Raw genomic sequence first — 288,358 nt, 5'->3', positions numbered from 1 at the left:
GAGAAGGAGGATGACTATGCCTCTACATATCCCAGCAGAGAAACAATTCAGCCCTTTCAAGACCCAGTAACCATTCCACTTTGCTTTTTCAAAAACTTGAAACAGAGATAATATTTTATTACACATGGGCAAAAATGAGTTGGTTGTTTTTTTTTTCAACTGTAGCTCATGTATGCTTCTTCTCGAATTAAAAAAACCACCAACCTCTCTTCACTGGTCTGTGGCCAAAGTGTTATATGATCCATCGAGAGCTTTACTTATTTGTGAGTGTTATTCTTCAGAGGAGCTCTCCATAGGAATTGCTCAGATGCAGTCAATCATGATCCTGAAAAATTGGGATTAAACCTCACAGACTGACTTCCAGTTATGCCAAGTGGAAATTCAATAATTCACCCATATCCTCTGTTTCTCTTATGCCTTTGATTTCATCCTTTTTGTCTGAAAGGCCAGTGTTCTTGCAAAAGTGTCAACTAGCTTGATTTCTTGTTATATTAATTTGTTAAAGAGTTAATGGCCTACTGTGTCCATGAAGAGCACCATGGACTATACTGTCTGACCATCTGCTACAGAGAGCCCAGAAAGAATGATTCATAATTCTGAGGCAACATCCTATGGATAACATAGAACAGTGCAGCAGATGGGAAAAATAATTTCAATGTATTATTGAGTATACTGAGCAGATGGACATGGGTATGGTTAATGTCATGCATACTGATGTACAGTAGGGCTGAGTGAGGGGCATTTGGACACTGGCTTATTTTGTCAGAAGTAGCAATATGTGAATTGCCATTCTGAACAATCAACTATTAACATAACTGGAAATACAGAATTCCCATCATTGTACATTCTGGGTGAATTCATTCGTGGGATTGCATGGAAGGAGCTGAGGGCAGAATTATACCAACTGCATAGTATATTAGGGATATGATACAAGGACAAAATGTATACCAGTTGGTCAGGTATGAAACACCTGACCATATCTAGATTTGGTTTTGGTTGACTGAAACTGCTTCATGTGTTCCAACAAATATTGGTCAAAAAGTCACTCTGAGTTGACAGGAAAGTTTTTTGCTTTGATAAATACTTTTATGCTAGAGTTGGCACAGTAAACACTTCTGTCAGGTATGTCAAAAGTTAATAGTTGGATTTGAAGTGTTTTTAAAGAACAAACATGCAAAAGATACCTAAAGAGACAGGCTGTTCTTCAGGGAGCACTGTGGAAAAATAAATCCCATCCACTGATATAGTTAGATTTGAACCTGCTCCTACTAATAACCCATATAGTTACCAGTCACTTAAGGCATGATCCAGTGCTAGCTTGTGCCTTTTATATAATATTACAGATGTGTGCATCATTTTAGAGTAAGAAATGTTCTTTGCTTAAAAGAGCTTGCAATCTGAGACAAAGTGATGATCAAAGAGACAAGTGATATTTCTGGTTAAAAATGTGATTAAATACTGAAGTCCTATGATTCTTGTTCACATGCACAGAATTAAATTGATGAATAAAGTTTGGGTTTGGGAAGGAATTGTTCCTGAGGTATATTGACAAGGATGTTGGGCCAAGGTTCTGCTCTCAGCGATAGTGGTATACAGCCAAAGTAACTTCCATAACTTTGAGTATGGAATCTGACTCCTTGGAATTTTATTTTTCTTGCTTTACTTTAGAGCAATGACCACAACCATCTGTTATGATTAAGAGGGTGTATCCCATGCAGCCAGTTTCCTGTGACTGCAGGGTCTGGCAATGGGTATTGGTAAACCTTGAAGATCTTGCTCCTTCCCATCTTCAACGTTTTTATGAGGTGCCTTTTCTCCTTTACTGTGCCCATAAATGGGAAACACAAACGAAAGCCACTTGTGTGCACCCATTGAGCATGCAAAACTTTACACTGATGCACAAATGAACAGGGGAGATTTAGTTCAAGAAGCACTTCTTTGGCACTGGACTTGTCTGTTTCTTGGTTGTCTTATTAGTCAAACAGTCCCCAGGGTTAGTATGCTCATGTCATGAGGGTGTTTCTGCTGAAGCCTATTGATTTACTGAATACAACCTGTGACAATCTGGTCAACTGTCCTTGAAGTTGAAATGGCCAAGAGTTTGTCTCTGCTTTTGAGGTAAAAATGACCAATGAAATGTTGCAAAAGGACCATCCTGGTATTCTGTGTAATGGTAGCGAAACCAAAATTGGTTCCTGGAACTGCTAAACATTTTTGAAATAGCCAAAGCCATCCTCCTAATCAAGCAGTTGAAAAGACTGTACATCAATACTTGCCCCTGATCTGAAGTGTGGTAGTCAGGAAGAGGCAAAAAAGTTGAGAATACTTTTTTGTTTTCAGGCTGCCCTCACAGGTTGCTCCAGTAAGGGGTGGCCATTGTACTTTCACCCAAGGCCCAAAGGCATTACAGGGTTGGCAGTGACTTATCAGTGTCCAATTCTATACCAGCTGTGGGAGTCTTACTGGCATCACAGTGTATGGTCCCACCACCAAGGCCAGCGATAGACACAGCTTCAGATAACTTTTACCAGCAACTGCAGATAGTCCTTAATGAAACCCTGAGAAGAGATGTCGTCATGATCCTGGGAAACTATAATGTGAAGGTAGGAAAGCTTCCCTGGTAAATACACTCAGGAAGTTTGGTATTGGACAGAAGAATATGAATAGGCAGCAACTGGTGGAATTTGCAGCTGCCAGTGACAATGGAGACTGCTGATATGCTTTTCTGTCACCCACAGACTCACAATAAGATCTGGCATAGCCCAGTTGGTTTCACTAGATCTGTTAGCAACTGTGTTCTTGTTAACAATCATTGACAATCATCAGTTTGCAGAGGTCCTGAACTTGACATAGACCATGGGCTTCTGCTGGCAAAAGTGAACCTTCATTTTCAATGTCAACTAGTTAATAGACCAAAATTTAGTTCAATACAACCAAAAGCTCTTATTAGAACTGACCGATCAAATAGGTTTTGTTTTGAGCTCTCAAGGCTATTGAAGCACCAGGATTTGCATCAAGCCACCCCTCTATTGCATGACCTTGTTTTAACTCATCAGTGCTGACTGCTACCAGCTTGGACCTCAGCCCTTCAGAGGTCAGTGATGGATTGGTGAAGAGATGCTCATGGTTCTTGGAGTTAAGGAAAAAAAGTGAAGCTACAGTTTGAGTCTTCAAAAACATGATTGTTGAGAGCAAAAGCAAAGGCCAAATGGGTTCAACTTTGGAACATTGTCAAGTCATTGTGTAAGAAAGATAAGGAATCCTGGTGGTCAACTCAGGCAGCCAGTTTAGAACAGGCTGCTTTCAGGGACCATCTCTGCAGCCTCCATTCAACTTTGCAATGTCTGCAGGGGAAGATGGCACCAGCATGTCCAGTAGAGAATCAGGATGGCAGCATCAGTCAGGGTCTGCAAGACTAGTTGTATCAATGAGAATACCATTTCAATATGCTCCTCAGTTGTCTGCCACTCCTGTCCCTCTTCCCCATGGAATGGGGCAGGAAGTTCCAGTAGAGTCCCCTTTCTTCATTCACGAAGATCCAAATTGCAATTTGTAAATTGAAGTCTGGGAAGGCACCAGGGGCTTGTCATTACAACTGAGTTGCCGAAGGCAGGTAAGATTATTGGAGTACTGTGTTTGCACAGGATTTTTGGAACAATCTGGTGCACTAATATCCCCAATGGCAGGAAGAAGGGTGGTGTTGTCCTTTTTGAAAAGAAGCAGAATAAGGCTGAGTGTAGCAACTATAGATGTATTACATTTGTGATGTCCTGTCCCTTTAAATGTTTGAGCACTTCCTCCCCCCACCCCGCCACAGTGCAAAGCCTCATTTTCATGTTAATTTCAGTTTTGCAACCAGCACAATAAAAGTTATCACAGCAGATAGCTATGTTTCTATCTTCTCCCTCTGTATCTGTCTCTCCTTCTCTGCTGGGTCCAAATATAACATATTGGCAACATGGACCTGGTAGCCATGAGTGTCCCATGCTCTCACAGTAAGCAAATAATTACAAAGGAAAAAAATTCACCTTGAAACAAAAGGTGCAGACTGCTGCATTTTGCTTCAGGTACAGCATGAGCCAGCTAGCAAGAGAGGAAGTAAAATAAACAGAGGAAAGGAGAAGCATTCTGTAATTACTGCTGGAGCTGTTCAAAACAAAGCTTGAGGGGGAAGCAGGTAGCCATCTCGGCTGACCATGTGCTGGCAGGCAGAGAAAGAAAAACCACATTAGTCTGCACTGAGAGTCTTTAGCCAGCAGAGGGAGCTCAATTGTTGCCAAACGAAGTGATCCACATTCTGCTCAGGAGATGCAGCCAGCAGGTGCAGGTAGTGTGTAGTTAAAAAAATAATCCTGTGGGAGAGAAGATGTCCAGAGGTATGAAGTCCACCAGGACACCAGAGAAATGGCAACTTTTGTGGGCAAGGATGATTATTTGTGATATCCATCAGGCTCATCAGTGGTGTACCTTGGACACTTTAAGAAATTTGTAGCTTGCAACTCTGTTACAGATGGGTAAAGAGCTTCAACTTTGCTGACAGTGGTGGGTCCGAAGATGGACTGCTGCATGATCTATTCTTGCCAACTGTACCCATAACTGCCAATTACTGCAGCAGTGCAGGGACATTTTTCTTACCCCACTGAATGATATTGGTTCTATTAGCACCATCAGCAATGTGAGGAGTCGGTAACACAGTTCCTTGCTGATCTAAGGAAGTTGCCAGAGCACTGGCAGTTCAGACAGACATTAAGTGGTGTCTCAAATGACCAGTTTATCTAGGGAGACCAGATGGCAAGTGTAAAATCAGGACAGGAGGTTGGAGGCAATAGGTGCCTATATAAGGAAAAGTCCCGATTTTATAGGGACAGTCCTGATTTTGGGAGCATGTGGTCACCCTAAGTTTCTCTGGATTATGCAAGGACCAGATCCATAAAAAGTTAGCCTGTATCAGCGCTTACATTCAAGAAGGCTGTTAAAGTAGCTATTGTCATGGAGACTGCAGAGAAGGATTATCTAGACTTTAATGTCAACCGAGAAGCTCACCACCTGTGATAGTCAGCCATCTATAGAGGACCATGTGAATGTAAGGAATTTCTGTGTAGCAACTATGCATTCTGAGAAGGACTGATGGGCGTGGCAGGTTATTTGCAGAAAGTGCCCGAAGAAAGAACACATCGCCATGACCTGTCACACAGTTCAATGATCAGCAACATCTGTCCAAGAAGACACTTATGAAGAATAAACATAAGAAAAGATGGAAATCAGGAATTCATAATGTGGAAAAAGACAAGAGCTCTAGTGACAATGATCAAGACCTAGTACTACACATGTTATCAGAAGCTGGAGTCAGAGATAGCAACTGTGTAGCCCATTCGTTCATTTTATCATTGAAGTGTGTGTTTGTCATGAGGAACTCATGTCATCAATGTGTGATGAATAGGTATAAGTAGGATAGGACTATAGGAGTAGAAGACTGACAAGTATTTACAAGTGATGAGTGGGTATTAGGTATATAAGTAAGGCAAGGCCTACAGGATAAGGCCTGTAAAATTTCAGGCTTAAGGAGACTTGGCATGAGTGGGTTACCTATGCCAATAAAACCACATGATCACTAAAAAGGACATGCCAATAGGTGGTGGTACAGAAAATGTCACAATGTATGCATCCAGACTTCAAGACACCTGATTGTAACATCACAAATTTCTGTTCTAACCAGTTTACCCTGGAAACAGGTTGATGTACATTTAAGATTCTAATAAGAAAAAGGGGAACTAAGAACAACGTGTGAAAAGCAGGGTGCCCCAAAATGTATGGTGTGTGGAATTATAGATAAGGAAAATGAGGGTTGGAACCATATGCATATGCATAATCTAAGATGTTAGGCGTGGTCAAGTGGAAAGAGAAGCTGATGGGGGAGGGGACCCTCTATCAATGACCACCTGTTGAGAGATCCACCAGAATCTATAATATCTTTGGGTATGTGAATATGAATATGGCACTGGCTATTGCTTGGGCTCTCAAGTTGTGTAGATGAGTGAGTGTAACTTATAATAAAAACAAGGTGTTTGTGTGTGTGTGGTTTTTTTTTTTTTTTTTTTTTTTTTACTTGCAACTGTGTCTGTAGTCCCTGTATTTGTTCTTCGTATGCTCCTAAGAGTCTTCCAATCTAAGAGAATCATGAAAGGTAACTTTCATGCTATTAAGCTGAAATCTGTAGAACCACAGGAGCCAAGCTTACTCCCTTAGGACACAATAGTTTAACACAGAACTATAAAGTTGATTTTTCAATAGAGGCTGCCTCTGGGTCACACCCTTGAGTGAGGGAGTTCCTACAAGAATGGAGATTTGATACTAGAGCTGCTGTTATACTAAATTCTGAATCTATCTATCACCAGACATTGTCTCAAGTTCCTCTAGAAGAAACCTTGATTGTTGTTTTTTTTTTTTGAAGACTCTTATACAGAAGAAAAGTTAGTCCCAAAAGAGGATACTGCCGGTGAAAGTTCAACTAAGATGGGCAATCAGTCATTTTACCCATGTATGTGATTTGAAGGAAAGTGTCCACCATTATTTGGCAGATCTTGGCGTGAGAATCTTGAGGTGAACTCAACCAAGATAAGGAGAACAAAAAACACCTCAAAACCCTCAAGAGAAACTGGACAACACTATGAAGTTTTTGAGAAAGAACTTGAAAGTGAGCTTCACTGACATGTTGCTCATTTGTCTAAGTCTGATTGTCAAAATATTACAAGTTCAGAGTTGTGCCTTAGTCTCTGAAATCTGATGGAACCACTTATAGTTTTTCATACAGTGAGTGAGTGGGCTACACCCATAGTACCATTGATCAAGACGGATGGCTCTGTCTGACATTGTGGAGATTTCGAAGTGACACTGAATCCAGTTTTATGTGCAGAACAGTATCCATTGCCTTGTATTGAACATTTTTCTACTCTTAGGGTTTCAGTAAACCTGGATTTGCTCAGTACACACCTACAAATGGAGGTTGATCTGCCATCTTATAAATCTCAAAATCAACACACACCAAGGCTTATTTTGTCAGAACAGGTTGCCTTTTGGTATCGCAACAACATATGCCTTATTCCAGAAAGCCATGGATTCTGAGGGGACTGAACAAAGTTCAGTGATATTTGGGTGACATCCTTGTTACGGGAAAGGATCAAGAGGATCATCTTCAAAATTTGGATACTGTCTTGCAACATTTGGAAGACCATGGACTGAGAGTAAATTGAGACAAATGTGAGTTCTTCAAACATTCAGCTGAATATCTTAGTCATGTAATTGATGCCATGGCATCAATTAATCACCAGAGAAAGAGAAGGCAGTTCAAGTTCCATCACCAGAAAATGTCAGTTACATTCATTTTTAGCACTGCTTAACTACTATGGTAAATTTCTGCCTAATTTGGCAACAGTATATGGCACTCCTACATGAACTGTCACAAGCTATGTCCTGATGTTGCCTCACGTGTAGCAACATCCCAGGCTATGCAAATTGCTTGACATGAGACTTTTTTTTTCCAAGTAGACTTACAGTGGACTCACAACTACACTTGTGGAGTGAAATGGGTACCTGGAGAACTTGTAAAAGGCACAGGACCTGCTTTTCTGTGGTAAAACCATATTCATTTCCATAAAATACCATCAGATGAGCTGCAGCCCAGACAAATACTAGAGTCCAGAGATATTCCAGTGGGACTTCTACTTTCATGACTTGGAAGAAACTTTGGTACCACATCCAGATGATTCTTTAACACTGACTGTTCCTGTTGTCCAAGACGTGGCTGCACCACCCTCACCATGTTATCCCAAAACAGTGTGAAAACCAGTTGTGCACCTGCACTTATAAGTAAGTTTTAGTTTGTCGGGGCAGAATAATCCCTTGCAATTTTAAGAGTCTGTGGTAGTCCACCTGCAATTTTAATTTAGGTTATATTATGTTTCATGTTAGCCAGGTAAACTGTGTGGTATGTATGTTATATATATTTCGGAAATGTTTTTTAAGGTAGGGTGGAGGAATGTGATGTCCTGTTCCTTTAAGTGTTTCCCTCCGCTCCCTCTGTGTCTGACTATCTCCTCTTCTGGATCCAAATATAACACTATTGCGGACCAACGGAAAGTCTTCACTTCTGTGTTAATGTCTTTAAGTGATGCACTTTGTGGCAAAGGCCAGAATACACAGTGCGACTCTAGACCTGATCACTCCACTATCAACCAGATCTCTTCCTTGTGACAGCTTTTTGGGGAGAACTTATTAAATTCAGCTGTACACAGCATTTTTATAGACTTCCATCAGGCCTTTGATTCTATGCATCAAGCAAGTTTGTGATCTGATGAGGTGACTCGGCATCCCTTGGAAGATAGTGGTATTGATAGAGCTCTATAATGGAACAGAAAGCTGAGTTTGAGGCAATGGTAGATTCACAGCATGATTTCAGATTGCCATGGGAGATCAACAAAATTGTGTCATGTCACCGTTAGTATTCAGTATCAGCATTGATTGGTTAATGGATGAGCATGAGGAAGCAGATGTGAGTGGCATTGAGCTGCATGCTGTTCTGATTCCAGATCTTGAATATGCTAATGACATTTTCCTGTTGGCCTGTCCGGTTAGGCAAGAAGCTGCATGTGTTGGTCCAGTCATTCATCCAGATAAAACTAAGTATCTGGCCATTACTATCAAGCAGCCTCCAACTCCAAATTAGAACCATCTTAGTATTAACCTGTTCAGATACTTCGGAAGCATCACAGAGTGCTGGAGGATGCTTAAAAGATGCGGACATTCAGATAGCAGCCACCACCATGTTCCAGGCCCTTCAGCAGCCTTTGTGGAGATGTCATGACATCAAGCTTATTACAAAGCTGTGGGTCTATGGAACAACAATTATACCAACTTTATTATATGCAGTGAAACATGGTTGCTGAAGAGCACCAGATTGAGATTTTTGATTCTCCTCTTCATCAGCTGCTACACATTAAGTGGCAGGAGGAGATCAGAAATGAGCATATTCATAGTTGAACCCAGCAACCATCTCAATCAGTACTGATTCAGTTTTGGTGTCTTTCTGGTATGGACATTGGGATGAAAGATGAATAAATTATAAAGTGTATATACCAAGGAATTCTGTTATGATTGGCATCCACACAGTTGTCAAAAGCTTTGGTGGTGCTATAAGATCGTTAATGACAGACATTGATTGATTGAACATGCAGCCAGACTGATTTAATGATCTAGCTTGAGATTGGTAGCTGGCACGGGTTGTAAAAAGAGGTTACATCCCTTTGGGATTTACCCTGCTGCTGCTGCTATTAGCTAAACAACAAACCCATGTGTTGTGCTATCATGGTTTGGCAGTGAGAGCCCAATCCTGTTAGGCTGCTGAGCACCTGGCAGGAGGTGCACAATACCTCAGTTCCCATTAACTCTAACTTTTCTGAGATTTCAAACTCTTCAGGGTGCTTCCATTATTTAAATTAATAATAGGATCCAAAGGGTGTTCAGCATCTCTCAGGATCTGGCCCACTGCCTTCAATAGGAGTTGTAGATGCTGAGGATCAAGCCCTTAATGAAAAACGGAGTTACAGAATAAGATAAATGTGAAACACTTATAGGCAGCCTATTGTTATATTGTTCATCAGAAGCTCTTAAGGCAGGTGGCAGCTGCTATGAAACTGCATGTTTAAGGTAGGTTCATATATTATATTTATATTTTTTTAAAGGCTTGTTATAACTAGGGTTCCAATTTGGTACTTTATTCCTTTCCTCCCAAATCAGGAATCTCTCTTCTCCCATACCACAGAGGATGTCTGTCACTGAGCGGCTTTGACTATTTTAGGAAATATAATTATCTACTTATACACAGAAGCAGAAATTGCCCCACTGACTAAGTTAATCAGAGGAAACCTTGTACTCCTGATAAGTTATTGGATGAAAGGAAAACAATATTTTATGTCTTCAGTCAGCTCGATATGGCACTCTCCTGTTGCTTCACAAGGACTATTGATCATTATGGGCATTAGGGTTGTATCAGAGAAAGAATGAGGCTACTTTTTCTTACCAGATGACAATACAATACATGCCTGGTTTTGAACAAGGCTGAGTGTTTTTGCAAATAAATGAATCTTTGCACAGAAAGCACAGCTAGTGTGCCCAGGGGAATTCATTTTTTTTTTTTTACAGCCAACAGCTGAATGAATTTATTTTATTGGCACATGCTATTTAAAGGTCACCATATAAGACTCATTTCCAACAGTTACTGCTTCTTATATGAATTCCCAAGTGTTCATCAATAGAAAAATGAAAAGCTGGATGGAAGGAATTGGATCCCTTCATTGTATATTCAGATAAAGATTTTGGAATATCTAATTTTTGTGAGTACATCCTTTTGCCACTTTCACGGTTTAGCCATATTAGAAGTTTAATGTATTTTCATAAATGGCTGACAGCAAGGAGGAAATACAATTTACTCATACAGATCTGAATCTAAGCACAAATGAAAACTAAACCTGATTCAGACATTTCATAGAACACTGTAACCACACAGTTGCAAACGCTGAACTTGTTTTACTGGGAAGTATTCTTATTCCTGGAAGCCATCAGCAAAACATGCTGATAGCCTCAGTGACCTTTTATTGATCGATTCTATTTTTGTCACCACTAAGCCTTTTTTTGTATTGTTTACAATTGCAGGTCAATAATGGAGTCAATACTAATTGATCAAAGTGAGCAGACATCCTCCTCAGGTTTAACAGTAGTATAAATTACTGTTCAATGTATTCAATGGAGAGAGGTAAAAGGCATTTTTCAAGGTTTTCTAGAGAGCTGTAAATGTAAGAACACTAAAATAGTGGGTCAAATCCTGTAATCCTTATTCAGCCCACTGAATTTGATGTGGGCTTGCCCTGAGTGCATGCATTTGGGTCAATATGCATGGGTGTGTTTCATTTAAGGGTGAGAAAGCACATAGCATCAAAAGATTAAAAACCAAAGTCTGCATATTATTGCTAAACAGAATAATGGGATTTAAAAACCATTTGCAAATGACAGGTGCAAACAAGGAAGAGAATTATTAGAGGATTCCAATACAGACATCAGGGCACTGGACTGGCACTCAGATCTGGGTTGTGACCCACTTTTCCTTACACTTACCCCATGGGCTAAGGGAAACTATTTAGGTCTAAATTTTCCATTTTCAAATGAGTCCACAACTCTAGTTGAAGTCAGTGGGAGCTGCAGGCGTTTGGCACCTCTGAAAATGAAGCCTTGGGTGTATCAGGCTGGCACCGCAGCACTGTGGTAAACAGAATTATTGGACACTTCTGAAAACTTCTGTGCCTTAGTTTTCCCATCTATAAACTTTGGAAAGGTGCTTTGAGATACTCTGATGGAAATTACTGTGTGTATTAAGGGACTATAATTGGGCTGAAATTTAGCTAAGGGAAATTTAAACTCTAAAAGGAAAACTTTTCTTACAGAAACATCTGTTAGATTATGGAATAGTCTCCCAAGAGAAGTTGTGGGGATGTTATTGTTTGAGTCAGTTAAGCTGCACCAGACAAAGCAATATGTATTTGGAAACAATGTTGCATCAGCAGGAGAATAGACTAGATGGTCTACACTAAAGATCTCTTCCATCTCTACTGTCTTTGATTCTATGATCCTATGAGTACAAAGCTTCTACTGTGGTGTTAGGACCAAAGCTGCGGTGTGACGGAAGTGCAACAGCGAAGTGGCAATTGCCACTGACGTTGTGCCTGTGGATGAGACAGATAGGCAAAAGGCACCCTCAGAAGTGGCAATTACTAACCCCTGTCATAAATATAAAGGGAAGGGTAAACCCCTTTGAAATCCCTCCTGGCCAGGGGAAAGCTCCTCTCACCTGTAAAGGGTTAAGAAGCTAAAGGTAACCTCGCTGGCACCTGACCAAAATGACCAATGAGGAGACAAGATACTTTCAAAAGCTGGGAGGAGGGAGAGAAACAAAGGGTTTGTGTGTCTGTCGGTAGTCGTCTTGGCCAGGGACAGAACAGGAATGGAGCCTTAGAACTTTTAGTAAGTAATCTAGCTAGGTATGTGTTAGATTATGATTTCTTTAAATGGCTGAGAAAAGAATTGTGCTGAATAGAATAACTATTTCTGTCTGTGTATCTTTTTTGTAACTTAAGGTTTTGCCTAGAGGGGTTCTCTATGTTTTTGAATCTAATTACCCTGTAAGATATCTACCATCCTGATTTTACAGGGGGGATTTCTTTATTTCTATTTACTTCTATTTTTTATTAAAAGTCTTCTTGTAAAACACTGAATGCTTTTTCATTGTTCTCAGATCCAAGGGTTTGGGTCTGTGGTCACCTATGCAAATTGGTGAGGCTTTTTATCCAACATTTCCCAGGAAAGGGGGAGTGCAAGTGTTGGGAGGATTGTTCATTGTTCTTAAGATCCAAGGGTCTGGGTCTGTAGTCACCTAGGCGAATTGGTGAGGCTTTTTACCAAACCTTGTCCAGGAAGTAGGGTGCAAGGTTTTGGGAAGTATTTTGGGGGGAAGGACGCGTCCAAACAGCTCTTCCCCAGTAACCAGTATTAGTTTGGTGGTGGTAGCGGCCATTCCAAGGATAACGGGGGTAATATTTTGTACCTTGGGGAAGTTTTGACCTAAGCTGGTAAAGATAAGCTTAGGAGGTTTTTCATGCAGGTCCCCACATCTGTACCCTAGAGTTCAGAGTGGGGGAGGAACCTTGACATGGTGGCAGCGGTGGGATTAACCTGAAATCATTTTGAGATCCAGTTGAGATTTTTTTGAACTAGAAATACAGATTTTAAAAAGGAATTTTTAGGAAGTCCAGAAGGCAGCTTTGAAACTGAAAGCAGCTTGGTTTCTCTCTGCTTTGTGGCCAAGCAGAGACAAAAGGGGATTATCTTGTGAATTGCAGGTTTCATTTGCCTGGAGGCAGGGTACTTAACTCCTGCAGGGAAATTCACAGTCTTCCAACCCAGAGGTTTGTGTTTTTTTTTTCTTTTCTTCCTAAAAGTAAATAGGGGGTGTGTGCTCTACCCATTTGCCTGGAGACAAAAGTGGCAGGGTTTTTTTTAGGATTTTGATTTTTTTTTTTTGTTTTACAAGGAGCACAGGTTTGAAAAGAATTTTTTTTTTTTTCTTCATTGGGCTGGGTAAGCAGGTTTCCAAGTAGTTGGAGGTTTTTTGCTTTAATTTGGGCCCAGAGCAGAGACAAGGGAATTGTCTTTTTCTGTAGGCTGACAATCACTATCAGAGAATAGGTATTCTATTCCAGCACAGCAAAATTTTACAGCCAAGTTTTGTTTGTTTATTTCTAAACCTCAGGTGTAAAGTTAGTTAAAAACAGAGAGGTTAGAATGACCAAATCCTCAGCTCGACTACAGCTGGAATTAGCCAAATTTCAGGCTGAGGAAAAACAAAGGGAACATGAAAGACAGATAGAACTCATGCGGCTGGAGAAGGAGGTACAGGAGGCTACCCACAAGAGGGAAATGGAGGCAAGGAAGCATGTGGAGGAGATGGAGAGGATAAAGGCCCAGCAGAATATACCAACAAACCCTAGCAATCCTTCTCCAGGTACCACTTCCCATCCCAGAAAGTTCCCCACCTACAAGGCAGGTGATGATACTGAGGCCTTCTTAGAAAACTTCGAAAGGGCCTGCCTTGGGTACAGCATCTCTACTGACCAATACATGGTAGAGCTGAGGCCGCAGCTCAGTGGACCCTTAGCTGAGGTGGCAGCTGAAATGCCTAAAGAACACATGAACAAGTATGAACTGTTTAAATCCAAGGCGAGAGTCAGAATGGGGATAACACCCGAGCAGTCTCGTCGGAGGTTCAGAGCCCTAAGGTGGAAACCAGACATGTCATTTACCCGACATGCCTACCACATTGTGAAACATTGGGATGCCTGGATATCAGGAGCAAGTGTTGAATCTCCAGTAAATTTGCCCTTCCTAATGCAAATGGAACAATTCTTAGAGGGTGTTCCTGAGGAAATAGAAAGATACATCCTAGATGGGAAACCCAAAACTGTAATCGAGGCAGGAGAGATTGGAGCCAGATGGGTGGAGGTGGCAGAGAAGAAGAAAACTGGTCGCAGTTGGAGCGGAGACCAGAAGGGACCACCACAGACCACACCCTATTACCGGGGGCCGCCCAAAGCCCCACCTACCTCCCAAAGAACCCTCCAGACCCCTTATCGTCCCACCACCCCGTTCTCCAGCAACCCTCCTCGTCCCAGTGACCCGTCAGCTGGACGATGTTTTAAGTGTAACGAGCTGGGGCATGTAAAGGCCAACTGCCCCAAGAACCCCAACAGATTACAGTTCATTGCACCGGAATCACACCAGAGGTCCACAGGCCCAGATACCTCCCAGATACCCTTGGAGCGGAGGGAAACTGTGAGTGTGGGCGGGAAGAAGGTCACCGCGTGGAGGGACACCGGAGCACAAGTGTCAGCTATCCATGCTTCCTTAGTGGACCCCAATTTAATCAACCCAGAGATCCAAGTGACGATTCAACCCTTCAAGTCCAACTCTTTCAATTTGCCTACAGCCAAGTTGCCTGTCCAGTACAAGGGCTGGTCAGGAATGTGGACTTTTGCAGTCTATGATGATTATCCCATCCCCATGCTGTTGGGGGAAGACTTGGCCAATCATGTGAAGCAGGCCAAGAGGGTGGGAATGGTCACCCGCAACCAGGCTAAACAAGCCGTGAGGCCTAGCTCTGTTCCGGAAACTTCTATCAGGACCCAGTCAGAGGTGATGGACCTGGACCCCAGGCCAATGTCTGCAACAGCAGTAGTGGATCCAGTCCCAGAGACCCAGACGGAACCAGTCCCAGAACCGGAACCAGCCGAACAACCAACACCAGACCCCGTGTCAGCACTGAATCCAGTACTTGCAACCTCAACACCAGAGGGCCCCACCGAACCTGAACTGGCAGCAGCCGATAACCCTACACAAGAGGCTCAGCCGGAGCCTGAATCCCAACATAGTGCACCAGCGGAGAGCGGTTCACAGTCAACAGAAACAGCTCCATCCCCTATATCGCTTCCAGAGGGACCAAGCCTAGGTCCACAATCCCATGAGGAACTGATGTCTCCAGCATCAAGGGAACAGTTCCAGACCGAACAGGAAGCAGATGAAAGCCTCCAGAGAGCTTGGACGGCGGCACGGAGCAACCCACCGCCTCTCAGCTCTTCTAATCGATCCAGGTTTGTTGTAGAAAGAGGACTTTTATACAAGGAAACTCTTTCTGGGGGACACCAGGAAGACTGGCATCCTCAGAGACAGTTGGTAGTTCCAACTAAATACCGGGCCAAGCTCTTGAGCTTAGCCCATGATCACCCTAGTGGCCATGCTGGGGTGAACAGGACCAAAGACCGTTTGGGGGGGTCATTCCACTGGGAGGGAATGGGCAAGGATGTTTCTACCTATGTCCAGTCTTGTGAGGTGTGCCAAAGAGTGGGAAAACCCCAAGACCAGGTCAAAGCTCCTCTCCAGCCACTCCCCATCATTGAAGTTCCATTTCAGCGAGTAGCTGTGGATATTCTGGGTCCTTTTCCGAAAAAGACACCCAGAGGAAAGCAGTACATACTGACTTTCATGGATTTTGCCACCCGATGGCCGGAAGCAGTAGCTCTAAGCAACACCAGGGCTAAAAGTGTGTGCCAGGCACTAGCAGACATTTTTGCCAGGGTAGGTTGGCCCTCCGACATCCTCACAGATGCAGGGACTAATTTCCTGGCAGGAACTATGAAAAACCTTTGGGAAGCTCATGGGGTAAATCACTTGGTTGCCACTCCTTACCATCATCAAACAAATGGCATGGTGGAGAAGTTTAATGGAACTTTGGGGGCTATGATACGTAAATTCGTAAATGAGCACTCCAATGATTGGGACCTAGTATTGCAGCAGTTGCTCTTTGCCTACAGAGCTGTACCACATCCCAGTTTAGGGTTTTCCCCATTTGAACTTGTATATGGCCGTGAGGTTAAGGGGCCATTGCAGTTGGTGAAGCAGCAATGGGAGGGATTTACACCTTCTCCAGGAACTAACCTTCTGGACTTTGTAACCAACCTACAAAACACCCTCCGAACCTCTTTAGCCCTTGCTAGAGAAAACTTACAGGATGCTCAAAAAGAGCAAAAAGCCTGGTATGATAAACATGCCAGAGAGCGTTCCTTCAAAGTAGGAGACCAGGTCATGGTCTTAAAGGCGCTCCAGGCCCATAAAATGGAAGCATCGTGGGAAGGGCCATTCGTGGTCCAGGAGCGCCTGGGAGCTGTTAATTATCTCATAGCATTCCCCACCTCCAACCGAAAGCCTAAGGTGTACCATATTAATTCTCTAAAGCCCTTTTATTCCAGAGAATTAAAGGTTTGTCAGTTTACAGCCCAGGGAGGAGACGACGCTGAGTGGCCTGAAGGTGTTTACTACGAAGGGAAATGTGCTGGTGGTGTGGAAGAGGTGAACCTCTCCATGACCCTTGGGCGTATGCAGCGACAGCAGATCCAGGAGCTGTGCACTAGCTACGCGCCAACGTTCTCAGCCACCCCAGGACTGACTGAACGGGCATACCACTCCATTGACACAGGTAATGCTCACCCAATTAGGGTCCACCCTTACCGGGTGTCTCCTCAAGCTAAAACTGCTATAGAACGGGAGATCCAGGATATGTTACATATGGGTGTAATCCGCCCCTCTGAAAGTGCATGGGCATCTCCAGTGGTTCTAGTTCCCAAACCAGATGGGGAAATACGTTTTTGCGTGGACTACCGTAAGCTAAATGCTGTAACTCGCCCAGACAACTATCCCATGCCACGCACAGATGAACTATTAGAGAAACTGGGAAGGGCCCAGTTCATCTCTACCTTGGACTTAACCAAGGGGTACTGGCAGGTACCGCTAGATGAATCTGCCAAGGAAAGGTCAGCCTTCATCACACATCTCGGGCTGTATGAATTTAATGTACTCCCTTTCGGGCTGCGAAATGCACCCGCCACTTTCCAAAGACTTGTAGATGGTCTCCTAGTGGGATTAGGAGAATATGCAGTCGCCTACCTTGACGATGTGGCCATATTTTCGGATTCCTGGGCAGACCACCTGGAACATCTACAAAAAGTCCTTGAGCGCATAAGGGAGGCAGGACTAACTGTTAAGGCTAAGAAGTGTCAAATAGGCCTAAACAGAGTGACTTACCTTGGACACCAGGTGGGTCAAGGAACTATCAGCCCCCTACAGGCCAAAGTGGATGCTATCCAAAAGTGGCCTGTCCCAAAGTCAAAGAAACAGGTTCAATCCTTCTTAGGCTTGGCCGGTTATTACAGACGATTTGTACCGCACTACAGCCAAATCGCTGCCCCACTGACAGACCTAACCAAAAAGAAACAGCCAAATGCTGTTCAGTGGACCCCTTTAAAAGGTTATTATGGACTGCCCCAGGAGTGTGCCTTGACCAGTTAGTGGGTATATAGCAATGTCCAGACTTCAACCCCATTCAGCTAACATCCCTTAGTGTGGAGTGCTTTTTGGCTCCTGTACACCTTCCATTGCACACATCTGCCTGGATTAAAAAAAAAACCTTTCAAAGTTATAGTGATGTACCACATGGCTACCACTTTCCCCTGAATTTATCAATGAACTTGCTACAGAAAAGACAATAAGTTTGTCATGCAGTTTAGATGGTAAAGGGGGCATACAAGAACTTGGAGGATAACAGAAGAGCCAGACTGGGTCAGACCAATGGTCCATCTAGCCCAGTATCCTCTCTTCCAACAGTGTCTGGTGCCAGATGCTTCAGAGGGAATGAACAGAACAGGGCAATTGAGTGAGCCATCCCCGGTCATCCAGTCCCAGCTTCTGATAGACAGAGGCTTAAGGATACCCAGAGCATGGCATTGCATTCCTGACCATCTTGGCTAATAGCCACTGATGGAACTACCCTCCAAGAACAGATAAAGGAAGAGTTTAAAAAAAAACCAACCCTATGAATCCACAAGCTGGAAGATCTACTGATTTATCTTGGTGTTTACTGCTCAACAGAACACAGGCTGATTGCACTCACAAGGCTCTATTTTGTGTAGTACAAAGTAGCTACGTTACTGCATTCTCACAATTTTATCACAGAACCAGACAAGAGATTATACAGACAAACAATGGGGACTACAGTGATAGAACAATACAGAAGTGAGGATTTCACATCCCAGCTATTGATAAGTGAGTTCTTGCCAGACAGGATGCATCAAACTAAGTTTTCTTTTACATCTTCTAGGCACTTCCCTTTCTCTGGAGGCGATAGGAATACAATCCTGTCCTGATAATGCCTGACAGCCCAATAGCACCTTATTTCAATGTGACGAGTTTGGAATGTGAGGATGTGACCTCTTGCTTCCCAGCTTATGGCTGCCTCTGCTGCTTAGCCAAAGATCTTAGCCTAAGCACAGGGACTCAGACTGTCACAGTAAGAAAAGGACCTTACACTGGCAGACAGTGATTTTGATTCTTTCTTTTATACCTCTAACTAGCCAAGTGATAAGAATACACCTAAATTCTTAGAGTATAGGCCTTTACAGACAGGCCTGAATATCTATATCCTAACATGTCTTTTGATATTTGATGTTTTTCTAAAAGCCCCAACTTTAAGAACCTAAAGTCAGTCGATTAGGTGAGATGCCCAGCTTTCCTTGAGAAAAGTAAACTCCTAGCCTTCATTGAGAAGAAAAGTTTGAAAAATGTGACCCAAATGCACCCTTAAAATCTCCCAAAACAGAAAGAAAATAACCCCCAAATTTATAATTTAAAAACCCCTCATGATTTCTAAACCATCTCAGGAATTTTGGGGCTTAACTCATGATTTTTAAAAGTTTTTGGTAAAAGTGTAGTAGTTACTGTAGGAAAGATCAGTTCCCTCTAAAGGCAGGGATAGAAAAATGGTCTCTCATTCACCTTTCTGTTGTGACGCATGAGGTTCCTTTGAACTCCTAAATTTATGTTGCTTAGGTGGCAGGAAGTGGCTGTATTTTGGCTGGTGGTGCTCAGCAAAGAATTCCCTGTATGTAGGGGAACTTTCCAATGGTATAAAGGTGGCAGAGGCGGAGTAACCACTTCCTGTGTCAGTTTGAGTTCTCCCACAACAGATGACATAGGGAGCATGCTGGTGAAGGAAGTGGGCATGTGAGGGCTGGGGTGAGTAGGAGGCATGGCTTATCCTCCACTGGCATAGGTCACTTAATTAGAATGCTCCTAAGATGCTCTAACTTATGCTGGGGCCAGGTGACACAGGATCCGCCTCAACCAGTTCCCTGATGACCCTGCTTTTTCCTGCATTGAATGCCCACAGGGGAAAGTCTATACCCTGATCTGTTGCATGGGAAGCAAGGTGAATAACTCCCATTAACAAATCCAGAATAGAGGCAACCCACCAAGTATCATGAGTAAGGCTCAGTGTTTGTCATGGAGGTCAGAAAGTCACAGATTTCATGACTTTCTGTGACCTCTGTGACTTCTGCAGTGGCTGGTGCACCTGGCCCAGGAGCCACCTGAGCAGCTCAGGCAGCCCCTGGGCGAGGCGCACCGGCCACTGCTGGGGCAGTGTCAGGCCTCCCACCCCTCAGCAGCAGGAGTCTGGGGCAGGGGTGGGGGGCTTAGGGCTGGGAGTTGTAAGTCTCTGCCCCTGCCCCTGTGCTTACCTGGTGGGGGGGGGGGGGGCTCCCCGGAAGGGTGAGAGGAACTCCCCTCCCTCAGCTCCAAGCTCCACCTGCAGGCACTGCCCCCACAGCTCCCATTGGCCGTGGTTCCCAGCCAATGGGAGCTGCGAAACTGGGGCTTGGGACAGAGCGGAGGCAGCATGTGGAGCTCGGAGCTGGGGTCCCTGCTTCCCAGGAGCTGGATAGGGAGCCTGCCCTAGCCTCAACAATGCCCCTCCCCCTCACCAGCACCCGTGGCCCTCCTGAGCACTCGCTGTGCCCCCCTTGGCTGTGACTTCCTCCCCAACCCCTCCGGCGCCCCCAGGGCCGCCCTCTCGAGCCCCCTCCCCAAGTTTTAGTCATGGGCAGGTCTCCCCGGGCCGTGAATTTTTGTTTACTGCCCATGACCTGTCCATGATTTTTACTAAAAATACCTGTGACTAAAACATAGCCTTACTCATGAGCACCTCCTTGTAATGCCTCGCTATCCATTAGGACAACAAATATGTTTAATTCTCTTGTTATTACTGTCTCAGTGGTTATCGACATCTGAGCATGGGGAAAAACTTCCGAACAGTGAAATCTGACTCTGGAATAGTCTCCAAAGGGGAAATGGTGGAAGCCTCATCACTTGCGACTTTTAAAAGAAAAGTTGGTAAAGCAAGACAGAAAAAACAGTAGGGAACAATCCTGCACTAGCAGCAGAGGATGGAAACATCATTATTATTATTATTTATTTTTTTATATGGTACCATAAGAATGGCCATACTGGGTCAGACCAAAGGTCCATCCAGCCCCATATCCTGTCTACCGACAGTGGCCAATGCCAGATGCCCCAGAGGGAGTGAACCTAACAGGTAATGATCAAGTGATCTCTCTCCTGCCATCCATCTCCACCTTCTGACAAACGGAGGCTAGGGACACCATTCCTTACCCATCCTGGCTAATAGCCATTAATGGACTTAACCTCCATGAATTTATCCAGTTCTTTTAAACCCAGTTATAGTCCTAGGCTTCACAACCTCCTCACGCAAGGAGTTCCACAGGTTGACTGTGCACTGAGTGAAGAAGAACTTCCTTTTATTTGTTTTAAAGCTGCTGCCCATTAATTTCATTTGGTGGCCCCTAGTTCTTATGGGAACAAGTAAATAACTTTTCCTTATTCACTTTCTCCACACCACTCATGATTTTATATCTCTATCATATCCCCCCTTAGTCTCCTCTTTTCCAAGCTGAAAAGTCCGAGCCTCTTTAATCTCCCCTCATATGGGACCCATTCCAAACCCCTAATCATTTTACAGAGTAGCAGCCTTAGTCTGTATTCACAAAAAGAAAAGGAGTACTTGTGGCACCTTGGAGACTAACAAATTTATTTGAGCATAAGCTACAGCTCACAAAAGCTTATGCTCAAATTTTAGTCTCTAAGGTGCCACAAGTACTCCTTTTCTTTTTTCTAATTTTAGTTGCCCTTTTCTGAACCTTTTCTAATGCTAGTATATCCCTTTTGAGATGAGGGGACCACATCTGTACACAATATTTAAGATGTGGGTGTACCATGGATTTATATAAGGGCAATAAGGTCGGCTTACTTTCACCTCTGATACGCCGTACCGGTAAGAGCCGGTGCACTGTACCAGGTCCGGCTTTCAGAGGGTAATTTTAAAGCCCTGGGGTAGTGGCAGTGGGCTGCAGCAGGGATTTAAAGGGCCCCAGAGCTCCAGCCTCTACCCCCCCCGGGAGCTCCAGCTGCCGCTACTGCCCTGGGGCCCTTTAAATCCCCGCCAGAGCCCCGCCGCTGCTACCCCAGGGCTCGGGCAGCAGGGCTCAGGGGCGATTTAAAGGGCCCAGGGCTCCAGCTGCCGCTACCGCAGCAGAGCCCCAGGCCCTTTAAAGCTCTGCCAGAGCCCTGGGGTAGCGTTGGCAGCCAGGAGCCCCCAGAGCTCCTCGGTGATTTAAAGGGCCCTGCAGCTGCAGCCCTGGGCCCTTTAAATTACCCCCGAGCCCCAGGGCTCCCAGCCACCTCTGCAGCTGGTAGCTTGGGTGTGATTTAAAGGGTCCCAGGCTCCCAGCCACCCCTACTGCAGCTGGAGCCCTGGCCCTTTAAATCAAGATTTAAGGGGCCCGGGGATTTAAGGCCCTGCCTCTTCTGGTTGAGGCTACGCCCCCTGCACAGGACTCCGGCATACTGGTAAATCCTCAAACTTACTTTCACCCCTGAATAAGATATTCTCTATCCCTTTTTTAACTATTCCTAACATCCTGTTTACTGTTTTGACTGCTGCTGCACACTGCATGGACGTCTTCAGAGAACTGTCCATGGTGACTCCAAGAGCTTTCTCCTGATTAGTTGTAGCTAAATTAGCCCCATCATATTGTATGTATAATTGGGGTTATTTTTTCCAGTGTGCATTACTTTACATTTATCCACATTAAATTTTGCCATTTTGTTAAGCAATCACTTAGTTTTGTGAGATCTTTTTGAAGTTCTTCAGTCTGCTTTGGTCTTAACTATCTTGAGCCGTTAGTATCATCTGCAAACTTTGCCACCTTGCTGTTTACCCCTTTCTCCAGATCATTTATGAATAAGTTGAATAGGATTGGTCCTAGGACTGACTGACTGACTGGAGAACATCACTAGTTACCCTTCTCCATTCTGAAAAGTTACTATTTATTCCCACTCTGTTCCCTGTCTTTTAACCAGTTCTCAATCCATGAAAGGATCATCCCGATTATCCCATGACCACTTAATTTATATAAGAGCCTTTGGTGAGGGACCTTGTCAAAGGCTTTCTGGAAATCTAAGTAAACTATGTCCACTGGATTCCCCCTTGTCCACATGTTTGACCCCCTCAAAGAACTCTAATAGATTAGTAAGACATGATCTCACTTTACAGAAACCATGTTGACTTTTGTGCAACAATTTATGTTCTTCTATGTGTCTGACAATTTTATTCTTTACCATTGTTTCAACTAATTTGCCCAGTACTGACGTTAGACTTAGCGGTCTGTAATTGCCAGGATCACCTCTAGAGCCCTTCTTAAATATTGGTGTTACATTAGCTATCTTCCCGTCATTGGGTACAGAAGCTGATTTAAAGGCCGGGTTACAAACAATAATTAATAGTTCCACAATTTTACATTTGAGTTCTTTCAGAACTCTTGGGTGAATGCCATCTGGTCCTGGTGACTTGTTACTGTTAAGTTTCTCAATTAATTCTAAAACCTCCTCTAGAGACACTTCAATCTGACAATTCCTCAGATTTGTCACCTACAAAAGACAGCTCAGGTTTGGGAATCTCCCTAACATCCTCAGCCATGAAGACTGAAGCAAAGAATTCATTTAGTTTCTCTGTGATGACTTTATCGTCTTTAAGTGCTCCTTTTGTATCTTGATCGTCCATGGGCCTCACTAGTTGTTTAGCAGGCTTCCTGCTTCTGATGTACTTAAACATTTTATTACCTTTTGAGTTTTTGGCTAGCTGTTCTTCAAACTCCTTTTTGGGTTTTTTATTACATTTAATTTGGTAGTATTTAAGCTCCTTTCTATTTACCACATTAGGATTTGACTTCCACTTTTAAAAAGATGCCTTTTTATCTCTCACTGCTTCTTTTACATGGTTGTTAAGCCACAGTGGCTCTTTTTTAGTTCTTCCACTGTGTTTTTTAATTTGGGGTATACATTTAAGTTGAGCCTCTATTATGGCGTCTTTGAAAAGTGTCCATGCAGCTTGCAGGGATTTCACTCTAGTCACTGTACCTTTTAATTCCTGTTTAACTAACCTCCTCATTTTTGCATAGTTCCCCTTTCTGAAATTAAATGCCACAGTGCTGAGCTGTTGAGCTGTTCTTCCCGCCACAGGAATGTTAAATGTTGTTATGTTATGGTCACTATTTCCAAGCGGCCCTGTTATAGTTACTACTTGGACCAGACCCTGCGCTCCCCTCAGGACTAGATCGAGAGTCGCCGCTCCCCTGGTCGGTTCCTGTACCAGCTGCTCCGAGAAGCAGCCATTGAAAGTATTGAGACATTTTGTCTCTGCGTTTTGTCCTGAGGTGACACGTACCCCGTCAATATGGGGATAACTGAAAGCCCCCACTACTGAGTTCTTTCTTTTGGTAGCCTCTCTCATCTCCCTTAGCATTTCATCGTCACTATCACTGTCCTGGTCAGGTGGTGGACAATAGATCCCTACTGTTATATTCTTATTAGAGCCTGGAATTACTATCCATAGAGATTCTATGGAACATGTGGATTCATTTAAGATTTTTATTTCATTTGATTCTACATTTTCTTTCACATATAGTGCCACTCCACCCCCCACATGACCTGTTCTGTCCTTCCAATATATATTGTACCCCGGAATGATTGTATCCCATTGATTGTCCTCACTCCTCCAGGTTTCTGTGATGCCTATTATATCAATATCCTCCTATAACACAAGGCACTCTAGTTCACCCATCTTATTTAGACTTCTAGGATTTGTGTACAAGCACTTGTCACTGTTTGTCTGCCCTTTTCTGATGTGTCAGACTCTTTATGTGAATGTTTCTCATCTGATCTGGCCCATACTTTGTCCTCTTTCATCCTCTCCTCCTGACTAAAACCTAGAGAATCTCTATCAATAGACTCTCCTCTAAGAGAAGTCTCTGTCCGATCCACATGCGCTTCTGCAGCAATCAGGAAAGTCAATTGCTGCAGAGTCAGGCATGCATGTCACCTTACAGATAAGGTCCCTGTCCAGAGGAGCTTACAATTTAGATGACTTAATGGGTCATTTAATTATTATTACTACAATTCAAATATCCCTAAAGGGAGCTAGGAACAGATAAGTTTTGATATGTTGCTAGGTATTTTTGTACTAGGATTCAGATCTGGGTCCCATAAACTATTCATTAAAAACCTATTATCGACATAATAAGCTCTTTATGTTTCTGGTGGATTAATGGTGGTGTTGCCAGTGCACTTAGCTTGTACATAACTTATTGACATTGGCATCACCAAAGCCTGATTCATCTCTGAAGCATAGTTTCATCAATAACCTGCCACTTATTAAATGTTCTTTCGCCTTAGCTGTCATGATGAATTTCCTGAAAACAGCTTTTTACTCTTTAATAAGAAATCAGATGGATCTGGAGTGTGTGGTAATTTAACTCCAGCTAGTAAATGTCATCAGGGTTACTAATGCAGTGGGTACTCCATTAGTTATAGTAGTTTAAGGGGGTAAGGGGAGAGAAATAAGTAAGGTTGTCTAAACCATCAGCCTTTCTTTAGGAGGAAAATTTTAACATGAGAGTATTTATAGAAATGTAAGTGTATCTGGTTAAGATTTTTTTCTCTTTGCCACTTTAAAAAATATTTGTGCTTTCTTCTTGCCATGGCTGAATTTCTACATCCTGTTCCTACAGTGAAGTGAAAGGCCTGTATTTTTGACACCCAGGAAATTTATCCTGGTGCTACAGATATATCATGACTTCTCTACAGGAAACCTTAGCTGGAGGAGATGGCCTGTAAGGGGAGAGAACCCTTGTTTAAATGCAATATAACCTTAGTAATTACCAGAGATGGACTGATGGCACTAAATTTAGATCTAGATCTGGCTCTGAAACCCCACCATATTATGGGGGGTGTTTGAATCCAGGGTTTTGGTTTGGAACCCATCTTTAGTAATTACAACAAACATCAAACGCAGTTGCAAGAACCCCCAGACACAAGTAATAGATGAATGGACTTATTTGCCATTTCTGACATGCATCATCATAAGTGTTGCAAACTGAGGCAGTTTTGAGGGTGCTTTTGTGATCTCGAGATAAAACACAGCTCAGGAATTTTGCCTGGCCTTCCTGCAGTTTTCCTGTTTGGCCATTAGAGGTTGCTAGGCCACAGGCAACCACAGCAGCTACCTGCAGTACTAGGTAGGGGTGCTCCTGTACACAGCTGACCCCTTTTGAACTTGACAGCATTGGTGTTAGCCCCTCACCACAATGCAGTAAAGGAGAGACTGGAGGTAAGAGCCCCAGGGAAAAACCCCTCCCCTGCAGGCTGGAGAGAAGAGAAGCAAATGCAGGAGCCTGCAAGGAGCTGCAGGATCTGTTTGATGCTGCCTGAGCCAGTGGCAGTGAGATGAAGGCAACAGAAGGGACAGCCAGGGAGCAGGGCTCCGGGCAGTTGGTGCCTGCCTCTTGATGTGCACATTTGGTGGGCACTGAAGGTTGAATTTTCAGCCTGGATTTGTTGCACACAGACTGAGGTTGGTTGAGGGAGTTCAAAAACCAAAAGGCTCATCCAAAAACATGATTGATTGTATTTATTTATTTTTTTAAAAAAATCTTATGGGGTGGGGGAAGGGTTCTGATGCAGGATTTTAAGCTCTGTGGGTTTAGGAATACAATACCCCCAAAACATTAACAGTTTAGCAGAACTCTTACATAATCCGTAACTGGGTTCTGCTGCATTACTGAGGACATTGTTTCAGATGCCACTATATAAATGAAAACAAAATAATTCAAAGTGGGCTCCCTGGTCTAGGTAGCTTTGTAAGCAGGAGGAGGCATTGGCATCCCCTTTGTGTATTGCACCCTTAAATGTGGAGGTGTCTCCTCATGCTGCAAGGATAGCTGCCTTTCTGTGTTTCAGATCAGATGCAGTATGTTACACAGAAAGGCCTTGCCTTTGCTAGGAAAAAAGATGTGTTCTTACCTCACATCAGCTAATGTGGTAAAATACTAGTGAAGACCAGGCACCCTGTGGTATTCACATGTTTTAGCAGGTTGGCTTGCCATATAGTTTACCTTGGCCTACTAATGTGTGAAAATCACAAATGGCCACGTCTTCCATAGGCTTTTACCTTAGGTCAGGTTCCAGGTGCTAGCTAAGACCCCACCTTTGTTCCTAATGTGGACGCACTGTCTGTGCTCTCTCCTTCTTGGCGATTGTCGTTTTGTGCTGTCTTTGTTTACTTTGCTTTTTCGTAATCTTAAAAGTAATTGTGACTTAAAATACATGTTTCTTTCTTTGTTTGAGAAATGATAACAGGCGCAAAGTCCCAAACTAAATCCTTGGATTCAAGAAATCCCGAATGCGTGGGAGGTGTAGCATGTGGTGGCTGAGCTCTTCTTGTAAAAGCTGAGTAAGCATTCAGGAGGCTGATTTTCACAACAGAGGGCATGGCACTGCTTATTTACTGTATGTGCCCCCGAGCTGGTCTGATGATGGTGTCTCTTATGCTTCCAGACCTTGGAGCTGTTTAAAATGGGAACATTTTATTAAACTTGTTTGTCAGAAACCTTCAAACAACCCACTACAGCTTGCACAAGCCCAAGTCTTCCATGCACAGGACCCTAAGAAAATTGTGGATTTTCTTTTTAGAAAATTCATGGCAGCATCATTGGTTAAAGTAGAGAATTTCACAGAATATGCATGGAATAAAGTCAGCTGCCCTGGCCCAAGCCCCGCAAGCCTGCCCCCCCACCCAAACCCCGCTGGCTTTGGGGGAGAGGTGGAGTGAGGGTGGGAAGAAGAGCAGTGTGGGCGGGGCCACAGAGGAAGAGCGGGACATGGGAGCGAGGCCCAGGGGCGGAGTGTGAGCAGGGCCATGGCTCTTTCAGCGGTGGCGCTCCAAAGGTACCTAACTCTTCTGACCACAACCAGGTCACTCGTTCTAACCCTTTAAAGGACAGGAAAATTATAGTCCTGGCATTTCCTGTTCTTCTATCAAAAATAGTTCCCTTTACATTAAAATACTCTAACGTACATATTCTAACTTACCAGTGCTACATATGGAGTCTCTTGCCCCATTTGTATTACTCCTAGAGATCATATCTTTGCCATGTCAGAATCTGATACTGGAATCTAAGTAGTACTAATGACATATCCTTATTAAACTCTAAAGTGGTCTTTGATCAGCCAGGCCCTGCCCCTTCCCACCTTCTTTGGAGAGGCTTGGAACCATTCTTGTGCTCAGTGAACACAGGGATTATGAGTGTGCCTAGCCTTTGTGCAGGGGCATGAAGGCTGTGTATGTGGGGTTGGGTTTCTTGTGCTCTTCCCCCTCCCCTGCCTCCCAGCAGGTTCAGGCATATCTGATCCCCTGTTAATTTGGGGATTTCCCCTATTCCAAGACCCAAATTCAGCATGTGAGTTTCAAGCTCCTTTGTTGTGACTGCTGTGGGGAACAGGGGGTAGATAATGTGCTCATGTAGAACTGATGCATATTTTTGGAAGGCATTAGAGGAACAGTGGATTGTGCTTTCCTATCAAACAGGAGGAAAGAATGGAATAATTTGCCAGGACCATGTTAGGGACCCTGAGTGAGACATCCTGATTCCTTAGAAGGCTCATGTTACCTCTACAGAGCTCTGTTTGCACAAAGCAGCTCAGTTTCCATAACTTGCAGTGCTGGATCATGAGTAGCAAACATCACAGTAGCTCTATGAGATCATAATGAGCTGGGGTTCTCAGGCAGTGACAGGTTTGACTGCAGGAATGTGTTTCACCATGAAAGGCCAAACAGTCCCTGATTTGCCAAAGGGATACAAAATAGTAGGCCTGAAGTGTTCCTATTGATCATACCTGCTACATGTCTCTGGAAGTCCTGCTTTATGCATTCTTCTGCATTCAAACCAGCCTGCCCACATTTGCTTCTTACTGAAGTATGGCTGTGAAATCCTGAGATAGTAAGCATTATGCTGGCATTGCTTCTCACAAAGAACATTTTTCTTTTTCTTTCCTTTTTTCGTTGCATCAAACAGGGCATGCTGACAAAGCCAGAAACAAAATATATATTGAGGTGGAACCAGTGTAAACCATGCTTCCTTCATGCTCTTGGGGGCTATGGGAATTATTACTACTGCTCCTTAGGCTATAGGTGAGGGAGTGTTATTGCCTGTAATAATTCAGTGCAGCACAAAACCAGAAACCTGCAACTCAGTGACATAACTGAGCTGGACTCCATTGTTCAAGTGTTTATGCAGAAAATAAAAACATACATACTGCATTGTGATGCCTCCTTTTTTTGCACCTGCTCTGACCATAAGATATTAAATAATGCTTAGGCTTGGAAGGACTGGAGTTTTGCTGGTAAATGTTGATTTCACTGTAGACCACAAAGTGACAAAAATATTTCCATAGTTAATATAAATTTACAGATATGCAAAAATGCTGCTTGAGAACTTAGAGTCAAAATTCAGTGATTTAGACTTTCAACTTAGGCTTGTTACAAACGGACTAGTGAGTGAAGAGAAAAAACAAGTATAATTTGTTGATTGAAGGATACGTATATTTTTGATATGTGTTGACAATGTGGGTTTTAATAGTTTGACTTTTTGGATCTCAGTGTCTACTGTCATTAAATAATTGTCTGAGCCCTCCATAATTTCCCACAACTATGAACATTTGAATAGATAAAAAAGCTTAAATGTCGATATTACCCATTGACATTATACAATTAAAAACTGAATTCTGCCCAGACTTAATGCTGCAGTGAACAGGATGTACATGTGGAAAGCAGCCACCTATCTTTGAGAGGATGTTGCTGTAAAGGGGAGGGTGGGGTGGGGAAAGGAGAACATGTTAAAAACCTTGTTACCTCTGTAGGTGTCATGATCTGTTTGCCCCGTATCAAGCAGTCTAAGGGTATGTCTACACTACAAAATTAGGTTGAATTTATAGAAATCGGTATTTTAGAAATTGGTTTTATATATTCAAGTGTGTGTGTCCCCACAGAAAATGCTCTAAGTGCATTAACTCGGTGGCGTGCTTCCACAGTACTGAGGCAAGCGTCAACTTCTGGAGAGTTGCACTGTGGGTAGCTATCCCACAGTTCCCACAGTCTCCGCTGCCCATTGGAATTCTGGGTTGAGATCCCAATGCCTGATGGGGCTAAAACATTGTCGCGGGTGGTTCTGGGTACATATCGTCAGGCCCCCGTTCCCTCCCTCTGTGAAAGAAAGGGCAGACAATCATTTTGCACCTTTTTTCTTGAGTTACCTGTGCAGATGCCATATCACGGCAAGCATGGAGCCCGCTCAGGTAACCGTCACCATATGTCTCCTGGGTGCTGGCAGATGTGGTACTGCATTGCTACGCAGCAGCAGCAACCCCTTGCCTTATGGCAGCAGACGGTACAGTAGGACTGGTAGCTGTCATCGTCCTGTCCGAGGTGCTCCTGGTCGTCTCTGTGAGGTCGATCAGGAGTGCCTGGGCAGACATGGGCGCAGGGACTAAATTTGGAGTGACTTGATCAGGTCATTCTCTTTAGTCCTGCAGTCAGTCCTATTGAACCATCTTATGGTGAGCAGGCAGGCGATGAGGCCTGCTAGCAATCCTTTTGTACCATCTTCTGCCGGGCAGGCAAGAGATGAGGATGGCTAGCAGTCCTTCTGCACGGTCTACCAGTCAAAGATGTAAAAGATAAATGGAGTGGATCAAAACAAGAAATAGACCAGATTTGTTTTGTACTCATTTGCAAACCCCCATCCCCTGCCCCCCATCTAGGGGACTCATTCCTCTAGATCACACTGCAGTCACTCACAGAGAAGGTGCAGCGAGGTAAATCTAGCCATGTATCAATCGGAGGCCAGACCAGCCTGCTTGTTCCAATAAGAACAATAACTTAAGTGCACCATTTCTTATTGGAACCCTCGGTGAAGTCCTGCCTGAAATAATCCTTGATGTAAAGCCACCCCCTTTGTTGATTTTAACTCCCTGTAAGCCAACCCTGTAAGCCATGTCGTCAGTCGCCCCTCCCCTGCATCAGAGCAACGGCAGACAATCGTGCATCTTTGAGTGCTGTCCAGAGCAGTCACAATGGAACACTCTGGGATAGCTCCCGGAGGCCAATACTGTCGAATTGTGTCCACCGTACCCCAGATTCGACCCAGCAAGGCCGATTTAAGCGCTAATCCACTTGTCAGGGTGGAGTAAGGAAATCTATTTTAAGAGCCCTTTAATTCGAAATAAAGGGCTTCATCGTGTGGACAGGTGCAGGTTTACATCTACTTAACACTGCTAAATTCAACCTAAAGTCCTAGTGTAGACCAGGGCTAATAATACTATTAGATATTCAACATCTACATATTGTTTTGTGCTTTCAAAGTGCTGTTCCAACTTTGACTAATCTTCACACCACTCATGTGAATTATCATCACCACTGTGTGATAATTAAGTAAATATCTCAGTTTTACTAATGGGGAAACCAAGGCTGTGAATCTAATTTTACCCTCATTTACTCCCAAGCAACCCCCTTGACCTCAGTAGCGATGCACATCTGAAAGCCAGGCCAGAACTTGGCAAAGCCAAATTTAAATGGGGTTCTATTCTGAAAGGGGACTAAAAGTGGAATTTTCTTACTTTGATAGGGTTATTGTATCTATTCATGTTCATATTTGCTGACATCAGTGGGGATTTTTTTTTTACTCCTGCAAAACTACTACGGCTATTAGTGAAAGAGCTGGAGTTTATTCTGGTTCATGCATCATCAAGACTTGATTACAAACGGAGGAGAATGGGTTTGCACTGGTATAAATGAGCGTAACAAATGCCTCTCAGAATTCTTTTTACTTGTGATGATGCATGAGTCAGACAAAATACATGTTGGCTGCAGATCATAAATTGAAGTATCAGCTATAAGGTCATACAAATAAATGGTGTGGTTAGTAAAAGGCAGTGTAGTCAACAATACTCAAAAGTGCTAGATAATGTGTGTTGAAGAGAATACTCATAGATTCCAAGGCCAGAAGGGATTATTGTGGATCATGTAATGCGACCTCCTACATAACAAGTTCTGTTGGAGGAGAAGGTATTTGTGTTTGTTTGGCTTTGTATTGGTAGTATTTGTATGTGTAGAGGCTTGTAGGGGCTTTGTGCTGGGCGAGAAGCTGAGCCCTGATTAGGGGGCGGGGCTTCACTGACTAGGGGTCCTATAAAGGTAGCAGCACAGACAGCTGCAGCAGCACAGGAGCTAGCAAACAGAGCTGTAAACGGGAGTTTGAGTGGGAGTTTGAAAGGGGAGTTTGTCTTGTGGTGCTTGTGTGGGGTTTGGTTTTGCTGTGGGTGGTGGTGTTTTGGTGTGGTTTGTGTTTCCCAGATTAACAGGATTTAGGTGGGAAGGCTGACAGATTCAGAGGTGGCAGTGGGAGTGACCCATGTAGCAGATGACACAATGAAGATGACTGGATGTGGAAGCTGTGGTATGTACATGATCCTGGAGGGGGCACCTGGTAAGAGTTTTGTCTGCATGAAATGCCGTCTGATAGAGCTGATGGAGGAAAAGATCAGAGGTTTGGAGATGCAGGTGGAAAGTCTGGTAGAGTTTAGGAAGGGGTTTGAGCAGATTATGGAGCAAAGACATGAGGTATCTGAAGGGAAAAGCTCAGACTTGCAGATGGAAGCAGGACTAGGGAATTCTGAGGGGAGACTGGGTGAGGAAAGTGGTCAGTGGAAGCATGTGACTAAAAGAACTAGGCAGAGGAAAAGACGGGCTAGTGAAGGAGAAATAGAGCTTCAGAATAGGTTTGCAGAGTTGGAAAATGAAGAAGGGGCTCAGCAGGTAGTCACTGAAGGTGACAGGGCAAGGAAGAAGAGAAGAGCGGTTAGTCCTATAGGAAAAGGGGAAGAGTTAATGGAGATTACACCAAATATGAGCCCCAGGAGGATACAGGATGGGTTAAAAAGGATTACAAGGGAGAATGGGAATGGAAAAAACTTGCAGCCAGAGGGAACAGGGGATAGACTGGAGAATAGCACCGTCACTAGGAAAAGGCAGGTCTATGTGATTGGGGACTCTTTATTGAGAAGAATAGATAGGCCTGTAACCAGAGCTGATCCAGAAAATAGGAGGGTGTGCTGTCTTCCAGGTGCTAAGATACAGGATGTAGACCTGAGGTTAAAAAGGATTCTAAAGGGAGCGGGAAAGAATCCCCTAATTATCCTTCATGTGGGAACAAATGATACGGCTAGATTCTCACTGGAAAGTATTAAGGGAGACTATGTTAGGCTGGGGAGGACGCTTAAGGAAATTGAGGCTCAGGTGATCTTTAGTGGGATTCTGCCTGTTCCTAGAGAAGGGCAACAAAGGTGTGACAAGATTATGACTATCAATAGATGGCTTAGGCAGTGGTGCTATAAGGAGGGCTTTGGGATGTATGGCCATTGGGAGGCATTCATGGATAGAGGACAGTTCTCTCGGGATGGACTTCATCTGAGTAGGGAAGGAAATAGACTTCTAGGCTGGAGGCTGGCACAACTGATTAAGAGAGCTTTAAACTAGGAATTTGGGGGAGATGGTTGGGAGATGTCCAGGTAATCTCCACGCCAGAATTTAGCATAGAGTGGAAAGAAAATGAAGTAAGAGTGGATACAGCTGTAGGTAGGAGGAAGGGCAGTGTAGATACAAGTCTAATAGGTTATACTGGTAGTAAAATAACCGTGCCTAATAGGGTACAGAATGTGAGTGAGGCCAAACAGCAAAAATTAAGATGTTTGTACACTAATGCAAGGAGCCTAGGTAACAAAATGGAGGAACTAGAGTTACTGGTGCAGGAAGTGAAACCAGATATTATAGGTATAACAGAGACCTGGTGGAATAGTAGTCATGACTGGGCTACAGGTATTGAAGGGTATGTGCTGTTTAGGAAAGACCGAAATAAAGGTAAAGGTGGTGGAGTAGCACTGTATATCAATGATGAGATAGAATGTAAAGAAATAAGAAGCGATGAAATGGATATGACTGAGTCTGTCTGGGCAATAATTAAATTGGGGAAGAAAGCTATTAGAGCCTCCCCTGGGATAGTGCTTGGGGTGTGCTATAGACCGCCGGGATCTAATTTGGATATGGATAGAGCCCTTTTTAATGTTTTTAATAAAGTAAATACTAATGGAAACTGTGTGATCATGGGAGACTAACTTCCCAGATATAGACTGGAGGATGAGTGCTAGTAATAATAATAGGGCTCAGATTTTCCTAGATGCGATAGCTGATGGATTCCTTCAACAAGTAGTTGCTGAACCGACTAGAGGGGATGCCATTTTAGATTTGGTCTTGGTGAGTAATGAGGACCTCATAGAGGAAATGGTGGTAGGGGATAATCTTGGCTCAAGTGATCATGAGCTAATTCAGTTCAAATTGAATGGAAGGATTAACAAAAATAAATCTGCAACTAGGGTTTTTGATTTCAAAAGGGCTGACCTTCAAAAATTAAGGAAATTAGTTAGGGAAGTGGATTGGACTGAAGAATTTATGGGTTTAAAGGTAGAGGAGGCCTGGGATTATTTTAAATTAAAGCTGCAGAAGCTATCGGAAGCCTGCATCCCAAGAAAGGGGAAAAAATTCATAGGCAGGAGTTGTAGACCAAGCTGGATGAGCAAGCATCTTAGAGAGGTAATTAAGAAAAAGCAGAAAGCATATAGGGAGTGGAAGAAGGGAGGGATCAGTAAGGAAAGCTACCTTATTGAGGTCAGAATATGTAGGGATAAAGTGAGACAGGCTAAAAGTCAAGTAGAGTTGGACCTTGCAAAGGGAATTAAAACCAATAGTAAAAGGTTCTATAGTCATATAAATAGGAAGAAAACAAAGAAAGAAGAAGTGGGACCGCTAAAAACTGAGGATGGAGTGGAGGTCAAGGATAATCTAGGCATGGCCCAATATCTAAACAAATACTTTGCCTCAGTCTTTAATAAGACTAAAGAGGATCTTAGGGATAATGGTAGCATGATAAATGGGAATGAGGATATGGAGGTAGACATCACCATATCTGAGGTAGAAGCGAAACTCAAACAGCTTAATGGGGCTAAATCGGGGGGCCCAGATAATCTTCATCCAAGAATATTAAAAGAATTGGCACAAGAAATTGCAAGCCCATTAGCAAGAATTTTTAATGAATCTGTAAATTCAGGGGTTGTACCATATGATTGGAGAATTGCTAACATAGTTCCTATTTTTAAGAAAGGGAAAAAAAGTGATCCAAGTAATTATAGGCCTGTTAGTTTGACATCTGTAGTATGCAAGGTCTTGGAAAAAATTTTGAAGGAGAAGGTAGTTAAGGACATTGAAGTCAATGGTAAATGGGACAAAATACAACATGGTTTTACAAAAGGTAGATCGTGCCAAACCAACCTGATTTCCTTCTTTGAGAGAGTAACAGATTTTTTAGATAAAGGAAACGCAGTGGATCTAATTTATTTAGATTTTAGTAAGGCGTTTGATACTGTGCCACATGGGGAATTATTAGTTAAATTGGATAAGATGGGCATCAATAGGAAAATTGAAAGGTGGATAGGGAATTGGTTAAAGGGGAGACTACAACGGGTCCTACTGAAAGGTGAACTGTCAAGTTGGAGGGAGGTTACCAGTGGAGTTCCTCAAGGATCAGTTTTGGGACCAATCTTATTTAATCTTTTTATTACTGACCTGGGCACAAAAAGTGGGAGTGTGCTAATAAAGTTTGCAGATGATACAAAGCTGGGAGGTATTGCTAATTTAGAGAAGGACAGGGATACCCTACAGGAGGATCTGGATGACCTTGTAAACTGGAGTAATAGGAATAGGATGAAATTTAATAGTGAGAAGTGTAAGGTCATGCATTTAGGGATTAATAACAAGAATTTTAGTTATAAGCTAGGGACGCATCAACTAGAAGTAACGGAGGAGGAAAAGGACCTTGGAGTATTGGTTGATCATAGGTTGACTATGAGCTGCCAATGTGATATGGCTGTGAAAAAAGCTAATGTCGTCTTGGGATGCATCAGGAGAGGTATTTCCAGTAGGGATAAGGAGGTTTTAGTACCGTTATATAAGGCACTGGTGAGACCTCACCTGGAATACTGTGTGCAGTTCTGGTCTCCCATGTTTAAGAAGGATGAATTCAAACTGGAACAGGTACAGAGAAGGGCTACTAGGATGATCCGAGGAATGGAAAACTTGTCTTATGAAAGGAGACTCAGGGAGCTTGGCTTGTTTAGCCTAACTAAAAGAAGGTTGAGGGGAGATATGATTGCTCTCTATAAATATATCAGAGGGATAAATACCAGAGAGGGAGAGGAATTATTTAAACTCAGTACCAATGTGGACACAAGAACAAATGGATATAAACTGGCCACTAGGAAATTTAGATTAGAAATTAGACGAAGGTTTCTAACCATCAGAGGAGTGAAGTTTTGGAATAGCCTTCCGAGGGAAGTAGTGGGGGCAAAAGATCTATCTTGCTTTAAGATTAAACTCGATAAGTTTATGGAGGAGATGGTATGATGGGATAACATGGTTTTGGTAATTAAATATTCATGGTAAATAGGCCCAATGGCCTGTGATGGGTTTTTAGATGGGGTAAGATCCAAGTTACCCGGGAAAGAATTTTCTGTAGTATCTGGCTGATGAATCTTGCCCATATGCTCAGGGTTTAGCTGATCGCCATATTTGGGGTCGGGAAGGAATTTTCCTCCAGGGCAGATTGGAAGGCCCTGGAGGTTTTTCGCCTTCCTCTGTAGCATGGGGCATGGGTCACTTGCTGGAGGATTCTCTGCTCCTTGAGGTCTTCAAACTACAATTTGAGGACTTCAATAGCACAGATATAGGTGTGAGGTCTTTTTTAGGAGTGGTGGGTGAAGTTCTGTGGCCTGCATTGTGCAGGAGGTCAGACTAGATGATCATAATGGTCCCTTCTGACCTAAATATCTATGAATAACAGAGCATAGACCATCCCCAACATAATTCTTAGATATGTCCTTTTTAAAAAAACACCCAATCTTGATTTTAAAAATTGTAAGTGATGGAGAAGCCACCATGACTGTTGGTGATATTGGACAAAACTTACAGAATGAAAGTTAAATCTTTGAGGCCAAGGAGGAAGGGAAAGGAGTTAGGAAGGAAGGGCAAGGTGCTGTACAGATGCATAATAAACAGTCCCAGTTCTGAAGAGCTCACTACCTAGTATATGATAGGACACAACAGGTGGATGGAGATAGACAAGCTGGTAAGATGAGGTAATAGTAAAGCAAATAGTCTGTCCTGTACCAAGTAGCTCAATACCTTACTTATGGTTAGCTGGTAGTGTTTCATAGGTATTGTGTCCATGGTAAGTTTAAAGGAAGAATGTGAAGGAGCATGAGGTAGTGTTTGCAGATCTGCCCATTAGATCTATGGGGCTGTTCTGTACTTCCCTAGATTCTGTTGCCCTCTTCTGTTTCTCCTTTGCTTACAATACGGATTTTCAGTTAAATCAATTACCCTCTCTGTGGGCCTCAGATACCATGGCAGTGAGCGTGATATAATTTGCCTAGATAGAACATTGTGTGGGTTCAAAGCCTCATACCATAAGTAATGCAGTTTGTAGAGACCCAGACAGGAAATGGGTGTTTGCTGCTTTGTTTTAACGGAGCATTTTGTGCAGAATGCAAATGTCATCTAATGTGCTGCATTAGAACAGTCAGCCTTCAGACAGGGTGAAACATCTCTGCCAGGTGATCATGATTCACTTTGCAATGCACAGATTCCATATGAATCAATCCATGTGATTGAACAACAGGAGGGACAAAAACTCTGAACACAAAGTAGTTCCACCAATCTCCCTAAGTTGTGCAAAACAAAGCCAGTCTTTTTAACAGCTAGTTTTTACCAACAAAAAACCATCTTATTCTCCCTGCCAATTTTCCTTTTTTCTCTCCCTTTGCATAGGCTGTTATTCCTGCCTGACACAGCACACCTGCAGTTATTCGTACTGTGTTTTTTTTCCCCCATATAATTAACATGATGTAATGACTCAGCTGGATTCCTCTCATTATCTTCTTTGAATGAAAGCCAAATGAACTGGCAGAGAGTTCCCAGAGAGCCAAAGTGGTGTGCGAGAGACCACAGAGGTGCCACAAGGTTATGGTTCTGTTCTGCTGAACCTCTGAGTAAATATGTGACAGACATGTTCCAGCAAGCTTGCGTCGAGCTGAGTGCTAGGTGACAACTAGCATTTAGAAATGTAAAGCTTTATTGAAATAAAAGTGTGACCATGGGTAGTGAGCTGGTGGAATGGGTAGTAGCAGCACAAAGGGGATTAGTATCCAAAGGCCAGATCCACAGCTGTCAATTTCCATAGGGCCTGTGTCTTCAATAGATCTATGCCACATTGCACGGTTGAGGATGTGGCCCTGAAGCTTTTTTCTCCTGATTCTGAGCTTACTCAACATAAGTTACAAAATGAGCCCTCTCTGTTCCACACCACCATTCATTCAAGTTAAATTTCAACTTTCTAGCCCCTGGATATTGACCTCCGCCTTTTCCAAAGGCCTCTTTCCTGTAGATGCTTCTACATTGTTTCCTCGGTCTCCTCTCAGTGCCTGTCTGGACCTCCAATCCCCATCTCTCCTTTCTCACATATGTTTAGAGCAGAGTAATACTTATGCCAGGAAACCAAGTAGGGCGTGTGTAACCTTTCAGACGTGTGAGAATAGATAGGGTTTCAAATAAATGAAACAGGATGGGGAGCTCTCACCATATCTGCCGAGGAGGAGGGGGAGTGAAGAGAAGAAAAGCAGCTTCCATGGATGGGGAGGGCCATGATTATCTATATGGAGAAACTGACCTACAGCTATTTCAGAATAGCTCCCCTTGGGGACATGCTGTTACTTTTATTCTGTAACTTTATTCTAGAATAATCACTCTGCTCACACAACAGAGTAGCCATTCTGGAATAAACTCACTTTTATTCCATAATGGTGTATCCACATGGGGGAATTATTGCAGAATAGCTAAATTATACCAGAATCACTGTAGCAGAAAAGTTATTCTAGAATAGCTGTGCTGGTCAGTTTCCCCTGTGTAAACAAGGACTTAGCGTATATCTTGAATGGACCATCATATAGTCTCTTGTAGATATTTTTTAACATAATGTTATCCTACAGCAGGTAGATCAATGCAAATCTGTGAAAGAGCCTCCTGCCCGTGTTTGCCAATTACTTTGTGGACTAATTAGGCTATAATACAAACACTTGAAATTACACCTCTACCTGGATATAACACAGTCCTCAGGGAGCCAAAAAATCTTACCACATTATAGGTGAAACCATGTTATAGCGGGGTAGAGGGATTAGAGTGGTCTCAGGCCAAGGTGCAGGAGGGAGGTAGGAGCCGAGTGAAGCGGCGGCGGTGGCAGCAAAACCGCCCAGCCCGGCGGAGTGCACAGCACCCCCTGGCCAGGGTGTGGGAGGCGCGGGGCCAGGGCTGCACCACAGACCCATTCCCTCTGGCCACAGGCACGTGGGCTGGGGCATGAACTTCCAGCCATGAGCCACCCCCTGGGTCGCTGCAGCCCCGCTGCACTGCCCCTGCACATCTGAATCAACCCCCTCTTCCCCTTCCCCCCAGGGCCCCATTATCCAGCCCCTCGGCCCTGGCCCGGCATCCTTAACGTACCGCTCAGAGCAGCATGTGGGAGCCAGTCACGCTGATGCGCTGATCCGCCGGAGTGTGCAGCCCCGCCCCCCAGAGCGCCGCTTTACCGCGTTCTATCCAAATTCATGTTCTATTTGACCGCGTTATATTGGGGTAGAGGTGTAATACCTTTCGTGGTATTACACAAGTTGCTCCATAGTAAATAAAAGTTTATGTGAATATATTCACTATGATATTAATTGTAATTGTAATCCTATTGCATGGGGAGTGGATCAACACTATTATTTTCTTCCTGGAAGATGTGGCACTGAATATTAAACGGGAGATTGCACTTGTGTCTTGTTGGTTATGTAAATAGACTTTCTTCTGAAACACATGCTTATCCAATCATCTGAGTAACCACAGCCAGAGACCTCTTTAAAATGCAATTTAAAAAAACCCCAACAACCTTCTAGTCTTTTATAGAAAATTATGGATAAGAAAAATCGGGTCATGAAACAGTTTAAAGTTCTGCAGCTAAACAATGACATTAACATGAGAAGGGGAAATGGATGTTTGTAATATGGTCTGAGGGGAAAAAATGATTTTGAGTAGATAAGGAGGAACAAAGGAAAAGAAACTCGGCAAGTTTTGACAAAAGCTATATGAAACTCTTACAGCACAACCAAACCTATACTGGAGAACATGTGGATTCAAAGGGGCAGATCCTCAGCTGGCGTATGCTGGCATTGCTTGATTTGGGGGCTTCCAGAAGTCCCTTGTTAAGATTGAATTGCCAAACTAGAAGGTGGACTGGGATGGTTTCCATGTGGCAGCTTACTTTTGCTAAAACCACCTTTTCTACATTATTCATTGGTTTCTTCAAATCAATCTGCTGGGTGAGAGAGAAAAATAAAACACTGATGCGAGGACACACAAGAGAAGCATGTTACTAACAGATCAACCCAGCCCAAGTTACAGTGTTGCAGCCTGATCTGATCTGGCACAGTATCAGACCTTGGAGGTGGTTGTTACCCACACAAAATTCTCTTACTCACACACTCTCAGGGCACTCACCTTTACCCAGTTCCTAGGGCTCAAGGCATAACCCGGTTGATTTAGGCACCCACACCCTTTCCCCGTTCCTAGGGCTCAGGGTGTAGTCCTTTGCAGGTTTACGGGGTCTTTTACCCGTGAAAGAGCCTTACACAGTAATATCCTACTTAATCTCTATTTATTAACAATCACCAGAACAAAATGCGCACACACTACACATACAATGCTCACCACTCCCAATAACACAGAGAAACTTTTCTTGATGGCCAGTCAGGATCAGGTCCACCTGGGGGACTCCAGCTTCTGCATGGTGTCATTGGCAGAGTGAAGGAGTACTTGTGGCACCTTAGAGACTAACCAATTTGAGCATAAGCTTTTGTGAGCTACAGCTCACTTCATTGGATGTTGCATCATTGCATCCGATGAAGTGAGCTGTAGCTCATGAAAGCTTATGCTCAAATAAATTGGTTAGTCTCTAAGGTGCCACAAGTACTCCTTTTTCTTTTTGCGAATACAGACTAACACGGCTGTTACTCTGAAACCTGTCATTGGCAGAGTGGTGAGTTCTGGCAGCTCTGATGAGTCCTGGAGTTGGTTCCCAAAGAACTTCCTTTTGGACCCCAGTTTATATAGTGAAACTTGAGTCCTACTTAGCTATACTTTTTACCAATTATTTTACTAAATTTTGCTACAAATCCTAACATAGTGTAACAAAATTCTCTAACCAATCATACACCACCACCTTAATTTAAACCTAGCAAAATTAATTATGTAACAGACAGAAACAATCAAAGAACCAGACAGAGATCATACAGACAATAGGGAAGTGGGGACCATAAAGATGAAACAATAAAGAAACGAGGATTTCACAACCACAACTATTAAGTGATTTCTTGAACGACAGAATGCTATCAAACTAGGTTTTCTTTAACCGTCTTAAGATCTGTTTCTTTATCTGGTGATAGTGGATGCTATTAGGACAGGGTCTCCTTTTTAACAGCCTGATATTACATTGTTTTAATGTAATTTAGATGGAATGTGAGGATGTGACTTCCCGCTTCTTAGCTCATGGCTGCTGCTCTCTTAATAGGGCTGCAGACAAAGGCCTTATCCTTATAGTTGGGCCTGAGGTTTTGGCCAAGTTAATTTTCGAGCAAAGCCATCTTGAATCTTACCCCTTAATGCCAGCTGTGTAGATGTGTCTAGTCTGACCTTGTGAAGATACTGCTGTAGAGCTGGCCAAGGCATTTATTTACTAAACATGCAGAGTGTGATTCTCCACTGCATTTTCCTCTTCTGCAATCACTTAGATCTGTACTAAGGGGGTGTAATAACACCAGTGTGCCTGGAGAACATTTTACATCTACCTAGCCCAGTTCATTGGACTGAAAGAATGACAGAGGGCAACTGAGAGGGAATTTGAGGAAGAGAGAAGGGGAAAAGGAGGGAGTGAATGCCAAGGAGGAGCAAAAAAGAGGAATAAGAAAACAACCAGTAAGTGAGACTGATGGTTTTCAAAGTGATCTCTTTGATCAGCTTTACTTCTGAAACATTTACAAACATAACAATTCATCTGTGTCATTTTGCTTTCTCTTTTGTGTGAGGTCTATATTGCTATCATGAACATCACTTCATGAACCTAGTCAGTAACTCCAACTGTTGACATTAGAATGGTCACATTCTGGTCTCTTGGCATCATTTCTAGCATACCTGTAGTAAAGACAGCACATGGTGCCTTTTCTGTATTTTACCATCTAGTGGCTGGTCCATGGCAAAGATATGGGGCTGGCTACTGCTACTAGCTAGAGGAGTTTCATATATTCATACATTACAAGGCTAGAAGGGAACACTGTGCTCATGTTATCTGACCTCCTACATAACTCTGGTAGCAGAACTTTCCTGAATTAATGCCTTCGCTTAAGGTGCCGAGGTCTGTGGTGTTGACGCTAGAGGACCAGGGTTCCAGTTCCAGTTTGCAGTATATGTGTGAGGTTCTATAGTAACTCTGTCTGTGCAGCTAGGGTATCTTGTTACAATAAAGTCTGGGGGGAAAACTTTTTGGCAAAGATGAGTGCAGCCAGGCGGGCACCTTGCAGACTGTCCTTTTGTAAGGAGTGGCATGGAAGTTACCCCTGGCTCTGCAGGCAAAATAAAAAAATTCTTTCTACTCCCTGACCCTTCAGGCCAACCTGCACCAGCTCAGGATGGAGTGTCAGGCATCACGATTGAATGATGCTACACATTCCCTCCTTAATATGAGACAAGGTGCACTGCACCCATAGTGTTTCCAAGCTCTCCTGTGGTGCAAGAGACAGGAGTCTGGAATTGCCTTTTCCCTGGTTAAGTTAAAAGTTTTTCTGCTGTTATAGTCACGCCATAGTCTTCAAATGTGTGCTAGATGGAGCAAAATTGCCCCCTACTGATCACAGCGTCTCAGTTCACTCATTTTAATTCCTGGTGTTACTGTAGTGTGTTTGAAAATACAGAAGAGAGTACAGTGTGTGTGTGTATATATATATATATACATATATATATTCTGTGACCTCTTTCATAGTCAAAGTATTACATGCATTGCAATAATGAGTTAGGCATGAAATTTATTAAAAGGATAGAAATGCAGGTGTTGTCTCTATTAAACAGAAAATGTGTCATCTCAGACAAGGTGGGTGAGGTCATATCTTATTGGACCAACTTCCATTGGTAAGTGAGACAAGCTTTCAAGCCACATGTAGTTTTTCTTCAGGATCTCGTAGATCTATGCCAGTGTCTTCACCTTCATTCACAATTTTTAAGGGTCTGCAAATGAAAAAAAGGTTGAAAACCACTGATCTATGACAGGTTTCAGAGTAGCAGCCGTGTTAGTCTGTATTCGCAAAAAGAAAAGGAGGACTTGTGGCACCTTAGCGACTAACCCATTTATTTGAGCATGAGCTTTCGTGAGCTACAGCTCACTGCATCGGATGCAGCTATGGTATCTGATATCTCAAGCAGAGCATGAAGCTACACCATCCCATCCCCTTGCAAAATTTTTGGTTCATATTTTTAAAAGGTTAGATGCCTACTTGCATGCGCAAAAATGTTGCACCCGCCCTACAGTGTTGCAAATCCAATCACCAGCAATAATATCGGGCTAGTCCATGAAAATTAGGGAGTGAAAGTGGTAAGCAGTCCAGGAGCTCATTTCACATTGATGGGCGGGGCATAAAACTTTGAAACTGTTACCACCAAGTGGTTGGTGACCTTGGAGGGATCCAAAAGAAACTTCAGACCCAAAGCCTCCACCTCCAAAATGAATAGTTTTAAGCTGCTGCTGGTTTCTAAACTACTGCCCAAATTTACTTGTAACTTTCCACAAAATTTAAGCCTTTCTGCTCAGAGTATGAGTTGTTAGTTTGGTTATGAAATACATCACCAAATTTATTGTTTATACCTAGAGCCCTGTGTGGATACAAGAATTTGGATCTGCATCTGATTCACATTTACGATAATTAAATTGTATCCAACCCATGATCCGCGCCTTTTTGATATGGATCCGCATCTGCACTAGCACCCTTTAGAGCAGCGGTTCTCAACTGGGCATCTGTGGTCCCCTCGGGGGTGGCGAGCCAGTTTCAAGGGGTCTGTGGCCCCGCAGGACAGAAGCCCCGAGCCTCAGTGCCCCCTGTGGGGCTAAAGCCCTGAGCTCCAGCACTCCTACCCATGGGGCTTTGGGCTTTAGTCCCATGGTGGGCACCAGGGCTTGAGGTTCCAGGCTTCAGCCCTGCGAGGGACGCTGGGTTTTTGTTCGGTGGGGGGAGGATGGGGCTCAGGGCTTCAGCCCTGGGGGGACCACCAGAGGGGGCACCGGGCTCGGGACTCCAGGCTTTATCCCTTTGGCGGACCTCCTGAAACCAGGGCCCTCCAGGGGGGTGTGGACCTCTAATTGAGATCCACTGCTTTAGAGCTCTGCGCAGATTAAAAAAAAAAAATGTGGATCCACATCCAATTGGTGATCCATAAAGATGGTAAACAAAGAAATGCATTTGCAGATGCAGATATTTCTGGATATAAAGCAGATATCCTTGGATTGGCACAGCTCTATTTATACATGACAAATTCCTCCAGTAGCTGCAGATTTCAATGCAACCTAAACTATGGAGTTAACCAGGAATCCTCCATATATTGCAATATGTTGTTCCCATAGCAACATATGTACTGGATTGAAATAATACTGCTGTGCTCTAAAGATCTGTGAAGATTGGGAGGGAAGATTACAGGAGCACGTCAACATAAATGCTCAGGAAATTGCATATTACATATCTGATGTTTCTGGTGCTACTTCTATAACAAAACTTGTTTGTCTTTGCAAACAGAATGTGTGAAGAAAAATAAAACTGGGAGACAAATACAGGGGTTGCACTCTTGGCTGAAATGCACCTGGTCTAAGGCTTTCCACATCACAGAAGCCACATGTAGGGTCTGCATGCAAGTCTACTGGCTGAGTCGCCATGCAGGGATGGCTTTTCCCCTGTCTGCCAGGGAAAAAGTCTCTATCCCTGGCCATGTGGGGCTGCTGCAGAAGTATCAGTATGGGTCTATGGCTTGGCTTCCCAGGCATTTCCCTGTCTACAGCATGAAGTCCTCCTGGGCTAGATGTAAGGTGACCAGACAGCAAATGTGAAAAATCGGGACGGGGGCAGGTAATAGGAACCTATATAAGAAAAAGACCCCAAAATTGGGACAGTACCTATAAAATCAGGACATCTGGTCACCCTAGCTAGATGGTTCTACATTTCCCCTGGACTCTGCCACCTGGGCTAGCAATAAAGAATCCCTTTGGAGACCTGTTACAGAGGTAGCAGCAGCTGGAGGGGGCTGGGGCTGAAGGTTGCTTATTGCACTCTCTGGCATTGGCAGTGTCCGTGTTGTTTCCAGTGCCATGGCCCGAGGGGGAGGAAGCTGAGGGGGAAGAAGTGGCTGAGCTCCACAGTCGAGAGCATGGCTCCTGGTGTGGGCTCCAGGGAATTTTCCATCTGGCATGTCGCCCTTCTGGCATCATCTCCCTCATGGAGATTAGGCCGGGAGGAGCCACTAGCCCTTGGATTTGGCTCTGTCAACCCTTCCTGCCTCCTTCGTACCATGGTTGGGGGGTGGCTGCCCAGATGATGTCTGCATCTTATCCAGTAGACACCCTCACCAATTGTGACTGGCAACTTCCCTGCCTAGGCGATAGGGGACAAGGGTTATGTCTACACAAAATTTTAAAACCCGGGGCAGCTAGTCTCAGAGCCTGGTTCTATAGACTCAGGCTCTCAGGGCTTGTGCTACTGTACTAAATACAGCTGCATAGATGTTCAGGCTCGGGCTGGAGCTCTGGCTCTGAAGCCTACCCCCTTCTCCAGGCTTCAGAGCCGGAGCTCCAGCCTGAGCCGCAATGTCTGCGCAGCTGTTTTTAGTGCCATAGGGCAAGCCTGAGGCTGTAGACGCAGGCTCTGAGACTCACTGCCGTGGGTTTTAAAACACAGTGTAGGCATACCCAAGGAGACGTACCCAGATTGGGTTTAGAGAGGGAACTGCACTTTGCCCCCACAGCCAGCTGCGCTCTCCAACAAGGCACTTAATGGTGGGGTAGGGGGTGCGGGTGCAGGAGACACAGACCATTTCCTTGGGGGGCTCTGTCTTTTGCTGGCCTACCTCTCTCTCCCTGTAGCCTCCAAGGGCACCAGCTGCTTGCTGCAAACACCTCAGAAGGGGAAGCAGAGCTGAAGGGGACAATCTCCCCGTTACACAAATGCAGCTTTGGGGTACGGCTGGGAATTGGACAGACAAATTATTGAGCTGAGCTGAAATATTTGAAATCAAAGGTTGAAATTTTCCTCAGAAGGCTCTGCAGCAAGGAGGAGGTCAGCTTAACCAGCTGCCTACTGCCAGCAAAGCAGCAAGAGCAGGCAGGAGCTTTAGGGAGTGGGGCACTCCCTGCTGACAGTGACTGACTGGTCTGGCTCTGGGACCGTACGTGGCCTCTCTGGCCACAGTGATAGCAGCTCAGGTCACATTGGTCCCCTCGAGCGGGTCGGAGGGGCCCGACGCCAGGCGTTCCTCTTTGGAGGGGGTTCTCCCTATTTCCCCGCTGGGAGGTCCCATGGTGACTCTCTCTCTGCATCGGGGGGGGGGGGGGGGGGCTGTTCTTTTGGGACTCCTCCCGGCTACCCCCTGACCGACTGTTCACAAACTCGTCGGCCAGCTGCCCTGCGTGCTGGGGGTTCTCTAGCTTTTTGTCCACCAACCACAGCCTCAGGTTGGAAGGGCACTGTTCATACAGTTGCTCCAGTACGATTAGGTCAAGCAGGTCCTCTTTAGCTTGGGCCCCAGCTGTCCACTTGCGGGCATATCCCTGCATCTGGTTGACCAGTTGTAGGTAGGTGACCTCAGGCGTTTTACGCTGACTCCAGAACCTTCTCCGGTACATCTCGGGGTTCAGCCCAAACTCACGGAGCAGGGCCTGTTTGAACAGTTCATAGTCCCCTGCCTCCGGCCCTGTCATCCGGCTGAACACCTCCACGGCTTTGGGGTCCAGTAAGGGAGGGAGGAACTGGAGCTTGTCTGCAGGGTCAACCCTGTGCATCTCGCAGGCATTCTCAAAGGCCGTCAGGAAGCTATCTATGTCCTCCCCCTCCTTCCGCTGGGCCAGGAAGCACTTATCAAAGTTCCTTGCAGTCTTGGGTCCCCCCGCACTCACCGCAGCCGGGGCCCCACTGCTCCTCAGCCTGGCCAGCTCCAGTTCATGCTGTCTTTGTTTCTCCTTCTCCTGACGTTCCCTCTCCTTCTCCTCCTGCTCATGCTGACGTTGTTTCTCCTTCTCCTCCTGCTCATGTTGATGTTGTTTCTCCTCATGTTGACGTTGGTTTTTCATGATCCTCCAGCTCCCTCATTTTCATCTTCCTCTCCCATTCCAGCCGCCTCCGCTCCAGGGATGGGGAGCTCCGCTGGGAGGATCCCCTGCTGGCTGCTGGGGTCAGGGTGCCCTCGGTATTCGCTGGGCTTCCCCCAACCCCTCCCCCAGGCATAGGTAGGAAGGGTCTTGGGATGTCCTCGGCAGCAGTCTGACCCCTCCGAGTCCGGTCAGGCCCCAGGGCCCATGCTGCGTCTGCCGGGCGGCTTCCCTCAGGGACAGGGATCGGGTCATCCAAGCGATCCCTCTCCTCCAACTGGGCAATCAGCTGTTCCTTGGTGGACCTCCCAATGCGCAGCCCCCTCTGCCTGCATAGCTCCACCAGGTCGCTCTTCAGGCGTTTAGCGTACATCTCCCTGCTGGCCACTCGCAGGCCGGGCAGCTTTCCACAGTTTCCAGGAAAAGCCCTTAGTGTGCCAGTCCTTCTTGAGGTCACCACCTCTTTGCCAGGGTCGAGCTGCAGACTCCTCCACCCCTGGGACCACTCGCTGCAGTCCCCCGGGGGACCCTGTTACTGCAAAAGTCTTTCTAGAATCATAGAATATCAGGGTTGGAAGGGACCCCAGAAGGTCATCTAGTCCAACCCCCTGCTCAAAGCAGGACCAATCCCCAACTAAATCATCCCAGCCAGGGCTTTGTCAAGCCTGACCTTAAAAACCTCTAAGGAAGGAGATTCTACCACCTCCCTAGGTAACGCATTCCAGTGTTTCACCACCCTCTTAGTGAAAAAGTTTTTCCTAATATCCAATCTAAACCTCCCCCACTGCAACTTGAGACCATTACTCCTCGTTCTGTCATCTGCTACCATTGAGAACAGTCTAGAGCCATCCTCTTTGGAACCCCCTTTCAAGTAGTTGAAAGCAGCTATCAAATCCCCCCTCATTCTTCTCTTCTGCAGGCTAAACAATCCCAGCTCCCTCAGCCTCTCCTCATAACTCATATGTTCCAGTCCCCTAATCATTTTTGTTGCCCTTCGCTGGACTCTCTCCAATTTATCCACATCCTTCTTGAAGTGTGGGGCCCAAAACTGGACACAGTACTCCAGATGAGGCCTCACCAATGTCGAATAGAGGGGAACGATCACGTCCCTCGATCTGCTCGCTATGCCCCTACTTATACATCCCAAAATGCCATTGGCCTTCTTGGCAACAAGGGCACACTGCTGACTCATATCCAGCTTCTCGTCCACTGTCACCCCTAGGTCCTTTTCCGCAGAACTGCTGCCTAGCCATTCGGTCCCTAGTTTGTAGCTGTGCATTGGGTTCTTCCGTCCTAAGTGCAGGACCCTGCACTTATCCTTATTGAACCTCATCAGATTTCTTTTGGCCCAATCCTCCAATTTGTCTAGGTCTTTCTGTATCCTATCCCTCCCCTCCAGCGTATCTACCACTCCTCCCAGTTTAGTATCATCCGCAAATTTGCTGAGAGTGCAATCCACACCATCCTCCAGATCATTTATGAAGATATTGAACAAAACCGGCCCCAGGACCGACCCTTGGGGTACTCCACTTGATACCGGCTGCCAACTAGAGCCAACGTTGAGCCCGACAATCTAGCCAGCTTTCTACCCACCTTATAGTGCATTCATCCAGCCCATACTTCCTTAACTTGCTGACAAGAATACTGTGGGAGACCGTGTCAAAAGCTTTGCTAAAGTCAAGAAACAATACATCCACTGCTTTCCCTTTATCCACAGAACCAGTAATCTCATCATAAAAGGCGATTAGATTAGTCAGGCATGACCTTCCCTTGGTGAATCCATGCTGGGATCCATGCTTCTCTCTGGTTACACACTCCCAGGGGTTAACCGCCCCCTGAAACCATCTCTCTCTGAATCTTCAGCATGCCTGGTCCCCGTCAATTCCCCTTTGTTTTACTGTTCCCCAGTCCCCAGTCTGGTTACACACTCCCAGGGGTTAACCGCCCCCTGAAACCGTCTCTCTCTGAATCTTCAGCATGCCTGGTCCCCATCAATTCCCCTTTGTTTTACTGTTCCCCAGTCACTTACTGCAGGAAGCACCGTTCACGGGGTGCAGTAAATCCCACTTCTGCCACCAGTTGTCACGGAGTGTGTGGGAGTCCAGGCCCTGCACCCCTCTTCCTGGGATTCAATGAGACTCTCAGCCAGCCAGTAAAACAGAAGGTTTATTGGACAACAGGAACACAGTCCAAAACAGAGCTTGTGGGTACACCCAGGACCCCTCAGTCAAGTCCTTCTGGGGGAGCAGGGAGCTTAGACCCCAGCCCTGGGGTTCCCTGTGTTCCTCCACCCAGCCCCAAACTGAAACTAAACCCACCAGCAGTTTCCCTGCTGCAGTCTCCGTCCACATTCCTGGCAGAGGTGTCACCTCCCCCCCCCCCCCCCCCACTCCCCTGGCTCAGGTGACAGGCTCTCAGGTCTCCCATCCCCAGGGCACATTCCCAGGTCAACACTTCCCCCTCCCTGCTGAGTCACATCGTCACAGTGGGTCAGTGGACCTTAACATGATAAAGAATAGCAACATCACAGCGGGTGCTAACTGGCACACTCACTGGCAGTCTCTGTTGTAAGGCTAAGGGGCATGGATGTCGCCCTTTCAACTCTGAGGTGGCAGCACAGGAGAGAGACTCATTTGCAAGGCAGCGTGTCAAAGCTTGTGCTCCCGCGACCTTTTCTGGTGCTAAACTGAGCACTCCTGTTTCGAGTGCTGTTAATTCAGCCCAGTTCAAAATTAATTTAAACATTTAAAGAAAGGAGGAGTGGGGAGTGAATGAGCTTAGCAGTCACTCTAAGCAGTCACTCTACAAACCAAAAGGTGAGGCAATCAACCATCAAGCAGCCACATATTCTTGAGTGGGGGAGAGATGATGTGCCACTTCCTGTCACTAACCATATTTAGGTGAGCTGCAGGAGAGTCATGAAGTCCTGCCTCTTGTTTAAAAAGAAGCTGTTTTCAGCCATTAAAGGATGTGTTGTCATGAGCCTGTCATTGTGTAAAGTGTATTTCTCTGAGAGCTGAAGATGTGCAACTCCTGGTCCCAGACTTCAACTAGCTAAGGGGAGAGAGTGTGCTAGAAGGGGAAAGAGGTTCCTGTGGATGCAAATTGGATTCCAAAAGGCTGAAAGATCTAGCTCCAGCAGGCTGAATGCAATCCCCACCCTCACTCCTGCAACTTTATTTGTATTTGTTCTCCAAGTTTGGGCCCATCTTTTGTTAAGAGGGTTAATGAAATATTTCTTCAGTTTAAATTGCAAGGATGTAGAATGTAGTTGCTCAAAATAGAATTTGAGAAGGAAACTGGAGCTAAGCTATCTGCTCTTAAAAAGCACTATGGAGTCATTATTCATCACAAATTAACTTGGTTTTATATCTTATCTGTGAATGTCATATATCTATCATACCTATAGGGCACCAATCCTCATCACCAGGCATGCTATATAATCCCCCCACCAACCTCTCTTGGAGTACAAAGCTGCTCAGGTTGCCTTTTCTCTGTGTACTTTAGTTTCCACGTGCAATGAGTGTAGGGCTGAGTGAAGTGCTTATACCCATATTAATATGTGATTAGACACTAAGAAATTGCATGTGCTAATTTTCTGTCATCTCAACTTCCTATTCCAGAAACAGTTCAGACCCTTTAAAAAAAAAAAAAAAAAAGAGGTTTTTGTCATTGGCATTGGATTTTCCAGCAAGTGGTTGCTATAGCAATAATTTCTCTGGAAATGCTGTATTTAAAATGCCAGTTCCTGTGAGCCACCTCACTCCTTGTGATGCACTGATCACCAGCTTCCTTCTGCACCTCACTTACCCCACCTGAGGAATATGGAGGGTCACATCTCCTTTCACTGGCCCGACTCCCATAGCCTCCTCTTAACAAAATAAAATAAAATGGTTTTCCTTTTGAGACTTGTCTTTTTATTGTTACTAAGTGCTTCACACCTCTTACCCTATATGCTTCCCTTTTATTATTAATTACTCTAATTTGGTTATAATAGTGTACGGGAGCATGAGGTTGAGGCTGAGCAGTAGTTCATGGGCCAGGGTTTTAGCCCCCCACGGTATGTGTGTTGGATTTATCTAGGAATTGTGGGTTAGATCCTCAGGTAATAATTTCCATTGAGCTATTTTGATTTACAATGGGAGAAGGTCCAATCTTGTTGTCTCTAGTGCACTGATTTGTTACACTGGCCTAACTGTGCTGTGCTTCTTGTGTAAAATCTGAGATGGGTTATTTGATGGGTCTTTTCTTTGGTTCTTCCAAAGTCTTAGTCAGGAAGAACAGAGATGGAATCTTTCCCGGACATTATAAGGCTCTGCTTGTAAAATAGCATTGTTTTTATTACATTGGTGTTGTGGGTGTGAGCTAGTGCATTTGAGCTGATAAGGTATATTGAAAAGGTCTGGCATCGTATACTCCTACCTTCCCTTCCTCTTCAAGGTCTGCTTGAGAAGGAAGCAGCTGGGTGAGTTGCTGATATCATCTCAGGAGAGGAAACACTAGTCAGAAGAAAATCTATGTAAGCAGGGTCTGAATGAGTTTTCCTCTGCCCTCCGAGGAATTGGGAGGGAAAGACACCAAGAGCAGACTGTATCTGCATAGACACACCTTCAGAGGTGCTAAAACAATTTGTGTAGCAGGGGTGCTGAGAGCCATTGAACGAAACTGTAAATCCTGTTTTTGATGGAAACCACTTCAAGCCAGAGGGTGCAGCAGCACCCCCAGCACTCCTAGTTCTACCCCCTATGAGGACATTTCTACGTGAATCCAAGACTGAAGTAAATTTTAACCCAAAACAATTGATCACTTTGGCAAAGCAGGTCTGTCTGCTGATCACCTGGCTGCCTGCCAGCGATGGGGGAGGAGAGAAGGCCTCAGCATTGGCTGCTCCGGGCTGTATGCCCATCCGCTTCAGGATCCCGGGGGCATGCCCTGCCTCTCCCTGCTGCTCTGCAGAAGCAGCGGGCTGGGGAAGTCGGCGGCTCTTCCCCCTGCCCCGCAAGGAAATGCCTCCTCTCCACCGTGGGCACCACCAGTGCCCGGCGGGTAGGGCTGGTGGGACCCTGGGGGATGGGGCCACTGCCACTCTGTGCTCCTGAGCTTCAGCTGTCCTGTCCCCTAGCACTGTGCTGGGGGGTGGGGTGGGGGGGATCCCTGCTTTGTGCTGGGTCAGCAGAGCCAGTAAGTGTGGCTGGGGGGAAGGGCTTGGGGCAGTGGGTATGTGGGGGGTGCTGGGCTGTGAGGGGGCAGGGGGCATTGGGCAGTGGGGGAGGCTTGTGTGTTTTGGGGTGCTAGGCAGTGAGGGGATCTGTTGCGGGGACAGTGGGGGAGGTCTGGGTGTATTAGGGTGCTGGTCAGTGAGGGGGTCAGTGTGGGGTGCTGTGTAGTTGTGGTGATAGGGCTGTGGGGAAGAGTGCTGGGGGAGATCTGTGTGTGTTGGGGTGCTAGTGGGGGACTAGGATGCTGAGTAGTTGAGGGGTACTTGGGAGTTGTGGTGGGGCTATGGGTGGGGGTGTACAGAGCGCTGGGGATCTGTGGCAGGGAGCTGGGCATAGTAGGTCTGGGGGGCACTGGGCTTAGGGAATCGGGAGGTGTTAGGGCTGGGGGCTGTGTGGCACGGTGCAGGCCCACCCCTGAGGGGAAGGGGCACGCTGGCAGCAGAGGGCCTGGTGGGTTTGTTAACAGTGCCCTCGCGCTGGGCTGGGTGGGGCCATCCCTGCCATGCCATGCCCTGCCCTGCCCTGCCCCATTGCCCCTGGCCTGCCCCTTGCTCCAGGGACCGAACTTCCCATGCCATGCTTCATTGCCCCCATAGGGGCCCACAAATATGTTTGGCACAAGGGCCCACAAAAGGTTAATCCGGCCCTGTTTCAGAAGTGACAGGTGAACCCACGTGAATGCACCCCTGAATTCTAGGACTTTTCTGACTGCAAACAACCAACTGTGAATAGTGTGCAGCAGAGGGAAAGGAGAGTGGTGTGTTAAAAGTACATTCACCCATTGGACTTCACACCATAGAGTCGGAAACTGAGGCAAAGGACTACTGCCCAACGTACTGTGGGGTAGACGTTTACTTATTGTTTGCATACTTTTCAGTCATTTTTGTGATGTTTTCTCAAACTAATTCTGAGTTCCCTTTCACTTTTAATACATGTCCTTGTGCAGTGGTTCCCAAAGTAGGGGCGCTGCTTGTTCAGGGAAAGTCCCTGGTGGGCTGGGCCGGTTTGTTTACCTGCCCCATCCACAGGTTCGGCCGATCGCAGCTCCCACTGGCCGCGGGTCGCCGTTCTCAGCCAATGGGGGCCGCAGGAAGCGGCATGGGCCGAGGGATGTGCTGGCCGCCCTTCCCGCGGCCCCCATTCGCCTGGAGCGGCGAACCATGGCCAGTGGGAGCCGCGATCGGCCGAACCTGTGGACGCAGCAGGTAAACAAACCAGCCTGGCCTGCCAGGGACTTTCCCTGAACAAGTGGCGCCCCTACTTTGGGAACCACTGTCCTTGTGAGTGGAGAAGTATTGTCTCTTGGAGGCAACCAGGGATGGTGGTTACTATTTCCCAGATTCTGGGGGGGTAAGGACTCTATCTGGTACTAGTTTGTAATATTAAGAGGAACCCCTAGATATTGGACCTAGCCCTTGTTGCTGCTGACCCCTCCTGGCAGAAGATGTAATTCTATATGTGACTGACAGTGCCTTGATTACAATGGTAAAGGAGTATGGTAAATGGCAAACACCTATACTGTTTACTTATAATCACAACCACTTCTTTTTTTTTTTCATTTTCTTAACACTAACAAATCACAACCAACATATTTATAAGGGTTTTATTCTTGAAGCTGTCATGAAATTACTAGTTTTGCTTCTTCAGTGGAATAAGGAAATAGAATATTCTAACCTTCATACTCAAACCACATTTCCTGTTTCTCAAAAGTTAGATGTGTTTCATGGTGGCTGGGAGTTAAAGGAATGCTAATTTTGGAAATGAAAGCTATTGGCCTGATTGATCTCTCATGCACATTAACATAAATCTAGAGTAACTCAACTGAAGTCAGTGGCGTTACACTGCTGTGAAAGTGACACTAGAGGAGAATCAGGCCTTGTTTTCTGGAGAGTGAGCCAGGTCACTTCTAAAATATTGTAAAGAATGTTCACAAAATATATTAGTAAAATCTGAAATGTAACTGAGTCAGCCTCAAGGTGACCTAATTCCCCGAAAAACTCATTACTTGCATAGAACTTGAGTTATACCTTTAGCTGGGCTTACGGGACAATGATCCTGTCCTCAGTTAATTACTGATGTACAAAAATAACTCTGCTGTTGTGCAAACAGTGCGACTGCTACTTACACTGAGCTTGAAGGTGCTGTGCAAATATTTCTTAATTATTTCTCAGCAGTCACACACCCTGTGAGTATTACCCTTTAACATTCTTATTCTGTAGCTTGGGAAACTGAGATGAAGAAAAGTTCAGTTCGGTGACTTATCTGAGACAATGCATTATCAAGGTCACATGTGCTAAGGCCATATCCAAGTCTCAAAGCCGAGATTAGAACTCATACATTTCTTGTTCCTTGTCCTGTATTCAGCCCACTTCACAGTACTGCCTTATAATTTTATAGGCCTTTTGCCTGTTAGGAGGAATTTCCTTGCTTAGGGCAAAATTCTCCACTTGGATTTGCACTTGTTCTATGAATGCACTGTCCTCAGGAGTCCAATGCAGAAAATGCAATAGCAATCTGTAATATGGATAAGTATGGTTAAGATGAATGCTTGGAGTTACAAGCATGGACCATGTTTGGACTGAATGAATTCAGGGAAGTATGAAGGTGGTAGCAATTACAGAGAGGCTGAGGGAATCCAGGCTTAGATGGTTTGGTCATGTGAAAAGAAGATCTGAAGAATATATAGGAAACAAGTTTTGAACTTAGAAATGAAGGGTAAGAGAGAGGTTGGAAAACCCAAAACTCGAATCTTGGATGGATGCCGTACAACAGGATTTGATAAGCTGCAGAGTTTCTGAGGAACTGCTTTGAGACAGACTGGAAAAGGGAAGGACTTGAAGAGTGGACCCCATATGGATAGTTAGAAGAAGAATCTGTGGTATGGGTAAGAAATCTGCGGGGTGTGTGTATGTCCTGGGAAAGGATTTTCTCTTAGTTGTTTCTCAGTGGTGATCTGGAGCCAGTTCGCTAGAAGCGGTTGTTATATTTAGAAGCCCTTTTAGAACCGGTTGTCCCTCATGGGACAACCGGTTCTAAAAGGGCTTCTAAATTTAACAACCGGCCAAAAGTGGCACCTTAGGAGGTGAGCTGGGGCAGGGAGGGTGCAAGGAGGGCCACCCGCACCGCAACAGGTAACCCCGGAGGGGGGGGAAGCGTGCAGGGGAACCGCTCCCCGCCCCCGCTCACCTCCGCCTCCCTGGGCCTGAGCGTGAAGCCACCGCCTGCGTCTCAGCCCTTCCAGGCTTCCTGTGCAAACAGCTGATTCGCGGGAAGCCGGGGGAGGGGGCGGAGAAGCAGAGTGGGGTGGCGCATTCAGGGGTGGAGGCGGAGTGGAGGTGAGCTGTGGCTGGGCGTGGGGCAGGGGAGGGGGGTGGATGGGGCAGGGGTCGGGGGGCATCAAGAAACGTGGGGGATTGGATGCAGGAGGAGTCCCTGGGAGGTGGGGGTGGGCCACAATCCCCTCGTGGGGTGTGGAGGGAACTGGTTGTTAAGATTTTGGCAGCTCATCACTGTTGTTTCTATATTGCTGTCACTGCAATAACTCCATGTAAATATAAACAAAACACAGGCATTGCCCACTACCTTGCCATGTGAAAGTGCTCCAGGCAAACTTGCCACATCTGAGGTGAACAAACCTGGAGACATTCAATAAAGTAGAAAAAATGTATTTTCTCTCCCCCTACATTTTTTAGCTTTGTAATATTTATTCGACAAATACATCAATGATGTTAAACTTAACACGTTGCATTCCCCACACTCCCAAAGCTCCCTTGAAGCTGGAATTTAGTCTTGGGCAGAGACACTGGGACTATCAAAGCAGCCAAAGGGAATTAGGCACCCAAATCCTATTGAAATTCAATGGCAGTTGGACTCCTAAGTCCTGTGGGCTCCTTTGAAAATTCCAGTCTCTATGCCTATTGTAAGCAAAGCTACATTATTTCTTTATCTCCAAATAGCTCCAAAACCATTTGGGAAATTTAGTCAATTTCAGAGGTGATTCTGCAAAAACATATACGTGTGACTATGCAAGCAGTCCCGGATCAGGCCCTTAGGTAGTACTGTGGGGAAATTAAAGGCCTGTAAAAGCTCAGGGCCAAATTCAGGCCTGTTGTAAGTTGTTTGGCTGCAACTCCAATGAATTCAGTAGAGATGTACCTGCTTACCGTAGATCTAAATTTGGCTAAGTCTAGGCTGATTTGGTTGCATTGGTTTGATTTTTCTCACCCTCTTTTTAATATAACACAATTACATTTATAGCAACAGACATGTTATAATGTACTGTCCATCTTAGCATTGCAAAGTGCTATGGAAAGGGGTGGGACAAGCACTTCCCACACTTTATAGATGAGAAAATAGACATGGAGATCTTACACTGAGATCTGCAGGGGCAGGCACCTGGGCAGCACCACGCTGAAGTCAGTGGGACTCCATGCGGATGCAGAGGTCCACCTGTGCAGAATCAGGACCTTAGTGACTTGCCAAGTGAGAGACTAGAAGGCCAGGAACAGAACCTAAGTCTTCTGAATCCCTCTGCAATACTCTTTCCATGCTGCAACAGAGAGGGCACTGCCTTGCCACCAAGTGAGTATTACAGCTGTGTTTTGGTTTTTTTTTTCTTTCCAGTATGTGCTGAAAGATGTTTACATACTAAGGTATTGTAGCAAGGCTGAGGGCAGCTCACAATGTTGGCCAGTTATCAAAGAACAGTACTTTTTAATAGTTATGCTTTCCTGTAGCTAATCTTTTCAGGCGTCAACAGGCTCTGGTATGTGTTCAAAACAATGCTCATCAATGCAAATACAGTGGAGGTGCTTCCTTTTTTCAATTCTTCCAGGGTGATGAAATTTCTTGTTCACTTATGAAATGCATCATGTTCTCAGGCCAGCATTGGAACACTTTGATGAAACAACTAGCTTGCTGTGCTGTGCTGTCCTTTCCCTGTCAACAGTAAAATTCAACCCATAACTTAAAAGGTTAAAAGAAAGTAATTGTGGAACAATCACAGTGAAACACAAAAAGAATTTGTGGAACAGATACTGTACTCACATGAAGACCCACTCACTCCCTGATGCCGCTTTCAGGGGCCCAAGTCCTTTTGATATACAAATATACAGAGCAAGACTTTTTTTTTTTTTTAATGGAAAATTGGGATTTTGGCTAAATGAAAAATTTTGCAGCAGAATACTTTCCGTGCACATTTTCTCTCTGTTGTTGTTGTTTGTTGGAAAACCGGATAAATTAACATTTTCGGCTGAAAAGTGAAGTTTTAGGGTGAAACTTTCAATGGAACTCTTCCTGTTTTCTAAGAAGCTCTAAAAATCAGCACCTTCAAGTAGAAGTCACAGGAGACTCTCAGCACCACACAGAACCAAAGCCATAGTTAGTATCTGTTCCACAGATTATTGCTAGATTCAGGTTTTTTAATAGTTTTTTTTTTTAACCAGATTGACAGCCCTGAAGACTGGAGTGTGGACCAATATCAATTCTCGGTGAACGGGTGTAAATCCAGTTACTCTGGCTTTAGACCATTATAACCAAGAGCAGAATCTGGCCCTGTATTACTTTTTAGCCCCAGGAGAAGAACAGCATGAGGATTAGTAGTTAAAAGTTTTCCTCCTCCTGTGCCTCTTTGTGTCCTGGAGACTCGGGACCACATTTCCACCAGTGTAAACAAGGAATAATTCCAACCAAGTAGTGTGAGGCCTTGTGTGTTTCAACAATAATTAACTTTTAACCATCTGAATCTGGATCTTCCTATTATAATGAAACTATCTCAAAAAGGGAAAGCATATCTATTAACAAAGACAAAAGCAGAGACTTTTTTGGCAAGCCTGTATAAATGTACACAGGTTTAAAACGTTGCTGAAGATATTGGGGGCTCCTAGAAACCTGCTTGTGAAAATTGCACCACCACATTAGAAGGTAGATTAGGATGAGTGCCCCACATAGTCACTCTGTCTGGCTACTGCAGTATAATTCCAGTCACACTTGTAACAGTTATCCCTGGAATTCTTAGTCCCCTTTGCCTTTGGAATATGGTTTGTATCAAAAGACCAGGTATTTTCAAAAAAACCCTTCATATGTATATTAAAATTGGAAAGCAAATAGATTCATAACATTTCTGCCCTCTTCTTCATGAGCGTGTGCATGCCTGGTTCAAGGTGTATAGAATAAGATAAGGGGGACAGTTTTGTGGGTGCCACTTGTTAAATTATTGGCAGCACAGCAGAAGGTGATTCCTGTTTGATTTCCAGATTTGTTTTTCACTGGTTACAACAATGACACTGGGCCTGCCTCTCCACTCCAGTTATGTACTGGTGCAACTTCACTTGCTTCAGTGACTTGCCCTGGTCACATAATGAATCCCTATTAGATCCTCCAATAATAGAACCCATGAGTCCTGACTCACATTCACCTCCATTAGATCACTAGACCATATACTTGCCCTTGCATGGTATACGTAAAGCAAGAAAATATAATGGCTGAATTTCCCCCTCGGTTACACCCATGCCACTCCACTGATTTCACATTATTTTGAATACAATGCAGCTTCAGTGGTGTTTCTTGGGTGTAAATAAGGAAAGAATTTGGCCTGTCTCATCAATGATATAGTTCTTTGGCAGTTCACTGTATTGGGCATTTTGGACAAAAGTTCATTTTCACTTAAAGGTCTGTAGATGACTTAGGTGTCACTGCTGTAGAATTCTTTTTAATAGTACTAGTCATAGTAACATCTGTTGGCTGCTGTAACTCAGATTTCTGCACACAAAAGCAGCGCTTGAGCATGTTCAGGATATCTGTTCTCCCAGTTTCACTCACAAAGCAGTACAGAATTGGGTCAGCAATACAGTTGAAACTTGTTAAGGCCTGTGTAATTCTATAAGGCTTAAACATATGGACAAAGTTGACATTGTTCGGCTCATTGATGCTGCGAATCAGCAACACAGCATGGTAGGGAGTGAAGCAAAAGAAGAAAGTAATGATGATGCTCAATAGCAGCTTCTTGATTTTCTTTTTTTCTCTGTCTTCTGTGGCTTGATTATGCCTCACAGCCTGGTAGATTTTTTGGTAGCAAAACAGCATGATTGCCAAAGGGATCATGTATCCTGAGCATATCCGGAAGATGTTTAGTATGCCTTGCCATTTTTCCAAAGGATATTTATCATAACATAAGACATGGCTAGTGGAATTGCAAACTTGATTGAATGTTTCATCCTTTACCAGAATCATACAGTTCAGGCTGGTTTCCAAAACCCAAATAAAGATGCTAACAAGCAAGGCAAATCTACTTGTGCGCAGGTGTTGGAACCTGAGAGGGTGAACTAATGCCAGGTATCTATCAACGGAGATGCAGGTGAGGAAGGCAGCACTGGTGTAAAAATTCATGTACATAAGGAAGGCAGAAATCTGGCAAAGCAAAGCAGAGAATCGCCAGCTATCTTGATGCCAAGTGTAATCAATCCACAGAGGCAAGGTCAGAGTGTATAGGAGATCAGCTAGGGATAAACTGAAGAGGTATATTGCTAACTCATTTTTTTCCCTCACTTGTATACAAGATACACAGAGGAATGTGCCATTGGCAGGAATACTGACCACAATCACAATGATGTAAACAAATGGAAACAAGTTCTTATCCAGATTGTAGTCTTCAATGCACTCAAGAGTGCTATTCATTGTCCCCTCCTTAGAACAATCATTGAGTTAATTCCAGCTTGGATACAGAAGAGCAAGCTCTGTAGTCTTACTTTCTTCTGCTAATTTCCCAGGGCACAACGACAAGGATCCCATCCACTGCACTGAAATTTCTTTCTGTTGCAAGAAAAAAAAATCATTTGGTTGATCATTCAGTTAACCTGGTGCACAAAAATGCAGTGGTCCTTTGAAAGCTCTAAGCCAATGCAGGAGTAAAGGAACTAGACTCACAGGACTTGATTCTTATAGGGGCCAGTTGCTGCTCCCTGATTCAAAGCTGTCTAGCTTTGGCACAAATAGGGTTGTACGGGGTCTGCCCCCAAATTATGCCAGTGGAGGAACAGGCATAGTGGAGTGGTTCTGTGCTGTGCCCCACCCTTCTAATGTCCCTGACACATCTCTTCCTTCCCTTTACACAGAGGATCAAGAAGGTGGCTGACACAGATAGCAGCAGAGTCTCCTGCACTAGCTTCAAACCAGTGGAGAGTTCTTGTATGCAGGTGACATTCTTCACTGGCCTTTTCTGGATACTTTAAAGCCACTCTGCGCTGTCTACACAACGACATTAAGAAATAACTAACAGACTTGCCATCAGGTCAGTTTCATGACTCAGTATAATACCTGTAGCTTCAAATAATTAATTCCAAGATCAGAATCTATGCTGTCCTAATGCACGGGACAATCTCCCAGTTCCTATTCATGAAGTCAGCACCTTCTGCTCTTTCAGATCCCTTCAAAGACCTCCCTTCTGTCATGTTGCCTAAATGAAGTAAGTTTATTTTCTTGTTTAAAAAAGAAACGATTCCCATTTACTTCAATGGGCTTTGGATCAGGCCCATAGCGAATGTAACATCAAATCAACATCAAATCAAGCTTGAATAGGTGACATAATTTCAAAGACACATGAGGGGCAGGGGCAGGGCCACATGGAAGGGGTGGAGTTGGGGCGGGTCTGGGAGTCGAGCACTCAGGGGAAAGTGGGGAAGTCGGTGCCTTTGGTGGACACTACCTTTGTCGACCTTAATTGTCCTCCTGCAGTTATCCCACAATGCCTGACACTGATTGCTGTGGACATGCCACTGCCCGGGGTCACAGAGACCATAAGCCCCCCACATTTAAAATCTCTGAGAATTTTTGAAATGCCTTTTCCTGGTTGTCCATCTTGGTGAGCACACCTCTGTCTGCTCTCCAATGTTATGTGCAACTGACCAGCTGACTAAGCTGGCTACATGCTACTACATGCTGAAGTAGACAGGAGATACTGGATCTCTTGGACTGGTGAGGAGGGATAGCTCAGTGGTTTGAGCATTGGCCTGCTAAACTCAGGGTTGTGAGTTCAATCCTTGAGGAGGCCATTTGGGATCTGGGCCAAAAATTGGGGATTGGTCCTGCTTTGAGCAGGGGGTTGGACTAGATGACCTCCTGAGGTCCCTTCCAACCCTGATAGTCTATTATTCTAACAGGCTGTGCAGAGACAGCTCTGAACCAGGTGTAGCAATGTCAGTATCTACGGCAGATTGCTTGGAGGATGCAGGAGAAGGGGTACAACTGGGACCAGCAGCAGAGCCACGTGAAAGCCAAGGAGTTGTGGCAGGCATACTAGAAGGCCAGGGAGGCCAACACTGAGCCACAGAGCTGCTGATCTTACAAAGAGCTGTATGCCATACTTGATGGCTACCCCACACACCACGGTAACTACCTCCAAGGAGCTTGAATCACAGGCCTCTGCCATGAACAACAAGGAGAAGGAGGTGGACAAGGAAGAGGTGTATGGGGGACTGACGAGTGGGGGTCTAGCTGTGCTGAAACCAGGCACTGTTCTTGACTCCACTGCAGTCCAGCCAGTCTCTGCAGTCGAACCTTGGGTAAATAAATTTCCCATTACAGTTATGGCTCCCACAACTTAGCAGGACCCAGTGATTGACTTTTCATTAATTTACTTGCACTAGAAGAGGTGGCAGTACAAAACAGAGAGGTAGAGTTGCTGTTTGCTTTTCATTCCCTTCTAGAGTTGGGCTGGGGGGTGTGTGTGGACCGTGCAAAGTACCATATATGCTCGTTCATAAGCCAAATTTTTTTAGTAAAAAAGGGAAGCATCAGAGAAGGGGGTCGGCCTATGAATGGGTAGAGAGAGGAAGAGGTGGGACACAGCCCCTCCCTCCCCAACAGAGGGGGCAAAGAAAGCCGCACAGCCAGCAGAGCTAGAAGGGAAGAGGCGGGGCCGGAGTCTCTCCCCTTCTGGCCATGCTGCTCTCCCCGCAGCCTCCGAAGCAGCTGCAGCCGTGCCACTTGGCCCCGGCCACCAGAACAGGCTGTGGCCGCAGCCCCCGGCCCAGCCCGCTGGAGCATGCTGCAGCCACGCCGCCCGGTCTGGCCCGCCGGAGCACGCTGCGGCTGCGCTGCCCAGCCTGCCAGAGCAGCTCCAGCCAGGCCAGAGACCTCCTCCCCGGCCCGCCCCAGCTAAGATGGGAAGGGATGGGATGGGGGGAGTGTGGGGGTCCCAGGCTACAGGTGGGGTCAGATGGGAGGTGGTCACAGGGGTTACTCCCCTAACCCCCAGCTTCTCCCACCCCCCAAAATTTCCCAACTAGTTGCTGTCCCGGCCCATGAGGGTAAGCAGCTGGCAGGCCGGGACACTTTGTTTACTTAGGTTTACCTCTGTGCCTGCGGACGCTTGAGGTAAACAAACCATCTTGGCCCGCCAGTGGCTTATCCTGATGGCCCGGGAGCCAAAGTTTGCTGACCCCTGAATTATAGTGTCGGCTTATGAATGGATCATAAAAATTTTCCATTTTTACTTATCCATCTTGAGGGGCTTGGCTTATAAATGAACCAGGTTATGACTGAGTATATACGGTAGTTTGTTTATGTACACAAGGATGTCCCTTTAATTCTCCTGACAGATCTCAATGAAACTTCCATGGGGGTACACTGCAATCCTCTCCCAGAGGTTTCTAGGGATGGTGGCTTTATTTTTGCCTTTGAGGTAGAATACATTCCCATTCCAGTCAGCAATAACTTTGGCAGGCCCTATTGCCTTAAAGAGGCAGCATACGGACTCAGGCAACTTCGGGTACCAGAAGTAGCTGTGCTCTTTTTGCCTTTGTTACTCTCAGGAGTGAGAGATCAGCTAAAATCAACACTACCTGTGGAAAACGGTGCTCGTATTCAGTGCGATTGCCCTATACTCATAGTTTCATGCCACTGAGCAATTCCCTACTTGGTTCTCTCACCCCTGGCGGGTCATACTCCCCATTGCTTGAACTGAGAGTGGCACTGGGCACGAGCACTCCAAAGTAGAAGTGTCAATAAGCATGTCTTGTTTAACACTTTAGGGGAGCAAGGGAAGGAGGGAGTTCTGAATCTTGAGTTTTGCTTTCCATTCCTACTATACTGACAATGGTACCACTGTGTTTTATCAGTAGTTGCAGCTGCTGTGGCTTTGAGAGGGACCCTCCACACCAGTGGAAGGACTGACTCAAATAAGGAAGAGAAAAGAGTACACAGGAGGACATTTTCTGTGAGATCCTGCAACCAAATGCTGCATCAGACCATGAGCTGAAGGTCTGGAGGGTCAATATTGCTAACTGTGTGGAGAAGAAAAAAGTGGACAGCTGAAAGGCCCAGGAGTCCCAGCAGGAAAAGGAGAGGGAGATGCAGCAGGGCATAATGAAGCTTCTCTGGCAGCAAACACAGACGCTGCAGACTCCCATTGTAACAATCCTGGGCTCGACTTCCAATGCAGTTTGTGGAGAATTGCAGCATAGCGCTTTCCTACACCCCCGTCAGCATTCCACATGGCCTCAGGACCCACATGCCTACCCCTACCACTCCACCCCGGGGGAAAGCATGGACAGCCACAGCTGCATGTATACATCAACTGTGGCTCTCACAGGTCAGTGTATGTTGCTACAATGGACATCAGTGTTCCTTCCTCTTGTTTGTTTATTAAGGTTCCTCAATTTGTTTAAGTTAAAATGGATTTACTTGTAAATTCTTCAGATTTTTTTTTTTGGAGCTGTCTTTGTAAGTAAATAAAAATCCTTTGTTTTGAAAGCAATTAATCTTTAATAGTTTACAACACCTGATGTGTAAAGCCTGCCGCCAGTGAAAGTAGTGGTCTTGTATTCTCGCAGCCCATAGGATCAGTGCCAAACAGGGTAGTCATCATAAATGTGCACCAAGTACTCCATCATTAATAGATGTACTGTTGGTGATACAGGTGTGCCGAAAGCACCGCACAATTCCTGCAGCCCCAGGTTGAGCACAGTACGCCACAGAATGTTACTGTGGCTCACTGTGCTCTTTCAAAGCTTCCCTAAGCCATGAACTCATTTGATAGCCCTTGTGTCCAGCTGTTCAAACTCAGCAGAAAAGCTGCTCCATGCCAGGGAACAAGTTTTCCCCTTTTGCTTCACAAAATTATGCAGGACCCAATAAGCAGCTATTGCCATTGGGGTATTTTTGAACTGAGAATGACAGTTGAATGTGCTTTTGGTAGATTGAAAGAGCAACTGTCATTCAACTGGTTTCAGAGTAACAGCCGTGTTAGTCTGTAGTCGCAAAAAGAAAAGGAGTACTTGTGGCACCTTAGAGACTAACCAATTTATTTGAGCATAAGCTTTCGTGAGCTACAGCTCACTTCTTAGCTCATGAAAGCTTATGCTCAAATAAATTGGTTAGTCATTCAACTGTCATTCTGTACCTGCTGAATCTTTCCTTGGTGCTGAAGAGATGGGTAGAGTTGTGAAGGGAGATGAACAGAGGACATTTTCTATGGCTGAACTTTAGAAAATGAAGCACTGCACAGTGATTTTCTCCTCCCCCCCCCGGCCAACATCTGAGGCTCCCACCTGAGGCACGAAAAGCTCTGGGAGAGTTTTGTTCTAATGTGAAACTTTCCAAAGTTATGACAGGTTTCAGAGTAGCAGCCGTGTTAGTCTGTATTCGCAAAAAGAAAAGGAGTACTTGGTTAGTCTAAGGTGCCACAAGTACTCCTTTTCTTTTTCCAAAGTTATATGCTTCTGCCTGGATCATAGAAATCAACAATGGGAAAGACCTGCTAGATCATATTGGCTCATTCCCAACAAATATGTGAAGGGAAGGTTTTGTGGCTAAATCCCAGAACTAGGTGGTAAAACACTGAGGCTGTATTTTTCCTTCTCAGTTGCAGATTTTCTATGTGACTTTGGGCAGACAAGAATCATAAGACTGGAAGGAACCTTGAGAAGTCATCTCATCTAGTTCCCTGCACTCATAGCAGGACTAAGTATTATCTAGACCACTCCTGTTTGTCTAACCTGCTCTTAAAAATCTCCAATGATGGAGATTCCACAACCTCCCTAGGCAATTTATTCCAGTGCTTAATCACCCTGATGGTTAGGAAGTTTTTTCTAATGTCCAGCCTAAACCTCCCTTGCTGCAATTTAAGCCCATTGCGTCTTGTCCTATCCACAGACGTTAAGAAGAACTAATTTCCCCCCTCCTCCTTGTAACAACCTTTTATGTACTTGAAAAGTTATGGCCCCTCTGACATCTCTTTTCCAGACTAAACAAACCCAATTGTTTCAGTCTTCCTGCATAGGTCATGTTTTCTAGATCTTTAATAATTTTTGTTGCTCTTTTCTGGACTTTCTCCAATTTGTCCACATCTTTCCTGAAATGTGGCACCCAGAACTGGACACAATACTCCAGTTGCGGCCTAATCAGCGTGGAGTAGAGGGGAAGAATTACTACTTGTCTTACTTACAACGCTCTGGCTAATACATTCCAGAATGATGTTTGCTTTTCTTTTTTTGGAACAGTTACACTGTTGACTCATATTTAGCTTATGGTCCACTCTGACCCCCAGATCTCTTTCCGCAGTACTCCTTTGTAGGCAGTCATTTCCCATTTTGTAAATGTGCAATTTATTGTTCCTTCCTAAATGGCGTACTTTGCATTTGTTCTTATTGAATTTCATCCTATTTACTTCAGACCATTTCTCCAGTTTGTCCAGATCATTTTGAATTTTAATCCTATCCTCCAAAGCACTTGCAGCCTCTCCCAGCTTGGTATCATCTGCAAACTTTATAAGAGTACTCTCTATACTATTATCTAAATCACTGATGAAGTTATTGAACAGAACCGGACCCAGAACTGATCCCTGCAAGATGCCACTCTTTATGCCCTTACAGCATGACTGTGAACCACTGATAACTACTCTCTGGGAACTGTTTTCCAACCAGTTTTGCACCCACCTTATAGTAGCTCCATCTAGGTTGCATTTCCCTAGTTTGTTTATAAGAAGGTCATGCAAGACAGTATCAGAAGCTTTATTAAAGTCAAGATATACCACGTCTACTGCTTCCCCCTATCCACAAGGCTTGTTACCCTGTCAGAGAAAGCTATCTTTTTGAGTTTTAGATCTTTGAAGATCTCCTGGGTAAGAAGGCTCCATCTACATTACAAATAACTGCTGTGTTACCCCTCTTGTAGTCAAAGAATAGTTCCATTTTGTAGCGTAAAACGAACCTTTCAACTTCTTGTGCTTCATGTTCACCATTTGTGAAATATTGTGAATGATACCTACCACCTGATAGGGGTGAGTGGTGAGGCTCAGTTAGTAGTTATACTGGGAATGGGCTGCCTCTTATCACCTTTGCCATCCTTCTGGTAAATAATGTAAGTAGGGAACATAAGGCTATAGTTTTAGGGTTAACTCGTAAAAGTATCTAATATCTACTTCTTCCCACCAGCTGGTTGTGAATCCAAATAACTAAATTGTTGCTTAGAATGATGCTATTGGGTTATAGTTTTGGGAGTTATATCTATTTATTGGCTGGACTGTTTAATTTTCTCCAGTATAGAATACATATAAACCTAATTTTGAATTTGCCCTTCAAAAATATCTTTATTATGGGACCAAATTTACTCTTAGTTACGTTAGAGTAAATCCAGATTTTGGAGTTCTTCCAGCCTCATCTTTGTGTAACTGTGAGAGTAGAATTTGGCCCATCATATCTATATTCTGGTTTCCAAATTAGATATATCCCCAACATAAAACTACGTGGGATTAGCTTTCCATTCATTTTCAACTGTCCCCACTGCAACCAATAGTCCTGGTTATTTATCAGTCCATTTCCTTGATCACCATTTTGCTACTCTCTCCACCACTCTAGTATAGGAAACCAGCTGTAGGAGTAGACTGGGAAAGTTAAATATGGAGTAATAGACTGGAAGAATGGACTGGGAAATCATAACCTTTTGGGGAAGTATGTAAAGAAGCTAATAAGGACCCTTTCTAATCATTCCAGGAGGAAAGTCTATCTCATCTATGGTATCTCTACAACTCCCTTCACCATGGCATGTGTGTTCTGAACACTGCAATTTAGCTCCACAGAGTATTCTCCAGAGAGGACTTGAAAGATTCTCTTTGCACATTGCCATTTGAAAGCAATACAGTCTGCACAAAAAATATCCTTTGATTTGATCACGAACATGAAATGAAGATTCTAGTAACCTTCTACAGTCTATTTTCAGAAGAGACCTCCTACTTCAATTCAATGGAAGAAAGTCTTTTTTCTTTTTTTTTTTTTTTCCCAGACTGGAGAATACCTTAGTCTTGGAAATTAGAAAAGCCCAAGCAGAGTCTGACTAATGGTTTTGTGTTATGAACAGTAAGGCATATGCGCTCATTTCAACAAATACTACTTCAGCCACTAACCACCAGCTTAATCTCCTTTGACGCATCTGCAACAAGCACATTTCACCATGATTCCTACATTTCTAATTCAAAAGATCCAACTAATTACTATGAGCAATTTTCAGTATCTGTGCTACGCTGCTGTAAATAAATGGCTCTGCGCAGTGATGAGCTGCCAAAATCTTAACAACCAGTTCCATATAAAAAGTTCTGGTTTAAGGGATGTGCCACAGTATGTATTTTTTGGACTATAGGGTTACCATACGGCTGATTTAAGAACCAAAAAGCCTGACCTGTCCGGGAAAATACAGGTGTGTGTTAACCCTGTCTAAAGTTCTTTTTTTAAAAAGATGGGCCTGAACTAGAAATGAGCTCCATTTCACATGTGTGGGTCCCCGCCACGCCCTGGGGGTGTGCTAGGGTGACCAGATGTCCCGATTTTATAGGGATAGTCCCAATTTTGAGGTCTTTTTCTTATATAGGTTCCTATTACCCCCCACCCCCTGTCCTGATTTTTCACACTTGCTGTCTGGTCACCCTAGGGTGTGCACATGTGTGGGTCCCAGCTGCTCCTTGCCCCCCTCATTGAAGCAGGTGTGCAGGGTTACTGCCCTGGGAACTGCAGGGCACCAGTGGACATGGGGCCAGCTGCAGACAGGGGCGTGGGCCAGGGCTAGCTGGAGGCAGGGGGTGCAGGGCTGGCTGCGGGCAGGGCAGGAGGGTGCGGAGCTGGCTGGAGACAGGAGGGTGCGGGATTGGCTGGCGACAAGAGGGTGTGGGGCTGGCTGGCGGTCGGGGCTGGCTGGAGACAGGGGGTGTGGGGCTGGCTGGCTGGCTTCGGGCAGAGCTGCAGGGGGGTGTGGCAGGGGCTGGCTGGAGTCAGGGGACGGGGTGCGTGCGGCAGGAGTTGACTGGAGACAGGGCTGGGGGTGCGTGCGGCAGGGGTTGGCTGGAGACAGGGCAGGGGATGCGGGGCTGGCTGGAGGCGGGGGCTGGCCGCGGGCAGCAGGTGCATGTGGCAGGGGCTGGCTGGAGGCGGGGGCTGGCCGTGGGCAAGGGGGGCGGGGCGGGGCGGGGCAGGGCGGGCCGGAGGCGGGGGCTGGCTGTGGGCGGAGGGTCTGGGGTGGGGCAGGGCGGGCCGGAGGCGGGGGCTGGCTGTGGGCGGAGGGTCTGGGGTGGGGCAGGGCGGGCCGGAGGTGGGGGCTGGCCGCAGGCAAGGGGTGCGGGGCAGGCCGCAGGTGGGGGCTGGCCGCGGGCAAGGGTGCGGGGCGGGGCGGGCCGGAGGCTGTCTGCGGGGCGGGCCGGAGGCGGGGGCTGGCTGCGGGCGGGCCGGAGGCAGGAGCTGGCCGCGGGGCTGGCAGGGTGTGCGAGGCTGGCTGAGGGCAGGGGTGCAGGGCTGGCTGGAGGCAGGGGCTGGCTGCGGGCAGGGGGTGCAGGGCTGGCTGGAGGCGGGGGCTGGCTGCGGGTAGGGGGTGCGGGTGTGGCTGGAGGCAGGGGGTCCGGGGCTGGCAGGGGGTGTGGCTGGAGGCGGGGGCTGGCCGCGGGCAGAGGGTGCGGGGCTGGCTGGAGGCGGGGGGCTGGCTGCGGGGGTGGCAGGGAGTGCGTGCAGGGGGACGGCTGCGGGGGTGGCAGGGGAGGCGGGGGCTGGCTGGAGGCGGGGGTGGCAGGGGGCGCGGGCAGGGGGACGGCTGCGGGGGTGTGGGGCTGGCTTGAGGCGGGGGCTGGCTGCGGGAGTGCGGGGCTGCCTGGAGGCGGGGGTGGCAGGGGGTGCGTGCAGGGGGACGGCTGCGAGGATGGCAGGGGGTGTGGGGCTGGCTGGAGGCGGGGGTGCGGGGCTGGCTGGGTGCAGGGCTGGCTGGAGGCGGGGGGCTGGCTGCGGGGGCGGCAGGGAGTGCGTGCAGGGGGACGGCTGCGGGGGCGGCAGGGGGTGCGGGGCTGGCTGGAGGCGGGGGCGGCAGGGGGTGCGGAGCTGGCTGGAGGCGGGGGCTGGCTGGAGGCGTGTGCAGGGGGACGGCTGCAGGGGTGCGGGGCTGGCTTGAGGCGGGGGTTGGCTGTGGGGGTGGCAGGGGGTGCGAGGTTGGCTGCGGGGGTGGCAGGGGGTGCGGGGCTGGCTGGAGGCGGGGGTTGGCTGCGGGGGGTGGCAGGGGGTGCGGGGCTGGCTGGAGGCGGGGGCTGGCTGCGGGGGTGGCAGGGGGTGCGGGGCTGGTTGGAGGTGGGGGTTGGCTGCGGGGGTGGCAGGGGGTGCGGGGCTGGCTGGCTGCGGGGGTGGCAGGGGGTGTGGGGCTGGCTGGAGGTGGGGGCTGGCTGCGGGGGTGGCAGGGGGTGCGGGGCTGGCTGGAGGCGGGGGCTGGCTGCGGGGGTGGTAGGGGGTGCAGGGCTGGCTGGAGGCAGGGGGTGCTGGAGGTAGGCCAGGGCAGGGGGTGCGGCAGGGGCTGGCTGCAGGCAGGTGGTGCGGGGGCGGCTGGAGGCAGGGTCTGTCTGCGGGCAGGGGGTACGGGGGTGGCTGGAGGTAGGGCAGGGCAGGGGGTGCGGCAGGGTCTGTCTGCAGGCAGGGGGTCCGGGGGCGGCTGGAGAGAGGAGCTGGCTGCGGGCAGGGTGGTGGGTGCTTACGGGGAGAGCGACTTGGAGCAGCCCGAGCATCAGGATGCAGCCCAGGCCCAGCAGAGCAGCCGGGGACCCTCCAGGCAGCAGCGGGAGCCCCAGGGCCAGGGGTTGGGGGAGCAGCAGCAGCAACAGGGCTCGTGCCCAGGGCCAGGAGACAGCCCACATGGCTCCCGCAGCGCCCCCGGCAGCCAGAGGAGGAATTACACCATTTCCCGGCCAGAGCCCATCAAAGCCTCCTGCAGGGAAGCGGGTTAACAACCGGTTCTAAAACTGCTTCCAAATTTAACAATGCGAACTGGTGCAAACTGGCTCCAGCTCACCACTGGCCCTGCGGGTAAAATAAGCAATTAGAGGACTGTGTTGCAAAAGCTGCAAGATCTATAAGGGCTGTTGCTACATTGGTTCTTTGCAAAATAGTAGTAAAGGAGCCAGAAGTTGTAGGTGCTGCTAGTTGACCTGAAATGCCTGTTTCCTATCAGACCCATGTTGAAAATTATATTGTTTCAGGTGTTTAAAATGAGAGAGAGATTCAAACTGAAACCCTCTCACAATAATACCTCCCAAATCTAGATTTCGATCTGAATTTTGCAAATGGTCCCTATCTTTAGAATGAGCAGATTCAAAAACTCAAGTCTGAACCTTGACAAAATTTTGGATGTTTGAAAACTGGATTTTTATGGGACTTTTTATGCTTGAGCCCATATTTACTGTTTACTTAAAATGCATCGTATACTAGTATGGTATCTCTCATGCCCCATGCTTAAAAAAGCACCTTCTTTCATGAATTGTTAAATTATACTCACAACTGTTACAAATGTAGTCTATCTTTATTAGGGAGCCAGGGACATCTCCAAAGAATTAACTTCCATTAACTCTGAGATATGCTTACAAGACTATTTCATAAAGCAATAAAAAAATCCCAAATATTATTGTTAAAATAAACTGGCTAATGCATAAGTAACACAGAGGTCATTGGTTTGGTAGGATGTAGTTCACACATTTGTCTATTACTATGATTTCGCAATACCTTATATGAAGCAATTTTTTGATATTGCACATTTAGAGAGAGAAACTATGTGAAATACAATATATATGGTACTAGAAACATTAATAAACCACTTTCCAGAGCACCTTGTCTTCAGTCTCTCTTGCTTAGTTTGTAAACTCTTTGGGGCAGAGACTGTTTGAATTTTTTTGTATGGTAAACGGCTGTGAATATTGTTGGTGCTAAACAAATAATAAAGAATAATAACCAGATGAGCTGCTTTAACTCCTTAGCCATGATGATGCTGGGGAAACATAGTGATGGAAACTCTATACAGTAGAACCTCAGAGTTATGAACTGACCATACATCTCATTTGGAACTGGAAGTACACAATCAGGCAGCAGCAGAGACACAAACACATGAAAAAAAGGAAATACAGCACAGTAATGTGTTAAACGTAAACTATTTAAAAAGGGAAAGCAGCATTTTTATTCTACATAGTAAAGTTTCCAAGCTGTATTAAGTCAATGTTCAGCTGTAAACTTTTGAAAGAACAACCAAACATTTTGTTCAGAGTCATGAACATTTCATAGCTGCGAACAACTGCATTCCTGAGGTGTTCGTAACTCTGAGGTTTTACTGTAGTTTGTAATCTAAAAACCCATCTGAAAATATTTTCATTATTTCCCCTGCTCCTCTACAAACAATAGAGGCTTTTAACTCTGCCAGTTCTTTAAGAGCAATAAACCATGTCCACCAGATTGGAGTAGTGTCTTAAATCACCCTGTCTTTGGAAAGATCCACTCACCTTTCTGCCTTGTGCCTCATGCACGTTGGTACTATAGCATCAGACAATCTCTCTCCACGCCCTTGTATGTCTCAGTGTTTAGCAGTTCTGTCTGATGTTGTCAGCATCACATTCAAGGAGAACCAGCTGGAGAACTCTACTAGAGGATAATATTGCTGATAAAAGTTATGCCCTGCTGGTTTCTTAGATGTTCTGGACTTACCTGGCAAGCCATGTATTCCAGTGTTGCAGTTTTTACTGTGATGCCATAACTACTGTGAACAGGAGCTGGTTTTGAAAGAGGAAACTACCGCAAAGCATGCCCCTAAAGAAACAGGAAACAGCTATGCACATCTTTAATAGAGAATATACCAATGAGAAAGCAGCTCAATAGATAGGATGAATGTATTCAGATTTGAAAAAAAAATTCACCTTACTTTTCAGGCACAAATTTTTGCCTTCCACTTTGTCCTGTTAATCTTGGTTTGGCAGCAAGAATGTGGGCAAAATGATTGAATAAGCCAGGGTGTCCAAACTTTGCCCATCTGAGGTTGCCTTGGCAACTTTACAGGAGCCCAAGGTCAGCACCTGATTTCATAAAGTGGAGTATATTGCGGCCACCCTTATCTATGCTACTGATGTGGAGTCTGCAGAGATGACAGCTCCACAGATACAGTGCTCCATCTTTTTAATTTTAATATGCCAAAAATCAGAGGTTCTTACTTCAACAAGCAGGATTATGTCCTCAGTATCAGACATGCATTTTTTATTCCAGCCTTTCTGTGGCAACTTCCCATTGAATTAGAGCAAAGCCTGAGTATAAACTGGAAAGGATCTAAGGGTTCGGCCCAACAAGAATCGACTCATTTCAAAAGCTGTAAATACGGATTTAAAAATTGTATTTATATTCACCCAGTTACAGGGTCAAGTCATTCAATGGGAGTTTTGCTTCAGTAAGGACTACAAGATTTGACCCACAGCATGAAAGTATAATATATGTAATATACACTAAGTGTAAATTTATATAGAATTATAATTTCCTATCAATTTAAACTAGGACCTGCTCCCACTGAAATTAAAAGCAGGAAGTTCAGGCCCTTTGAATCTTTTAACAAATAATCCTGGCTTAATGTGACTATTGCACAGTTGGCTAACTTGTACAGATCCTCTTTTTTTCCCTCTGTGGGTAAGACAATTTGGTTTTGTATACATTAATTCTCATAACATCTGAGTCTGGGTGGGAGTGATTCACTTCTGCATTTGGGAAACTGGTACAACTTCACACCAGATTTCTACACACTGGGTAACACAAACAGATGGCCTGTTTGCTGAGTCAGATGAAATGTTAGGAGAAATGAAATACAGGTCTTGGTGGCATATTTTAAAACCCTGAACTAGGATAAACAGCAAGTACAGGCTCTGAATCAGAAGACAATGCCAGAGAGCTCTTTTCTGTTTGCTTCAAAGATTTGGATCCTATTTTCCAGCCAGAAGGAGACACAACATTTTCATAAAAACAACAAGGAGTCTGGTGGCACCTTAAAGATTAACAGATTTATTTGGGCATAAGGTTTTGTGGGTAAAAAACCACTTCTTCAGATGCATGGAGTGAAAATTACAGATGCAAGCATTATGTAATGACACATGAAGAAAAGGGAGTTGCCTCACAAGTGGAGAACCAGTGTTGACAGGGCCAATTCGATCAGGGTGGATGTAGTCCTTTCCCAATAATAGATGGGAGGTGTCAATTCTAGGAGAGGCAAAGCTGCTTTTGTAATGAGCCAGCCACTCCCAGTCCGTATTCAAGCCCAAATTAATGGTGTTAAATTTGCAAATGAATTTTAGTTCTGCTGTTTCTCTTTGAGGTCTGTTTCTGAAGTTTTTTTGTTCAAGTATAGCTACTTTTAAATCTGTTATAGAATGTCCAGGAAGATTGAAGTGTTCTCCTACTGGCTTTTTGTATGTTACCATTCCTGATGTCTGATTTGTGTCTATTTATTCTTTTACATAGGGACTGTCTGGTTTGGCCAATCTACATGGCAGAGGGGCATTGCTGGCACATGATGGCATATATAACATTAGTAGACGTGCAGGTGAATGAGCCTTTGATGGTGTGGCTGATGTGGTTGAGTCGTCTGATGGTGTCGCTAGAGTAGATATGCGGACAGAGTAGACAATGAGCTTTGCTCCAGGGACTGGTTCCTAGGTTAGTGTTTCTGTGGTGTGGTGTGTAGTTGCTTGTGAGTATTTGCTTCAGTTGGGGGGCTGTCTGTAAGCGAGGACTAGCCTGCCTCCCAAGGTCTGTGAGAGTGAGGGATCATTTTCCAGGATAGGTTGTAGATCGTTGATGAAGTGCTGGAGAGGTTTTAGCTGGGGGCTGTACGTGATGGTCAATAGTGTTCTGTTATTTTCCTTGTTGGGCTTGTCCTGTAGTAGGGGATTTTTGGGTACCCATCTTGCTCTGTCAATCTGTTTCCTCACTTCCCCAGGTGGGTATTGTAGTTTTAAGAATGCTTGATAAAGATCTTGTAGGTGTTTGTCTCTTTCTGAAGGATTGGAGCAAATTCGGTTGTATTTTAGGACTTGGCTGTAGACAGTGGATCATGTGATGTGTCCTGGATGGAAGCTGGAGGCATGTAAGTAAGTATAGCAGTCAGTAGGTTTCCAGTATAGGGAAACATATATATGGTATAACATTTCCATACATGGTGTTTGCAGTGATGGGTTGGATATATTAAACATAAAATCACTGATCAGTTTCAGACTGAAGGATGCCAACAAAATGGGGTACAGACACTGGCCCCCAATATGGCAATTGGGTGGTTTTCTGCAAGCTGGGATGGTGGGCAGATCAGGACATTATTCTGAAGGAAATCTCAGTCAATCTTGCATTCTGCTCACTGACAGAAACATTCTCTAGCTTCAAGAGATTCTGACTCACCTTTCGCCTGCCCATTGTGGACTCAGGATGAAATTGGTGGTAGCTCAGTTTTTCTGTTAAAGGTTCTTATTGTGCAGTGAGAGAGAAGCAATTTGTTTTTATCGTTGTAAAATGTTCAGATTGCTGTCTGGTTTTTTTTTCTTGTATGATGTTGTATACTAGCTACTATTATCAGAAAAGGAAGCCGAAAAGGAGATGATGCATCATACGCTGTAAAAGAACACACACTTCTCATTAGTGCCTGCTTGTATCAGGACTGAATTTGTCCAGTGTCTGTGTCCCAAATTACCAACTACCATTCAAAGAGATGCTGTCACTGTTGGATTGGGCATTTGTCATTGAAAAAGAGAAACGGAAAAGAAAAAAACCCTGATTTACTGTCTGTAAAATCCTTTACAAAGGAAATTAAACAAAACACTTGCCATTTAAGTGTAAGCAGAGTCAGGATGAGCTCCACCCTGACTTCTGGTGGTGAGGTGTGGCAAGTTGTGGAAAAGAACTTCAGGGGCCGATCTCATTTGTATAGGCACACCCACGTCGTCTAGAATGAGGCCATAGCTGCCCAAATGGTCACTTTGACTGCTGTGGGATCCCCAGTGTCTCTGTTATTGGGGCAGGAAGAATAAATTGTTATTACCCTGATTATGGGAATCAAGGACAGTGGAACTGCACTTGGCCTTTTGTTATGATGGAGGGACTCGCCATCAACTAAGTAGCACTCGCTAGGCAAGGGACATGGGTTCCAAAACTCTGTGAATAGTGAGAGGCTGGGGATAGGTATTAATGCTTGGTGGTATGGGCCCCCTGGTGAGGGCCTTACATGCTAATTGCACTTCCTCCTCTCTTCACTGTGGAATATCAGAGCTAATTTTGATTTCATTAGGAGTCTAGTTACAGGCTGCTGAGCTGAATTCACTTTGGGCTAATGGTGCACCAGTACTGAGGCTCCCCTACTACAAGCTGAAATCACAAAAGAGCTAAACTTACTAAGAGCTGAAATCACTGAGTGTTGTGTTAAGTAGTGGGGGAGCCTGAAGATATATGGTGGAGCAGTTGGCGGGATGGTGAGCAGAGCGGCTTGTGGAGCAGAGCAGTTGGCGGGACGGCGAGCAGAGCAAAGCGGTTTGTCGGATGCCTAGAGCAGCTCATGGGACAGCCGGCAGAGCGGAGCCCTGTGGAGAGGTGGGGCCATCAGCTTTGGACCACGTAAGGTGCCCCTTAACCCCCCCAATCTCCACCCAGGTTGGGAGGTAAAACTCTGCAGATAAACTTTCGAACTCTGGGGCTGCCCCTGACCAGGGACAGAGACTTTTGGGTCATTGGACTTCTAGGACTTTGGGTGATTTTGGGTTGCTGGACTCAAGAACCAAAGGGAAAGGACACGCCCCAGTGTGCTTGGGGTGGGTTTTTTTGCTCATGGGTTGTGTTAGGAATCCTGTTGGTGGTGTTTCCCCAACATAGCGTCACATTGTTTCTCTCTGTTATTAAAAGGATTTTTGCTACACTCAGACTCTGCGCTTGCGAGAGGGGAAATATTGCCTCTTGGAGGCGCCCAGCGGGGGTGGTATACATTTGTCCCAGGTCACTGAGTGGGGGCTCGAGCCGGTTTTGCATTGTGTTATTGGAATGGAACCCTGAGATACTGAACCCAGCCCTTGTTGCTGCCAACTCTGACAGGCAGAAGGGTTACAAAAGCCTTAATATTTTTATTTAGTTTTGGATTAATAAGTGCCTCCCTCATACATCCCTGGAGTGCATGTACAAAAGCTAAAAGCAACAAATGTAATTTATTGGCAGCACAGGCGCTGACTTCTGTTTTTCCTGGCGGGTGCTCCACCCCCACTCGGTGGCTCCACTCCCGATCGGTCTCTTCCTCCGAAGCCTCACCTGCCTCTTCCCACCTCCTTCTTCCCCTTCCCCCGAGGCCCCTGCTACCTGCCGCTTGCTCCTCTCTGCCCCCTCCCAGTGCCTCCCACCAGCCGCTCACTGCTCCACTGGCCATCCTGGGGCCCGTTGAACAGCTGCTCTGTGGCCAGCTCCAGGACCATGGAACCACTGTTGCTGCTGGGTGCTGAGCACCCCCTATTTTTTTTCTGTGGGTGCTTGAGCCCCGGAGTACCCATGGAGTTGGTGCCTATGATTGGCAGAAGACAAGACCAAGATTCTCAACCCAGATTAAGGTTCTTCAAATGCTGTCTATAATTGCCTGCACAGGAAGAAGTGTTTGATGTTCTGATTCTGCAAGTTGCTTGGCACCCTCAACTACTAAGAGGTGAGGGGACTCGGTACCTTGCAGGATTGAGACCTGAGTCGTGTCCTGAAAATCAGTAGATTTGGCCTCTGATTGGCAAATGAGATGTTCATTCCAGAGTTGAGGGTCTTCTACTGAAAATAATATGCTTCCACAGATGTATTCATTTAGGTGCTCAGCAAAAATTACCCAACTGACTTCATCTGTCTCATCATGATGGCAAAATAATATTACTAAGCAGCTCATATAAAAGCATCAGGATGTGACAAGATATATAGTCTAGTGGATTGAATATGGACTAGAGGCCAGGAATTCTAATCCTGGTTCTGCCACTGATTCAATTTGTAGCCTTAAACAGTCCTTATTGTCCTTCTCCCCCTGGTAAAACAGAGCTAATAATACTGGTTTACATATCTCGCTGGGGTGTGGGAAGATTCACTAATTAATGTTTGTAATACTTTGAAAAATAAAAAATTGTATGCATGTGTTCAATGTTGTTGTTAAGGATTAGCAAACAAACAGGAAACAGTCATTTAGGTTTCAGAGTAACAGCCGTGTTAGTCTGTATTCGCAAAAAGAAAAGGAGTACTTGTGGCACCTTAGAGACTAACCAATTTATTTGAGCATAACCTTTCGTGAGCTACAGCTCACTTCATCGGATGCATCATTTAGACATCATTTAGTCATCATTTAGACACTACAGTTCTTCAGCTCCATAAGAAGCAGAAGCAGTAGCTAGAGTAAGACCAGCAACATCCCTTATCGGATAAATAGATAAGACTTGGGTTTCTATATCTAGATCTGACACTGACTAGCTATGTGATCATGGGCAAGTCCTTTAACCTCTCTGTGCCTCATTTTTTTCCATCTGCAAAAAGAGTAACTATTCTTGTAAAAAGAAAAGGAGGACTTGTGGCACCTTAGAGACTAACCAATTTATTTGAGCATGAGCTTTCGTGAGCTACAGCTCACTTCATCAGATGTTTACCGTGGAAACTGCAGCAGACTTTATATACACACAGAAATCATGAAACAATACCTCCTCCCACCCCACTGTCCTGCTGGTAATAGCTTATCTAAAGTGATCAACAGGTGGGCCATTTCCAGCACAAATCCAGGTTTTCTCACCCTCCACCCCCCCACACAAATTCACTCTCCTGCTGGTGCTAGCCCATCCAAAGTGACAACTCTTTACATAATCAAGTCGGGCTATTTCCTGCATAGATCAAGGTTTTCTCACATCCCCCCCACCCCCATACACACACAAACTCACTCTCCTGCTGGTAATAGCTCATCTAAACTGACCATTCTCCAGGTTTAAATCCAAGTTAAACCAGAACATCTGGGGGGGGGGGTAGGAAAAAACAAGAGGAAACAGGCTACCTTGCATAATGACTTAGCCACTCCCAGTCTCTATTTAAGCCTAAATTAATAGTATCCAATTTGCAAATGAATTCCAATTCAGCAGTTTCTCGCTGGAGTCTGGATTTGAAGTTTTTTTGTTTTAAGATAGCGACCTTCATGTCTGTGATTGCGTGACCAGAGAGATTGAAGTGTTCTCCGACTGGTTTATGAATGTTATAATTCTTGACATCTGATTTGTGTCCATTTATTCTTTTACGTAGAGACTGTCCAGTTTGACCAATGTACATGGCAGAGGGGCATGTCTCTACGTAAAAGAATAAATGGACACAAATCAGATGTCAAGAATTATAACATTCATAAACCAGTCGGAGAACACTTCAATCTCTCTGGTCACGCAATCACAGACATGAAGGTCGCTATCTTAAAACAAAAAAACTTCAAATCCAGACTCCAGCGAGAAACTGCTGAATTGGAATTCATTTGCAAATTGGATACTATTAATTTAGGCTTAAATAGAGACTGGGAGTGGCTAAGTCATTATGCAAGGTAGCCTGTTTCCTCTTGTTTTTTCCTACCCCCCCCCCCCCCAGATGTTCTGGTTTAACTTGGATTTAAACCTGGAGAATGGTCAGTTTAGATGAGCTATTACCAGCAGGAGAGTGAGTTTGTGTGTGTATGGGGGTGGGGGGGATGTGAGAAAACCTTGATCTATGCAGGAAATAGCCCGACTTGATTATGTAAAGAGTTGTCACTTTGGATGGGCTAGCACCAGCAGGAGAGTGAATTTGTGTGGGGGGGTGGAGGGTGAGAAAACCTGGATTTGTGCTGGAAATGGCCCACCTGTTGATCACTTTAGATAAGCTATTACCAGCAGGACAGTGGGGTGGGAGGAGGTATTGTTTCATGATTTCTGTGTGTATATAAAGTCTGCTGCAGTTTCCACGGTAAACATCTGATGAAGTGAGCTGTAGCTCACGAAAGCTCATGCTCAAATAAATTGGTTAGTCTCTAAGGTGCCACAAGTCCTCCTTTTCTTTTTGCGAATACAGACTAACACGGCTGTTCCTCTGAAACCTATTCTTGTAAAGTGCTTTGAGATCAATAGATGAAAAGTCCTATTTACAGATAAGTGTTATTATTTCAGTGCATTAACAATTTGATGACCTTCCCTTTATACAGAATGTTTTATTGGAGTAGGATCTGTGTGGAAAACCTGGCTTGCCTTTATGGAATATTGTTTACTATTTCAGTTATTCATATTTTGTAGGTGCATGGCAGTACAACAATTAAATATCCTCCAACGTAGATAATAAAAACAGACCCCATGAAGTGAGAACCTTCTCATCCTGCTAGGTACCCCTATACCATACACCACCTAACCCACCTTGGAAAAGCCTTGGGAAAAAAAGTTTGTCGTGTACTCTGAAAAAGACAAAATCCAGGTTCTGGCCAGGGTGGATTTGATTTAAATCACTAGTCAGGAAGACTCTATTTAATCATGGTTTTCTACATAAAATTGGATTCTTGTTGGTTGTTATAACTTTAATACATATTCTACACAACTCAGAGATAGATGTATGTTTCATTTTTAGACGGTACACACTATACATTTTTAAACAGTGATTTATTTTGAAAACTTTTCAGATTAGTTTTACAGCTATATCAGAAAATGAATGATGGTTTGGTTATTTCATTTACCAAAGGTAACTGAAGCAGATATTTATGAAGTCATTGAGAGGTGAACTATCTCCAATTCACCAGGTTAATCATTAATATTTGGAGGATGTTCTTGCCATGCTGTATTAGGAGGAGAACATCACCAGACAGACATTTAAATTGTTTTATTTAACTAAAACAATAACACTAAGTATTCTGGATTTTTTTCTTCAAGAGCAAACATAATATTTTAACAGAACAAGCATATGTCCCTCGCTTCTCATATTTATCTCCAGACTTCTTCTACTTGTCTAGATCTATTCCGCCCCCAACAATCTTCTATTCATTGAACTTTTTGAAACTTTGCACTTTTAGAGGGAGTTAAGGGATTGACTCTTGTGTACATAAATTTGCAGACGGACAATAGGGTTGAGGTCTGTTATTTCTTACCTTTATTTATTTATTTATTTTATTTATATGCTTGTTAACAGCAAAAATGTTTTTATCTCTGGAGACACAAATGCACAGTTTGAGAAGGGCAAAACTAAGTATCTCTGATGCTATCTTCTAGACTGAGCACTGAGTCCCGTTGGGTAGACAGAAAGATTAACCTAAATAATCTATACAGAAGCCCCTGAAACTGCATAAGATTTGGTCCCTAATCCATGAACTATTGGACCTAATTTACAAAACATTTCTTAAACATTACATGAATATATTGTCTCATACTATAGAATTAAAATTCATAATCCCTATTCCATGATGAGATATCTTTGAGCTATATTGTATCTTTAATTAAAACTATCTTTAGGTAGGTTTTTTTCTTCAAAAACCATTTTATAAAAAAAATCAGATTTAAATTAAAATAATCTGATTTTTTTTTTAAATTAAATCATTGATTTTTATCCACCTTGGTTCTGGCACAGCAAAATGAGAAGTGTATTCCAGAGCCAAGTATCCCTCACCAATAAAACTCTTCTACCAGCTCACTTCTACTTGCCAGAGGGCTATAATCTTGTAGCCTTAGATCAGGAGTGGGCAAACTATGGCCTGCGGGCCGGATCTGGCCCGTCAGGGCTTTGGATTGTCAGCCCAGTGGCTCAGCAGGGCTACGGCAGGCTCCTTGGCTGCCCTGGCCCTGCGCTGCTCCCTGAAGCAGCTGGCACCACATCCCTGCAGCCCGTGGGGGAGGGGCAGAGGGCTTCATGCGCTGCCCTCGCCTGCAGGCACCACCTCCGGCAGCTCCCATTGGCCGGGAATGGGAACAAGGGCAGCTTCTGGGAGCAGCGTGGGGCCAGGGCAGGCAGGGAGCCTGCCTTAGCCCCGCTGCGCGCTGCTGCCACCCTGGAGCCGCGGGAGGTAAGCCCCTCCTCCTCTACCCCTCCTGCACGCCAACCCCTTGCCCTGAGCCCCTTCCTGCACACCGCACCCCCTCCCACACCCTCCACTGCCTCCTGCACCCCAAACCCTTGCCCCAGCCCTACATTCATGGTCCTGCATGCAATTTCCCCACCCAGATGTGGCCCTCGGACCAAAAAATTTGCCCACCCCTGCCTTAGATGATCACAACATCTATGGCAACAAAGGTAATCTCAAGTAGAAATGACCTAGGGCTTACAGGTCAAAATAATTGCTGGGGATCAATTAGTCATCAGTACAGATTATGCAGCATGGATATAGTAAATAGGCAGCCTCATTCTGCACTGATGCAATTTCCTAATGGTTACAGGGAGTAGTAGATCTGACTCAGTGTTTGAAGGGGGTGTGTGTGTGTGTGGAGTGTGTGTGTGTGTGGACTTTAAACACTGTCTTAACAAAGCTGTTGCCCCCAGATTCCGATAGACCATCCCCCCCTTTTTCAGACTACTTTAAGCACTGAGCCTTGTGTAGCACGGCAATCATCCTGCCTCAATGTAACAAAGGCTTTGCTAACTTTCATGAGCTTCTCATCCACAAGGAGAGAATGTAACATTTCTGAAGCACAATGGAAAATCCTTCTCCATAAAGGGGAGATATTTTTAAAACAGGCTTTAAATTACTGTGGGTTTCCAAGTCCATTTGGCCGAATGAGAAATAGCAGGTCTGAAACTGTAAGAACATAAGAACGGCCATACTGGGTCAGACCAAAAGTCCTGTCTTCTGACAGTGGCCAATGCCAGGTGCCCTAGAGGGAATGAACAGGTAATCATCAAGTGATCCACTCCCTGTTGCTCATTCCCAGCTTCTGGCAAATAGAGGCTAGGGACACCATCCCTGCCCATCCTGGCTAATATTCATTGATGTACCTATCCTCCATGAATTTATCTAGTTCTTTTTTTTAAGGCCAATGTCTGCACTACAAACTTTGGTCAATGCAAGTTACATGAGAATGGCGATACGGGGTCAGACCAATGGTCCATCTAGCCTAGTATGCTGTCTTCTGACAATGGCCAATGCCAGAAGCTTCTGAGAGAATGAACAGAACAGGGCAATTATTGAGTGATCCATCCCCTGTCATCCAGTCACAGCATCTGGTAGTCAAGAGACTTAGGGAGACCCAGAGCATGGGGTTGCATCTCTGACCAGCGTGGCTAATAACCATCGAGGGACCTATATTCCATTAATTTATCTCACTGTTTACACCTTTTTCCTGATTATTTATGAATATGTTGAACAGTACTAGTCCCAGTACAGATCCCCAGGGGACCTTACTATTTACCTCTCTCCACTGTGAAAACTGACCATTTATTCCTATCCTTTGTTTCCTGTCTTTTAACCAATTACTGATCCATAAGAAGGTATTCCCTCTTATCCCATAACTGCTTACTTTGCTTAAGAGCCTTTGGTGAGAGACCTTGTCAAAGGTTTTACAAAAGCTGTGTTGACTCCTCCCCAACAAATCATGTTCATCTATGGGTCTCATAATCTCTTCTTTACTATTTGCCTGGTACTGAGGTTAGGCTTACTTATCCTGTAATTGCCAGAATCACCTCTGGAGCTTTTTTAAAAAATTGGTGTTACATTAGCTATCCTCTAATCATCTAGTACAGAGACTGATTTAAGGGCTTGTCTACACTGGCAAGTTTCTGCACAGTAAAGCAACTCTTTGCGCTCAAACTGCAGATGTGTACACCCGGCCAAGCCACTTTGTGCGCAGAAACTCCTCAGTTGCAGTGCTGGAAAAAAACCACCTCGACGAGAGTCATAAGACTATTTGCGCAGAGGCTCCAGCGCTCTATTGCCAGCGTAGACACTTGATTGCTTTCTGCGCTGTAATTGGCCTCTGGAGCAGTCCCATAATGCCTCAAGTGACTGCTCTGCTCATTGTTTTGAACTCGGCTGCCCTGGAGACATGCGCCCCTCCCTTTTCAGAGCACCGTTTGTGACAGCCATTGCGTGCTGTGCTGATTTGGAATGCTCGTGCTGTTGAACACGGTGGCAGGTGTGTGTGTGTGTGTGTGTGTGAGAGAGAGAGAGAGAGAGAGTGCTGTGTAGAGAGCCCAGGGAAGCAGGCATGGGTTGATGTTGCAGTTTCCCCCTCCCCCGCCTCAGGACTGGTTTCATCCTGCTGCTGTCTGAACTTATAAGACAGCATGCTGACACACTCTCTGTCCCCTAAAACACACTGTCTCTCCCCCCCTCCATACACACACACACACATTCCCTGTCACACATTTTCCCTCCCCCTCCCCACTTCAGTTGACATGCAGCTGGCAATGTAGTAGGATGCCCATGGAACAATGGTATTGGGAAATCTGCATCATGTGACGCTGTGCCTGCCCCATGAGGCATTGCAAACCCTTCCCAAAGCACCCTGCGGCCAGTTGCACAGGGGCATAGCTACCACAATGCACTGCTCTTTGCTGTTGCAAGAGCTGCTAATGTGGATGCACTCCAGCGCCACAAGGAACACAATGTGGACGCACAACAGTGATTTAAATTCTAGTGTTTTAATAAAAATGGTATAACTTGTGGTGCAGAAACTTGACAGTGTAGACATACCCTAAGTGATAAGTTACATACCAGTTAGTAATTCTGCAGTTTCACATTTGAGTTCCTTCAGCACTCTTGGGTGAATACTGGCTGGTCCTGGCAGTTTGACTGTTTAATTTATCAATTTATTCCAAAACCTCTTCTATCAACACCTCAGTTTGGGACAGATTTGTCACCTATAGAGAATGGCTCAGGTGTGGGACTCTCCCTCACATCCTCTGCAGTGAAGACTAATATAAAGAATTCATTTAGCTTCTCAGCAAAGGCATGGTCTTCATGAGTGTTCCGTTAGCACAGTGATCGCTCAGGGGCCCCACTGGTTGTTTAGCAGGCTCTCTGTTTCTGAGAAACTTAAAAATTTTCTTGCTGTTAGTTTTTTTTGTCTTTTGCTATTCAAATTCTTTTTTGGCCTGCCTTATTAGTAGGGCAGGTCTACACTGTAAATGCCACTGTTGTACTTTGAACAGAAGATACTGTAAAATGATGGGCGAGAGCTCTCCTGGCAGCTTAGTTACTTCACCTCTGCAAGAAGGGACGGCTATTGTGACGTTGCACTCTATATGATTTTATGAAAGTATGCTGATGAGTGTGAATATAATGTAACTAAAATATGCTTCATGCAAAAGGTCTCTTGTAAGGTATCATTACAAAGCTTATAATCTACTGAGTGCGGTCATCCTATTTGTATAAATGTATCACTCTTGTATCTGAAACTAGAAATATGAAATATAACTCTGAGGGCCTATTGTAATTAGGCAAAGTATGGGTCATTTAATGCTGGTTTGGAATCTTGATGGCTTCCATCAACCAGGACAATTGACTATGGATGGCTCTGTTTGCAGGCAGGCCTTCCTGTGAGTCAGGCTGGGAGGAATGAAGGCTTGGGGTCTTACAGTGACATGTGATCATGTCACCTGAACTGGAATCCATCTTTAACCTGGTGTTTTTCCATTGAGAAGGAGGGGTGGGAACCCAGAGGGACAAAGGATTCCTGCCTTATGCAAAGATATATAAGTGGGTGGAACAGAACAAAAGGGGCAGCCATCATGAGAAATCCCCTAGCTACCACCTGAGCTGGAACAAGGGCTGTACCAGGGGAAAGGCTTGTGCCCAGATTAGGAAGCCGTCCAACTTGTGAAAGAAATTTACTGAAACATCTCTGAGGGTGAGATTTTATCTGTATTCAGTTTTATTACTGTACTAGGCTTAGACTTGCATGTTTTATTTTATGTTGCTTGGTAATTCACTTTGTTCCGTCTGTCACTACTTGGAACCACTTAAATCCTACTTTCCTTATTTAATAAAATCATGTTTTACTTATTAATCCAGAATATGTATTAATACTTGGGGGTGGGGGCAGGGGAGGCGCAAACAGTTGTGCACATTATCTCTCTATCAGTGTTATAGAGGGCGAACAATTTATGAGTTTACCCTGTATAAGGTTTATACAGGGTAAAACAGATTTATTTGGGGTTTGGACCCCATTAGGACTTGGGCATCTGAAAAGATGGGAACACTTCTTAAATTGCTTTCAGTTAAGTCTGCAGCTTTGGGGCATGTAGTTCAGACCCTAGGTCTGTGTTGGAGCAGACTGGCATGTTTGGCTCAGCAAGCCAGGGTGCTGGAGTCTCAAGCTGGCACGGAAAGCAGGGAGAAGTAGTCGTGGCACATCAGTTGGGAGCCCCAAGGGGGTTTCTGTGATTCAACCGGTCACAGCTATGTCAGCAGCCGCAGCTCTCCCGCCATCATAGCATTGTCTACACAGGGGGGGTTAAGGTCGGTATAACTACGTTCCTCAGGATGCGGATTTTTCATACCCCTGAGCAATGTAATTATACTGAAGTAAGTGTGTAATGTCACTTGATTGCCAGAGCTTATGCTTCTTTCTATTTTCATGAGTAGAATTTGACTTCCAATTTTTAAAGAATGCCTTTTTGCCTTTAGCTGATGCTTTTACTGTGCTGCTTAGCCATCATGACATTTTTTTAATCTTCTATTTTTTTTATTTGGATTACACATTTCATTTGAGCCTCTACTATGATTTTTTAAAAAAGTTTCCATGCAGCTTATAGGCATTTCACTCTTGTGACTGTTCCTTTTAATTTCTGTTTAACCAGCCTCCTCATTTTTATGTAGTTGCCCTTTTTGAAGTTAACTGCTATTGGGCTGACTTCTCTAGTACTCCCCTACTCCCAGGGATGTTCAATTTAATTACATCATGGTCACTACTACCAAGCAGTTTGGCTACGTTCACCTCTTGGACCAGATCCTAGGCACCACTTAGGACTAAATCAAAAAGCACCGCCATGGGTTTCAGGACTATCTACTCCAAGAAGCAATCATTATGTTACATTGGGGTACAGCTGCTGAAGATAGTCTATTGCTCCGGTGTGTGCATACTTGGCTGCTTGAACCAGTGCTGTCTAGTGTATTGACAATTACATTTTGTGGCAGCACATGGTTTACACCATAGTGTTTTGGGGCTGATATTTCCCCTCCAGCCCCATTCAGCTCTGTGGTGCCATGGTTCACCTCAGACTGCTTCAGCAGGGCTCTGGAGACAGAGTCCTTCGGTATCAGGTGATGCAAATACACACAAAATATCAAAACCCCTACCAAGGTGCCCAAGCCGGCTAGAGTTGCCAGGTGTCCAGTTTTGGACTGGAACACCCAGTTGAAAAGGGACCCTGGCGGCTCGGTCAGCACTGCTGACTGGGCCATTAAAAGTCCAGTTGGCAGTGCAGCAGGACTGGCAAGCACCCTGCCCGCCTCCTGGGAAGCAGTGACATGTCCCTCCAGCTCCTAGGGGGAGGGGCAGCCACGGGGTCTCCATGCACTGCCCCTGCCCCGAGTACCAGATTCACAGCTCCCATGGGCTGGGAACCCCTTGACCCCACCCCGGAGCCCCTTCCTGCACTCCAAACCCTTCATTCCCAGCCCCACCCCAGAGCCCTCACCCTGTCCAACACCCTAACTCCCTGCCTCAGCCTGGCACCCCCCTCGCACCCTGAACCCCTCATTTCTGGCCCCACCCCAGAATCTGCATCCCGAGCCAAGTTGCTACCCCTTCCCACAGCCGTTGCAAGCCCTGCCCCAGCCAGAGCCCCCTCCCACATTCCAAACCCCTCATCCCCTCTTGTACCCCAACCCCATGCCCCAGCCCAGAGCCCCCTCTTGCACCCTGAACCCCTCATTTCTGGCCCAACCCCCTGCCTCAGCCCAGAGCCCCCTCCCACACTCCAAACCCGTCGACCCCACCCAGCCCAGACCCCTCTCCTGCTAGAGGCCTCCCCCTCCCTTTGCTGCACCCCAACCCCCAGGCCAGAGCCCCCTCCCACACTCTGAACCCTCAATCCCACCGCCCAACCCCCCTCCTGCACGCCACCCCCAGCCTGGTGAAAGTGAGGGAGGGTGGGGTGGAGTGAGTGGGGGGAAGGCCATGGGGCAGGGGGCGGGGCAAGGGTGTTTGGTTCGGGGCAGGTCCCTAAAGCCAGGCCCCTGGCCCGCTCTGTCTCACTGCGCCAGGCTCTGAACCTGCAACGCAATTTAATTCCTGGCACCACCTGTGGCCTGGGTTGAGCCTGAGGCTTGACTCCAAGCACCGCCCCCTCTTCGCACGTGTGCGGGATCCGCCCTTCGCAGCCTCACTCCCGTATCTCCCCCTCGATACAGCCCTGGCGGCGACCCTCAGCGCAAAGCTCCGCCCAAAGACCCCACCTCCAACATGGCGTCGCAGCGGCTCCCCTCCGAAGCCAGCTCCCCGCAGAGTCACATACCCTAGTTAGCACGTTCGTGCCCGTACACAACATGGCAGCCGCTAGCTTCAGCTCACGTTATCACGTGACCGCCGGAGGCCCGCCCTCCCTCCCCTTTGGGAAGATGGGGGCGGTTCGCCGAAAGGCCCGGCCCCTGTCAGGTGACCGCCGGCTGGCGTGGTCTCGTGACAACGGCGGGCGGGTGGCTGGAGTTAGAGTTGATGTAGGAACGGGACGGCTGCTATGGACGCTGCTGGAGGGAGGCGTGGCGGGTGCCCGGGCTCCCCTCGCTGGGCTGGGGCTCTGCTGTGGGGCTGGGCCCTGCTGGGCTGCGCCTGGTGCCCTCGCCCCCCGGGGGCCGCTGCCGCCCCTTTCCCAGCCGGCTACGCGCTGGACGATTCGGTCGGGCTGGGCCGTGAGTTCGACGGCATCGGGGCCGTGAGCGGCGGAGGGGTGAGCGGGCGTGGGCAGCGGTGTGGGTGGGGTGGGGGGAGCGGGAATAGGGGGTCAGGGGTGGGCTGGAGGGGCGAGAGGGATGGGGTAGAGGTGGGTGTAGGGGCTGGCGGGAGGGAACGGGGGCTGGAGAGAGATCAGACCCTTCGGCAAGTTTCTGGGTGGCCACCCCCGCATTGGGTTGTGCTTTTTGTGTGGGCTGAAGAGGACTGCCCTGAAGTGACCGTCTCTTGTGCTGTCTGTGCATGTGGCCTGCCCCTCGGATTTGTAATGCAGAGTGAAGGGCTTCACCTTAAGGAAAACAAGAGAAATAATGGTGCAGGGAAATTCAGAAGAGTGAGAGTGTGTCCATGTGTGATGATGCATTGAGGGGAATGGGGTGGAGGTATTGTTGCCTGTCAAATTCAGGTGCTAAAAAGCATGGCACCAAGTTAGTGTTGGAGGGAGACAGGATGTTCCCTAAATGTAAGTTGGAGGTCCTGGCTGTGAGTAGAATTTGAGGTTGAGGAACGGTGTGGGAGAATGCTGCTTTGTTCTCCTTTCGCCTCCCGCAAAAAAGATGTGCGGTGTGTGTGTGTGTTGTGGTCTTTTTCCAGTTAGGGTGATAGGAGATTCTAAAGGACAAATGAATCTGGTATAACTCCATTGAAATCCTGCGATTAATTTTACCCTTGACCTACATTTTAAAGACTTCTCTCTATTGTTTTTCAAATATTTAAACCACCAAATGACCAGTAAGTTTCCAGGGACCTCTTCCAGTCCAATGATAAGTGTCATGAGCTCCATTCAAGCTCTACAGTGATAAGTAATTAGCACCTCTCTCGAAAGCTCATGCTCAAATAAATTGGTTAGTCTCTAAGGTGCCACAAGTACTCCTTTTCTTTTTTCACCTCTCTGGAGTTAGCTTGGAAATTAAGGGTATGTCTACACTTACCATTTAAAGCACAAAAAGTCCCTTTTTTGCCCTAAAACCGAGGGAGTGTCTACACTTGTTAATGACTTTTTGTGGTGAAACTCAGAAGTTTCGCTGCAAAAAGAAAACCACCTTCATGAGAGGCATACAGCTCTTACTGCTGTTCTTTTTGCACTGCTGTGAAAGTGAAGACTCCTTCTAGCAGTGTAAACACCCTTTGGCCTCTGGAGGATATCCCACAGTTCCAAAAGCGACCACTTCTGGCCAGCATCTCTGCTGTTCTGACACATGGATGTCCACCCCTCCCCTTGTAAGCCCCAGAAAGTTTGAAGCTCCCATTCCCTTAAGCAGCCAGACAGCAGGAGGTTTTTAAAAAAATGCCTGGAAGAAACCAGGAAGTAATGGGGCTCCTGAGACCTGAAGCAGGGCAGCACGGGGCACTGAGCAGGGACCCAGAATGCCTTCTGCTCACTCCCCCACCCTTCCCACAAGACCTATCCAGAGAGCTGCCCTGTGGGGATAGCTGCCCTGCTCTCCTCCTTGATGGAAGTGCTGCTAGTGTAAACACTCTCTGATGCCTGAGGAATTGAGTGAGTACACAGACCAGCACTTTAAGTCTCACTGGTGATAGGGAACCGGTAAAAGTACAGTGCAAAAACTCTGTAAATGTAGACATATCCGTAGTCTGACTTGGGTTTAGGAGGAAGAAAAGCAGGGAAAACTTTTAGTTTTCATTTGTTAATGTCTTTCTCCTATAAGACAGTAAATTTTGTGTCTTAAAGGGGTGTTGAATTTTTGTGGGTATCTGGTTGGCTGAGTTCTTGCTGACATGATTCCTTAGTTCTTGGTGGGATTTGACTATGCTATTAATTATATTAGGTTGGCTAGAGCCTTAGATAGGAGGCTCTTAACTATTTAAAATCCAGATAAATAATACAAAATAACTCTGTATATGCTCTTTTCCCTTTGTTCTTTTCTTTTTCAGGCCACCTCTCGACTTCTGGTGAATTACCCAGAGCCTTATCGCTCTCAGATTTTAGATTATCTTTTTATGGTAATATCTGTCTTACTGATATAGAACTATCTCTAACCTCCTGTAGAGTTTTAATGTGTACTCTTATTTTTAATGGCAGTTCTCTAAAATGCATTAGATACTGGTTAAAAAAATACAAAAAATCCTTATTTTCTGAAGTATTATAGCAGGGATCAGCAATGTTTGGCACGTGGTCTTCCAGGGTAAGCCCCCTGGCGGGCCAGGCCTGTTTATTTACCTGCCACATCCGCAGGTTTGGCTGATCGCAGCTCCCACTGGCTGCGGTTCACTGCTCCAGGCCAGTGGGGGCTGCGGGAAGTGGTACAGGCCGAGGACACGGCAGGTAAACAAACCAGCCCAGCCCGCCAGGGGGCTTACCCTGATGGGCCGCGTGCCAAATGTTGCCGATCCCTGTGTTAGTGGGAGAGCTTAAATAAAGTCATGCTGTTAATAATTATGGTGATACTTAGGGCCAGATTTTTAAAGATACTTACATACCTAGATGCTTTTGAAAATCCTACTGGGCACCTAAATGCCTCTAAAAGTCTGGCCTGTAAGCATTATACAAAGATTAACTAGTGCTAATTTATTAATTGACCTATAACTGTGATTGCAAACAATATTTTGTTGTCTTCTAGCTGATAAGTAGGGCTTCTGATGTTTGTTTTTTAATTGATAAACATTCCCGATGTAAAAATATGAAATAAGTGTTCATCCAATCAACTCCAGAAATGGTTATTTGTATCTAAGCACTTGTCTACACAGAGAAATAATGCAGACTGTGGGCCTGTGATTTCTAAAGCATGCTAATGTGCTGCATGTTAATTGGTACATATAGAATCTGCTGGTGTGTACTAAAGGCTTCCTATTTAACTTTACCATAGTGCTGTTTGAAACAGTCTGATGTGAAAGTGCACTTGGGAACATTACAAAAAATTACTCATTACAGTATATACAAAGAGAGAGTCCCTTCTATCCCCCACCCCCGGGATTTTTGGACATCTATGTAGACTGCAAAAATTGCTAAAAGTAACCACCCCTCAAAAATAAAATTAATAAACAGAATTCTTACTGATGATTGATATAGGGAAATCTGTATTCTAATTCTGGCTCTGTCATTGACTGACTTGATTTAACTTTGGGCAAGTCACTTAGGTCCTGACCCAGCAAACATGTGTGCGCTTGTTTCTATGCACGTAAATAGTCTTGTTGACTGCAAAGGAACTACTTGTGTGTAAAGTTAAGCATGTTCATTAGTGTTTGCAGGATTGGGATCTTAACTTCAATTAGACCAACTGTCTCTATGTGTAAAACAGTGAATACTGGCCCAGTTCTGCAGCATGCTTTGCAATCCTGTCTAAATACAAGATATTATGGTTAAGGCTAATATTTTGTCATAGTAAAAGTCAGACAGGTCACGGCTTCTGTGAATTTTTGTTTATCGCCCGTGACCTGTCTGTGACTTTTGTTGCTGCAGCTCCATGGTTCCCCTACCAATGTGGTGGCTGGGAGCTGTGGGGTTCCCCTTTTGCCTACGGCACCTGGGAGCTGCAGGGTGACCATATTTCCCAAAGAGAAAATGGGACACCCCAGCCCGCTCATCCAAGGCATCCCCTTTGTCCCCCCACCCCATGTGAGGCTGTCGCCTGTCACTGGAACCCTGAGGAGGTCCCCCCCTGGAGTCTGTCACCTGTGGCTGGAACTTTGCCCAGGCCCCTTGTCCCTGCTAGAACCTTGCCAGGGCCTCCCTAGCTGTCAGCTCCAGACTCCTGCAGTCCCTGGGGTTGAAACAGAGAATGTCAAGGAGGTCTCAGGAAGTCACGGATTCCGTGACTTCCATGACCTCTGTGACATAAATGAAGCCTTAATTATGGTTAGTAATACAGTAACTTGAAGGTATGTCCTGTTTGTGTGGTGATAACTGTTTCTGGAACCTAAATTCTGAGGCTGAACAATCAAGTCTTGTTACTCCAAGGTGTAGTAGCTGCCAAGAGTAAACACCCTTGTTAAGTTAAGAGGAAACAACTAATTATACTGAAATGACTAAACAATTTGAGGGTACTTCCTCTTGGTAATAACCCTAATATAGGTTAATCAACATCTTGTTGTTTCTGTTGGGAGTTTATTTAATTTTGGAAATAGCGATTACTGAGATTTCCCCCTTATTGCTATTCTGAAATAGCTAATGATTAAATATTTTGGGATATTGAGCTAGAATTAGAAGGTTTTTTTTTCTAGTTTAAAGGTGGATAAAGTGAAGGGTTGAGGTGATCATATCTATCATATCATATCTATTGTGGGTAGTAAATCCTGAAGGCAATATTGAATCAGAGTGCAAAATACTTCATGACTTCTGAAAATTACTATACATTTTAGTTGGCAATTGCAGAGTATCCTTGCTCTCTAGCTTGCTAAAATTGTTCCATTTTAATAGAGTTAATATCCTAAGGTTTGCCTAGGATTCAAGTCTACTTAGGTAAGGTTCTGAATTCTTTAGATCAACCAGTAAAACACTTTTATACCTCTAAAGTTATCCATTTAGAGACCTGTACCACTTAAACTATATCAATGTCTGCACTGATATAGTTACAGCAGTACCAAAGCTGTACAGACAGGCCCTAAATGCCGTGTAGGAGTAGTTGTTGCTCAATAATAACTTGAGCTGTGTCCTGAGAGGGCAACATACCACTTTCAAATAGCTGTTCCCTTGGCTTCAGCCCTGTAGAGCATAGTTTCTGTGTTAGAGAGAGAGAAGTAGCCATGGAGGTTTTTGATGGGAAGTGGGGAAGAGACATGATGTAGCTGCCTTTGCCTTCTGTGCACTCAGTCATCTGGAAGATGGTCTTTTTGGCCCTTTTTACACTGGTTATGGGAATGTAGCATACGACCTCTTATATGTAGAAGTTACTTTACCCTCTACAGAAGTTAATCAGTTATGGTTCTGAATTGTTGAGATAAGAGCACCTTTATACTCCTAAAACTGTCCATTTAGAAGGCTGTACTGCTTTAACTATATCAGTGTCTAAATTGATGTAATTACATCCGTACCAACCCTCAAACTTGTAAACCTTTTTAGTTTTTAGAAGGAATATGGTCATTTTGAAATCTAGTCAACTTAAAATAGTATTGTCCTACATCAGCCTCTGGACTGCCGTACAAATTTTTTGGCTTTACCTTGACCTCTTCCTATTTTGTTAACTTTGTTGTGCTAAAGATTCATGCAAACAGGGAAACGTACTAATAGCTACAGGAGAGACAGTGAAACTGATGAGAAACCAAGTACTCTTAATTGCACAAAATAAATAAACTGGAAAAAGCGGAATAGCTTTTCCCTCTAATCTTTCAGTTGCATTAACCGTAGGTGATTGTAATAATAATGGGTAAAATATTCAGATAGAAATGTGATGAAGTTGATGGTGATGCACTTTTTATTTGGACATTCTTCTGCTTATATTGTGTATTCATTGATATTTTTTCTCCTTTTTTTAAAGCCAAATTTTGGTGCCTCTTTGCATATTCTCAAAGTAGAGATTGGTGGTGATGGACAGTCAACAGGTATAAATTCTTGGGGGACTGGGCTTACTGTTTTTATGCAGATCATTCTTCACTTCAAATGGTGTGGCGATGCAATAGATGAAATACTACCAGTTTAGCGATAAACATTGTGATGAACATTTCACCTCATTTGAAATAGCAAAACTCTCTGTGATACACTTGGAACTGCACTACCATGTCTAAAAATGTTTTCTGCTAGCAGGGTTCTAGCACCATTTCTCGAATTGGTGTGGGAAGGGTCTTCTTTTACATGAGAACTGTGGTTCAGACTGTTACTTAGTGTGGTGTATTCTAGAAGAAAATAATACCTGTTCCCAATGGACAGGGAAATTGTGCCAGTGAGATGTATCGTAGGGTTCCAGCCATAATATTGAATAGCTTTAGTGTTTCTCAAGTGTCAGCTCTGCTGTGTGAACTAGATATAAACCTTACTTAGAACAAGATAGTTCTTTGTTCTGCTTCCTTATTTGAAGTCACGCTTGCCTATATCGCAGAAAATGATTTTCTTAAAGATGAGCTGTGTGTTAATTGGGTTTGATTGTTATGAGTGTTATCTGTCTTAATGCTCCATTTTCAGACTTTTTGATAGCTCTGGTGAGGTGTGCAAGTGCGACTATTACTGACTAGATTTTGAGCATTAAACATTAATACTCTGGCCCCTACAGTCCTGGAAGTCTAGAAGTCCACTTTTTTGACAGGAAGAATATTATTTTAAGTACAGGAATTCATTGGTGTTCAACAGAGATTTAGTCAGTATGTTGCTGGCAGAAAAAGTGGACTCATGGGGTGTCCACAGACATATATAGCTCTTCATCTTGAAAATACTGTACTAATATTATTTAGTCATAATAAGTAGGTAAGTAGTGTCTTGGTTTTCAGATGAGGAAACTGAGGTACAGAGATGAAGGGACCCTTGGCCTTGGTCTGTGTCAGAGCCAGGATTGGAACTCGGGAGTTCTTGGCTCACAGTCCTGTATGTGCTTGCATACTCAGTCTATGTCTAATACACACATCACTGTAGTTTCTGGGCATCCTCTAAAAAATATTTGCCATTATCCCTCTAATGGGGAGAACTATCCTCCCCATCACAGCCACAATTTTAAAGTGTTCAAATCCTAATGGTTTGCTGATTATCTGACTTGCATGTGTAGTGGTGTTCAATGTGTAACTGCACAAAACTTGTGTTTATCTTTTGCTAAAACAATTGAATATTATGTGGTGAATCCCAAAACTACTTCCAGCAGTAGAGAAACCCCACAGTAATACTAGTCCAAATCTTATACGAAAGGGAGCTTTTCATTATTTTATCATCGTGTCGTTTTAACTGAACTCTTGGTTTCATAACAAGTTTCCTCGTTTTCCCTCCCTTTGTGTTTCTCTTGCCGTCAAGAATTAAACATGCAGTAGTCTGTGCCATGCTGTCTGTTTATCAGTTCAGAGTCCTTGCATGATGGTGGAAATATTTCTTTCCCCTCCTGATACTGCTGTGGTGATGTTCATGCAGTGATTCCTTGGCCCAAAATAATATTGAAGGTAGACTTAGCATCACAGTAATTGGGGATGTAAAAGATCTACTAGATAATTAGATCAATCCTTTGGCAAGGATAAGGTATAGTCCCTTTGACAGAAAACATATTTTCATATTAATGTTAAACGGATACTGTACTTGATCATGGTCAAGAGACATAGGCTGTCTACACTTATGGTGGCAAGTAGAATACAGACACTGCACATCCAGCTAGCATGGATATAAATAGCAGTGTAGACAGTGAACTGCAGCTTTGTAGAGTATTGCTTTACACAACTGAACCCACAGGGTATACAGTCTACACGCTCAAGCTCTGCTTCCCAAATCAACACTACTGTTTTCAGCAGTGTAGTGTCTTGCTGCCTCCACAGTGGCTGAGCCTTTCCCTGTCACAGTTAGTCTCTGACAGGGGAAAATTGTGGGGAAAGGATATGGGAGCTCCCCCGTGCTGGAGCATTTTCTCACTTCAGTGAAAGGTTTTGGCAGCAGTTAGCTCCCAGAGTCTTTCCCTGCTGCTGGAGCATTTTGCTGCCATGTGTAGCTACACGCCACAGTGACAAGTGTGGACATAGCCTGCCTTTCACTGTGGCGTGTAGCTACGTGTGTAGTGCTTATATTCTACATGCAACTCTAAGTATAGACAGCCTAACGTCTGCACTGTAATCAGAGGAGTAATTGCAACATGTACAGACGTACTTGATTAGCTTTAACTTAGCTAGCATAAGTACCAATAGCAGTGCAACTGCAGCAGCGTAGGCTGTAGAAGCCAACCCAGGACTCTTGGTACTTACTTAGGCAGCTAGCCCATGCTGCCTGTGGCTTCACTGCTGTCAGTACTTGCACTAAATAGATTAAAGCTAGCGCGGGTATGTCTACATGTGCTGCAATCACACCTCCACTTGCAGAGGTGATGTACTCTTAGAGGGAGGGATGGCTAGTCTTTCATGTTGGCTTCCATTGCTCACTTGGCTTTCAAATTTACTTCAAAGAATGCATGAACTGTGCTTGCGGTATGTGCCTAGATATTATGGTGATGAGCAATATAAAAAAACCCTCTAAGATACATAGGAATTTGTCATGACACAGAAAACAATTTGTGAGATATCTTTGTTGTTTCCTCTGTAGATGGTACTGAACCCTCCCACATGCACTATGAAAATGATGAGAATTATTTCCGGGGCTATGAGTGGTGGCTAATGAAAGAAGCTAAAAAGAGAAACCCCAACATTAAATTGATTGGTAAGGACTTGTTCTGTCTTCCTGTTTTCAAACACTATTTCATACCTGACTCATTCTTAATTGGCTCCTTAGCTTTAATGAAGCAAAGTATTCTTTGTCACATTAGCCAGTGTACAGTCAGAGTTTAGCCAATTTGCCTTACCTCTCCTTGTAAAGAATATTATTGTGTAAATTTTTTAAGGTTTTATTGTGACAATGCCTTGTGTTTGGTGGGTTTCCCCCCCACAGTGCTGGGTGATATTTATGTTTGGCCTAAATAACTAAACTAAAACAGTCAGTATAAGAGTGTCATAGTGTGAGATCCAAAGGCTAGAGACAATAAATTCAAGACTAAGAATCTCCTACATTATGCATGCTCATTCTTCCTTTTTCCCAGATACCCTTTTTAGGAGGAGTCTTTTCTAATCCTACACACAATAAACTAACTTTTCATATCTTCCAGGACTCTATTTATTCCCTTCAGACTTCTATCAAATGCTTTCAAAAAGTAGCTCCAGCAAATGTGCTTTGACTTCTGATTTTCACCTCAAATGGGTAGACAAGTTCTGTGAGGCCTTCACTGTTCTGTTCAGTTCAAGTCAGAGCCCTGTATCTACAGCTGTGGAATCTACCTGTTGCCACTGAAATGTGTTCCAAAATAGAAGTTGTCATTTAAACTTTCTATTCTTCTATGGTTTGCAAAGAAAATGTTCCAAACCTGAACTGAACGTTAACCAATGCAGTGATTTGGAGTGGCTGTCTGATTTACCAAGCTCATGTGCTAATTCCATAATTTCAAACCCACCTCCCATGTGCCAAATGACCCCAGAATTTCTTACCTCATTGTCAAAACCTCCGGCTTCCCCTCTGACACATCTTTAATCCAGTTATAAAATGTTAATTTTTAGTTAGTCTATGGCAACTTGAAAATTAGAGTCTTAGAGGCAGAGTAAATTACATTGAATTTAATATAAAAATAATGAAAAAACCCTATTTGTATATGAAAATTAATAGTATAATTCAGTAAAAAACTTAATTGTCAAATTTACTGGAGGTTGCTGTGGACTTTCTAATCTACTTCATCAAAGCGCCTTAACTACAGAATCTTGCTGGAGAGCTGTTAGGTCCACCTTTCCACTGCGCCACTATTATGCTCACACCAAAGTTGCCCTAAAAAGTACAGGAACAGCTGGAGGAGGAGCCGTTTCCCCGTCACCAAGGCCCCGGGGCTGGAGGAATGCTGTCAGTTCCAGCTGTGGCCCCAGGGTCGGCAAAGCTGTCCCCCTTCCCTCGTTGTAACGAATCCCTAGCTATACCAAACAAATGGCTTGGATCCCCAGAGGTTCATTATAGCGAGGGTGTACTGTAATTTATGTCTGCACTATTTATTTATTCAGTTTATACAGTTTGCCTGTTTGATAAACTCAGTATGAACATTCATATTGCAAAATAAGTGTTGCCAAAATAAGATTTCATATCCATACACATAGGAAAATCTCCAAGCACAGGTTTACAGCAAGTCTATAGTCTTTAAGTGTTAACATATTTGCTATTTTAATCTTCTTAATGGCTGAAACATTTGAGTTCTTGCAGACCAGTTTCTGTGCTGTCTCCCTCCTGTTCGATCACTGATTTACTTTCACTCCTGTTTTGTGTAACTGCACAAAACTTGAGTTTATCTTTTGCTAAAACAATTGAATATTATGCAGTGAATCCCAAAACTTCTTCCAGCAGTAGAGAAACCCCTTGCTTCTCTAAATTACCACACTGTCTTCTCTGCATAAATTACCACACTGTCTTCTCTGCCCCCGAACCATCTGCACTGTCTCAGTTCTGACTGGAAAAGTTGCCTACATCATGAATTATGCTGTTTTGTAGTTTAGTGTTGTTTAATAGTTTATAGTCAGGAATATTTGGAGAGAACCATCTTTGTATATTAAGAATGAGTGAATGATGGAGGCCTTCCTCCCATAGGGAAATTTAATGGTGCATCACTGCAAGGGGCATGAACTAGATTACTGTGGGAGGGTCTAGAGGCTCCAAACGAGGATCAGAAATCCATTGTGTTGTATAAACATAGAGTAAAAGACAGTCCCTGTCCTGAAGAGCCCACAGAACCTTTGGAAGCAGATTTTTTTTTTTAAATAATCGTTAAAAAGGAAACAGACCAATTATAGTACAAGAATTAAAATAGGACCAAATCCTGCTTGCCTTACTTGAGAGATTAGTCCCATTCACTACAGTGGGCTAAAAGCCCATGGTGAGCAGGATCAGACTCTTGTGTTTAGATATAACAGAATGTATTGCTTGATCCTGCAGTTCGGGGGGGTGGGGACTGGGACACACCTATCCTTGATGTAATCCATCATTTGAGCCAGTCAAGGGTGAGATGTTGGGTAGATGATTGTCATTGCCTAAAGATAGTCTTAGGTGGAGAGATTTCACTAAGGATGTACAGCTTATGCTCGATTCTCAGCTAGTGTAAATAAAGCATAATTTCATTGAAGTCAATGGAACTACACTGATTTGCAGTAAGGATCTTTCCTTACATCTTTCAGTTAATATCGGCGGTGGGTTGCTCTTGTTTCTTACTGATGTACGCAGTGCGCCTAATTAACTGTCCTTCTCTTTTGATTTTTCTCTCTTGTAGGGTTACCTTGGGCATTTCCTGGATGGGTAGGGAGGGGTCAGAACTGGCCCTATAATCATCTGGATGTCACTGTTCACTATATTGTTTCCTGGATTCTAGGCGCCAAGCAGTATCACAATTTGGACATTGATTATATTGGGGTCAGTAAAGTACACATCTCAAATTTCTGTTTGTTTGTCTGTCTGTCTGTTTCATAATTGTTCTTTGTTAGCCCCTGATTTTGATTTCCCCCTCCATCTCCCAATCGCTCTGTGGCAGCCAGTTAACAAATCATTCCATATCCAGAGCCTTATGTTTGCCTCTGGTTTCTGGTGGAACAGGCAGAAGTCACATGGGCTGGCACTGTTTTGCAATTATTAATGGGTGCAATGCTGATTTTCAACATTTGCGGGTTCCATACTCTAAACTGTATAAAATGAATGTCTGACTTTGTCTTGTTCAGCTTGACGTACATAGATAGTAACTCAAAATGTATTAAGTGAGGTTTGAAAACTTTCCAAACCTAGGTTATATGACCTTTTTAATACAGTGATGTGCTGACAATATTTTGCAAAGGAGCAACAGCATACAAGTTCACCCTTAGCTTGTGATAAACTACATGATCCTGAGGTGCATGTGTCTGTAGGAGAGTAGAGGGACTGTGCTGTTTATTTCTCATTTAAACAGAAACTTTTATAGCTAGAATGAAGGAAAGTGACAATCACCTGAGATCTAGGGACTTTGCCTCCGATTTCAATGGAATTTCACGTTACAGGACTTGGTTTCATTCACTATATTCACTAGAACTACTTCTAAGTGGAAGCTTCATTTCTGTAGACCATATGCTCTTGGTGTTACTGTGATATTTTGTGTGGTAGAACCCTTTGGTTATGGCATCTTAAAAATGGGGAAATAGCGAAGGCTGTTTTGAGCAAGAGAAACTCATTGTCAGTAAGCCGTTTTAATGATTTCATAGCCATCTCTTCTTCCCTTTAGTCTTGCTGCATATGTGGTGCAGGTTAGGTACCATCAATTGTTTTCTTAATATATGATGCATTTCAGAAGCCTTTTCAATGCATGTGTTTTGATGGATCTTCTAAAATGAGTCGTTATGTTAGAACATTCAAGTTCAAACCTGCAGTCATAGGCTTGTGTAAATGTAGAAATCTACTAATAGGCAAGTTATTCCTTTTCAGAAGGAAGTTAGGTAGTTATGTCTAGGGGCCTTTGAACTTTATTTAAAACTGCCTCCTTTAAAGCCAATAACAAAAACAAGTGGAGTTGCTCTCTCCTTACACAAGAATCTGAAGCCACAGAATTCAGTTATAATAGTGGCTGTATAATTTTACAGATTAAAACTTTCCTTTTTTGTATTGATGTGATTCATTTTACTCTTCAGACTAATACATTTATTTTTGAAATTGCTGTTTATGTTCTGTTCCATAGGTATGGAATGAAAGGTCATTTAGTAGCAAATATATCAAGGTATGTAATGATTTTCTCTTTCCCATATTAATTTTATGTACAGTGCTACTTTATGTTATCAGTATGTGTAAATGACTTTTGAAACTTAAAAATAGTGTTTTGGCATTTGTATGTAGGATGATCAACTTTTCTGAAATTGACTGAGTTAGGGTCCAATTCTGCAAGTAGAACCCTGCGCGGGACTATTTTTTAATCCCGCTCCTGCCCTGCCCTGCAATACTCACTCCCATCCTGCTCCTGCATTGTTTCTTGTTTATCCTGTTCCCACTCCCAAAAACCTTAGATCCCACAAATCCTACAAGAGACAGATTTCCCCATGCTACTAAAAACTACAACCCCCCACCCCGAAAAAAAACAAACCCCAAACCACAGTTGGTTTTATATATAAATGGAATTCAGACACAATTGTTACCACTAAAAGAATAAAACAAATTTTTCTTAAACCATGTAAAAAATACTTTTGTTGTACCAATAAAATAAAAACCAGCAGGATCTTATTAAAGGGAAAAAGGCAAAATACCACATTTATTGTGAATACAGAAAGGATCATAGTAAGCAGTTAGTTATAGTTATAACATTCCATTCAATCTCAAATTTATTCTCACATTCATTCATTCATACAAACATACACACACACACACACACACACAGGTTCTGCAAGGTTGTTATCATAGTTACCAGCCTTAGAGTTGCTCATGCCAAGTCACTGGCCAGGTGGCCTGGACATGAGGAGGGAGCAGGGCCTTGTCAGATGCTCATCTGATGCTCCTGGAAGTTGGTTTGCAGAATCAGACCCCAAAGTTCTCACTTTTTAGAGTCTATTTTTATAGGAATTTCTTCCTATGCCAGTCTATGGGAATTGCTTCATCATGCTGTTGCTGAATCAATCAGCAGATAGCACATTCCTGACGGCTCCAAGATGTTATCTTGTTCTTTGGTTCTCCCATTCTTGAGGCTGTTGGGTGGATTCCAGTCTGCCCTCCGGGTGGGGTCCTCTGGTTATTTCCACTTGACACCTTCTTCAGCCGATGGACACTGGATTCTTAGGCTGGCACCTCCCTGATCATTCAGTTATTATCCACACCAAGCATCCATCCACATACATCCTCTATCTCTATTTTAATCACAATGGTTAATACAACAAAAGGGTGGGGAGTCTCTGGGTGCTGTTTCTGTTGTTAGAGTATTGCTTTGAGTCTCTCTCTCTGTGAATTGCTTTGAGAACAGACTCTGTCTTAGAATGTACTAACACAGTTAGCAGCTTGCAAGTTTCACACATAGAGGGAGAGAAACAGTACCAAAAACCAAGAGACCTCTTAATTAGTAATACCCTGGAATTTAAACTCTGGGGAATCAAACTCATTTGTGATTTTAATACAGAACTTCTTTAATATGATCCAACACTTTAACTCCTGGTAGAAAGAGATTTGATGTTTATTATATCTCCTGCTTAAATTTAAGTATTAAAATCTTTATTTAAAAAAAATTGCTTTACATTGCTGAAATTATATTTTTGACAAACTGACAGGAGATTTAGTGTTTTTTCCAAAAATTACTGCAGTCTGTTTCTCCTCCCCAGGCCCCCAACCCACCCGCAATAAAGTACATTTTACCTGCTCCCACTATTATGGTAGTGGGTCCTGCAGGACCTGTGGGATCCCAGTCCCACTGCAGGGCTCTGCCTGCAAATACACGGCCCACTGAACTTCTGTTGTCACCCATAGTGGTTCTAGGTGTGAAGTGCTTTCAGGGTCAGATCCCTCTCTTTGAATTTAATTGGCTGAATAAAATTGCTTTGAAGTCAGGACAGTATCACCTTAAATTGTGGATGGTAATGCTCTCATGTGAGGAAGTTTCATATGGATAGGCTGACCAGACAGCAAGTATGAAAAATCGGGACAGAGGGTGGGGGGTAATAGGCGCCTATGTAAGACTCAGCCCCAAATTTCAGGACTATCCCTATAAAATCGGGACATCTGGTCACCCTACATATGGAACTCTCATCCCTAATGGAAACTCCAGTAGACACCATTAGGATCCTTCAGCCTCGTCACTATTGATTTCTACTGGCTGCTACTGAAGGGCCTGTAGCCCCGTAGACATGTTGCATTGTTCCAAAACCTAGTTGCCAACTGGAACCAGTTGAAAATCTACAGAACTTCCCCTAGGCATGATAACATCATCCTTTATCTTACTACCACAGAACTCATATAAGGTTCTCATTATGGTACCAATTATAAGTTCTTAATGAAATGCAGAGTATGTTTAATTCTATTTGTCATAGTTGAACTGGAAGTTTTCTCACAAATACCCATGATACCTAATCACGGGAACTACATTACCACTTTCAAAGGTAAATTCTGCAGGAGGCCAAGCTTCTTCAACACCCATTTAAAATAAAGGCAAGTTGAAGTAGCTCAGCACTTCACATGACAAGGCCTTGATGGTGACTCAAAACCAAAAACACTTACTGTTGACAGAAGATGTGCAGTAGGGCATGTAACGTTAAAGTGGAATTTTATTAAGGCAAAGAAACTGTTTCTACCTTAAATTCAGTTCTTTTGTTGCATCTTAATATTTCGGAAATAAGCAAAAAATTAATTTTAAATTTAATACCGAATTGTATTATCTGTGGAGTGACATTGAATTTCCCAGAGAAGTGAACAAGGATTGGATCCCAGATTAGATTACTCTATTAATTATAGAACTGCTCTAGAGCTTTGTTTGCCATAGAGTTTTTGCAGTTTTTTCTACACATGATTATATTAGAACTGAGTCAAGCCAATAGTTCTAATGTATTTATTGGTAAATCTTAATATTGTTGGGTTTCATTCACTATATTGAGCCTAAACAATTGGATAGATAATTTATTATAGAAACTGTGTGGGATTTTTTTAATGTTGTTTTCTGACTTCCATATGTCTTAAGAAATTTGTCTGTGTTCAGAAAGTTAACACTTATTTCTCTGTGTTCTTCATGTTCACTCTCTTCTGTTATACAGAAAACATTCCATTTTTCAGATTCCACCTTTGCTTGCCATACAATTTTAAATCTTAGCAAAGCTAACCTGGTACTTCAGCAATAAGGGCAGTACAGAATTCAAAAATTCAGCAGTACAGACTTGCAGTCTTTGAGGCAGTTTTCTGGAAAAGCTTTGTGGCTGATTGAATTGTTTGACTTGTAACTTGGCCCAACTATATGAGAGTTCTTCTGAGCTAGATTTGATTATCCAATACTCCTATTATTAGAAAAATGTCAGTTTACTCTGAAACCACAGAGTATTTTGGTTAACTAAGTCTAAACCTGGCCCCACTGATAGGGTAGATCACGTTAGTCTACATCACTCTCCTTAAGGAGGAAACTATCTGCTCTTTGTTCAGGAGTGGGGGTTGGCTTATTTAGAGCACTGCTTGCTCTTGGAAAACAAAGGGCATGATCCTGCAAGGTGCTGAGTGCCATCCATTGCCGTTTAATTTAATAGGAGTTGAGGATACTCAACATCTGTTGGGATTAAGTCTTTAGGTACAGTGTCATCCATTGAGGAGGATTTTTACTGTACCATATACTAGCCTTACATTTGCAGCTCCTCATTGGTTAGTGGATAGGCTCTGATTGGGTAAAGCATTCCTTAAACAAATGTCTTGTCCCTATATGCTGGATTTTGCCTGATCTGCCAGGAGAAGAGAGGATTTTGTCTCTACTTCCAAGTGGGTATTTAATTCTTATGAATAGGCCGTAATCCTACCATGTGCCAGAATAAACTAATGCAGCTGTAGTTTAGTTCTGTCCCTGTTTTAGTAGCTTGGCTTCCTAGACCCTCCAAATTTTGGACCAGATTCTGCCAGCCTTGCTCACCTTGAATGGTACCTTACTCAAAATAGTCCTATTAAAGTCCTAAAAGTAAATAAGTTTGGCAGAATCTGTCCCCATGATATGCATTTGGTATTATCCCTTAAACCAGTGGTCCTCAAACTGTTTATCATTGTGGGCCTCAGGCTGAGAGCCACAGCATCCGCCACCCTAAAACTGCCCACAGTCCCCTATGCCCAGACTGGGGCCAGAAGTGGAGCCCTGAGCGTGGGCTGAACAACCGGACTCTGCTGCTGTGACATGGGGCCAGGACCCGTGGCTGGCCAGCAGCTGGGACCCCCAGCAACAGGCCCAGGAGCGGAGCGCCCGGGGGCCAGCAGCCAAGACCCAAGAAGGAGGGCCAGGAATGGAACCCCACCTAAAACCCAGGGCAAACCCCTACTTCCCAGAGCTGCCACCCAGGGCCGCCCAGAGGATTTAGGGGCCTGGGGTCTTTGGCAGCGGGGGTCCTTCCACTCCGGGTCTTCGGGGCACTTCGCCGAAGACATGGAGCAGAAGGAGCCCCCGCTGCTGAATTGCTGCTGAAGACCCGGAGCAGAAGAGGCAGCGGCGGGTCCTTCACTCCGGCTGTGTTCGGCGGCACTGAAGAACCCGCCGCAGAAGTGCTGCCGAAAACTTTCGTGGGGGCCCCTGAAAATTCTTGTGGGGGGCCCCACAGGGGCCCAGGCTAAATTGCTCCATTTGCCCCCCCATCTATCTACAGACCCACTCTCCCACTCCCTGCCCCACTGCGGCACTTACTAGCCCCCTGATGGCAGGAGTGCTGGTGCAGGCTGCAAGACCCTATCTCCCCCTTAGCCAGCCCTGCCAGACTAGAGCGGCAAATTTCAAATTTTTTTAGTGCAGCATTCCTTCCTTCTAGCTTTGGAAAAAAAAAAAGGTGTTGAATTGGGAGTAGATTTTTTTTTTGAGTGATAAGGAAAAAATTAGCTCTAGAAGTTCAGATGCTTATTCAAGAAATCTACTCTCTCTGTTCTGTGTGGTGTTGCACCTGTCTTACAATGGTTCTTTTTGCTTGTCAGCCATTTAAAAAATATTTCATTGTCATCACCGATATATGCCAGCCATAACAGGGAATTTGGAAGTATGTTAGTATAAACTTAAATTCTCTATGATCCTGTTAAGTGTGTTTTGAAGGCAGTCATGTTATTCATCTTCCCTCCTTAGTTCGTTACTGTTTCTTATATCATTAAGTAGAAAACAAAAGTAAAGAGGCAGGACAGTGTAACTCATATATTAAAAAAAATAAAAAATCAGAGGTTTAACAATCTCTGGGATAAGTAGTTACAAATAACAGGATTATTAACATCTTTTCTGTAAGGAATATATGATACTCACATGGTGATATCATTATATTTGCCATGCTACTCATTTTGCCCACCATTCTGTGTCCCTGGTACTTATTCTGATGTTTCAAATCAGCATCTTCAACCTTTAAATTCGCACCTGCAGCAGCTACATGGAGAAGTTACTGCATAGGTTGGTGTGCACTGCTGTTCGCACCCTCCTTAGTCCAAACTTCTGGGCATTGTAGACATGTCCTTAAATCAGCTATCATATTTAAAAGTCCAGTTGTCACAGAAATAGTGTTCTTCTGGCTTCACTCCCCTCCTCTTGCTGAAAAAAAATTACACTGCTAAATTGATAATATTCCATCTTTGCTGAGGTAGAGATTTGTGATCTGGTATCTTGCAACAACACTTCAGGGCTTGAAATGGAAGTGCTGTACCAATTATTAGAGAAGATTCCTAGTGCTTACTCTAGCCCATGAAAGACCTGAGATCTGACTTTTAAATGTGCCATGTTGTATGTGTCATTTTCTGTTTCAAATGTGCAGAGCTCAGAAGGAATGCAGTTACTAATGAAGTCTGGCTTTACATTTGGAAGGATTAAAAACATTCAAAATATTTTTTTCTATAACGTGTAGCACATTCAGGGTAGGTGATGGTGTGATATACTGTTAAAGATTTTTATCGACATGAACGTGAAACGACCTCCCTTATGGCTTTTGCTTTTGTGAGTAATGCAGCCTCACCTGATTCATGCAGATAAAACTTCTGTATCACACTATACTCCACATGCTGTATTAGCCAGGAAAAACTGTTATTTTTTTTCTTATCTAAAACTGAGTACACCTTATCAACAACTTCTGTAAGCTGAGGAATGAATAATTCTAATTAGGAGTGTAAGCTTTAGAATCAGGTTTCTGGCATGAAAACTCCTGATTACAAGTTCAAAATATGCTTTTGGGAAATGTTTTCTACCCTTGAAGAAAAGTCCTATTTTCCATTAAATTCTGTAACTTTTCTTGTTTTTTAACCATCTCAGACAATGTTATAAGACTTGCATCCCTGCTAAAGAACTGTATAGTATGGTTTAAACAACCTAGAAAAAGGAATTTATTCTTTGTTAAATTCTAGAAGCTACTCTAAAAACCTATATAGAACCCTATTGGCTTCACCCCTGTTAAATTGCATAGGGCTTTTCCATAGGGGTAATATTAATTGAAAACTCTTTCAAGGCCTGATCCTGCAACCGTTAAAATCAGTAGGAGTTTTGACATTGACTTCAATGAGTGCAGAATTGAGACCGTAGTGAGTATCACAGCAATGTTCAAGAATGATGGACTGGCAAGTTTGAGAATGGTTTTTGGTTTGTCACCTTAGAAATGCCAAACAGACACTGATAGACATAGGTGCTGGAACTAGGGATGTGGGGGGTGCTGCTGCACCCCCTGGCTTGAAGTGGTTTCCATTATATACAGGGTTCAGAGTTTGGTTCAATGGCTCTCAGCACTCCCAGTATAAAAATTGTTCTGGCACCCCTGCTGATAGAAGTTCTTTGGCATCTGGCAGAGCACCCACCTTGCATTCCTGATCACTTGGAAAATACATGACGTGTATGGACTCTCTGTTGTGCACTTGCCTGTTGAAACACTTACTGGATACGTATTATTGCTTTTTGGTCTAATATCATCCTGTGTGTTTGAAACCTTGAGTTAGATACAGTGCAGATCAGTTTGCTTAGAATTGCTTAATGTTTTATTATGCTCCGTTTTTAGCATGTGAAGTTAGATTAGTTACTCTGACTGAATTACTTCCCTATGTTCAGAAAAGGAAAACTCCCCAGAATTTTAGGAAGATTTACTTTGGAATCGCTGGCAGAAAGTTATTCTACAGTTGTGTGAATCTGTTTTATTGAAGGTCACCTGTTCTGTAAACACTGGTCATCCATAATAGTGTTCCAAGCTATTGAATGAGTCACGATCTTTCTCACTGATGGTCTAGTTACTGATAGTTTTTATATTTTAGGACTGGCTGCTTATCAGCTATTTGTATTTCTAGGCTGGACTTCTGTTGCTGTGTAATCCCAGGAATATTGCAGCTTCTTCTGGGGAAGAAATATTCCCACATACTACTGTTTTTTAGTCCAGTTACTCTCCACTTTATCTGTCCATAAGATTTTGCAAGAAATTCTTTAAAGAGCTTATATAAACTAATCTTCAAGTGAGTGGAAGGAGTCTCCCTTGAACCGTTATATGTGCTCTTTCTATAGTGCAGCGCCATGCTACCTGAGAATGGAGACTTTATAACGAAAGTAGCTTTCCGACATGTTGAGCTTCTGAATGTTAACTATCTGGGATATGGTGCTTTAAAAATGTAATCCTGAGAATATTCAACATAGGAAACTTTTGTCCTTATAACTTGTATAGTGTAAGTAAAACTTCAAAATCTGCAAGTCACAGTGCTTTAAAGGATATTTTTTACTTTTAGATGTGACTTTGTTTATGAAACTTTCTGGATTAATACATTTGAAAACTGAAGTCCTCTGTATATCCACAAGATAAGCAGACACAACACAAGTTTTAGACTATGACCTACCAATAGGCCTAACTGATTGAGGATAATGGAGGGTAGTTCAGTTTTAGGCTTATTAAATCTTTGGCCTCTGTCTGACACTGTCAACAAGAGTGCCAGTAGCGGTGAGTTTTATGTCCTATAGTCCTCTTAGTGTCTTGTCTTTCAGCTAATCTCTACATCTCTCCCCATGTCCGGTCTCGAGCCAAATTTGCTTCATTCTCTGCATTTCTATATTCTGTCCTTTCCTTTTCTGTCCCCAAAAATTCTTATTATTCCTTAGCCATCTTTCACCTTGTGTAATCTCCTCTGACCAGTCCTGTTACACAGCCACCTTAGATGTTCTTGTTAGCACTGACCCCCCCCCACTTGGTAAGGCAACTCCCATCTTTTCATGTGCTGTGTATTTATACCTGCCTACTGTATTTTCCACTCCATGCATCTGATGAAGTGGGTTATAGCCCACGAAAGCTTATGCCCAAATAAATTTTAGTTTCTAAGATGCCACAAGGACTCCTTATTTTTACAAAAATCAAATGTACTTACTATTTTTTCAGCAGTCTCCCACAATGTGTGTGTCATGTTTCAGGCTCACATTTTTTGCCATGTTTCCAAAGGGCAAACTCACTCAACAGGGAGCTCCTGCTTCATATGCTAATAAAGCAAATATAAAATGTTGAAGGCATTCTAGGATGTCTCTTCTGATCCTTATTCTATAAGTACATACAGTGAGTATAAGAAACTTAGATAAACTTAATTGTGTATTTTTGTAACTAGGAGTTAATTTTAAATGTTGCCCTTTGGATAGCATGAACATATATCAGGAAGTGAGAGCTATTTCTTGTCATTGAAAAGGTTTTCTTGTCTCCAATCTGATTTTTAAAAAGCATTGGCTCAAATATGATGAGAGAACTGGCTCTGTGAATGAGGGGAAAAGCAGTGGACGTGTTATTCCTTGAATTTAGAAAAGCTTTAGATATGGGCTTCTATAGTATTCTTGCCAGCAAGTTAAAGAACTATAGGCTGGATAAATAGACTATAAGGTGGATAGAAAGCTGGCTAGATTGTCGGGCTTAACAGGTATCAATGGCTCCATGTCTAGTTGGCAGCTAGTATCAAGTGGAATGCCCCAAGGGTCGGTCCTGGGGCCGGTTTTGTTCAATATCTTCATTAATGATCTGGAGGATGGTGTGGATTGCACCCTCAGCAAGTTTGCAGATGGCTCTAAACTGGGAGGAGTGGTAGATACTGGAGGGTAGGGATAGGATACAGAGGGCCTAGACAAATTAGAAGATTGGGCCAAAAGAAATCTGAGGTTCAACAAGGACAAGTGCAGAGTCCTGAACTTAGGATGGAAGAATCCCATGCACTGCTACAGCCTAGGGACTGAGTGGCTAGGCAGCAGTTCTGCAGAAAAGGACCGAGGGGTTACAGTGGACAAGAAGCTGGATATGAGTCAACAGTGTGCCCTTGTTGCCAAGAAGGCTAACGGCATTTTGGGCTGTTTAAAGTAGGAGCATTGCCAGCGGATCGAGGGACCTGATCATTTCTCTCTATTCGACATTGGTGAAGCCTCATCTGGAGTACTGTGTCCAGTACTGTGTCCAGCCCCACACTACAAGAAGGATGTGGAAAAATTGGAAAGAGTCCAGTGGAGGGCAACAAAAATGATGAGGGGGCTGGAGCACATGGCTTATGAGGAGAGGCTGAGGGAACTGGGATTATTTAGTCTGCAGAAGAGAAGAATGAAGGGGGGATTTGATAGCTGCTTTCAACTACCGGAAAGGGAATGGATCTAGGCTGTTCTCAGTGGTACCAGATGACAGAATAAGGAGTAATGGTCTCAAGTTGCAGTGGGGGAGGTCTAGGTTGGTTATTAGGAAAAACTTTTTCACTAGGAGGGGAGGGTGGTGAAGCACTGGAATGGGTTACCTAGAGATGGGGTAGAATTTCCTTCCTTAGAGGTTTTTAAGGTCAGGCTTGACAGAGCCCTGGCTAGGGTGGTTTAGTTCGGGATTGGCCCTGCTTTGAGCAGGGGTTGGACTAGATGACCTACTGAGGTCTAGACTAGACTGGACTAGATGACCAACCCTGATATTTTATGATTCTAAATTATGGTCTGTGATGATCATGCTCTTTAGAAATCCATGCACAATTAAGCCTGTCCCTTAGAAGTCAATGGCAATGCCTCATGACCCTTGGTGTCCTGTAGGGGAGATAATGATGCTTCAGGTTCTGGTCTTCTCTCAGAGGACCCAAGTCACCCAATAATCATAGTATGATTTGTCATCAGTGAGAAAAAAGTTGCTGTTGAGGAGGGATTTTAGCTATGATCATAGTAACTTGGTTTGTTGATGACAATAGTCTTTCATTAGATATAGTTTGCAATTTAGTGGGAACCAAGAGTCTTTGAGAATGACCCATAATTGAATGGCCCTCCTGGAAACAAGGGATTTGTTTGATATCCTGACTGACTCCTGCTTGTATGAGGTGATAGTATATCCAAGATAATAGCTTCTTAATAGTGATCTCAAAGGCCATGTCTAGTCTGAAGATAATGTCTAGCTAATTCCCGCCTTGCTTCCTGTGAGGTAGGCAGCTATTACTATCCCTGCTACAGTTGGAGAAACTCAGACTGAAGTGAAGTGACTTGCCCAAGATCACATGCTGGATCAGTGGCAGAGCTAGGGTAGAACTTTGGAAATTCCTGCTAATGAACTCTTGTTTTCCTTTCTGGACCATGCAACCTTTCCTGTAAATCAGAATTTTCGTGTTTGCATAGCTCAAAAAGAACAGAGGCTAGACAGTTCAATCTGGGTTTATTTACATTTTATGTTGAGACCTAAAATACTCTAAGTTTGAAGGAAGCCAATTCAAGAGATTCTAGTGTTCAACATTCTACTTTGCTAGTTTTGTGATGTGCATGAGAAGCAATATCATCACATTAAGGCTGAGAAAATAAGAACTGAAAAGTCAGGAAATCTTAATCTGATATTCTCTGCTGTTAGCTCTGTCCTGTGGTATACTGGTTCAGATTCTGATCATTACAAAGATGTAACTAAGCTGTCTTTGGCCTTCTGCATGTAGCATTTTCTGTACCTGTTTTTCTTGTCAAACTTTAGTCCTGTCATGATGTTTAATATGTACCACAAAATAAATACTATGCGAAGTGGATGAATTAGTGTTGCAGGAGAAACATCTGCTCTCAGATTTTCCGTATTTGGACTTTTTGTATTCTGTGATATGATGTTAATGGTACAGTAGTTTTGAAGGCAGCAAGTTATGTGTGCGCATCATGTAAACAGCAGAATGTCCTGGAAAGTGCTTACTCCTTAGTCATCTAAATGACTTTAACAAGTACAGTATTATCTGATAGCAGCTTGCTTTGTTTCTGAAACAAAAACTTCCATAAGAGTAATTCCTTGCATACCCCCAATGTGGACTGTAAACCTTATCTGTGTTCTGTAGCTTCAGTTTTTAAACTGAAAGAGTCCGCTGGTGATGCAGTTGTTCTTCATTGTGTTTTATTATGAAATATTTGCTTTATGTTCAGAAATGTTGTATACCTTTTGGATCAGACTTGTCCATGTTTTTCTGTCTATATTCTTTGTAACTGCACACTCAAACTACTGACATTTTGTAAGTTACTGATCTGCAAATAGATTCTCTGTCATGAAATGTAGTTGCCTTTGCCTTGTCGAACTTTATCTACACTCTGCATGTATGTAAGAAAATGAGAATCAAATGTTTTTCATTTTCCGTACCTCCCTTATGTACTGTGCAATCTTGGACTAACTGAACTTTGGGGCTTGACATGATAGAAGAACATGTTGTCTCTTTTGATCACCAGCTTATGGTTGACATTCTTTTTGCTAAGTATACTCTTGACATAACTGTTCTGTATGGAGGTGTAAAAGGAAGATTTTTTTAAAAAAAAAATTGTAAAAAGTTCATTTGGTAACCAAGCAAAGCCGCTTTCTGTTGCAAACCTGGATTTGTGCCAGTATGACACAACTTTTTTTTTCTTTCTCTTTTCTCTTAAAAAAGCTCTTAAGGTACACCTTGGATAAACGAAGTCTGCAGCGGGTGAGGATCATAGCCAGTGATAACCTGTGGGAGCCAATTTCCTTTTTCATGATGATCGACTCTGAGCTCCATCAAGTGGTCGATATCATAGGGTAGGTCACTTTTTTTCTTTTTTATGAAGCTGCTTTCTTGGTAGCCTGCTCTGATCATGTATTTCCACTGGTTTCTCTTATGTAACTTCAGAGAAGTAGAGTTTGCTGGGAGCTTTGGCTTTGCTAAGCTCTCACCAAAGGTTTGATACCTTAACCTTTCCTGCTAAATAATTTACTCTGTCGGGTATAGAGAGGTGATCATTACAGCTGCATGTGCTAGCCTGGCTCCTTTCAAATTCCATCGGAGTTTTCCACCTGAGTGGACTTAGCCTTAAAATCTGCTGACAGTTATATGCCCAGTCGGTTCAGTCATAGAGCCAGGCCCCTTCTCTGGCTAGCCCTGCCTATTTTGGGGGCTGCTTGGAACTCCTACAGTTGGTGCACGGAACATGCTTTGATGCCACCCTCTTGCAAATATTCTGCTATGGCTGGTTTCTTCTAGGGTCTACGCTGGCAAAAACTGTCATAGACCTTAGTGTGAATTGAGCCTTATGACTTCAGCTGTGATTCAACTAGCAAAGTTTGATTCAATTAATCTGCTGAGTCTCATTACTGGTTTAGTTTAGGTAGGCAGGGTTTGTTCACGTGGAGGCTGATGTGACCATCAGATGGGTGGACATGTTTTTCTAGTTGAATTTCATTGGATACCAGTGTGTTGTCTCAGAAGCAGAAAATTAAAATTAACTACATACCTGTATTAATTCTCCAACACTGGCAATTTTAAAATCAAGATTAGATCTTTTTCTGAAAGATATGCTTTAGGATATTTGGGGAACGGGGAAGTTCTATGGCCTAGGCTGTACAGGCTGTTAGACTAGGTTATCACAATGGTCCCTTCTGGCCTTAGTATCTATGAATCATCTAGCAAGTGAAGATGTAAAACTACTGTAAAAAGGGTTAAAATTATCAGCATGTGTTCATCTTACTAGGAACCTCTGGAAGTGCCTTTTCTCTTTAAGCTTGATAGTACTGTTGACTTACCCAAGCTGCCATTGACTGAAGACGCATAATAACTCTGTTTTTCTTCTTCGAGTGATTGCTCATGTGTATTCCACAATATGTGTGCATGCTCACCACGTCCACTGGTGCCAGAAGTTTTCCCCCCAGTAGTACTGATTGCGGGGGAGCGCCCCCTGAAGTGGCGCCTGCCTGGCGCAGTATAAGGGGAGCTGCGCGCTTCCCCCACCCTCAGTTTCTTCTTGCCACCAGTGAAAGTGCGTTGGAACTACTCTGCTCCAGCTTTGCTGTAGCTTGTCCCAAGAATTGTTCATTCGTTCAGTGTTGGTACCTGTAGTTTAGTTAGTCAGTGGGCTGGGGCATGCCCCGCGCCCTGGGGTTTAAGTCTTGCGGCTCTTGTAGGCGTTCTATGCCAAGAAGTGACCCGCATGCAAACTGTTTGCGCTGTTTGGGAGAAACCTATATCAGCGAAAGGTGCAAGATTTGCAAGTCGTTTAAGCCTCAGACCAAAAGAGAAAGGGACATTAGGCTGCGGGCCATCCTGATGGAGTCGGTGCTGACCCCGATCCAGCACGCCGCTCCGAACCGGTACCTGGCACCGTGGCGTCGGCACATGGCAACCCACTGGTGCCATCGATGAGTCGGCACTGATCCCTGTCCACGGGGCACGCCAAGAGGGCCAGAAAGACTCCCTCTTCGCAGCGGCACCATGGGAAGTCTGGGACAGAGGCTAGGCCCATGTCAGGCAGTCCTCGATCCCCACCAGGCCCCAGGCCCCCAACTCACGTTGAGCAGAGTAGCCCGGCCCCTTCGGAACAGGCCTTTCCGGATGTCCAGATGCCGTCCACGCCTGAAGCCCTCCAGGCGGCCTGGGACGTTATGTCCATGCCGGTGCCCGGAGCACCGCTGATGTCGGCCCCATGTTCCAGAGGCAAGTTGCCGCTGGGATCTCCGCAGTCGCCTAAGGCCCGGTATTGGCCTCGGTCGAGGGAACGTTCCTGACACCATTCACCGCCCAGTGACCATTCGGGGCAGAATCCATGTGGATCACCCTTGACGCCAACCAGACTGTCTGGCTGGGTTCCATCTGGCCGGGACTCTCGGCACCGCTCGTCCTCAAGGAGCGAATATCGACGGGACTGCGGCAGGCGTTGCCAGCGGTTCTCGTCTTGGAGGGGGTACTGCAGTCGGTCACGGCACGGTCGTCGATGCCATTCCTGCTCGGACTCCCGCTCCAAGTCTCCGCCAAGACATCGCAGCCCTGGGCATTGATAACCGGCATCTCACCATCGCGGGTCCACCCGTTGAGGCCGTTCGTGGAGCAGCTGTTACCGTCGGTACCGGTCCTCCACGTCGAGATTGCAGTCCCGTGGCTGACATAGATCCTGGCACCGCCGTTCCTCCCGGTCCAGAGACATCAGCAGATCTTACACCAGCCTGGTCTCCATTCGTAGCCGTCCTTCGATGGGCCAGGCCAGCCAACCCGAACAGCCGGCCCCGCTGGTGCCACAGCAGGTGCAGTGGCACCAAGCGTCATGGCCGGCCCAATGGTACCAGTGGGCACAATGGCCTCCAGCGCAGCCCCCGGTGGGAGCTCGCTCGGTGGCTGGAGCTTCGGAAGCATCATTGGCCTCCCTCTCCAGACACCTGAGAGAGGAGTCAGTGGGATGAATGTCCTCGGCACCGTGCCCGGAGTCCGACCAGGTGGTGGACCCTCCAGTGCCAGCTGATACCCAGAGCACTGCACCGGCCTCCTCGCCCCGCCTGGAGGAGGCGTTTGCGGCCCTGCCCCCCTCGGCCCCTCAGGAGGACTTAAAGAGGGTGGCAGCAAGCCTCCACCTCCAGGCAGAGGAGATGGAGGAGCCCTCAGACTCCCTGTTTAACGTGCTGTCCTCGTAGGCATCAGGAAGGGTGGCTTTGCCCCTCCAGGAAGGGGTGGCTAAGATTTCAAATGCCCTGTGGCAAACACCGGCCTCATTGGCCCCCATCTCTAAGAAGGCGGAATGCAAGTACTTTATACCCACTAAGGGGCATGAGTACTTGTATACCCACCTGGGCCCAACTCCCTGGTGGTCGAGTTTGTCAGCCACAGGGAACGGCAGGGTCAGCCAGCCCCGACCCCAAAGAACAAAGACTCTTGGAGACTGGACTCTTTCGGAAGGAAAATGTATTTGTCTTTGAGCTTCCAGTTACGAGTGGCAAACCATCAGGCTCTCCTGGGCCGGCACAAATTCAATCCGTGGGGCTCCCTGCCCAAGTTTGAGGACTCCCTCCAGGAGCGCGATAGGAAGGAGTTCAAGGCACTAGTGGAGGAAGGGGCAGCGGCTGCTAGGGCGTCCCTGCAGGCAGCCTCGGATGCTGCGGACACGGCTGCACGATCCATGGCTCCTGCTCTCTGGGCTGTCTGGCGAGGCGCAGTCTTCCATGCAGGATCTCTTGTTTGACGGGAAAGCTCTGTTGGCAGCAGAAACAGATACAAGGCTGTATGGTATGAAGGGCTTCCACACGACCCTACAGACTCTGGGCCTCTATATTCCGGCTCTGGCAAAACCTAAGTTCAAGCTGCAGGATGAGATTATGATGAGATTACTGGTTCTGTGGATGAAGGGAAAGCAGTGGATGTATTGTTTCTTGACTTTAGCAAAGCTTTTGACACGGTCTCCCACAGTATTCTTGTCAGCAAGTTAAGGAAGTATGGGCTGGATGAATGCACTATAAGGTGGGTAGAAAGCTGGCTAGATTGTCGGGCTCAACGGGTAGTGATCAATGGCTCCGTGTCTAGTTGGCAGCCAGTGTCAAGTGGAGTGCCCCAAGGGTTGGTCCTGGGGCCGGTTTTGTTCAATATCTTCATAAATGATCTGGAGGATGGAGTGGATTGCACTCTCAGCAAATTTGCGGATGATACTAAACTGGGAGGAGTGGTAGATACGCTGGAGGGGAGGGATAGGATACAGAAGGACCTAGACAAATTGGAGGATTGGGCCAAAAGAAATCTGAGGTTCAATAAGGATAAGTGCAGAGTCCTGTAAAATAAGTCCTTAAATCTTACCTATTCTGTTGAAGCATCCCAGCTATATACGGATCATTCCTAACTTTAGCCTGTAAGGCTCAAATTCTCTGCTGCCACCCCGAGATGGGGAGAAGCAGAGAAGGGGGAGAGATATCAGGGAGCCAGTTATGACGTTCTAACACTTTAACCTAGTGGTCCCCAAACTGTGAGGTGTGGCACCCCGGGCGGGAGCGGGGACACAGCAGGGCCTGGGCCAGCCTACCCAAGGGTCAGGGAGGAAGCACCACTCAGCTCTGCTCCGCCCCTAGCTCTGCTCTGGCCCCGCTTCCGGCCCCGACCATGGCCTGGCCACGGCTTCCACTCCTGGCCCCTAGAATTGGCCCCCAGCTCCACCCCCGGCTTCACTTCTGGCCCTGGCTATGGCCCCAGCCTCGGCCCCCTTACCCGTCTGTGCTCCTCCCCTCTCCCCCCACAGGAGTTGTGGCCCCCCTTCTGGCCCTGGCTCGGGGTGTGTGTGCGTGGACACGGGTCAGGGGAGGTGTGACTGTGAAAAGTTTGGAGACCACTGCTTTAACTAGTTTTATACACTCCACAGCACCTAACCCCCCCCACACCCCGGTCCACTAGCTAGGGGTAGCTGCAGAGTAGTATGTTGTGGCCGTGCCGCCTGTGCTGGAGCATGCTCGGGGTGTTTGGAGGTGGGAAGAGATGAGGGGTGGCATAGGAACTAGCTGTTCTGGCTCTAAGGCTGTTGGGGAATCTGCAGAATAGATGGGAACAGCTTGCTCTGATGAGGAAGTTGGAAGATGTGAAGAATCTGACCTTTTTTCTCTCTGTGAAAGGAACTTGTTCTTTGGCACAGTGCACCTCTTGCTGTGTGCCATGTACCTTATTTGTCAGGTCAGTGTAGCTGAGGTGCTCGGGTGGAAAGGATAACTTAAAAGAAGATTGTAACCCAGTCTAGTGACCTCATACATTTTAAAGTAGTTATGGATTCAGTAGACTGAAGGCATATTGAAGGGCTATAAGTTCTTCTTTAAAAACTGGTGCTTGGCAGTGTGAGGGAATCCGCTAAAAACTGTAGCTATAAAAAGTCAGACCATGGGGTAATGAGGCTTGAGCTGTGGCCTACTCTATGTGGAGTCTGTTAGATCTTAATAAAAGAAACCAAAGCACCTAGGGTACAGGCAGTGTCTGAGGAGCAGAGTTCGTGATCATTGCTCATTCACTGGCATCTGAGGGGGGAAAAAATGACTCACTTCTCACTCTCGGTGAGACTGTTCTGCTTAAGCACACACTAATGGAACAAACTGGGATGTTGTGTCTAACAGGATGTGGGCTGCAAGTGGAGCAAAGCTGCTCATAAATACGTTCTGAAAATGGTCTTTCTGTCCTTTTTGAATGACCCAGTTTCAGTTTTCTTTTTTAACCTTAACCCTTTGGTCATCCCATCTTCTTGTCCATTTTCTTCCCTTACCTTTAGTGCTCTCCTCTTATTCCCATTATTTGGTTATTCCACCTCTTATGTATATACAGGGACCTTGTTCTTTGTAGTTAAAATACAAGTCTGGGTATTGGTTTTATTACTGTGTACCTGCGTGATCTTGTCATTCACTTTGCATCTTTTCTCTCTTCTGTGAAATGGGGATAGTATCTGCCAGGGGAGTTGAGTAATAATGTTTGTGAAGTGTTTTGAGAGCCTTCAGGGGAGAGGGGCATAGAAGTGCACATTTACTAACTCTGCTTTACATCTGTTTCCGCAAACTACATTTTTCATCTAATCCCTGAAGCATCAAAGTTAATATTTTAGTCACTTACATTTTTGCTTCCAAACCAAAAAGAGTTGAACGTGTATACAATAAGCCTAACAGCATAGGGATGAATATTCAACATATTTATGAGCACTGTATTATGCCTTTTATTAGATTAGTAAAGCTATACGTGAATGAGTACCATATTGGGAGATTGTCCATACTCCTCTTAAAGGAAACAGATCACTTAGTTGAATTCTTTCTTCTTTGTTTTAGAAATATTATTCCCTTCCCTTGCCCACAAATTAGCAAGGTTCCTCCTGCCTCTATATCAGACTAATATTAAGGACCCTTCTCAGACCTCTATCTATAGAGTTTATGGTTTTGTTTTCAGTGTGTAGTTGACGTCCTTCTTAGTTTCCCATCAGATAAGAGTAACCAAAAATGCCCCTTATTGATAGAAGGAAAGCCTTTGAAACTGTTAAGACGAAATTGCGTTAGTGAATCGGTGGTAACCAAACCAGTGTGAGCACAAAAGGTCGTCTTGGATGAGAACAAATATCTCCATTTGGAGTAGGAAAGATCTGTCAAAGAGAAATAAGCAGAGCTCCTGTCATATTCTGTACATAACCTCAGTTTATTGCAGCTGCTCCAAACTTTCAGTGCTTTTTCTCTTGGCTTTAACAACATACTTGCTGAAAGTTCAAAGATTTTATTTCTGAGGAAAGAGTATAAGAGTAGGCATAAATAGCATGGTTAAGTGATGGCTAAGGGGAGATCTCACTGTATGTATAGGGCTTTGAAGATACCCAGTGATGAGAATTATTATTAATCCATAAGTATGTGAAAGTCATAAAAACCCAGAAGAGGATTTATTTAGGGTGGTACAAGGTGGTATAATTAGCAGCAATGAGATAAAAGCGTGGGGGCACTAATGCCGACTATCAGGAAAAAATGTGCACACCAGGATAGGGAATAAAAAGCCGGATTTGCATTTGATATTTAAAACTAGACTTGCTAAAGCATCAGACTATATTATAAGGAAAAATCCTGCATTGGCACAGATGGGGCTAAATTATTAAATATTGTAGCTCTCTTCTGGATTTAACTAGTATGATTCTCTGGTGTGAAATCCACATAGTGATTTATTTTTATTTTTTTGGCACCAGGCATTTTGTTTTTGCTTTGAGCTAATAACTGAATGTGTCCTTGAGTTCTGCTTTTCTTGTGTTAATTGCTGTCCTTTTTTGAAATACTATCCAGGGCTCATTACCCTGGAACAAAAACAGTGGATAATGCCTTAGCAACTCAGAAGAAACTATGGGCTTCAGAAGATTATAGCACTTTCAATGATGAAGTGGGTGCAGGCTGCTGGGCTCGGATCCTGAACCAGAACTATGTGAATGGAAATATGACCTCGTAAGTCTTATATGCAGTCAGTTATTTTCATAACTTCAGCATAGTGTCATAGTTACAAGGCTAGCTGTACTTCTCTGGTCTCTTTGAGTGAACCCCTCAGGTGTCAGGCTTTTTGCCTTTACTACTGTAGGCTGGAATTCCACAGTTTAACCACTTTTAGACCAGGCTGTGTGCCACAGTGTCCTGTGTTTCAACCATGATTACCCAGCAGGTCCAGCTGAGTTTGGACAGCTGTGGTTCTTTTCTTTGGGGGTCTGACAGTGGTATTCTAGTGACAAAACAGCCTCCTTAAGAGAAAAGTGTATGTTTTGGAGTAGGAAAACACATGAGAGAGAGAGAGGAAGATTTTATAGCAACAATCAACACACATCTGTCTGATCTAAAGGCTTACCATCCCCTGACTTGAGACACCCCAGTGTGTACCTGCATCTTCATCTGGTTCTGCTGGACAACTCCCCTTATATCCCTCCCTAACTCCTTTGAGACATTTTTCTGTTTTAAATCTGCCACAGTTCTTTTCTTTTGATTTTCTGGTTCCCAGGCCTTTTCTTGTCCTGGCTAGAGGTGGGTGTGAACTGTTTTTTGTGGGAATGTCTGTTCTGAAAAAGAACACCAAAAATGTTGAAAATTTCCCACAAAATAAACATTTTCCACAAAATGGGGTTTGGGGGGGAGGGGGGAGGAAGGGAGAAGAGGTTAGATTGATCAAAAGGTTTTGTTCAGATTTCAACATTTTAAATTAAAAAATGTTTTCAATATTTATTTTATATTATAATGAGAAGGAAACTCAAAATGAAAAATCTGTTTGGTTCCAAAAATTTCAAAACATTCCATTTTGATGTCAAAATGCTTCATGGTTATTTTTCAAACGGAAATTGGTCAATCTACCTTATCCTTTGAAATGATTCGCTGTTGATGAATTGGCGTGTTCAGACAAGTAAAACAATCCACTGGAAGGTTCCCAACCGACTCTAATCATGGCATTGTCTCTAAAAAGCTCTCAAGTGTTTGTTGAGAAGTCTTACCTTGAGTCATTCTTCTTCCCTTTCTGCTTTTTTCCTTACAGTCCTCTATTAAACTAAACCAACATATTCATACAGTAAACATCCCAATAACCACATCAACACACAGTATTCATCAGGTATTACAAGCTGCTCCATATCTGGCATACCTTGAATAATGAAAATCATGTTGGCCTTTCTACGGAAAACAGGCTAGTATCTAATTATCTGCATGACATGGGGCTGAAATTTGCTGTAGTTCCTGTCAGCCAAGTTGGAGCTCTCGAAAATTTAAATAGAACAAGTTGGCTAGTGTACAAAGGAAAAACTTTTTCTAAGCATCTTTTTTGTCAACTTTTTAGGACCCCCCTTTTAAAAATTCAGGTGCACAGTGGCACACACAGTTATAATGACCACTTATGTGAATTAGGTACTGGCCCATACCAGGGGATACTAAAAGAATAACTAGTGTTTGCGTGCAGCAGCGACTAGCTATGTATGCCATCACAGTATTTTCATGCACAAATGGTGGCCGTAATTTGATACATGCAAATATGCCAATAGGAGGATAAGACCTAGGATCTTTTTTATTAACAAGCTCTCTTGATTTTGGGTTTCTTCAATTTTTAAAAAATTTTTTTTTTTGGTGTACTGAGAACGTTTCCTTGAGTGACTGAGGTTCCTTGAGAGGACAGTGTGGGGTAAAAATTGCACTGCTGCGGTCTATATTCGCAAAAAGAAAAGGAGGACTTGTGGCACCTTAGAGACTAACCAATTTATTTGAGCAGAAGCTTTCGTGAGCTACAGCTCACTTCATCGGATGCAGAATCTCTTTTGTGTGGGTAAAAAGAGTTCAGTCCACAAGTTACTTCATTTAGCTCTTTTCACTAGCGCTTAAAACCATATTCTTCGTGTATAAACCCCAAGAGCTTGACTTTTCCTTTTTCTAATTTCCCAAAGACCTGGTGTGATGAATTGAGCAAATATCCTAAATTGATAAATGGATGATTTAATTAAGGGCTCCACTGCAGCTGAGGTTAGAATATGCAAATTCCAGATGCTAAGGATCTTGCAATACTTTGCTAGTCAAGTTAGTCTTGCTGGCCTTTCTAAACTTTCTTTAGGTGCATTAGTATAGAAACGCAGATACCTACAGAACATGGTAGCTCTGCAGGTAATTCCCACCACTGCAAATGTATAATATATCTGCCAAAGGAAGTAGCTCCATTGGAGTGTTTAGTTTATGCAGACACATATGGGCGTTCAGTCTCAGCATGATCAGAAATATTTTGTTCAATTCTCTGCACTCAAAACTACTGTGACTTTAAAAACAAAACTATTTTCCAGTACTATTGCTTGGAATTTGGTGGCTAGTTATTATGAAGATTTGCCCTTTGGTCGGAATGGATTAATGACAGCGCAAGAGCCGTGGAGTGGCTATTATGCAGTGGAAGCTCCTATCTGGATCACAGGTAAATAAAAAGTTCAAACAGACCTACAAAAGTATAGACAATACAATACTCTGGGTCTTTTATGCTAGATTAAAGAGCACAACGTCCTCTATTTTTGGTGTTTAATAATTTTCTTTTATGTTCACTTTTTATTGGATACAGTTTTTTTTTATTGAACATATTTACTTTCTTAGCAATACGAAGACTTTCCCTCATTCATTTTAACTAGAATGAGGGCAGGAAGAAATCCTGACAGGAAATGAGATCTGGTTCTCTGATTTGACTTGTGCCACACACATCAATGTAGTTCATGGCTCCCATTATTAAAGATCTCTCCGTTTTCATTGCAAACAACTCTTTTGGGGTTTTTTAACTCTGTTTCTAAAAAAAAATTAAAAAGGGCTTTGAGCTAAAACCTCTGTAAAGGCTAGGACTCGGTCCCTGATTTTTATTTTCTATTTTATCTCCAAAATATCTCGGTCCAAGAGCTTTCTGAGTTCTGAGAGGGAGGAAGAGAAAACAGAATTGGAGTACTCCGATGTTCTGTTTGAGATGGCTGAGATTGTAAACCATCACTTTACTCTGTGTGTATATAGCATATAAAAAATTTTATGTATTCACAATTTAAATATGTATATATGGATCCAGTGGCCACCCTCTGGTCCACCCATAACCTTTTCTTGTCCCTGCAGAGCTGGTCACCAGATCAGGTGACCTGCCCCTTCCCCTATGTGGCAGGATGGTGTGAAGTTCCCCTGTATTGGATCTTCTGCTATTCATCTGCAGACAGAAAAATGTATCCTGTAGCAAGGGGTTCAGACATAAGAATCTGCTATCCCCACCTTCTTGATTCTTTGGTCTCTTTTCAATTAACTAGCCAGAATTCGTGCCTTGTAATTTCTATGGAGATTTCTCTCAAAGTAAAGCGTATGGTTGTAAAACCAGTGGTATGGAAGCTACAAAATGGTAGCAGGATGAACTTCCTGGAATGAATGCTGACCTTTCTTTTTGGTTTCTTTTCACTATTGCACAGCACACACAACCCAGTTTACCTACCCTGGCTGGCACTACCTGCAGGTGGATGGACATTTAGAAGGCGGTGGCAGCTATGTAGCTCTGACTGACGGCCTAGGCAACCTTACTATCATCGTTGAAACTATGGTAATGTTCTCCAGTACCCAACAAAGCAGTAGAGATTTAGAAGGATTTTTCTGAAAAAATTGTCTTGCAGAAACTCATTATGTACGTGTCACTTGCACCTTTGCCAGTGAGAGCAAATAGAGCTCTTTCTCTTGTCTTCCTGTGCTTGGATGGTACAGCTATTTAGATCTTGGAAATCATGGTGTGTCAGTCTTGTATCACAGGCTTAACTTGTGACACAGTGCAGTAGAAAACTGTTAGATGAATAAAGTATTTACTACAGTTTTAACCTTTAGAGGCACTTTATTCTTTTACTTCTTAAATCACATTAAGAAGTTGATGTGGTAAAAGCTGAAGTACTCAATGCTTTTTTTGCCTCGGTCTTCACAGACAAGGTCAGCTCCCAGACTGCTGCACTGGGCAACACAGTATGGGGGAGGAGGTGAGCAGCCCTCAGTGGTGAAAGAACAGGTTAAGGACTATTTAGAAAAGCTGGATGTGCACAAGTCCATGGGTCCAGATCTAATGCATCCGAGGGTGCTGACGGGTTTGGCTGATGTGATTACAGAGCCATTAGCCATTATCTTTCAAAATTCATGGCAATCAGGGAAGGTCCCGGACGATTGGAAAAAGGCAAATATAGTGCCCATATTTAAAAAGAAGAAAGAGAACCCGAGGAACTACAGACCAGTCAGCCTCACTTCAGTCCCCAGCAAAATCATGGAGCAGGTCCTCAAGGAATCAATTCTGAAGCACTTAAAAGAGAGGAAAGTGATCAGGAACAGTCAGCAGGGATTCACCAAGGGCAAGTCATGCCTGACTAATCTAATTGCCTTCCATGATGTGATAACTGGCTCTGTGGATGAGGGGAAAGCAGTGGACATGGTGTTCCTTGACTTTAGCAAAGTTTTTGACACGGTCTCCCACAGTATTCTTGCCAGTAAGTTAAAGAAGTATGGGCTGGATGAATGGACTATAAGGTGGATAGAAAGTTGGCTAAATTGTCGGACTCAATGGGTAGTGATCAATGGCTCCATGTCTAGTTGGCAGCCGGTATCAAGTGGAGTGCCCCAAGGGTCGGTCCTGGGGCCGGTTTTGTTCAATATCTTCATAAATGATCTGGAGGATGGTGTGGATTGCACCCTCAGCAAGTTTGCAGATGACACTAAACTGGGAGGAGAGGTAGATATGCTGGAGGGTAGGGATAGGATAGAGAGGGACCTAGACAAATTGGAGGATTGGGCCAAAAGAAATCTGATGAGGTTCAACAAGGACAAGTGCAGAGTCCTCCACTTCGGAGGGAAGAATCCTATGCACCGCTACAGACTAGGGACCGAATGGCTCGGCAGCAGTTCGGCAGAAAAGAACCTAGGGGTTACAGTGGACGAGAAGCGGGATATGATGTGTCAACAGTGTGCCCTCGTTGTCAAGAAGGCCAACGGCATATTGGGCTGTATTAGTTGGAGCATTGCCAGCAGATCGAGGGAAGTGATTATTCCCCTCTATTTGGCACTGGTGAGGCCACACCTGGAGTATTGCATCCAGTTTTGGTCCCCCCACAACAGAAGGGATGTGGACAAATTGGAGAGTCCAGCGGAGGGCAACGAAAATTATTAGGGAGCTGGAGCACATGACTTACGAGGAGAGGCTGAGGAACTTGGCTTATTTAGTCTGCAGAAGAGAAGAGGTGAGGGGGGGATTTGATACCAGCCTACAACTACCTGAAGGGAGGTTCCGAAGAGGATGGAGCTAGGCTGTTCTCAGTGGTGACAAATGACAGAACAAGAAGCAATGGTCTCAAGTTGCAGTGGGGGAGGTCTAGGTTGGATATTAGGAAAAACTTTTTCACTAGGAGGGTGGTGAAGCACTGGAATGGGTTACCTAGGGAGGTGGTGGAATCTCCATCCTCAGAGGGTTTTTAAGGCCTGGCTTGACAAAGCCTTGGCTGTGATGATTTAGTTGGTGTTGGTCCTGCTCTGAGCAGGGGATTGGACTAGATGACCTCCCAAGGTCTCTTCGAACCTTTATATTCTAAGCTCAGTATGTAACAAGAGCTTTCCAGCCTCTTTGCTGTATAGATACAGTAGCATCTTTGAGCTTTGAAATATTTGTTTCTAATATTTACTCTCTATGTTCTATCATATTTTATAATGTGTGTGGGTTTTTTTTAAACAAGTGCTGATGTCCACCAGCCTCTTTCGTGGTGGTTTTGAGGGTCAGCACAGTCTCTGGTGATGGGGTTTTGGAAAAGAGTCTTTATTCTTTCCTGCCCTTTGAAATTTGAGCTGTTGATTAGTTGTGGTTGGTCATGTGGAAGGCCCTTCATTTTCAGTTTACTGCCTTTTTTATACTGAAAAATTCCCAGGTTATTCAAAAGGTATTCTTTGTCTTTTAGTGATTTTTTTCCCCCCCACCCCACCTGAATTTTGGATCATGAAGTACATGAAAATGCTGATTGTTTATCTAATACAATATATTGTATTTTCTTGAGTACCTTATTAACATAAACACATCTATCTACGTTAATGTAGAAGATATATATATACATGTGCGTGCATGTGCATGCATATATGTATGTAATGTACAGTTCATTAAATAAACCACATCATTAAACTACTTTTACTTTACTTTGTTGCTTTTCTGTCCTCCTGTCCCCCAATATTCACCCAGCAAACTGTGTGTAAAGTTAATTTTTGCACGAATTTTTCCCCTGTTTTTTTTTTTTTAATTTTGTAATAAACACTGATAAATTCCCAGGAAGATTTACATAAATTAAAAACTGAGAATGAAGGGCCTTGGTCATGTGGTATTGTGAGTTCCTTGATTGAGTAGGCATAATATTTTAAAATCAGGCGAAGGGCTTTGAATACCCCAGGAAAAGGTAGAAAGTTTATAGTGAGAGGGAGCAACAGATGAAGCAGGACTAGGGGATTAGAATTTTTTTAAGCTTTTATTTTTTTCTTTCTGGGCCACGTGCAGGTCTTGCAAGAGGTATCTGAGCCAAGATTTTTTAAATGTGATTTGGGATTTTTGGGTCCAGTTTGAGATACCTTAAAGGGGCCTGATTTCAGAGAGTTTTGAGCAAGCCCTCACCCCTGAAAATCACGCTTGTTTAAGGCATCTCAAATTAGATACTCAAAAAGCATCACTTTAGAAAATCTTGGCCATCATTCCTGCAGAAATCAAACTACAGTAAGATTTATCATCTGGATGCAGAGTTCATTTAACTTGTTCTCATCTTCACACAAATCAATTTTGTGTGCGTTTTAGTCCTAGTGGTGAACGGTGTGATCAGTTCTTTCTCCAGCTCCTTGATTGTCTTAGTTCCAGTAGTCTGGCAAGGAGTCCTGGGAATCCTGTCACATTGCTAATTTAAGTAGCATCCCAAATAAAAATATGAACTGTTGTTCTCTGACTCTAACTTCCATTATCCACAAAATAGCAGTGAACTTGAAACTAAACCAATTTATCTGATCTCTTTTGTTACTGTTTTGTTAATGTTTATGGCTTTTGGCTCATACTTGGGGATTGTGACACCTATCAAAATTGGCCAAAGACCGATTTCAGTGATGTATGTTTCCCATCTGTTCCATTCATTTTCTTTTCAGACTTATTTGCACTCTCAGTGTATCAGGCCTCCACTGTTTCCCTTCATTGTGTCCCCTCAGAAAGCAACTTTCTACCTCAAAGGATCCTTTGTAAGTAAATATTTTTGTGTATGTATCATATCAATGTATTCAGGGACATCAGGCTGCTGCATGTTGTTTAATACGTGTACGAAATAAGATGTCACTGCGTAATGAACTAGCTTTGTGCATGTGAATGATGTTGGCTTCTAAAATTGTAGCCATGTAGTAAGTCCCGTATCCGTTACTGCTGTAAGCTGAAAGTGCTCCTTTAACTTATGTGGTGGAGGCCTATACTTTGGGGGCTAAAAGATGAGCACTGTCGTTCTCATTCTGTAGGGTATATAAGAGACTTACATAGTTATTGTATTCACAGAAGAACAATTTGTCACACTACGATCATCTTCACCAACCAACAACTGATTCCCCCAACGTCAAAAAGAGTTCAGTTACTGGATTTTCCTTAACGTTTTCCTAAAAATACTTTTGGTGGTGTGGAGAGGAACACGTTTTTCCTTATTTGACCTGGAAGTCCACTACTTTCTCCCTCCCTTGTGGGCATGTTTAACACTCACTCAATGTGGACAAATCCTCTTCTTGTGAAACACTGTTTGTTACCACCTCCTGTAGCTATTCTGCTGAAAAGGAGAGGCCTATGTTTCAGTTTAAACATGTCTGCTCCATGAAAAGATATTCTGGATATCTCTTGGTGGGTGGGTAGGAAGACGAGTGTGGCTCAGCTGGGAAAAACATGAGCTGTGCTCCAATAGCCACAGTAACTCGTCTGTGTTAAATGGCAGATTTGGGGAGTTACTTACCAGAAGGTGAAAGTGTTTGAACACACTTAGGTTTTAATTTTGAGTAAGATTGGTTCCTCTCCCTTCACAGCCATACCGGCTGCTGTGTTACTGGGGCAAGTAGTGCCTCATTCACCACTGAAATAATGCAATAAAAGACTTACGAGCAGCCCTAAATCATTACGCTTGGAACACTGCCTCCCCTAGTGCCCCAAGTGGTACTGCTCTTATGCCATATGGCTTGCCATGCAAATTGTATAAGATATCCTGTAAGAATAGTGTTGCACACCACATCTCAAACTCTAGATTTTTCTCTTGCTAACTTCACTGGGACTAAATTCAAACTCTAGAATTGTGTTGAATGATTGTGTTTTTCAGTAACAGAACTATAGTTGCCCTCACATTCTTGTAGCGCTAGGATGCATCAGCGGCGTTATTCAGCAGTCCTAATTAGGCCCAGGCACTAGTGACCAAAACTTGTGATTGGTAAGTTAGCTCTATGAAATGAATGAGGTAATCTAAGCCCAGCTACTGGAGGTGGATGTCTGTATCAGAACCTTCATTACAGTTGGCACTAATTCGCCATCTTGTTGGCATTCTTGACAGAAGCCAAGAATTCAGTGGGCTCTTAACAGTGAATTCCCCTCTTCATAAAAGCTGTTCCTGTGTACTGGGGCAGAGACCCACAGATGTGAGGGAATTGTGAGCTGCCACTGCCCATGCTATACCTGTTCTGTGGATAAGCAAAGAATGGTTGTCTCTTGGGCTGTCCGCCCAACATGTTTCACTAAAACAGCCTTAAATGTTGTTAAATCCTCAATATTTCCAAAGAAGAATCTTATGAAAGTTTTTGTATGTTTCTTCCTAGCATGATGTGAAAACCTTGAAAATGTGGTATACTAAGCTTGGCTTCAAATCTGCAAATTCCACCTTATTCCATCCTCTTCCTCCTGTAAAGGTGGGTGTGTTACTTACTGATCACTGTTAATTTCCCCTCAAACCCTTGCCATTTTGTTATTCTGGGTGATTGACTGGGAGTGGAAGGAAAACCTGGCTTACAGATAAAAATGGTTTTGATACCTCTGGTTTGTTCAGTCTTCTGGCCCTTCTGTATTTTATGTACGAGGGATTTAATCCTATCCAGCTCAGTTGTGGAACGTTACATGTATAGGTGCAAGGTAAAAAAGTGGAATTACTTCAGCTTTACCCCAGTGTGAGAAGAGAATTTGGCTCTTTGGGTTTGACACCACATGAGGTGTACAGTATTCCTTGAGTAATCATAAAGTGCTGAGCAGGATGGGGAGTACAAGGGACATTGATATTCTTGTTAGTGAGAGCCCTGCTGCATGGCTGCCACATCACTCTTTCATGGTAGCTGGAGTGAATCTTGAGAGAGAAGAATGTAGCTAAGTGATTCATTAGCATAATGATATACTCAAAATAAACTCTGTTCTTTCCCTTGGTCTTGCCCCTTTCTTACCTTGTACAATTGAGCACTGGAGTAGATGCACAGTAGACCTGACCCTTTACTGCTCAGTGCAGCACTTAAACTTGCTTACACACACCTACGTTTCCTTGACGCTTGCATTTGTGCTAGACTGCACCAATCTTGCATTCTGTTGCACAGGGATTTGCAGGGTCAAGGCCTTATATTTCTCTGGCCGGGACCCCCCACATCCCATCTTCACAGCCTCAACCCAAAAATGTCCTCTTTGGGATCTGCTGCTTCTCTGTGATGTTGTTCTCTCCACACATTTAGAAGTAATGTGTGGGAAGAGGGACCCCCGTTGCCAGTGAATCTGTTATATCCCAAGTAATGGGAACATGGGAATACAGAGAAGCTTCTGCAGATTGGGTGCTGATTGCCTCGATAAATACTACTTCTTAAAAAAGCGGTTCTTAATATTACGTGACCTTGCTTAAATTCTGTTGTAAATGAGTGTTTCCAGATGGATCCCTGTACTGCCAACTGCTGCCTCCCCTCTTCACAGTAGCTCCCTGGTGTCTTTCATGCTCAGAATGGACATTTAGTGCTGTGCCTCATTAGCTCGTTTATAGACAGTTTGCAGTGTTACAATTAACTGGAGGATGGAGTGAAGTACAGAGTTTAGGGGTAAGATCAGCATACCTATAGAGAAATTAGATCAACTGATGCAAGATCATTGAATCATAGAATATCAGGGTTGGAAGGGACCTCAGGAGGTCATCTAGTCCAACCCCCTGCTCAAAGCAGGACCACTCCCCAATTTTTGCCCCAGATCCCTAAATGGCCCTCAAGGATTGAACTCACAACCCTGGGCTTAGCAGGCCAATGTTCAAACCACTGAGCTATCCCTCCCCCCCATGATGGTTTGTGTTAACTCGGACAGTTAAAAGAAACGCTGCAGAACTTTGGCACATGCTGACATGATTGCTTTAGCTGCCTCTTGCATTTCTTTAGCTTGTGCTTTCTTTCATTACAGGTACATGAAGGGATGTTCAGCTTAAATCTGGATGTGGATGAAGTCTACACGTTAACTACCCTCATGACAGGCTGGAAAGGCACTTACCCAGATCCTCCCCAGTCCAAGCCTTTTCCTTCAAATTACAAGGATGATTTCAACATTCGTAAGTCAACTCTTAATTTCTTAAGGTCTGTGCTGCCTGTGAAAGCAGAAGGGCTATGGTGCTTAGAGGAATAATCTGCATTAATACAGCCTAGTCTACACTAAAATGTTAGGTCGACCCAATTACATTGGTCAGGGGTGTGAAAAATCCGCACTGCTGAGTGACGTAGTTAAGATGACCTAACTTCTGGTGTAGATGGCATTCTTCCTCCGACCTGGCTACTGCCTCTTGAGGGAGGTGGATTACCTACGCCGATGGGAGAACCCCTCCGATCAGCGTAGGTAGTGTCTACATTGAAGGGCTACAGCAGTTGTGCTGCTGTAGCATTTCAAGCGCGGACAAGCCCTACAGCTGGTCTGCGAGAGAGTGAAATACATCACACATAGTATAGCCTTCTGGCTGCTACTGACTGCCGTGGAGTATAAATACTGAATACTTCAAGTGCTGGTTCCTGTGTGTATTCCACTGTGGATGTGCATGCGCCTGAGACTAGGTTTCTAGCAAGTGGTGTGTGCTGGTCTGCATCTGCGCAGTTGTTCCCCTTATGCTCCATACCAAAGAGTTAGCAGTCCCGCCCGATGCCTCTCCAGTTCCTTCTTACGACCACATGGCCTGAGTCAGAATCCTGCAGCATCTGGAACTGAACCTCTTTGACATTCTTTCCTGTAAATATTTCTTTTTTATATTTTTAGTTTGATAAGTAGTTAATTCATTAGAATACCTATTCTGGGAAATCCTCTGATTCCTTGGCGTGGGACTTGGATTATGCCCAGGTTCTCAGGCTTTAAGGATTGTATCTCTTGCTCCTCCCTGCGCCCCCCGCTCTTTTTTGGTCAGCAATGACCACCAGAGTTGCCTCTGCTGCCTTAGAGAAGCTCCTGTCTCCACTAAGTGTGGTATAAGCCACTCCTTTCCAGGCAGAACAGGAGGACTTTGGCTTGGGAAGCACCTGTCCGAACATGTTATGAGGCTTCAGATGGATCCAGGCCAGTGAGACCCCTTCTCCTGTACATGTACCTGAGACCTTGAGAAGTGTGTTTTCTAGCTCAATGTCTGATTCAGGAGCAGTAACAGCTTGAGTGAAGGACCCTTGATAAGAAACACTTTCATAAACATCAGAGTGGATTCCTTCCTAGATCTAAGAGAAGGGATCCCTCCCTGATTGTGTCCAGGTTGGATGAGTTTTTTTTCACCCAGGACACAAGAACTTTAGATCCTCTTAAGCCTCATGACCATGATCAAAAGGCACTTGAGAGCAAGTAGTCTTCAGCACTGCTCCCCCATCATCTATATTGACCTCTGTACCACTAACACAAAGCCCCAAGAGCCAAAATATTGTGAACCTTTGGTCCTGGCGATAACCATACTGTCAGAAGTTCCAACACCAGCGGCACTGTCACAGCCTTGGAAGGAACCAAGGATTATGAAGATCTCTATTATGCAGACTCCGGTGGTGCAGGGTGACAAGACTTGGCCATCTAAGGCTCCAACATCTAACCCCACGTCATATTGTATCTTTGTCCTCCTGGGTTCGCAGTCCCCTCTGTTGTTGGGACTGACCCTCTCCAGCAAGATTCTAATGCGGGGAGAATCTCCTCTCCCATTCCATTTACTAGCCACGGTTTCCTGACACTGGTACCACCAATGGAACCAGACCCAACCTTATCTTCCAGAGAGTCTAACGTTCCAGTGGAACCATCTTCCTCTCCAATGAGGGAATTCAGTCTGGACAGAGGATTGAGAGCCTCCTACTTCCAGTCTCATCTGGCTAAGTGGGGACACCCCCTTGGACCAATGGTACTCAGTGTCTTGGTAACCATCACAACCTACTTTCAATCCCTCATATTGACCTTTTTGGGGGACCATGAGACCCATATACACAAGACTGAGTCTGTGTGAGCCAGTAGGGAAATCATACCGCCCCTTCCCTCAGGGGATCAGTCGGAGCCTTCTGAACCTATGGAAGAGGAGGAAGATGAACCAGATCCACTGTTACCACCAGTGCCAACACATTTCTTCCTTGCTCAATGAGGCGATTGCTTCAGCCTTGCCTTATCCTCCAGATGACCATAAATACTTCTAAAAGCTACTTCAGAGAGTAGCAGAATAGCTTCAGATCCCATTAGAGGAGGTCCAGGACTCGCAATACAAGCTCTTGGACATTCTACAGTCCATGGGGCCTAGCCTAATAGCACTCTCAGTCAATGAGGCCATATTGGAACCAGCAAGAACTGTATGGTACATGTGAGCCATGCCCCTACCTCTAAGAAGGCAGAAAAGTGGTGCTTTGTCCCAGGTAAGGAAGCAGATTTCTTTTTCTCCCACCTTACCCTGTACAATAGATGCTGAACAAACTGGATTGTCTAAACGGAAGGCATGGTATGATGATCATACTCGGAAGCACCTCCCTGTCATAAATTTGCTGGTAATTTTGTCTCTTACTACACAATTTGTGGGTCAAGACAAAGAATTTGGTACTTGTGGTAAATACTGTAAAAATATGTAACATGCATGATTTTAGGGAGAAACTTTGGTACAGGCTAGGAGTGGTAACAAGGAAGTCCCATAAGAATACTACTTCTCAACTAGTACCTGTAAACAAGCTTAGAGCTTTGCACAGCAGAGAAAGCATAACCAATCTAGACTACAGTGTGGAAGGGAAAACTGAGGCACACTGCCTCATGGCATTGGTGGCTAAATGCCCAGACACCTACACTCTAGAAGATATTAATATCTACATTGTGTTAACAATGCTGTACTTTAAAAGGCTTTCAGGCAACTTGAAAAAAGGAACCCAGAACTTTGTAAAACATCTGTAGGTGACACTACAATTTTTGGTAACACTTAAGAAATTAGATAACCAAGAACTAAAAAGAATCTTAAGCACACTTCCTTTGCATTTGTCAGTGACAGATCACTGCCAAAGGGTCAAAGGGGAGAGGTGTGATGTTACACTCCATATTCTTTATAGAAATATTATGATATGAATATGGCATAACTAAGGTATGTTTTATGCAAGATGGGTCACATGAGATCATTGGAAAGGTTATGATTTACTGAATGTGAATATCCAATTTGTATGCATGTATCATTTCTGTATCTAAAGTTAGGAATATTGACTATGTAACAATTACAACTGTGTGTGTACTTGGGAAACACCAACCATCAGCCTTGATGGGCCATTAGGAAGAAACAATAAAACTTTGAAGATATTAATCTCTCTCCTTCCTAAGAAGCCTCCTGCAAAATTGCTTTGAGACTACAAGGTCATGTCACTTGGTACTAAACACCATCTTGGACTTTTAGTGATTTTTCCACTAAAAGGAGGGGGAGGTCAAGACTGGGAAATGAAGGGTTCCTGCCTCCTGTAAATTCTGTTTAAGGCTGGGGAGTAAGTTGACTTTGGTTTTCTCTTCACTGAATCTTCACTTAAACTTGTGACATCCATTTCTTTGGGCATAGTTTGGCTCTGAGTTTGTGCCCACTTTTGCACTCACAATTTATTCATGCTTTTCTCTGATTATTCGTTGGGGGGCACAAAACAGTATTTGCAAAAAGAGGTCTGGCTTGAAAATCAGACCCTAAGTTTGCACTGTTGTTGATTCTCAAGCACAGATGTGCTGATGGAAGAAATTATAAATATGGAGAATGTTTCTGACGAGAACTTTCTGAAAACCTTCAGCGTGTGTGGGAGTAAAAGAAATAAACCTAACTCTCATTGTTGGATTTGTTTTTTTCTTTGAATAGGTAATCCACCCTTTAGTGAAGCTCCAAATTTTGCTGATCAGACTGGGGTATTCGAGTACTTCGTCAACACTTCTGATCCAGGGGACCACATTTTCACACTCCGTCAGGTGGTGGTTCAGCGACCCATCACTTGGGCTTCTGATGCAGACCAGGCCATCAGCATTATAGGAGACTTTAAATGGTATGTCAAATCCACTTTAAACAGGCTTTGCAGAATTCAGTTTTTAGGGTTTTTTTTTGTAGTTTTGATGGATAATATCAATGTTTATTTTTAAGAACTTTTTTATCTATTTAAATTTTCAAGTTGCAGGAAATTATTGGGAGGGTGTCAGACAATTTATTGATTGATAGTGAGATTGAAAAAGGTAAAGCTTTATAACTTAAAAAGACAAATTGTCAACATCACGTGTCAAAATATACAAAGTAAATATCCTTAAACTCTTAAAAAAAAAAAAAAAAAATTCAAGCAGCATATTTTTCTTTGCCTATCCGTTAATTTCCATTATTAATGGAAATATTTTTCACTGCCCTATGTGTGCATGGTGAAATCAATGTTTACTGACCTTTACTTATAAAAAATTTCATCCTTCCAAGACTGATTTTAACCTGGGTATTCCCATGCATGTGGCATCCAATTCCCTCTCACTGGGCAGTTTGTCTTAAATTTTCATTCCAAAGCTAATTTGTATCTAGACTAATCCACACCTGGGATAGATTGAGTGTACACATCTGTCTTTTTGATGTCAAGTATTGAGTGATTTTGATTTGGAATAGTGAAAAAATTCTAGGCCAAATTAGTGGCAGCTTGTAAACACAAGTCTAATTTTAAGGTAGAGGTCAGATTTTTGTTAATCCAGTGCAAATATCTGTCCACGTGTTTGTAACCATGCTGAATGATTCCGCTTAAGATCTGTTGTACAAATGGGGAAGAGTGTAAGATGACTTTAAGATGCAAAAGCTTTGGTCAAGCTTCACTGTGATCTGTAATGTCAATGCAAATATTTCATGTTACAGAAATTTGAAAGAGTTCATTTGGTTACACTGGTCTTGTGGTGCCATCTTCTGGCCAGTCCCAAAAATTGCACTGACTTGATCTACACAGCACATGGAATACTGCATTCTAGGTAAAGATGGCTGTGGATGCGTCAGTGAGATTAGTCAAAGCACATTAGTAACCTGATAAACTGGGAAACATCAGTGAGACTCTGCAGTGGCATTAGAAGTCTGTTGGCTTACATACGATGATTAATTGGAGAAAAGAGGGGGATGCAAAATTAAAGTTGTGCAAAGGTTGGGTGGTGTGGAAAATAGTGGGGATTTTGAGTTCTCTGGTTGAGTTTGTCAGTATCTCTTTATCCCATGGTATTGTCAAAAATGTTCCTACTCCATGTTACTGTTCTGACCTCTCAGATTAGTAGGACCCTTCGTTTTCATTTTTTATTTTATTTAATTTTTCCCAGGAATTTATTGGTTTGTTACTACAAGAACAAAAGCAGCTGAAAATTGGGTGCAAAAAACTATTATTAATTTTTCTGGGCAAATATTGGGGTTCATTTTGGCAGACAGAAGGATGGGGGTGGGGAAGTATTCAGTAGATAATGCTTTGAGTGGAATGCAATGTAGTTTGGTGTTGAACTAAAACAGAACTCAAAGCACAATGCCACCTCTGAGTTTAAGAAAATAATAGATCTCTAGTCCCCAAATAAAACTTTTCATTTCCAGCCTATAAATATTTACATTTAATAATTGGGTCCAATATTTTAAAATATTTATAAATACCCGCTGTCTTATGTGAAAAACAGGGGGTCCAGCGGCACCTTAAAGACTAACAGATTTATTTGGGCATAAGCTTTTGTGGGTAAAAAAACACTTCTTCAGATGCATGGAGTGAAAATTACAGATGCAGGCATTATGTAATGACACATGAAGAAAAGGGAGTTACCTCACAAGTGGAGAACCAGTGTTGACAGGGCCAATTCGATCAGGGTGGATGTAGTCAACTCCCAATAATAGATGAGGAGGTGTCAATTCCAGGAGAGGCAAAGCTGCTTTTGTAATGAGCCAGCCACTCCCAGTCCATATTCAAGCCCAAATTAATGGTGTTAAATTTGCAAGTGAATTTTAGTTCTGCTGTTTCTCTTCGAGGTCTGTTTCTGAAGTTTTTTTGTTCAAGTATAAAAGTATAGCTACTTTTAAATCTGTTATAGAATGTCCAGGAAAATTGTTTTTGTGGATACAGACTAACACGGCTACCCCCTGATACTTGTCTTATGTGAAGTCCTTCAGTGTACTTCCTAGTGTTCTGAAACATATTCTGTTACAGATTTTCATTGTCTTCCCATTTTAGTGAGTCAAATCTTTACACCGTTATCTGCTAACAGCGTGAAATGTGTAGATGGTGAGCATGAGACTCGTCAGTATGTTCAGATGTGCACGCACTTCAGAGCTTGCGTGTGTGCCTGTTTGTTTGTTGTGTGCATCTTCTAGACTAATACATAAGCTGCCTGTAGAAGTAAGGTTTGCATATACACACAGACTAATGTATTATTGTAATACATGTATCTCATGCTCATTTCTTTATTCTTTATTAAGTGTTAACTTTCTCTTGCAGGGTAAATGTGACAATAACTTGTGATGTGTACATAGAGCGCCCGGTCAGTGGTGGTGTGTTCATTGCAGGAAGAGTAAACAATGGTGGGATATATGTTCGACGTAGCAAAGGACTCTTCTTCTGGGTGTTTGCAGATGGCACCTACCGGGTCACTGGTGATCTGTGTAAGTAACTTATTATTAACACACACACCCTTTTTAAAGAGGTGACACTTGGTTATATCTAAGCCTGAAATAAAGCCAACTGGAGGTTTGATGAAAAAGCTAGAGAAAATGCAGGATGCTTAATTTAATAGGTGACGCTTGCATTATAAACCCAGACAGACTCCAACGAGAAACTGCTGAGCTTGAATTAATATGCAAACTAGATACCATTAACTTGGGTTTGAACAGAGACTGGGAATGGCTGGGTCATTACACATATTGAATCTATTTCCTTAAGTTTCAGAGTAGCAGCCGTGTTAGTCTGTATCCGCAAAAAGAAAAGGAGTACAAATAAATTTGTTAGTCTCTAAGGTGCCACAAGTACTCCTTTCCTTAAGTTAAGTATCCTCACACCTTCTTGTCAACTGTCTAAATGGGCCATCTTGATTATCACTACAGAAGTTTTTTTTCTCCTGCTGATAATAGCTCATCTTAACTAATTAGCCTCTCACAGTTTGTATGGTAACTTCCAACTTATCTGTATGTGTATCTCTCTCTCACTCACTCTCACTATATGTTCCATTCTATGCATCCGATGAAGTGAGCTGTAGCCCATGAAAGCTTATGCTCTAATAAATTTGTTAGTCTCTCAGGTGCCACAAGTACTATTGTCCTGTAATGAGTTGTATCCTCCTTGCAGATAATGCCTGCAGGCTCCTGGACAAGTATATGGCTTCTTTTACTGATTATAATCAGCCTGTGCTGTATGCTTAGAATAATTGAAATTAATTGATGTAGGATGCCTTAGTCAAGATGACATCCAGGCAGGTGCTTAGATACCAGGGTGGTGGATGTGGTATGAGAATGTAAGTAGATTGGGCAGTGCTGCTGTACACTATCAGTTTGATAGGATGTTGAGAAGAGTTTATCTAGCTGAAACAAGGAGAATTTTGGTAGACAAAATGTGGTTCAAACTGGAACTTAGCAAGGTCATTAGGTTTAACATCCCTACTCTGGGGGAAATTAATCACTACTTTAATGAATCACAAGTAGACAGGCCATCAGTTTTATTTCTCACCTAGAAGATACTTCCAACAAGAGAGTATTTTATCACTTAGCCTTCTTTCCTGTGAGTCAGAACTGAACGGATGTGCTATCCATGGAATCACTAACACTGTTTTCTGTAGCACTTGACTGTCTGGTCTCCTATCAAAGTTCTGATCATACCTTTCCTGCTCATCTGGTCAAATCAAAAGCTTAAACCCATACTGGTATGACTGTTTTTGTTTAAGAATGTATTCAACCTGATTTTGGCATATACTTAGTACATAAACAAAGAACTGCACTGAGATTGCTCTTTTACTTCAGTGGAATGACCATATTGCTGACAGAACTTTTTGTTGTTGTTTTTTTAACTTTTTACTATTAACCTGGGTCAAAATCCTACCAATGAAAGGGTCCATATCCTGGGTTAACTCAGCTGACTTAAAGTCAACAGAGGCAACTGCTCTGTCCCCAACACTTGCTATTGTTGTTTTGGATGAAACAATGGAAGGACAAATGGTCTGGCTAACCTAATAAGATGGCTTGGTTTGTTCTGTTAAGGGGCTGACTTTTTTTTCCCAGAGATTTGGAGTCTCTCCTTCCCCCACACTTGAGTAGAAGTTGCAGGTTCTCAACACCTCTGAAAATCAGGTGTTAATTATCAAGCCAAGAAAAGGAAGGTCTCTATTACAATATACCCGTGGAATATGGAATTGTTTGTTCTCCACTAATATCGTGTATGTGTTTCAGCTGGAGAGGAAGTCCTGATGAAAGGAATGTCTGGTGTACGAGCCAGAGCATGGCACACGCTCACTCTGAACCTCAGGGTAAGGATGCAAACTGAAAGCCACAAGAATTAACCAAAATATTCTTTACATAGATCACCTTAAAATACAGTACACAGGCACACTGGGATATTGACTGTCCAGTAGCAATTGGTGATTGCATCAGTTAGCAATAGTTAAAGTAATGATAATACTTCATGTGTTACATCTTCAAAGAGCTTTACAAACATGAATCCTCACAACACCCTAGTGAAGTGTTAATCCTGTTTTGTAGAAAGTTGAGACACAAATGGGTGAAATGATCAGTGCAATACCACAGAGGGAGGTGTTGGAACACTGGGTTTAAACTCTGCAGTTTTTAGTTCCCAGGAATGAGCTGTAACACCCTTTGGACCGTGCTTTGCATAAAGTCCTAGTGGAGTTAAAGTAACTGTTTTGCTTTTTGGCAATTCCGTTTTCCACTAGGTGATCTAGTCTGCCCTGCTGTATACCACAGGCCTTTATATTTCACCCAGTACCCCTGTATCGTACCCAATAACTTCTGTTTGACTAAAGCATATTTTACAGAGAGGCATCTAGGCTTGACTTGAAGACATCAACAGATGCAGAATCCACCACTTCCCTTGGTAGTTTGTTCCAAAGACTAATCACTCTGTTTTTTGTTGCTTTTAAAAATTCTGCCTAATGTGAATTTGTCTGGCTTCAGCTTTCTGCCAGTGGTTCTTATATGCCTTTCTCCACTCAATTGATGAGCCCTTTAGTAGTTAGTGTATTCTTCCGGTGAAGATACTTATCCACTGCAATCAAGTTACCTCGCAGAGCATTCAATATGGTAAATTAGTGTGTGGCAAACTGGGGTGCAAATCTACAGTGCTTCAGTGTGCTGCACACTACCTGTTATGGTGGGCCCTGCTCCTTTTATCCTTGAGGGAATTGTGCATCAAAAAATTCAGTGCAATTATTTTGGTAATTTATTTCAAATTACCTGTCAGCAAGTATGTTGAACAATAAAGACAACAAAAGAGTCAGGAAATGTTTTTTGACAAATAGATGCCTTACTAGGCAAGTTAATACAGAACTTTGAGTAGTAATTCATTTAAACTACAATACAGAGATGTATGTCCTGCACCCCTGGAAGCAGTTTGCAGGAGTCAGGAGTAACAGAGGAGCTGAGGAAGAGGGAAGTAATTGCTGGGAAGGAGCCTGGGAGTGAACCTGGAGAGTTAAGTGGGTATGAGAAGAATGGAACAGATTTGGGGGCAAGAGAATGGATGTTAGGGAGTTGGGGAGCCTCCCCCATGCAGACCCTTGCTGACCCATAGTCTCTCCCATTCAGTCAAACATATCTGCTCCTGTCCTGCTGTGTTCCTGTCCCCCCTCTCCTCCCTTTTCTCATGCGTCCCTTCACCCCTGCTCAGACACTCCCCCTCCCCCTGTATCTCTGCACCCCTGCTCAGCCCCAGCTCAATGCTGTCACTCCACTAGCTCCTGTGACCCCTCCAGCAGCCCTGTAGGCCCCTCTCTGTCCACCCCAATGTCCCATGTCTCTTTACCTGGCTCTGTGGGCAGGGTGCTGTGAGGAACGCAGCCACTTCCCCCACCCTCTTTGCAGCTGGCTGCTCTGGCTTGGAGCCGGCTGCCCCCTCTTCTGGCGCCACAGCAGCCCCTCATGGGCAAAAAGTATAATTGTAGTTCCTCCCCAGCAGAATCTATTTTCTGGGAGTGGGGGAAAGTGGAATCTGTGGGAGACTTGAATTCTGCGCCTGTGCAGTGGCGCAGAATTCCCTCAAGAATATCCTATGCACTAAAAGTTACCTAGTGAACTTTCAGTCAGTGTATGGCAGCAGGTTTCGCACAGACTGGTAGTGCACGGTGAGCTGTAGATTTACACCCCAGCTTACTGAACACTAACTGACCATATAGACAAGTCCTCAGTCTTCTTGATAAGTTAAACAAATGGAGCTCTTTCAATCTCTCATTCTAACACATTTTTCTCCAGCCTTCAAATAACTTTTGTGGCTCTTTTCTGCACCCTCTCCAATTTTTTGGCATCCTTTTTAAAACATGGACAGCTAAACTGGATGCAGTATTCTAGTGTCTGTCTCACCAATGCCATATGCAGAGCTAAAATTGCCTCCCTACACCAGTTTGCTACTCCCCCGTTAATACATCCAAGAATTAACTTAGCTCTTTTAGCCACAGCATCACAGTGGGAGCTCATGTTGAATTGTTTGTCCACTATGACCCCTAGACTCTTTTTAGAGTCACGGCTTTCCAGGATACAGTTCCTAATTCTGTAGGTATGACCTACATTCCTAGTTCCCAGGTACATTTTAATACAGCCACATGCAAAATTATATATTTTGTTTCTATGGGCTCAGCTTACCAAGTGATGACCAAGGTTTGCTGGCTTATAGTTACCCATGTCATCTCACTCGCACTTCTTGAATATTGGCACAACATTAGCACTTTCACAGTTTTGTGGAATTTCCCTGCTTTGCCATGACTTATTAAACAAATTTAACATCAGTGGGTCAGAGATCTCTCTTAGGACTTTTGGGCTAATTATGCAGGCCCGCTGATTTTAAAAATGTTTATCCTTAGTGGATATTGTCCAACATCCTCCTCGGTTACAAATAGCCTGGAAAGTACCACCTCCTCCTCCTCCTCCTCCTCCTCATATAATAAGAGTACATCGTCACATTTTGTTTGGGTATGGAGCAGAAATATTTATTAAATATGTTGTCTTTTTTTGCCTTGCTATTAAGAATGTTACCATTTTACATAGCATACCATCTCTAGCCACAACTTGGCAGCACTTCTTCATCAGGACCGCTGTCAGCAGCTCCTTAAATATTAATATCTAGCCAGCTTTGTGTGGTGTTGACTCATGTAACTAAAAGAGCAGATGTCACATGCTTTTCTGTGGAACTTCTAAAACCAGATTCCTTGCTCTTGTGTAAACTTTGCCATCGCACCTGGTCTGAGACCAGTTAAACACAGGCTTGAATTGAGATAAACCTTTTTTAAAATTGCACACGAATTCTATGCCCCTAGTTGCCCACGTGCCAGCATGTTTGCTGTAAGACTGGCACATTGCTTTGTGGGTGTTCTTGGTTCATCTTAATCTTTTTAGAGGTGGAGAAGGGATTATCTTGGGCTTAAGGCACTGAACCGGAACTGGAGTGATTTGGGTTCAGTTTCCACTCATCCACAGACTGTGTGACCTCAAACAAGATTCTTAATCTTCATGCCCCAGTCCACCTCTGTAAAATGGGGATAATGAAACCTACCTCACAGGAATGTTGAGGGTAAAAATATGCTGTTTGTGAGGTACGCAGATACGGGGGTGGTAGAGAGAAGGAAGGAATCATTTTGAAACTACTTCTAGGACATGTTACTGTAATTGATAAATATTCCCAGGCAACCCCCTATTTGATGTGATGGTAGAAAAAATGGAGCTCCCTCTAAAGAGTTCTAATAGTGGCCAAAGAGGATAATCCCTGCTGGACCACTCTTTCCTTTTTGTTAAATGTTCCCTCTGCAGCTTTTGCCTTCGGTTATAGCAGCCCTTAGAAAGTGTAAACTCTGATAGTTAGTGTGTATTTTTATTTGTTACTGCCATCTAGTGGAAAATAATGGCTGATAATATTGCTACTTAAAATGTTTCCACACTGAAAGTTACTTTGCATTAATGGCACCATCATACTCAAAAGCAGTAAAAATGAACCTTAGTTACTAGCGTGAGTGCATACAGTTCTAACTACGCTTAAGGAGCAGAGCTTTTGATTTCTGTTAACCTTGGAGAGCTAACATAGCTCTGAGAAAGTGAGCTGGATTCTATTCCTCCTTGCGTCTGGCGTTCCAGTTAGTTCCATCCATGCAAATCCACTGAAGACAATAGGGGTTGCTCAGGGGAGTCTAATGGCAGATTTTGCCTAGTGGAACTCTTAGGTCACCAGAAGTAAAAACCAGTTTAACTCTCAAATTCTAGGTTGAGTTCACAAAGTTGGAGCTTAGGGGAAATACATCTCTACATGCAAACTATAAAAGTATTTGATTTGGAGTGAAATGAGCTGATAAACGTAACACTATGATGTAGTATTTTAGCTGCTTTTCAGTAGAGAACTGCACTTGAAGCACTAATGTTTTCACAAGTACCTCCAACATCTTGTTGACTTTCCCAATCTCATTTACCCCTAATGACAGGTCTAGTGTGTTAAACTGATCACTGGATTTGCTAACCTTTCTTCCCTTTGGACAGGGTTCTTCGGCCTCAGGATCGCTCAATGGTTATCCTCTCTGGGAGAATGTCACCATATCTGAGACAAGTCATGGCTGGGCGGCTATTGGAACACGCTCCTTTGAATTCGCGCAGTTTGACAATTTTCACGTTGAGGCCAGCTGAGGTTGCTGGCATACTAGGACAAGCCAGTTATTTTATTACTACTTTGCATCTGAGCCAGTTCAAACTTTGGAGATAACTCGTAAATACTATTTTGAGGTTGATCTGTTGGCCAGGGTTCTAAATTCCTCCCTTATTTATTACGATTTGTTAGAAATTTACTTGAGTAGGTAGGTGTACGCATGCCTGTGACTTAATAAAAAGGATGCTCTGGGATTTTACCCTTTAATTTCTAGAGATAAGTTTTTGTTTAATTTAGAGATGGTAAACAGGAGCCATGGATTGAAACTCTCTTGAATATTTGGAATCAGAACGATGTTTGCCTTTTTTCCCCCTGCCTGTAGTCTGAGGCTAGGGAATACACAACTGCAAGTGCATTTGAATTACTTCTCCCAGTTATAAATGAGAGCTGCAATACCAGCCTTTAGACATATATATTTTGGGGCTGTAATCTGTACATTGGAGTACAAACACGGCTTATGGTTGATCTGGCCATTTAGGAAGTGCCTTATTTTTAAACTCTCTCTCTCTCTCTCTCTCTCTCTCTCATTAATGACAGTGTAGCAAGTGAGGTTTTTGTAATACAATCAGCTGTTGATATCCTCACTCCTTTCTGTGCACCATCTTGGCGGCTTTTCCAGGAGGGAGGGGAAAGATGGGTCTCTTAATTTGGTGAGGTGCTTAGATAAAATGGTCATGGTCTCTTGAAGTACAGATGAGCAGATTTCCTTTTGAGTTGACACCCAAGACAGCTGTGTCACTCAGCTACTGAATGGTCTGATAAGTAAAGACCCCATTCTGAGATGCAGAAATTATCTTTCATTGGATGTTGGTAACTGTAAACTTTTCCATTCATGTCAGGGCAGGACTCCAAAGTAGCTAATATGTGAAAGATGTGCTGCTTTTCCTGAAGGGTTTGTCAAGCATCTTCCACTTATGATACAGGACTCTATCCTAAAACAAAGAATAAATTAAGTATAATTACACATTATAAATCCTCAGGGGGAAAAAACCCTCTCTACTTTGCTGTCATTCCAAGTCACTGCAACAGCTGCAGAGTTAATTTATTATTGAATGTATAAGAGAGTATTGAAGTACAGAGTGAGACTCTCTCATATATTGCTACTCTATGTTCTGGAGAGTCCTGCATTTTTCTTCCTTCTTTTGTTCATGTTCTGCTTGGCTCAACTTGGTAGTTCAGCGAGATGTGTCATCTTGTCATGCTAGGAGGGAAAACTTTCCATACCTCCTAATTGATTAATGCTTACCATATTTCACTGTTTTAATTGAGGAAATCCAGTGAGACAAGAATCTAACTCCAGAGTTGATAACACACTTGAAACCTGGGCAAGGACCTATTTATGAGGCCATCTTCTGTCTTAAGAGACTGCCCCAAAGGATCTCTAAACATACTGAGCACAGTTCTGATCCACTTTTATTAGAAAACTAACTCTATTACGCAACTGGTTGTTCTGAATGGTCGCTTAAGACAGGTATAATGTAATTACAAGTATTTTGCAGTTTGAAGATGACGAGATAATTTCGCAAATAGCGTTTGGAGAAAGCTATCTCAGAGTTCCATTCTTAATCTCTAGAGTGGGATGTATTTTCCTAAGCAATTACTGACACTTCTTATGACTATAGGAAAAGGCTTTATACATTCAGTTAACCTTGAAAACAATACATTTTTAAAGTGATTTTTAACTATTGTTGTGGGCAGTAAGCAAGTTTAGTTTTTATTTGATAAATGAGAGATGATGTCTAGGCCAATATTCAGACTGGGGCAGCCTAGATTTACGTGCCTAACTTTATATTTAGGTACCTAAATATGTTGTCTGATTTCCAGAGGGGTGTCAGTGGGAGCTGCAGATGTTCAGCACTTCCCAAAGTCAGGCCACTTGAGCGTCCCTAAAGTTGGACACCTATTTGAGGAATGTCTGTAAATGAACAAGTTACAAGAGATTTTAAATTTGGCAGAACTAGGTATCTGTTTCTAATGGGATATTTCTGCAGCAATTCTTGTTAACTCTATTAGCTGCAGGGTGTCTATGCGTGGGTGATAGAACAGCACTGATGATGCAATTATTCCAAAGAATACAGTAAAGTTTTTACATTTTTGCACTAATTAACCAGTTTTACTGTTTTTTGCATTATGGACTAAATGTGTTGTACATTTTTGAGAGTATAGTTTTTATGTTAACTTATAAAAGTAATGTTATAACAGATTTAAAATGTTTTAAATTATTGTGAATGTTTACTGAAGTTTTGTTGTGTAGTCATCTTATACATCAGTAATCCATTCCCTTTGAATGAACTGTAATGCACTTGGCAATAGCAGATAAGCTGTTAAGTGTTTCAGTAAGGGACAGATTTACATGGTTGATTATAAATACTAATGATTCCAAATGAGCAAATAAAACACTTTTAAAAAACCCTTCATTTGTGCAGAGCCATTCTGTAAATGCATCTTAGTATCCTTCAGAGAGAGGATTGATAATCTTTCATTTGTGAGTCCTGATAAGGATGCTTGTCATTAGGCTAACTGGTCTGGAAGATTTTGCTACTGCGACTTTGAATGACTTTTAACAGTCTTGATTTACAAAGCTCTCAAGAAGATCCCTATAGGTTAGTGCTTACACTCCTGGTGTCAGAGTAGCAGCCATGTTAGTCTGTACTCGCAAAAAGAAAAGGAGTACTTGTGGCACCTTAGAGACTGACAAATTTATTTGAGCATAAGCTTTCGTGAGCTACAGCTCACTTCACCGGACGCCTGGTGTGATATTCTTTAAACAGTATTTTTACTTAACTAGTGCAAGGATACACTTTCTGAGGCCTTTGCACTTAGCTAAGGATATGAAGTTTTTTCAGTGTCCGGTCTTGCAAAGTACAGAGTGTCTTCAAATGTCTTTTGGCTTCACTGGCAGTTGACCACCTTGTAGTATTAGGCCTCAGGTCCATTTATCTACAGAGGAGTGCCGAGTTATTATATAGGGCTCGGGTTTTATAGGGTTAAAAGTGACATTTACCTTCCCTTGAATTCAAATTTAAAAACTAGGTTAAAAACCTCAAACTTCAACTTTAAAGGAGAACAGAAATTCCTGGCATTAACAGCCATGTTATCTGGGCTGTTAATGCCCATGTTACACTACTTGCCATTTAGGCTGGTAGCTTAAATTTTCAATGTTTGCTCTTGCAAATAAAAGGCCCTCAAGTATCTGAACGTCCCCCACCTTCATGGCAAAGGTGCTGCTTGAGCTGCAGCGGAATTTTCTGTCACAGGATATAAATAACTTCAATAATGCAAAGGTTGGCTCAGAATAAATCTATTATAGGTGTATCACCTAGCCTAACAAACCAGTGCCTGGTAGGTTGTAGGATATGTAGGCTGGTGTTGGTTCAGTCACTATGAATCACTGTTCAGATTTTCAAAGTAGTCTAGGAGGTGTGTGCACATCTGCTTTGAAAAACCTCAACCAGTGTTTTTTTCCATTCTTCGGTGGTCTTTCTAGGATTCTTCAAACATTGTTTTGGGCATCCTCATGCCATCAAAACATAGACTTTTAACTACCAAGGTTGCTTTCTGTATTTGATGTTGTGAAGGCCAAGACAATAACAGGGTTAAAAAAAGAACTAGATAAATTCATGGAGGATAGGTCCATCAATGGCTGTTAGCCAAGATGGGCAGGGATGGTGTCCCTAGCCTCTGTTTGCCAGAAGCTGGGAATGGATCACTTGATGATTGCCTGTTCTGTTCCTTCCCTTTGAAGCACCTGGTACTGGTCACTGTCAGAAGACAGGATACTGGGCTAGATGGACCTTTGGTCTGACCCAGTATGGCCATTCTTGTGTTCTTATGTCAAAACCAATTGTAAATGCTTTGGATTAACAGAAGGAGAATGTTTCTTATGAGAACTTAAGCCAGTTATCCTAAATAATTGTGAGTTTCCCCTGATTTCTCCCTGTTGCCATGTAAAGAAAAACATTTGCAATTCCATTTCCCATTTCTTTTAATACCACAAAAATTGGCAGGAGAATAGAGGCAGGTGGAGTATCTGAAACTACCCTGAACTCTTTTTTTGAAGTTTACTAGATCTCTAGCTGACATTTTCCTTTTAAACTCTCCGTTGTATTAATCTACAAACAGGAGGAGCCTGGAAGAAAGTCAAGTAAGAAGCTGTGGTCTATCTCAGATTATATCTTTAATTTCTTTTCTGGGTTAGCAGAATACAGCTGTCTCAAACTAGCTGGCTTGCTGGAGCTGATGTTGCTATGTGATGATGATGTTTTGGTGCTATTGTGTATGCATTCACTAAGCCTTATGAGCACTTCACAAGAATTTGCAAAAAGAAAAGGAGTACTTGTGGCACCTTAAAGACTAACCAATTTATTTGAGCATAAGCTTTCGTCAGCTACAGCTCACTTCATCGGATGCATACTGTGGAAAGTGTAGAAGATCTTTTTATACACACAAAGCATGAAAAAATACCTCCTCCCACCCCACTCTCCTGCTGCTAATAGCTTATCTAAAGTGATCACTCTCCTTACAATGTGTATGACAATCAAGTTGGGCCATTTCCAGCACAAATCCAGGGTTTAACAAGAATGTCTGGGGGAGGAGGGGTAGGAAAAAACAAGGGGAAATAGGTTATCTTGCATAATGACTTAGCCACTCCCAGTCTCTATTCAAGCCTAAGTTAATTGTATCCAATTTGCAAATGAATTCCAATTCAACAGTTTCTCACTGGAGTCTGGATTTGAAGTTTTTTTTGTTGTAATATAGCAACTTTCATGTCTGTAATCACGTGACCAGAGAGATTGAAGTGTTCTCCGACTGGTTTATGAATGTTATAATTCTTGACATCTGATTTTTGTCCATTTACTCTTTTACGTAGAGACTGTCCAGTTTCACCAATGTACATGGCAGAGGGGCATTGCTGGCACATGATGGCATATATCACATTGGTGGATGTGCAGGTGAACGAGCCTCTGATAGCATGGCTGATGCTCAAATAAATTGGTTAGTCTCTAAGGTGCCACAAGTACTCCTTTTCTTTTTGCGAATACAGACTAACACGGCTGTTACTCTGAAACCGTTCACAAGAATTTGTAACCCAACTATGATTTGCAGATTACATCTATTGCAGGTTAGTGAGGAGTGACTTTCTGCCATATGATGGCTTTTCAGTGGCCTATGTGAATGAAACATTTAGTTCCAGTCCAGGTCCTAAAAGGGTGTAAGTACCACAAAAATGGCCTCAACACAGTTATTGCTGCTCTTCAAGGTGGCTAAGGACATAATGCCTAGAAGCCTAATTTATCCTCGTACTTTTAGGTCTAATCCTCCAGGTCAGAGATAAGCTACGCGTGCCTGTGTGTGTGTGCACCTATTCACTTCCATTGCCTGGGTCTATTTGTTCTGTAGTTAAACAGGCTATTAATCTGTAGAGCTGTCAATCCAGCACCTTTCCTGAGCATGAATTAACACAGACACAGGACCTGCTTTGGAAAGAAAACAGTTACCACATTTAAAAAGGCTTGCAAGGGTTGGCAAGACATAACAAAATAGCCCCTTATTTACCAATGACTGGGATGCAAGCTTTTTTAAAGCTCCATATGATACATTTTGTTCATACTGAAAAGCATGATAGTATTACATTACAATTAATATCCTGACTTGCTAAGAGGAGAAAAATAAAATGACAAATGCTTATCTGGCACCATAACAAAGATGAGTTATCGCTGGTCAGTTTGAATACACTTTGTGTGTGGAGTTGGAAGCTTCAAAAATCATCTTGTACATATCCGTAATACAGACAAATACATTAATATCTGGCAAATTTTGCTTGCTGCTCAACATGCTCCTTCCATTTCTTAAGCTCTATATTATTCATGCTTTGGTGTCATCCTGATAGTAATGTTCTTGTTTGTAGAATCAATGTGTAAAAGGAGACCAGGAATAATTGCCCAGAGTAAATATTAAGATCCAAACTAAAATTTTTTAAGAGGACCTGAATGACTTTGAAGCCAGTGTATAAAACTTCCCCCTATTTGCCATTGTACACCCAAAAGCCAGGCTAAGCACCACTGTAGAAAGTGGAGGGAAAAACCAGCCCAAATGTTTAAAAATGAGTAGCTCTTATCCCCCCTTCATGCTCTCCCCAACTTTTTTAGTGTCTTAGATTGCATGACTAATTCACAGCTCCTCTGTGTGGATCCCTATTTTACAGGGTATAGGGAGTACACCCCCCCTCCCCCAGAAACCCATATGGTATAGGACTACAGTGAAGAGTTGTACAGTGAGTCATTGGCTTGGATTAGAACTAAGGCATGTGGGTTCTCAGAAGCCTGCTGCAAACACTGGACTGCTGTGACCCCAAGACCATCCCAATGCTAGAGGGAAAGGGGCTCACTGGAAACAGAGCGCTTCAGCTGGCCTGATAAGTAAATTGGGGTACGTTGAACTGATGTAATAATCTGTATCTAATCGGTGTCATGTAAGGTATCACTGGAAGACCAATAATACACTTATCACTAATTCTTGCATGGTGTATGTATGGTAACCACCCAAAGTATTGTACAAATGTGAAGGACATATGAGACTAAAATGTTTGAACCAGGCAAGTCTGGGGAGTAGGTAAACAGTTTTTTTCCATACAAAGGAAAGGCCAATGCCTCCACCCAGGTGCAATTGCAGGCAAATGGCCATTCATTGGCATACTGAAGGTTGCAGGGAAGAGATCAACTTGCATTGTAGAAAGCACCACTGGGGAAGAAACCAGCATGGAACCTTGTCCATCAGACTCCAAGGTACCATTCCTCACAGCAGGGGCACTAAACTTTGAGAAGGATGTATTTCAGAAGTTCACTGGACTATAAAGAGAGGGGCAAAGTACCCCAAATGATCTTTCATTTAAGATGACAAAAGAACTGAGCACTTTGGACTCTGTGGCAGAACCTGACCAAGGGGGCAATTAGCCATCTTGCTGGAAAGAGGTCTGGTAAGAATCTTACCTTGAACCAAGACTAATTTTCATAAGTCTTAATCATTAGAAAGCATTTCACACTTTTATTTCTAACTGTTTCTGAATCCCTTATACTTGAACTGACTTGAAACCTCTATTTGATTAAATAAACTTTTTACTTTTATTCTAAATCAACCCAGTACTGTGTAGGACTTGAAGTGATTATTAACTCCAGTTAAAGCAACTAAGCTGCTTTGCTTTGTCTCTTTAAAGGAGCAATGGACCTTATTACCCTGAATGTTCCAGGAAAGGGCTGGACATTTCAGGACAGATGATTTTGGGGAAATTCAGGACTGAGGGTGTGTTGGGGTCACTTAGCTAGTAGTAAGCAAAGCTGGTGGAGACCAGCTGTGGTGTAAAGAGCAAGCTGCTGGAGCCCTGTAGAACCAGGGCTGTTCAACACACAGCCCCTCAGTGCATGCTTGCATGCAAGTTGGGAGTGTCCAGAAAGGGAGTTACAACAACAATGCATTTTAAGACACTCAGGGTTATAGGACAAGTGGTGACATAACCTCTCTCTGGTCTGGGTTGAACCCCAAAATGTGACCACTTCAATCCTGGAAAGTCTTACTTTAACACGTTAGACTTTAGTGTAGAGCTGGTCAGGAATTTTTTGAAAAACAGTTTTTCCACTGGTAAAGGCAGATTATTCAAAACTGAAACTCCCCGCCCCCCCAAATATGTCAATTTCAACAAATTGTGCCCCCCCCCATAGGAAGAGTATTGAAATGTCAAAACATCTCATTTTGACTCTCTTGGAATGAAATGTTTTGATTTTTGGTTCAAAACAGTTTTAAATTTAGAACTTTTATTTTTTTAGTTTAGAAAATTAAACTAAAAGTAAAAAATTGAAAGTTTCAAAATGATCAATAAAAAACATTTTGATCGACCAGAACTGATTTATTTTGTTTGTTTGTTTGTTCGTTCAGGTTTTCTGTTTGTGGACATGTTTTGAAATTGACTTCCTATCCCAATTGGGTGGGAAAACCATCTCTCACCCAGCTCTCATCCAGCATTTCTATCTTGGCCGGTCTCTTCTATGCTGGGACAGTGGCAGGGCTAGGTGGGGAGGGAAAACACTTTATGTTCAATATCCCTCATATGCTGGAGTTGAGGTTTAAAGTACATCAACAGTTTTAAGATTCTCAAATGAAAGGCTTTGTGGCACATAGAGTCTGACTATAGAGTACATTATTATTATTTGAGTCAGTCTGAAAAGAGCATGCAACAGTGACAGACAGCAAATCCATTCTCTACTCTACTCTAATGTGATTGCTCTCATGGTGGGAGCAATAAATGGTGGGGTTCATAGAGCTGTAAAATAGTGAGATATAATTTGGGTTTTGTGCTGAGTCGAGGTGAATGCTAATACTTCAGTGTGAGATCTATAAAGCTGCACTGGGGCACACAATGGCAGTGGCTCAAACTGCCTATTTCCTATTCGGTCTGATATTGCTGGCTAATATCAACTTGATATTTTCTTTCATTCCTCCACTGATGCTTTGTCCTAAAATGCTTTTTGCCCATGGTCTATGGACTTCACTCCAGGGAAAAACGAATAGTAGAAGACAGATCATCCAATCCACCTCCCAGGCAATGCAGGATTATTCCCTGTAGTCCATTTTCAAGCGCCTTGCTTCATCTAGTTTTAAAAGTGCCATGTTGAGGGGGCTTCCACCTCTTTCCATCAGGGATTATTCTCCAGTTTAGTTTGTCTTGCTACTCGGAATGTTTTGCTAAAGTTCAGCCTACGTTCTCCCTATCTTAATTACTTCTCATTGCTTCTCATTATACACCTCTGTAACATACCAAACTATCTTCCATTTTGGTGTTTAGAACAGTGAGAGGTTAGGCTAGTGGAGAGAGTGCTGGGAGTTGGGGAGAGACCCGGGTTTTAGCTCCACACGGGGTCATAGGTCAGGAAAGGACCTTCTGGGTCATCAAGTCCAGTCCCCTACCATGGCAGGCAATTCCATCATATAATCTCATTCATAAATTTATCAAGCCCCATCTTAAAACTATTTAGGTTGTTTGCCCCATCTATTCTGATTGGGAGGCAGTTCTAGAACCTCACCTCTCTGATGGTTAGAAACCTAATTTACAGCCTAAATTTAGTTATGACTAGTTTATAACCATTTGTTCTTGTGCCCATACTGTCCTTTATCTTAAATAGCTATTCACCCTCCCCTGTATTTACCTCCCCTGATGTATTTATAGAGAGAAATCAAAGCCCTGCTCAGCCTTCTTTTTGCTAGACTAACCAAGCCAAGCTCTTTCAGTCTTCTCTCATAAAACAGGTGCTCCAGTCTCCTGATCATCCCAGTAGTAGTTCTTTGCACCTGTTCCAGGTTGAATTCATTTTTTCTTGAACATGGGTGACCAAAACTGTACAGTGTTCCAGATGGGGTCTCACCAATGCCTTGTGCAACGGCATGAATACTTCTCTCTCTCTAAATGAAATGCCCTGCCTGATACAACTGAGGATCAACCCACACACCCAGGTCTCTCTCCTCCTCTGTCACTTCCAACTGATGAGTCCCCAGCTTCTAGCAGAAGTTCTTGTTGTTAGTTCCTTAGTGCATGATGTGGCACTTTGTACTATTACATTTAATTCCCATTTCTATTACTCCTGTCCTCAAGCAAATCCAGGTCTTCCTGTGTAATACTTGGATCCTCCTCTGCATTGATGATACCTCCCAACTTTGTACTGTCAGCAAATTGCATTAGTATATTCCTACTTCTTGTGCCTAGGTCATTGGGTTCCAAGTCCAATAATTGAGGAACTCCACCAGTAACCTCCCTCCAGCCCAGTAGCTCTCTTTGCAGCACAACCTGTTATCTTCTCCACTGAAGCTTGTTCCTTACCAGCATTACAATTCCTTGCTCTGCCACTGACCTGCTGTGTTACCTTGGTCAAGTCACTTCATTTCACTTCTGAGCCTGTCTTGTCTATTTAGATTGTAAGTGTTGGGGCAATGGCCATTTCTATTATGCTTTTCTACAGTTCCTATCACACTGTGGCCCTGCTCTCTGTTGGTTTCAGTGTGTGCTACCATAATACAACTAATACTAATTTAAATGTTTGATTCCTTACCTCTTAGCCGAAGTTATGTGACTCTCTTAACCTTTCCTCAGAAATCACTTCTCCTAGGGCCTGATCATCTGTTACCCCACTCTCTTTCCTGATCAAACTAATTTTTACCTCCTACCATGTCATTCCCTCCATCTTGAGTAATGGAACCAAATGTTTTGGGGAATGAGATTGTGCATCTCCGCAGACAGAGACTCTCCCGTTAGTGTGAAAAACTGTCCACTTATTATCGCCTTGCCAGTGTGTCACATGCAGATCTGGCACGACAATGTTCTTGGGTTACATTATCTAGATGGAAGAGCAGGCTTCAAGCATCATGCTTCCCCATCCAACCCAGGTGAGATGGACTTTGTTGGCACAATGGATCAAATAACCTTTATTAATATGTAGCTGTTTTCTCACACCGAGGTCTAGGACCACAGTGAAGGATCTGTTCTCTCTCTGTCTGCTGGTACTTCAGTCACACTGAAACTTCATCAATTATTTCTGTAGTTCCATGGTATCTATGTTGCCATGAAGATGCAGATGGAATCATCTAATTACTCCCTGTTTATTGAAGAACTAGGATTATATTGGGTTTCTGCAGAAAAAGCACTCAAGAAAGCAGCTTTTAAAAAGAACCCTTCTAAAGAAACCTTTGTGACCACCCTTCTCCAAGAGGAAAATATGACTTCTGCTGGAGCCTCTGTTGAGGAGGGTACTTAACAATGTCCCTAATTAAGTGTGTAAATAGTCCAACTGAAGTGAATGTGCTTAAATTTAGGCACATGTTTAAGTACATTCTTGAAGCAGGGTCCAAATAACTAACAAAGAATAATGGCCTAAACATTTTAGAAACTACTGATAGAAAAGACTTAAGTCAGATCCAAATGCATAAGAAACCAAGGATAGCTCATCTAGTGGCCTATCTATCACAAACCATAGGAGATCATGCCTCATCCTCTGTGCTGTTGCACAACTTCTGCTGATCATCCTCTGTTGATTGTATGGCTGATTGCTTGAATCATAGAATATCAGGGTTGGAAGGGACCTCAGGAGGTCATCTAGTCTAGCCCCCTGCTCAAAGCAGGACCAACACCAACTAAATCATCCCAGCCAAGGCTTTGTCAAGCCAGGCCTTAAAAACCTCTGAGGATGGAGATTCCACCACCTTACTAGGTAACCCATTCCAGTACTTCACCACCCTCCTAGTGAAAAAGTTTTTCCTAATATCCAACCTAGACCTCCCCCACTGCAACTTGAGACCATTGCTCCTTGTTCCGTCATCTGTCATCACTGAGAACAGCCTAGCTCCATCCTCTTTGGAACCCCCTTTCAGGTAGTTGAAGGCTGCTATCAAATCCCTTCTCACTCTTCTCTTCTGAAGACTAACTAAGCCCAGTTCCCTCAGCCTCTCCTCATAAGTCATGTACCCCAGCCCCCTAATCATTTTTGTTGCCCTCTGTTGGACTCTCTCCAATTTGTCCACATCCTTTTTGTAATGGGGGGACCAAAACTGGATGAAATACTTCAGATGTGGCCTCGCCAGTGCCGAATAGAGGGGAATAATCACTTCCCTTGATCTGCTGGCAATGCTCCTACTATTGCAGCCCAATATGCCGTTAGCCTTCTTGGCAACAAGGGCACACTGTTGACTCTCATATCCAGCTTCTTGTCCACTAGAATCCTCAGATCCTTTTCTGCAGAACTGCTGCTTAGCCAATTGGTTCCCAGCCTGTAGCAGTGCATGGGATTCTTCCGTCCTAAGTGCAGGACTCTGCACTTGTCTTTGTTGAACCTCATCAGATTTCTTTTGGCCCAATCCTCCAATTTGTCTAGGTCACTCTTGACCCTATCCCTAGCCTCTAGCCTATCTACCTCTTTTCCCCAAGTTTAGTGTCATCCACGAACTTGCTGAGGGTGCTATCCATTCCATCATCCAGATCATTAATGAAGATGTTGAACAAAACCGGCCCCAGGACTGACCCCTGGGGCAATCTGCTTGGTACCGGCTGCCAACTAGACATTGAGCCGTTGATCACTACCTGTTGAGCCCAACGATCTAGCCAGCTTGACCACACTTTGGTTCATTATTTCATTATCACATATACTCAAGAGACCAAATAACCAATGTCTGTCAGGTTTATTAATATGGTATAGGAAAAAGGTTCTCTACAATACCAGTCTCCGAAGACCAATCCTTTGTGGCAACGTTACATTCACCTTAGGCAGAAGGTGTGCTCCCTGAATTTGCATCTCTAAAGCCATCCTTTTATACCCTACTTGTGTAGCAGTAAACGGTACTGTATGTCATTTGAAACTGGATTTAATTAATCCGCTTTCTACTTTGTTTCTGATACCTCTTTATTTTTTGTTCTGAACCCAGGCATTCCAGGTACTAAGGAGCATGAAGGTACCTGCTATATTTCTGTTGATAATTCCTTTCCTGTTGCCATGAAGAAATCATCATCTCTCTTGACAGACAGTTTTCCTAGTAACTCAAGCCAAGGTTTGCTTCAGCTAATGCAAGGTGTTATGGGATACTTAGCATAAGTGTACAGGATTATAACAAAAGTGTAGGCAAATATGGCCTATATAACTACTATAATAATGCTTAATAATATGTACACTTAAATGCTTAAAATATATATTGTGGGTAGTATTATCAGCATAATACATATATATTGCCCATTTACTCCAGCTGGTATGATAGGGACTGGTAAATCCTCTATTAACTGGGTTAGTCCCTTCTGCTCAGCCTAGATCATCCCTGACAGCATGTTGAATGCATGGGGCTGTTTAGTTTAAAATTTTTCCTGATGTCCTTTGGGTGACTGTTGTGACACTTTCAGGGGGTGCCTGGGGCACTATGCTACAACCTGCCCTTAGTATGAAGAAGTCTTGTCTATGCCTGTGTAGGTCAGCTCCACCAGCAATGGGGAACACAAGCACTCCCTTCTAGACTGCTGCAGGCCGCAGGCCCCAGCCCCTCCAGGTTAGTGATAGGCACTAACTCGTGAACTCTCCGAGCACCTTCCTGGAGTACCCAGCCCCTGTGTCACTGGATGCTTGCATTATTCACAGAAGCCATACTTTCCAGCTCACCAAGTACACTTCAGATTGCTGCCCTGCTTAACACACAGCACTTAGATATGTTTATAGTGAAAACAGGTCAATGTTTATTTAACAAAGTCTAGAGATTCAAGTGATAACAGGTAGAAGTATTGGAAACAAATGGTTACATATACAATAAAATCATAATAGGCATTCTAGAACCTAGCCTTAACGAGATACTTTCACTTGTTATAGAATAAGGCTAACCCACTGTCCTTCCAGAGTTTTACAGCCAGTGATCCTCTGTTCATAAGCCACATACTGTTAGCTTGCCTCCTCAGTGAAGGATCCAGGTATACTCTGCACCCCCAGATATGCCCCCCAAATCTACTCATTATACTCAGAAAGGCTCCTCTCCTGCTATTTTGTTCTTTCTGTAAATTTCCTCTCTTGAAGATTTTCCAATCTCTTGATGGCTTTTGGCTCAGTATGTAAACAGGCGTCCATTGTGAGAGAGACAGTACCCAATATATACAACCAGACAGACATAAGTCTATTACCTCTTCCTTGAAAGGAACTTATCCAAGACAAGTCACCCCCTGGTTATCTGCCTTAAGAACACAATTTTCAGTACAGACGCCTAATTCCTTAAATATTATCCGTATATACATTTCACACTGCTTATGATGATCAGAGGGGTGCTGGCTCTTGGTAGACACCTCACATGTCACTCTTCAGTTAATTATTATGTATATATTCAACACAGTGAATCCCTGTAAAATCCTATGCATGCCCTCTGCCAATTGGCACCAAGAATTCCCAGGTTCACAACTGTTCAGCTCAATAGATCTCAACACCAGGAAAATTTTCCTAATATTTATCCTAAATATACTCTTTATAATGCTTGCTACCATTCTAAAGAATTTTTCTCCGTCCATACAGTTTACATCTTCCAAACTACAAATATTTATAGAGGCTATTATATGCCCAAATAATTGTTTAGCCAAACTATAAATAGAGACTTTAATGTTTTTTTGTCTGTCTTTTAAAAGTCAATCCCTTAGAGCTAGTTTACCTTCCCTCCACTTGTTAAGTTTAATAGTCACTTTTGGGGTTTTCCCTTACCACTGTACAGGTAGTGGGACTGAAAAGGTTTTCATTGTAATCCAGCTTTTGTAGTATAATTACAATTAAACTAGTGCATTGTGAAGAAGAGTCAGAGATCCCATGCATAAGAAAATGAGGGTAGCTCAGCTAGTGGGTTATTGATCATAAATCATAGGAGAACTCGGCTCATCACACAGACTATATATATGGTGGCTACAAGAACAAAATCCTGAGTGCTAGTTTTAAGATCATATTACATTTACTGTATGGGATAGAGATCTATTATACATGTCTCTTGCTTTTGTCTGTTCTCCAGAGAACATTGGGAATGACACTTTAAGTGTAAAAATAGATTCTGATCATTTTAATTCCTTTCCTTCATTCTCTTCCTCCACCCATTTAAAAAACAATTTCTGGATTTTGGGTCAGCCTTCCCAATATGATCAGGAGTGGGAGGTGTTAACAGTCTCCAACTTACTTTTTTCTTTCCTTTCAGGTTCCTGTTTATCATCTGTCCCTTTACCACCAAAATCTTTTGCAAGCAAATTGTTTGATGCAGCCTGGTACAGGAAAGGTGCTGCCTGGCTTTTATCATTTCAAAGACTGATTACTGCAATTCTCTGCCTGCCAGCTTCCCTGATGCCTTTGAAGGCTTCTGCTGGGGGTACTTAGCCATACTAGGTCATTTCAAAACAGAAACTGCTTTGCAGAAGTTTCTTTGGCTTTCATTTAAGTAACATGTTGATTAAAACATTGGTGGGTTGTGTGTGTGTGTGGGTGTTTGTCTTTTAGTCTTTAGCAGGTATTGATAGGCTATTTGGGTGTTATTCTTGACAATTTCCTCATTAGAAAATGGGTACAATAATACAGATGCTGTAGAGAGACAAACTTGTCTCGAGTGGCTCTGAAGGATGGCTTTCTCTTTTTCAAGGCACATGGACACAGTGCTCATGAGGGCCCGCTGCGGCCCATAGCTGCTGTAGAGTCACAAAGGGTCTCCCCACAGATGGCCTTGGCCTCTGGTGTGTCCCCCGGGAACCGCACAAATCCGTGAGAATCTGCCAGGATTCTCTAGGTCTGAAAAAAAGTATCTGGCCAGTATGCAAGCCCTAGATGGTCTGAGAGCAAAACCAAAGGCCCAGCCAATTCGCTCACATCTCTGGCCTCCTTTTAAAAATCACGTCACTGGAGTTAAGGAAAAAGGATCATTTATTGCTAAGTTACTGGTGCAAGTTCCACACTGGCATCCTATTCCCCCATGTAAAGCCTCTTAGCCCTAACTGAAAACGGATAAACAGCAATGCTATTCCAGTTCATTGAGTGTGACTGACACAATATTTGAAAAACACCACTCAGCCAGGGCAGTCAAGAGGGCTAGCACATACTTCAGGCTACAAGAAAACCTCATTAAAGCTAGCCTGAGCTGTACTCAGAAAAATCTATAGAGGTATCACAAAGATTGGTTTCCAAATGAAAAATAGAGGGTTGACAGGAACCTTACGACTTTTTATCTTTTGTGACAAGTTCTTGAAGGCAGAAAAACGTCTGTTTCACCCCAGAGCCACTAGATGGCAGTGTTACTATAACGAAGAAATATTTGGTGTTTTCAGTAGATTAAGAGCCAGCCTCTCTCAGCTGTGAAAATGTGGAACAGATACAGTTTTATTTGTGGGAAAAGTTGAGGTTGAAACTATGGAAGACTTCATGCACACAAAACCTGTTGCTGCTCACACAAGGAATATTCATTCACCTCTTACTAATTTTGTATCTGCTCTACACAGATTAAGCTAAACAAAGCAAGTGCTTCATAAAGCATCTGTTACCCACATGGGTTTGTCTGGTGCTAAGTAATTTAAAATAAAAAAACCCAAAGCCTCCAACTGTTGACAAAAGCAGGTAGGTGTAAGTTAGTTGTTGCGCAAGTCTTAAAAATCCACCCTCCCTTATCTTCCTATTAAGAAATGTATGATTATTATTTCTAGAGCACCATGCATTTGAATTTTGCTTTAGAGGAAGTTACAAAACATAGTCACTGCCCTGAAGAGATTGGCATTGTAGGGCTCTGATCCTGCAAAGGAATCCACTGGCCAGACCCTTACGGCTGCCGAAAGACCAATTTACTTTGATGTGACTTTGCAGGAGGGAGAGTCTGCACTTGCATATGCAGTTTTGGGATGGAGGCCTAGATTAGACAAAACAATGACCAAGGGCAGCAAGTAAGAGAAGGGCGAGTTTTACACAAAATAGGGTCATGAGTTTGCTAGTTCTCATAGTGTCCGCAGCTGGGTGGTTTTTTTTGTTTTTTTTTTTTTGAGAGGGAGGTTTCTCTGTGTTTAAATGTTATTTTAACATCTTTGGGACAAGGGCGAGGAGCGAAGTCAGACACAAAAGGGGTAGGGTTTGATTGCAGAGGAAGAGGTTACATGGTTTAACCTGTTCAAGGCACTTCCATATTCAAAGAGGTGGATCTAGACTAGGGGAGTGGCATCGCAGGAGAAAGCATGTATACAGGTATAGGGCGACAATGTAAAGAGACCCTGAAGAGAAGTGGAACTGGCAGAGTGTAGCATGGGTGAGAGGCAGGAGATGAGAGCTGGGAGGTCAACAGGGAAGATTCCTGAAGGCGAGGATAGGTTTGAAGAGGATGCAGGGCCAGCAAGAGGGCTCAGAAGACAGTCAGAATTACTTAGTCATAGAGGTCAGAGAGGCAGATGAGCTTCCTCTTCAAGTCCTGGGAAAGCAACTCTCTAATTCGTGTCAGGCTTCCAAAAGATTCCTTAGGTTACTGTCCAGCTCTTCACTTCTATAGTCATTACGGGTTAGCTTCCTTCGTTGCAAAGAGGACATCCTTCACTGTCCCTGACATGCCACCTGAATCGGGGTGGTTGGGAGGGGAGCTGGAAACTGGCTATGCCAGCTCAATTCTCTTGAGAATGTCTCCCATGTGAGGGGAATCCCCAGCTCAAGGGAGACAGCCAGTCTTTGCTCCCTATGCATTGATTGGCCGGCGCAAAGGGAGCCTAGCACGGCAGAACAGTGCAGGGAACAGGGTGATAGCCAAAGCAAAACACACAGTGGAATTTAGAACAATTATCTAAGAATCTGACATGAAAGGTCATTATTTTGCATTGTCCCCCAGAAGGATGATGTGAGAAACAGTTTTGATTTTTGTTGCGATTACAGCAGTACGTGTAGACAGAATTGGTGCTAGCCCATTAGACTCCCTCAGCAGGAATATTTCAGCCCCCCCCCCCGCCCGCTTCCCTACACAATACTAAAACAGGCAAGTTCTTATAATAAAAAGTGAATGGGGGCCCCCTTGAGCTGCTCAGGGCCCTAAGCAACTGCTTAGTCTCCTGATCCCTAGCACCGGCTCTGCTTGTAGAATCTGACACACTTGGAGGGGAGTCATTCTTTTTCATAGGAGTATGGAGTGTCCTGTAAGCCTGATTTTCTGGAGAGGAAACTCATCCTTTTTAGGGGATCTGAAGGCTTTGGGGATCTGAAGGCTCATGGTTGGCTGTTCATGTGAGCTTTTACAGAGAAGAAGGTGTTGGGGGAAGAGGAGGAAGGTAACCTCTTCCAAGTGTGCCAAATCCCTCTGATGATGATGATGGTGATTTATTTGGATTACCATGGAGCCTAGGGGATTGATCTGCTTTGAAGAACTACAGACACTTGGTTTATAACCTCAATATTGCTCATTTATGTTTTGATGCATTTCCTTGTTGAAATCCCATTTAATTTTATTGGCCAGCTTTTATAGTTCCTTAGGTATCCTGTACTCTTTGGTCATGATCCTTTCCCCTATTGTTTTCCTTTGATTGAAGGTACGTGCTCTTCTGCCAATGTTTCAAATCTTCATTTGCATTTCTCTGCTCTTGTTCCTGGGACTAACTGGGTTCTACTGCATAAGGGCCAGAAACCAAAGTTTCCATTAAGCAGTGAGGTACTGAAATATGATCATTAAACTTTGATGGCCTTTTCCTTTTGCTTACAGTAATCTGAAGGCCAATTGCTTACCAAAAAAGCTTAGATAAGCGAAGAATACATGGTCCGGTGGAAGAGAGATCCCAAGGCAGCACAGGGCCTGTGGAGGACAGCAGTTATTTACAAGCATCTTTGGAGCCAGGTGAGTTATATAGGTCTGCCTCACTAAGCAAGATAACACCAGGATACTGAGCCTGATTACTGCACTGTTTGTGGAGTCAGCACAAGGAGGCAGCTTGGCAGCATGTTTGTGATGGTTTGAGATGCTCTGTGTGGGATTAATTAGTAAGGGAATTTACTTAAGAAAGAACTTTAGTTCCTGAGCGATAAGAAAGAGCCAGGGTGAGCTGCTGATCTAAATCAGTGGTTACCAGCAGCTGGGAGCTTGTAATTCTGGCTCCCATTCTGTAATGCTGAGTCCCCTTGTCTGGCCCCCCTGAACCACTGCTGGCTAGCACTTGGGCTGCTCCCCTGTACAGTATATAATATAAAGCTAATAGTAAGGAGTTCTAGTAACAGAGCCTTACTACAATCCTGATGCCTAAGAGATCCATACATTATACACACCAGAGAACACTCTTAGGACAAGGAAAATGCTGTACCAGACATATGACTTGAACCATGCTTTAAAACTAGACCGTGACATGCAGTGTTTGAGAATACAGTGTCATGAGCAATCCTGAATTCACAACAAGATGGATTAGATGAGCTTGTTGATTTCCAGAGGTAGCAAGGACCTGCTGCTCCCACTGACTGCAGTAAGCCCTGAACCTGCTTGGGAGGGCAGCTTCAGCACTTCTGGAAATCCCACACTGGGTATCTTCATATGTGCAAGTTTTCTGTTCATGTTCCATTAGTGTTCTGTGCCTGTGCAATACACTTTAGTGAAGGCAATATTGTTACTTGTGTTTGTCACTGAGTTCAATTTAAGGTGGTAAAACATCTGAAGAGCCAGACAATAGAACTGTGCCATCTTAACATGCCATTCATTGTTAGTCTCCGTTTTATGTGCAGGGCCTATTTGGAGTGTAACCGAGCAACCAGCCTGATACAGCAATGTGAATTGGTGGGCTTACGACAGGGAAAACTATCGCCTTGTTATCGGCAGTAGGACAACTGTGACTTGCTGGGGGAGGCAGGGTTGTCAGTGAACAGGACACCAGACTTGGAGTTAGGTGATGTGCAGTCTTCTGCCACTGACTTTGGTCAGACTTTTCTGTGTCTCAGGTTCTCCATCTGTAAAATGGGGTTAATGACACTACCCCACCTTTGCAAAGTACTTTGAAACCTATAGATAAAAAGTGCTGTGAGGCTGCTGAGTATTAGTACAAGGGTAAACATATGATTGTACCAGAGAATAGAAAATCATCTATCAAAGTGCTTTATATACCCCATGTCCTTGAAAACGTGTTGTCGTCTGAAGGCCTGGAGTTACTTGTATGAGAGAGAGTCAGTGTTACTCAATGGAATTCACTTTGCAGAACTGGAATGAAATGTCTGGGACTGTTATGGTAGTGCAGCGATTTTGAAGTAAAATGCCACAGCCCTTATGTGCTCAACAATGGCTCAAGCACAGCTCTTGGTGCTGGAAGACTGCTGCTGCTGCTAAGAGACAGAGAGTTGTGGCCAAGACATCAGAGAAATCCAGCTGTTTTGCAAAGAGCCATAGGAGCATTTCACTTTCATCTGGACAGCACCCCAGAACGGGTTGAAAGGACCCCCTTTTCACATTTTATCTGATGGGCACCACACCCCACCTTTAGAGCTAGAGCAAAGCTAGCCAGACAATGGAATTTCCCGCCAGTGGAAAATTTCTGTTTTGAGGGAATTTTTTCATCTTAAATTGGGACACAAAGTACAAAGATGATGATAAAAATGGAGGGAAAATTCTGAAAAACTGACATTGTGGGAAAACCGAAATGGAGATGGTTAGCTTGCTCCTGGAGGCCAGACTCCCTAGGTAGCCAGCTCCCTGTGTGTGTGTGTGAAGCAGCATGGGGAACAGCTGCACAGGGAGTTGGGAACCAGCTCAGCTCCTTGAGCAGCTATGTCTGTGTGCCAAAGTCCCAGGGAGCTGGAGGCCTGGACAGCTGCCTCCCTATGCTATCAGGCTCCCCTGGGAGATGTTTACCTGGGAAGCCCTCAGGGGCAGCTCCCTGCAGCCTGGGGAGGCATCTGCCCAGGTTGCTGGCAAAGCCCAAGCGGGAAAGGAGGCAGGCTGGCTAGGGTACCTGCCTGGTTTCCATCATAAGTTTCAATTTTGTTGAATTAGCATTTTCTGATGGACAAGTGTTGGGTCAAGAAGCTTTTCCTCTAGCTGTCATCTAGAACTCTTTTAAAACTGCATTGAAGTTACAGCATCTTCTGGATTCAACTCCGGTGCCCATGTGGTATTGGTGGCAAACGGTGGGTGATGAAGTGTGTTGGGTTTGAATGGGTGAATGGCACAGAGATGAGTCAGAGCCATGAAATTAGGATACAAAGTTACCCAAAGTTTGAGGTCATTTGGAGTCAGGGTTTTGGTTTAACTCAGTAGGAAAAGATGGGCCCAGTTGCAAAATTTGGATCCAAGAATTCAGTCCAGACTTATCTCTAGAAAGGAATGGACCAGAATTAGACTCATCTTGTGAAGCTAATTTATTTTCCAAAATAATAGTCCCAGAAAACAGCTTATCCCTCTTGTTACCTAACTCATGTTGCTCAGACTCTCTATGTACATAACTGGATCTAGTACTGCCTTTCTATCTGATCTAATCTAAGGGTGAAATCCTTGCCTCACTGTGACTTCACTGGGAATTTTGCCATTGACTTAACTGGGGCTAGGATGTCACCTGAGGTATTTATCTTTTACTCAGCACCATAGTATGTGATCATCTTCCAAAATTACACCAATCCTTATGAACGATCTAGAAGCAGGCCTCTCTTTCCAGTCACAGTGAGAATTATAGGAAGCTTCATTCACTCTTCTTGTCCTTCTCTCCTCCATTGTCAGAGCAGGCAGAGATAATGCTCATTAGTGTAACAGGAATGCTATGGCAGTGCGGTGAGTCTTGCCTATTGCATTGTGGTCATTTTTGGCTCTCATGGGAGGAAGTTCTGAACTCATTTACTCCTTTGTTAATAACAGGCATTTGTTAAACACCATCTTTTGTCCCACAGCAAATTAACTAAATAAAACACCATGGTGTATTCAAACATGGCCTTTAATATACTTTATTAAAAACAATAAATCAAGTGCTATGAAGGCCATTATTGAACTGGCTTTTATTGAGTTCTTCCATTGTCTTTGCCATCCTCCTTTAACCTGTCCCCCCAACTCCTTTTGCATTTATGACTTTGAAACTCAGTATATCACACAGACCCGCATGGCACTTTCATCTAACGCCACATTTTCAGCGGGGGAGGGTTGTATCACTGAGAAACATATGATCATTTTATGAGCCTATTGTTTTATGGAATTGCGCTCACTGCCTTTATTATTCTGCCTCCCTTTCTCTCAAAATCTGGTTATAATTATAAATAGCTTTTTTTAAGAGCACTAGTGGGAAGACTGAATACCGGTCACACTTGTTTCTCTTAAAATGCCTCAGTCTACCTATTGAAAAATATTATTAGATGAAAAGGTAGGTAGCCCTGTTGAAAACAAAACCAAACAGCATTTTCTTATTCCTAAACCTGCCTTACACTGATGCTGGTATAGTTCAATGGACAAGGGAAAAAACGCAACGTATTGACAGCAAAAAAACCTTTCTCACCTTCACACACCCAGCCCTGAATTCCATAGAAACTTTGCAAACTCTGGAAACCAAACACAATTTATAGCTCATCCTGATAGATGAGGTTTAACTGATGGGCTGTCTACATTATAAATTGATTTAGATCTCTGGATGGGAGACCGGTGCCTGTATATCTCCAGCATTAAAATCTTGTCAATATCCATCCCTATCTTCTCACTTTCAGTTTCTTATACCCTCTTTGGATCTTGGATTATAGGTATAAGAAGTCTTTTTTTTCCTAACTATGCCAGTCAGACACTGTTTAAAATTCCAGAGGCCTATCTTTCATATACCATGAGCCTCTGGGAAGTCAATAAATGTCAAAGAAATGTCAGATTATTTATGTATTTATTAGGTCTATGGTGCATTTCTGAGGAGGCCGTGTGGCATTTGGTCATCACATTCTTCGAAGACATAACACAGAGTAACAGCGCTGTAAATACATCAAATGAATTTCAACATTAGCCACAGTACAATAAATCTGGATTGCACTTAAGATATCAGAGTGTTGAAGAAGTCACTTCCCTTTCAGGTGTTTTCCTTTGCCAAACAGTTCTTTCAGCTCTGTACTTTTTAAAAGTGTATATAAGCACCTGTTTAGAGCAAGCAGAAGCCAGACTGGTTTGGGAATTAGCCTATTCATTTCATGGGATCCTTTTTATCTGAATTGCTTCCAACTCCTCCAAACTTGTTGGTACCATATGTGAAGTAAGGACCATCATAAAGAAGACTTAGTGCTTTGATGTCAATAGAATAATGAAGGGCCTCCAGATAAAAGATTTATGGCTCTTCATTCCAGGATTGCCTAGGCTGTTTGTGAAGGATTTCTCCCCTCACCTTCCACAGTGGTTTCCAAGTAGAGCAAAGTCACCACAGATTTTGCCCAGCCCTGGGCAGTTTTGGCATTATAGGGCTATATTTAACTTGTCTGAAATGGAGCTGATTCTTATACCCTTATAAAAAATGGAATCTGCAGTCACTGGAAAAGAAAGAACGATGCGCGTGGGCCATGTTTTAAAATTCTGCTAGCTGAATGTGGCTCACGGATTGCCCTTGAGTTGTCCGTTGAATAGATGTATAATGCCTTTCCTGTGTCAGTGGTGTATGATATGAAATCTTCATAAAAATAATTTCCATTTACATAGTTCCTTTCATCCTGGAGTACCTCCAAATGCTGTACAAACTGCTGTATACAATAAATACCTTTGTTTTGATGACTAACTAATCAAAACAAGAAAGAACCAAGCTGTGCTGAGCTCTCAGAACAAAATGGCACATAGAGAGACTACTCTGAAATTTAAAGATGTGGTGCACAGGAAACAAAATGCTCACAGTGGCGTAACTACTGTACATCCACCCTATAAACTCTGGGGACAAGAGAGAGAGAGACAATTGACAGAAACGTAAGTATTGGTAGAATGAATTCTGACCAAGGATACCTTTGATTATACTGTTATTTTTAATTAAATGGAGCCATGTGATCTTTAATATCCACGCAGAGTGACCTTGCTTTTTAATTCTCATCTGAAAGACCTGCGTTCAGTATTCTCCCTGGAACTCAATGCATCTACTGTAGAGGGATGAAAACTTGGGTTGATGTCTGGATTCATGCTGATGGATTCATTGGATCTGGACATTTCAAATGTGCTGGACTTAGACTTCTAAGCCAACTGCTCTTGAATGTAGCATTTGCTGCAACATGATGGTTAAACTGGGGCAAATTATTAATATTTAATGAATTTCAGTTTGTGAGTAATCTGCCAATAGATATTGTTTTTTATGAGTTTGTCCACATGATCACTTTATGTGAACATCTTTCAGACTATGGTTATTTGCAAATGATTCTCTTTGACTGTTTCATTTGTAGTGTGTATTGGCCACCAATTTGCTTTGCAATTTGCAAGGAGCATTGCTTCTGCTCCTTGATTAGATGACCAAAACATTTATAGCCTGAAGGAAGGAAATGAAAGTAATTGCAAGATGATCACAAACATTTCTGGGCATGTATCTAGTGCAAACATTCTCATGCTTTCCACAAACGTTCCTGTGAACAAACAAATCACTAATGAATGCTTATGGAAAGTGAATAAAAAGGGATACTATAATGGAAGTGAATTGGTGATTCTCCATTCAAATGAATGTTCACAAATCCTTTATTGTTACTCTGTATTATTTTTAGGTGTTAGATGCCTTACTGGGTAGATAGGAAGACAAGTTCCTTGCCTGGAAGAGTTTAAACTCTAATCTGCGACATAACATAAGTGAGTAACACAACAAACTGCAAACAAAGGACGCCATGAGGCAGGAAAAAGGTTACAGGAATCAGATCTCAGTTATTCAGGTTAGGTATGTTCACAGCTTGATGATTTAATCATTTAATACAGACACACACACGTGTGTGTGTGTGTGTGTGTGAATAGTCTTATTGCCTTTTACAGTACAAATTTAGCTCTACCCTTGGTGAAATCTAAGATGTTTAAATTATTCCAAGAGATCTACAGTGGAGTTTGTTACTCTGGTCAGTGAATAATAATAGTATATCCAGGCTGCCAAGACTATGGTGCCATTTTACAGAAGATGAAGGTGATTAATAAATAAGCTACTCTGGAGTGTTAGTTTCTGGATAGACAAGAATGTAATCAATTGGGAAAGAAGTTTTACTGAAAGAGTCTTTATTATGCTGTTTGTAAATTTATTATGCACTACACTGCAACATTTGTGTCAGCATATTGTTAGAACCCTGCAAATCTGCGGATATCTGCTTTATATCTGCAGACCATTTTTGCTGTGCAGATATAAATTTTGTATCCGTGCAAGGCTCTACATATTGTACCATTTTCTGGACCATATAATAATATTGCATTTTACTTCTATAGAGCTTTTCATCTGAGGAACTCCTCAAAGAACTATACCAGTATTGATTACTTATCACAATGCCTCTGGGAGGCAAAAAGAAATATTCTCATCTGCAGGGGACATTCAATATATCGCATAGTATAAGTGAAGTGAATTGATATGCTCAAGGTCGCACTGAAAGTCCTTGGCAGAGCTGGGCAAAGAGAGGAAGCTTGGATTTGTGTTTAAGGGACTGGAAAGAGGCATGTCCACATGGAAATGTAGTGCACGGCCAGCTACGTAGGGTGTAAATCTGTAATGCTAACCTGCTGTGCGTTTTCACCATGTGGACGGGCTACTGGTGCATTAAAAGTTCCGTAGCACACGTTGCAAATTTGTAGTGTGCAGTAGCAGGATGGCAATGTTCACCTGGCCAGCTAGTGTGTGGCAGGCTAACTGGGGTGGTGGCTGTGCCCCAAGTCAGGCATAGAGGCACGAGTTTAATAATACTATGTAAGGCCCCATAAATCCTAAGGATGGCCCTGATAATAGCAGCTGCTATAGTGGGAAAGGGACCCGTGCTCCCTCTACATGACACAGGAGGATTGGGCCTGTTGAGCCCCAGAGTGGATTCCCCTTTACTGACCCTTTGTGGCCTGCCTTTCCCATGCAGAGGACCCATAGCAGTTTGGTTGTCTAAGCTTTCTGTGGCTGCTTGACATGGGTGGGGGTGGGGATGAAAAGGCCAGAAGAGACCATTATGAGCATCTAGTTTGACCTCCTGGGTAACACAGGCCAGCGAACTCCCCCAGAATCATTTATAGAACGTAGCTTTTAGAAAAACATCCAATCGTGATTAAAAGTTCTCCTTGATGGAGAATCCTGCACTCTCACTGTTAACAATTTATGCTTTATTTCTTGTTTGAATTTGTCTAGCATCAACTTCCAGCCATTGGATCAGGTTATATCATTCTCTGCTAGATTGAAGAGCCCATTAGTGCATATTTCTTCCCCCAAGTTGATACTTAGACTGTGATCAAGTAACTCCTTAACCTTCTCTTTGTTAAGCTAAGTAGATTGAGCTCTCTGCTTCTATCACTAGAAGACAGGCTTTCTAATCCTTTAATTATTCTTATGGCTTTTTGGAGCCCTCTCCAATTTTTCAACCTCTTTCTTGTATTGTGGACCCCACAACTGGACACAGTATTCCAGCAACGCTCACACTAGTACCAAACACTGAAGTAAAATAACTTCTGTATTCCTAATAGAGATTCCCCTGTTTATGCATCCCCGGATTGTGCTGGTCTTTTTGGCCACAGTGTCACATTGGGAGCTCATGTTCAGCTGATTATCCCCCACGACTCCCAAATCTTTTTCAGAGACACTACTTCCCAAAATAGAGCCCCATATCCTGTAAGTATGGTCTACATTTTTTTTCCCCCTAGATGTATACTTTTACATTAGCTATTTTAAAACACATATTGTTTGCTTGTACTCAGTTAACCAAGCCATCCAGGTTGCTCTGTAATAGTGACCTGTCTCATCATTATTTACCACTTGACCAATTTTTGTATCGTCTGCAAACTTTATCAGTGATGGATTTGTTTTCTTTCAGGTCATAAGCTCAGGGCTAAGAACAGATCCCTGTGAGACCCTGCTGGAAACACACCCACCCACTTGATATTCCCTTTTACAATTACATTTTGAGACCTACCAGTTAGATTTCTTTTAATCCATTTAATGTATGCCAAGTTAATATTATATTATTCTAGTTTTTTAATCAAACTACTGTGTAGTTCCAAGTCAAAGTATGTTGTATCAACACTATTACCTTTATCAACCAAACTTGTCATCTCATCAAAAAAAAGTTAGTTGATAATATTTATTTTCCATAAACTCATATTAATTATATCACCCTTTTTAAATTCTTTACTAATCGATTCCCTTATCAGTTGCTCTATTATCTTGTCTGAAATTGATGTAACACTGACAGGCCTATAATTACCCAGATCACCCCATTTACCCTTTTAAAATGTTGGCACAACATTAGTTTTCTTCCAGTGTTCTGGAAATTCTCTATTGTTGCAAGACTTATTGAAAATCAACATTGATGGGCCAGTGAGCTCCTCAGCCAGCTCTTTTAAAACTCTTGTATGCAAGTTATCTGGACCTGCTGATTTTAAAAATGTCTAACTTTACTAGTTGCTGTTTAATGTCTTCCTGAGATTCTAGTGAAATGGAAAGCGTGCTATCATCATATGATGAGACTGCATAATCTATTTTTTTCTAATACAGAACAGAAATATTTATTCAACACTTCTGTCTTTTCTGCATTATTATTAATAATTCTACCATTTCTACCTGGTAATGGACAAATACCATTGTCAGGATTATTTTTGTTCCTAATATACTTAAAAACACCTTATTTTCCTTAATGCTGCTGGCCATAGATTTTGCCTTGTGTCCCTTTGCTTCCCTTATCAGTTTTCTACATGTCCTAGCTTGCCATTTATATTCATTACTATCAACTTCCCCTTTCTTCCATTTGTTATAGATGCATTTTTTATTTTGTATAGCTGCCTTCACTTCCCCTCTGAACCAGGTTGGTTATTTAATGCATATGTCCTCCTTCCTTGATCGTGGCTTTTTGGGCATCTTGTAAAGTGTTCTTAAACAACTTCCAATTATCATTCACAATTTTCTGATTAAATTCTTCTTCCCAGCTGATTTGGCTTATAATTTTTTTTAGCTTTGTGAAACTGGCCCTTTGAAATCATCAAGTATATACATTACTGGTTTGGACTTTATTCTGTTTGAACATTAGAAATGTGATCAAGTCACGGAGACTTTCACTTAAGCCACCATTAATTGTTAGATCTGTGATCAGTTCCTCTTTATCTGTCAAGACTAGATCGAATATTGAATTCTCCTGTGTTGGTTGCAACACTTTTTGAGTTAGGAAATTGTCATCTCTAATGTTTAGAAATTGCAAGGACATTTTAGTACTGACAGCATATGTCTCTCAAATTGAAGTCCTCCATGATCTCGCGGCTTTTTCCTATACATTATAGATAGATGCATAAGGAGCTGATCATCCTGTTCCTTAATGTGATTTGGTGGTCCATAGCAGACACCAACTAATACCCCATCTTGTGCTTTATCTGGTGGGACATTGATCCATAAGCATTGAAGATCATTTTCTTCTGAGTTATCAGTGAATCAGAAATAGGTAATGCCATTTTTGACATACAGTGTGCATCGACTTCAGAAGCCTATCCAGCCTTAGAGTGACATCTTGTATCTTGGCTCAGTGAAGACAGCAGATCATCCTGTTGTCCTCTTGTTCCTTGCAGAATGTTCTTTGGATTCTTCTGAATCCCCAACAAAGATCACCTGTCTTTCTTGGATGGCTGGAGAACTCTTTGTGGACAAGTTTGCTTTTCTTACAGGTTGGGCTGAGCTGTCATCCACAGGTGTAGATTTCTCCATTCCCTTGGCCCAGCTGGGTCTTGATAGACCTTATGAAAGAATCGCAGGCATGTTATCTTCATGCTTAGTACCACTACTCTTTGAAATTCACAATGTAGTGTGGGTGAACTAGTGTTTATCCATCAGTGCAATGAGTAGTAGCTGGTCCTAGGGACTTGGCATAGTTCTAATTTAAATCTCTTCTTTTCATACAGTGCAGAACTCTATCTCAACAGAGGGGGAAAATGCCTCTGTGAGATTGCTGGTGTAGTCGGCAAAACAAGGAGCTTGAACTTAGCCTTGAGGATGGAACACCTACACTGATGGGAAACCAGTCAGGCGATGCACTGCCTTTCAATTACTTTACAGCTGAGGCTCTGAACTGCCACATTTGCTATGTCATTATTCTTTCAGCTATCTGCCTGAGAGGCTTGTGAAAAGTTTAATCGGAAGTTGCTGTCGCTGCCTGAAAGTCCCACTGGTTCAACCTAAGGAGGGTCCTCTGCCTGGCTCTGTACCCAGCAATGTCCCGTCCTCACTTGTTAGTTCTGCATCTATTAAAAAAGCTCTTACTACTAACATTCATTGGCCAAATCCTTATGAAGAGAAATGTCACGTCCTACCCACTCTCCTGCTGACTATCAAAACCCCTGTTTGACTTCTCCAGTTGATTCCTACTAAGCAGTTCAGGTCATCCTGTTATAGTAGCCCACTCCCTGTCTAAACATTCCGGTAATCTGAGTTCATTATCTTTATTCAGTCTTTCTTTGCAAAATGAGTACATAGGAGTTTGCATTTATTCCTGATCCTGCACACTAGCTTTATTGATCTAACAGTGACTTTCTTTGCCTTGTGCTTAGTACTCCACTTAGTTAATCCCCATCGCTCTTTCAGTTCTTTCCTTCACTGCAGTCCTCCCTGAACTGAGGGAGTGTTGTCTAATAACAGCAAGAGACAGGGTGTCAAGAGTTCTTGGGCTCTATTAGCTTGGGCACTAACTCACTCTGTGACCTTGAGTGCTTCCCTTAACCGCTCAGTGTCTCCGTTTCCCCATTTATAAAATGGGTCTAATATTTCCTAACCTCAAAAAGGGGTTTTGGAAACTTAATTCATTCCTGATTCAGCTCCTTAGATGAAAGGATATTATTGTTAAATGCCTTTAAAAGTTGATCCCAGAGCTTCCTCACAACAAAAACAAGCATGAATTTTTTTGTATTTCACCAATTTTAGTAACAACACCCCAGTTAAAATATTTCTTGCTATACAGTACATATGTATTGTCTCCAATTCATTTAAAAATTGCCATTCCTTCTCATAGTGGAAATGCTATTTCTTTGTGTTGCTATTTTACCTATTGAGTGTGTTGTAGATTAACTGATAGATTTCCCTTAGCCTTTAAGAGTTGCCTTCTCCTGCTTGCCAGATAGTAACTGGTTGAATTCAAACTCTCCCTTAAATGTCAGGCAAACAGATCTAAACCTTGCACTGCTGCCTTCATGCATGACCTGCTGCCTTTTCCATTCTCCTCTTTATCTAATTCCCAGGCAATAACACTGAAATGTTCAGGGCTGTTGAACGTGGCTGGTTGTGAACTTTATTTCTCAGTGCATCTTTGGCATGCCTTGTGTACAATCGCCTGGCAGGCCAATTGATCATTTTGCTCCTGTGATTTCTGTCTCAGCTGGGACTGCCACTGTGCCTCAGTTGGTGGCCCTTTGTCACATATGTCATGTGACAATGCAGTGTGTTTGAGTTCATTCTGGAAGGATCGCTTGGGCCTTTTTCTTCATGACTGTTCTCTGAGATGAGCTGGTTTGAACCAGTTGTGGGAGCAGCTATCTGGAGGTGAGAGTAATAATCAAGCTCGCTGGCAGCACATTAGCAATTTAACAGTAATAAAGACTTTCCTATTCATCCACCTTGGAGTGTCTGACTCTGATTTAGCTGTCTCTGGTGGAGTGGCCAACAGGAGAGATTATCATGGAAAGCTTTCACCTTTCCACTCTGCCTTGCCCGCTCAACCCTGCCTCTTGGTTAGAGATCAAACTGGCTCCTTTAGTTCTATAGTAAATATGTTTTGTTAGATGACTGATCCCTGGATGGAGTCAGCTGATCCTGAAATAAGCAACCAATAGAATGAAATCTAATAAAGGAACCAGAGCTTGTTTAGTGTTTAATAGAGTTATGTAGGCACATCAAAGGAAGGGCTCGGTGAACTGATTTGAACAAAGCAAGACCTGCCCTGAGCATTGATCCAGAATTTCCATCAGACCTGAACTAATTATTTCCAAGCTTTGTAATAATTTGATTAACTTTTCCCCATTACTTTCATTTCTGTGCTGCGTCTTCACTCCCGGGTCCTGGCTGGCAGGGGAAGCATCAAACTGTTGCAAAGTAAGCTCGTTCTCATGGCATTGTCAGCCTGTGCAGAATAGGGTGACCAGATAGCAAATGTGAAAAATCGGGGTGGGGGTTAATTGGCACTTATATAAGAAAAAGCCCCAAATATTGGGACTGTCCCTATAAAATTGGGACATCTGGTGACCCTAGTGCAGAAACAGCAACTATTGGAAACTTCCCAACAAATCCTGTTCTTGTGAGATTTTCAGTCCCATTTGGCAGATGCAAAGGGTTCTATACATAAAATTCAGTAGTGCTTAGAGGGGACAGTGAGTATCTATGCCCCATATATGCAAGGCACTGTACAAGCACAAAGGAAAACAATGATCTCTGACTGAGGAACTCACCAGAACTTGAGCTTTGACCGTCAGTAGTTTAATTTAAGGCTGGCTTAATCCGTTTCTGTGTTGCATTCGCTACACCAGAGAGGATTGAGAACTACCATACAATTCATTGCCTCTGCAGAACCTCATTTGGGGCTGGATGGTGCATTTTATGCACTGGTCTGAATAAAAGATGGTGTGTAGCTGTGTTGGCCCAGGAGGGAAGCATTCCATCTCACTGAGACACATTCCTCCTGAGACACCCCAGCAGGGTTGGGGCCAAGGACTGTGGTGCACCCCTTTTCCACAGGGCAGCTCCCTCCTTGTGTGTGGCCAGCCATCATCACTGGTGACTGCATCAGAGGTACAGCCAGGGCTCTGCAAAGTATTTGACCATTCCCTACCCGCTTGCTCCCTGGAGGAGCATCTGACATTCAGACCCTGTGCTCTCGATGCAAATCTGAGTAGCCCTAGTACAGTTCCCCCAGAGAGGGAAATCTTTACTCCCCAGCATGCCCATGTTAAAAAGAGTCAGTAGCCTTAGTGGTTCATTGTCCATTCATGCACCAGACTTCCTGCTTCTAATCAGCAGAACGTTTCCTCCTAGCCAGTCCCTTTCTGGACACATGGAATGCAGGTGGTTCTTTTCAGAACTGTCTGCTTGATTGTGTTATAGATGTTCTTCAATCAAATGTGTATTTTTAGCCTGGCTATATTTGGTTTGTGCTTTTATGTTGTTCAGAGGTATTTTCAAACTCTGAGCCAGTACTCCTCTGAGCTCATGGGGAGCCAGACGTGCTGTACCAAAGAGCCATAATTACCAGCTGCAAAGCTCAATTGTGGGGGGAAAAATACCCATCATGTTTCACCTCTGCTCCACCTAATTTGCTTGGTCTACTGCAGCCTGTATTATTTTTCGAAGTAAAAGGAAACAATTTGTTTGCTGACAATATGCTGATTTAAATATACCTTTAGGTATAGATTTTCCATAAACCAAGAAACAAACCTGATATATCTGTTTGGTGTTTAATGCTGAAATTTACTAGTTCTCCATATCCTTTGAAGATACAAGCACAGTCTTAATTGTTCCATTTTTATTCTCACTGAAAACACAGTAAATCTTAATGGTTGTGCTTCAAACATTAAGAGGGAATGTAGTAGCTGTAGGAAAAAATATTCAAAACACATTAAATTAGCAACTGTGTAATAATGTTTTCATGCTGTTCATCAGAATTTATATTGACTTTGAAAGAGTAATTGTCCCAAAGAATTCTTAAAGAGGCTGTCCAGATGGAATCGTTTCTCCACCCCAAGATATTGCCATAATATGTTTTCTCCAGCTCCTTCTACCCTTCTGAGATTTTCAGAACTGAAAATGAAATTTTTCCATGTTAATTATAGTGCTGGTTGAGAATGCATTCTGTTGTTTTGGCTACAATACCAGTTCACACACTGTTTGTTTATAGCTCTCCGAAAAGCCATTTTAATAAGGTCAGATTTGCAATTTAAATTAACTTTAGTATTACTTGCATGCTCCAGCACTATTTGTTTATGCAAGGGGTAAACATACTGAAAATGTATAGTTTAAAAAATACATTCCCTTGTTTTCTTTTCAAAATGGCGCATCTCAGGTAATAAATAGCCATGATTTTTATATAATATATTGCTTTCTGAAATGGAAGACAACTAAAAACAGGGAGATAAATCAGTTATTCAAGCTAAGCATTTTTGCTGAGGGAACAATTCACAACAAACAATTTATTCTGCAAATTGAGCCCTTTTCCCTGCTCTTAAATGTTCTGCAAGGAACTTGCACTTTTTAAATGAATTTGATGACTATTTGGAATTGTCAGACAAATGTTTTGTGTAGACGTATGTCTATCTATGGCTTGCTTATGAGATGCTCACTGTGAATGGTCATTCCTGTACTTGGAATCCGATGTTTGAGCTGTATGATTGGTCACCTAAGTCACGTGATATTGCTTCTGTTCTCAGGTTAGAGATCATTGCCAAATTTGGTTTCATGCCTACCCATCTCTTTACCTTTGATATATATAAAGCACCTGGCATTATAGCAGCTATGTGTTAATTTCAGTATTTTCCATAGAAGACACCGATTGCAGATTTTGAACATGAAATGAAATTTTGTTTTGTAATTAAATGAACCTCAGCATTGGATCAGAAATTTGTCTTTTGCAAACATCCATATGAACAAAACTCCAGTCACCTGACTTTGCAAACAGCATCTAAATTGGACTGTGAGTGTGGTCAAATTAAATTCTGTTTAGAAGTCTCTGAAATGCCCGCAAATAATTTTTCTCATTATTTACCAGCTTTTCTGAGCAATGCTAATATTTCACATTGCCTGTTTTATTTAAAATATAGGTCATGTGTAGATTTTGACTTCAGGAGCCTTAGCAGAAGGAGTAAGGTGGTGGATCCACAAAGCTACTTCGGTGCCTAAGTGCCATTTTTAGGCACCACAGTGATCTACAAAACTCCTGCTCAGCTGCCACACAATTGTGACACTGAGTGTCATTGTGTCTAACTTCTGTGCATTCAGAAAATGATTATTATTCACAAAGCCTGAGTTAGGCGCCTGGGCTCCTTACACAATGAATTGGGGAGCGATCGGCACCTTAGACTGTGGTCCAGAAAAGCCAGCATGCTAGGTCTAAACTAGCCAATAGGAAATGCAAATGAGAAGGGTATGTGTGCTAAGTCCCGCCCCATCTCAGAGACAGGCATCAAAGTCTGTGCTGCAGGGAGGCACCTATTTCTCCTTGGGATTCTCAGTGGCAAACCCTCTCTTAGTGGCAAGCGCCTATGCTGTTAGCAAGGGGCTGGAGGGAAGTGAAGAACAATGAGATTGTAACTTTTAGCCCTGTGCTTAGGGTTCACATCTGGGATATGGGGGACCCCCAGTTCCAATCCCCCTCTGCCTAAGGGGAAGAAGGGATTTGAACAGGGACCAGCCCTCTGAGGTGAGTGCCCCCACCACTGGGCGATGGGATTTTCTGCTGCATTGAGGCCCTCTGTCTCTCCTGTTGGAGCTGTTGCATAATAATTTAGAGTCACTGGAATAGGGGGTCTGGATTCTGGGTCTCCCCCCTGCCAGGTGAGTGTTCTAGCCACCAGACTACAGGGTCATTCTTGTGCTTAAAGAAAAGGAGTACTTGTGGCACCTTAGAGACTAACCAATTTATTTGAGCATAAGCTTTCGTGAGCTACAGCTCACTTCTGAAGTGAGCTGTAGCTCACGAAAGCTTATGCTCAAATAAATTGGTTAGTCTCTAAGGTGCCACAAGTACTCCTTTTCTTTTTGTGAATACAGACTAACACGGCTGTTACTCTGAAACCTGTCATTCTTGTGCTTGTGCTCCTTCTCCCTTAGAAGTTATGAGGGAAGTCCTCCTCCTCCTCCACACCTGCTGGTTTGTGTGAACTTGCCTGCAATGCCTGATCCAGTAGTTGCCCTCTGAGCACGCTACCTCAGGCCCTGCATGCGATCAGGCCCTGCATGCGATCAGGCCCTGCATGCGACTTAGGCAGAGGACACCTATCTTCCTCCATTAGTGGATTGCTCTGGGGCTTAGGTGGGTGCCTGGATGCTCACAGGGAGGCAGCAGCGTGTGTGGTCAGGCAGAAACATAGGCACTAGGAGAACTTAGTTATTGAATTAGTTTAGGTGACTCCAGGGTTCAGTGGGAGTTTTGTGAATGACAGTGGTCCCAAAATTGGGACTTAGGGGCCCTGAACACGGACTTAGGCACCTAACTCCTTTTGTGCATTCAGGCCTCAGCACCTAAGTTTTTGCAGTAAAAGTTCCCTAAGTGGCTAAGTTGTTGCCTTTGGGCATGTGCACTGCTGCCTCAGTCTAGGCCAGGGATCGGCAATGTTGGGCATGCAGCCTGTCAGGGAAATCTGCTGGTGGATCGGGACGGTTTGTTTACCTGCAGCGTGCACAGGTTTGGCTGATTGCAGCTCCCACTGGCCGCAGTTCACCGCTCCAGGCCAATGGGGGCTGTGGGAAGTGGCGCAGGCTGAGGGATGTGCTGGCCGCCGCTTCCTGCAGCCCGCATTGGCCTGGAACGGAGAACTGCAGCCAGTGGGAGCTGTGATCGGCCGAACCTGCGGACGCTGCAGGTAAACAAACCATCCTGGCCCGCTAGCCGCTTTCCCTCAGGGGCCGCGTGCCAAAGGTTGCTGATCCCTGGTCTAGGTACCAGGACACGTGTTTCCCACCTAAGTCCCAGAGCAATCCACAAATCAGGGAAAGGTAGGTGTTCCTCTGCCAAGCTTGCCTGTGGGCCCTGATCTGGTCGTCATGCTCACAGATTGCCTAGCTCTACACGAAACAGCCAGAGGTGGGGTGGGAAAAGAAGTGTCACAATGCGTAGGTTCCTTTGTGGATCCAGGCTTAACTCCATTAGCTGGAACCAGTAGTAGGCTTTTATCCTCTACATGTCACAACCCTAAGGGGTGGGGAGGACGGGATATAGCAATCTCAAATGTGTTTCACATACACAAGGATCTAGTGTTAGTATATATCAATGTGGATTCAGCTGAGGATACCAGCTGTACTGTGATTCTAGAGCAGCAGTTCTCGAACTTCATTGTGCCACGACCCCCTTCTGAACATAAGAACGGCCATACTAGGTCAGACCAATCGTCCATCTAGCCCAATATCCTGTCTTCTGACAGTGGCCAATGCCAGGTGCTCCAGAGGGAATGAACAGAACAGGTAATCCTCAAAGGATTCATTCCCAGCTTCTGGCAAACAGAGGCTAGGGACACTGCAGAGCATGGTTTTGAATCCTTGTCCATCCAGGCTAATTGCCATTGATGGACCTATCCTCCATGAACTTATCTAGTTCTTTCTTGAACCCTGTTGTAGTCTTGACCTTCACAACATCCTCTGGCAAAGAGTTCCACAGATTTACTATGCGTTGTGTGAAGAAATACCACAAAAATGACAACAAAAATTACAACATGACCCTGGGTGGGAGCTGGGGTGGAGCCCAAACCCCGCTGCCCTGGACTGAAACCCTTGGGCTTTGTCTTCAGCCATGGGAAGCAGGGCTCAGGCTTCGGCTTCAGCACCGGAAAGTCTAATGCTGGCCTTGGTGACCCTATTAAAAGGGGGTTGGGACCCACTTTGGGGGCTTGACCCTCAGTTTGAGAACCACTGGTCTAGAGCCGCTGCTGCTGAAGAATATATTTTATATGTACTATTATTTTTAAAACTTGTTATAATTTAGTTTTGAATTTAGAGTCAAGGAGACAGATCAAATTGACAGCTGTGGAGACTGAAGTTATTTATCCATAAAACAGATATAGTACAAGCAATGGCAGTACAAACTGCTCTACCAACATGCCTTCCCTCAACTGGAAGGACTACTACTACGTTTGAGATGGTAGTAAAGGCTACATGGCCCCTCAGAGACTGCCAGCAAGGATACCTGTCAGTGATTGTGGTTTTGTGCTGAGAACACCTGCCTGCTGAGGTCCCTGACTCCGTATAGGTCATCATACAGCCAGCAGGTAGGAAGGACTTCTGGGCACTGCTGGGACTAGGTTCTAACTGGGTGACTTATTGGTGAAGTGCCCTGTATTGCATTTCTTGGACACTTGGGGAATTTTGGCCTTCAATTCCCTATGCCTCACTTTCCCCCATCTTTAGAATGGGGATAATCCTGATTCCCCACTTCTCAGGATATTCTAAGGCTAAATGAATGAGTATTTATGAAGTGCTTTGAGATTCTTAAATGGAAGGGGGCTATGGGAGGGCAAATAGGAATTCAAAACAGAATGCAGTAAAATTTTGATAGCAATGCCACTGAAACACCACTATTCTGGGTTTATTTCATTCCATTAATAGATGAGGCTTTCAGAGTGCCTTGAGGAAATGTAGCTTCTGAAATGTGTAAGATCTGCCTTTTTGCAGCAGAAGGTGGAGGGAGGGAGATCTGATGAGCAGGTTCTCCAGGGTGTAGGGGTTGGCTTTGCTTACCCTTCTTTTAATGAGATACATGTCTTTTCCCCAAATCAGTTGGGCCTACTCAGCTGTCACCAGCTTGCACTGCTGGAAGACATCCCTGTCACCAGAGTGGGTTTTGGCCACCATCTTCTGCTTGAAGATTCCTTGACACCAGAGTGGGATTGGCCATTAGCTGCATATCACAGAGAATCTCCATCCTGCTCTGGTAGGGGCGGCATTCAGCCAGTAGTTGCTTTCTCCTGAGGAGCTTGCTGCTGCTGAAACATAAGTTACTGGGCCACAAGCTGACATTCAGAGAGTTTCTTGCTGCTGTGGTGAGAAGGAATATCGAGGCTGACAGCAGTTAGCCCCTAAAATCCAGAAAGACTCTGCTGATGTGAGCCCAGGGGACAGAGTTCCTCCCCTGGGGATCCCTGCTCCCGGACCAACATCTCAGTTGGTTTTCCCTTAATATACCTGATCCATCGGAGCCTGCTGCCACATGCCCGTGTGCTCTGTTAAGGGAGCGTGGTAATTCTGATCCTGGCTTAGTCTATTAACATATTTCATAATTATCCATGAGCCTTTCCCCTCTGTGTAGCTGTGCATTGCTTAAGGCTATGGAACTGGAGTTGTTACCTGGTGGAATCTGATGTTTTTTTGTTGTCTGTGTCTCTGTAGAATACATTTAATACCTTGCTTGTACTTAAGTGGAACATGAGAAGAGGGTTAATTCCATTCAAAATGTAACATTTGTCAAAAGAATTGAGAGAATTTAACAAATCCCCTGCCTGAGTCTTCCTTTAGCACAGTCAGAAGATAGTCTTTAAATTATAGAAGATTTTGTTTTTAAGCCATTTTGCCTCACGCTTTTAATACATCAGAGGGAGATGAGGGTTGGGTCCATAGGTGCTGCAATTGTATATGTACTGATGAAAAGACTTGATATATAAAGGGAGAGGTTAAAATAGGTTCCAGTAGATTTTTAGTGTAGAAATTTGCAATCTAAATATGAAACTAACAAGACTGCCTGAAACTACTCCTTGGTCATCTTTGAAATAGAAATGGGCCATGGCACACAGCTTAGATCCAGATCCAAACTCTTCCAAAGTTTCTGGAGTGTTTGGAGCCAAATAGTCAGCCTGTGATAGAGAGGGAGAGATGCACAGTGATAACATTCAGAGCAGAGTTTCCCAAGTTCTTGGCTGCTTGGATTTTGAGGTTTTCATTCCAGTCCCCTCTGCTTTTCACATATACTTCCTAAGCCCTCAATTTCTGTAATCAAACCCTTACTGCCACTGTTAAAGGCAGATTGTGGAGCAAATAGTCAAAGCACAATGCAACGGGGGAAATCACAAGAGAGTACGCTTGTTGCATGCTCCAATCCCCACGTCTGAGAGCCCAAACCTGGTGAGTGTTCCAGTAACTTTTCTTTTTGTCCTGTGTTGTGTACAAGTGGTGTCATCATACAGACAATAGTAAGTAGAACTTCTGCACAATAGATTCACAAAAGGACTTAGGCACCTAACTGCCACTTAGGTACCTAAATCCCAGAATCAGGCCCCAGTGGGAGTCACAGAGCCCCCCTCTTCAGTTGCCCCCAAACCCTGTAGGTATTTAAACTTGTTTGGTGCCTAATTTTATTTCAGTAAAAGTTCCCTGGATGTCTATGTTTCTGCCTCTGAGCCATGTATGAACCAGGGGAAGATGGACATTCCTCTGCTAACTGACCTGAGGTTTCTGATCTCACCTACTGGATTGGGCCTCTGTAGGCAAGTTTATGCTAAATGGCTGGAGGGAGGAGGGGAGAAGAAGAAGCTTCCTCACATTTTATTTTGTTATCCATAGTTGAACAGCTTCAACAGGAGAGACTCAGGGAGCCCCACATCAGAATATCCCATAGCCCAGTGCTTTGGGCCCCCTCCTGAGGATGGCAGATCCCTGTTCCCACCTGAGGTAGAGGTGGGAGGGCAAGCAGGGGTCTTCCACAGCCCAGGTGAGCACCCTACCCATTAGGCTATACATTTTAAGGAAGATCCAGGTCTTTCTCTGTCCCACCTGCTGGCTTCTTGCGAAAATGGTGTAGGCACCAAATGCCAGGAGTGGGTTTGCAGATGAAAATGCCAAATCCAGGGAGGCACCTGTCTCCAAGAGAGGGGGCTGAACACAAACCCTTCATCTTGGCATCTCCCATTGGCTGCCTTAGGCATCGAGTAGCCTAGGGTGCTGGCTTTCATGAAGTCCATTCCAAGGCACCTATCCCTATCTCTCCTCACACATTGTATCGGGATCCTAGGTGCTCAACCCAGGCTTTGTGAATCCCAGTGATTTTCTAGGTGCCTAAAAGTTAGGTGTGGCAGTGCTCAGCGTTACCACACTTACATTCCTTTGTGAAATTAGTGTATTAGATTGTGCTTTTTTTAAAACCTTCCCTGAAACATTCAGACCTGGACTCCACTGAAGACAAGATACCAGACTTGATAGCCCAACAGTGTGATTCATGTGGGGAATTTTTCTGTTCCGTAGAAGATACCTGTTCATCTGAAGTTACTCCTTATATTCATGCATCTTGTTTCCAGGTGTCTCACTCGGAGCTATCTTGTTGTTGTATAGTAGGCAGGGTGGAGCAGATTGTGAGTGGCTCTTGCAGGAGCGCTCAAGAAGCCTGCTGCCATTGTCTAGTTGTTCAGCATCCTCCCATGACAGGAATTACTGAGCTCTCCATGTTCTGGGACATGCAGAGGATAGTCATTTTTATCCCTCACTCAGAGTGTTTAGTAGCAAAATTGAGGGATGGAAAAATGTGGATCATGACCTCTGCATAGGCCCGTGGAGTGGGACTGGAACTCCAGAAGGGCAATCTGCTGCTTGCTAATGGATAGGGCAGGCTGCACAAATCCTGTTTGTCTGGAGAAGGCCTGAGAGAGATTGTATCTGCCTGTGGCATAATCTCTCTGGTGCTCCTTTTGGGGAAGTGAGCCTTTGCACCATCCTGTACTCAGGCCAGCAGTACAAATGCAGTGATCTATCCCATTGCCATGAGTCTAGGATTCCTGCCCAGTCTGATCACTACTTTGCTGTGAGACTGGGCAGATTACTTAATCACGGTGCCTTAAATCCTTCATCTGTAAAAAAGAGGCTAATATTTACCTACTTCAGAAGAGAGAGCTGGGGCTTAATGATTATTTGTAAAGTGCTTTGTGATCGATACTGTGATGAAAGGAGTTATACCAGTAAGCACATTATTATGCTCTGCTCTTCCCCTATTTCATGAATGCTCAGCAATTTGCATAACTCTGCATATAGTCTTAAACTAGTCACACTTTGCCCCCTTTTTTTTTAACATAGATCTCCCTGGCCACCTATTTATCCACTTGGCATGGCATGCAAGGCACAACGATCAGACACTATAATGAAACAGACGCCAGCTCCAAAAGCAGTTGAGCCAACAGCATTTAGAATAAGTAATTTCCCCAATTTAACAGACTGCTGATAAAAAGGGAAAGACAAATGAAACTCATCATTCCTCCGCCATTTGCACTCCCTGGTAGTGAGGCATACCAAGTTGCTGAGCAGGATTTGAAATGAACCCCCCTCATTATTTGTCATAAAAAGCACCAGGTTATAGAAAATATGGTGAAAGCAACCTTTAAAAATGAAGTGCAACCAAGCACTGCAAATAAATGAGATCGCTCTCCTTGTAGATTTGTTACTTTTGATCAGGCCTTATGTGATGAGAATTTGAAACTAAATTAAAAAACTATCTAGTGCAGCAGAAAATATAAATGTAAAAATGTTGTTAATGCTGTTTCATTACAAATTGGTTATCGTCATGGCTGTCATCAGAGCTACTTTTGAAGATAGTCTAGGCCAAATTCTGCATTTCTGGCTTACACAGAAGCTTTGTCTCCTTTGGACCATGCAAAGATTGCAGGATTTAACCTATTGTTTGGTGAACTAATTTTGAATCCACTTGAACACTTTGGGTTGGAAAGTTTGACTGGACCTGGGATCTTACTGGGTTCACATTCCACTAAAGAGGTGAAAAGGAAGAGAGATGGGGAGAGAGGGGAAAATACAATTACAGATGGCATGAAAAATGGACAATAGGATGGGGAATGTGAAAAATGAATACAAGGCAACTGAGCAAAGAAGCAGAGTTAGGGCCAGAGAACAGAATTCTAATAGAAATCTCTATTGTCCTATTCACAAGTTCCAGTCTAACTTTTGTGGGGTTGTTCTTCTGTCCTTGATAAAGAGCACAGCCTCCCCTCTGGCTTATGAAACATGTTGTAGTTTCAGTTCCTGGATACAAAGTTTTGAGACATTGTCTAGTATAAAAAGCCCCCAAAATATTTGGCAAGATCCAACTTACTCTGTGAAGTTGACCCTTCCCTGTTAGAGATATCATGCAGGGAAACATTGTAAAATACATGGCCAATAATACACAAACATCTGGGGGAAGATTTGGTCAGGGAAATTTCACCTAACAACTTATTCGTCCACATAAAATGTTTGACGTATACAGTGTAAGATTAAGATAATTGAGTTGTGAATGTAGAGGCTTAAGTTGTGAGAGGGAGGGGTTTTACAAGGTGAGTAATTTTTTTAAAACTGAGGGCATTTCCAACACCTAACATAAGACCACATCATCCCCTATTCTGATCTTATTCTGTATGATTTTATTGAACAGATCCTGAGAACTCACCTTAATGCAGCATCATAAAAAGGACAGGAGAGAGTTTGATTTAAAATAATTTTATATGATAAACTCATAGATGTTAAGGCCAGAAGGGACAATTATCTAGTTTGACCTCCTGCATAACACAGGCCATCAAATTTCATCCAGTAATTGTTGCACCAAGACCAATGCTTGTGGTTCAGCTAGATCAAATCTTTTGGAAAGACAACCAATATTGATTTAAAGTAATCAAGTAACCGAGAATCTATCACATTCTTAGGTAGGCTCTTCTAATGGTTAATAACCCTCAGTGTTAAAAATGTGGTCTCCATCCAACTCAGCCATTTTCATTTCCCTGCAATATATAGATCCTTTCTGCTGTTTTCTTTCACACGGTTGAAAGACCATGCTCAAAGAGTAATTATCAATGGTTTGCTGTCAAACTGGGAGGATGTATCTAGTGGGGTGCTACAGGGGTCAGTCCTGCATCTGGTACTAGTCAATATTTTCATTTAAATTCTTGAAGAATGCAGTGGAGAGTATGCTAATAAAATCTGTGGATCACACCAAGCTGGGAGGGACCGCTAACACTTTAGAGGACAGGATTAGAGTTCAGAACAACCTTGACAAATTGGAGAATTGGTCTGAAATCAACAAGATGAAATTCAATACAGACAAGTGCAAAATACTTCACTTAGGAAGGAAAAATCAATGAGACAGCTACAAAATGGGGAACAAATGGCTATGCAGTAATACTGCTGAAAAAGTTCTGTCTGTTACAGTGGATCACAAATTGAATCTGAGCTGACAGTGTGGTGCAGTTGCGAAAAAGGCTAATATCATTCTGGGGTGTATTAACAGGAAGGTTGTATATAAGGCAAAGGAAGTAATTGTCTCACTGTAGTCAGCACAGGTGAGGCCTCAGCTGGAGTACTGTGTCCAGTTCTGGTGTCCACACTTTAGGAAAGATGTGCACAAATTAGAGAGACTCCAGAGAAGAGCAACAAAAATGATAAAAGGTTTAGAAAAGCTGACCTATGAGGAAAGGTTAAAAACCTTGTTTAATCTTGAGAAAAGAAGGCTGAGTGGGGACCTTCAAATATGTTAAGGGTTTGTGGAAGAAAAATCTAGTAGGCCTAAACTAATAGGCCTAAAACTTTGGTCAAGCTAACTGTGTGTATAAAGCATAAGAAGAGGGTGAGGAAAATTCCATTAAGAGGCAGATAGCAACAGCTCAGCTTAAAAATGTAACCACAACCACTAGAAGTTAGAAAAGACTACTAACCACACAGGAAGCACCTGTCAATAACAGGTAAAACTTGTTTTACTACATTCCAAATCAGGCAAAGCTACCATTGAAGCTTGCACTATATGCCAAATAAGGAAAATGCTGTTGAAGGAAGTGTGCTTAACAGATTGTGGTTTTCAGCTATATAAGCTCCTGTATTTTCTGTTCACTGTAGAGCAGCTCCGGCTGACTCTCTCTGTATGTGCATGCTTAAATAAAGAGGACCTCAGGCTTTGTTCTGATCCAAACACAACACATGGTTAATTTTTCCATCACAGGTTGTTGTAAGGAGGACAGTGATCAATTCTCAATGTTCGCTGAAGGTAGGGCAAGAAGTAATGAGCTCAGTATGCTGCAAGGGAGATTTAGGTTAGGTAATAGGAAAACCTTTTTAACTATAAAAGTATCTTATAGTAGTAGTTCTGGAACAGGTTTTGAATGGATATTGTGGAATCTCTGTCAGTGGAGGTTTTGAATAATAGGTTGGACAAAAATCTGTCAGGGATGATCTAGGTGTACTTGGTCCTTCCTCAGTGGGACTGGACATTGTGACTTCTCAAGGTCCCTTCCAGACCTACCTTTCTATGCCGGAGCTGAGATGAAATTACATTATAGCTACCAGCATGAACTGATGGAGTCATGACTCTGATATTACCAGATGTTGGAGGTTTCTTAGAATGGGCAATGACTATTTTGGGCGAGACACACTGCGATCTCTATCTGGCACTTTGAACTAGCTCTGAGCATAAATCTAACCTAGAGTGCAGCCAACCAAGTCTGATTCCTACTCACTTTGTGTCTAGCAGCTTTATCTTTGGTGGCAATCATTCCCAATGGCATTGCCCAGACAGCCTTGCGTATGAGGGGACTGACTATGAGGGGAGCTTTCTGGCAGATGACGTTGCTGTGTTGTGAGTCATGAGAAGCTTGAGCCTCATCTCTATACAAGATTGCCATGATCAGATCAAGCAGACAGTATTTTAACTGAATTACCTTAGGCTGTGTGTAAGTTAGCCTTTCCCCTTAATGGCTAATGCTGGTGGAATTCCACTGGTGGGGAAAGCAATGGTAAAAGACAATGTTGTCTAACCTTGCTGATAGCCTATCTATGTGACATGATACTTACAGTGCTCAGGGTCACTGTTGCAACCCACAGCCGGGCTGCAATGGTGGAAGATTTTAGGTTAAAAAAAAAAAAGCTAGTGCAGACAAAGCCTCAGTGGGTAATACTTGATTTGCCTTCTGAAATCCTTCCTCACCTGGTGGTCTCTGGATGAGCCTGAATTCCGTATGATGCTGAAGTTTCTCTCATGCTAGCCAGTCTGTTTGTGAGAGGAGCTGAAGCAGTTCCCATCTCAGTGCTTGGAGCTGCTCTCTACTGAACACATCACATACAGAGATGCATCAAATACAGAGATGCGCTTTATTGTATGTGGCAAGTTGTGAGAAGAGAGGGAGATATTTCTCTTTCCTTTTTGCTTTTTGGGTCATACAGCACAGATTACTTTTATACCATCTGTTTCACTTCTTTTGCCTTAGACCTGGGCTTACAATTTTCAGGTGCAGTCTGGGCTGACAAATACTTCTAGGGAAATGTAACAACTGTGAAACCACCTAGCAGCTTCACAATTGTCATTGCACAACAGGGACATTGGCAGTTCCTGGTGACAGCGGGGCTAGAACGCCAATCCTCCCTCTCTCTCTCTTCATTGTAATAATATTTTCATTGTCTTTTTTTTTTATGGTCCCGGTTGCGGTGAGCACTTGTGTGAGCACTTTGTTGAGGAGTCCTATTGACTCCGACTCCTTGGGTAAGTAACTGCTGACCAGTGTGAGTCAGGGCTCCACGGGTCTAGCCCTATAAAAGATCAAATCCTGCAGTCCTTACTCAAGCAGATGTGCCATTGAAATTAGTGACAGCATTGCACAAAGTGATGTAAGACATGCTGGCTCCTGAGAAAGATATTTGGTGCCACTCTCTGCGTTGGGTAAATGTTCATCGACAAGTAAATATTTCCAGATATCCCCTGCTGCTCAAACCTGACGACTGATTTTTCACCTGGGAAAGCCACTGTAGCTACTTGGCAGTGAATCAATGGCAAAAAAGATTTATAGTCTGCACATTTCCTGCCTCCCAAAGTGAACATGAATCTGAACAGCAGGAGGCTGTTACATGTCCAGTTACAAGGGGAAACAGACTATGGAAAGAATCCCGTGCATCCAAATGAAATCAGAAGCAAAGTTACCAAGAGCAAAACTCTGTGTTGGAATTAGTTAGAATATTGAAATGATAATTTGTTGCCTTCATCCAACTGAGAAATACTACTGGCCACTTTTGTAATTTGAACTTCATGTGTCTGTATGGATTAGCTGAACTCCAGAGATTTAGGGCTTGATTCTGATCCCATTTATGCTGGTGAGTTTGTCACCAGTGTAACCACTCTGGCTTCAGTAAAATGACACCTGATTTATATCAACGTAAGTGGGCTCAGAACCAGGCCTTAGAGCAGAATCCAGAACCCGTTGTTGTCTGGAAGGTGACTGTGAGGATGTGGAACAAGACCATTTTCAGTGAGTAAAATGTAGAGAATTCGGGGGGGAAAAGAGGCTGTTGTGACAGCTCATATGCTTTGAGGGTTTCACAAGCTTTTTCATAGAGTGGACACAACTTAATAGAGAGAGTGAAATCCATGAAGCTTCTTAGTGCTTAAACTCAGATTAGGCACCTACATCCCATTTTTAGGTGCCTAGGCCCCACACTGTGATCCACAAAATTCCTTTTAAACAAAGCCCTCGTTGGCTTATAGCTTCAACAGGAGAGACTGGAGATTGGGGCCCTGCATCACAGTGTCCCATAGCCCAGTGCTTAGAAATCTCTCTCCTAAGAGGTGGGAGACTCTGTTCAAATCTTTTCTCCGCCCTGTGCCAGGGAGTGGGGTTTTAAATGTAGATCTCCCACATTCCAGGTGAGTGCGCTAACCACTGGGCTAAAAGTTATAAGGTGGCTGCCACCCCATCTCCTTCCGCCCCCTCCCTTGTGTTTTGTGTGGAGTGAAGCAGGCACCTGACCTCAGATCAGAGGAAACTTCCTGTTCATAGATTGCTAAACAGAGGTAGGCACCTCCCTGCAGCCTGGATTTAGGTGCCTATCTCTGAGATGGGTGTGGGGCATTGCACATTGATGTCTCCCACTGGCTAGCTTATGTGGTGAGCTGGCTAGCAGGCTGGCTTTTGTGGATTGCATTCTCAGGCACCTATCTCTCCCCACTCGAATAGGAGATTGGGCACCTAACTCAGCTTTGTGGATCATGGTGGTGTTCCTGTGATTGTTCTAGGCACCCAAAAGTTGGGTACTGTGATGCTCAGCATTGCGATGCTTAGGTCCCTTTGTTTTGTGGACACCACCCCTGCCATTTGGACCCATGTGGACCCAGCTCCCTTCCCATTTAGGTTTATACATGAGTTTATATTTACATGAGTTGTAGGAATTGGGTTTCAGCCGGGGAAATATATGTATGTACATGGTTTTACTTCTCTGCCTCCCTAAGGAACCACGCAGCCCTGTTCTATCTGGTGAACATGCAGGACCTGGAACATAGTGGGCAGGGCCATGGAGTGCAAGGGGTGGTCAGAAGGTCTATGAACTACCACTGTACAGATCTCCCAGCCAAATTCTCTGCTCATGGTTCTACAGGGGCAGTGGCCACTAATAAAGCCAGCGAGTTGGAGGAGTGGTTGCACAGGTACCCCTTGCCACAGGGTTGAAGGGAAGAGTCCATCTTTCCTTCTCCTGGGAAATTCTCTAAATAAGGCCTGCTTAATTGGTGTTCACAGGGAAGCTTGGTGATGAAGTCATTGAAATAGTTCACTTGATGAGAACTGCCCTTTAAAACACATAGAGACTTTGTTCCTCTCCCGGCTCACTGCTTATGGCAGAGGTGTGTTGCCCTATCCATTACTGAATTAGGGGATGTCCACGCTTGAGTGTTAAATCAAGGAATGACAGAGCAATTCTAGTAATGAAAATGACTTTCTGAGGGAATATTGTAACCAGGGCATCATGTCAATAATGAATGGGGGTAATTCATGTTTAACTGATATTTGTGATGACTTCCATTTAAAAACCTTGCTCTGTAATTGAACTGGAAGTTGTTAACATATTGCGAAGGTCCTTGTACACATGCAGACTTCAATGGAAGTGAGCGCCAAGCTCATTTAAAGGGGCACTTTACAAAATGGATTTGTAATATATCGTCCTATTACTGTGCATGTTGTCTGACTAATGTGTACTTCTCTGATTTGTGCTGATTCTCACTTACTTTTAAATTAAAGGGTAATGATGGAATCATAAGAATTTGAGCTGACAAAGACCTATTATATATGTAGTCTATTCCCCCTGCAGTGTATCCCTGACTGCTTCAGCCAGTTCTTTTTAAAGGACTCACCACTTTCCTTGGGAGACAGTTATACACCCAAAGAGATCTCCCTGACAGGAAGTTTGTCTTCAGACTTAGCCTAAATTTTCCTTTACTTATTTTCATTCCCATACATAAGTTACAGTTATCAGGCTGATCCAAAGTCCTTTGACATCAATGGGCTTGGGATTGGGTACCCTGTGCGCTGTAGGAATCCAGTTGCAGAGGAAAAAGAGGATGCAAATGACTGGTTTGCTTCTGAAGCTTATTGTGAGACACTTTTTTGGCCAGCTGCTGCACAAACCCTGAACTCTGCTCTACGGGGGCAAGCCCAAAATACAGCTTTGTCCTACCCTTGGAGCACTATGAATCATTACTTTCTCTCTTTCAGGTTTAAACACTTCATATACATGTAGAAGGATATCACTTTCCCCTCTTTTGCCTTTAACCAAGTCTGTGTGTATATTCGTGTGTATACAGATATATATATATATATATATATATATATATATATATATATATATAGTGTGTGTGTGTGTGTATATATACACACACAAGTGTGCGCACACATATATAGTGTGTGTGTATGTATATAGTGTGTGTGCACTTGTGTGTGTGTATATACACACACAAGTGTGCACACACACACACATCTGAAAAGAACATTATTAACGCTGCAAAGTCAATCATTCAACAGTTAGAAAATGCCAGTATTAAGGCTGCCCTTTAAACTTCTCTTTGCTAAACTAAATAGAATGAGCTCCTTCAGTCTTTTGGCTATAAAGCATGTTTTCCAATTTTATGAACAGTGTCATAAAATGTTTCCCATCAGTTTGCTACTTTGCTGTTACAAAGCATGCTTGAGTGATCCGAGCATGTTCAATAACATCACCTGAAGCTGCTGCCCTCACTCTGCCTTAAGTTGCCATCAGAATCTGCTTTTTACTGTGAACAGCGACTAAAATAGTTGAGCAGAGGGGGAAATCAGAGGGGAAGGATGGGCAGATGGTGTACAGGGGGACAAAGGGCTTGTCTTCACTACGTGGGGTAAAGTTGACCTAAGTTACACTACACCAGCTACGTGAATAACGTAGCTGGAGTCGACATAGCTTAGGTCGATTTACCCTGGTGTGTTCACTGCGCCGTGTCCACGGGAGATGCTCTCTAGTTGACTTCCCTTTCTCTTCTCGGAGAGCTAGAATACCAGGGACGACCAGAGAGTGCTCTGCCATCGATTTAGTGGGTCTTTGCTAGACCCACTAAATTGATCTCTGCTGCATCGATTGCAGCAGTGTCAATCTCCAGATCTCCCCGTAGTGAAGACCAGCCCAAAATGTGTGCAGAGGAGGGTCAAACTGGTGTTGGCAGGAGCAGGAGGGAGCAAGTAGTCAAATTGATGTGAGGGTAGTAAATTATTGCAGGGAAACCCTCCCATGAGAATTTACTACCCCTGGACCAGGGAATGGGCAAAGGTAAATGGTAGCAAATTGTGACAGGGCAGAAAATACAATAGCTAGATATCAGTAACTGCTACTAGTGTCAAACTGTGATGGCTAACAATTTGTGATAGTATATCCACACCCCTCTAGAAAAGTTAGTTTGACAGGACCTGTTTTCATAATCCCATGTTGAATGGTATTAATTATATTACCCTCCTTTAATTCTTGATGAACTGAGTCCCGTATCAACTGTTCCATTATTTTGTCTGAGACTGATGTCAGGCTCACTGGCCTATAATTACCTGGGTTGTCCCATTTACTCTCTTAAAATAGTGGCACAACATTTGCTTTCTTCCTGTCTTCTGGAACTTTCTGAGTGTTCTAAGAGTTCTTGAAAAATAAACATTAACGGTTCAGAGAGTGCCTCAGCCAGCTCTTTGAAAACTCTTTAATGTAAGTTATTTGGACCTGATGATTTTAAAATGACTAACTTTAGTAGATGCTGTTTAATGTTGTCCTGAGAAACAATTAGAATGAAAAGTGTTTCTTCATCATCATCATCTGATATGACTGTCTTCTGCTTTTTTTCCAGTTTAAGAACAGAAATATTTATTGCACATTTCTACCTTTTTTGCATTATTATTGACAATTCTGCCATTTCCATCTAGTAATGGACCAATCCAATTATTAGGATTCTTTTTGTTCCTCATGTACTTAAACATTTCTTACTGTCCTGAACTCTGCTGGGCATAGATTTTTCCTTGTGTCCTTTTTCTTCCCTTATCAATTTTCTATAATTCCTATTCCAATTTATATTCATTACTATCACCTTTCCTTTTCTTCCATTTGTTATGTTGCTGCTGTTTGTTGTTTGTTTCTTTAATAATTGTTTTTAGTCCCCCCTCCAGGTTGGTTTTTTAACCACTGTGCTCATTACTATAAAATCAAATTGTTTCACAAATATTAATAGATTTATTTTCACAACACCCCTGTGAGATGAAGGGATATCATTATCCCCATTTTACATATGTGGCTATTCTCACACAGAGAATAAGGTCAAAGGTATCCTTTTATTTAGGATGCCCAATTTGAGAGAGACAAGCCCTGATTTTTCAGAGTGCGTAGCATTATGTAGCAGTTAATATGTTCAAAGCATAGCTACCATTGACTTCAGTTGCAGGTGTAAGTATTTCTGCAAATCAGACCCAAGGGTCTCAAGTCAGGGATACAGAAAATGAGGAATACACAATTCATTACCACCTGTGAAAAGTTTGGTTTAAGTCAGTGGTTCTCAAAGCCTGTCTGCCGCTTGTTCAGAGAAAGCCTCTGGTGCGCCGGACCGGTTTGTTTACCTGCCGTGTCTGCAGGTTTGGCCAATCGTGGCTCCCACTGGCCGCGGTTCGCCGCACCAGGCCAATGGGGGCTGCGGGAAGCAGTGCGGGCCAAGAGAAGTGCTGGCCGCCCATCCCGCAGCCCTCATTGGCTTGGAGCGGTGAACCGCGGCCAGTGGGAGCCGCGATCGGCCGAACCTGTGGATGCGGCAGGTAAACAAACCGGTCTGGCGCACCAGGGGCTTTCCCTGAACAAGCGGCGGACTGGCTTTGAGAACCACTGGTTTAAGTGACTTGCTCAGTGTCAAACAGAAAATCTCTGGCACAGGCAGGGTATACAATCCATTGCTCCAAGATAGCATTCAGCTGCTTTAACCATGACACCCACTACTTCATTCACTACCCACCTTCCAAATGCTGTGTATTGGACTTCTCAGTGTAGGAAATATGTCTTGCCTGTCTGCTTGCTGTGTGGGCAAAGGTGTGAAGGGAATCAAGATTGAGGCTATTACAATGTGGAGATACAGTGAATTTCTCTCTCTCCCCCACTCTCTCATGGAGATTTTCTCTCTGTTCTGTCCTTGTTTCCCTTTATTACATTATCTATGCTGAACGTGCATGTTTTGCTCTTTGTATATGGAAAAAAATAACACCTGCTACTCAGTAGGTCTTCATCTATCTAGTCCTGAGGTGCTTATAATCTGAAGCTCAAAACTCGCCATACTATTCTAGGTTCAGTCTTAACAGTGCTGGTGTAGAAACGGCCTTTCTACTTCCTTTCTCCATTATGTGATGCTATCCAAATTAGCAGTCTTTTTTGGCTGATATATGGTATCATAAACTCCTGTCTGAAGTAGGCCTGGTGGTAAAACGTTTTGGAAATGTGAAAGTTTGGTGCTGCCAAAATTGCCCAAAACTAAATGGATTTTTTAAATGAAGAAATTTACCACCTTTGCATAACTCTCCAACCATGCAGGCTCATAGAAGGAGAGTTAGAAGAGTATCCAGCTGGCCCCAGAAGGGTCTGAGTCTTGGTAAATACCCATGCATGATCCCACCAGAAAGTTATCCACATGGTGCATCGGTAATTATTAGCACACTCCTTTTTATTTGTTTACCCTTTGGAAATTTGTCTGAACAGTTTTGGTAATTTATATATAAGTATATATTTTATCTAGCTCTATAGATAAGTGTTTGTGTGAATTTGCAAATTAGGGATGTTCCTGATTGACAGCCCTGAAGAACAAGGGAAATGGGGATGCAAGGTTCCCTGCCAATGGTCTTCAGTCCTGGCCTTGGAGGGACCACCACTTGGGATGAAAGGATAATTCAGTCTTCATGTCCCACTCACTCCTTGACCCTTCTCCTAGGACTGCCAGCATAGATGCCAGTTTGTGAGATTGGTGTGTGGGCACATTTCTGCTAGGAAATTAACTTCAACCATCCAATCATTTCACACAGGCTAGATAGTAACACCTTTCAATCATTGCCAGCCCAGGATTCATTAGAACCAGGACCTTGGCGCTGAGTGCCCCTTGCTGTCCTACCAGTCCCATGCAGTCATCTGGGTTTGCTTATTTTGTGAACTGTGATTTCATGTTGCAGTTTTGTCTGGGGAGCAGTGCATAGCAAGGAAGTATTGGAAGTGGTTTTATTTTCAAGAATTAAGGTCCCTAAGGAAGTGTTTACTTATTCTCAGTAAATTGCAGCGAGCATGATTGCTATTCACTCTGGCCACTTTAGCATTCCCCTGTACTGTCATGTTGCCTGTACCCCCATTACAGCACAATTCCCCACTAATCCCAACTTCTGGGATACGATGATGACTCCCCCTCCTCTAACTTTTCCCTACCTGCCACTGTTGCAATTTGGAGAGTTCCCTTTACCCAGCTGGAAGCCATCTGTACTCTTCCTGCCCAGCTATTTTCTGCTGATGGTCTCCTCTTGAGCATGCAACTGCTCTGGGCTCCATGTCAGGAAGCACCCACCCCATCTTCCGCTGCCAGCACATGCTGTCTCCTCACTGCTGCTACTGCTTCATGGGCTGAGGGTGAAGGATCCATCTATAGGTGAAAGTGGCTCTCAGGGGTGGCTAGGGGGAAGAAGGAGTGATGATTTGAGAAATCTATCTGTGTTCAGCTTATGAACACTTCCCCTCTCCCATGAATATCATTCCTGACTCCTTCAGGTGACCGGCTGGAGATCTGAAGCATGAGATTTGATTTTAGACATTGTCTCAATGCAGAGTTGCAAGAATTATGGATGTGTTGAGCGAAATGCAGACCTTCTTGTTCTCTTCATGGCCCATGAAGAGGGGGAATGTGACATGGGCAGGAGAGGGTTTTATCATCTTTCCCTGGAGTGGAAGCCTGGGACACAGATGCAGGATATATGGATAGGGTTAGTATATCTCAAGGGGATAATGCTTTGAAAGTGCTCTGTGCTTACACAACACAAATCTGACACATCCCAGACTTGAAAAGATCACAGACTAAATAAAGCAAGAGAGACAAACAGGAAAATTCCATCTGATATTCTCTTTGTTGTCTCAGGGCAAAAAACATTCATTGCATTGTCCCTGATGGCGTCTGATGGGCTCCAGTCTCTTTCTCTCTTTCTCACCCCTCTTACTGTACGTATGGACTGAGGATGCATGCATGTTGTTAGACCTGTGTAAACAAATTGCATGATAATATCCAAAATGTGAAGCTCTTCCGGATATTGACTGTGTCTCTGCTTCATTATTCTGACTCCCATTGAAGATGGTGCCATCCCCAATAGTAATAGTTGGGGACGAGTTGTTGACTTTCATTGGCCCATCCTGACACTCCATAACTGATCTAGAGGAACTGGTTGGAGTAATGAATTTTCTGGTGGAACAAAAAGTTTCAAACATTTCTTTTTGTTCAGAACTGTTGAAACATTGCATTTCATTTCAGTTTGATATTAAACTGCATCTGCCCATGGTGCAGCAGTGCCTCATGGGAGTTGTACTTTCAATGCCTCTTGCATCCCATCAAGATTGGATGCTTTCTAGAGGATATGCACTAGGAATTATTTTCGGGAAGGTCTATGGCCTGTGTTACACAGAAGGTCAGACTAGCTGATCCCAATAGTCCCTTCTGGGCTTGGAATATGAATCTGTGCTCCTGTTCTCTATTATAGACTTGGGTCCCTGGCTAGACTCGTCTCCCACAACGCACCCACAGTCACGTGACTGTTGTGATGTTCCAGATGAGTGAGAAGTCAGATAGCAGTTTATCATTTACCTTTAGGCTAGGCTGGGGACACAAATCCCCTGAACTACAACTCACGTAAGTACATGGCCTCTTGGCAGATTTAGCTGAACGTCAAACTGACTTAAAACAAAACATTTCCGTTTAGTTCAGCAAACTGAAATATTTCATTTCAGTTTTCCCAATGGAAAATTTCAATTTTGCAGACCATTGAAAAATCATTTTGACAGGAAATTCCCAACCAGTCAGTTTTATGGGAAATAAAACCCCGTTAATGACATGACCAGGTTCATTTAGCAAACAGGAGAAACACATGTAACCATTCCTGCCCAGAACAGACTCAAGAGTATTGATGGATTTGGGATAAGAAACAAATATATTCTCCTCCTCACAAGCTGAATAAATAGAATGCCCTGGTTTGTGAAAACATCTCCTGGAGTGGAGACATAAAGCGGCAAAACCTTACAAGTGTCTGTCAAAAACAGTTTGGCAGAATAAAGATGTATCTCATGATAGCAGTGACAGGCTGTCAGCGTTGTGAGAGGCCTTGAATAAATCTTTATTTTCCAAACATCATTTCTCAGAAAACCAGGGACATAAAAGCAACAGCGACTAAAACAAACAAACCCATCCTCCTAAACCTCCGAAGTTCTAAGTGAAAAGGGTTAATTCCTTTTCATGTACACATCTTTTAGAACTTTCGTTTTTATCCTCTGCATCTTTGATTTCTGACCTATCCTCTTGGCTAAGGGCTGATACACCACCTTCTGGAGCCAATCAGTGAGTCTCCTGTGTCAGCTGGAACATGGAAGAAAGGGTTAGTTAGTAATAATTTGGATTCTGGAGTGTGATCAACGTGTAGGACTCATTACTTTCTTAGTATTGCATTTAGCCTGGGTATATCACGCTATATCTCCAGCCAGGGCAAGATGGGTTGTTTTTCACAGGAAATGCCAGGGATGTACATGTTACTTACAAGAAAACTGTTAGCAAATTTAACATGCTTTTAAGTCAAGCACTCAAAAATTAGAAAACTGCCAGAATTAAGGCTGGCTGTGCAATTTTAATTTTGCCCCTTTATTTATTTGCATTCTTCCTTGCCCAGCCATTCCCAGTTTCTGCCCTCACTGCTCCTTGTCCAATCTGTCTCTTTCCTTCCCCTTGGCCTCAGGTTATGCCGCCCTGCCCATGTTCCCTAGTCCCAGTGGCTCCCAGTTCCAGTTTCCCTCCCCAGGCTCCTTGTCCACTCTGTCTACCCCTCACATGCTCCTTGTCCTAGTCCCCTTCCCACACCCTCCTCCTCTTCCACCATGTTTTTACTCAGTCCCCCTGGTTCTCAGTCCAGTCTCCTTTCCCAGCAAGTTCCAGTCTCCCACATGAAGCACCTCATCCAATCTCAGTCTCCCACCCCACACCCACTGGCTCCCAGTTCACCACCACCCCACTGTTTCCATCTTCAGCTCCTGGTCTCCTTACCCAGACAGACATGGTCTCCCCTATAACGTCCAGTCCCAATTTTCCTTTCCTTCTCCCTCCAGTCTCCAGTCCCAGTATCCCCCACAAGGCTCTTTATCCCAGTCTACTGCCCCTGAAGATCTGTCTCTTTTCCCCTCTGCATTTGAATTAGGCAGCTTCCTTCTCCACACTGCTGGGCCCAGTAGAGCGGGAATTTAGAGCACAAGAAAGACAGTCTCCCTACTCTGTTCTGGTGTCCAGACCCAATCCCAGCCCAACCCAGAGCAGTAATTGCAGTTAAAGTCCTGCTGAGCCTTGGGCTGGTGCATGCTCACTGTGAACAAAAATCTTCTGAGATTTTAGCTGCTACTCGTACTCTACTGAGCATGTGTGAAGTGAATCGCAGCCAGTGGGATCTGCTGTTGGCTGAACCTGCAGACGCGGCTGGTAAACAAACCGGCCCAGCCCCCCAGGGGGATTACCCTGGTGGGCTGCGGCAAAATAACATGTTTTCCCCTAGCCTCATTCTTGGAGATGGTTGAGCAGTTTCAGCTGAAATTTTCAAAAACCATTCAGCCTGAGGCAGACACCCGGCTTGGAAAATTGCAACCCAAATGCTTTGGCAAAGTTTTACGCAAATGAAAGTAGTGTCTTCTAATGGAAAGTGTGGGGTAACCTTAATAATTGGTGCTATCAGGTCTGCCTACAGTAATGCTGTTACGTAGTGCCCATCTTGAGTGCAGCTCTGCTTATACTTGATACCAAAGAGATTCTGTAGTATTAAATCCTTTTGAAAGAGAATGGATTTTCCCTTAACGCTACGTGGAAAAAACGGGCTTCGGTCCCTATGCCAAAATAAGTCTCCTTGAATCCATAACTTGCACCTTGGTTTAGAATAAACCACCAGTGCCTCTTGAATAACCCTGTGCTTCCTTTTGGATTCCTGTTATGATCTGTTCTGCATTTAGATACTTGGGATTAGTCCAATTGTTCCCACCCCTGTGTATTTTCTAGGTTTACATCCAGTGTGGCTTTAAATGTTTGTACTTGCTGGTTCTGCCTCACTGTCTCTCAAACATTTGAGCTAATTGCACACTAGGGTAACTCCTGCTCCTACTGAAATCAGGGCCAAAATTCCCAGTGACTTCAGTGGGATCAGGATTTGGCCTGATGCATTTAATTAACTTCTAGCATGTTGTTTCATTTGCCCACCATAGCTATTAGTCATCAGCATGCTGCCATCTGCTTAGACAATGGGGCCTTGTTCTTCATCACCCGTTGCTTAACTAAGAAGGCATTGTTCCCTTAGAACTTGGCAGGAACTTTAGGCCTGATTCTGATTTTGCTTACATCCGTGTGAATCCTGAGAAATCTCATTGATATCAATCGTGTTACTCCACAGTTAGACCAGTGCAATTGAGATCAGCATCCGGCTTTGATTTTTAACCTGTTTAAGGAAAGTTGTCATGCTCACAAGAGGCCTGTTCAGAGAGAGGGAATTTTCCCTCTGTGTGCGGGTTACGTACACAGAGCATTAAATCTTACCCTTTTCATTCACTGGGTCCCTGAAGGCCAACACAATACCTAATTGCCTTGGAAAATGATTGATGTTCACTTTGAAAGCCAATGTGCAGGTGGAATGTGTGTTATAATTTTCCATTCTTTAATTTATCTGCTCTTAACAGCTGATTGTTGCTTTGCACAAGGGATTGCGAGAAGCTTTTCCAAAGGAAATATTTGGATAAATAAAAATTTAAATCACAATTGCATGATGCAAAGGTCTTTTGTTTGGTTCTGCTTTTTATTTATCTTTGTACATACAAGTTGGAGGGGATGCAAGGGGGTGGTAAAGGGCCCTTGAACCACAGTCAAATGATGGTGTGAAATAAGTGGTATTCTCTCTGTGCCAACACTAGAGACAGAGGTGAGAAAAATAACTTCCTCTTGTAGCCTTTCATTGCACTGAATGGACCATGCATGGTAAAATAGTATTAAAAACCAGAGCCTGTATATTCCTCTCAACCAACTGCACCAGGATTTACATCTGTCTCCCTGAATATCTCTGTAAGATTATAATTTTAGGGTCAAATTTTCAGGAGTGCTCCACGCCCAGCAGCACACTTTATTCTCAGCAGAAAAAGGCATATAGGAACCAATGGTATTGTATTTCCTTGACCTGATATCCTGGATGCCAAACCTATATACAATCTCCTGCCCATCCAACTTGCCAGCTACCCATCTTGACTTGCTTGCAATACTTTATCAAAAAGCCCGATATACCTGCCTGTAAACCTCTGACAAGGGGCCCATCGTACCATCCAGCTAGGAGAAAATCACAGAGAAGAATCAGAAACTTCAAAATATCACACAAGTTGGATAAATTCAAGGTTTCCATGACAACATGTTTTAGTTTTGTAGTTACCACATAACTAAGGAGCTATGTAAGTCTGGGTGACAGCACAATGTTGTTTTAGCTAGGCAGGGATTTAATGGATTCCTTGCTCTAAGCACAGAGAGAAGTGGATCTTTGTGACTGGTCATCAGTTATGTCCTACTAATATCCATTAAATGTACAAAAAGGATCACAGGGCAAGGGCTGGTAACTGATTTCTTATTTTTGCTGTGTAAAGCAGCAACAAAATAGCAGTCTATTGGTTGCTATTTTTGTCATTCCATGAATTACTTTGAAGGAGAAATGCTCATTTCCCCTTCCGTCTCTCCCACACGTTCAGTACTCGGTTCCAAATTAAGTAGTTCGTAGAATAAAACAATCTAGTCCTTAGCGATTACAAATTCTGTGCTGCTATAATGCAGCTAAATGGACTCCATGACCATCACTCCTAGCCTAAGTGCTTCAATAATTACTTTGGGCCTATACACAGTTTCATTAAAGAGAAAATTTAGTATTACTATCAGTGGTGATGTGTGATACAATTTAGCAGTTTAGTTTCCAATCTTGCCATTTTTTCGCATTACAAAATCCCATTGCAACGAACGGCACTAGTAGTTTGGGAATAAGCATGCTTAGTACTCTTGTGTGGTTGTCATTTTTTTTCCCAATCCAGGTGTTAGTTATATTTTCCTATTATTATTCTGGTACAGTGGTAAGCATGGTTCACCCAAAACCACTACCATCTGCATGAGCCAGCTCACATGTAACATGTGAATGAACATTCAGTGAAGAGCAAACAGTGAGATTGAAAGAGCAAAAAGCAAAAAAACAGTGTCTGCATTGTGTAGCCAGCAGCCAGACTCCTTCATCTCCTCATCCAACAGACTCTTCCAACACTACGGGCATGGCTACACTTACAGATGTAGAGTGCTGTGAGTTAAACCTGCCTTCAGAGAGCACAGTAGGGAAAGCGCTGCAGTCTGTCCACACTGACAGCTGACAGTGCACTGGTGTGGCCACATCTGCAGCACTTGCAGCGGCATTGGGAGTGGTGCATTATGGGCAGCTATCCCAGCTTGCAAGTGACTGCAACGTGCTTTTCAAATGGGGGTGGGGTGGAGTATGACAGGGAGTGTGTTGTGTGTATGTGGGGGGAAAGAGTGGGTTTTTGGGTGACTGAGAGCATGTCAGCATGCTGTCTTGTAAGTTCAGACAGCAGCAGACCGCCCCCACCCCCCGCCTCTTTCACACAACAACATTCCACAGTAATAGTTGCTTTGTCTCGGAGCAGATAAGCAGCCGGCTGTCAGAAACGGAGCTTTCAAAGGGCATTTCCACATCCCTGCAGTGATTCCAAACAATGACAAGAGTGGCCACTTGACTTAAGGGGATTATGGGACGTTTCCAGAGGCTGATCAGAGCGCAGTAATGTAACACCTCGTCCACACTGGTGCCGCAGTGCTCCAGTGGGGGCGCAGCAAATGTTATTCCACTCGCCAAGGTGGAGTACCAGCGGTGCTGTAGCTGCAGAGTCAGAGCACTCTACGTGCCTTGCCAGTGTGGACGGGGAGTGAGCCAGTGCACCCGGGGCTCCTTTATTGCGCTTTAACTTGCAAGTGTAGCCAAGCCCTACCTCACCTTGTAATGCCTAACTCCTGCTTCTGTCTGTTGTACTCAAAGCACTCTACTTTCCATACTACGATTTTACTCACTCAATGTGTGTTTTCTAGTTTCTGAGGCTTGGTTCTGTGTCTCTTATGCAGCTAAAATAGAGCTGCTTGGGAATTTTTCTACTAAACATTTTTTGTCAGAAAATGCCAATTAATTGAAACCAGAAAGGGTCAGTTTTGCCAAGTTTTACAATAAACAATTTTTGTGGGGAGGGGCTAAAACAACTTTTCGTTTCAAAATGTAAGTTACTTTCTAACAAAACATGGGAAAAAAATAAAAACTGGTTGGAGCTCTCTTTTCAGATTTTCACTTTGTGAACATTTTTAGAGATTTTGACTCTTTTTTCCAAGTTGGGAATGGAAAAATATTTGAAATCTTAATAATTCCCATGGAGTAGAAAAACTGTATCCTACTCCACTCTGACCTAAAACTACTTTTGATCATAGTGTGTGTGCATGTTGAATGCTTCAGGATGCAGGACCAGCTACATAATACACTTTCCTTCACTTTAGCTTTTAACTGACATTTCTGTGTTATGAATGATGTAAGTGGCTATTACTTTGCTTTGTGGCTAGACTTGCGCAGACCACACTTTCTCAACTGCGTCATATTGTGCTCTGGCCTGTGTAATTAATAGCCAGTGTGTCCCAGTGAATGTGATTTGGTGACATTATGGACAGTGACTTCCAGGCTATCATGCCTCTACAGATTGTAGAAGAGAGTTTATATTCCTTTGTTTTAAAAATGTAGGAGAACTTGAGGAGGAAAAGAAGGTGGGTGGGAAACATATTTCTATCTAGTTGCAAAAATGGATGATATAAGTGGAACATGAACAAGGTCTCCCAGGAGTTGTTTATGTTATAGCAATAGGAGGGAAAGCAATAAAATGAACACTTTAGCACTGTCAGAACAATTTATCATATAGCAGATGTGAGTGTATTACAGTATCTGCAGATACATACTTCCTGTATCCACTTGTGGAATTCCCAGAAACCTACTTTTCTATGATATTGATCCCTATGCTACTTCCATGATGGGAACCAGCATTTTTCCATGTTTCACTATTGGATTTATTAGAGCTTTGCAGATATCAAATATCAATCATTTCTGCAGGCAAGAAGTGATAGTTATGTTTGGAAAGTGGTGTTATCTAATCTTAATGATTGGTATCCATCACGAATCTGAGAAAAAGATGCTGTTTTGTTGCATGATCAAATGACATAGAACAGAGGGAAAGAAGCAGGAACAGACACAGCAAAATTTGAATTCCTTTGATTTTTCTCTTTCATGCAATAGAAAACTGAAAATTTCATAGCCATGGTGTAGATCAACATGTAACAATAATAGAGCACTTGTTTCAACTAGGAGGTTTTTTTATTTTCCCAATCAATCATATTTATGTTTCTGAACAGCTCGTTAGGCAAGAAACAAGAATGTGAATCAATTGTGGTAACTTTCCTTTCTGTTTGGTAGCTTTAAAGGAGTAGAGTGATTTTTAGGCCGAGATGGTAGATACAGAAAACTTTTTATCTCTGTGCTCTGCTAACATTTAAGTGCTTGAGAGGGAACAGGTAAGTGCTTCTGCCGGTGAAGACTGTGGGCTGTGTAGCTTCTCCAGGGCAGATTGTTAGCTTGGAAAATGGTTTTATAGATCTACAGTATTTCTCTTTGCAAGCATTTCAGAACCCTTAAAACCTTGGGCACACCCTGGCTGAAGTGTAGTGATCAAAAATCTGATGAATACCTGAGGCTCTTAAAATGCTTTAGAAATACAGATTCGTCCTTACAGAATCCATGTAAGGTATTTTATGGTTTTGTTGATGAGGACCCCAAGGCCAAGAGATATTAAGTGACTTGCAAAGGTCACACAAGGAGTCAGTGGCAGAATTGGGAATAGATAACAAACTGTAGGGCTAGGTTTGCACTTGGAGCGGGGTTTCAGCATGATAGTTCAATGAGAGCTACCATGAGTATATCTACTTGAGCTGGGAATCACTCTCCCAGCTCCAAGTGTAGACATATAGTCACAAGACAGACACAAGAGCAAGCCTACATTTCTGGCTGCCCAGAGAAATGTGTAATGTATGAAAACTATAATCAGTTGTACGAAAACATTAGAGACAATAATGTACGCCTCAGTGCTTTTTCTTTTCTTTTGTTTATTACATTTTCCCCTTTGTGTGCACCAGGAATCCCAAATTATCTTGCTTTCTAACAAAATCTTTTTTTTTTCCTCACTAAGAGAGATTCACTGTTTTAATCTTGCTGCCTGTGTTGTCTTTGTATGGAGTTTTTGTAGCAAGAATTGATTTGTTTAATTGATGAATAGCTTTTTAGATGCTGTTTTTTGTAATCCCAGCTATTTATCTTTTGAATAATTATTCTGTTTGTAATTATGTTAAAGGATTAATAAAAAATAAACTGGGGGGAATTAAACAGGTTACATCATGAAGATAAAAACCAACAAAAATTCTGTTTATTCCACCTTTTTGCAGAAGGGTTTCTGCTTAAAAACTTAATCTTTAATTAAATTTATATATTTTATTTATAGCTCCTTTTATTATTTTTCCCGAACATGCTGTTACAGCAGTGGTTCTGCTAAAAGAATCTATGGGATTGCTGTAATAAATATTATAGGGAGAGAAAAGAAAAAACCTCTGGACTATTTCTCCAACTGTTAGCAGTTTCAGAATGCAATAGGGTTTGGCCACCATGAATTCATGCATTGTATATGTGATTGTAAAATCATCATGGTGAAAATATATTGCCCTAATGGGTCCAGAATTGGCACCAAATAACAAAGGCAGAGCTAACAAACAAGGAGAGAAGTTCTTGTATGTTAGCACAGAGCAGAGCTGAAGCCAGATGTTCATTAAACTTGCATTGTTCCATCATGGAAGTTCAGTTTTTTGTGGGCTTATTGGGGCTTGCCTCTCTGTGTGTTTGTTAGGACCGTATCAAACTTGCAATATGTGTTAGGCAACATAAATCTATACATATATATTCTTCTCCATCATCAACAAAGTAGTGGTGGTAGTTCTGGGTTATGCAGGGTTTTGCGTAGCAGCTGCTTTGACAGAGAGGGTGCTGTGTGAGCAGAAGGAGAGTTTATTCTTAGCCTTTGTCTCTGATAAGAGGCAAGTCGAGTTGCTCTGTGGGAATGGGGCATTGGTGTTGGGCTAAGATTCCTCGAAGAAGGAACAGGTAGATAGTAAAGAGCAGAGGGCCCAAGATTTCAGCCTTGTGGGTCTCCTCCACAAGGAGATGTCTTGGAGGGGGGGTAGAGATGGAGACAGAATGGTTTTGCAGATAGGAGTGGAACCCTCAGAGGAAGCAATCAGAGCCACCTGCAGAGGTAAAGAGCATGTTCTTGTTGCAAAATATCACTAATTGTTTCCTATGCTGGGCAGTCTAGTCAGAGAGGCCAAGACCTGAATAAGGCTGTGCTTCTCTCTCACCCCTCATGAAGGATGTTTGACTACTGAGGTGAAAGTACTCTTACCATGGGTTCCAGCCCCTCAAGGTTCAGATGTGGCAGGCAATTAATGAGGTCCTGTCCTGGTATCCCAGCCACGGGAGGACTGGAGAACAATTAAGTCTTATTTGTAAGGTCAGAACTTTTATTAGGTGTTCTATAATTTTAGTGAGCTAGTTCACCAAGTGGGTTTACTAAAGCTAGGACAGCCTTTCCCTCCCCCTTTGAATAACCAAGCCCTAAATGTTTTCTCTCTAGAATATTGATCTCTTGTACTTTCCCTTTAAATCCAGGCTGGCATATATTGGTTTCCTCTAATTCTCTGCTTTTTCCCTTTTTGTCTCATTTATGTTTTTAAGAGGCATTTGTCAAATAGGCAGCACGAATCCACTTCTCACTGATGGAAACTATTGTCTGCAGGCTTGCCTTCTTTCTACTTGTAGCTACCAGCTGTGAACTCTCACCCGAATGGTAACTTGATTGACATGGAAAAAAATCTATACAGCTAAATAAAACATTTGAGAAGAAATACACCCCATTCCAGATACCTGAGAATGGAAACAATGTGAAACATTCCAAATTTTTGAAGGGCCATACAGCAGGTTTGCATACAAACATATAATTTAGTGACTCATTATATCCTGAGTTATATATATAACGCACGGAGAGTGAACTATCCCCAACTGTATAAAATAAGACTATTTTTTATCAAGGGTTTCCAGTGATAACAGTTATTCCAGTGGTTTGTTCATGTCATCAGAACCCAGAAATAAAAATTACAGTTTATAATATGTATACTTTGGGTGTATTTTATTATTTCACAATAAGTGGACAGTAAGACACCTAATGGAAATTTACATTACAAAAACATCTGATATAAATCTCCAACTTTGTTCAGTCACTTACATCCCCTCCTGTATGGCTAAATATATTTGTTCTGATGTTCTGCAAAATATATTTTTGGTATATTACAAAATTGAAATATCTGGGTAGTCTTGAAGACATTTTTCAGGAGGAGAAAGAAATAATGGCTTGGGGACTGATACTTTTGCTCTGAAGTCAGTGAAAGTTTTGCCATCGTTCGTAGAAGGATTTGAATCAGTTCAGAGAAACTGTCAAAATTCCAATTTCTTGGGCCCAGATCTTGCAAACACTTACACACATGCTTAAATGTATATATATTAGTAGTCCCATTGGAATCCATCCCAAAGTTAATCACATGTGTAAGTGCTGGCAGTCTGAATAAATCTCAGTTATCTTTAAATTTACAAACATGAATTATTGAACTTTTCTAAACAGTCAGAAAGGATTGGTTTGAGTATTGAGTATAAACTCAGGTAGATTTTTGTTGTATGTAAATCGGTTTGCCCGTACTTCATAATAGGTGCATTTTCTTTTCAGTAGTCAGCTGCACAATTTCAACGGGGTGTGCTAGGTTTTGTTGTTAACAATAACTCTGTTTTGCACTTTTATAACACCTTTCATTGTAGGGTCTCAAAATGCTTCATAAATGTTTACTGGTCAAAGCTCACAAAACCCCTATGAAATAAGTATGACTATACCTGATTTATAGATGGAAACAATAAGGCTAAGAGAGATTAATTGACCTGTCCAAGTGGCAGGTCAGACACAAAACCTGGAACTATTGATTGCCATTCCTGGGTTCACTCTCATAGTTAATTCTTCCTTCCCATACTTAAGTATGCTCTCTTGAGTAGTATGACACTCACTAACAAGTGACCTGATGCTACTATGTCTTCAATTCACCAAACCATCCCTAATTAGCAAAATGTCCTTTACTTTCTCATTGACTTAATGGGACTTATGCTCATGTTTAACTTTAAGCTTGAGTGCTTTGCTAACTCAAAGCCTATTAGAACAGTGGAAATCAGAATGGAACAGGGAGTAGATTTTTTTTATTGAAGAAAAAGAGGCCCACTAAATGTATGCATATTCATTCACCAAAATTTGCAAGCCACGTTAATGCCAGCATATGCAAAATGATTGTTTAAATACCCACTAGCCCATAAAGTGCTAACAAGAGAATGCAGGTCTCTGGCCTTTACCCACTATGTAAAAATGTGTCCCTACAGGCTAAAGTAAATGTTTTATAGTTATAGGCTATATGTAAAGTATATGTTTGCTTTTCTACTTTCCAAGAATTGGATTGTTGAGAGCTGAAAGTCTAATTGGGAGTCCCGTATAGTGCATATATTTTATTATGATCACACAAATGTTTCATTATATTATGGGAGAGTCTATAGAGAAAACGATCTATGCATGTAAAAACCTGATTTACATTCCTAATGGTCCCTGCTACAAACTGACCTAGCCCTAGTTGAACTACATATCATTACACAGAGTATAAATGTTGGTTAGTACAGTATGACCCTGTTATGACCTTGTACAGCTTCTCTGCTGGAAAGGAGAAATAAAAAAACAATAGAAAATGAATTACATGTATTGGGCTTTTTTTGTCCCCAGAGAAGACTTTGATTTACCCTAGACTTATGACAATATCATTAGAGTACTTGACCACTGTTAAAATTAACAGATGGCTATTGTTCCGAAAGGGAATATTTCAAGCAAATAATTCCACTTAAAAATATTTAAAAAGCACATTTTTGCGGTTTATGCTATTGGAGGTTATGGTGGCATGTTTGATTAATGAAGTGTTTTATTGGTGATGCAAATAATGTGTAATGTCTTAAGACCCATATGTTGTAGATTAGAGAGGTATTAAACTTACCTTGGCACAAAGTGGAGAATCTAAAGTATCCCTCTGGTAAACTATATCATTCTGGGGTGGGGGGATATGTTGGCATTGCCTATATTTATGCCTTTGATAAATTACATGTCATGTTTACTTAGTTTCAGTACCCAATCAAAATCTGTTACTGTTCATATTTTTGCTACTCTTTATTTATAAAGTTCTTTCTGCTTTTACACATTGTATTTGCAGTGATCATCAGTTCCCATATGAAAACTGGCTGTGACAGCAGATTGAAATATGTTTGACAGTTATGAACAAAGATATTATGGAGCAGGAAAAAATGTCAAGCTTTCATAAGAAAGTCGATATTGAGCTTATCTGAAATGGTGCAAACTGTATTAGAGTTGGAGGGCATATGAGCACAGTAAGAGCTGTGCAAAGCATTCCCAGCAGAACCCAAATCCACACAAAATTTACCAGGTTTCAGCTTTCATGGGAAACTTGCAACACTGGTCAGTGTTTGCTAAAAAGGATTCAGGGAGGTTTCCGGAACCTTTTGGCAAATGTCAGCCAAGAATTGAACTAGCACTGTCTGGTTTATGATTTTAGATGGAAACCATGTGAAACTCAGTGAACAAAACCAAGTGAACCTCAATGGTTTGGGCTGAATTTTACTTTGAGGTTTGGGATTCTCTTGAAGCTGAGAATTTGAGTGAAACTAGGAAGGTGAACTGGAGCCTTGTACAAACCCCAGTGAAATGAACCTGCCAAGTTCCATGTGACTCCATCCAGGCATGCATTCAAAAACTAATTATTCTTATAAGTATTTGCATACTTGTTGCAGGGCCAAAGGTGACCATTCCTCATGGTGAGTGCAATTCCAGACTAGACCTACCCCTTAATGGAAAGCCATTGCTTCCTTTTCAAATTTCATCTCTCTCTGCCAACAGAGTGGGCCCAGTCCTGCTCCCTTTGGTTTTTTCATTGACTTTAGTTTGCCTTGGTTACCTGGGAAACCACCTCTCTCAACATGACTGTTACTACTCAAGATGGCTGTGTTGCACCAGAACTGTCAGCCATAAGGGTAAAACTCAGATACATAGAGGGCAGTGCTTTCTTGACACCTTACACATGGCTGTGGAGTTTGATCCCAGACACACATCAGAATGACTGGCCATCTCACTTCCTTCAGGACACAGTGCAAAACACATTGCTTTCCCACAGAACGAACAGAAAATACACCTTTGTGGGGAGATAAACTTAAAATGAATAATATATCTGGAAATATTTTTGTAAATGTCTAAGATTCTCAGATACCACAGTAATGAGTGAGCGTAGACCAGAAAGACAGGATGGTTGGGCCCAGTACATACAGTAGTTGCTAGGGATAAGGAGACTGTTTGCCAGAAACTAGTCCATGGATTCAGATAAACATGAACTCCTGTGTCTCCAGTACAGCTTTCTGTCTTGGGTGGGGGATGGAAAGGTGGTTGGACACTTTTCTGGTTGGACACTTTTCTCCTGTCACAGGGAGGGATAAATTACATCTCCCTATGCCAGCCTGGCCTGTAGCACCCTGTGACTGTGTTGATGGGGTCGTGCCCCTGGTGGCCACTCAGGACACAACTCCCTGCTGCAGGTCTCCACTGGTATGTCTGTCTCTCAGAGGTCCAATGTAGTGATGCTTTTGTAACCTGCACACCTTCTGGGTGTGGTGTTCTGTTCCATCTAGTGGCAGCAAGACTACTTAGAGAGAAAGATAAAATGAGTCTGCTCTATAGCCATAGCTAAGAGGCAGTTGGCTTTTAGCTCATGCAGTAGAGGCTCATGCACTAAGCTCCAGAGGTCACAGGTTCAATCCCACATGCTGATGACCGGTGTCTGTCAGCGTTACACTTTGGCCCTCCAACCAAAGTACCCTTTTAATCCTTTCCCTTTTGGGGGGTTAAGGTTCAAAGGTAATCAGGAACAAAACACAACTCAAAACATGTTCATCCCACAAAGCTTTGGTGGGGCCCTGCCCTTCTATTCAGAACTGGTCTCACAAACTGTGCTTCTGGTGATTGCCCTCCAGAGTCTAAGTATCCCTTCTTGGAGGGCTGATTTGGCTGGCAAGCGAGTTCCATCTTAGGGCTGCAACCAAGCTTCTCTCATCAAAACAAGCAGAACTGTTGTACTTCTTTCTTGGTCGGTCCCAAATGGGGGTAGGTCTCCTTTTAACTGTCTTCTCCATGCCTGACACTGGCTGCAGATCTAGTAGGGTGGGATCACATAACCCTTTCACAGCCAGTGTAGAGCCTTGGGGTATGTCCCTCCCCTGGCAGCTCCCCTCCATTCCGAGAGAAAAAAAATGTGCATTTTGGTGAGCCCTTGTGGCCCTGTGTTTGACTTGGAACAAGAAGGGCTGTAGGCAGTGATGAGCTGCCAAAATCTTAACAACGGGTTCCCTCCTCACCCCACGAGGGGGTCGTTGCCCACCCCTGCCCCCTGGGACTCCTGCCCCATCCAACGCCCCCGCATTCCTTGATGCCCCCCCCCCCGCAGGGCCCCTGCCCCATCCACCCCCTTCCCTGTCCCCTGACTGCCCCCGAACCAGGCAGGAGGGTCTCATGGGCCACCGTAGTGGGTGCCCACCCCACCCCTACGAGCCAGAGGCACCTGCTGGGGGGCGAGGTGGGGAGTCCCGGTGGTGCTTACCTGGGGCAGCTCCCAGGAAGCATCCGGCAGGTCCCTCTGGCTTCTAGGGGCAGGGGAGCGTACCTAGTGGGGGAGCAGGGGGACCGGCCGCTCCCCCACTGATCACATCAAAAGTGGTGCCCCACCCCTGGCCCCAGCTCGCCTCCGCCTCCTCCCCTGAATGCACCGCCCCGCTCTGCTTCTCCGCACCCCCTCTTCCCCCCGCTTCCTGTGAATCCGCTGTTTGACGGGAAGCCAGGGAGGACTGAGAAGCAGGCCGTGGCTTCCGGCTCAGGCCGAGGGTGGCAGAGGTGAGCTGGGGCGGGGAGCGGTTCCCCTGTGTGCCCCCTCCCCGGGTTATCTGCTGTGGCACGGGTGGCCCTCCTCGCGCCCCCCTGCCTCAGCTCACCTCCGCTTCGCCTCCCTGGGCCTGAGCGGGAAGCCGCTGCTTGCTTCTCAGCCCACCCCAGCTTCCCACGTGAACAGCTAATTCGCGGGAAGCTTGGGGTGGGGGCGGAGAAGCAGAGCGGGGCGGCGCATTCAGGGAAGGAGGCGGAGGTGAGGTGAGGTGAGCTGGGGCCGGAGGTGGGGCGGGGAGCTGCCGGTGGGTGCTCTGCACCCACCAAATTTTCCCCGTGGGTGCTCCAGGGTTGGAGCACCTGTGGAGTCGGCGCCTAAGGCGCCACTTTGGGCTGTTTAAATTTAGAAGCCCTTTTAGAACTGGTTACCCTCGCGGAACAACCGGTTCTAAAAGGGCTTCTAAATTTAACAACCGGTTCTAGCCAACTGGTGTGAACCGGCTCCAGCTCACCCCTGGCTGTAGGGAAAGGTACCACCTCATGATTCATTGGTTAGAATCCTTCATGACATGAAGCCATCGTAGCAGGGAATGATCTGTAACCAGGTGTGAGGCAAACCTGCAGCTGGACCAGGGCTGCTCATTCAGCTACAATGACTCATTTCTTCAGCAGAGCCTGCAATGACTTATCTGCAGCTGCCTAGCCCTGGGGAAGGCCTGAGTCAGATGATCCCCCAAGCACAGGTATTTGACTCTCACTGACAGAGCCACAAGTTAGTCTGCGCAACAGCAACACTTGGCTAGGAACCCTCCTGCTGCCTCACAGTGTTAGACTCCTAAGGCTTCCAGCCTGCCTGCTCCTGTTCCTGCCCCAGCCTTGCCTGAGCAGTGCCAGCCCACTTCAGCCTTGTCTGTGCCCTAGTCTGACCTGCTCCAGCCCTGCACCTTCCTGACTCCCAGACTTCTGGACTGACTCCAACCCGGCTTCATCTTCAGCCTCCTTCCAGATGCTGACTAGGATCCTAATTTGGCTTGTCTACAGACTCTGACCCTGGTTCTGACCCCTGGCCTGTCCCTGGACCCTGGTTTCAGTGTGCCTTCAGCCTAGTCCCAACTCCACATCCATCTTCGACTCTTGCTATGTGTTAGTGACCACCGCTCCAGGCAGCCTGACTGCCTAGACCCAGATCCTGACACCAGGGTGAATTTATTGCCGAGAAGGTAGTATGGGAATGTGTAGGCATCTTTTCCATCACAGAGTGGGCCTTTTCTCTTGGGAACAACTTTTGGCTGAGATAGAGGATGGGATGTTCCTTGCCCTTGACCATCTGGGACAAGACTGCCCTCAACCCCATGTCAGAAGCATCAGTCTTAAGGAAAAATTCTTTGGAGAAATCAGGGCTGCATAAGGTGGGCTCTCTGCACAGATGAGCCTTGAGGGTTGTGACACTGGCAGACCAGACCCTAGGCCTCAACTGAACACTGACAAATGCATGACTGGAAACCAGTCTGGCTCACCTGTGTGTTAGTATTGCTAAAACAGGTATTAGTTTTATAAAAATGCTTAGTGTTTAGACGTAATGAAATGCTTGTAAATGGCTGCATTTATTAATCTCACTGACAAAATCTCAATCCCATGTTATAAGGTTATATTGAGTGTTTGCATTGTGAACCTCTGGAACTGTGTAAATCACCAAACAGGAAAGAATAGAGGTGGATTAGGGGTTTGTGGGGCCCTGGGCCAGAGCAAGTGGGTCCCTTCCCCACCCCTTCCACCTGCAGTCCTCTGTACCTCCCTGTCCGGCGCTCCTGCTGGGGAGCTGGGTCGGGCATTGGGGCTTTCCCTCCCCGCCTGGCGCTGCTGCTGGGGACTGAGGTATGGGGTCTTCCCCTGCTCTTCAGCAGGAGCACCGGACGGGCAGAGCGGGTTGGGGTGCAGATTTTTCCAAGGGGCCCCCAATTGTCTGGGGCCCTGCTGGCCCAGTGGCTAATCTGCCACTGAAAAGCATTTACTAATGTAAAATGCTGGCTTTCTACAGAAGGTGTTGGGTCCTGTCCACCAAGAAGGCCCATTGAAACCAAATGAGCTATTGTGAAACATCAAAGAAAAAAAAACTTTGTTAATTGCACCCCCCAATCCCACACACCCATGAAGAGGAAATGTGCATGTGTACTCAGCCCATCAGCTTGAACTCTGGGAGAAGGGAATAAAAATTCCTGACAAGTAACTGGATCTTTATGCTGCTTGGACTCTGAGGGGCAAAGATCTCTAAGCATAAGCAAGGGACCCCCAGCTGTTTAGACTGGGTTTGCCTTAAAGGACATATACATCTTGCTTATGATAGAACTTCAATCATCTTTTGGAACCTCAGGTTGTAACTCATTTGTGTGTGTGTTTACTTGGTTTAACCTTGTAAATAACTCTCATTTCTTTTTCTCAGTTAATAAATTTTTAGATAGTTTATTACAGGCTTGACTACAAGTGTTGTCTTTGATGTGAGATATAAGGTGCAACCAGAATATTGTGATTTTTGGTGCAAGGGACCATCTATCACAAAGGTAAGCTTCCCTGGGTGGCAGGATAGATTGGAATACACAAGGGGACTGTCTGTATCTCCATGTTAATGCTGTTAGTGCCTGAGGAGTTCACACTTTATACTTGTTGGTGAAATCTAAATATAGAACTCACAACCAGTTTGGGGTTTGTGCCATGCTTCTTCACAGTCTGCCCTGAGGTTGATACTTGCCCTTTTGAGCCACTCCAGATAGCTTTACAAGGCTTCACTGGCTTCCGTCCAGTATAAACTGGAGGTAGTAGCCTGCCAGTCCCAGAAACATGTGTATCTCCTTCTTTAAAGTTGGAGTGGGGCAGGTCCTTAAGACCTAGACCTTGTCCACCTCAGGTTGTATCTGGCCCTTACCCCAAGGTATGCCTCAGGTAGGTTGTCTTGCCTTTGCTTGTGTGGCATTTGGTGGGGTTTGCAGTTAGCCCGCTCTTTTTGAGGGACTGGAGTACAGCAGCTACCTGCTTCAGGTGGTCCTTCCAGCTCCAGCGATAACTCACAACATTGTTGAAGTAGGAAGCAGCATAACTACTGTGGGGCAAGAGGACTTGGTCTGTTAGCCACTGAAATGTTGCTGGAGCCCTGAATAAGCCAAACGGTGTGATCTGGAAAGACCATTGTTTCTTGAGACTTCGGTGTGAGTGGAATATGTCAGTATCCTTTTGTAAGATCCCAACAGATCTAGTAGCTCATCAATGTACAGCATGGGTATGAATCATATTTAGATATGGCATTGACTTTTCTAAAGTCAATTGAAAATCAGGTTGTCTCATCTGGCTTATGGACCAGCACAATTGACTCTGCCAGTAGCTATAGGATTCCTTGATTCCCCCAGTGGCCAGGGAAGTGGCCATGGACTTTCTCTAACCAGTGTAGGCTTAATTTGGATATGGTGGGACGTGAGGTGGGTTCTCCCAGGCTGGGTAGAAAATACCATTAAGAAGGCTGTGCTCAACCATAGGTAAGGCTACAATTTAGTCATGGGTATTTTTAGTAAAAGTCATGGACAAGTCACAGGCAATAAACAAAAAGTCACAGCCCATGACCTGACTGTGACTTGTCCTATATAAATACCCCTGACTAAAATTTAGGTGCTCGGGGCGGGGGCTCAGCTGCTAAGGAGGAATCCATGACTTCCGTGACCTCCCTGAAAGACTCACAGCCTTAACCATAGGGCTTGGACCATCTGCTCCACCTTGACGTTGTCCCCTATACAGACCATACTAGAGCTCGAGATGTTGGATATCTGCAGACTTAACTCTTGCTCTGGAGGATAGGGAGCTATAAATAGGCTTGCCCAGGCCTTCCATGGCTTTAGATTGACAAGGTAAATTTGTTTGCTTTTCTTTTTGTGCAGCTGCTTAATTTCATAGTTCACTGGCCCCACCTGGTGGATAATCTGGTAATGCCCTGCCAGAGTTCCAGGAGTTTTGACCCTGAGCTAAGGAGCAACAAGAGTACCTAATCTCCAGTGGAAACACTCTGAGGCAGCCCCTTTATTATAGGTTGTTTTTTGGGTGTTATATGCATTTTGGAGATTCTCCTTGGCAAAGGACCTAAGGCCTCTGTTCTCTCACAAAGAGTGAGGATGCATTGCAGCATTTTGTCAGCTTGGGAAGTCTGTTCCTCCCACATTTCTCATATTAAGTCCAGAATCCCCCCAGTTGTCTCTCATACAACAGTTAAAGTGAAGAAATACCTGTAGATGACTGCAGCACCTCCCATACCTCAAACAGGACAGGTGGAGTAGTTGGTCCCAGTGATGAGTATCGGTGGCAATGAATTTCTTTAACATGCCTTTGAGTGTCAGATTGAAATATTCTACCAACCTGTCAGCAGACGGAGGTTTCCAGGGACTGCATCTTTAGTAGTCAACACAGTTTTCTGAGTACTTCTGATGTAAAGTTGGTTCCCTAGTCTGTGCACTCCTATGGCACTCTTACCTGGGCAAAGATCTTCATTACCTTGGTTGCAATAACTTTGGCTTTTATGGAGTAGAAAGGTATCGTCTTGGGATATCTGGTAGCATAATCCACAATACCCAGCTGCTCTTTTCTTGAGTGGTCCAAACATGTCCTTTCCAATCTTCTCAAATGGTGTGACAACCAAGGGGAGAGGGACCAATGGAGCCTTCGCCACTCTCCAGGGTGCCGTTAGTTGGCACTCCAGGCAAGAGGCACAGAAGCACATAACCTCTTTATATATTCTGGGTTAGAAAAACCAGGTCAGGATCTGAGCAAGGGTCTTTTCCTTGCCCAGAGGCCCAGCACATTAAATGGCATGGGCCAAATGCAAGATTTCTCTGTGGTATGGTTGGTGCACCAGGAGTTTGGCTTGGACCTCCCTCTCCTGTTTGGAGGTCTTTCTCCAGGTAGTACAGCTGCCCACCCTGAATTTCAAAATAGAGGAATACCTGAGTTTGCTGGGAGTCCATTATCTCCCCATTAACAATGGCTGCTTATGCAAAGTCTCATCACCTTTTTGCTCCTCAGTGACGTTGATGAACTTAGTCAGAATCTCTGATCAGATAAGAAGTGATCACCAGCTCTGGACAGGGCTGGGGTTCTAATGACACATCTAGCTGCTTGGAACTCCCCACTTCCAGCTCAGCAGCGTCTCCTACACCCGTGAGGCCTACTGGTTCCCGAGAAGTCAACTGTGAGGACTCCAGTAGAGGGGCCTCAAAGTTTGGGGGGATCCCAAGAATTCCCTCAGGAGGGCCCCAAAATATTCCCAGTCTTGGACGACAATGACTGGGTAGGCAAGAGATATAGTCAGGCTAATCGTTAAAGGACTTGTATGTGCCCACATGGTAGCTGAATGTGGGTACAGGGTTATGGTTTTATGTCCCCATGCACACACGGTAAGTAGATGATATCCCAGAATGGTCCTGGATTTGGGATCACAGATTCTGAGTCAATTACTTCTATCCCATTTACTTTGACCAGGATGGTCAGTTTAGCCGGCCCTTGTCATTGTGCTCAAGTCTAGAGCGGTCCAGACTTGCCCATAACTGCATTCCATAAATGGGCAGTCCTGGTACCAGTGCCTGGGATGGCCACATGAAAAACAAGTGTCCTTGGCCTGGTTGCTGGTGTTGGAGCCTCCCCACAGCCGCTGGGTAGACGCTTCTGTGTGGGGTCTCCCTGTTCCTGACCCAAGAGCCTCTCCCTTTTGAAGCCTGAGTGAGTTGGAGGATTCTGGAGCCAGGACCTGGCCAGGCTGCTCAAATTCCTTGGTCCAAGTTGTCCAGTACACCATGGCTTCCTGGACCTCCCAAATCCTGTGAAGAGAAGACTTGGACAGGGCTCCTCGGGATGTCAACCCTGGCCAGTTTTCTCATTCACCTGAGCTGATCCTTTTGCCCTGGGGGGTCCTTCTCTGGATGTTGTTGCAGCAGTCCTAGCCCCCATATAGTTTTCAATTAGCTGGATGCTACCAGCCATTGTCTTGGACTGGTGGCCTAAGACCCAGTCTCTTCTCCCTGTGCGGGGAGTATCTGTATAAATTGTTTGAGCAGAATTATTTTCATTACTCGAACCCCTGTCTTTGTCTCAGGTTTGAGCCATCGCCAACACCAGTTTTGCAGCTTCTGGGCCACCATGAGGCGTTGGGACCCCAGAGGATATCACTCCTCCTGAAATTGCTAGTGGAATGTTTCTTCCAAAGTATCCAACGAGGCCAATATGGCCATTTTGTCTCGTGCATAATCTCATGCTGTCACTGGGTCTAACCCACAATAAGCCGCTTGTGCCATTCTGCTCAAGTATGAGGCCAATTAGAATGCCAGTTGCTCAGGTGACCCTCATGCTGTCAGTGAACCCACTCAAATACTTTGAGAAAGGCCTCTGGATCCCCTTCTATATAGGACTGGTCTCTCAAGCTATCTGTGCTTCCACCAATTGCCCCACAGGGTCTGGTTGTCCCTTCTAGGACAGCTGATCTGACTGGCAAGTGAGCTCCAACTCAGGATTGCAACTTGTCCCTCATCCAGCAAGGCAGAGCTCTGTCCTGCTTCCCGCTCAGCCCCCAAGTTGGGCTCGGTCTCCTCCTTTTAGCTCTTCTCTTCATGCCTTACACATGCCTTCATGCATGTGTAGTGGGGTGGGATCAAGTGGGTCCACAGGCTTTTCCTTAGCACTTTCATTGCCAGAGGAGAGCCTGTCAGCCTCCTTAACTCCCCCATTGGTACCGTGAGACCTCTCTGCCCCATCAAATACCTCAAGAGAAAAATTCTTTTAGCAATGGCAGGTGGTGGCATTTCACTGTGCTCTTCCTCAAATTCCCACTGAGAGGGGATGGCTTTAATTTCTGCTGAGTTTCCACAGGAGTTCCATTGCCCTGCATTCTGACTGCTTGAGGCAAAGAGCTCCTTTGGCTGGATCTCGCCCCAGGACATTTTCTTCTCTTGCCTGGGTGCTGGTGCCACCACTCCCCACCCAGCACATACTCATCTGGAAATGATCATTGAGGCCCTGATCCTGCAAACACTTATGCATGTGCTTAACTTTACTGCTGTGAGTAGCCTCACTGAAGCCAATGGGATTACTCACATTAGTAAAATTAAACATATGTGTAAGTGTTTGCCGGATTGGGGCCCGAGTTGTCAAGAGAGGATTTTAACACCAGACTGGGAATAAACAGTAGGAAAAGGTGGCCCCTTAAACAAAGATCCTGTTTCCATGCAAATGTGCTTAGAAACAATGAAAGAGAAGTACCAGAAATGTACTTTATGGAAAGCAGAGCTTTCTCTAAGGAATGGCTTTTATTGTTTTCCTGGAGGAGCCGGCGGCTCTTTAACAACAGGATTGGTTTTCCTATCTCGGTTGCATTGTGACAGCTTAGAAAAACCCCATAACTAAAGTAGCCTCCATACATTACGGGGTGATCATGTCCAAAGAACAGACATTGACAGATTTGAAATAATTATGTAAATGTATTTGGGATCCTATTTAAATGCACATTTTTCAGACATACGATAAAAAACCCAAGAAACCCTCTGTGATTGCTGAGGAAGCGATACCTGCCTACAAGTCTGCATTAAACTAAACACAATATGCCATAAAAAGCTCATTACACATCCAAGCTGTCTTTGTATCAGCATTAAGTGCGCTGCCACAGACATTCTGTAAATTATTCACTTATAAATTACTCATTTATAACAGCTGCAGGATGACAGTGACAGTGTGAATTATATTTTTTTCCTTGCCTTGGTTTTGCCAGCAGCCTGCTTTTGTTGGTGCAGTTTTTGCTTATCTGAGCACCTGATGACCCTGATCTTGCTGCTAGTGGGAGGAAAAATGATGTCTTAAAGATGAGACACAGGGAAGCATTCCTATTGCCCCTTTTTCATTATTAACCCTGCAACGGTCAGATGTGCCTGAAACTGGAAATCTTACAACAGCGGATGATAGTGGCTCCACATCTTACTCTGCTTTGCACTGCTGCAGTGTACATGGTTGGATAGGTTTGTATAGGCTGACAACGTAAGTTCCAGCATCCTTGCTACAGGAGTTGTGAGGGGCTCCAAGCACTATGTTGCTTGCTGTTAGTGCTTTTAAGTACACAAGGAAAGCTAACATAGATCTGATGCTTAGGAACCTTGGGGATCAGAGCCCTGGCCATAAGAGCAACAAAACACAGAAAGATATAGTTTGAATTTAACTGGGCATGGTGGGACCTATTCTCATCCAGAATAAGGTTGCAAGGAACAGTTGTCTCAGACTTCAGAGAGCCTTGAATATATAAACTATGATTCAGAATATATAAACTATGATTCTGTTAATATAATGTATTTGTATAGCGCTAAAAATAGACATGGGGCCTGATCCTGTGCCTTCAAAGTCTATGGGGGCTTTGCCTTTGACTTCAGTGGGTGCAGGATCAGAACCATCCTAATATATTATGCTTAAAATGGGCTGCAACATAAGTGTCCCTTGCAGTTCAAAGGCATGAGAGGATAGAACACAAAAGATAAATACAATGTTTTATAAAGCAGGTACATCTTCAGAAGATGCGTGCAACAGGACAGGGGAGTTTAATTAGGAGGACTCATCGAGTCACAGGTTTTAAGGCCAGAAGGGACCATTACAATAATCTTATCTAACCACCTCATAGGTCATAGGATTTCACTCATGAATTCCTGCTTAAAGATCACAACTTCTGACTGAGCTTCTGTCCAAGCTTGATTTAAAAGCTTTAAGTGATGGAGAGCACCACCTCCCTCAGTAATTTTGTTCCAGTGGTTAATTAGTCTCACTGTTAAAAAAAATTGTGCCTATTTCTAGCATGAATTTTTCTAGCTTGATTGATCTTGCAGCCATTGGATCTTATTAGACTTTTGTATGCTTGATTAAAGAGCCCTTGACTATCAGAAATCCTTTCCTCATATAGGTACTTACAGTCCCCTCTTAACCCTCTTTCAGATAAATTAAAATGGATTGAGCTTCTCACGTCCCTTGCTCCAAGGCGGTTTTCCAGGCCTCGAATCATTCTTGTAGCTCTTTTCTGAAATGTTTCCAAGATTGGTCCAAGTGCAAGTGGTGGCTTGAGAGAAAAAGTGAAGCTGAACATAGGCCAAGGAGATAAAATAAACTGAGGACAGATGCTTAGGCAGAAGGAAAGTGTGTGGACGGAGGTAAAACAGAGAGGTAGTAGCTCAGGGTAGAAATGGAGAAGAGCCAGGAGGATGAAGAGCCTGCACTTGAGGTAGAACACTAGTATCTTTATGGAACACATCCATTCTGGCTGGACAGCCAATGCTGGGCAAATACTGCAACATATTTGAATTTTTAAAGCAAATATGCTGCAGCTCTGTTCAAAGCCTCCCTGAATTTATTCTCTGGGAATATTCCAGGTTTAATGGCAGGAATCTTCTTAGAGGCATCTAGTTTTAAAAGTTTATGATGTCATAGTTTGAGAAAACAAAGGTCAAATTCATATTTACAAGAATTTGCACTGGAAACCTGATTCTAAAAGTTACAGCTATGCAAACAAGCAATAGAAATTTACCATGTGATCTATGCATCCAGTAAAAACAGCTCACATTTTGAATTTCAAACAGTGAATATTGATACCAACTGCTTGAAAATGACCATGGGACCAAACCAATAATAGCAAAAAATTAGCAAAAAAATTTCAAATGGCAAAGCATTTGGGAAAAATTACAATCTGTTCATGGACAGAAAGAGGCAAAAAATCAGTGAATATTTTATTGATTACAAGTTATTCATTCAGCATTAATGTCCTCATATAATGAACTGAGTCTCTCAGACATGTCCCAGCATTCACTGAGCCATTTATGTAAAACCTGAAGTGGGTAACATGGGGTTATATTTATCTGAGTTATTCCAACGTCATGTCCTGGAAGGAATATTCTCTGGATTTTACAAGAACCATCTAAGAACTGGGTTCCTGAAGTGAGAGAGTCTGAATTGAGCTCCAGGACTGCCCTCATCAGACCTTTACAGTGTGATAGCTACACTGTAAAATACAGCTGCTTTACTTTTATTACACCATTTATATTGGACATTTGCTTCAATGGACTTTCACGCCTTCCAACACCTTTTTATGTCCGTCTTCTGAATCTCTATTTTCACTTTAAATGTGTCCAGCCACACAGCCTGTAGTTATTGTCAAAAACTGTTTTTATCGCCTCATTCAACCATGCTTTCATGCAAACATGCATGCCCTCCGCCCCCTTTGCAATCTAACTTTGATTTACACCTCTCTTCCCTGTCTGTAGTCACTCATTTGGTAGCACAGTTTAATCACTTCTTTCCTACTGAGTAGCAGTTCCTCAAAATTCAAATATGTTTTTTTTAGGGTGTCCTGTGTACCAAGAACAGATTCCTGCAGCTTATGAGGAAGGGGTTCTAGGCTAGCTGGTGAGGTTGTGAGGTGAACAAGTGGCTGAGAAACATCCACAGAGGATATCCATATTCTAGGTCTGTGGAACCACTAGATCCATCCGTCATTGCTGGTGACTCTGTGGTATGTTCACCCTCTGCTGGCCACTTCATAACAGACAGTAATGACGGTCTTGCTCCTTGATCCCTCTTGTGTAACTTTGACAGATGGACCAAAAAAGAAAAAAAATACAGTTAAAAATGCACTCATTTGTCTCTTTGTTTCCCATGACATAAAATATGTTGCAGTTCTAATGCATCTTTCATCCAAGAATCAAAGGGTTTAAAAATTAACTAATTAAGCCTCACAATGCCCTTGTGAGGTAATGCCCTGCTGGTAATAGTTCACCTCACCTGATCAGTCTTGTTACAGTGTGTATGGTAACACCCATTGTTTCACGTTCTCTGTGATACAAAATCTCCGCACTGTATTTTCCTTGCATGCATCCGATGAAGTGAGCTGTAGCTCACGAAAGCTTATGCTCAAATAAATGTGTTAGTCTCTAAGGTGCTACAAGTACTCCTTTTCTTCTTGTAAGGTAACCATTCTTCAAACAGGTAAACAGAGGCATTGAAAAGTAAAGTGGCATACCCAGTGTCACACAGTGATTCACTGAGCCCTGGTCTACACTACACAGTTAGTTCGTGATAAGGCAGCTTATGTCGATCTAACTATGTCAGTGTACACACTATAGCCTTGCTCCTGCCAATGTAAGTGCCCTACTACACCGAGATAATAGCTCCACCTCCACGAGAGGTGTAGGGGCTTATGTCAGTGTAGTTAGGGCATTGCAGTGTCTGTGTAAACACTGTGTTGCTTACATCAGCTGTTGGCTCTCATTCTTGTCAATTTCACGGCTCTAGTCCTCCCCATTCCCAGGCACACTGCTGCCTGCTGCCCAGGCTCCCCGCTCTGAGCCAGGCTACTCGCGGGTTCTGGCTCCCCACTCTGAGTTCGGTTCCAGCCACCCAGCTCCCTGCTCTCTGTTGAGAGCTGGCTGCACTGAGACTCCTGGCTCCCTGCTCCCTCCTGGGAGCCTAGCTGCACTGAGGCTTCTGGGTCCCTGCTGGGAACCTGGGCAGCTGCCCTGCTTCTGGTGGGTGACGGGGAGACAAGATCCAAGGCTCTTAGCCCCTCACATTGCACCTCTTAGGCCAATGGAAGAGCTCCTGGTGAGGACACACACCACCAACAGGAGGAGGGGAGTGTGGATGTGAACCACTGGAGTAATTACTGCGGTGGCTGTCTTCTTCTTAGAATATGTTCAATGTGCTTCGGGTGGCACATGGCCAAGATTCATCACTGAATTTGGTCCGCTGGTTGGATCATTAGCTTCCCCAGCTTGGGCCAGGTACTGATGGGGAGTGTGACATGAACACTGATCCATACTCCCCCGGGGGGGAGGGGGCTGTAAGTCACCCTAACATAGGGCGACTTAAGCTTTTAGTCCCCTAGCAGAATGAGGAATAGAACCCAGGAGTCCTGGTTCTCATTGCCTGCTCTAAATACTTGAGAACACTTTTAACAACATCTGACTTTCAGTCCATAACCAAAATTTAGCTTAGGGAAAAAATATTCCAACAGTACCTCAAATGATTAATGTGAGGCAGAAATGGATTGCTAAATCTTCATGGTAAGAAATTTAAGATTTCTATTTTTCTTGTCTTATTCCCAGGTTTAGGATTAATATTTTATCTGTGTGAATAACTTTGTTGCTTTTTATTAAAGGAATGATTCATTTCGAGCTGGATATGGTGAATGCATATGAGAAGATACTGATAGGGAGAACTGAAGGAGTGGAGTGACTGATTTGCTGTGACTGAGCTGAAGGAAGTAGCTTTTCTCTAAGAACATAATCTTGGGAATTTTCCCAAAGTACGTGGTGGTAAACTTGATTTAGGTGAGTTGTGTTTTCTTTGGTAAAGCACAATATTACGCCAGATTGTCAGCTGGTGTCATCAGTACAGCTTTGTGGACTTCAGTAGAACTATGCTGATTTATACCAGCTGAGGATCTGGCCTGTTATGTTTACAGAGATGATTTTGGAAAACCAAAGGTGAGCATTTAGGAACTTGCATTTGCACGGGACTGGATGACTCAGGGGATTGGTAGTGGGAAACAGAGCTTTTTCTTCTTTGATTACCTAAGCAAATGCAGCCAGAGTTTTTAGTGACTGAAAGTTAGGACTATCCGCTGACAGTTTGGTGGTCTGTGTGCAATGAGTTGGGTGATCTCAGGCTATTTCTTAATGGGCAAGTGTCTGTACCATGCAATGACAACCACAATTGGCTTGCTTGTTGTAGTCTCAGCAGAGATGCCAAAGACTTGAGGGGCCATGGGAAATAGAGAGGAGCCCAAATTGGAACTCCTTAGGCTTTACCCCAACCAACTACTTTGAAGTAAAACCACAACTTGCCTTGTTTACGTTTGGGACGTACAATGTGTTAGCTATCTCCTGTAAAATCACACCTTTTTTTCCTAGTGTCGACATGGCCTAAGAGGTGCTTGCTTGACCACTGAGTTCTACATAACTCCATGGCCATGGCTCCACTTACTTCCTCCCCATCACAGCCCTCTTTTTGGCAAGATGCTCCCTAGGAGGAGCTCCTGGGGAGTAGCCACTGCATGACTATGTAAGCTGACCACAGTGTAACTCCAGATGTATTGTAAATATTAGAGCCACCACCCTACCTTTCCCTGTGCACTCCAAGAAAACCATGAGATTGCAGTAGGACAACGCATCACTGGGAAACTGGGACCTGTGATAACTGTGGAGTAATGCTGGAAATGCACCACCAGATCAGAATTTGCTGAGCTGGAACACAAGTGCAATTGGGTTGAGATTGCTTTCATGACATGATCCAAACTTGGTGCTGTCATGCTACTACATTGGCAGAGGGAATTCTGAGCCTCGTAGTCAGGACTTGTCTGGGTTTAATAGCCCTTAACACTGAGCTGGGCAAGAAGCAGCAAATTTGCTTGTCTTACTTACATTTGGAAAAGCAACATCACCAATTTCTGTGAGGTCTGCATCAAGTAGATAATTTTTTTCTTAAGAGGATCTAGCATTAGTTTGCCCCCCACATACTCTTGTGACAACTCCCTCCATAATCTAATTCCCTACTGGTAACTGCCTGAGTGTTTGGATGCTCCTCTTCCATTGACATATTTTTTGGGTGCCCTTAACTTCTCATGCACATTCACAATTCATAAATATGTTAGGAGAGTTTTCCAGATTCGATTCTTTCCCTGCATAACAGCCCATGAAAAATGCTTCTCTGAATGAAACCTTAATGGCAAAGTGGTTCAAAAAGCACCACCTTGCATGCTATATGCTTTGGAAATAAATCACTCCTCTCTCCCCCTCCCCCAATTTAAAGGCAATGTAGCATCACCACGAAGGAAACGTTATCTTTTTAGCAACATAAATCATTCACTTCCCCTCACAACCAGGCCCCTCCTGTCTGGGAAGCTTTTCACATTTACCATGCGTGTTATAATCTCCACTGTATTTCTGTCTGCCACATTGATTTATCCTTTGCTAACAAATCAGCCCGTATGGCAAAGCTGCTGCTTTCCAATTCAGCATTTGATGGAACGTTTGGATGTGCTGTAAATCATAGCTGGGATTCAAGCAGAGAGGAGGCAGGAGTAAAGATGAGAAGCATTTTTTTTTTAATTTATATGTGTATGGTTCTAAAAAAATCCAGTCTTTCTTCCCCGTCCCTCCCCCTCCCTATCCGCACTGTAGGTGAGATTTTGGCTTTTTTGTTTAAAATAGGAATGGACCTGTCGTGAATTTTCTCCTTTGATGATTCCTTTCTCCTCCTAGTCCAAAGTGTGGCAAGAAACTGCTATACAGAATGTGCAGCATGTGGGTCAGTGGTGCACAAGTATGCAAAGGATGTGTCACTCAAGAGTTTCTTCCTGCATTTTCTCCAGGTGCAAACAACTCACTGGATTGGTGAGGAAATATGGTTTTGTGGTTAAAGCACAAGTCAGGAGATCTGACTTCAGTTCCCAACTCTGCCTCAGACTTTCTGTGTGAGCTTGCACAGGCCATTTAACCTCTTTGCTTCAATTTCCGCATCTGTAAAATAGCAGTGTTTTGAGGCTTCATTGACTAATGTCTGTAAAGTGAATTGAGATCTCTGGTTATAAGTGCAAAGTGTTACCTACTGTTTGCCAGGTAGCCAGAAGTGGCCAGGCATTTGCCAAACGTGGCAAGAAACTGGGGTGGGGGAGTTACTGCATAGTTGTGGCATAGAATGATTTGCCCTCACAAAGTGACATTGCTTACAATTAATGATTAGCAAACTCCCTCAAGGTTGGTGGTCTATTCGGGATACGTATCCAGCTTATTTGGTCCTCTTTCATGTAGAAACCGGGCTGGACATTTCACCAAAGCAGCCTTTCTTGTTAGCCAGGCTGTGGGGGGCATGCAGTGCATATCCACATATAATCTAGTCCTTTAAAACAATTTCTTTATAGATGCCACAAACTCCTCCTATCAGTTCCTGGTGCACTGCAAGGCTTCAGCATGTGCCATCATAGCTGCTAGAAAACTGGAGTAGCACATGCCTGGTTTGTTTGGGTTCAGGTAAGGTGTATAGTTTTCAAAGCTGAATAGGCTAGTTTTTTTCCTAGCTTCCATTTTGTTATTTTTAAAAAGAATGCAGTGACACTGAGCTAAACCCCTCTGAAAGCTGGTCTGAGGAGAGCCCTGAACACCAGACTCTTTGGTGGTACACAGTGAGTCTGGTTCACAGTGGCAGCACAGAGACTAGTCAAAATGTGTGCCACTAAGTTCATTCAGTGAAAAGAAGCCTCAGCTGCTCCCAGCCCTCTTCCCAGCAACCCGTGGACCCAGACCTGCAAAAGGGTGACCTCTTTCTCTGAGGGCACTAGGATCCATGCAGTGGCTCTCCCCATCACCCCTGCCATATGGTTTTGTTGAAAGAAACTACAGGGAGGAGCCAGCCAGAGAGTTCAACTGGTAGCAGCTGCAGAAGCAGCTAGAGCAAGGACCCACAGGCATCGACGACGTCCAGGTTGTCGACTGGAATTCCTCAGCCCTGTGCAGACTGGCCATTTGCTCCAACCCACTCCTGCCCCCTCCCTCAGTCTCTTCAGCTCAGCCTCCTTTTCACTCCTCTCTTCACTCCAGGCCAGCCTCCTTTTCTCCCCTATCCTGTTCTCTTCACTCTCATTCCCTTTAAAGTCCCCTCCCCCTTCCGTTTTCTTTCCATGCAGCTAATCCCCTCCATCTGCTATTCCCACCCCCAAACACTGTGGAACTAACATGGCATTTGCCACCTTCTCTGCTTGTGCGTTACATCCCTTCCCCCAGCCTGTGCCTGTCTTGTCTGTGTCGATTATCAGCACTTCCGTTCAGGGGACTGTCTACTCCTCTGAGTTAGAACAGTGCCTAGCACAGTGGGGCCCCACTCTTGGTTGGTCCTTAGGCACTGTAATAAACGTGATTAATAATCATACTAGCAGAATTTTCCAATGCTTTGATGGGTTCTTCCTGTATAGTATGGTTCTGCTCACCACAGGGGTGGGAGCCTGTGGCCCTTAGCCTTTCTCTTTCCCCATTAGTGCTTACCTTCCTTTGTAAAGCAGTTAGCACTTCAGTGGTATTTTACATCCACAGTAGTGTTATTCCCTGCTAATAAAAGAACATGACTTTTCTTTCCCTTTGAAATTCTTCCCATGCTTTCGCACCTGAAAGCTCTGTACAGTAACAAGAAAAAAATACAAAAGAGCTTGAGGCCAAGGAGTCTAAATATTCCAAACAATCACAAGGTCGTTTTATCTGCCTGCCAGCTTGTCATCTCTATATGCTATTGTGTTAATAAAGCCCCAGAATACCAGTTGGCACTGACAGATAGAGCTGTACACTGCATATTCTATAAACTACTTCATGCAGCCCCATCTGATTGCTATAGAGACACAAATTAATACATTTCACTATCAATAACCTGCTTCTTAATCGTAACCCAACATCCATTCAAATTAAAGCACTGTAACTCTTTTCACCCGGAGAAAGGATCTTACAGCTTCTCACAGGTTGATTTATTGTTACATGACAATATTGGGAACATTAAATTTTAATATTGGTGCTGTCACTGTAATCATAAGTCTTATGCTGAAGAGCTCAGAAATTACTTCATTTTAAAAAGGACATTTATTACACTATATAGGCAGATATGTAATTCCTTCCTTTAAAGAACCATGGATTATTTTCCTTGGGAGAAGGCTGAACTTGTGATTTGTATTTGCCCTGTCACTTTTGGCAAGGGAGAAAGAGCTAATTTACTGTTTCTTTCAACCTAAATAATCTCGTTTGTTTCTCATTCACCTTTAAGCCACAGGGAACTGGCTGTATTTTACCTGTCTGGTAATAATAACTAGGGATGGGAAAACTGGTTTGGAATAAAAACTGGTTTCAGAGTAACAGCTGTGTTAGTCTGTATTCGCAAAAAGAAAAGGAGTACTTGTGGCACCTTAGAGACTAACCAATTTATTAGAACATAAGCTTTCGTGAGCTACAGCTCACTTCATCAGATGCATATCGTGGAAACTGCAGCAGACTTTATATATACACAGAGAATATGAAACAATACCTCCTCCCACCCCACTGTCCTGCTGGTAATAGCTTATCTAAAGTGATCATCAGGTGGGCCATTTCCAGCACAAATCCAGGTTTTCTCACCCTCCACCCCCTCAGCCTGGTCCAGTCCACACAAGAGATCCACTTCCTGGACACTACAGTTCTAATAAACAATGGTCACATAAACACCACCCTATACCGGAAACCTACTGACCGCTATTCCTACCTGCATGCCTCCAGCTTTCACCCTGACCACACCACACGATCCATCGTCTACAGCCAAGCTCTGCGATACAACCGCATTTGCTCCAACCCCTCAGACAGAGACAAACACCTACAAGATCTCTGTCAAGCTTTCTTACAACTACAATACCCACCTGCAGAAGTAAAGAAACAGATTGATAGAGCCAGAAGAGTTCCCAGAAGTTACCTACTACAGGACAGGTCTAACAAAGAAAATAACAGAACGCCACTAGCCGTCACCTTCAGCCCCCAACTAAAACCCCTCCAACGCATTATTAAGGATCTACAACCTATCCTAAAGGATGACCCAACACTCTCACAAATCTTGGGAGACAGGCCAGTCCTTGCCTACAGACAGCCCCGCAACCTGAAGCAAATACTCACCAACAACCACATACCACACAACAGAACCACTATCCCAGGAACTTATCCTTGCAACAAAGCCCGTTGCCAATTGTGCCCACATATCTATTCAGGGGACACCATCACAGGGCCTAATAACATCAGCCACACTATCAGAGGCTCGTTCACCTGCACATCCACCAATGTGATATATGCCATCATGTGCCAGCAATGCCCCTCTGCCATGTACATTGGTCAAACTGGACAGTCTCTACGTAAAAGAATAAATGGACACAAATCAGATGTCAAGAATTATAACATTCATAAACCAGTCGGAGAACACTTCAATCTCTCTGGTCACGCAATCACAGACATGAAGGTCGCTATCTTAAAACAAAAAAACTTCAAATCCAGACTCCAGCGAGAAACTGCTGAATTGGAATTCATTTGCAAATTGGATACTATTAATTTAGGCTTAAATAGAGACTGGGAGTGGCTAAGTCATTATGCAAGGTAGCCTGTTTCCTCTTGTTTTTTCCTACCCCCCCCCCCCCAGATGTTCTGGTTTAACTTGGATTTAAACTTGAAGAGTGGTCAGTTTGGATGAGCTATTACCAGCAGGAGAGTGAGTTTGTGTGTGTATGGGGGTGGGGGGGATGTGAGAAAACCTGGATTTGTGCAGGAAATAGCCCAACTTGATTGTCATGCACATTGTGTAAAGAGTTGTCACTTTGGATGGGCTATCACCAGCAGGAGAGTGAATTTGTGTGGGGGAGTGGAGGGTGAGAAAACCTGGATTTGTGCTGGAAATGGCCCACCTGATGATCACTTTAGATAAGCTATTACCAGCAGGACAGTGGGGTGGGAGGAGGTATTGTTTCATATTCTCTGTGTATATATAAAGTCTGCTGCAGTTTCCACGATATGCATCTGATGAAGTGAGCTGTAGCTCACGAAAGCTTATGCTCTAATAAATTGGTTAGTCTCTAAGGTGCCACAAGTACTCCTTTTCTTTTTGCAAAAACTGGTTTGAAACTCGACCAAATCTCAACCAAACCAGATTCTATGTTTATAATCAAAAAAGTAAGTTCGCTTCTTTCTCTTGATAACTTTTCCCTTTAGTGACATTTTCATCTTGGCCTGTATATCTATTACTATTGTTTTTTATTATTTATAGATGGTAGCAGTTATATGCCCCATATGAGATTCTGGCCCCATTGTGCTTGGTATTGTACATTCTCAAAGTAAGAGACAGTCCCTTCCACAAAGATCATATAAGGTAAGTAAACATGATTGTTAAAAGGTGGAAGAAAGGAACTATTATTATCCTATAGGTGGTGAACTGAGGCACCAAGGCATTAAGTGATTTGCCAAGGCCAATGGTGTGTCTTTTGCTCTTTACACAACCATTATAATATGGAGGAACCACACACTGGGGTCCAAATAACTGATTTCTGAATATACACACCATGTAAAGTCTAGTTACATATACACACTGCTGCTCTGATGGCTCCTCAAACATTGAACACAGTGCCATTAGAGGGTGCACAAAATATTTAAAAAGATACCACCCTATTCCTATATACTACAGTCATACAGGAAGTCTTGGAAGAACCAGGAACTAAACCCAGCTCTCTCCTGAGTTCCACTCCAGTGTTTTAAGCAAAAGACCATCTTTTTCTCTGGTAGGATCTGCTATGATATTGGCTATCTGGTTTTCTTACTGGAACACATTCTCCTTTGAACCTGGAATAACACCCAGGATTCCTTATTAATATTTGCTGACAGCAGAGGAATGTGGAGAGTGAAACCCACTGGCAAATGTATGCCTCTCATTTTCTAGTGATTGGCTCATATATAAGATGACAATCTACTACTTCTGTCAGTTACTCTGATAGCTCAAGTGGCAGAAGTCAGTGCTGAGCATCTAAAGGTTCTCCAATCTAGCTGATCACCCATGCGGGTGTCAATTTGATGCCACATGTTGGAATTTCTTTGCTTTTTAAAAAAACCTAAGAAATTACAGTAAAAAGGGTTAAAAGAACATTATTAAGATTGAAAAGTCAAGCACGTAGCAGTTAGGAAATGCCAGAATAAAGGTTGCCTGTGCAACCTTAATTTGACCCCATTGTGTGTATGCATTATGATAGAATCTTTAATTACATGATCACATACCTTTACCCTTCCCCCCACTCCACAGAACCCCTGCCTTATTTGGTACCCAGGAACTGAAATTAAACTATTGCCTGAATTGTTGCAGTAGTTGGAAGGTTTGTAGTGAATAAAGCAGGGAACTGCAGAAAGAGAAAAGGTTGGTTTAAGCAGTTGAATATCGCTCTGGAGAATTAAATTCTATCCCTACCTCTGCCACAGAGTTCCTGTGTGCTACTAGGCAAGTCACAAACCAGATTTTTCACAGGCAGTCACTAACTCATTTTCTGGGTGCCCAATTTAATACCTGGCATCTGATTTGCAGAAGTGCAACTGAAGTCAATAAGAACTGTGGTCTGAGCATATAAAGTTCTAAAAAATACTAAAAACTCTGAAAAATCAGGACCTTTATTTCTGAAATTGGGCATCCAAAAGTAGCAGATACTTTTGACATTAATGTCCCTGTTCCTCAGTAAAATGTAAACAATACCACCTTACCTTACAGAGGTGTTGTGCAGATAAATTCACCAGTGTGTACGAAGCACTCCGATTATATAGTGATGACACCCACATGGGTGATCAGCTAGGCTGGAGAGCCTTAGATCCACAGCACTGACCTCTGCCACTTGAGCTATCAGAATAACTGACAGGGGTTGTAGGTTGTCATCATATATGCAAGCCGGTCACTAGAGGACTATAAAAGTCAATGAGAGAAATTAATAGTTCTATATTCAGATCAGGATTTGTATTATGTACACTAAATAGGGCATAGGGCTACCCATTGAACAGTGAGGAAAAATAAAATATTGAATAGTTCATTCAGTGACGATTGCCCATCCTCTGCACTGAATGAGGCAGGGGTCCTGTGGAAAAAATAGTATATAGTCATGTAATTAACGGCTGTATCCATAATCCAAAGGTTGCACGGGCAACCTTAATTCTGGCATTTCCTAACCTTTGAGTGCTTAACTTAGTAACTTAATGTTCTTTTAATGAAGCCTTTTGTATGTAATCAGATATACAGTGCGCATTAAGCAGTTTATATTTGGTTTGGCACCAGTCTCAAAGAATGCTGATAATATCTCTCAAGAGATTTTATAATGTATGGGAATCAGGATACATTGTTCTCCCCACCACTTTAGTCCCATTTGCACCTCCCAATTGCTAATGTCATTTGATAGGAGAGCTTATCTATGGAGGAGGAGGTGTGATGTATTGTACAGTAACATGGCCTCATCATGACATTGTTATGCATCCTTCGAATGAATTGCATAGTCTTCTGTAACTGGCATTATTATTTTTGTGCTACCTGATCTCTCTGGTCCCCTGAAGAAGTAGATCATTTCACCAGATGATTTTAATCTTGCAAAAAAAGTTCATCCCCATTGCCCATTGTGTAAAATGTTGACTGCACTGGATGCTGGGAAATATATTTCTTTTCTTTAAATTTAGATCTTATAGAAACACACACACACACACACAAAGATTTGTTATACATTTACTACCATTATTATTATTATTTATTATTAGTTAATAAAGATAAACCACAAAATTCACATTCAGAGACTGAGGGCTGTTGGGAGCTGGGTTTTGCTTCGATCTGGCCAAAGAATCTTGCTTGTTGTGGCACCTTCTATTGCTCATGAGACACTCTGTCTCCTATCCGGAAGAGGTTGCTGATGTGAAATGCTCCCTGCACATAGACACTTGAGTTGGCAGCAAGCCCAGGCTTTGCCAACTGGGTGAACTAAGGACAGCTGACGGGTGTGATCCCTAATTCCCAGCAAACACTTGGCTTTGTGGCCACTCTAAATGGCTCTAGTAGTTCAAAGGAAAGGAATTAATCTAGGCTAAAGATTACAGTAGTGGTGTAGAGTGGCGGAGTCACAAACTATTGTTCTGTGCCCCAAGCACAAGCCACTGTGAACAAGTCTCTGCCGTGGTACAGATCACCCAATGGCCTTGTCACCCCTTTGGTAAGTGTAAATGAATACTAAGTATACCGTATTCTAAGTATACTGGCTAGACTAATCTAGCCAGTATTAAAAAACAACCAAAAAACCCCACCCACTCCAGGACATTTATCAGGCAGGCTGTGATACCTTCAGCATCCCAAGCATCCTGTGCAAGTCAGATCGTAAACTTTGTGGGGCAGAGTCTTGTTGTTATACATGTACATAGTGCCTAGCAGAGTATGGTTCTGGATCCTAATTGGAATGTGCTACCCGAATATACATGCTAATAAGTACCCTGGAGTGGTTACTAGAAGTGATCCAGAACCAGAACAAAGCAAACCAGGGGACTATGTTAATACACATTTTTCTGATCATGTTCCACTTTATTCCTCTTGTTCCAGTGTCCTCTTTACAACATTGTGCTATGACCACTTTTAGCCATCCACTTCCACAGGTTCCCTTGATCTCAAATCATCCTGCAATTCATACTGAGGCACCCACTCTGTACCTTGGTGTCTCAGATGAAATGGAACAGATATGACTCATCCAGCAAAAGCCAGATCAGGCTTATTGGTTCCTGTCTAGTATTTACAAATATTTTTAATAATTAGAAATAGCTGTTAAGTGCAAAGTCCTAAGCTATATAGGACTTCATTTCAAAGTGAGGTGTTAAAAGCCATTTTCCTTTACTATAGTAGGCAGTTGTGGAATATTTTGCAACTGTAGTTAACTACAACAAAGCATCAAAAATTGCTTTACTCTACTGTATTTCTCAATAGCAATCTGTTTCACAAATGAAATTCAGGCATGGAAATGAAAATGTCTCTCAATTTAGACTTCAGTTTAACCTGTGTGAATGGAAACGCCATCCTGATTTGCAGGGAGGTTTGAAGAGTGAGAAGTTGGCTGAGCTGCCTCCCATGTGTTGAAAATTATTACATAAGCAGATCACAAAGCCTCACACTGTTTTCCACAAATACCTATTAGATGAGTTTCCGAACTAATGACTCAGTTGGGCCATGGCTGACACATTCCTCATAACTCATGGACCAGCTGATCTTTATGCATTGTAAGGTGGTTTCCAGCATGGAAATGGAACATAAAACATTATTTCAATTATTTACCCCAAGCTACATCAACTTTTGGTGGTTGTTACATTTCAAAGGCCAGTAAATCAGTTATTTCATTACGGTAAGTTACCAAGTATTTTCCCTCCCATTTCATTCCAGTTTTACCAGAGCTTGAGGATGAAAAACAGAGCAAAACATAAGACAAAGGACTTACTGACTGCTTTACAGCATCAAAAGACTGTACTAATATTAACAAAAAGAAAAGGAGTACTTGTGGCACCTTAGAGACTAACCAATTTATTTGAGCATGAGCTTTCGTGAGCTACAGCTCACTTCATCAGATGTTTGTTTGTTTCATCTGATGAAGTGAGCTGTAGCTCACGAAAGCTCATGCTCAAATAAATTGGTTAGTCTCTAAGGTGCCACAAGTACTCCTTTTCTTTTTGCAAATACAGACTAACACGGCTGTTCCTCTGAAACCTACTAATATTAACTTATCCTTACAACAGCGCTCTGAGGTAGATAAGTAAACGTAATGGGCTGGCTAGTGTGTATGTGATCCACTGCTTTCTACTGGATATAATTAGAACTACTCCACTGTGTCATAGGCCCTTTATCTATTTACTATTAAGCAGTGATGAGCTGCCAAAATCTTAACAATGGGTTCCCTCCTCACCCCATGAGAGGGTCCTTGCCCACCACTGCCCCCCCGGGACTCCTGCTCCATCTAACCCCTCTGGGTTCCTTGATGCCCCCCCCAGGACCTTTGCCCCATCCACTCCCCTCCCCTGTCCCCTGACTGCCCCCAGAACTGGGCAGGAGGGTCTCGTGGGCCACTGTAGTGGGTGCCCACCCCACCCCTAAGAGCCAGAGGCACCTGCCAGGGGGCGAGGTGGGGAGTCCTGGCGGTGCTTACCTGGGGCAGTTCCCAGGAAGCATCCAGCAGGTCCCTCTGGCTCCTAGGGGCAGGGGACCATAGCTAGGGGGGGAGCAGGGGGAGCGGCCGCTTCCCCCACTGATCACATCAAAAGTGGCACCTTAGGTGCCGACTCCCTGGGTGCTCCGGGGCTGGAGCACCCACAGGAAAGTTGGTGGGTGCAGAGCACCCACCGGCAGCTGCCCGCCCGGCCCCACCTCACCTCCGCTCCGCCTCCACCTCCTCCCTTGAACGCACCGCCCCGCTCTGCTTCTCTGCGCCACCCCCCCGCAGCTTCCCGTGAATCAGCTGTTTGGCGGGAAGCTGGGGAGGACTGAGAAGCAGGCCACGGCTTCACACTCAGGCTGAGGGAGGCGGAGGTGAGCTGGGGCGGGGAGTGGTTCTCTTGCGTGCCCCTCTGGTTACTGCTGCGGTGCTGGTGGCCCTCCTCGCTCCCCCCCCCCGCCGCCCGAGCTCACCTCCTCCTCCCTGGGCCTGAGCGGGAAGCCGCCACTTGCTTCTCAGCCTGCCTCCGCTTCCCGCGTGAACAGCTGATTCATGGGAAGCCTGGGGGGGCAGAGAAGCAGAGCGGGGCGGTGCGTTCAGGGGAGGAGGCGGAGGTGAGGTGAGGTGAGCTGGGGCTGAGGGTGGGGTGGGGAGGAGCTGGTGGGTGCTCTGCACCCACCAAATTTTCCCCTTGGGTGCTCCAGGGCTGGAGCACCCGTGGAGTCGGCGCCTAAGGCGCCACTTTTGGCCAGTTAAATTTAGAAACCCTTTTAGAGCCGGTTGTCCCTCACGGAACAACCGGTTCTAAAAGGGCTTCTAAATTTAACAACCGGTTCTAGCGAACCGGTGTGAACTGGCTCCAGCTCACCCCTGCTATTAAGTGTATAATACTTGTATAATACTAGATAATAATTAGTCCTGCAATGAGTTCAGGGTACTGGACTAGATGACCTCTTGAGATCTACTCCAGTCCTTTGAATCTATGATTCTATATGTTGAGGAGGTGGTGCTCAGATGAAGATATTATTATTTATTATTTGTATTGCAATAGCATGTACAGCCCCAGTCATAAACCAGGAGTGCACTGTGGTAGATACTGTACAAACACAAAACAACAAGGCAGTCCCTGGCCCACAGAACTTATAGACTAAGTAAAGATCTGGATCTAAACTAGAGTTAGGCTGAGTTCAGAGTTTGGGGTTGAAGGCAATCCGGGCTAGGATTCAGGCTTGGATTCAACAGTACTGGTGTAATTTCATGTGCATCTGCATTGGAACCTGAAAATTAGACTCTGTTTGCTTTTGGATTTGAACTGGAATCAAAACTATAGGGACCGGTTCAAATCTGAGGATTCAAATCTGAACCCTACCTTGCCTGTTCCCAGGAATTGCATGGGGCTCAGAATGATTGGTCCAATTTTGACCCATATCTAAGTATTGTTATCTTCATTGTGGGCTTGACGTGTGGTGTTGGTTCTGTAGTCATGCCATCTGCAGTGCTGAGCCAAAGTCAAGGCTGTGAGAAGAATATGGACTCCTGCTAGCCAGAGCCCTGCAACCCAATAGGACCTAACTGCAAGTGTTGGGTCCCGCTGGGGTGGGGGAAAAAAAAGGACCCTCCTGGGCTTGGATCAGGTTGGATCCCCTCCTCCTGTCTATGGGGTCTGCATGGTCGCGGCGGCAGCCTGCCCTGCTCCTGCCAGTCACCACCACCTCACTGGGCCATGTGTACTACAGAGTGAGTGTGTCAAGGAGTCACAACGCCTAACAGTCTGCAGCACAGGCTGTGTAGCAAGGGTTGGTGGATGGCAGGGGCAGGGCATGCAACCACTGGTGCATGCAGCCGCTGCCATGCTGACCCCATGGGCAGCAGGAGGAGAGCTGACCCCATGAACAGGAGGTGGTGGCAGAACTGAATTAGGTTTGTGGGGAAGGGGAGGGCCAGGTAGGAAAATGACTTGTTCCTATAGGGCTTGGGTTGGATCAGATGGGCTTGGGTCCAGTTTAGGCCAGAGCAGACCTCTACTGCTAGCTTCAGAGCACACAGTAAAATGGGTCATTCCAAAGACAGCTCTGCTTCTGTCTAGGGGAGAAGCCAGTCTTCACGGCAGCATCAAAAAGATTGCTCATTATCACTTTGTTTAAACTTGGCTATTTACTTACAAGAATCTAATTCACACTATTCATTTGGTAAATACCACAGCCTTCAGCTGAATAATGGCAAGTTGATGAGCCTGATTCAGTTAGACTCCACAATTAATTCATCCAAATGTCTGAGCAAAAGGGTATCATCAAACAATCAATTATCCACTGGCTTTTAATCTAGATTGTTATGTCTATGTTTTGATTGTTAGCATTTTAGAAGTTAAGGATCCTACTCTAATGATCAGAAAATTATATCTGTGTTTATAGAGATCTAGGTATATTAAAAAAGACAAAATTCATTGCTGGTTCAAATAAATGTCATGGAGTGGCAGATATAATGAAAATACTCCATTTGTTCTACCATTAAAATTTAATGATGTGTGTGTATGATAACTAAGTTAAATGTGTTCAAGTGCTGACTATGGATTATCCAAAACAGCTGGATACAATACGCATGTTAATTCAGAGAGCACCCGGAATGCCCTCTGCTGGTGTGATTAAGTGTGAGTCAGTGGGAAAAGTGCCGCTTACTGAATATCAAACATCACTTCCTGCAGATGGTTGGGTTTTCTTGATATGTCTCCACTGAAGTATTAATCTTTCCTGAACCTGTTCAGCCTGTGAAATCTAATGGGAACACAAGGTGGGATGGCTCTCTTCACCTTAATCTAGTGACCAGGTGTAAAATTTCACATTCACCTGTTAAGGCTGCAGAGCAGCTTCCCCCAGCACCATCAGAGCTGTCTTGAATTTTTTTGGGACACGTTGGAAGTAGACTTTGTACTATATATATATATATATATATATATATATATATATATATATATATATATATATGACCATAAATATACCCACATGTTTTACTATCTGCAGAGGCTATATCCTGTGGCCTAAATACAATTGCTTCTACAAAGAGACCAATAACATACCCAGTGAAGGAAGGCAGAGATTTCTGCAATTCATAATGGCTGTTTGGTGGTAGGGGAGGTGGGTGGGTAATGGTGGAAAGGGTCTTGTGCCTTTAAATCCTCCCATCCTCACTCTCCTCAGAGTGGCACCATTTTTTTAATGCTTGATTTATCTACAAAGCAAATACAGTTTTATTATACAAATTTTTGCAAGTCTGAGTTCATGTCATTGTTTGGGCTGAAATCTTTGCTATCTCTCCTGTTCTGTTTACTCAGAGTGAACATCAGGTACATGCTGTAATTCACGTTAGCCTTATCAGACGTCGTCCCATGGTAACAACTGGGAATATCTTCATTATTAATAATAATATGAAGACAGCAATCTGCTTGTGAAAGCTGTGTCTGCATATTTTGTAGTTTGTCTAGTGTTATCTGTCTTCTGCTAATTAGAATTTAGTTGACAAAGGTATGAAGTGAAATGGGGGGAGGGAGGGAGAAGGATATTCATAGGACTATTGCAGGATTTCTGTGACTACTTATCATGGGCAACTCTTGTTTTAACAGCTGCCTAACATTCCCACAGATGACCATCCTGAGAAGATCAAAAAAGCCTAATTCCCATCTTTCCTGAGTAACACCTACTTTCCTGAGTGGGAAAGTGTACCTCAGCCTCTATAGGGTATATCATCCTGCTTCAGGGTTTGTTAGCACAGCATGCTGCTCTGTTTATTATTCCTTCTCTGCCTGCCCTGTTCCATTCTGTCATGACATGGAGTAGGCAGTGGTAAGCAATATCATCACCTTGTCTGTGGGTCTGAGTGGGGGCTGTACTGCACTTCTTTTCAGTACAGAATATAGAACAACCGTGGAAATTTACATAAACTTATGTATTGTAATGTTTAGTGTAGATGGCACCTCCACTGGTGGATAGTACTATACCTTTATCTCAGTGTTCAGTTGTTGTCTTGTATGATACTATGTTGTTGATCTGAAATGGGGGGTTAGCAGCAAATTCAGCCCTGCATCTATATGCTGAGTTGGAGCTTGCAATGTCTCAATAAATCTGTGGGATTCTAGAAGTGAGTATTACAATATTCCAAATCAGAGAGATTCGGAGCACCTACCCTCCCACAGACCCCAGGGGATGTTTCCAGTGCTCAGCGCCTCTCAGGATCAGGCCTGCAGTAAAGGACCCAGCATCATAAGAAAGCTGGAGATTTTTCTTTCAATATAATGAAGCTACATATACAGCAAAAAGGTTCAGTCAGGGATGAACTGCAAAGGTTTCTTTTTCTGTCAAATCCCCATGGTCAGTCTAAATCTCTGGAGTAAATTAATTGGCTTCAGAAGAGCTACACCAGGGATGAATTTGGCTCCAGAGGGTCGGTGTTCCCATGGCTACAGCTGAGAACCTCACTGACACTTAGAGCAGTGTTCCCCTCATACTGCCTGGCAACAGGCTGCGATTAGGGCTGTACAAAACCTGAGGTAAGGCCTTAAGTTAGTCATGAACTTGAATCTTCTGAAGTCCTCAGGAACTTCTCTTGCCCTGTTTGTGAACCCAAGTGATAGGTGTCTATGCAACTCAGAGTGTACTCAGATTGGCCCTCAGCTAGCCTGGGGTACCTTGACATTCCCCTTCCAACATCCTGCCTCCCAATCAATAGGCCCTGGTAACCCCTTAATTCACCTTTTAGGGGGTAGCCTGATGGACTGCAACCTTTTCTTCTAGACTCTAAAGTCCTCTCGGGGCAGCCAGGCGGCCTGCTCTCCCATCCTGCTGTCATGGGCAAGGGACTTCTGACAAGTCCCCTGTCCTCTTGTTCCCCACAATTCTGGACAGGCATTTCAGAGGGCACAAGGCTCTTGCAGCAGATGGGCAGGAAAGGGTCCTACTCCCGCTGCTATTTCTGCTGCTCGGCATTTTGGCTTAGAAACAGCGAAGACTGCATGGTGTGTACGGTCATCTCCACATCTATGCTTCCTGTGATACTCTGTTGCTTCAGATAGCTTTCTGCCTATGGCTGGGTCTCACATGCTTTCCAGTCAGAAAATAAAACCTGAATTGGAGGAGTGGATCAAATTTGGGGGTTGAGTGGCTGGATCACAGGCCAGGGTGTTATTTTATAGGCATTGGACACACTGGCCATGAACTAACACAGTCTGAATAGTGTGATTTTAAAGTCTGATTTTTTTTCATGTACCAGCCAAGCTACAAAACATTGCCATGCTGGGACCCCGACTTTTCAGTGGTGCATAGTATTATTTTCTATCCATGGTGGATCATCATAAGATAGACCTTAAAATGACAACTGGTCCTTTGGCCCAGGCCCTCTCTAGCCATTTAATAGGCAGATGCTTCTAGTAAATCAAGCATCTGAGACCAGTCCACTTCTGGCCAGAGAAATATTACTATTATTATCTACTATTTTATTTATTTGTATTACAGTAGGAACATAGGAATTGCCCTACTGGATCAGACCTCAGGTCTAGTCCCATATCCTGTCTCTGACAGTGACCAGCACCAGATGCCTCAGAATCAGAACCCTGTAATACACAAATGTGGGATAATCTGTGCCCTCACATCGGTCTCATTCTGATACTAAGAGTTACAGTCTGGTTTAAGCCCTGTAGCACAAGATTAAATATCCCCTGTCATAAATATAAAGGGAAGGGTAAACACCTTTAAATCCCACCACTGCCACCATGTCAAGGTTCCTTCCCCACTCTGAACTCTAGGGTACAGATGTGGGGACCTCCATGAAAAACCCCTTAAAGCTTATTTTTACCAGCTGAGGTTAAAACTTCCCCAAGGTACAAACTATTTTATCTTTTGTCCCTGGACCTTATTGCTGCCACCACCAAGCGTCTAACAAATATAACAGGGAAAGAGCCCACTTGAAAATGTCTTTCCCCCCAAAATCCCCCCAAGCCCTTCATCCCCTTTCCTGGGGAAGGCTTGATAAAAATCCTCACCAATTTGCATAGGTGAACACAGACCCAAATCCTTGGATTTTAAGAACAATGAAAAAGTAATCAGGTTCTTAAAAGAAGAATTTTAATGAAAGAAAAAGTAAAAGAATCACCTCTGTAAAATCAGGATGGTAAATACCTTACAGGGTAATCAGATTCAAAACATAGAGAATCCCTCTAGGCAAAACCTTAAGTTACAAAAAGACACAAAAACAGGAATATACATACCATCCAGCACAACTTATTTTATCAGCCATTTAAACAAAACAGAATCTAATGCATATCTAATTAGATTGCTTATTAACCCTTTACAGGAGTTCTGACCTGCATTCCTGCTCTGGTCCCAGCAAAAGACAACACAGAGAGAACCCTTTGTTTTCCACACACCCCCCCCACAGCTTTGAAAGTATCTTGTCTCCTCGTTGGTCATTTTGGTCAGGTGCCAGCGAGGTTGTCTTAACTTCTTAACCCTTTACAGGTGAAAGGGTTTTTCCTCTGGCCAGGAGGGATTTAAAGGTGTTTACCCTTCCCTTTATATTTATGACACGCCCTCCAGATCACAGATTGGGTGAAACGCTGGCTGTGATTTCTTCCTGGAGCTCTAGGAGAAAACAGAATTAATAAGACACATGCACCTCTAAATATACTATATACCAGTATATAAAGACTAACAATATTTTTCACATCTCAAGGATGATTTTAACCAGTTGATTCTGGGATATTTTCACGGGAGAGTGCATCAGCCACTTTGTTAGAAGCTCCTGAGATGTGTTGTATGTCAAAATCAAAATCTTGGAGAGCTAAACTCCACCGAATAAGTTTTTTGTTATTTCCCGTGGAGGTATGAAGCCACTGTAGTGCAGCATGGTCGGTTTCAGGTAGAAACGCCGTCCCCAAACATATGGACAAAGCTTTTCCAGAGCGTAGACAATGGTGTAACATTCTTTTTCACTGACTGACCAGTTGCGTTCCCTCTCAGACAGCTTCTTGCTGAGAAACACTACAGGATGGAATTCTTGATCCGGTCCTTCCTGCATTAAAACTGCTTCCACACCACGCTCGGATGCATCTGTGGTTACTAGGAACGGTTTGTCAAAGTCTGGGGCCCTTAGCACAAGGTCAACATGAGTGTCGCTTTAAGCTGGTTAAAGGCCTTCTGACGCTCTTCGGTCCACTGAACGGCATTTGGCTGTTTCTTTTCGGTTAGGTCTGTCAGTGGGGTGGTGATTTGGCTGTATTACGGTACAAATCGCCTGTAATATCTGGCCAAGCCTAAGAAGGATTGGACCTGTTTCTTTGACTTTGGGACAGGCCACTTTTGGATAGCATCCACTTTGGCCTGTAGGGGGCTGATAGTTCCTTGACCCACCTGGTGTCCAAGGTAAGTCACTCTGTTTAGGCCTATTTGACACTTCTTAACCTTAACCGTTGGTCCTGCCTCCCTTATGAGCTCAAAGACTTTTTGTAGATGTTCCAGGTGTTCTGCCCAGGAATCCGAAAATATGGTGACATTGTCAAGGTAGGCGACTGCATGTTCTCCTAATCCTGCTAGGAGACCATCTACAAGTTTTTGGAAGGTGGCAGGTGCATTCCGCAGCCCGAAAGGGAGTACATTAAATTCATACTGCCTGACGTGTGGTGAAGGCTGACCTTTCCTTGGCAGATTCATCTAGCGGTACCTGCCAGTACCCCTTGGTTAAGTCCAAGGTAGAGACGAAATGGGCCCATCCCAGTTTCTCTAATAGTTCATCTGCACATGGCATTGGGTAGTTGTCTGGGCGAGTTACAGCATTTAGCTTATGGTAGTCCACGCAAAAACGTATCTCCCCATCTGGTTTGGGAACTAGAACCACCGGAGATGCCCATGCACTGCCAGAGGGGCAGACTACACCCATCTGTAGCATATCCTGGATCTCCCGTTCTATAGCAGTTTTAGCTTGAGGAGTAAGGTTGGACTTTAATTGGGTGAGCATTACCTGTGTCAATGGAATGGTTTGCCCGTTCAGTCAGTCCTGGGGTGGCTGAGAACGTCAGCGCATAGCTAGTGCACAGCTCCTTGATCTGCTGTTGCTGCATACGCCCAAGGGTCACGGAGAGGTTCACCTCTTCCACGCCACCAGCACTTTTCCCTTCATAGTAGACACCTTCAGGCCACTCAGCGTCATCTCCTCCCTGGGCTGTAAACTGACAAACCTTTAATTATCTGGAATAAAAGGGCTTTAAAGAATTAATATGGTATACCTCAGGTTTTCGGTTAGAGGTGGGGAATGCTATGAGATAATAAACAGCTCCTAGGCGCTCCTGGACCGTGAATGGCCCTTCCCACGACACTTCCATTTTATGGGCCTGGAGCACCTTTAAGACCATGACCTGGTCCCCTACTTTGAAGGAACACTCTCTGGCATGTTTATCATACCAGGCTTTTTGTTCTTTTTGAGCATCCTTTAGGTTTTCTTTAGCAAGGGCTAAATATGTTCAAAGGGTATTTTGTAGGTTGGTTACAAAGTCCAGAATGTTAGTTCCTGGGGGAGGTGTAAACCCCTTCCATTGCTGCTTCACCAATTGTAATGGCCCCTTAACCTCGCGGCCATATACAAGTTCAAATGATGAAAACCCTAAACTGGGATGTGGTACAGCTCTGTAGGCAAAGAACAACTGCTGCAACACTAGGTCCCAATCATTGGAGTGCTAATTTACAAATTTACGTATCATGGTCCCCAAAGTCCCATTAAATTTCTCCACCAGGCCATTTGTTTGATGATGGTAAGGGGTGGCAACCAAGTGATTCACCCCATGAGCTTTCCAAAGGCTTTCCATAGTTCCTGCCAGGAAATTAGTTCCTGCATCTGTGAGGATATCAGAGAGCCAACCTACCCTGGCAAAAATGTCTGCTAGTGCCTGGCACACACTTTTAGCCCTGGTGTTGCTTAGAGCTACTGCTTCTGGCCATTGGGTGGCAAAATCCATGAAAGTCAGTATGTACTGCTTTCCTCTGGGTGTCTTTTTCAGAAAAGGACCCAGAATATCCACAGCTACTCACTGAAATGGAACTTCAATGATGAGGAGTGGCTGGAGAGGGGCTTTGACCTGGTCTTGGGGTTTTCCCACTCTTTGGCATATCTCACAAGACCGGACATAGGTAGAAACATCCTTGCCCATTCCCTCCCAGTGGAATGACTTCCCCAAACGGTCTTTGGTCCTGTTCACCCCAGCATGGCAACTAGGATGATCATGGGCTAAGCTCAAGACTTTACCCGGTACTTAGTTGGAACTACCAACTGTCTCTGAGGATGCCAGTCTTCCTGGTGTCCAGAAGAAAGAGTTTCCTTGTATAAAAATCCTCTTTCTACAACAAACCTGGATTGATTGAAGAGCTGAGAGGCGGGGGGTTGCTCCGTGCCACCATCCAAGCTCTCTGGAGGCTTTCATCTGCTTCCTGTTCAGTCTGGAACTGTTCCCTTGATGCTGGAGACATCAGTTCCTCATTGGATTGTGGATCTAGGCTTGGTCCCTCTGGAAGCGATGTAGGGGATGGGGCTGTGTCCGTTGACTGTGAACCGCTCTCCGCTGGTGCACTATGTTGGGCTTCAGGCTCCGGCTGAGCCTCTTGTGTAGGGTTATCAACTGCTGCCAGTTCAGGTTCGGTGGGGCCCTCTGGTGTTGGGGTTGCAAGTACTGGATTTGGTGCTGGCAATGGGTCTGGCACTGGTTGTTCTGCTGGTTCTGGTTCTGGGACTGGTTCCATCTGGGTCTCTGGGACTGGATCCACTACTGCTGTGACAGACGTTGGCATGGGGTCCGGGTCCATCACCTCTGACCGGGTCCTGGTAGAAGTTTCCAGAACAGAGCTAGGCATGACAGCTTGCTTAGCCTGGCTGCGGGTGACCATTCCCACCCCCTTGGCTAGCTTCACATGATTGGCCAAGTCTTCCCCCAACAGCATGGGCATGGGATAATCATCATAGATGGCAAAAGTCCACGTTCCTGACCAGCCCTTGTACTGGACAGGCAACTTGGCTGAGGGCAAATTGAAAGAGTTGGACTTGAAGGGTTGAATTGTCACTTGGATCTCTAGGTCAATTATATTGGGGTCCACTAAGGAAGCATGAATAGCCGACATTTGTGCTCCGGTGTCCCTCCACATGGTGACCTTCTTCCTGCCCCCACTCACAGTTTCCCTCCACTCTGAGGGTATCTGGGCCTGAGGACCTCTGGTGTGATTCCGGTGAAATGAACAGTAATCTGTTGGGGTTCTTGGGGCAGTTGGCCTTCACATGCCCCAGCTCGTTACGTTTAAAACATCATTGTGTCTTTTGGTAACTTAAGGTTTTGCCTAGAGGGATTCTCTATGTTTTGAATCTGATTACCCTATAAGGAATTTACCATCCTGATTTTACAGAGGTGATTCTTTTACTTTTTCTTTAATTAAAATTCTTCTTTTAAGAACCTGATTACTTTTTCATTGTTCTTAAGATCCAAGGATTTGGGTCTGTGTTCACCTATGCAAATTGGTGAGGATTTTTATCAAACCTTCCCCAGGAAAGGGGGTGTAGGGCTTGGGGGGATTTTCGGGGGAAAGACGTTTTCAAGTGGGCTCTTTCCCTGTTATATTTGTTAGACGCTTGGTGGTGGCAGCAATAAGGTCCAGGGACAAAAGATAAAATAGTTTGTACCTTGGGGAAGTTTTAACCTCAGCTGGTAAAAATAAGCTTAGGGGGCTTTTCATGTAGGTCCCCACATCTGTACCCTAGAGTTCAGAGTGGAGAAGAAACCTTGACATCCCAAATTTTGTTTTCCTTAATTATGATAACCATAGCAATATCCAATCCCTTTTTGAATCTTGTTAAGTTTTTTGGCCTCAACAGCTTCAAGCAGCAGTGAGTTCCACAGTTTAATCACATATTTTGTGAAAAAATTCCTTTCATCCATTTTGAATCTACCAACCCTTTTATTGTCATTGAATGTCCCTTTGTTTTTGTCATACATACAGAGAGAACAGAAGAAGTGGCTCCCTGTCATAGACCATTGTGCTAGGCACTGCACAAACACAGAACAAAAAGTCCTTGCACCGAGGAGCTTACCAACCAAGTGTAAGATAAGAATTATTCCTTTTGTTGCTTACTTTCTTTTTTGATGGTTTTTCAAGGGAGTTTAATGCTGTTGAGATGTACTGGATTGATGTAAGTATTTATCCACACAACAGAGGGAGCAATCTTGCCTCACATCACCAGCACATACTCTCTGTCTGGAGAAACTTGCCATGTCCAATGGGTGAGAGAGCACGTCAGGCCCAGATCCTCAAAGGTATTTGAGCACCAAACTTCCACTGATTTCAGTAGGTGTTAGGCAGCATTCATTGTTTACTTAATTCTGTACCCCTAAGAAACAGCATTTGGGGGACACTGAGCTATAACAAGGGGTCCACATCCCAAAGCTGAAATACAGTCAGGGATGTATGGTTTAGAGGAGAACAGTGTGCTACCGTAAATGTGCTGCTGGCATTGATGAAAAGGTGTATTTTGGACAAAAAGCAACAGGTCAGGGAAACAAACAAACAAAATCCCAATAAAAGAAGTACATTCGTGCTACTGACTCGCTCTACAAGGCCAATCTGATCATTGGCTCAGAACTGCTCAAGAAAACTATATCTCTTTCCATTATCCAAAGGTTCTCAACAAGGAATGGAAACAGTTGTTTGGATTTTATTTCTGGTAAAATTTCTGTATGCTTGAGCTACCCAGTGGGGTGATCCCTGGTGCGAATGTTTATCATTCCCCTTCCATTTCAAACAAAATCACTACAGCACTTTTCAAGCTAAAACGGTAGGTTTCCTTTGCTATTAGCCCAAGTACAAAGACTTTAAGGGCCAAATCCTGAACCTATGAAGTCAGTGGGATGTTGCCACTGACTTTATGGGTTTAGGAGCAGGGCCTGATTTAGAAACCGTTGAAGTCAATGGAAAGATTCTCAAGGTTCTAAATGAGCAAGTGTAGCTTAAGCTCTAAGGGAAAATGACAACACAGCAGAAATCTGCAGTGAACTTTGTATCCAGTGATTCTTTTTTAAACAGGTCAACATCACTTATAAAATTAGCAGCCAGTATACAGAAAGCAATAATAACTGGTGTTATTAAATAAGAGGCATATTGGCAAGGAACTGGCATTTTTGTCTTTCTAGAGTGTTTGGCAAAGATCATCCATAAGGCTAAATGGGTGTAGCCCACACAATCCATTTTCTGAGAGTAAAAAGGGTAGGTACATTGGTGACGCTCATTCTTCTCCATTTCTGCTTCTGCATTTCAAAGATAAAGTATCTGTCTCACATTTGTTAAGAAAAAAGAAAAGATGAAACACATGTAGTTCAAATTTACAATGTTGACAGTTCTTTTATCCCCTTTGCACACTCATCCATTCCAATAAGGACATAATCAAGGGATTTTACTGTCAAAATCAGGACAAAGGAGTAGCGGAGTAATATAAATTCATGCAACTTTGAGAATAAAAACAACCCCGATGGCAATGATTTCCTTATTACTTGGCTAGCGTTCCTTACACTGACATTAACAGAAACAAGATTGATGGGTTTTGCCATTGCTTTTGGAAATATAATTATTAGTAGTTAACTAACGACTAACTGTTTAATGATTGTAAAGCTCTTGAAAGATAGTATCAGAACATAAGAATGGCCATACTGGGTCAGAACAAAGGTCCACCCAGCCCAGTATCCTGTCTGCCGATAGTGGCCAATGCCAGGTGCCCCAGAGGGAGTGAACCTAACAGGTAATGATCAAGTCATCTCTCTCCTGCTATCCATCTCCACCCTCTGACAAACAGAGGCTAAGGACACCATTCCTTACTCATCCTGGCTAATAGCCATTAATGGACTTAACCTCCATTAATTTATCTCGTTCTCTTTTAAACTTTGTTATAGTCCTAGCCTTCACAACCTCCTCATGCAAGGAGTTCCACAGGTTGACTGTGTACTGTGTAAAGAAGAAATTATTTTATTTGTTTTAACCTGCTCTACATTAATTTCATTTGGTGGCCCCTAGTTTTTATATTGTGGGAACAAGTAAATAACTTTTCCTTATTCACTTTCTCCACACCACTCATGATTTTATATACCTCTATCATATCCCTCCTTAGTCTCCTTTTTTTGCAAGCTGAAAAGTCCTAGCCTCTTTAATCTCTCCTCATATGGGATGCGTTCCAAACCCCTAATAATTTCAGTTGCCCTTCTCTGAACCTTTTCTAATGCCAGTATATCTTTTTTGAGATGAGGGGACCACATCTGTTTGTAGTATTCAAGATGTGGGTGTACCATGGATTTATATAAGGGCAATAAAATATTCTCCGTCTTATTCTCTATCCTTTTTTTAATGATTCCTAACATCCTGTTCGCTTTTTTTGACTGCTGCTGCACGCTGCGTGGACGTCTTCAGAGAACTATCTATGATGACTCCAAGATCTCTTTCGTGATTAGTTGTAGCTAAATTAGCTCCCATCATATTGCATGTATAGTTGGGGTTATTTTTTCCAATGTGCATTGCTTTACATTTATACACATTAAATTTCATTTGCCATTTTGTTGCCCAGTCACTTAGTTTTGTGAGATCTTTTTGAAGTTCTTCACAGTCTGCTTTGGTCTTAACTATCTTGAGCAGTTTAGTATCATCTGCAAACTTTGCCACCTCACTGTTTACCCCTTTCTCCAGATCATTTATGAATAAGTTGAATAGGATTGGTCCTAGGAACTGACCCTTGGGGAACACCACTAGTTAATGGTGCTCAGATATCCCCTCAAAGTACTGGATATCGCAGAGCTTCACTGTGTTTGGGTCTAATATAATCTTGCACAGGAAAAATGCCCTTCTGTCTCTTTAGACAACAGCATTGGACCTGCCCAGATCACAGCTGCTGTCATGCTGGGGAGAGCAGGTGCTGCTCCTATTGCCAGCAAGTGGATGGGGAGTGGCATTTTTGACCATAGGTAATTTAAGCAAACCTGTCTCACCTCAAGCACTTAACATCTGAATCTTGAGCAAACAAATCCCTCATTAGGCAACAAGGTGTCAAATAGACAGATCCATATAATCTGGGGCATAAACAGTTACCAAAGCCTTTAGAACAAACATGAGGAAAATAGTGGCCAATATTTCAAAGCTGAATTGCAAATTTTGCAGTACAACATTACAAAATATACGAATCCTGCTGCAAATCTCCTGAGTGACTACATTAAGGTGATTCATGAAGATAAAGGAAATTCATCCTTGTCAGCTAGAGATGAGAAGGATAAATTACCTGGGGACAGCCTATTATGTCTGTTCTTAGCACTTTTTAGATTACAGTCGATATTTATTTCTAATAAGTTATAATGTAATGGGGAGGTTCGCATTCACCTCTTCCATAATTCTGCTTTCATTCAATAATCCTTTGCTCTTCTCTCTCACCTTTAGTCCACGGATTTAACAATCCTTTACCAATATTTACTAATTAAGGAACACAACATCTTATGCAGTAGAAACCTATCATCCGTATTTTATTTTTGGGTAAACTGAGGTACAGAGTGATTAAAAGATTTGCCCATAGTCACACAGGAAGTCAAAGGCAAGTTCAGGATTAGAACCTAGGTGTCCTGTGGTAACTACAAGACATACTCCGCATCATTGTGTTTCATGCACATTTCCCTTTGACTATCCGCCAAGGTGAGTTAGAGGGTGGAGGCAGAGGCAGGGAAGGCAAAGCAACTCCATGTGGCAGGGGAGGAGCACAGCTGGCAGCCAGCTGCCCTGCTGCTTCCTCCTTCCCTGAGCTGCACAGACACAATGAGAGTGCCAATGCCAGGGGCAGAGCTGTCTCCTCGCTGCTGGGTGGCCAGGTCAGGTCTCGCACTATGGAGGTAAAGATAGCAGTGTAAATATTACCGGGCTCTGAAACCCAGAGTGGGGGGAAGGTCCCAATGTTTAGGCTCCAGCCAAACCTTTCATGTGTGCCCCCCCATTAGCCACAGCTACCTCGCCTCTGCTCCCAAGCATAAGGGGCAGCATGGGAGAAAGCATGAAGACATGAATATTTCTGGGAGTATGTCTACACTGCTAAAACAAAACACTCTCAGCAGCGAGTCTCAAAGTCTGAGTCAACCGACTCAGGCCCACAAGGCTCATGCTATGGGGCTAAAGATAGCAGTGTAGACATTCCTGCTTTGGCTGGAGCCCAAACATTGAGACCCTCCCCACCTACTCTGGGTTTCAGAGCCTGGTAATATTTACACTGCTATCTTTAGCCCCACATTGTAAGTCCTGTGAGCTTGATTCAGTTGATCTGAGACTCTATTGTTGGTTTGAGTTTTTTTTCCCTGCAGTTTAGACAGCACTGTTTCTGACTAATATTTAGTGGAAATGTGGCCAGGTTTCTTGGTACCTAATTTATTTACCTAAGAAAGTTGAGCTCAAGTGCAATGCCTGGCTTTCATGGAAGCCCCTGTATTAGTGTTAAGTCAATTTGTCAGCTGGGGTTGTGTGAGGAAAAAGAGGTCAAATGTCTTGTCCAGAAGGTTGCACAGTGAATCAGTGGCTAGAACCCAATTAAACCCTGCCCCCCCCCCACCCATGCTCAGTCCTTTGTATAACCTGGTCTCCCCACAGAGTGCAAGTGAAGGGAGTTTGCAAGCTTACACGGGTGGGTGCCAGAATAACCACAGTGTTTGCACTTTGGCATTCGGAGGGAGAAGCGTAGCTCTGAGTCTGCAGTATCTCCCTCAAGAGCTATATGATTTGCCCAGTCTACATTTAATTAACATTTATAAAGTCCTTTAAAGATGAAAAGCTCTCTAGGTGCTAAGTGTTATGATGATTATGACTGTACCTCACAGCTGTGTGCCACATGAGCAGCTGGAAAATCTAGATCGTGATTGCCAGGGAGGTGATGACAGCTCTCTGTCCATAATGCATTTACCCAAGATGCACTTGTGTATCTGTTACAGACCGAGCTTCTCCCCCCCCCCCCCGAAATTGTAGTATTTGTTGGTTTTGGCATTTTTGAAGGAACTGAATATCTCCAGCTAACAGATCTTGGGCCTAATGGAATGCAATGGAGCTACTGCAGGGGTGGATTTGTCCCCATTTGTTAAAGAGAGGGAGTTTAAGCCATGTTGCAAGGGTTATGAGGCAGCTTGGTAAGAGTGGTAAATATTATAAGTGGCTATACAGATAGAGATTTGGACTAGAACAGAAAAGGCAACCAGGTTTCTAAGAGTTTTAATCCTGGCCCTGATGCTGGCTGTATGTGTGGCCTTGAGCAAATCAGTTAACTTCTCTGTCTCCATCTCCTATTCTGTAAAAGGAGAAACAATCATTTCTTCACCAGAGTATTATGTGGATTTTATTAGTTAGGGTACAATCCACAAAGGTAGTTAGGCTGCTAAATCCCATTCTTAGGCACCTAAATCCTGTTTTTAGGCACCACTGCAATCCACAAAACTCCTAACTAATCTAACCTGGCTAACCTAACCCTGCCTATCTCACTGTATGCTTTAAGTTTTGCCTCTGGCCATGTACACTGCAGCCTCGCTCTAGGTGTCCCAGTGCTGGTCTCTTGCCTGAGCCTCAGAGTGATTTACTGTCTGGGGAAGATAGGTATTCAGCTGACTAAGGTTTGGTCTACACGAGCAAGTTATGTTGGTATAACTGTGTTGCTCTGGGGTGTGGAAAATCCACACCCTGGAATGATGCAGTTATACTGACCTAGCCCCCAGTGTAGGCAGCACTATGTTGACAAGAGGACTTCTCCCATTGATATAGCTACCACCTCTCAGGGAGGTGAAGTACCTACACCATTGGGAGAAGCAATCCTGTCGGCGCAGGTAGTATCTTCACTGAAGCACTACAGTGGTGCAGCTTTTTAAATGTAGATGAGCCATATGTCACATATAGGCGGTCCAATCCAGTAGGCATGCTCAGAGGTCACCTACCAGGTCAGGCCCATCAGGCAAGTTCAAAATAGCCAGGGAAGAAGCTCCCTTATGACCTTTAGTCCAGTGATTAGGGTACTTACCAGGATGTGTTAGACCTTCCCCCATCCAGAGAGAGGTGCAGGCATTTGAACAGGGTTTAGCAACCTCTCTGCTGAATGCTCTAATTGCTAGGCTCTAGAATATTCTGATTTATTGTGTCCTCAATCTCTCCTATTGAAGTTGTTCTTCTTTAATTGGCTAATTGAATATTAATTGGGCCAATGAAAGAGTGCCAGTGAGATTATAGGATAGTGGCTGGAGCATTTACCTGAGAGGTGGCTAGTCCCTGTTCAAGTCCCTTCTCCCACTCAGGAGGAGGAGGAGGGCTTTGAACCAGGGCATCTCCTATATTCTGGGTGAGTACCCTATCTTCTCAGCTAAAGGTATACAGGAGGCACTCCACTGCCTCTTTCTCCTACCTACCTCCTGTTTTATGAAGTTAGGTGTGCTTAGAGCTCACCTAGGAGATTGGGCCATGTATACAACTATCTTCCCCGGCTCAGGAATCGCAAGCAGAGGCAGGAATCTATCTTCATGAGAGGGATGGGGCTTAGGACACACTCATCTCTTGGCATCTCCCATTGGCTAGCTTAGGCACCTCCTTGCCTAGTGTGTTGGCTTTGTGAATCGCAGTCTAAAGCGCCTGTCTCTCCTCATTCATTGTATAGGGTGCCTATGTGCTTAACTCAGGCTTTGTCTAGCACAGTAGTGTTCCTATGATTTTCTAGGCACCTACAGATTAGATGCTGGAAGGTGTTGTGATGCTGAGCATAAATCCCTTCATAGATCTTGGCCTTCATGTTTCTAAATTGCTTTGAAGATGAGATGTGGTAAGTATTATTAGTATTGATGGGAATTATGTGGAACTACTGAGAGCCTACATCTATAACCTTATTCACAGTGAATAGTTCTGTCTTATGTGAATAATGTCATCATGCTCAGCAGGACTGTTCACATTAATAAGTACAACTCACTGAGAGTAAGGGCTGAAGAACCAGGCACAGGATAATCAGGAAATGATCTACTTAACTTGTGTGCAGCTGGCTGGTCTTCATTAGGAGGTAAAATATCTGAGTGTTATGGGCTGCATCTGTCTGTCTTTTTTGGCATTCCCCTAACCTTGGTATATGAGCATATCTGAAATCCCTCAGTATGAAACAGAGGACATTTGTCTTCATTAGGAGATTGCTCTTGAGAGTCCATTGCTAATGAAGCTGGGTCTCATTTGTTTTTGAAGTTGTATGTAAACAGCTAGTGTTATTAGTATACAATTACCAGAGAGTAATTATTGACTTACTGTAAATATGGCCAATAAAAATGTTGCAAATTACTCCTCCTCCTCGATTCCTTTAATGTATGAATCATATCCACAGTTCATCAGAAAGCACATTTTTTCCAGTGGAAGGTGGAATGATTCTTGTGTTAGAAAAATGTAAAGGGAAAATCTCTTGACTCCTGCCCCACTTCAAAGCAATGTGACTTCTCTGACTGCTGATGCACTATCCATCATTGCATTATATAGTGGCTAGGAGAAACAGAAAAACAACCCCTAGAACTGCTTTAATACAGAGATATTGCATCGTTCAATCAAATATGTGCAGTTGGGTGTAACAATCATATCTAGCAGCCTGGCATATATATTTGTAAGAAGCCTAAGGTTAAGCGCTGCTAAAGGGGACTATTTGAATTCTGCTATTAATAAACAACTATGGGTTTCAAAAACGTGAGCTAATAAATCTACAATGAAGAGGAAAAGCCATTTTTTGTAGCTCATTCATATAAAATGCAGAAGGGTGTTTGTATGTTTTTAATACAACTTAGGAGCCAGTTAAATAGGTTTCTAAATTGAATGGGACTTCTTATAGTTCCATACCATGTAACATGTGTTATGAATGATAATGCTTTGCCCTGTACAGCACTTCACAGACAAAGATCTCAAAATGCTGTGCTAATGTTAAAGTCCTAGGGCAGCTGGCCCTTTCGGGGAGATGCATGGCAGCAGCCCTACTTGTGACATAGCCAACCCTCCTCCCCAGATGAAAGGTGATTTGGCTGGTGAGCCATGTGACCCAATCAGGCCTCTGGGGTAGATGTGAGAGCAGCCCTGGGAGAGAGTATGTGTAAAGCAGAGGAGTTCTAGAGAATGGTAGCAAGTTTTCTGAAGCAGACCCTGAAGCACCATGGGAAACTGTAGTGGGGGAGTCTGCTTGTCTGCTGCCTAGTGAGGTGACCTGACCTCCAAACTGTAGAGGAAGGTTGGAAGACTGCATCCCAGCAGAGATACTGTGGATGAAAGACTGTTGTTATGAAGGTTTTGTTTAGAGTTCTGTATCCTGAAAATCTGTTGCCAGCAGAAAGGTACTAGTGGAGGGAGGGCTGTGGAATCCCTTAGCCAAGGGGGAAGGGTTTGGGCCCAGGAGGCCACCAGAAACTGTGTGAAGACTCAGTAAATCAGTATCCTGAAGACACATTTGTTTTAAATACTTTGGAGTGTGGAAAGTTACCCACACGAGGGAACTGAGGGTTGGGGACCTGCAGACGAGGGTGTGCTTTGCATTTAGCGTCCCTGCTCCAGTTAATATACAGAGGCTCCCAGCACCGCTGTGAAGTAGGTAATTATGGCTAGCCTTACTTTTCAGTTGGAAGAACTGACACACAAATTTCCACTTGCCCAAAGTTTTTGCCCAAATTTTTAAAAGTGGCCTCTAATTTTGGGATCCAGTTTTTGGATTTTTAGACACTTGGGGAGAGCTGATTTTAGGGGTGGGTGAGCAGAGCTGTTGCCCTGGTTACAAACTTCTAGTGGGCTGAGCTGCTGTGCTGTCTGCTTTTTTGTTTGCTCTGCTCTCATTGGCTGCTTTTTTTTTTCTGGCTTAGCCACTCTCTGGGGCACTGAAAATGTTTTCTGCTCTGGCTAGATAAACCACTAGGACTATTCATGTGCCCAGGGCCCAATTTTCAGAAGGGCTGAGCACTCACAACTGTAACTAGAGTCAGTTAGAGCTGTGTGCGCTCAGTGCCTCTGAAAATCATGCCATAGGAATCTAAAATTGGGCATACAAAATTGAGGCAATTGTAACTAGAAGCCACTTTTGAAAATCTGAGCCTAAGTGACTTGTCCAAGGTCCCATAGAAAGTTAGTGGCAGAGCTAGGGATCTAACCCAGGAATTCTGACTCCCGACCTGCTGTTTCAATTATTAGGAGATTTGAAGGGGGGAGGGGGAGAATCTAGAGCTGTTCCTTTGCATTTTTTAAGTGAATTTGCTTCAGACATAATCATAGCCCCTATGAGCTTTTTTTTGCTGGCATGAATATTCCCCTTGATGAACTGTGTTAGCAGAACTGTGATGACTCCATGTTCATGAAACCTGAAATGGTCAAGGGTACACAGTGCACAAACTTCCATTTCTTATAGTTACTTATTAAAGCTAGGATTTTGGCAGGGAGGTCACTGTGTTTGTGAATTTTAATAAAGTCCATGGCCCCTCACAATGACAGCTGCCGTGAGTCTGACTCCCTCCTGCGAGCACTGTGACCTGGCTCATGTGGTTGCAGGGCCACTCAGGTTTGGCATGTCTGCCTCACTGTAGATAGAGACATGGACACACCAAACCTGAATTGCACTAAAATCCAGCGTATGGGGTCGTGACGCTCAGAGCAGGGAGCCAGACCCAGCTCCATGGGACAGAAGCTGGCACTGCTGGGTGAGCATGGGATGGGCTTCCCCTCCAACAACCCTTCCCCTCCCCAGGGCATGAGCTTTCTGTGACTATGGGTTTTTTCCCCTGCACCTCTGCTGTGAAATTGACCAAAAACATGCATGACAAAATTGTAGCCTTATTCATCATTCATACTGAAATGTTATGTTCTTGCCACTGCTACTGAGAAATTATTTGTTTTATTTTTCTTTCATTTGATTGTCTATCACATTCTAAAAAATCACTGGACATGTAGCTTCTAGCTGCGATACCGGCCCAATAATTTTTCTCTTCTAATGAACCCTAGCATCAGGGGTGTCCGAAGCAATGACGCAAAAACTACATTGTCTTAAAAAAAAAAATCCAGAAAAATTTTAGCACTGCTAAAGACTACCCATGGCAGTACCTGCCTTCTCCAGAACTGGTGATACAGGGACCCACCCCAAAAAGAACATTTCGTTCCATTTCCCATGCTTGCAGCCTTTTTTTTCAAACCCTACTCACTTGCAACGTAGCCAGTGGGGAAAAGGGAAGCCTATAACAATACCAAACCATTGCACAACATCATTCATACAAATTGGGCTCACAGAGTTAAAATATCTGGGGAGACAAAATGAAGAGAAATTAGGCAAGGGCAAAAATATATATTTTCAGATGATCTTAAAAAAAATCAGTGAGGCAGAGGAAGGCGGTTCTATAGGTCAGGAGCTGCAAGAGAGAATGCTCTTGCTACTATATGGTGAGATTGGGTAGAAGGACAGAGAGGAAGTGAGTACTAAATGAACCAGGAGTGTGAGTGTGTGTGTGTGGGGGGGATAAAAATCTTTAAAACTAAGAATCTCAAACATGGAGGTATGAGAGCAGAATGGATTCCTGGCTAAACACACCATTAATCTTAAATCATATTTGACGTCTCCTACTTCCGAGTTTCTTCACGCAGTTCCTCTGAGAATACTTCATGCTTGATGACTAATACTATAGAATCTCAGAAGGACCCTTTTGCATTTCTAAGGACATGTTCACAGAGGATTTATAGTGTATGTGGTAGAGGTTGCCCAAATGTGAAGTCTTAAATACAGTTGCTCTAGCAAGGCTAGAGAAAAATGAGTCAATAATAGAAAGAACAAGGGAGCCACCTGACAAAGTTTAATTTGGAACAATTCTGTTTCAAATACCATGTGGCCGTGTTAGAGAAAAGGACACTGAGAAGAAGGGCAAAATGATCCCTACGTTATGCATCATAACTTCAGCAGTGGTTGTTAATGTGAAAGGCTTGGGAAGAAGCGGTGTTGACTAAATTTGCCCCCCAAAGTCAATGCAGCTCTGTGTTGAATTTGCAGAAGCATCCTCCTGGGAACTACAGCGATGATAGGCCAAAACCTACTCCCACTGAAGCATCTCCAAAACTAACTCACCATCTTCCTTCAAGACCCTCCATTGTTTGCTGGGATGATGATATCATTTCTAGATTTTCACAATGATCCCTTTTGTCTTGGAGTCTAAGAAGCTTACAAAAAAAATTGACAAGGGGTAGGCTGTTGTTGCATTGTGACCAATATTGTTTCCATGTCTATCTATATCCATTTCTTGATGGAAGGCCTGAGTCTGATGCCCTTATTCACACTGACTGATTTAATTCCAGAATAGTCCTATTAGAGTCAAAGAGGCTAGTCATGGAGCAAAAGTAGTAGAATCTGGCCCTTTATGTTGGGAAAAATGTTTGTTCAATTGCAGAGGAGAGTCCCCCATGGAAATGTAGAAGATGCCTTGCCTGAGATATTTGAACCTGGCCTAGACAAAGGACTAAAGAATATACTTAAGGTGGCAGGATTTGATTTAGATTTTTTGTAATTTCAACTGATACCAATGTTTATTTTTAAGCACTTTATTTTTAATCTATTTAAATTTGCACAGCTATGGGAAGTTTAAGGGGGCAGACGAGTATTTAATTATTGTAGATGTTGAGATTCAAACACTTTATACCCATTAAAATACAAATCGTCAGCAGCACATGTCAACATGCACAAAGTAAACTGCCTTAAATTAAATTCTAATATGTTCTGAAGCAGCATTTTTGTTGGCCTAGCTGTAATCTGATTATTGATAAAAATTTGTCAGTTTGTGGGGTTATGGTGAATTCAATGTTTATTAACATTTACCCATTAAAACAAATCAAAACCAACCCTAAATATACCCTAGGGAACAATCCTACATTAGCAAATTATTGGGACTAGTAGAGCTAAAAGGCCATTTCCATCTCTAATGTCTAGGATTGTACGACAGGCCTATGACTTTTGGTTCAAACTATTCATTCACTGAATCTCATTTTGTGACAGGCAGGGACTTGGATTTGATTCCCCTCCACTTTTCCTTGGTTACATTAAAAACATCAGAAGATGGCAGCAGAGATTGCTGACTCCTTCACATTTTGTTGCAATATTTGTCCAGCAGGATACAAATGCTCAGTGAAAGAACACAGGGCAGAGAGTCTTTTGTAAAAACATATTGATTTCATTCCAGAAAGATAAATTCATGGACTCTTAAGAGCTTATTCCTCAGTTCATTTTTTAATAGAAGTAATGTAGGAGTTATGAAAAAAAGATTCTCTTGTAATAAAATTCACTATCACATTCACTATCACTTCCATATGTCTTAATGGCAACACTCAGAAAAATAAGATAGCACTTGAGAAAGGCTGTAGATGCATTGCCTCTGTACAGTCTCCCTACCTCACAAATAATTCATATGTGGGTGCTGTTGCCAAGTTCCCTATAAGAACATCAGACTAGAGAACTGTACTCATACATTAGACTGAAAATGAGTGAGAGATACTGAGGAACTTAATGGAGAGTTGCTGAGCAACTGAAAAATAATTTCAGCAAGTGACTAATGGGACTGGCAATGGTGCCAAAGAAAGAATATTGGTGCCTTTCCTACCCTAGATTTAATAGCAAGTAACTGATAGGATGTGTGTGTAGGTTAACTTGACCTTCTGTTGCATGCAATGCACGCAGTTCTGAGTTCAGGTACATAGAGACATGTCTCTGCATATCTAGTAAAATGAGTGAGGGAGGATGCCTATATCTTTTAGTTAAGCTGTCAGGCTCTGTAGTGATTCCTGCCCCAGAAAGACCTAGACAATAGTTATTAAGAGGAAGACTGGATGGAAAGATGATTTATATCTAAAGGCAGGAGACTGGAGAAGATGCAGTAGAATCTGAACTACAGCTTTGGTCTGTCTCACTGCCTTTGCTGCCCTAGTAGATTTGAATTTGCTGTTCCCTGCTTTTACTCCTGCTGCTGCACACTGGAGTTTTGCTGCTCCTGCCTACCCCAGGAAGAGCACTTGCAATCTGTCCCTGCTTCTGCTGCTTTTCTAATGGCCACAGCAGTATCTAGATCGGGGTGGGCAAACTACAGTCTGCAGGCCAGATCCGGCCCATCAGGCCTTTGGATCTGGTCTGCGGGATTGCCACACCCATGGTGCCACAGGGCTAAGGCAGGCTCCCTGCCTGCCCTGGCCCCATGCCGCTTCCAGAAGCGGCCAGCACAATTTTCCTGCAGCCCCTGGGGGTGGAGCAGAGGGCTCCGCGTGCTGCCCTCGCCTGCAGGCACCGCCCCCCACAGCTCCCATTGGCCAGGAACAGGGCCAATGGGAGCTTCAGCGGAGGTACCCGCATGCAAGGGTAGCACGTGGAGTTCTCTTCCCCCCACCCCCAGGGACATGGCGGGGGGCCAGGGCAGGAAGGGAGCCTGCATTAGCCCTGCTGTGTGCTGCTGCCACCCCAGAGCTGCTCAAGGTAAGCGGCGCCGGGCTGGAGCCCGCACCCCAAACTCTTCCTGTACCCTGCACACCAACCCCCTGCCTTGAACCCCCTGCTGCACCCCAATCCCCTGAGCCCCCTTCTGCACCCCAACACTCTGCCCTGAGCCCCCTCATATGCCCCACACCCCAACCCCTTGCCCTGAGCTCCTGCCTGCACACCACACCCCTTCCCACACTCCAACCCCCTGCCCCAGGGCTACATTCACGGTCCCGCATGCAATTTCCCCACCTAGTTTGCCCAGCCCTGCTCTAAATGTTCTTGCTTTTTCCTCCAGCGCCTCTGCTTCGCTGAGTTGTACGTTAAGTGTTTGTGGGACTCTATTCCTAGGACTAAGAAAAGGGGGAGTAGAAGTGGTGGATGGGTTATTCCCCAATGACCAAAATGAACTGTTACTCACCTGAGTGATCCCCTTGAATTCAATGGGGCCACTTGAATGAGCAAAGACTGCTTGCATGAGTATGGATTGAAGTTCCAAAATTGAGAGAGAAAAAAAATCAGCTATGTAACAGCCCATGGCGTATGTAGATTGTGCTACTCAGACATGAATTCTGACAGCAGCTTTCTGTGCTTTCCCCTGAAGCACCTCTGCCTCCTCTATTCCCAGTTGTAGCTGAATTCTGCTTATCATATGGACAGTCTGGGGCTAAAGAAGCCTTTGAGCACTGGGTTAATAGTTTCACAGCAGAATATTATTTCTTTTGGCTAATATTGCCATGTACCAGCATTTCACCCTCAGGAGTAACTCAACTGTTGTAGCTCAGCTATTTCTTAATAGCACAGGAGTAGATCAAAATGTTCATGGCCAATGTATGAATCTGAGAGCAGATGCTTGCAGCAGTAACCTCAGTTCTGGCACATATGATTTGTGAATTTTCTCTTCATTTTGCAGGGTGAGAATGTTGCTCCTTTTTAAACTTAAGCCTTACAGGGAATTATCCAGGGTGCCAGTCAAACTGATGTTTGAGGATTTACATGTATGTGTGCACGGACTGTAGGTTGGGAGACCTGTCTCCTCTACCCACCTCTGCCACAAACTTTAACAGTTCACCCAAGCTCTGAGATTCTGCTTCCCCCATCTGTAAAAAGAGAATCATAATATTTCCCTAGCTTGTTGTGAGACTAAATAAACTATGGTTTGTGAAGCAAATTGAGAACTGGAGCTGGAAAGTGCTATCTGCATACCTACCCAGCCATCCCTTGTTCCAGTGCCCAGAACATTAGTGAAGTTGCATAATTTGAGAAGGGTCACTAGCCAGCCACGCTGCATGCTGTTATTTTATATGCCATTGGCCTGATTCACAAGCTAGGTTGTTGTCCCTTTGTGCCACTCTGGAGGTACAAAGATGCTATAATCACACTGCAAAAGTCCAGCAGCCAATTCTGGAGGTGAATTCCCCATTGGTGCATCTTTACTTCAGTTATATCTTGTGCCTCCATCCTTTATGCCAGGATAGGGGCATGGTGGTGGTCCTGGTATGCAAGTTATCCAACATAAAGCTGGTTGCTGATAACCAGGGATCTGGAAGAGGAAATAATATAGCCCAATGTGTCATTATGTTTCATCTCAGTGGAGCTAGTTCATGGTGATACCTGTGAGATTCTTATATTGGTATTTTTTTTTTAACTCTCTAAATTGAAGATTTCTAGTGTTGGGGAAACCTCCAAGGGGTTATGTGTTCAAGGTGAGAATGGATTAGCTCCCAAAATGGATGGACTTTTCTGATTGTTCTCTAAATTATTCAGATATCTTGAGTTCGCGCTATTGCTCCTGGTCTATCCCAAAGCATAACAGAGCGCTTCCTTTCTTGTTTGATTTAGGCTCTTCTGGTTCAGCTGGAATCCAGATATCAATCCCCAACATTTTTGTTCAACATTTGGGTGAAGATTCTGAGCAATTGTTTTATATGAACCCTAATTATGTCACATAGTCAAAGTGGCAAATTGAAATGGTTCCTTTTCTCATTATCTGCTGTTTAAAATATGCCCCTTCAAGACTGTCTGGCCATGTATTATGCTGTTTTGTGTAGATATAAATATAGGGGACAGCCTTTTAAACCCCAAGCCATAATGGCTTCATCCCACTTTGTTTGTTACATCTTGTCTTGGATCTTTTTATACTGATACCTTTAGAGTGAAATTCACTTCACTGAAGGGGCTGCATACAAGGACCTCACTTTTAGGGTCACCAAGATCGCCTGGTATAATTTTTGGCTACTCTTGTAGGGAAGCAAATGAGTCATTGTTTGACCAGCACAGCTGTTGTAGACCTAAGGCTAATTTTTTAAAATAAACTGTTCTGGTTTAAAGAAGTCCACCATTAACCACTTATCTTTCAGGGTTAGATTGTTGAACCCCTTACTCCCAATAGTAGTAATGGGGTTGTACTTAATTCTCATGAGCGCCCCTTGGCCAAGTGCGCACACCTGCACTCTTTCTCTACCTGTTTAGTGGTGGGTCTTCGCTGACTCAGCCCTCCAGCCAAGTCATACACAGTCCGTCTGTGAGATAAAAGATAAACAAACCCCTTTCAGAGTACAAGCCCAACAGGGGCCTCCCTGAGTGTCCTCTTCGATGTCTCCCAGTTTGTCCCTGCTCCAGAATAGAGCAGTGCCCCAGGGCTCTTTCCCTGGAGGCCATGTCTTCACCCTTTTAGGGCCTTTCTGGCCACAACTCTCCAGCTGGGCCACTGCAGTTCAGTTCCCTCCACTGGAGGTGCCTCAATGGGCTGGCTACTTCCCTACTGTGGCTAATGGGGGGGTGAAACTAGGCCTGCACACTACTCTAGGTCCCAGCCCAGAGATCCTGTCCCATGTCCCTTTATTTAAGTTACATCACTGCTCTAATTCTCTGGGTCACTTCCCCACAGCTCTGTGTCATCTTCACCCTTACCTCAGGGCCTTGTCCTGATGGAATCCCCACAACCAGCTCAGGGCTCCTTCTCACTAGGTTCTGGCAGGACTACCTCATCCAGCCAACTACATAACTTCTCCAGCTCTAGCAAGGAACTGATCTCAGGCTGGCCCTGCAGCTCTTTTTATACTAGCTGCTGGGTCCTGATTGGTTGCTTCCCACACAGCTGCTCTAGGCAGCTTGGAGGACCTCTCTACTGCCCTTTTCTGGGGTGGGGTGTGGCAGAGCTACAAGGCCTCCAGCAGGGGGTCTCAGGGCCTAGTCCATCCCGTCACAACGGGGCAGTTACTCAAACAAGTAGTCACTTTGAAATCAATAGGTCTACTAATGCAAGTAGGTGCTCCTAAGTGGGAGTTAAGGGCTCACAGTTAGGCCCCTAGTAAGTATAGAATCAGGCAGCACACAGTAAGATCTAGTATCTTTTCTCCAAAGATCCCAAAGGGTTCAACATGCTTCACAAACTAAATATACCCAAGGATTGCCCATCACTGAAATGGGTGGAATTGAACTGCTTTCAAGTAGGGCTGTCAAGCAATTAAAAAAATGAATTGTGGTTAATCGTGTGATTAAAAAAATTGACAGCCTTATTTTCAAGCAAAGCATAACAACAATGAACAGCGCTTAACAGGCAGAAAGTGAGGAAGAATACTTTATCCAGTTAAAATTTATTTAGTGGCTTCTTATATCACCTAGTTTAATTTTCTTTTTAGCATGTTTAAATCATAAATGCTCAAAAGTAAACTCCTGAGATATCAGGGGACATTGATTTTAATCAGTGCAAAAGGAAATGGTTCAAAATTGAAACGAACAGTCACCACCACTGGCAAAAGTATGTAGATGCCTCCTTTGCTTCTGTCTCTTAGGGTACATCTACGCTGCAAGTGAGGATGTGATTATAGCAGGTGTAGGCATGCCCATCCTAGCTTTAATCTAGCTGGCATGGCTAAAAATAATAATGTAACTGGGCAGCACAGGCTTCAGCATGGGCTAGCAACACAAGTATGTACTTAAGCTCCTTAGCTGGCTGGTACTCAGGTAGCTAACCAAAGCTCGTACTCAGGCAGCAGACGTGTGTTGAAGCTCATACGGCCATGTCTACATTACTATTGTTACCTGCGTTAGCTAGATTAAAGCTAGTATGGATATGCCTAGCCATACTACAATCACAGGTTCCCTTGCACTGTGCATATACCCTAAATTCTCTTTCCTAACTCTGCCTTTCCTTTAAAGACTGGACAGTCAACAGGCTACCTATCAAACGGGCTCCAGTAAGCAGCAGGGAAAGTGTTCCCACTATTTATTTCCGTTTAGGAATGTACGAAGTGGAGTCTTGCAGTGTAGCCTCCTGTTATCAGTGACCCACTGTTGATTAAGACTGTGGAGATAGCAATCTGCCTGGGTACCAATTCATTACATAAGATGGCTTTTTCAGTTAATTTGGGCACAGGTTATTGATTTAAACCAAATTTAGGAGGTTCCCCTATCATTTTTAGCAAATAAAATCTTACATTGGATTGGATTTCACTGCCTTAAATAGGAAAAAATGGCACTCCATTGAAAATGTCTTCTGGCTATAAGGCCAAATCCTAGAGGTTCCATCAATACATAGTGCTACTACTTTCAGTTTTTAATGGTCAATGTCTGGTTCGATAAGGATGTGCATGCTTTTTCTTGAAAGAGCCTTCTCCCCCCCATCTCTTTCTCTCTCTCTTTCTTTTTCACTCAGTACTTTCAGCCTGTCGCTGTCACTGAACTGATATCTGTATCTGCAGGATTTTGTTGGTGTTACCTGCTCAACACATTTCAGAAATATTTTCCTCATTTTTTAACTATGAATCTCAAGCTTTCCAGGTCTGGAGTCAAGCTTATTTCAGTAGTTCTTCCTGTAGAGGCAACAGTAAATATGAAATATACTCCTGGTAAGTCTGGGTGCTCTTGGATAGACTTGGGATGGATCCTAACTTCCTTGACATTTGGAAGTCTAGATCAGGCTCCAACCTTTGTGAATGGGGCCTGTTTTTCATCTTGACATGCTCATAGTTTTATGTCAGCTACTCCATTTTAACAACACAAAGCACAAAACATCTACAAAGCACTGAACAAACATTAACAAATTAAGCCCCCATAACACACTTTGGGCAGGGAAGTACTATTATCCCCATTGTACAGGTGTGAAACCAAGGGACAGAAAGGGTAAGTGACCTATCTGAGGTCATTCAGCAAATCAGTGACAGGGCTGGGACAAATTCTACAACTCCTGGAGCCCTCCCTACCTGTCCACACACAATCCCTTAGACCAATCTGCATTATTAAAGAAGCTCTTGTCAAGCACCTATCCCATTTTGAATGTCCTGAAAACTGATGGCTCCTTGTGAGTACAGGAGGTTGACATTTTTACTCTACCATCTGCAGTGAAAGGAATATTAGAGGAATGGTTCTTTTTTATGACTTCTCTAATTACTTCAAGTTTTAACTTCTTTAAATTGTATTGTGGTGTTCCTGAAATGTATTAAATTGTCAGCACAGGAGGCTGGACACAGAGCAGGTATGCTATGCTCAGTGTTTCCCCACGCTTCCCCACATTGCCTTGCCCCAGATTGGAAGGATCCTCTTAAAAGTTCTCCATGGTGTTTTTTTAAGAGGTGTTAATTTGGTTAATCGCCTTCCTATTCTGCCCCAGTGCTGGCTGCATTACAGTGTGGGTCATAGTGATTCCTGTATATGCAGGCACAAATTCTGTGTTTAGTTACAGCGCTCGGGTGTAAATCTAGAGTAGCTCAAGAGATGTTACTACAGATTTTAACTGAGGCAACTGAGAGCCGAATGTCACCCTTAGGTGCTAGATTCACAAAGGAATGTAGATGTGATGATGCTCAGTATCAGCATACCTAACTTTGAGGCATGTAGAAAAATCCCTGGAATTCACAAAGCCTGGGTTAGGTGCCTAGGTGCCCTCTACAATGAATAGGGAGAGAGAGGTTCCTCAGAATGGGATTCACAAAAGGTGTCTCCTTGCCTAAACTAGCCAATGGGAGGTGCCAAGCCAAGGGGGTGCACCCTGCCCCTCTCTTGGAGATAGGCACTGAAGTCTGGGTGGCAAGGAGGTGCCTTCCTTTGCTTGGGATGCTCAGCTGCAAACCCTCTCTTGACATTAGGTGCCTATACTGTTTTAGCAAGAAGCTGGTTTGGGCTGACGGGAGCACCTCCCTCATAGCTTTTAGCCCAGTGGTTAGGGTCCTCACCTGAGAGATCCCCAGTTCAAGTCCTCCCTCTGCCGAGATGGGTTTTGAATAGGGATCTGCCGCCTCTCCAGTGTGTGCTCTAACTTTTGGCTATGGAGATATTCTGATGTGGGGCTCCCTCCAGCTCACCTGTTGAAAGCTGTTGTTCTGGGAATAAATAATGACAGCCAGAGATAAAGTATGAGAATGACTTTGTAGCCTAGTGATTAGAGCATGCACCTGCAAGGTGGGAGACCTAGCATCCAATCCCCATATGCCAGTGACTCTAAATCCATGGTAGAACAGCTTTGACAGGAGAGACTGAGGGAGCCTCGTGAGCATAAATTCATTAATGTCTGAGGTACTCACGTACTATAATGCTGCGAGCCATATAAGTATTTAGGCCCAGATTTTCAAAAGTGTCCATTAATTTTGGGTGTCCAGCTTGAGAGCAGCCAAAAGATGATGCCCCCAAAAATACTGGAGATGTTTGGAAATCTCAGCCTTCATCATCTGTGCTTTAGTTTTTCCTTTTGTAAGCTGATGATACTTATGTGAGGATTAAGAATTATTAGCTGGCATATGGTTACTTGGGTTTTATCTGACTGATGGGCAGTAAAAAGGAGGAACCACTTTTGATATGTCTAAGATATAGTAGCTGTGTATTAGAAATGTAGAGGAGAAAAATATTTAAACACAGTGCTGGGTCTCGTAGCATTGTTGTTTGAATAATAATAATAATACTTTGTATTTCCAGTGTACAGCACCTTTCAGCAGAAGCTTTCAAAGTGCTTTACACCACCAGGTCGGCTTGCTAAGTATCCTTATCTCTATTTTACAGATGGGGAAACTGAGGCACAAAGAGGTTAGGTAATTTGTGCAGGAGCTGGTAGTGAATCAATGACTGAATAGGGAACAGAACCCAAAGTCCTAGGTCCCAGACCTACCCAGCACACCTTCCTAACAATGACTAGTAATTCAGATGGCTGAGGATATTTTGGCAGTTGCACAGCACCTTTCACAATGGGATTCTGGTCCAAGTGCTATAATAATACAAATATATAATAATAATAATAACAAGGCCCTCTTCAGATGGTGGGTGGAAGAACAAGAAAAAGATTATGTGAATTAATGAAACTGTGAACTTAACACCTCCCCAAAAGCTGAAAGCTGAATATCAGAGGAGGCAGGGGAGCTCAAAACAGGGCTAGAGATTTGTGTGTGTGTGTATGTATATATACACACACATTAAGAGGCTAAAAGGTTAACTAAAAGTCTTTATTGAAATAAATGGATGCTTATTAAGAGAGAAAGGCAGAGAATAGGTTAGAGAATGATATAATAGCCTATAGAACTGGAAAGAAGAACCTGAAAAAATATGCTGGCTGACCCAGGTTCATACTTCCTCCCCATATTAGATGGGAATTCTACACTGTATAGGAAGTGTGGGCTAGTGGGCAGAGCAAGGGAATGGGACCCAGGGCTCATATGTTCTTTTCCCAACTTTGGAACTGATTCTAGCTCTTTGGCTTTGGTTAGATTATTCACCCTCTCTGGGGCAATTCTTAAACCCTCTTCCATGGCTGCAGAGAGTTCTGGCCATAGTGAGACTGATGTGATTCCATTGCATGTGGGTGGGGCGGGGGAGAGGGGTAGGATCTGAAGAGCTCTTCATCTGTGTGCGGGAATTCCTTGCATACAATTGTGGAAGAGAGTTTGGGGTGTTTTTGTGGTTCCATCAGCAACACACCGCTGCATAACAGGGAAGGAGGCACAACTGAAATGGAGGTGACTGTGACCCTGGGGCAACAGTAGTGTCCACAGACTGGCTCTGCTGCTGTTCTGTGGCTGAGGGAGATGATTGCTCCCAGAAAGCCCATGAACATCCCTACTGGGCCCGGTATAGGGATGTGCTTTGGTTTACAATGTGAGGGTGTGTATGAAATATTTAGACTGGGTATTGCCTTGTGAAGTTTAATAGCTTAATATTTGTAGAGTACTCTGAGATTAAGGGCACTATATAAAGTATGAGGATTATCATACACTGTGTATAATATGGGAAGAAACACAAGTGCTTAAAATCCCACCTGTCCTTCAGGAAGGGAGGAGGCCTCTTTAAATACAGGAACTGAGTGTTGTTCAATGGAACCACTCTGTAGAAACCCCCCTTCAGCTCCAAATGTGAATTATTTGGAAGGATGGGGTATGTAAAAAGAGCAGGTTATTTTTGAACTGTTTTGCAGCCTTGTTTATGGCTGTTACTCCAAGGGAGCTACTATGATAAATTTGGTGAATGTTGCTCTTCATTGGTAGGACCTGGACTCCTTTTTGGAAGGGGCACTCTGAGGTCGGGATTACATTGAATGCATTGGAACAGAGAGCCATCATCACTTCTCTAACCTCTGCAGCGATCCTCTCAATCCGTCTGGCAGCTATTTATTTGTTCCATTAGGAGCTGGGAAGGAAGGATGACTGTTCTGAGACAGAATGTTTACTTAGTATTTTAATGGCCAGATTACCTCCTATATGGGAAAAACCTGTTTGGGTACAGATCTCCATGATTTTCTACCTAATTGTTTTTTTCCACTGAAGGCATCTGATGAAGTGGGCTGTAGCTCATGAAAGCTTATGCTCAAATAAATTTGTTAGTCTCTAAGGTGCCACAAGTACTCCTTTTCTTTTTACCTAATTGTGTGTGTGTGTGGTGGGGTGAATTGCTTAAGTGTACTAAGGTTAGCGTGGGAAAGGGGGACCTGTACCCTGAACCCATGGATGTCCCAAGATCATCCCAGATCTTAGGACTCTTGGCTGAGGTCAAGATCATTCCTATAGAGAAGGTTCTGTGCCTCTTTTTTTACCATTAATTCCTCTAAGAGCCAGGTTACCATGTTCTGCCTTCTTGAAATTGCCCAAAAACCTCTTGCAGGGGGGATTTCTATGGCAGGATGTGCAAACTGGGCTAGGCACTGCTGGATGAGTCAGCATTATCTTACCTGGGGAGTCCTGGCAATTTCTAGAGGGAAGGATTTGGGGAGAGTGGCCCTTCCTCCAGCCCAATCTCCTCTGGAATCACAAAGCTTGGCCTGGGATTCTTTCAGGGAGCCTCTGAATCTAGGGGCATGTGCTGTGGGGATGCAGCTCCCCAGCCCTATGTTTGGGTGCTGCTCCCCCAGTTGTTGCTCCCCTCAGTTCTGTGAAGTGGAGAGGAGCATGTGGCCCTTTAACAGTTGTACATTGGCAAATGGGTTTTTTCAAGATGATGCCTTTGGTGGTCAAATAGCCTAAAATGCAATGGTTCTTAAGGTGATGAATAGGGATGTGAGAATTCCATTTCCCCCCCAGAATCATTGGGTGTGAAATAGTGGCATTACTGTCTCGTAGATATTTTAGCAAATGCAAATCAAGACAATAATAACTGCTATGGAGAGAGGTCTCTGTGGCTGTGGATAGGGTGGGAAGCTTGTAAGGAAAAGGAAGGGGATTTGACCATGGGATGGGGCATCCATAGGTTTATTTGAGCCTCTCTTGTATCTGTGGAATTGGGCTGGATGTCATGGGAAAACAGGCTTTGTTGGGAGACTTCTATTCTGTCGTCCTAGAGGATACTCTTTCTTGTGGCATCTGGGCATTTCTTCCTCTGCAGATCTTAACCAGAACATGAAAAGGAGTGAAAAATGGGGAAAAAGACAGAACAACTAAAACCATTATTAGTATGTCAGAATCTTAAACCAGTTCCACTTCCATTTGGTTCTAAAAATGAGCAAAAGTTCTTTGGAGTGGGAGAGTAAGTGGAGATCTTAGGTTTTGTGGACCTGCTTCTTCCTTCCCTATACACAGGTTACATCTGCCAAGTGCTATGAGTGTGTCCTGTGTATCTGGTTAGATGTTGCATATTTCAGAAAATTAAGTATTGCAGGCTAAGCACCTGCCTGTCTGTATCTGCATCACTTGGAAAATAGCTCTGTGGCCTCTAAGTGTTTGCACAGGATGCATGAGCTGAATAAACTGAGGAGATAGAGGAGCTTAGTGCTATTTCTTCTGTTCACATGAATGATGCCATGATTGATTTCAGAAAAAGAAAATTGTTTCCCTTGAGAAGTCTATTACCATTTGCTTGAATTCCTTGATGCTGTCTTCACTGTATGGGAAGAGCAGGGAGGTCTCCTCCTGGGAAGAAGCAAGGTACAGACTACAGTACTTAAAAATGAAATGGCACCTCTGGATAAAATGTTCTGTGACCTATAAGATTTGGAATGGGTCAGACAGATTATACACAAGATGACATTTAGAAGTGAAGCTATCCACTGACAGCTACTGTACTGCATAGAGAAACCAGATATATACAGGTACAGCATAGGATTTCTTCACTGCAGCATAAAGTTTACCAGGAGGATGTTAAACTGTGAGGCAACCACAAGATGTTTAGCTGATCAGATGAGACTCATTAATATGATGAGGTGACTTTTAAAGAGAAACTGTCAGCTCAGATTAGGTCCAAAGGAGTTTTGGTTTTTTAACATGTGGAAGGGAGAGGAGAATAAGGCAATGGGGTTTGCAAAACCTAAGATGAAGAGAAATGTTTTCATTAGTTACAAATAAGAAAAGACAATGTTTATTGAGAAACTTTTCCCTGCAGCGGCATGAACCCAAATACAACAGCATTGTGCTGGGGCATGAGTAAAGAGAATTAAATGAAAATGACTAATCTGATTTTGCTGAACCAGTCAGAATGAAAAAAGTCAGTGAACTGCATCCGTATTGAAGAGTAGAGATGGACTTCAGCCATGGAGGTTGGGTGCAGATGTGGATCAGAAATCCAAACTTTACTCAAGTGTTCTGGTTCAGCCAAGTTTAGAGCAAAGCAAAATGCAAAGCTTCAATCTGGATTGAAACTTCCTCAAAGTCCAAAGGAATGTTTTTTGGATCTACTAATCTGGTTTTGGATGCATCTCTCATGAAAAATTAATTAAGTTTTAAAAATTTTTTCTCTGCTAATAATGTAAAGTGGACTAATAACAAATAATGATAATTGCTGTCAAAGATTTGTATCCTGATGATTTTGCTTTTTCATAGGTGACTGTAAAAAAAGAGTATTGTGCATTGAATTAAGACACAATAGGGACAGAGAGGATCTGAGGCTAGATGGAGCACAGGGATGTCAAATTGGCTCTGGTAAAGTGTAACTGGAATGCTGGCAAAACTGCCAAACTTGCAAATCAGCTTACATTTTGACAGGTTACATTTGTGGGGTTTGTCTTTAGATACAAAATGCAATCTTTTGCATCCATTCCTCTCCAAATTATTATAAAAATGGCCCAAACTATTAACAGGATGGTGGCGTTTTTAGAAAACAAAATGTGGCATACAATATTAACAAAATTACCTATTTTTGCTGCAAAATTTAAGGACTGTTACTGTGATTAGTAACCTCTTTGCCCAGTAAAGAATGTATTCAATAGTTATCTTTTTAAGAGGAATGTGAACTAATCACCAGATTAATTGGCCATAGCCACAGGAGCTAATCAGTGCTGTTGGAACAATTTTTACAGTGGGGGTGCTGACGGTGGAAACCAGGTATTTGGGTTGCTATTACTACTTCAAGCCAGGGGGAGTGACAGCACTCCCAGCACCCCTAGTTCCAGCACCTATGCAGCTAATACCCCCTTACTGGCACCATCATCACTGAGGCAAATCCCAAAGGGACATAGCCTTCTTGCACATTGAGTGCCATCCAGATTGATTTCTAGCTAGGTACTTAAGAAGCCTGGCTGGATATTCAGTCCATCATTGGTGATCTCATTGTGCAACTAAAGCTTTTGGTCACTGAACGATCACCGGCTGAATAGCAGCACTCCTTGGTCATGCAGAAGGCACAATGAGAGCTTTAAATGAGTAAAGTAGTGTAGATCTCACCAGTGTTTCCAACTTTCATAATTTTATCTTTCAATATTTTTCTTAAAGCTCCACTTGTTGGAATCAGAGTATTGTAGGAGAATCTCAGCTTTCGTTTTAAAAGGGTATCTTTCTAGCCCTCGTGGTTGCAGAGAGAAGCTTGAATGTGTGGTGGGAGTGCATCCTAAAGGCTCAGAAACCAGAAGAAAACAGACCCTCCCCTACCCCATCTACCATTTTTGTAAAATCTCATGATTTTTTAAGTTGATGCCCTCATTTTGCAGGTTTGGCGATTTTTGAACAAGTGGGGTTGGAAATACTGTGTCAGTTTTACATCTTATTCAAAGCCCAGCCCTTCCAACAGAACGTTGCCCTCCAACACCCTGGGAAATTTGTTCGGCTGTTGACTCAGAGAAGAGCGCTTCCTTCAGATCCACCAATGCCACTTCCTGTAGCAAATGAATATTCTTTAGTGGTCTTCCGACCAAATAACAGTGCTGCCCAGTATAAATGCTTATGACTTACAAGCTCCCACGCTGGGGTGGTAGAGCCCTTCATTCAACCGTAATACAAAAAAAAACACTTAAAGGGATTAGGAATCATTGCTCGGTGTCTTAATCTCGCTGTTACTTTCATTACATTTTTAAAGGGGTACAGAGTCAAAAGTACAGTGACACAGATGGGTGTTATTTTAGTCTGCTTCTGTTTGAAGGATTGAGGCTGCTGAATCCAAATGAGTTTTCAGGACTGAAGGTCTGGTCCTGAGAGGTGTATGGAACAACCCCAACTTCGTACTATTATAGTCAATGGGAGTTATGGGTTCTCAGCACCACCTGTGTAAGTTACCTGCCACTGTTGCATAAGGATGTTGGTGTAGCTGCAGAGACCAAAGGTAACCATCCATTTTGGGAGGGGATGTGGACTACAAGCCCCACCAGGTTCTGGTTGCCATTGTGTCAGAGTTAAATAACCTTTAAATAAAAATAGCATTGCTGTTAAATAGAATCTCAGAGGGCCTTAATAAGGAGAACATATATGGTACCAGGAGTGGTGTTGCTTTGAGAGCAACCAGGCAGAGTTTTCACAGCAGTTCCTGAGGCATGACTGCACATACACAGCCAGCAAGGAGGGACAGCCTGAGCCACCATCAGAATTAAGGTGTGGCGGCATCATGGAAGTGTTTCAGACAGACGTTATTGTATGTTGTTGCAGTGAATGCAGACACAATGAGTGGTGCCAGGAGAATTAACTTGTAGCTGGTCTGGAGATGCTAGATATATTTAGTAATTTCCAGCTCTCACCCATGCACGGGACTGATTTTGATATGGTCCCAGTGCAGTATGAAGCTTATTGAGTGCCTAGAAAGAATTCAACTTCTGGAACACAAGAGTGCAAACTATTTATACTACTGTGGGGCCTAAAGGCCACAGCTGAGATCAGGGTGCAAATATGTGGCAAGACACATCATGTGCCTTGAAGAGCTTACAGTCTAAATAGACAAGAGAAACAAAGGTACAGGGAACTGAAGTGAAGCTCAAGGCCACATAGCATGTCAATGGCATAGACAGGACTAGAACCCAGATCTCCTGATTCCCATACAACTGCCCCAAACACTAGATTATATTGCTTCCCAAGGCCTTCAGACCTTTTAATAAAGCCCTGCTGTTATTGCTCTGGGGCCCCTTTCTGAAATATACATGGAAGCAAGCTAGGGCACCACAGCTGCTGTATCAAATAGCTCCTTCTTTTGGGAGAATTATTCCTTTAAACCAAGAGCTGGGAGTTGGGACAAAGGTGAACTTTGACTTTCTTTTTCTCTTTCTCCTCTTTGCAAGTGGTGCAGTGATCCAGGTACTAAAGTAGTAGGGCATTCACTAGTGTGTATCTAATGCTAAAGTTTTAACTCTTACATGTTTGGCAATCAGCAGCGACGAAAAGGATGTAGAAAAGAAGTGCATGCTGGGCTATGGAATTTGGGGCCATTTTTTGGCATAGCTGTCCTGTCCTCTGGAGAGTGGCATAGGTCCTGCAGTGTTTGGAAAAGAGCCCTGCTCCTATCTATCTATCTAAGCCTCATTTATGCATTCTAGTAGCAGGAAGAGGGCTGGCTTGGACAACAGTCCTGTCCTCAGCCTATCGTATTGCTGCTCAGCTGTGCCTCTGTATGTCAGAAAGGAAAACAAAAAGCAAAGCCTGAGAGGTAAGCTGAGCAGTGTGAATGCTGAGCCCTCTGCTCAGTTTCCATTTGGAAAATGATAGATGAGTCCTAGCACCACTGTGAATGTGCCTAGCGATGGAGCTCAAAGGACTTTGCAAAGACAAAAAGCAAAGAGCACGTCTGATTGCTAAATATATTTCAAATCCATTCATTCAATGAAGTTTGGGCAAGGGGAGATTTTCTTTTGTGGGAACGTTTGACCAACCCTTACAGACTAAGCCGCTTGACACAATTCCTACTGAGAGAGATAATGGCAGAATACCGTGAATTGATAAAGAAAGGGTCTTGTGCTCTCTAAACGGCTGGTCAGATATTTAAATACCTATATCAAGCATGAGTAGGGTACAGAAAAACCCAGATTCAAAGAGACTTTCTCACATTCATTCACACAATTAGTGACTAGAGTGCTTTATCTTTCTCAGTAATACTTACATCTGTAGTGTTTCTAATTGGCTTCCCTGGTTGTAACATAATGGTTTGTGTGTATGTACCACTGCCCTTTAGTAAATGGAATATGTCAGACCTCATCATGAATAATTAGGCTCAGTCTGTCAATTGAACTATTAGAGCTGCTGCTTTGGCATTCTTTTACTTCTATTCAGAGACCATATGTAAAGGGTATAATGTTATAGAACAGTTCTAGGAATTAAGGTGTGAACACCATATTAAACATTCTTATTAACCATTATCCTCCCAACCCCATTTAGTACTTCCTCCTTTTTCTTTCTCCATCCACAACTGGAATCTTGTCTCCCTCTGAAGAAAATGTCAGTCTACTTATCAGTCTCGAAATTACAGGAAACTATCACCATAGATTAGGGATCGGCAACCTTTGGCATGCGGCCCATCAGGGAAAGTGGCAGGCGGGCTGGGATGGTTTGTTTACCTGCAGTGTCCACAGGTTCAGCCGATCGCAGCTCCCACTGGCCGCGGTTCCAGGCCAATGGGAGCTGTGGGAAGCGGCGGCCAGCACATCCCTCGGCCCGCGCCGCTTCCCATAGCCCCCTTTGGCAAACTGCAGCCAGTGGGAGCTGCAATCGGCCGAACCTGCAGACGCTGCAGGTAAACAAACTGTCCCAGCCTGCCAGCTGTTTTGCCTGATGGGCCGCATGCCAAAGGTTGCCGATCCCTGCCATAGATCAAAGAGCACTTGTAATGTGTGTTACTGGGGACGGTGCTTTTACAGGCTGAGTTTCCCAGACAGCCTGGGTAGAGCGCTGGGAAGCTCTTGTCATGCACAGCCAGTTGGAATCAGACACAGAATAAAGCAAATCTGTTACAAGCACTTTAAGTGCTCAGTGATCACTGAATACCACATAATGTACTGGCTTTGGGTGTGGGATTTTGCCACCAACAGGCTGGACCCACAGAGAACATTAAAGGACTAAACTGTCAAAAATGTATGTGTGTGGTGGTGGTGGTGGGGGGCGAAGGGAGTGAGTGTTTGAATATAGATATATTAAAATCAAAGCTTGTATTTTGTTCAGAATTTATCATGGCTTTTTACATTATGCAAATATAAATGTTGTTTAGAATTTTCAGTGAAGAGCACTTCTCAGTGTTAACATTCCTCTCCTAGCAACTTAGGTGGCTTCTGGTTATTCAAATATAAATGTCATTTAGAATTTTCAGCTTTTTCTTGCTTTGTCTCATTTTCACCTTCCTCCCCTCCCCCCCTTTTCCAGTGCGCAAAAGAAAAAGTGAGAGATAGTGGGATTTTTCTCCATCTTTTTGAACAGAATATTTTTTTGAAAGTTTGCAAATATTCATTCAATTTTCATTTTCATTGCTGCCAAACCCCCAGTGTTTGATGCAAAAATCTGTAGGTGCAAATTTTTCAGTCAGCTCTGTGAAAGGACCTTCCATTAGGTTCAGCTAAAGGAGATTTCCTGTAGCTCTAGAGGCAGTGGCCAGCATTTGTTTGGAGTGGAAGGATCATAGTTCCACCCCCAAATCTCTGTGTGTATTGTTATCCTTTATGTGGGTGAGACCGTATTTCCTTGTGGCACAAATTTCCTTACTGCCTCCCCAGTCCCTCAGCTGAGCTCTTCAACCTCCATCCACTCCACTCTTTGAGCAGTCTGGTGGCCTCACACTCACCACTGTTGTCTTCACAGTCATTAGCTCAGCATAGAACCGGTCATACAGGTTCCTTCTTTCTCCTGGCCTGACCTCCTGATAAGATGCCACTTTCCTGCTGCTGGTTCCTGGTCTGAGGGAGGAGTCAGGTACTGGAAGCCAGGCAAAGGTGAAGAATATAGGAGGATTAGTGTTCCCAGCAAGAAAGGGGTAGTTTGGGACTGGCAGATCCTAACATTCCCAAGATGGCTTGCTTCCCAGAAAATATTATCTCTTTTTTGCCCGTGGCACAGTGCCCCCAGAATCTCCCCCATATTTTGGAATGAGGAAATTTCCTATTGGTTAGTAATGAATGCATCCCTAATGACCAGTACTACTAGAAGGTGGTAAGTAAGGAATGGGAGGCCTATGAATTAGGTATTCTATCTCAGCTCTGCCACTGACTTGCCACACGACCTTGGAATTTACTTCCCTCCCCTGCTTCAGTTTCCAGTTGGAGAAAAGGAGATAATACTTCCTTGTTTGGTAGAGATATTGGGAGCCTTATTGGTTAATGTTTGTAAAGCACTTTATAAATCTCGTCTAATTGAGATTCAGAATAACCACGTGAGGTGGTCAGAACCCCACTTTTTAGATGGATAAACTGAGATAAAAAGTGAAGCCACCTGTTCCTGGGCAGTGGCAGAGATGCAAAGAGAACCTAGCAGTTCTGACTCCCAAACCAGTGCTCTGACCACGAGGCATGATTCCAGAATGAGGCTATGCTCTATATCTGTTTCCCTAGTATTAGAAAATGAAATATTTGTTTATGGTTGTCTTTGTACTAAAGCACTGGTTCTCTACATGATGGTTGCAAATAGATCAAGTGGGGGTTGGAACCACTTTCTTTTTCTTTATGGGGTCCCAAAACTTTTTTTTGTTGGACCATAGGGTCACAGTATGGAAAAGGTTGAGAACCACTCTAGTGGGGTATATTGAAGATGATGAAAAGGAAAGATGCCCTATCTCTGGGTTTGGAATGCCACCAGTAAGAAAATAGGTAGTGAGCAAAGTGCCTGTTTTAGTTCCTAAGTCTCTCTGGCAAATGTATATATTTCTGCAGAATAATCAAGTGACCTGACCGAGTGTAAATCCCTGGAGAAACAGTTCACCCCACATGAAAAGAAAATCTAAGAAATGTCACCCCCACTACATTGAGCTAGGAACATGATCAACCTGAGAATTAGATAGCATGGAAACCTTTGTACACTTTGTGTTAACCTTTTATGTCTGTGAAGGACAAATGATAAACCCTTTACCCCGCTGCATTCAGTCTCTCTGCTGGTTCCACTCTAATTAAATGTGGATTTGATGTAAACCACAATCCAGACTTGTTGTGAATTCAGAAAATGTTGGCTTCATTATTCTTGTCAGGCTGCAAAACTAGACCATGACAGATGAGTTTCTGAGCATTTGCTGATCGTTCATCTACAAAACATAATAGTTTGATTCTTTCACTTAGGGCTATTTACAGAAACAGCATTTGATTAATTGAAGCATCAGTGCTCAGTGAATTGTCTTTATTTTTCCCTCCTTAAACTAGATTTCAGTGTATCCTAAGAAAATTTTCTTTAATAACATGATGCAAATGGGAGATAATTTTTCCTAATAAAAGGAATGCATGATTTCTTTAACCTTAATATATGAACAATAATACTTTTGACTGCACCCACCCACACAAATATACAGTAAGCCAGCTAACAGATAGCAATCAAGTATTTTGGGGTTATTGAGGCAATACCTAAATAATTCAAATTAGTCAAATCCTCTAGAATCAAATGGAGTAGTCACAGCTTCAGGAGGGTTAAGTGCAAAATTTAATTTGTGCTAATCTGCCTTAGAGAGCAGAAACACAAAATATACTATTTGCATCACTTACCTGTTTTAGAGTTCGCTTGTTTCTCTCTCACACACACATGCACACTCATTTAAATAGATATGTATATACATTTTCTATAATTGATTTTAAAAATAATACTGTATATTTCTTTTTTTTAATTTACACTTTCTTCTGCAGTTTTGTGCCCACAAATAACAATAGTAATGCAAGAGAACCAGACAGGGAAATGGATTATAAACAAAAGGGAAACTAACCAGTCTAGTTTCATGGTTCAAGATGAGTGAAATGCACAAAGCAAGGTCAGCATAGACCATGTACAATGAATTTTTGAAAATTAGTAGCTTTAATAATCTAAGGTATAACTAGTAATACAGTTAAGGATTTAAAAAACAAACAAAACAAATGCCTAAGAACACGAGGGCCCTCATAATTCGTAGTGTACTGAAATTGCACCAGAGATAAATTTCACTCATGATTTTTTCTTGCAAATGTCCCTTTGACTTGATGTGGGATGTTACATATACAGAAAGATTACGCCAATAAAATCTTTCTCCAGTTCAATATTAACTGCTTGTTTAGGATTAAAATTCGCAGAGTGTTACCAAACTTTTAGAAATACACAGATGACACACTCAACTCAAAAGCATAAAATTATAAAATTACACTATAAAATTATAGTGTAACTTCCTGCCAGTCATGCTGAATATTTTGCAGGTGAACAAAATGGGAATTGTTTTTTCAAGGTTTCCTTCTGTTTTAAGGTTTATGTATTTTTACGTATTAATAGAATGATGTAGCGCAGCAAGTGCGCACAGTGTCTTACAGACAGGGAAAGAAAAGGTCCTTGCCCCAAGGAGTTTACAATGTATCTTAGCCAAGTAAGGTACATAACGGACAACAGTTCAATGGCCTTTCTACAGTTCAGTGGACACAGTGAACTATATGCATACCCCAAATTAAAAAAAAATGTAAGAGGACCAGAAAAATAACAACAGAATAAAAGAGGTGGTTAGGGACAAAACAATTCCTTTAAATATTGGAAGTCAAATCTTGCTGAGGAAAATAGAAAGGAACATAAATTCTGGCAAGTCATGTGTGAAAGTACAATTAGGCAAGCCAAAAAAGAATTTGAAGAGCAACTTATAAAAGACACAAAAACTAACAGCAATTTGTTTTAAGTACATGACAAACAGGAAGCCTGCCAAAAAAATCAGTGGGGCCGCTGGATGATTGAGGTGCTAAAGGAGCACTCAAGGAAGACAAGGCCATTGCGGAGAAGCTAAATGAATGCTTTGCATCAGTCTTCGCTGCAGAGGATGTGAGGAGATTCACACACCTTAATCATTCTTTTTAGATGACAAATCTGAGGAACTGTCCCAGATTGAGCTGTCAATAGAGAAAAGTTTGGGAAAAAGTTGATAAATTAGATGGTAATAAATCACCAGAACCAGATGGTATTTGCCCAAGAGTTCTGAAAGAACTCAAATATGAAATCATAGAACTACTAACTGTATGTAACCTATTGCTTAAATCAGCCTTTGTACCAGCTGACTGGAGGATAGCAGAAGTAATGCCGATTTTTAAAAAAAGGCCCCAGAGGTGATCCTGGCAATTACCGGCCAGTAAGCCTCACATCACTACCAAGCAAATTGGTTAAAACTATAGTAAAGAACAGAATTATCAGCCACATAGATGAACACAATATGTTAGGGAAGAGTCAACACGGCTTTTGTAAAGGTAAATCATGCCTCACCAATCCATTAGAATTCTTTGATGGGGTCAACAAACATGTGGACAAAGGTGATCCAGTGGATATAATGTACTTGGACCTTCAGAAAGTCTTTACAAGGTCCCTCACAAAAGGCTCTTAAGCAAAGTAAGTAGTCATAAGATGAGAGGGAAGGTCCTCTCATGAATCAGTATCTGGTTAAAAGATAGGAAATAAAGGAGGAATAAATGGTCACTTTTCACAGTGGAGAGAGGCAAATAGTCGAGTCCTCCAAGGTTCTGTACTGGGACCATGTGGTTCAGCATATTCATAAATGATCTGCAAAAAGGGTTAAATGGTGAGGTGGCAAAGTTTGCAGATGATACAAAATTGCTCAATATAGTTAAGTCCAAAGCAGACCGCAAAGAGTTACAAAGGGATCTCACAAAACTGGGTGACTGGGTAACAAAATGGCAGATTAAATTCAATGTTGATAAATGAAAAATCATGCACATTGGAAAACATAATTCCAACTATATGTAAAAATTACCAGGGTCTAAATTAGCTGTTACCACTCAAGAAAGAGATCAAGGAGTCATTGTGGATAGTTCTCTGGAAACATCTGCTCAATGTGTAGCGGCAGTCAAAACATCTAACAATGTTAAGAACCATTAGGATGAGGATAGATAATAAGACAGAAAATATCATAATGCCACTACATAAATCTATGGTACACCCACACCTTGAATACTGCATGCAGTTCTGATCATCCCATCTCGAAAAAAGAGAGATTAGAATTGAAAAAGTTCCAGAGACAGGTAACAAAAATGAATAGGGGTATGGAACAGCTTCCATATGAGAAGAGATTAAAAAGATTTCATTTTAGAAGAGAGTTGACTAAGGGGGGATATGCTAGAGGTCTATAAAATCATGAATGGTGTGAAGAAGTGAATAAAGAAAGTGAATAAAGAAGTATCACATAACAAGAACCAGGGACACCTAATGAAATTAAGAGGCACCAAGTTTTAAACAAACATAAGGAAGTACTTCCTCATACAGCACACAGTCAACCTGTGGAGCTTATTGTCAGGGGATGATGTGAAGGCCAAAAGTATAACTGGGTTCAACAGGAATTAGATAAATTCCTAAAGGATAGGTCTATCAGTGCTTATTACCTAGGATGGTCAGGGAATGCAACCCCATGCTCTGGGTGTCCCTAAGCCTCTGACTGCCAGAAGTTGCGACGAGACAACAGGGGATAGATCATTTTACAAATTGCTCTGTTCTGTTCATGCCGTATGAAGCATCTGGCACTGGCCACTGTTGGAAGACCGGATGCTGGGCTGGATGGACCATTGGTCTGACCCCAGTATGGCTGCTTTTATGATCTGCTTGAGAGTTCCAAGCTAGCAAATGTCATTGCTTACAGGTACCAATGATGAAGAAATGCATGAAGGAATGGCCCTCAGTTGTCAAATACCACATATACTCCAGAGAATACAGCCAGATCTTCAAATAATTGATTGTGTCTTCTAAACATACATCAGCTATATCCATGTAGTTCGACTGATGCTGATTTACACCAGCTTAGGATCTGGTCTGTGTTTCCTACAGTTTGATTCTTTGTTTTCATTTAAGTGTGTGCTTCTCAGAGGATAAGCACTGAGCTGTAGTTCTTAAGTATAAAATAAATAACTGACTTTGGGATAAACATTTTATTTCTGCCAGATACCTTGGGCTTGGGCTTGAGCATGCTGTTATCAGCCAAGACAGTTTTATCTTGGAAAGAATTTCCTTGCTGTCTGGCTCTGAACATAAACACCGCAAGATCTTGAAAGTGCCAAATCATCTGGTCTGCAAAAGAGGTGAAGGGAAGTGAAAGGCTGTGAGGATTCAAACCTTTCCCTAAGGCTTGGGTTAAGAAAAGGCAGGCTCTTCAGAATCAGCTCCTGCATATCTGTCATTAGAATGAGCTAATCTGAGCCATTCGCACAGCCCAGGGAGATGATGTGTGCTGTTTTCTGCTCCATTTGTAATATTGCAAATCTGTACAAACAGAACTCATTTGTGATTTTCTCTGTTATCATTAGAGTCCTTATTATGGGAGCAGAAGTGACCACAGTAGATAAGGCTGTAGAACTGGTTCAGCTCTAACACCCTGTTTTCAGTGTCTCATAACTCTCTGAAAGTTTTTACCTTTTGGGCAGAAATTGTCTGAAATTAATTTTTGGCTTGAAAGTGAGCAAAAAGAGACCAGTGTTTTGGAGATGAGTGACAACAATACACTTCTCCCATTCTAACAGGGTTTTTTTTTTTTTTTTGGTATGTAGTGTTATTGTAGCTGTGTTCGTCTCAGGGTATTAGAGAAACAAGGTGAGTCAGGTAATATTTTTTATTGGACCAGCTTCTGTTGGTGAGAGAGACAAGTTTTCGAGCTTACACAGCTTTTCTTTAGGTCTGGAAAACAGACTCAGAGTGTATTTAGCTGTGGCACTCTGAATACATTTTCCAGACCTGAAGAAGAGCTCTGTGTAGCTCGAAAGCTTGTCTTTCTCTCACCAACAGACGTTGATCCAATAAAAGGTATTACTTCACCCATGCTGTCTCCCTATATTTTTTTTACCTTAAGTGGCTGGGAATAAGAATTTAAATTTGGCAGTGAAAGAGCCCTGATGAAGTTTGATTAGATTTAACTAAGTACAACCCTTTCAAAATCATATACCACGCATGCACAGAATGCATTATACAGGTGTGCAATAGTTGTCTGTCTTTGTTTAGTTTTGTTTTGGGGTCATCCCCAGCACCCCTAAACTTGTTAGGAGCGCTGGTAAGGATGGCTGTATGGAACACGTGTGGTCTCCAGCAACGAGTTGTGAGAATGTGTTTGGCCCAAATGGTTAGCCAGTTCTTGGGACATTACTGGATTGTTTTCATTAGGAGGAGAAATTGATGCTAGAATAGGTATTTTTTGGTGCAGTCCTGTTTATTTCCAAAGAATGTACACAAGGTTTGGTTTCCCTGAACACGATAGGAACAAACAGCAGCAGCCAATTTCCTTGCTCACAATTTCCAAGCCTGCATCTCCAGCAAGTCCTGTGCCCCAAGAAGCTCCATCTCTCTCTGCTCTTTCTCAGGGCCACTCTCATGACTGGTTCTCTCTCTGTCTGCTGGATCTCTCCTGGTTTTCTGCCTCTTACACGCACAGCTGCAACCAATCCATCCCCAATCCCCTGCATTTGCAACTAGTCCCAGGGAAATCCCTTAGACCATATGGCTTAACTGGGGCTGCATGGGATGGTGTATTTGAGATTTGTCTAGCCAACTACTGTCAGGTAGACTTCATTGACTGCAAAATCCCTCTGTGCAAAAATTATCCTGAGAATGGGCTGGATTTGCAGTCATATTATACTTCCTGGACAGGGGGAAAGGGCACCTTTCAGGTATATGACACTAAATTTATGACAAGCACATTGATCCCTTTCTCTTTTATTAGACTCTTGCTTTGATTCATCTGTGAAGCAATTTAATTATTCAGGCACCTAGCCATTGGATCAGGCAAATCAAATGGGGATTTGCAAGAGCTGGTCACATTGGATAAAGCACATCAGGAAGGGCTAATAAAACCAGGCCCGCTATGTAAGATGGAGAACACAGTTTACTTACAGCATCACCAATACATTGCTGCCTGTCAGAAGGAAAAGGAGAAAAATAAATAGAGCCTGATTATTCTAAAGACATTTAGCTATTTTTCATCCTTTCTCACTTTAAAATAATAAGTAGTTATTTTATTTCAGCGGTTTGGCTCATGTAAAGTACTGTTTCAGATTAAGATTCCTAATTATGCATTTAAATGGAAGAAGATTGTGATTTAAATGCCCATTGATTGCTAGCAAGATATTTAATATGGATTAACGGAAGTTCAAATGCATATACTGCGTAGCTGTTATGTAGTTTAAATTAGTGAGAGGTGACTCTGCAAAGACATTGTCATAGCAAGCTAAAAGTTCAAATCCTCACCCCAACTATTTGAACTATCCAAGCCACCTGGCATGGGCATCCTGTAAGAGCAGGTTCTTGCAAATTTGCAGTACTTACCTTCTAATCTATTACATTCTATATAGTTTCTTAGTACTGTAGTATGCGAGCACCTTCCAGAAAGGCATTAAGCGACACAATCAGCATCTGTTATGTGTAGTTTGTTCTTTTTCTCATCCTTTCCTCACTGTTGTTCAGGTGGGAAATAAATATAAACACTGATTTTTCTGTTCTCTTTAGGTATTTATTCCATGACAACCCCCATGACATCTGTATGCCTTAGAAGTTAGAGATGGAGAATACCTGCTAGATCTTCTAGGCTGACCATGTCCAAAGGAGAATATGGAACCTGATTCTGATCTTACTCACTCTGAAATGATCCAAGAATAATACCCCCTTCCTCCCGCTCCCCCCACATTGAAGGCAATTGAATGACACTTTTGTGAGATCAGAATCAAGCCCAGGGTCTCCAGGTTTGTGAGAACTTTTGCATGCTATGATGGCAATTAGTCTTGTAGTGGTAGAAGTGCAAAGAAGCATGACATTGCTGGGGGGGGGAGTGGAGGAAGAGTGAGAGGGGAATTAAATGAACTTTTTTTGAGCCCGTGAAAAGGGTTGGTTATTATTATAGCCACGTTAAAGTCCACTAGGCAACATTTCAATCCTAAACTAGTTAGCTCCGCCCTCTAACCTCAGTTGTGTGGAGTGTGTCACTGAATAGAAGCAAAACACAGCCCTTTTTCTTGATTAGACTATTTGCCTTTCAGACCTTCTTTCTCACCCCCCCCCCTTTTTTTGCATGTTAAAAGTAACTTAAATCTTTGCAAACAATCAATAGAATTGATTTGTTTAATGGGCTGTATGACTGATGGCGTCAGCTGGCAGGTAAATGATATTTGTCTAGAAGATAAAGGATGACCCGTGACCTATAAGTCTGCCCTTGCTTAAATGTCAGTATGACAACAAGTTGGGGCACATTTACATTTCTGGGAGGAAATAACAACTTGAAAAAACATTTCAGAAATGTTAGCCTTACTGAAGAGGGAGCAGTAATAAGGAAAGAGAATTGAGGGGAATCGGTATCCTGAACTGAAACATAAATCCTTTTAAAGACCATTTGCACTTGAAATGTTTATTCAGTTTTATGTGAAGAAGGCATCAAGTGCCATTCTTGGAATGAAGTGTATGTTTTAGTAATTAATCCCTGGTGCATTCATTAATATGGGCAAAATCTTAGCACAGGCGATATAGGAAGAACTTTGACATCCAAAAGCATTGAATAAAGTCAGTGCTTTGAAATGCATACGAAATTAGTAAGGAAATACAGGAGCGAATGTGATGACGATAGCTATCATGATGACATACTTGATGAGCTATATATACACACTTTTTAATTAAAGGAACACTATAATCTTGAAATCTAGTCCATTAAAAAAAGTTTGAAAGTAGTTTCAGAAGCCATCCTGTCCCTAAATTCCCCTGCAACTTTTGTGATTTTAAAATCACATATTCCTGTTTCCTAAATGGTTTTCTCTTTCATGCAGAGGTGTGAAAAATCTAGACCATTAATGATGGAAACTGACCATGGCTCCAGGATTGCTACTGCTAAGGTGCAGGTGTGTCAGTGTGAGGCCTAGCTTACTGAACATAGAGGGGAAATGGGCTAGACGTGTATTGGTGTCAAATGCACAAAGGGTTACTAGTAAAGGTTATTTATAAAAAATTGGAGATACAAAATTTCTAGGCAGAACTGCAATTTTTAAATGGATTTGTGTCCCTTTTAAAACTGTGTAAATTCTAGTTGTGACTATGTATTCATTCTTTCTTTGGGAAGACAAGGACTTAGAAGATCCTCAGCCTATCTTTAGTTTCTCTACTTGCCTAAAGTTTGCCCAGTCATCATTACATATTTTTCATTTTTTGCTTATGATTTGAACAAACAATCCATACACAGGCTCCTAGTACCAGGCCAGATCCTGCAACGTGCTGACTGCCCTCATTTCCCATTCCCATAGCATTTTACAGGCTTGGCCCTAAAAGAGGATGTATAAGAAATATGGTTTTGAACACTAATATATGTATAAGCCTTTTTTGTTGATAAATTGGGCCCATAAGACTTCTTGTGATTAAAAGCCTAACCAGTTGTAGTGAAAAGCTAGAGCTACCCATATTGCTGTTATTAGCATATAAATGCTAATCTCTGTCAGAGCTGGACGTAATCATGAAATATGTCATCATTCCAGGATGAAGCTTGGAGTTGCCTAGGGTCCCATAACATTACGGCGACGCCGCAGCAGCGCTCTTGTTATGGTTGAAGAGGAACATTCATTATCAGCTTCTGTTTTCTGAGGCTTGTAATTTTACAAAAATTTACTTTTTGGATAAAGTGTCTCAGACTTATTTTAGTGGCAAAGGTGATTTTTTTTTTTTGGTGGGAGAATTTAATAAAATACAATCTGACCTTTTGTCTGAGGAAAAGGAAAAGTTGTTTTTCCTTCTTAATTATTCACGATTCTTATTTGTACTCAGATAATTGGCAAATATCTTCTTTATCATTAAAATGCCATGGACCTAGTGCTCACTCTGGGACAGACATCTTTGAAATATTTCAAGACAGAAGGTGTAGAATCATTAAACTTATGTGAGCTGATTTTCCAGTGCTCAACACCTAGCAGCTTCGCTTGGAACCCCACTTCTCCGGGGGCCCCTAGCACAGCCCTGGAGGTGGCCTGGAGGCAGAGGAGTTGCCCTGGAACCTCCTTTAAGAGGATTCTATCTAGGGTAAGTTAGAAGACTTTGCTCCGTAGGTTTGCAGGAAAGGAGTAGTTGAAATAATTAGCAGCTCACCAGTCCTGCCCCGCAGCCCCAACACTAGAATATGGAACTCCAATGGGAGGCTTCTGTGGATTCAGGGAAAGATGAAGGCTGCTGCAAAGGAAGAACTCCTCCGATCCATACACCCCCATCCACCATGATCACAGGGGTGGGTTCTGTTTATGCACATGAAGAATTTGGAACTTACTGTTGTATTGTAGTTCTGCTATTCTATGTAGAATGTAGGGAGAGGTGTGCCAGTTTGGCTCAAACTGACCCATAACTTGAAACTCCACCTAAAGTTCATTTGAGGTTTTTTAAAAAAGCTTAGATCACATTTTTTAGTATGTTTATTTCTGGAGGTTGGAGAAGGCTTGAAACAGCATGAAAGAGGCTATTTTTTGCATGATGCCCAGCCAAAATAAAACAGCATTGGAAATCTCAGGAGAGAGCCTGATCTTGCAAGGTTTCTAGCTCAATTTGCAGACTCGTGAGTAAGATTGGATACACTGTGGACAAGAATCCAAACACAGAATCCTTGAAGTTCTTTTGAGGGTTTCTCATCATCACTTTTCTAAGAGTTTAAAGTGGTCTCCTTTACATCAGTTCCCAGCCTCAAATCAATCAATGGCAAACCTGGGTTCATGTTCAACAACATGTGGAGGATCTCTCAGTAGCATACGTCCCCTTCATTATTTTTGACACATGCTATTGAGATTGGATCCATATGTTTATTAATTCCACTGGAAATCTGGCTAAAATCTGAGATGGGCAATTTATGCACTTGAAAAGATTATGGAAACCTCTTTTGCAAGAAAATGCAGTATGGAGGTATTCTGGAAATTTTTTGCTTGCTTATCTTCATAATCATAAATTATTTCATAGCTAATTACAAATAGATTGAATCGTCTTCATTGAGAGCTGTTTGACACTGAGAATATACTGCCTTGTTTTATAAACCTTTTAATGTTCAGCCCATAAATATGTCACAGCTAAGGAGTACTGCATCTTTGAGTATATTAAATTCAGTCTTGTGTAACCAAACATAATAGGATTTTTAAATGAATTATAACTGAAATACTTAATAAACAACTTTTTAAACTTTCTACATGTGTAAAGCTGTTTGGAACTGACCAATTCAAATTAAATAAAGAAAAGTACATGTTGTATTTGTCAGCATTGCAACAAATTACTATGACGGGAAGCTATTGTGCGAAGTACATCTGAGAGCAATAAAACAGTTACCGAGGAAATGGCTTAATTAATTCTTTTTAAAAAATCACCTATAAATGGGATTTCAGAGCAAGTCCTGAAACTAAAATAATGTGAGAAACAGGAATTCCCAAACTTTGTCTATCTGAAGGTCACATGACATCTTTCTTACAGCTTGAGGGTTGAGCCTGATGTACATAATATGGAGCTGGTTGCCTTACCCGCTATTTTTAATAGGCAGGTGTCAAGGTTCCTCCCCCACTCTGAACTCTAGGGTACAGATGTGGGGATCTGCATGAAAAACCTCCTAAGCTTATCTTTACCAGCTTAGGTCAAAACTTCCCCAAGGTACAAAATATTACACCCGTTGTCCTTGGACTGGCCGCTACCACCACCAAACTAATACTGGTTACTGGGGAAGAGCTGTTTGGACGCGTCCTTCCCCCCAAAATACTTCCCAAAACCTTGCACCCCACTTCCTGGACAAGGTTTGGTAAAAAGCCTCACCAATTTGCCTAGGTGACTACAGACCCAGACCCTTGGATCTTAAGTACAATGAATAATCCTCCCAACATTTGCACCCCCCCTTTCCTGGGAAATGTTGGATAAAAAGCCTCACCAATTTGCATAGGTGACCACAGACCCAAACCCTTGGATCTGAGAACAATGAAAAGCATTCAGTTTCTTACAAGAAGACTTTTAATAAAAATAGAAGTAAATAGAAATGAAGAAATCCCCCCTGTAAAATCAGGATGGTAGATATCTTACAGGGTAATTAGATTCAAAAACATAGAGAACCCCT

General features: G+C 43.5%; 2 protein-coding genes and 1 long non-coding RNA gene across 13 annotated transcripts; 2 read left to right on the top strand and 1 right to left on the bottom strand.

Moving 5' to 3' along the window:
- Window positions 1-57,904: 57,904 nt before the first annotated feature.
- On the bottom strand, window positions 57,905-72,291 carry GPR65 (G protein-coupled receptor 65). Of its 2 annotated transcripts, none has more exons than XM_073350697.1 (2): window positions 72,232-72,291; window positions 57,905-60,064 (listed from the first exon to the last, which is right to left on the bottom strand). In XM_073350697.1, the coding sequence occupies exon 2, from the start codon at window positions 59,927-59,929 to the stop codon at window positions 58,919-58,921; it is 1,011 nt and encodes a 336-aa protein (XP_073206798.1). In that variant the 5' UTR covers window positions 59,930-60,064; window positions 72,232-72,291; the 3' UTR covers window positions 57,905-58,918. The 2 variants fall into 2 exon arrangements, with proteins under 2 accessions (XP_073206798.1, XP_073206797.1); XM_073350696.1 differs by having other exon boundaries at window positions 72,030-72,281.
- A 15,845-nt stretch (window positions 72,292-88,136) lies between these two features.
- On the top strand, window positions 88,137-208,733 carry GALC (galactosylceramidase). Of its 10 annotated transcripts, XR_012159514.1 has the most exons (19): window positions 88,137-88,401; window positions 90,300-90,368; window positions 93,839-93,902; window positions 96,556-96,669; window positions 99,299-99,438; window positions 100,724-100,762; window positions 112,537-112,667; window positions 119,649-119,804; window positions 122,153-122,277; window positions 123,290-123,417; window positions 127,005-127,094; window positions 128,688-128,777; window positions 130,282-130,426; window positions 134,174-134,354; window positions 136,785-136,948; window positions 138,722-138,798; window positions 161,415-161,546; window positions 205,929-206,040; window positions 208,532-208,733. XR_012159514.1 is itself a non-coding variant. In XM_073349360.1 (17 exons), the coding sequence occupies exons 1-17, from the start codon at window positions 88,192-88,194 to the stop codon at window positions 143,162-143,164; spliced, it is 2,067 nt and encodes a 688-aa protein (XP_073205461.1). In that variant the 5' UTR covers window positions 88,137-88,191; the 3' UTR covers window positions 143,165-145,835. The 10 variants fall into 10 exon arrangements, 4 of the variants coding, with proteins under 4 accessions (XP_073205461.1, XP_073205462.1, XP_073205463.1 ...); XR_012159515.1 differs by lacking the exon at window positions 208,532-208,733 and having other exon boundaries at window positions 205,929-206,360; XR_012159516.1 differs by lacking the exons at window positions 205,929-206,040; window positions 208,532-208,733 and adding an exon at window positions 167,360-168,220.
- Window positions 208,734-245,984: 37,251 nt separating this feature from the next.
- Window positions 245,985-285,858, top strand: LOC140913890 (uncharacterized). Its single transcript, XR_012159688.1, has 3 exons — window positions 245,985-246,142; window positions 283,771-284,003; window positions 285,774-285,858. It is a non-coding gene; the product is annotated as an uncharacterized lncRNA (long non-coding RNA).
- The last annotated feature ends 2,500 nt before the right edge of the window (window positions 285,859-288,358 follow it).

This window comes from Lepidochelys kempii, chromosome 6 (assembly GCF_965140265.1).
Source record: "Lepidochelys kempii isolate rLepKem1 chromosome 6, rLepKem1.hap2, whole genome shotgun sequence".
Taxonomy (NCBI): domain Eukaryota; kingdom Metazoa; phylum Chordata; order Testudines; family Cheloniidae; genus Lepidochelys; species Lepidochelys kempii.
The sequence above is the reverse complement of the archived record's forward strand: the minus strand, read 5'-3'. Positions and strand labels throughout refer to the sequence as shown.

Bases quoted from the DNA above. Each gene is read 5' to 3' on its own strand.
- GALC (XM_073349360.1), top strand. From the start codon at position 88,192: ATGGACGCTGCTGGAGGGAGGCGTGGCGGGTGCCCGGGCTCCCCTCGC. The intron at 90,369-93,838 runs GTAATATCTGTC...CTTTTTTTAAAG, and splicing joins TTTTAGATTATCTTTTTATG to CCAAATTTTGGTGCCTCTTT. The intron at 96,670-99,298 runs GTAAGGACTTGT...TCTCTCTTGTAG, and splicing joins CCCCAACATTAAATTGATTG to GGTTACCTTGGGCATTTCCT.
- GPR65 (XM_073350697.1), bottom strand. From the start codon at position 59,929: ATGAATAGCACTCTTGAGTGCATTGAAGACTACAATCTGGATAAGAAC.